Source organism: Ctenopharyngodon idella, chromosome 7, assembly GCF_019924925.1.
Source record: "Ctenopharyngodon idella isolate HZGC_01 chromosome 7, HZGC01, whole genome shotgun sequence".
In the NCBI taxonomy this organism is placed as follows: domain Eukaryota; kingdom Metazoa; phylum Chordata; class Actinopteri; order Cypriniformes; family Xenocyprididae; genus Ctenopharyngodon; species Ctenopharyngodon idella.
Window position 1 is genome coordinate 14,019,243 of NC_067226.1, and position 280,649 is coordinate 14,299,891.

The window sequence follows — 280,649 nt, forward strand, 5'->3', positions numbered from 1 at the left end:
CTACAGTCAAACCTGAACACAGAGAAAGACATTTTGTTACACATAACTTCGATATTCAACAAAATGTAACCAAAATGACCAGAAATGCTTTATCAGAGCTTGATCAACCTGATTATAACCTCTTATTTGAGTCTTCTGGCTGACTGGCTCAATTTCGCCATATTGTTACAGCCACAGCAGTTTATTTGTGTGTGTATAATAGTGTGTTGTGTGTGAGTGTGTGTGTGTGTTTGAGTGGGTGTCTGTTTTGTAATCTTGCTATTTTAGAGTGTCACCCCTTCATTGCGCCATTTTTTTTTTCTTTTTGCATCGTGGCTGATTTGTAGATTGTACACACAAATTACACACACATATTTTCCATTCATTTCCTATGGCAGTCATTTTTGACCACGAACAACAGAAGTGTGCCTATTTTTATGACCATTTAGCTTTTTCAAATCAAGTCCACTATTTTTTTTTTTTTTTTGGTCACATAGCGACTACAGCAAACGTTGTGAAAAGATGGAAGTAGATAAACACTAGAGATAAGAGTTGAGGCATCTGCTACTACTATTATATAGCATTTTTTTTTTTTTTTTTTAGAGATTGTTTAAAGGATTGTATACTGTTGAAAAAGGCTCAAATTTGTACAGCAGTGTAGGAGGGAGTCATACTTGGTGTCCATACAGTTTTAATCTTATCAAGTCCTAACATATAGTCTAAAAGCTTTGGGGAAGCTATAGTAGTTTGTGTGGATGTGAGGGTGTATGTGGAGGATAATGCACATCACCCTCATCCTCCCAATCAAACACCCCACACTCCTCTTATAATATAAGCTAACAAATGAATATAGTGTGAAACATACTGAGTGCTGCAGAAAGACAGAAACAAGATGCAGATGTGCAACCACAAGACTGGAGACAGTTGAAAATATGCACGTTTACCCATCTAAATGGGGAGGATGTTCCCAGAAAGAGGGTCTTATCAGATTTAGCAAAGAAAATCTTTACAAAATTTGTCCCCAAAGTATGGCCAAGAAAGAGAGAAATAAACACTCACACACAGTGTGGGCAGGAACATTTCCTAACAACTGAAACCTGCATGACGTGGTATTTTATGAAGGAAAGGGTGTTGCTGCTCACAAGAACTGATAAATGTAACATGAACTGATAAACTGATAAATGTAACATTGCACAACATGAACATATTTGTGCATTTGCACATAATATAGTGTACTTTGAGTAACTATTTCAAAATATTTAGAAACCATGATATTGCATCAGCTTGTGTTTTGCTAAGCTACAATATGATTCTCTTCACAGATACAAGCAAAGCTATCTCAACAGAACACAGTTTTGCCTGATGTAGTGTTTTCTCCACACAGCTTTTGCCTAAATAATGTCACAGAATGGTAACAGAGGAAGGTCTAAGCAGCATGCTTTGTTGTTCCAAGTGTACGTGCATTCACATGTATGCATTATTCACACATCACACGGCTCAGTTTAAAATGGTATTTTATGCCTACATTCATTATTTTGGTATGAACACTGTACATAATGTTTTGATGTAGGATATTCTGAAAATTGCTTTCTGAATACAGTGATGTTTTCTACTGTTCTGCACCAACATAATTGAATCTATTTATTCCAATAAACCATTATTGCCTTTACAATATTAAATAAAACAGACTCGCTGATTCTGGGAAATGAGAGGTGCATTAAAAGATATAAGACCAGGGAACGCTTAATGATCGCTCTTGAAGAAGTCGTCAACAATCCTAGATGACAGTATAATGGAATGCAATCCACATCAACAGCTAAGAAACTGGGGTTCACTGTCTGATTCCATCAGTCATGCACATCTGGGAAATAGAGGAGGGTAAACAATCCATGATGGAAAAGTTTGTCTGTCCAGCTCATGGATTTTTAAATATCATGAGTCTGTCTGTCAATTTTTGATTTCAAGTGCTCTTTGTAAGCCAAAATGTCCCCGTTCCATTTGGTGATGGTCTGCTTCTCACAAACCCAAATTTCCTGAGCCACCTAGAATGAGATAAAAAAAAAGTCATCCATCACAATCCAGATCACAGTCGAATGTAAAAAATGAATACTATTAATTAGATATACTAATAATGTGATCTGATCCATTTACTGGCTTTGTAGTATAAGACATACCTGCTGAATAAGTCTGAAGTCGTGGCTAACTAGCATCATTCCTCCCTCAAACTCACTGATGGCCTCAGCCAAAGCATCAATTGTCTCAATGTCCAAGTGATTAGTTGGCTCATCCAGAAACAGCATGTGGGGATTCTGCCATGCGAGCCAGGCGAAACACACCCGACACTTCTGGCCATCTGACAAGTTCCTGATGGGACTGACCTGTGTCGGAGGGATATGACAGATAAAACAAAAAAAAATAAGCACAGCGTTCAAAAGAATGTAGTACTTATGTTAACACCCCTGCACATTAAACACAACCACACACATACCTGCTGCTTCCCTGTCAGACCGTAACGTCCAATAATCTTCCTCATCTCCTCTTTCTCTTTGATTTCTGGGAAACACTTCATCATGTACTCCAGAGGAGACAGGTCAAGCTCTAGCTGCTCAGTCAGATGCTGCAGGACAAACACAATTCAAGAGCACTTACTGTACAAACATTTGCCAGTATTTAAAATGTATGCGCTTATGTCAAATTATGAAGAAATGCAAATATTTTGACTATATTTAGCTTTCAGAACTGTAACAAAGGAATTTATATCTGTCTATATATATACATAGATATCTAAGACATATTAATATTATGAAACTGGCAAGAACAACACAAGTAGTAAGTCAACTAATCATACTCAGTATTTCTATGAATACGGTACCTGGTGATACCTGCCAATCTTGACATGTGAATGCTTTCTTATCATTCCGTCTGTGGGGAGAAGCTGCGAGAGACAAAAACACAAGCCAGCTAATGACTTTAAAACTGATACACTTTTCAGAAGAAGACATTTAACTGTCAAATCAATCTGTTTTTCATAACTGACCTCTCCCATTAGTAGCTTGAGAAGTGTGGACTTCCCTGCCCCATTGGGACCCACAAGCGCAACTCGTGTGTCCAGGTCAATGCCAAACTCCAAGTTCTTATAAATAAAATGCTGTGAAAAAGTAAATAAAAATAAACAATTTCATAATACACTACCACTCAAAAGTTTGGGATCACTAAGATTTTTAATGTTTTTAAAAGAAGTTTCTTCTGCTCAACAAAGCTGCATTTAATTAATTAAAAATACAGTAATAACAGTAATATTGTGAAATATTATTACAATCAATTTTAAAAAACTGTTTTCTATTTGAATATATTTTACAAAGTAATTTATTCCTGTGATGCAAAGCTGAATTTTCAGCATTTGTCCAGTATTCATGTCACATGATCTTTCAGAAATAATTCTAATATGATTCTAAATTTGCTGCTCAAGAAACATTTAATGTGTGCAATTGCACAAAAAATTTGTGTACAATATTTTTTTTTTCTCAGGATTCTTTGATGAATAGAAAGTTCAAAAGAACAGTGTTTATTTGAAATATAATCTTTTGTAACATTATAAATGTCTTTACTGTCACTTTTGATCGATTGAATGCATCCTCGCTGAATAAAAGTATTAATTTCTTTAATTTCTTTAAAAAAAAAAAAATTCTTACTGACCCCAAACTTTTGAACGGTAGTGTATAATGTTACAAAAGCTTTGTATTTTAGATAAATGCTGTTCTTGCCATCAAGGAATCCTGAAAAAAAGTACACAAATGTTTTCAACATTGATAATAATAAGAAATGTTTCTTGAGCAGCATATCAGAATGATTTCTGAAGGATCATGTGACACTGAAGACTGGAGTAATGATGCTGAAAATTCAGCGCTGCCATCACAGGAATAAATTACTTTGTAAAATATATTCAAATAGAAAACAGTTATTTTAAATTGTAATAATATTTCACAATATTACTGTTTTTACTGTATTTTTAATTAAATAAATGCAGCCTTGGTGAGCAGACGAAACTTCTTTAAAAACATTAAATATCTTACCGATCCCAAACTTTTGAACGGTAGTGTATATATTTGCGTGTACCACTGTTTTTCAGTCTAAATGCTAATTTTTACCAAGAATAACTATAACAATAACTATTGTAGCGTCCACACCAATGCACAATAACATTCTGTTTATTATAAGTATGCTCTGCAGTTACGTCTTCTGCTGCTTAAATGCTTGAGCTCTTTAAAGTCGAGTGGATTCTGATTGGTAGTCAATGTTTTTATTGTTCATCAGCTGGAAAAAAACTCATCCTGAAAATGATTCCAATAATATTGTTCCTTTGTAGAGTTATCATTATGGCCGTGGTGTGTACTTCACTATTCTCATAGAATTAGAACGCTTATTGAAACTTAAGAACAACATAGAACTGCAGATGACAGCATACAATAGGTGTGCTAAACAAAAATGAATATCCCAAACAGACATTAAACTAGCAATGAGCTAGCAACAAGCCGTTGACTCACTGTGTCACTGGAGTATCTGAAGCTGACATTCTGCACCATGATGACAGGAGGCGGGATCTTCCCACAAGGTGGAAAATAAAACGACAAGGTCTGAAGGATAAAAGTGTGGTAAAAAAACTCTGATAAACACCTGACAATGATTTCATCTTTAAAAGAAAACTCAGTGCCATCTAGAGCCCAAGGCTTAAGCTGTTAATTGTCACCACAGCAAATGTCTGCCTAGTAAACTGTTTAATAAATTACAGAATCAAAAAAATAAATAAATAAAAAAAGTGTTTTTTTTTTTTTTTTTTTCTGTCTAAATGGTTCTCATTTTTCAGTTCTTTTGTCTTGGTCATTGCATTGGTCAACTGAACAAGTGAGCATTTCTAAACTGATGCTTTATGCCGATAACAGGTGTTGGGTAAGGGAAAATGACATGCAAGAATGCTACAGTGTCTGAGTGTTGATGTGTGCTTGTTTGTGTGACAAACCTTGTCGTTCACGACACGAGCGGTTAGGCCAGAGGCCACCATTTTCTGTAGTGTTTTTTCTTTGCTTTGAGCCTGACGGGCTAGCTTTGCAGAGCCGTGACCAAAACGGGCAATATAGTTCTACAGGAGATGAAAGGAGCAAGTTTCACATTATTTTTGCAATGGCACACCTCTGGTGAATATTTCTGTGGCAACAGTGCAATAAAAGAAAGATGAAAGTAGAGAAAGTGCAGTTCAAACAGAGCAATAACGTTGTGCCATTTCACCTTCATGTGAGCTATCTGGTCCTGCTCCCAGTTGTACCGCTTCATCTGGTTTTCCTCCAGTTCCTCCCTGGTCTTCACATACTGGTCATAGTTACCCTAAAAACAAACCTTTTTTTTTATACATACAGCACACACTTTACCGCTTTCATACTGTACATTTGCTACTGTCAATATATGAGGAGTGTGCCAGTAAACATGACTTGGGACCAGCAACAGTTCATAATTAGCAAGAGTAATAAAAGCATCAGATTTCAGGCCTTTTAAGGCTTTCAAGTACATAGCAATACAGATTTTTGGAGACAGCAAAACTTTTGCATCAAACCTCCTAAACATTGATGGGGCTTCATTTATGAGTCTCTCAGTTTACACTTAAAAATTAAAATTCTGTCATCGTTTTCATTAATGCCCTCATGTTGTTCCAAACCTGTATGAATTTCTTTCACCTGTGGAACATAAAAGAAAATATTTCCATTTCCATTGTGTTGACAAAAAACATTAAGACATTTCTCAAAATACTTTCTTTTATGTTCCATAGAAAAAAAGGAAAGTCATTCAGTTTAGAGCGAGGCTGAGTAAAAACAAAACACTGTGTTACAGCACTCACAGTGTAGTACTTGAGCTTCCTCTGGTGGAGATGAATGATGTTTGTGCACACACCATTGAGAAAGTCTTGAGAATGTGAAATGAGTACAAGGATTCGCTTAAAACTGAAAGAAAAAAAAAGCTGTTAGACATCATAAGAAAAACATTCTTTTTAAAAATATCTTGTTTTAAAAAACATCACCTTGTCAACTTAGGCTACAATTCCAAGGCATTTGTCTTGCATGAAACTTTTTGACATTTCATTTTTTTATTTTTAAGCAGTTTCTGTGCATGAAAATTACCATCACGTTTAATTATTGGCACACTAGAAAATCTAATGAACGGTGAAAACAGTGCTCACGACTTAAGTTCTTCTTCCAGCCACACACAGGCATCCAAATCCAGGTGGTTAGTAGGTTCATCTAACAACAGCATGAAGGGCTTTATGAACAGAGCTCTGAAAGAGGGAAATTAGACAAAGGGAGACTTAAGAATGTAGGACATGCACTGTTATTTGTGTATACATTAAATTGGTAAACTATAATTTGACCAGAGATGATTTTCATCCACTCATTAAGTGAAGATGACCGATCAGATCCATGAAATGAGCTTCATTTTAATGAAAATATAATACTTTGAATGAAATTAACTAGGAAAATGTTAATGTTTGAAGTTTTTACAAAATTAACAACAAACTGCATTCTGCAGAAAGACTGACGGACTGACGTTTAACAGAAGGATGAACAAAATCATATTCTTATCCATTTTTTAAAACATTTTCCAACACTACTTCTACAAGTATATACAGATAATTCCATTCTGACACTGAAAAAAAACATTTAAAGGCCATTTTCATACCTGGCAAGGGACACACGCATCCTCCAGCCTCCACTGAAATCTTTCAGTTTTTTTTTCTGCATAGAAGGGGTGAAACCCAGTCCAAAGAGGATTCGTGAGGCTCGAACTTCAGCTTTGTCTGCGTCCAACTCCTCCAAACGCTCATAGATCTCCATCAGCTTCTCACACTCAGCTGTAGGAAAGAGAAGAGCAGAGAAAATAAGCCATGGAATAATAATGTATATCATTGGTTATACATATACATATATATATATATTGTTTAACCAAAGATAAGAGTTGAATGGCCAGGTTTGTAACATATTACAAATAGCAAAAACCTGATGCATGTGGGTATATGATGCAACGTGGACAAATTAATGAAATATGTGTGTAACTCACAGTCCTCATGAGCCAATCGCTCAGCCTCCTTTTCTAGCTTTATTCTCTCTTCATCAACCTCCATAACACACTGCAGTGCTGTTTTCTCACTAGGGGCCATCTCACGTGTGAGGTGGTAGATGTCTATGTGTTCTGGGATGGGAACTTCTCGATGGCCAATAGCAGACAGGAGCATGGACTTGCCTACAAAGAGTGTTCAAGAACATTCCCATTCATAGATGTCCCTAACCTCTCATTGTATTTGCTTACGAGAATTTTTTGATTATTAATAGGTTATGGTAAATGTCATGGTAGCATGAGGCTTCCCCAGCTATGCTGCAAAATCATGCAAACTTTTACACACAGGTCTATGTACAAAGTAGGGATGCACCGATTATGAATTTTCATTGCCGATTCAGGTACCGGATACATATCTTTTTTCTCCATTTAAGCAAATTTATTTGTTGTTTATTTGCTCTATAAAAGGCCAAACTGGCCTTGAACAAAAAATATCTGTAGTCATTTGAAATTAGAAGAAAACACAAACAGATTTCAACAAAGATGCTACACACATGTAGCATGAGCAGTTGCTTTTGATTTAAATTAGATTGTATAATTTAAAGATTTAAAACAAAAACAGAACAGTCTGACTTCAGATTTGTGAAATGATGCTACATAAGGCAGCAGACAGACTGAATGAAAATGCAAATGCACTCTCTGACAGTAAGTGGTGCTTATGGAACAACAGCGGTTTCTTTGGGTATCAATATACACAAAGCTATACCCTTTATAGCTTTATACGCTTTAACCGATATATACACTTTATACGGAGGTAAGAGAAAAAGATAATGTCATCAAAACTTTTCTGAAGACAGTCAGTTCACTTGAGAGATACATTCATATAAACCACCATCTCTAATTTGACATTTATATTTTCTTCTACATTTTAAGCATCGTGAAGCATGAGCTTGCTGTGCCTGGTACAGTATTTGCTCTGCTGGAGCATCTGTGTTCTCTTCTTTGCATCCGTCTTCAGCGTGTCCTGTCTCTGGCCTGCATTAACATCCTGTTTACAGAGTTTGTAATATTTCCACATAAATTACATTCTGGGAAATTAATGCAATGCCGTTTGTGCGCAAGTCCAGAATAGAGATCGGCCAAACACTCAAAAAAAAAAAAAAAAGATTTATGGCCGATCGACCGGTGCATCTCTAATACAAAGCTTGAGAAGCAATGGAAGTATCAGCCCCAATGTCATTTAACTTTCATACCTGTGCCGTTGAGGCCAATGAGACCGTAGCGCCGGCCGGAGTTGAGCTCCAGGCTTGTATCGCTCAGTAACTCTTGGCCATGAAAGGTGAGTGACAGACTGCTGATGTGAACATCAGTGCTGTTGGGATGGGAGGCCAGGACGCCAGTCACTGCCCGTGCCTCCATCTTACGCATCTCAAACTCATCCAGCTCCTTAGCCAGAGCGGCGACATCTACGGACACAAGTGAAAGAGGAGAACAAAGCTTATAAAGCTTGTTTTAAAGAAAAAATTATTTGTCACGTAAAAAATAATTGACGACGAGTCATTGAATAACTGAAAAATAATGCACACCCGAGTTGGTAATGCGCATTATTTAGCACAGAGTCAATGTTCTTATACTACTGTTACCAAACCTCAAAACATGGTTTAGATGTTTTATTTCAACACATTTGTTACATTTTTGCCCTTAAAACTCTCTTGTGTATAGGACTAATTTCTTACACATCTCATCCCAAGCCTCCGTTGCTAATTAGAGAGAAAGAGATAAAGCGTGTGTGAACTACCTGAGTCTATGCGGCTCTCAACAGTGTTCTGTAGCAGCATCTCGACTAATAGCGAAGATGTAAGTTTAACTGCTTAAAAACAGCGACGTTACTCTCTTTGTACTGAGAAATGTCATGTAGTTTTTCAGTTGCATGTGAATTGATCAAAAAAGTCAATCACGGGGCAGCACTGACAACAACCTTCTGTGCGTGCGTATGTTTCTGGCTGTAGATAGCGGGAAAAAGAAAGCATGCTTTCTATAGATAATAAAAAGAAATTTAGAGGGAAAAACATGGAAATTGTTTGTCATTTTACCACATTGTTTTCCTGGTCAGCGTCTTTGTGGTTCATTTTCATATTGCTATATAGGTTGTAAGGACCTTTGAAATAAAGGAAAAAATTGGGCGAAGTGATCAGGAACTTTAATGCAGACGACAGACATTTATAGCTGTGCTTTTACTGGAAAATAACTGCACACATTAGAAGAGGTGTGTCCAATCCTGTTCCTGGAGAGCTACCTACCTTCAGAGTAGACTAGATCCAACCCTGATCCAACACACCTGTCTGTAATTATCAAGCACTCCTGAATATCTTAATTAGCTGGTTCAATTGTGTTTGATAAAGGCTGGAGCTGAACTTTGCAGGAAGGTATATCTCCAGGAACAGGATTGGGCACCCCGCCTTATAACGTTCATATACAGGTGCTGGTCATATAATTAGAATATCATCAAAAAGTTGATTTATTTCACTAATTCCATTCAAAAAGTGAAACTTGTATATTATATTCATTCATTACACACAGACTGATATATTTCAAATGTTTATTTCTTTTAATTTTGATGATTACAACTGACAACTAAGGAAAATCCCAAATTCAGTATCTCAGAAAATTAGAATATTGTGAAAAGGTTCGATATTGAAGACACCTGGTGCCACACTCTAATCAGCTAATTAACTCAAAACACCTGCAAAGGTCTTTAAATGGTCTCTCAGTCTAGTTCTGTAGGCTACACAATCATGGGGAAGACTGCTGACTTGACAGTTGTCCAAAAGACGACCATTGACACCTTGCACAAGGAGGGCAAGACACAAAAGGTCATTGCAAAAGAGGCTGGCTGTTCACAGAGCTCTGTGTCCAAGCACATTAATAGAGAGGCGAAGGGAAGGAAAAGATGTGGTAGAAAAAAGTGTACAAGCAATAGGGATAACCGCACCCTGGAGAGGATTGTGAAAAAAAAACCCATTCAAAAATGTGGGGGAGATTCACAAAGAGTGGACTGCAGCTGGAGTCAGTGCTTCAAGAACCACTACACACAGACGTATGCAAGACATGGGTTTCAGCTGTCGCATTCCTTGTGTCAAGCCACTCTTGAACAACAGACAGCGTCAGAAGCGTCTCGCCTGGGCTAAAGACAAAAAGGACTGGACTGCTGCTGAGTGGTTCCAAAGGAATTTTGCATTTCCTTTGGAAATCATGGTCCCAGAGTCTGGAGGAAGAGAGGAGAGGCACACAGTCCACGTTGCTTGAGGTCCAGTGTAAAGTTTCCACAGTCAGTGATGGTTTGGGGTGCCATGTCATCTGCTGGTGTTGGTCAACTGTGTTTTCTGAGGTCCAAGGTCAACGCAGCTGTATACCAGGAAGTTTTAGAGCACTTCATGCTTCCTGCTGCTGACCAACTTTATGGAGATGCAGATTTCATTTTTCAACAGGACTTGGCACCTGCACACAGTGCCAAAGCTACCAGTACCTGGTTTAAGGACCATGGTATCCCTGTTCTTAATTGGCCAGCAAACTCGCCTGACCTTAACCCCATAGAAAATCTATGGGGTATTGTGAAGAGGAAGATGCGATATGCCAGACCCAACAATGCAGAAGAGCTGAAGGCCACTATCACAGCAACCTGGGCTCTTATAACACCTGAGCAGTGCCACAGACTGATCGACTCCATGCCACGCCGCATTGCTGCAGTAATTCAGGCAAAAGGAGCCCCAACTAAATATTGAGTGCTGTACATGCTCATACGTTTCATGTTCATACTTTTCAGTTGGCCAAGATTTCTAAAAATCCTTTCTTTGTATTGGTCTTAAGTAATATTCTAATTTTCTGAGATACTGAATTTGGGATTTTCCTTAGTTGTCAGTTATAATCATCAAAATTAAAAGAAATAAACATTTGAAATATATCAGTCTGTGTGTAATGAATGAATATAATATACAAGTTTCACTTTTTAAATGGAATTAGTGAAATAAATCAACTTTTTGATGATATTCTAATTATATGACCAGCACCTGTATAAACGTTATTGCAGGCCTGGTTCAACGGTTCTGCTAAGCACCCTCAAACGCAAGCAAGAGCACCCTCAGTTGATACTGTAACGATATCATATTGGCAAAACAGATTTGGTAAACGCTCCAGTGCGTATTTGTGTTTGCGCTCTGGTGAATGTCAAATGTTTCTATTTACAACATGATTTTGCAGCGGTGAGCAATGTAGCCAATCACAGGCATGTTAGCTGATCTCTTGAACGCAATGGCCAATCAGGGGTGTTTAAGGTAGTTAGAATCCGCTCACCAGAAAAAGATGCCAGAGTTTTTGTTCAGGGCTGAGTTTGCACACTCACGAAGCCTCTCATTAACAAAGTGTAGACAAACATGATGTAAGACACAAATTGTGCAGTAGAGACACATATAACTGAGATGAGTTACAGCTTTTTAGTGATTACAAAAGATCACTAAAAAGCTATTATGGTGGAGCCGTTGCTTACACATTACATCTGCACTTTACTAGAACACCCTCACTAATTTCAGAAGCACCCTCAGTGATTTGATTCTGGAACCAGGCCTGCGTTATTGTACATAAATCATTCACAGCTGGTATTCAGTAAAATGTCAAGTAAATTATATGTTATATGTAAATGAGTCTGACTCTGTCAAGGGCCTTATATGAGTGTGAACTGTCAAAATGTTGGAAGTGCACCGGGTGGGTGAATAATCAGTTGTCTAAACGTCTCTTTCTCTCATTTAACTTTAGGCAGCATTTAATAAACACACCTCCATTTGCCTCCCCATTAGTTACTGCACCATTCACTTGGCTGTCCGGAAGCTCTCCTTCTCCGTTCACCTCATCATGCTTTTTCGCACGCTGTCGAGCTTTGGCAGCCTCCTTCTTCTTTGCAGCCTTCTTCTTAGCAAGATCTGAGGGCATGGCTGTGGAGTACAATAACCTCGAAGTTCAAAATCAAACATTATAATATTTTCATACTCACATGAACTCGTTTTTAAATTACCGTCCTACTACACAAAGATAAAAACTGATACAATAAGTTGACCTCACATGACTGGACATACTGTAAATCAATAGCAATTATCCTGATAAACAGTGGTTTGTGAATTTATATAAGGACATTCTTCATATAAAGCGGTTTATAAGGTTTTTCACTACTCTGTGCAATGCATTAACCAGACAAATACTGCTCATTTTAAAAACCCAGAACTTGGCTGCTGTTTTTGGGTTCATTTCAAACCCACATACAGTTTCCAATGGCTTAGGTAATCATTTTTAGTAAATGAACGTCTCGGCCAGTACTCCGAATGTTTTTTTAGAGGCTGATATGACCTTAAATTGTGGCAGTTTACGAAAATGAATCATGTACATGTGAGCGAGGCGAGTGTCACTGCAGCTTAACTTTACATGCCACACCGCTATTCAACCCAGACGGGCTAGGCTAACTATTTAAAAAACAAAAAAACAAAAAAACAACAGCCCTTTAAAACACGTAGCAATTTAAGCATTATACAATGACTTCAAGTAAACATCCTCGCAGTTTTAATAACCCAAATCAAAATCATATGAATTACAAAATCATATATAATACATATATATTATGACAAAACACCGGCATAGGGCCTTGTTAGCCAACTATAGCGCTTTAGTGAGGTCTCCATTTCAGAATTGTGGAGTTCACAATTTTATATAAAATAGATAAATGTACAGTCGTGTATGGCTTAATTTGTATCAAGGGTTATACTAGGCATCGGTGACATATTGAAATGACAGCAGGAGGCGTTCAGGGCCCGGCTTTCAGCTCAAACACAAACTGTACTCGCTGGATATTACCTCACTTACAGTATATTTATGTCTCATATACGTAATGCTAGTTTCAAGAAGATATTTGCAGGCTGAAACAGAGTAAAAAAATAAGGTGATTAATAGACATACCTTTCCGAGAGGAGCTAAGCGCGCAGGTCTCTGACACGCGCCCGGACAGGCACTGGCAGCCGCGGCTCGCGCACACTCAGCGCGCAGTGACCGTATTTGGTGAAGAGCAGATCACCGCCTGCTGGTGAGACGAGCCACGCTTCACCACTCTGAGGAATACATGCTGTAACTGCGTAATAAAAGCTTAAAGTCTCATGACCAGTGTTGGGCAAGTTACTCTAATAAAAAAGTAATTCATTGCTAGCTACTAATTACATCTTCAACTGTGTAGTTATATTACTGTACTAATTAATATCTCTAAAAAGTATTGGATTATTACTAATTACTTTCTAAATCCCATATCAACCAGTTGAACAATACAAGGATAAACACGAAACTGCACTTTTAATTCTTTCAAATAAACAATATACAATTGCATTAATTATTCTTGAACTGACCAAATTGTGCAGTAAGGTTACATTAAAAACATACATTTTAACATTAGACGTTAAATTTTAGTTTTATATAGAATTGTTCTATAGTCTATACAGTATTAGTGAAATTACATCAGAGGTTGTCCTAACTGTAGCCTACTTAAATTACAGACAAATTAAGAGTAATCCCTTACGTTTTCAAGGGAAAAGTAATTAAATTACAGTAATTAGATTACTTAGTAATTAATTACACCCAACAACTGGCACTGAATGGTATTGAAAACAAAAATCAAGAATTTTAGTCTTATTTCACCAAAATGCAATTTCACAGCAATCAGTAGGCCTACTCGTTGAAAATGTTTGTTAAAACTGAACAAAACACAGTACAAGTAAAACAAATAGTGATAAGAAGTTTCAGGTGAATGCAGGGATGTAGAAGAATTACAAAACATTTAAAGGGATAGCCGTTATTTATTCACTGGACCTAAAGCTGTATGCCTTTCTTACTTTTGTGGAACAAAAAATTAGATATAAGCCAGAATGACAATTCCCCTTGCATCTTTTTTTTCTCCATACAATCAAAATGAACAGTGACCAGACTGTCATTTAGCCTAAAAAGCATTGAGAAAAAGTCACAGATTTGTAAAGGGTGAGTAAATCGTGACCGAATCAAAACTAACTTTAAGTATCACTTTGGGGTATGTGTAGCTATTTTACTTAGGAGCTATAGAAACTGTTAAGTAGGCAAAAATAAGGCTTATTACTATTTTCAATTGCATTTACACATTCAAAGTAAAGATATTTTGCATTGAACATGACTTCAGTCAGTTCTCTTTCTTGCTGAACTAACAAGCCAAATTAGCCAATCAAACTGTTTTATTGTACTTCATCTTTCCCACATCAAAGTATTTGACCTAAAACAATTAGTTGTAATTAACTGTTGCTAACAGCAGATGTACTTGATTCAAATGTAAACAGGGTCAATGGCCAGTCTTTAAGCAATACTCAAATCTCAATCTCAAATACTCAAACTTTATCATTTCAAAAACTAAGAATTTCTATTCGTTACTTATAAATAGTTACAATTAAATGTGACATTTTTAAATAGACAATTGTTTAAATTGTACAGTTCTAACTAAAATCAAATTAGAGGACCAGCGGTAACTGTTGTGCAATTATGTTGTTATTATTATTATAATTAATTTTCCTTTTGTTACTCATCTCCCATCTCGTTGTAATCACGTATTTGACATTTGATGGCCTGAATCTCGAGCTTATCATTCATGCTTGACGTGTCTCCCTCGCCTCGACGGAATGAGCATGATGAGTGCAGGAGCGGGATAACGGCGGGCATTTGCTGTCAGTCTCTCTCAACAGAGCCGAATCTCTGCTGCAGGGCTCGTGCATACGTGGAACTCTTGTGCGCGTGCTGCTTGTTTCCCTGGGTCTGTTTTTAACGCATTGAGTCAATCTTCCTCTCGAGCACATCCGTAGTTAGGACTTGGTACGTGCCAGACAATGCTGGAGATATTTACAGCAAAGCCAATAAAGTCACTTCGCGATTGTTTTTGTATTTTTCAACGAACCCTCTCGGAAGAGACGCAGGAATTCATCCACAGTTGAGAGCAGTTTCGGCGGATTAGTGTGTTTTGGGGGAAATATCGCTGGTGGCTGCTAATGCTGCTCAGCTTCAGTGTGTAAGCAAAGCAGCTACGAAGCTACGCGAGGGAGCGGAGGACTTTTTATTGAATGTAATTTATCGTCGATTGTCGTTCGAACCGCTGATTCGCTCCAAAAAACAAAGCAAAACCAACCCACCCAAAAATGTACATGCTAATATCCTGAACTTTATAATATTTCAGTCCAGATTTAACTGTGCTTGGACGTTGCATGTTGGTTGCGACTGCAAATGGTGTCTGCTGGTTAGCGATCTAACCTTTTGTGCATCACCACTGGAGGTGATTTCTCATCTAATGATGTAAAAGTAATTCTCGGATAATGTATTCATACATGCAGCTTGCTCATATCGCTTGCAGGAGGATGTCCGGCTAGATCACAGTGGACTATTTTATATGGAGAGAATGGTAGTGCCTCGGTTTTGCATGTTTGGATGGTAAATCAGACTCGCATGTCCTGGTGTTAGTCATTTGACTGTCAAGCGGCAGGTCAGATTATTCTTCCTCCTGTTTGTTTGGCTTTACGCTGCGTGCCTTGACATCTTCATCGACCATTCATCTGATTGTGAAGACATCAACACTGACTTGACTAGTCATGCTATGATTATATAGTGCCAGGAATTCAAATACTTACCTTCACAGTATCACTGTCAAATGCCTCTACTGTAATTAAGACTTTGCTGTTACTTGAACTGCTCTCTAAGGAGACCTATCAAGACTTGACGCCCATTGACTGGCACGCAGAAGACTCTGTCTGCTCCACCATGCGTCTGTCTTCTTTCCTGGCTGTTTTTCGGCCTGCCCTGCCTCTCATTCTGGGCCTCTCTTTGGGCTGTAGTCTCAGTCTCCTGATGGTGTCCTGGACACAGGGGGAAACCGATGAGGCTTGTGGAGATGAACTGGGAAATGGGAGACTCATACACAGTGGTCATATCAGGGATCACCAGGATAGCCAAGATGGGAATGAGGACTTCCAACCTCGCATTGTGCCCTATCACAAGGACCCCAACAAACCACACAAGAAAGTTCTCAGGTGAGTCCTCAAATGTCAGTTCAGATTTTCTTTGTTTCTTATATTAGACTTTTAAATGACATTTAGCTCATGTTAGTATCAGTAGTCAGTGTAGAAATGTGTCTCAGGCGAGTATTTTTCACATCTCTGTGCTTCCCTCAAAGCTGAATTCTTCACCACTTTGTGAAGCAGCTGACAGAGAATCTCTTACTATTCCTCTCACAAAACACCCATGGCTGTATATACAGGACAGCCATGCCAATGCCCTTAGAAATAATCAAAATGTTGCAGGTTAAATGATGAACAGTTAAACTTTAAGTTGTTTGGAATTCAAAATCAGTCACTTATGTTCCACCCGGGACAGAAAAATGATAAGATAAAAGAATAACCTAAACCTTTTCAGAGACAAATGTTCTAAATGCACAAAGGAACATACATACATATATTATTATTATTATTATTATAATTATATAATAAGAAATGCTAATATGCCAAATCAGCATATTAGAATGATTTCTGAAGGATCGTGTCACAGTGAAGACTGAAAATTCAGTTTTGCCACCACAGTAATAAATTACATTTTAAAATATAGTAAAATAGAAACAGTTATTTTAAAAGGTAATAATATTTCACAATTTTTCATTTTAACTGTATTTTTGATCAAATAAAAGCAGTCTTGTTGAGCATAAGACACTTATATCAAAAACATAAAAAACCTTAATGACTTAAACTTTTGAACAGTAATGTATATTTACACTAAAATGAAACCGTTTATTTTTTGGTTGTTTGCCGCAGGACTCGCTACATCCACACAGAGCTGGGCATCCGAGAACGGCTCCTGGTGGGCATCCTGAGCTCACGCGCCACTCTGAACACGCTAGGGGTGGCAGTCAATAAAACGGTAGCTCACCGTTTTCACCGTACCTTCTTTTTCACTGGCTTACGGAGTACAAAGGCACCACACGGCATGACTGTTGTTGCTCATGGTGATGATCGACCCGTCTGGCTGATGTATGAAACTATACGGCACCTTCACCAACACCACGGCAATGAGTACGACTGGTTTTACCTTGCGCAAGATGATACATACACACAAGCTGAAAGGGTCATGGAGCTGGTTAATCATCTTAGTGCAGGACAGGATATGTACATGGGACGAGCAGAGGAGTTTATCGGGGGTGAAGAACGTGCACGATATTGCCATGGTGGATATGGGTATCTGTTGTCGCGCAGCCTTCTAGCCCGACTGCAGCCCCACCTGGACTCTTGTCGAAATGACATCCTCAGCGTCAGGCCAGATGAGTGGCTTGGTCGCTGCATCATCGATTACCTGGGTCTTAGCTGTGTGGAGAAGCATCAGGTGGGGAAGTGCTTTTTAAATCAATGTAAAGCTAAAATCACTTACTGTATAAATTGTGAATAAGTAACCGCAGTGTCATTTGCTCCTCCTGAAATTAAGCATCATGATCATAGTGAAAACAAACAAAGTAAATATTGTTTTGTGCTTGGTCATTTTCAATGGCTTGTTTACATCCATTAATCCAGACCAAAACAATGCACAGAGAGAGAATCTGTTTTACACCTGGATTATGATCAGTGCTGTTGTCATCTTTTTAAATGATATAGGAGATGACCTACCGTTACTTTGAGCTGCAGAAGAACGTGGACCCTGAGCGTGAGGACAGTGCACAGTTTAAAAATGCCTTCACTGTCCACCCCGTCTCTGAACCTGTCCTGATGTATCGCCTACACAAACGCTATAACCAGATTGAACTGGACTGGACCTATGCACAAATTCAGCAGTTACAGGTATGTTACTGTACCTCATCTTAGAAGATCATTTCTCTCAGTTTCTTAAAGCTGCTAACTTCAAGCCAGCTGGTTAGGTTCCCACTTATAACCTTAGACATGTCTGCACAATCGTGCAAAAACCTGATCCAGAATTAGCACCTTTAGTTTGAGAATCGTATTATGACCATGTCATGCATCTTGACTAAGCTGTGCCTCATTGAGACCAGCACAATTATGTATTTTAATATACGCATGCTGTATTTGGATGTGATATGTCTCTGTTAGCACCAAGATCAAGATTAAGTGCACACCTTTTTGAGCAAATGCACAATGCTAAGGTCAATTGTAAGTCATTTAATGTGTATATTACTCTGACTTTGCAAACATTTTAGATTTCAGACTAAAGCATTTACATGGCATTTTAAAAAGATAAATCACTATTTTAGTCCAAATTAAATTGCAGTGAATGTAAACTTTTAGATGCCTAGCTTGAATATACGCACAGACTTTCATGTCTGGACAAGTATGTTGCATAGGTAATAGGGCAAGGTGTTTGCAGCTGTCAGCCAGCCATCACACATCACATAACCGCAGGAAATGAACTTATCTCAGCTTTTTCCACTGCCTTTGTCTTTGAGTCAAGGATAAAACTTGCCTTTCTGCATGATAAATGAAGCGATTGATAGACATACTGTGCCTAAAGGAACAGGACGAAAAGAAGAAATTGTTTTCTCTTTATCAGTTTATTGCTGCTCCTTTCAATGACTTTTTCTGTTGTTTTGGCCACAGAACCAGATCAGTAACATAAGTGAGCTCACTCCAGAGGGCAAAGCCGGAGCCACGTGGCCCATCGGAATCAACCCACCCTTCCGACCCAAAACCCGCTTTGAGGTGATCAACTGGGAATACTTCACCGAAGAGCACATTTATTCATGTGCGGACAGCTCTCCGAAGTGTGAGCTTCGAGGTGCGGACCGAGCAGATGTCAGCTCAGTCCTGGAGACTGCAGTGGGCCGTCTGAACGAGCGCTATCAGCCCCAGTTACGCTTCCGTAAGCGGCGTCTGCTGAACGGGTACCGACGCTTCGATCCCACACGAGGCATGGAGTATGTGCTGGATTTGGCCCTGGAAGCTTTTACTCAGAAGGGCCACAGTCAGGTCATCGCCAAACGGGTGAGTCTGCTGAAGCCGCTTAGTGCTGTCGAGATCATCCCTATGCCATATGTAACAGAAGCGACACGGGTACAGGTGATCCTCCCTGTGACGGCACACGATCAAGACTTTGTGGGTAACTTCCTTGACATGTATGTCATGAATGCTCTGGATACCCATGACAATGCTCTGCTCACCTTCTTGTTTGTGTATGATCCCTTCGATGCCCAGCGAGTCAGCCAGACGGACGTCTTTGCCGGTGTCAAAGCCATGATTGGTGAGGTAGAGAAACGTTACGGTGATGTAAAGATTCCTTGGATTAGTGTAAAGACTGAAGTTCCTTCACAGGTCAAGCTGATGGACATCATCTCCAAGAAGCACCCAGTAGACACCCTGTTCTTCCTGGCCAGCGTATGGACCGAGGTCAACGCTGACTTCCTCAACCGCTGCCGTATGAACGCTATCAGCAATTGGCAGGTCTTCTTCCCAATCCACTTTCAAGAGTACAGTCCAGCTCTGGTCTACCGCGACCAACAACCTTCTGCCGCTTCATCCTTTGCGTCCGAGACGCTGCGTGATGGCCACTTTGACCGCCACATCTTTGAAGAAGCCTGCTTTTACAATGCAGATTACATGGCTGCCCGCACAAAGATGGCCGCTGACATCTTGGACAATGATGAATTGCTTGAGAGCATGGACGTCTACGAGATCTTTGTACGTTACTCTGGGTTGCACGTGTTTCGGGCTGTCGAGCCGGCACTAGTTCAGAAGTATGTGCACAGGGAATGTAACCCACGGTTCAGTGAGGACATCTATCACCGCTGTGTTCTCAGTAACCTCGAGGGGCTGGCCTCTCGATCACACCTAGCAATGGCTTTGTTTGAACAGGAGCAGGCTAACAGCACCTGAACTGACTACTACTGCAACATTAAGATGGCTTAAACTTCTTGATTCTCATTTAGGTGGCCTTTAATGACCTACTGATAGTGATTGAATGAATTTCACCCTGATGCTATGAACTTCTCTGAACAGATCATCCAGTGACTCAATTTAACTAAACACAGTGAAGTTGCCTTGTCAAAGGGATAGTTCACATAAAAAATGATAATTCTGTCATCATTTACTCACCCTCTCGTCGTTCTTTGGATCATAAAAAGAGATTTTGATATCCGTACAATGAATGTCAAAGGTGACCAATTCATCAAAATCTCTTCTTTTGTGTTCTGCAGAGAAAAGAGTGTAATTCAGGTTTGAACTAACTTTTAAGTTGAGCAAACAATGACAAAATTTCCATTTTCTGGGTGAACTATCCCTGTAAGGATCTACATATGGTGGAATTGACTTATAAAAGTGTGACTAATATAACCAGAGAACAATACTGATGAAGTCTTCATAACTCGCTTTAAATAAAACCTGAGGAATGGGTTTTACCTCGTTTACATTACTACCGATGACTGAATGCAGGAACCTGATGTTAGGAAGTGAAACACATAAGGAACTCATTCATCTTTTAATATATATGAACATGTCAGACGTCTGGTGGTTAGTAGAGGTTCTAGTCTCAGCTATAAAAGTAACTTGAGCCATCTTTCTTCCTTCGGATATATGATTGTATGACCTGTAAACAGAATGTGCTGAATATTTCAGGATTGAATAAACAAATTATCTGTGAAACATGATCATGAGTCATGACTTTTTGGTCCCAAATTCTTATCAATTTTACTGCTAGTCCACTGTATGAAAAATTTTCGGGTATAATATGTCACCGTTTACTTTATTTTGCTATCCTCACTTACATAAATGAACTATAGTGTCCTGCACCCACTAGTAAAAATATATCAAAAATTTTATCTAGTGTCTGAATAATTTTTGGTTTGACTGAATATATATATCACGTCATGTGACCATTAATTGACATCAGAGAACCGTGAACTTGATGTTATTATTATTTACTTATTTTTATTATTGACATAACTTAAAATCTACTTTAAGTAAATATATTAGGTCAAAGAGGTTAGGCTGACAAAAAAAAACTTTGCATGTAAATATATGTGAATTTGTATATTTTAATGTGTTTGAAAGACAAAAGCCTCCTAAAGACAGTAATACATGGCTAAATGACTCACTGAGTACAAATAATAATGTGTTCGTCAGGAGCTGTAAAGATACGCAATGTCGAGAAAACACTTGAATGGTTTCCGTAAATGCAGTGATCAAAGCTGTGTGGGTCTCAGTTTTCAGTGATGGGCACATGATTAGTGGCTGGTCTGTGCAATTCTACAAACCTGGAAGACCTTCTGAACGTAGGTTTTTTTTCTTTTTTTTTTTTTTAGAAAGGAAAATTTTAAAGATATAAAAAAAAGAAGTAGGGAGAATCAATGATGAAAAATGTAATGCCATTGTGACAATTATGAGTATTTTAAAATATAATTATACATATAATTAATTTTTTTAAATCTGATTATGTAATCCAGATTACATGTAAACTGTTACTAATAGTACTGCTTGAGAATAGGTTATTAGAGATTGTTGTACAAAGGGTGCCTATACTCTTGAAGGACAGACTGAAGGAAATGAACTTCAGTCCCCTCCTCTATGGCTTTTCAACTTGAGATGAAATTCAATACACACTGTATGTTTAGAGGGGCCAGAGAGAGATTTGTGTGAAATGGCACCTTTCATCTTCTTCCACAGGGAACATGGCTTAATACAGTACATTCTCCATCAGACTGTATGGAAGCCTTCTTTTTCCATGCTGCTATTTTCATGTATTTCAGCGAACAGAGGGGGGCCCTGTGGATTTTTACCAGGTCAAGAGTAGGTAGGTAGTGAAAGGTTCTTTCAAAGCAGAGGGTGTGGCCTGCTGCTGAATACAAACAGCAGTTTCCTCATTGGCATAATGACACATTTGTCCTTAAAGAGGAGTCAAGAAAATGAAAATACTGAATGACATTAAAAATCTCCACTGAATCTCCACTCTCACAAAGTAACGGATGTCAGAGATGAGTCTTTTATTCTCAAATATCACAATCTTATTATCGAATCATGTGTAATTTCATTTGATCCAGTGATTTTTTTATCCTTTGGATTTCACACACATAAATGCAGTTTCTCAACCTTTTTGATCCAAGGCCCCCCTTTGTCCAAGAAAATATTCAAAGACCCTCCTATCTAAGCTGATATTGACCAAAAATATGTCAGATTTGTCGTGCATCTGTATTTTTTATGCATCCTTATTGTCCCATCTATTTATTTTTTGCATTTTAATTATGTTAATTTAACAAATTTAAATAGCTGTAAGACTTATTGGGGCCCCCCTGCACTGTAAACCCTAATAAGTTGAGACTACTCAAATGATTTCAGGAAAGTGATTCCCTCAGTTCAATTGAGTAATGGGGAAGTTGACAACTCAATTTAATTGAGTTGACCTAATGTGGTCTTTTCATTGAATTAACTAAAATGTTTAAGTACAGATAACTTAAAAGGCAAATATGGAAGTTTGCTGAGGCTAGTGGGACCCAGCCCTTTGGTTGAGAACCACAACACTAATACACATCTTAAGAATAAACTCAACACACTTTCATTATGGTGTTCCATTCACAAACTTTGGCAAGCGCTTGTTTATTTACATCCTCATTATCTTACACAGGTACGTCTGTAGTTTTGATCTCACTCGCTGAACAGTGGAACAAGTTGAGAAAGCAAACATGTACAGACTGTGGAGAAAAAAAAACAAAAAAACAAAAACACACACACAAAGTGGGCCATTAAAACCTACTTGTTCAGATGTCTGCTGGCAGTACTTCTATGAACAAACCAGGGAGTAAGAAAGACACTATAAACAAACCTAGTTATGATAAAGATTTCAAAGCCCAGTGAAACTCTAGTAATGAATACTTAAATACATCATGTGTGGCATTTAATCAAAGCATACCAATCAGCGTTCATTTTTAGTACCCAAACTGTTTGGATATTTTCCCCTTACAGAAGCACTGGAGGGCAGCATGATGCATTTACTGCACCTCAAAAGACGCTAAAGCAGAAGAGATGGTAACATTGAACACTCGACCACACGATGGTCAGGTAAAGAAAGCACAGTTGGTGGCTTGAAGAGCAACAGAAGAGCTTACTTTACACATGAGAACAGAAAACTTTGTTCAGTTGCTAACACAGCACCACAGGCAGATGTTATATTCACTTACAACTGTTATACTTCAAGTTCATAATGTTCAAAATGGCTGACTATATACATGTAGTACCCAAAAGATTCGATGGGAGGTGCTGTTGTTTCCCAAAAGGCTCTGTAAAAATCATTGGTGTGCTTTTCTTATCCACATATTAAATTGCAAAGTCTTTTTAAAAGACAAAACAAAACGAAAGAAAATAATACATGACCTAAAATGGCCTCTGCTGTACATGTTAGGTTGGTACTGTATGTAGAGACTGTCATTACCCAGACAAAGAGGGTCACTAACTAAAGAAACTCAGTGCTCTTCTGATCAACTCCCAAGCAGTCAGAAGGTTTCTCATGTCCTTGTATGAAAGTATAAAAATGTGTCCATGCAACATGCATAGGTCTGAAAAATACTCTGAGTGACAACACACAGGTCACCAGCACTCCTCCCTCCTCACGAGAAGATGTGTGAGGATCACAGGCAAACCGCAAGAACACACAATAATTTACCTGGACAAGTCATCCTTCAGCTGACAGTAAAGCAGCAGCAGAGGGTTCATGATCAAAACCCAGAGCCAGTGAGAACTCAGGACTATACTGCAATGATGAAACCAGTCTATAATGCCAGATGGCAGCACAGTGTAACCACATTTCAACATTTATTCCCCTGGTTCATCCTTCATTTCGCTACTTTTTTTGTATAGGTGACATATAATTAACATGGAAAGCTTTTGGAGAGCTCAGTCATGATCCATGATTTAGTGCAAAGACTCTATGAGTCATAAAGCAGTTTTAAAAAGTGTTTTCACAGCTAAGGAGATGGGAAAAATGTGTATTTGTTAAAAACGTGTCCTTCATCTTTTAAAAAACTTAATCTAGTCAAAGTCTGTACACTGCCTTCTTAAAAGTAATTTAGACCTTTGGTAAAACATCAAGCATCACTAATAAAAAAAAAACAACAAATGCCCACAGGATGTGATTTAAACTGCACTATTGAAACAGATAAAAAATAAATCAGGATTCAAAAGAAATTCTCAAAAGAAGATGGTAATGTCGTGCACAGAAAAGGTTTTGGTGAAGCATAATAAAATCTGACTGTCTAATCCGGTTAAGTTTGACGTTACTGCTTCTGGTTTCAAACACTCCTTCAGATACTGAAACTAAACAACAAACGGTGCTAATATACGCTCATTGTATGCTGTAGTACTACAGAAAAATCATGATGCTAACCTATCTCCACACTGAAATCTCAGTTGGCCAGAGAGTAATTCATCTTTTCTGTATCATTAAAATACTGGTGTTTTGAACCCAGAAACTGTACACCGTAGCTTAACTTAAATGTGTGACATGAATAAATAGTGCTCAAAAATGGCTGAGTATTCACACTTGAAAAAACAAAACAAAACAGGATTTGACCCAGAAGCAGTATTCAATACGTCACAGCTTAACAAGCAGATTATATTTCTAAATAACTTTCGTCATTATGCTGGGATGACCTATTTTCTCCATATATGTGACAGTTTCTCAAAAATCGTGACCTATCAAATTCCTTCAAAGTGAACTAATGACTATGTCACTATGTCAGTACTGACCTACAAAGGCAAAACGCAGTAACTACACATAATTCAGAGAAAGTAGTGTGAAAACTGATACCAAATCAATCAAAAACTTTAAAGCCATCTTCTCATTCTCACTCAAGTGTGGGTTCAGTTACTGTGTTTTGCCTTTATAAGGCAGAATAGCTTTTAAATACTTGATTAAAACAACCTCATTCAATCTTTCAATGTTTATATACACTATTTACTTAAAAAGCGCAGCTAAATGTCATTAATGTGGCAGGGACAGACAGCAGAGTGTGACATACCCTGTAAGCCACCAGTTCAGTTTATACTGAATGATGCTTCTTTTAAAGCTGCCTGCCTCAAAGTACTTCATAAATACACTTCTGAATCAAAGTGTAAATAACGGAGATAATTATTGTGGCTCCACTGATTCCCAACACTGATAGACATACAAAATGATCTTTTTGATCAATACTCAAGAAAAAATTTGATACAACAAGTGGACTACGTTAGAGAAGTCATCAATACTTCACCCAAACCACACGTTTATCACATGGAAATTGTGTGTGAATACCAGAAATTGATGATTGAGAGGAAGGAAGGCTGAATCACAACAACTGAATCAATGTTGGATCCACAGTCTATGGGACTGAGCCAGCTCTGAAGTCATCAAGTTCAAAATGCTGGTGGATGTGAGTGGTATTAAAAACCAGAAATCCAAAGAGTGCATTGTGAGATGATTTCCTCCCGGAATGGAAGACACAGCACCGTGATTGGCTGAAATGCACATACTGTATAATGGAGCTGCAGTGGCTGTTGGAGTAACCGGGTGTGATTGGTCCAGTACAGTTGATTGTAGGTCACAGTTACAACAACGATGACTGGACACGCACACAAACCCTCATACACTGCAGACAATAATGCAGAGACCTCCACATGGAGGCAGTGTTGTCACAAACTAGCCGTGTTGTCTGAATGTGGTCGGTGTGGGTTCTAGGTGTTCCTCATGGCCAAGGCCTGCTCCAGCTCCTGCCTCCTCTGCTGAATCTTTGGAAGGGGAAAGACAAAGCCAGTCAGTTTTTGCAGGCAGTGCAGATAAACAATACAACCTCACAAAAGACACAGACATCCGACGCTTTACATCCTGTTTTATAGTAAACGAGTAGAAGGTTCACACTAGTAATCGTATCTTTTTACACCCTCACCTTGCAGTAGAAGTAACGGCTGACAGCCTCCTGAGACCAAGGCTGATGATAAAACTCAGCTCTCCTCTCTTCCTCTGGGTTCCCAACAACATCTGTCATCAGCTACAAGCAATCAAAAGGTGATAACATTAAGAAATGCAGGACAATGACAGGACAAACATGATGTAGGACATCGCTTACAGAGTACACTAAAAGTTTGGGGTCGGTGAGATTATTTAATCTTTTTGAAATAAGTCTCTTATGTTCTTTATCAAAAATACAGTTAAAACAGCAATATTGTGATATATTATTACAATTTTAAATACCCATTCTACTGTATGTCATTTAAATGTCATTTATTTCTGTGCTTGTATTTTCTATTACTCCAGTCTTCAGTCACATGATCCTTCAGAAATCATTCTAATATGCTGATTTGGTGCTCATAAAACATTTCTGACTATTATTATCAATGAAGAAAACAGTAATCAGTGCTGATTAATAGTTTTGTGAAAACCATGATACATTTTTTTTCAGGAATTCCAAAAAAAGTAAAAAAAAAAAATATATATATATATATATATAAAAAAATAATTATTTTGTAACAGTTTAAAAATCTTGAACTGTAGTGTATGAGAGCTGTTGAAGCTTTGGTTTTTACTAGTTGAAACCACTGACTATGAAGCAAATATCTTCTAGAAGCTTCTGTAAATCTGGCTCAAAGTGTGTAGTTTCTGTATCATTAACAGCAGCAAACAGAACTGCAAATTTAATTTTCAGAGAGTTTTACCAAACACTCCTACTGCCCCTTCTGACCTGTCCCAAACAGGTAGTCCCGCCCCAAACTCATGCCATTGGTTGAGCCAGAAGTTGACATATCAGACCACTCAAACAAACTGAGCAATGTTTTGAAACATTCAGAGTCACTGTGTTTACACTTTTTAGGACGTCAGCCTAGAAATGGCTTTCATACATCTGTCTCAGCACATTAAACTGAGATAAGAGAACATACTGTAAAACAGAGAACACACTTCATCTTCAAAAATATACATTATATAAATATCAAGAGTCGTGTGTAGAAGAAAGAAAGCTGGTGCAGACCTTCAGATCTCTGCTCTGGGATTTGAGCCAATCCTGAATGTAGCCTTTGGGATCTCTGGAGAAGCTGAGCATGAAATCTCTCTGAATCTTCAGCTGATTGATGGACTCAATAGTCTCATGGATCTGCAGATCATTTAGAACAAGACTGAAAAATCAAGGATTTATTCACAGACATGGCAGCACTGCAAAAGTGGTTAAATCCTGATTATCTTCCCGCTATCAGTTGAAATCAGAGACCGAATAATTCACAACAAAATGTCCAGTGGTTCAATCATCTGCTCCATTTTTGCACTAACCTTGCTGTCCAAAGAGGCGATCTCTTGCTGATTAGCTGTGGAGAGCAGGAAGCTGCTCATTTGTGCTTTAAGGGGATCTTCCACCTCTACATCAATGTCATAGCAGGCCGTCTTTTTCTGATCATTAGGGTCAACACTGTACAAAAATAACCTCAATGAGAATTCATGTTTTGTATTATTCATAAACTTAATAAGAGCAGATAGAAAAGACAAACAAGGCACAAAGACTAAACCAAAATACTTCTGTTTTGGATTCCATTTATATCTATTCATAGTTAATGGTGGGTAAGATTTTAATGTTTTTGAAAATCTCTTATGTGCACCAATGCTGCATTCATTATATATTATTAATATTTAAAAATAACTGATTTCTATTATAATATACTCTACCAGTCAAAAGTTTGGAAACATTACTATTTTTAATGTTTTTGAACGAAGTCTCTTATGCTCATTAAGGCTGCATTTATTTCATAATAAACACAGAAAAAACAATAATATAACAATTTAAATAATATTACAATTTAAAATTATGGTTTTCTATTTTAATATACTTTAAAATATAATTTATTTCTGTGATGCAAAGCTGAATTGTCAGCATCATTACTCCAGTCTTCAGTGTCACATGATCCTTCAGAAATCCTTATAATATGCTGATTTATTATCAATGTTGGAAACAGTTGTGCTGCTTAATATTATTTTATAACCTGTGATACTTTTTCAGGATTCTTTGATGAATAAAAAGTTAAAAAATATCAACATTTATTTAAAATAGACATTTTTTGTAACAATATACACTACCGTTCAAAAGTTTGGGGTCAGTAATTTTTTTTCTTTCTTTTTTTGAAAGAAATTAGTACTTTTATTCAGCACGGATGTGTTAAATTGATAAAAAATGATAGTAAAGATTTATATTGTTAGAAAAGATTTATATTTTGAATAAATGCTGTTCTTTTTAACCTTTTATTCATCAATGAATCCTGAAAAAAGTATCACAGGTTCCAAAAAAATATTAAGCAACACAACTGTTTTCAACATTGATAATAACTGAGTATCAAATCAGATTAGAATGATTGCTGAAGGATCATGTGACACTGAAGACTGGAGTAATGATGCTGAAAATTCAGCTTTGCATCACAGAAATAAATTATATTTTAAAGTATATTAAAATAGAAAAGCATAATTTTAAATTGTAATAATATTTCACAATATTATTGTTTTTTCTGTATTTATAAATGCAGCCTTAATGAGCATAAGAGACTTCGTTCAAAAACATTAAAAATAGTAATGTTTCCAAACTTTTGACTGGTAGTGTATTTTAAAATGTTATTTATTCCTTTGATGTCGAAGCTGTATTTTCAGCATATCTGCAATAAATATGACACATTCGTCCAGACAAGCAAGCAGATGAACAAAATCACATAAATAGGCAGCCAAACCTAATGATGTGGTTGATGACAATAGGGTCAGGAGGCAGTAGAAGGTTGGTGAGGCGCTGTGGAATTTCAGAGAACTTCAGGCGTGGACAGTCAAAGATCTGTGAGAGGAGATGAGGCCAGAGAACAAAGTTCTTGATTAAAATAATGTATACTGGCTTTACATAATAATTCTAATGTGTTTCTGTGAACTTTGAAAATATCAATTTAAATATTAAATACATTTTAAGGGTTTAAGAGAAGCTGATTCATTCAATAATTACAGATTGTGATAATGTTAATCAATGCTTCTAATCAAGCGTACCTGTTGGAAGTACTTGTCACAGTTGATGTACTCCTTGTCATGCGAGTCCTGCAGTTTGTTGGTTTTGACATACTGCCAGAGGGCCTGAATGATACTGGAGCGAGTCTGTGTGTGTATGCCGAGCAGACGAGCCAGACGTGGATCCAGCTTAAACTGAGGTGGCTGCATACAGGACACAAGAGTTTTGATGCATGCTTACATTTAATTAGCTTTTCATTCAATATATTATTCAGTTCAATTAACTTTTAAGTTGTAATTTAAAAACATAGGCCAAATAGAAGAATATTTATCTATTTTGGATAATTTATCTATTTTTTTCCCACAAATAAAGCATTAGAAAATTATTAATAAGTAGACCTGCTGCTCACAGAGTTCCTGTTCTTTTCTAATATACTCATATATGTGATATTCAACCTTCACTACTATCTTCACTATTTCATCAACTTATTTTTTCAATGAAACTTCCTGGTAATCTCAAAGCTTTGAGGTCTGAAAGAAAATTACAATCAAAAAGCGAATCACACAAGTCCATGGACAAATTGTTCTAAAATTTGACATGACAAATGATACAGTTTAATTTTGCAGTTATTGATCAACAGCTTCAGTTAATATACACACTGTAAAAAATGACTGTGATTTTAACGGTAAAAGACTGTAAAAATGCTACGGTGAAAAACAGTTAATTGGCTTACAGAAAGTTTCGGTACTATAGTGAATAACCGTAATAGATCTAACGGTACATTTAATGTAATTTTTCGGTAGAATATTGTTAAATTTACAGTTTTTGGAAGTGAAAAACAACAAGTCATTGTAAAATTTACAGTGAAAAACCGTAAATTGACATTCCCACAGTTCCCTGCGTGACACTTCACATTTGATGTATTTTCGCTGAAATAACTGTTTCTTCTTAGTTTTTTTTTTTTCTAATCAGTTATGTACATTAGGGTTTTATGTTACATCTAATGTTGTTAAATTAATGTTTATTGCATTTTTTTATTTCATGTGTGTTACCATGATGGTGTTTAGTGTTTGTGTGAATGATACTGTGTGCATTAACATTATTTCAGTTAATGAAATGCGTTTTTTTTACCGTAAATTTAACAGAGTTTTTGTGCAGTGTGTGAAAATAAACAGTTATGAACCGTAATTACTACAAAATAAACTTTTAAATTATACAGTTTTGAACTGTAAACTAAGTGCTGTCCCATAAAACCTAAAACGGTGCTACCGTATTTTTAAGTTAAAGTTCTGGCAACCACAGCTGCCGTTTTTTTTACAGTAAATTTTACGGGGTTTTTTTTTTTTTACAGCGCATGTTAACATTGCTGGATGCATTTTGTTGTCTTTACCTGGTAATCCAGCATTAACAGCAGGGTGCAGCGCACGTTAACATCTCCAGGCCTCTTCACCTGGAAACCGTCTGTCTCCTGAGTGGTTGGGGTACGATGCCACTGTGGAAAAAAAAAGAGAAATCAACATGCTTGCACAGAGTCACTAAGGAAAAGCAAAAACAAAGATTTACAGTAACTTTAAAGAAAAATAACTTGAATGACAATATCATCACACCACATGAACAAAGTGCTATATGGCATGTTATATATATAGTTTTATAGTAGTTTTAGCTCTTGGTTATAGGAATTGCCGAAATACTAATACATTTTCATTCAAGCAGGAAATCAAACACCAACCTCAACCAAATGGTTATCAGGGCCGTAAAGGTCTTTGTCAAGCTCAATCACCAGACTCTTGAAGAAAGAGGAGAACTTCCTCTTCATCTTGCCTGGCTGTGAATGAAAGCATGAATACTGTTTTCAGAGTGTGCCACTGAGCAAACTATCCAGTTTCAAGTATGAAGACATTGTTGGAAAACATGAACCTTACACCACATCATAAACTTTCCTGGTTGACGTTCCATGGAAGAGAACGGCCTGAATGTTCAAATGAAATGTGGTATACTGGTGGATGATTTGCTGTGCAGGACAACATTCCATTCAGCCCAGACACGGCTTGAGCCCTTCAAGCTATCATCAATAAGTACTAGTTTCAATTCTTTGTGCATGGAAAAGCATGCCTCAAGTGTATTAGCAAAACAGGTCTTGGTTAGAGACTGAATCAAGAGGCTGAATTTATGCTGTATTGCGTAAACCTTTAAGAATTTAGTCCTTATGCTTCAGTTCATCTTCAAAAATCTTACAGTATGCATAACTGTACATCAGATGTACTGATGGGCTGCAATCACATAAAACAAACTAGTACATTGGCAAGTATATCAGATCATAATCCAAACGATGCTTTCAACAAAGAAAACAACAACATTCTATATTATCATATAAACCTATGATTTCACTGATGACAGTATGTCTTCCTATATTCTTTATTCTGCTGTCTTTACATGGGTAAATGTTGGTATTGTTAAATAGATAATGAAGGTCATGAATGTCAAAGTATTTTTTCTACTTGCACAGGTAAGAAACATTTTGCATGTTCAGCCATGCTCCAGTGCTTTTGTGGCTGTAGATGAAGGGAACATGCTTGAGCAAAAGCAAATGTGCAGCGAGCCTCAGCTTCAGCTCGCTAGACTTCTGTTTAATCATTCTGAAGGAAATTACTAAGCAGACTTCAGGTCATTGTCAATGAAAACATAAAATATACCTATGCAATGCCGAATTACAGATAGCAGGCAAGTTACCTTAATCCACTTTTAAAGAGGGAAACAATTTCTTTTAACTTCTGGTTATTCTTTACTAATATATTCCAGTGGGTAGAGTTTGCTCCATATAAACAGCACTTCATGAATAGTTATGTCACGTAACCTTCCTGGTATCTCACAGATATGCGATGCAAAAGCAACAGGGTTTTATTTTTTAACTGATCATGACACTGTAGGCCTAAGTGTATTACAGGAATTATGCTTTTTAGGTTGAAATTTCTTTCTGACAATAAAAGTATTGCCACAAATGCTGTCGACAGAGCTTCAGATGAATATTCCTTTAAGATACGCATCATTGGATAAATGGGGGCAGGCATACAACTATCAAAAGAGCAGAGTAAAGAAAAACAGTTCAAGTCAATGGACCCACAGAACTTTCTGGCACGTATGTTTGGATGGAGACTAGGAAGTGATCTCACTGGTGAGCGAGGCACATGTCTGTGGTCAAGACTTGGAGCCTGGGATAGTAAATTTAACCTCACTAATTCAAAAGGCACATAGCTGCCATTCACAAGTCATGATGTCAGAGGCAAAAAGCACATCAAACACTGCAGACAGTTTATATGTGATATTTATCCCCAAACAAAGCAACAAAACAAAAGCAACAGCACCCCAGTGTTTTATATATTAAAGGATTTAAAATAGCTGTATTGTGCAATTATTGATTAAAGTGCAACTGACTCACATCATCCAGCAGTTTGCCCTCCACACGCAGCTCCCAGGATGCAATGCTGCCTTCGGAGTCTTCTGCATCAGGCTTGGCAGGGTTAAACGTGTTGGAGATGTAGAGACGCAGTTTTCGCTTTTGCTTCAAATAAGAAAAAATTATCTGAATATTTATCCTCATCCAATCTGCAGTTTGCTCACAAAAATACGGAGGCATTATGCTGAGAAAAATGCTTTTAAGCTGATAATGTGTAAAATATAAGAAGCTAGACACCAGCCTCATTTTAAGCTCATTTAAGTTGTTTTGTGTCTTATCCTGTTGATTTATGCAAGCAATATTTAAAATGGTTCAGTAAGAGACTGCAGGTGAAAATTCTTGTCCCAAGGCTCCTTCTGCCTAATGTGTTTTAAAAGCTCTGATATATAGGTTAACAAAAGTGCTAAGACATATATTTTTTTAATTGGTTGAAAAAAACAACAGATTTGTTCTGAAACATGAAATTAAAAAAGAATATATGGATCATGGGGATGAGAAATACCTTCATGGGTCTCTTAAGTGCCTCTTGGATGTCCACCCGTTTGCGCATTATGGTCTGGTCTAATTTGCGCTCGAATGCCAACAGATCCATATATGCCTGTGACTCCGGAACAAGCTCACGAATCTGAAAAAAGAATTCAATAAAACCTCATTTTGTAAATGGGTGCATTGAAGGAAATCCAAACAATCCTAGTTATTTTCCCCTCTTGTTCTGTGGACGATAGACTGAGTGTTTTGTCAATGACTAATGCGTCTGGCATCTCCACGGGAGCTCTATCTATCTATATTGCCTGATAACACACACACACATAGTGCTGCTTATCTTATCTAACACAACCAACTCATAGTGACACAGTGACTATAAAAATCATCCATAAACAATAACGTATAAACCCTATTTTAGAGATTAAATTATAAATAATAGATTTCAACCAATACCATCACCATGAACCCACAGCAGTAATGCTGTCAAATATTTTAGATTATTTATTATAGATTGTAATATTGTCTAGAATAGATATTATCTAAAGAAAATCTCAAATTATCTGGATATTCTCTGCAATATACAATAAATATTTTTTAAAAGGCCTGCTGTCAGTGTAGACTATATCTGTATTGTCTGGTTATTGACAATTACTGAATGCAAAAGCCCTCCAAAACATTTGTGTCCATCGTATCGCTTGCTTGGTAGAGGATTCCGCCCCTCTAAAGGGGCCGAGACAGAGAACAGACATGCACGCCCGTGCATCTTCATCCGTGCACATTTGCACACACAAAAAACCCAGTCAAACCAATGAAAGCAATGAAAAGGCTCAGATCTCTTACTCACCCTTTGTGGAAGGATCTTATCAGCCATCTTCCTCCTCTTGGCACTGCAGAAAGAGGGAGAAAGGGGAAATGGAGAGGAAAGGCAGAAAAAAAACCAAGATGTTACTATGGAGACTGACAGTGGAGCACCCGGGACATCTGCTAAAATTCTGGGGCTGGTCCAGGATGCGGGAAAACCGGTGTGGGAGTGTGTGTGTGTGCCTCGCCAGCCCAGATGGTGCTGGCAACCATTGGCACAGAGGACGTTACTAGAAACAAATAGAATCGTTACTGCTTAAACTTGCACAAGTTGAAGCTCGGATAGCATCAGAGGTCCACAGGACCAGCCCGTGTTGTGCAGACAGGTGTGTCAATATATGACTGTGTTGTATGCAAGTATACTTGTGCTCATATATGAATGCTCTCCTATTTATTTGAGCACAAAAAGTAACGTCGTTTTGGTGTTTTGTACACTCAAAAGCAGGATCCATACAGGTAACAATCACCAAAACAAAACCTATAAGTACAAACACTGTGAGATCAGGGAAAACGATCACCATGTACAATTTTTGTCATTCCACAATGAATCTCTGGGTAGAACTTGCTAGCTTATTAGAGTTTTTAGTAAAAGTAAAAAAAAAAAAAAAAAAAAATTATTAGCACACTTTTGTTTTTTTCACCAGCTCATTATATTTATCCCATTAACTAAAAAATGCACAACTCAGTCGGCCAGACTTATTAATACATATTTAGTTATTTGTGAAAACATTTAGAGATGACGCTTTACACTGAAGTGTAAAACAAGCTCTCACATACTACATCTGCCATCATGCCATGCAACAGGACATGCAAGCACATCCATGCCAAATTCAGCAAAGTATTTAATAACATTAAATCTTTAATATTTTTTGACTCAAATGTCAGGTTAGATCGAACAGACTGACATCAGCCGATCTGCAACTGAATCATCAAACATTGCTGTATGAAGGAATAATCTTTGACAATAACCATCAAACATCAAGCTTGTGGTAAATCAGAAGTGAGGGGGGAAATCCTTGTTAGGGAAATGTCTCTGGAGACAAGATGTGCCGGGGTAAAGGGGTCAAGGCTCGGGACAAGGGTGGGATCAAAACGTGTGAATCCATCATGCAGCAGAATAAACTCCTACTTTGATCCGAGTGTGGGATCTGATTGGGCCTCTCTCATGTCCATCTGCCTCCCTGGCATCTCATTTGGTCCAGGAAATCCCACAGGCTTCCTGATGGCATTCGAAGGGTCCTTCATTAGAGGGTACTGAGTGTGTTTGTGTGCAAGTCAAGAATTGCTGTATATGTTGTCGACACATTAAAAAAGCTGAATACACAAAACAGACATGGGAGTTGCAAAAATAAACAGCAGAACTAGAGGAAAAAGGATCTGATATGCCATGTGTGGTCATTACACACACACACACACACACACTATTGCATTGATTAGTCTGATGTGAGACAGGAGGGTTGTAGCAATACAAGATAATGTTACACTAATGTGTCAGACAAGGTCGACAGACAGAATGAGCAAGTATGTGAATCAATGGAGCTGAGTCAGAGAAGACACAACAGAAACAGAGGGAGAGAGAGAGAGAGAGAGAGAGAGAGAGAGAGAGAGAGAGAGAGAGAGAGAGAGAGAGAGAGAGAGAAATGACGAAACAAGTATTATATAAAATATTTCTCAGTGAGTGGCCCCTTTCTGTCACAACAGCACAGTCAGTGGTTGGCCAGCAGACTGAAGACTCCACAGATCAGATTAACTGCAACTAAACAACCGCCACTGCCCAAACTAAGACATGTCACAGAGATTTGTGATACAAGACCACAGAATGACCCCATTTAAAACACTTGGGAATTTTCAGAGATTTACAAGAAAGGACCATATTGGGCCATATTGGATCAATCTTCTGATACAAAAACAGCCAACAAATGGCAACCAAGAACAAAGAGTGCAAATGAAATCAGAAGAAATAAACATCCTAATAAGAAAGATGCAAAATGAGAGTGATGAGAATAACACAATGCCTTAATCAGTTTCCAGCAACAGGCAATTTATTTCTCCACAGTCGATGTGAAACTGCTCAGTGACATGATGCAATTAAAAACAAACAGAAGATTATGTCGATGTCTAATTTACAGCTACTCTACATGGAGAGAAAATTTGAAGCAATGAGATTTCACTGTGGGCGGAGCTACCCCGCACACCACCACTGAAATTCACTAGTTAAGTTAATTCCGATAATACCGTTTTTGGGTCGAGGCCTCTACTCCGTTTCAACTTAGAATACCATTTCAACAGCCGTTTGAGCACTGTTTATAGCACACATTTAAGTAAAGCTTTTAAAAACCTACGGTGTACACTACAGTTTCTGGGTTCACCGTGTCCTGGACGCCAATATTTGAACGATTCAGAAAAGATGAATCACTGTCTGGCCAACTGGGATTTTGGTGTCGAGATAAAGGTTAGGATCATTATTTTTCAGTAGTACTACAGCACAGCTTGAGTGTATATTAGCACTGTTTGTTGTTTGCTTTTGGGATCTGAAGAAGCGTTTGGGCCTGGGAACTGTGATGTGTGGTGTCTGACTTAACAACCAAATAGAAATCAAGTAAGAGACAACATGTCCTGTTGCTTGTTGTGGTCAGTTAGGACAAAAACTTTACATGAAAAAGAAGCTTTTTTTATCACTTTGCACCTGGTTAGGACATAGTGTAAAACTAGGGAAAAAAATCATGAAATCTACATCAATACAGTCATAATCACTTCCTTTTTAAGAGCTGTTTGCTATATATATATAAAAATGTAAATACTTTTGCTTCACACTAAGCTGCATGTACAGAGATCAAAACTCATGCCAGCCAGGATCAGGCCATTCTCTTGAAACATACAGAATTGAGTTCTTGTCAGAGGAAGAAACACATCTTCCCATCCAACCATCAATGCAACAGAGACAATCGACAAACTCAATCAAAACCAATTCAGCTCTGGCTGTATTGAACAGTGTGTCTGTACTATAGATTGTAGGAATACAGTGACAGTGTACTGGGGTTCATACAAGAGTGTTGTCTAGTATTGAAGACCTTCCAAACTCAAGGCACACTGACACACCTTTAATGTCTTTTTTCCATGCTAATCTTAACCCTAGGTTAAAGTGAATGTTTGCCAAAAATGAACAATCTGTCATTATTTACTCACCCTTATGTCCATTCAAACCTGCATGACTTTCTTCTATGAAGATATTCTGAAAAATGTCTTAGTGTTTGTTTGTTTTTTTGCCCATACAATGGAAGTCAATGGTCACCAAAATGTTTGGTTCCCAACATTCTTCAAAATGTTCTTTTATGCTCCACATAGGAAAGGAAGTCCTACAGGTTTGGAATGACATGAGGGTGAATTAATCAGGACAAACTATTTGGGTCAACTATCCCTTAAATTAGCCTTTCACATTTGTATTGTTAAAAAGGGGTGAGCACTGCTTTTTTAACGGGGATTACTGCTCCAAAATGGGGTTATTATTGCTTTTGCCAGGATAATCTAGAATGATGTTAACTCAGGATTAAAAATTAATGGGTTAATGATTTTATTCTCTTTCAATTCTTTATTCATATGATAGTGGAGGGAGAAAGGAACGGGAGGAGGTCGGACTCAAACCTGTCAGTTCTTATATGTAGTGAACGCATTGCTGCTTCAACAGGGGTTCACAATTTTAAAAGCCTACATAAGTCTACAACCTACATTATGTTCCTGTTATGATATCATCCTCTTATTTTTATGTGGGTTCCTGATCATTAGTATATGTCATATTATACTCACTTCCTGTTTCGATTCTGTACGGCCTGCTGCTGCTGCTGTGAAGGAGCGGGACGTTTACGACTGGCCTCCATGTTCTGATTGGTAAGTCCAGGCCGGACAGCGGTGTTCCCTCCATACGGTGGCCCTGGAGGCCCCATTGGGGCCCCCTGATGAGGCATTCGTGCTCCTGATGGCATGCCAGGCCGCTGAAAAAAGGTGACAACCAAAAGATGGACATAAGAAACTGAGGGTGAGAAAATGAACATGATTAACAGACTTTGAAACAAGAGTTTACAGATATAGTATAGAGTGAATCAGAATATTGATAATTTTAAAATAATTTACATGAAAATAATATGTGCACATGTTTTTATTTAAAGTTTAAAGTGAGGTGAAGATTTAAATATCTATCAATATAGGGTCTGTTCAGCGTAGTATAACTGACTAGTACATAAGCAGCTGTTGCCTGCTATAATAGCAGAAGCAACTGCACAGACAATTCATGCACAACCTACTCAACACTTGTGACACCAGAGACAACAGGTCACACGTACAAGAGCTCAGGATGGTGAACAAATGTCTCTGAAAGAGTAAACCCATAGTCTTGTCACACATAAATGTCTCCCCGAGAACAGATGGTGTGTGTTTCAACTTTTTCTAATACAAACTCATGATATTTTATCTTTTAAATGCAATTTCATTGCATTAGTTAAGTTATTACTCCAATTACATTAGAATGAGGCATGGTTTTAATTGTTGTAAAATAAAACAACTTAAAGTACTGTAATTGACATAACAGGAAATGAGAGCTCTAGATTAGTAGGATCACTATTAAATTGAGCAGGTCAATATAGACAGACTGTGGTGGCGTGCATGTATATACCACCACGGTCTGTCTGAATACTCCATTCATTGGCTGAAAGGTGTGCATTAAAACTGTTTAATGCACAGGTAGTTACAAGTAAGCTTAACTTTGATTAAAGCACACACATCACTCGCACACAGAGATTGGAAATCGCGCTGCACACAGACAGAAACATTCAGGAGTGTAGAATCTTCTTGTCAACGCTGCCCCGCCACTTTTAGTTGCCTCCACGTTGTGCATTATAATCGTTTAATGCACAGCTAGCCATGGATTATCCCTTACATATATATACATACATTATTGAAAGTGACAGACATGATGGGTGCGCAGGAATTGAGGGATGAATATAACTGATGGATGAAAGAGAAAGATCCCTATGATAATAGACATCTATACCCTACATCAAGAAGAACCAGCCAATTAGACAGACGTGGTAGTGATAGGTTAATGAAAGCAAGGCAGGATTTTCTTTACTAAGAAAAAAGACAACACAGGGTTAGGATCGTGGTGCTGGCAGTAAAATTGGACAGGCAATTTGAGAGCATGTCAAAGGTATGGCTTGGAGTGACAGAAAAAAGCACAAAATACATAGAGTGGTCAAAAGAACAGGCAAGAGAAACTTCAATCAGACAAAAATAGACAAAAGTGTACACTCTTTGTCGAAGTCATAATGAGGAAAATGAGTTCAATGAGAATAACTGAAGCCATATCAAACAAAGAGATGTTGAGGGAACAGATGAAAGAGAAGAAAAAGATGATATAATGACAAAACACTGAAACTCAGAAAGCAGGACAGAACTGCATTTCAGGGGAAAATCAAGTGTAAAAATGCACTGATGTATCACAAAGCATAATTTCAAAAGTTCAATATTCAATAGTTTTGTATTACACAATAATTTCTCATCCAAAACATAATTCTTCACCTATTTTCAGTTTCATCTACTTTTGCAAGAGATGTGTCAGAATAAATCCGAAAAAGCTTATGAACCATACCAAAATAACCCAACCAAATCAAATTCACTTTACACCAATGTTGTTATCACTTGCATTTATTATCAAAGGAGGTTTTAATCTTTTCATTTGACCGTGAGAAGCCTTTTCTTCAAATTCCGAGTCTCGAAAGTTGTGACTTATGTTACTACATAATTTAACAATTTCTTTAAAGAAAAATGGCAAACTAAACATTTTACCAATTGATGAGCATAATTTAAAAAAAAAAATTAATGAAAATCTCCAGTTCATTCTTATGGGATGTTCTATGGGAACTTCTGAGTTACTGTAGCAACAGTAACCGAGAAGGACAGAGCTTAGTGAAGGTTCATTACATCAGCATTATTGTATATGGCTGAAAAATCATTTCTTAGAACACATAATTCACTAACCACATCTGATTTATGAAGTGCTGCTCAACAGCATTAAACAGCATTCTATAAAGCCGCCAAAGTCAAAGAACCACTGGAGAAGATCTGAATCCATCAAGCACCATTCCTAATGGTGTGAATGAATCCTATGGCATAGTTATGTTAAACACTATTACTTTCTCACCATGTGGCTATGTTGTGAGAAACATCTTTGCACTTCAGTTAAACAGAAAGGGTTGGCATTGAACTGCTGCAGATGTGGAATGTGGAACAAATGTGTGAGAGTAACTAACTGCTGATTTTAGATGGTTTTGTGTTTAATTTACACAAAGGAAGTGACTGTGATGTACCTACTAATGATGTACCTCACATGGGCTTGAGCTCTGTTATGTCTGCAGGTCAGGAGACAGATGAAGTGAACTCTAGACTATTGTGAAATAAGAGCAGACTGTGCAGGGAGCATTGAGTTGCAAGGTAATGAAAGACAATGACTTACAATGAGATATTTAGCATTTGATAAGGCCACACGCTTGCAGGTGTAACATTTCTGTTATTCCCTGAATGCTGCAGCTAAACACTTTCTTTGTCTCTCTGTCTGATGTGTTGCCAGATGCTTTCAACTGTGTGTTTGCTGTTGAGCTGTCTTATGCTCACATGAACACAGGAAAAACTGACCAGCAGGAGAAATGATCATGCTTAATGGATAGAGAGGGATAAAAGAGCCTTTCATCAGATTCCTCTTGATATTAGAGTAACGAGTACACACATAAACAGAGTAAAAAAAAACCCTGAACATTTCAATAGTCCTGAAATGTACCACTTAAAATAGTTTAAACAATTACTGTCCTTTGCTGTCTCTCTCTTAGTCGCTGCTTTGTTCACAAACCTCTTTGAATATAAATTTGGATGCAGGTAGGAAGGAAAACATTTTATTTGGAATATTTTCCAGCAGTCACACCACATGGATTTGCACTTCAGAGAGACTGGCGGTGTTTGAGCTGTCAATCAGCTTTGACTGATGAGCACTTCTGCCCGATTCCTGCTGATAAACAACTTTTTGCACAAAAACATGCACGTCCCTCTGGAGTTTTCTTTGCTTGCTGTTAATATGATAACTGCGCAGTGCACAGACATCTGATCAGATAGATGTCCATAACTACATTACTTCACTCCTGTGCCTTCTACGAGTTACTGCAGATATTTATATTAGTTACATTTATATGTATCCAAAGTCAGTTTATAATAGGACTGAAAACCTTCAAGTAAACAACTCAGTCCGACTGAGCTCGATTTGAATTAAATTTTGATCTGACTGAAAGGGGTTGAAAAGGAAAATTTTAGCCATGTAAGCCCTTGAATGTTTGTTGATGTCTTACGAACTGGTCAGTGAAGGAGAGTGGTATTTTATAGTAATATATTTCTGAAATATAACATTTTTAAAACGTCATCAAGGCAAAATGGAAATTATGCTCACGATAGTTACATCTTTGCGGTGGCTTTCTCCATTTCTGAACGAGGCAACTGGGTACTGCGCATGCGCATGATTTTTTCTTTCTTTCAGAATACATGTAAACGAATATGTGAATCTGATTGCAAAGTTTAGGGTTTATATAAACATAACTTTCAGAATCTGAAATTGTATTGGATTCATACAGACTGATGATAATTAGTGCATGCAAACATATTGTCACGCAGTGTGGTTGCACAGAAGTGCACAACGCTAGAGAATCCAAAAATAAACAGTCTTTATTAAATCATAACAGAACACTCGGAGAAAACACGACACACAACTACGTTAAACTCAGACATTGATGAAACGGAACAAAGAACAGAATGAACTGAGGGCTTATATACAGACAGAGATCATTAACGCAAAAAGAAACACCTGCATAACTTAATCAATGACCACGGAGACAAACCAGCACAGGAAACACAAAACTGACTATACATGTTACATATAAATGAAAGATTCAATTTTTACATTTAGTTCTTCTGATAGTTTCAAAATCATTGCAATGTTTCACAATATGATTGTTCTTTGAAGCAACAAACAAAATGGGGTAAAAGTCATAGTGGTTTTTGTTTTGCTAAAACTTAACAGGTAAAAACACCATTCTCATCTCACTTACTACACCATGGTAGTAAGTTTTCTTTGTTTAAAGTGAACTGGAATGAAAGTTTCCGCTCCTAGAGTGAAATGACCTGTAGGTCATCTTTATTTATCCACACAGTTACACAGTAAGACTGAGTCTGTCATTAACCAAGACTGCACATTTTATTTTTTGTCTGAGAGAGAAAGAGTTAATAACAGATTACCAGTAATGTGTATTAGTGAAACACTGATACTGTGACACCTAATATAAACTCGACATTGAGCCAAAACTAAGCGTCTGGAAGAAATCAAAAAGAAAATAAGAACTGAGACAGAATATACATAAAACTAACAACAAGTCATCGCCCAAGCACATGCGATTTAACACAGAGAGACAAACATTTCAAATACACTGATTTAGAAAATTCAAACAAGAGACGGCAAAAGACACTGTACATAATCGGCCACGGATTTCCTTCCACACAAAATAAACTTTGTGAATTAATTTCACTCATACTAGAAGTTGTTCAAACTGTAACTTAACTGCAAACCTTGATGTGCACATACTGTTCCTTGCCTTGGGAACAAGGCTGAACCACCACATTCTTGAAGCTCAAGCTGTGGTCAAACAAACTGTCATGTAACAAAGAATATTCAGTATAACTTGCACATGACAGGCTTCAGACAGGAGTGCAGCACAGAAGCAGCAAGGTGAACAATAGCAAAGGTCAGGCTGAGGTAATCCAAATTACTCATGAGTCTAGAAAGAAACATAGGAGAAGCAGAGGAGAACAACACAGGCATAAGAGAGGACATAAAAGGAGAGGAAGCCAAAATAAGGAGCGGGAAACATTTGCCCAGGAACAATCAGTGCTTCGCCAAGGTTAATTAGTCTGCAGAGGCAACACCACCATTTTCTTCATTCATCATCCAAACTCGGCCTTATGTGTAAAAAGTTAAAGCAACTCTATGAAGAACTGAGGCAAGCAGCGAGCAAAAGGTTGTTTATGAAGCAAAGCAAGATTATTACTGCAAGTAACAAAAGTGTTCTCTTAGAAAATAAATTATAAAACATATCGCATGCCAGAATTAACTATTAAACCATAAAGAACTCAAGTCATCACATACACTACAGTTTAAAAGTTTTTGACAGAAGTCTCTTGCTCGCTAAAGGCTGGAATACACTACATCTGAACAGATTTTAAAACACTATTCATCATACATTTGCAGAGTTTGTAAATAGTTAAAAAGTGAAAACTGGGCATCATACAATAAATGACTGAGGATCACACACTACCAGACTTTCAAGTCGTTCCGAACACAACAAACTCACGCAGAAACATGTGCCTTGTTGCTAGGAGACAAGTGACAAATGAAAACAATATGTGTTCTAAAATCAGTTCAAAATATCAAACATGTGTGATGTCATCTGACTGGATAGAATCATAGTATTAAGCTAAAAAAAATCGGTGTCTGTGACCATCATATACTACGCAATTTTCTATGAAATCTGTCACCTCAAATCTGCCTCTGACTTTCGGCAGCTAGTGTCAACTTGTCCAATAAATCAGGACAAAAGTCGTGTGGTGTATTCCAGCCTTAAAACTGCATTTATTTGATCACAAATATAGTAAAACAGTAATAATGTGAATTATTGTTACCATTTAAATAAATACTTATTTGATATTTATTTATTTGGATATATTTTAAAACATACTTTATTCATGATGGTAAAGCTGAATTTTCAGCATCCTCCAGTCTTCAGTGTCACATGATCCTTCAGAAATCATTCTAATATGCTGATTTGCTGCTCAAGAAACATTTCTTACTATTGCCAATGTTGAAAACAGTTGTGCTGCTTAGAAATCGTGATCAATGTTTTTGATGAATAGAATTTTTTTTAAACAGCATTTATTTACAATAGATATATTTTGTAACATTATAAAATGTCTTTACTGTCATGTTTGATAAATTTAATGCATCCTTTCTGAATAACAGGATGTTTAAAATTTATTTATTAAAAAAACAAGAAAATCTTACTGAGTCTGAACCTTTGAACAGTAGTGTATATCTCACAGTAGTTGAATTGTCTAATTAATATAATAAAAAAAACCCTGAATAATCAAGTACAAGAAATGGTAAAAAAAAAAATTAAATCCTAGACACTAACCAATGAAGTATGTAATACTGTAAATGTAATAATAATTTCATAAATAATTGTTGTTGTTATTATTATTAATAGTAGTAAAAGAAGTATCATTAAGGTAGATCAAAAGCCAAAGTCGCTTTACAGAAACAGCAAAAAATTATAACCAGAACAAAAACACAGAGCACAAGAAGCATAATATGAATGCAGCTTTACGCATTACACTCGCTTTACTACAAACTGCTTTTCACTTCAGATTGATCTGCTCTGGCTAGACAAAGCCCTGCTAATCATAAATAAAAGATTACACCGCTACTGTATGTACACAAAGGTGCAGACAATAAGTGGCTCCTTATTGCCTCTTCTGCATCAAACCTTTAATAGTGTCACATGAGAAACATCAGTCCGTGTTGCAGTATTATTAGTAGTAATCTTTACTACTGCTTCAAATACATCCTTTAGCTCTAGTACTAGCTTGAATTTTTAATGAACAACATGACAACAGACACGCAAATCTACATAGGAGATGTAATCTGTGAAGCACTTGATGTGTTCTTGGAGTTGTAATAATAGTGTGTTAAGTCAGAGAGTGGCTTGTGTTTTGAATGAAAGCGCTCGTCACCTTAGGCATGCTGCCAAACGCATGCAGCCTCCAGTGACAAAGTGGCTATACCTTTGGCCTTTCTTTTGCATTTGCCGATCCTTCTCGCTTTTTTTTTTTTTTTAAACACTCACCTCCCTCGTTCGCCTCTCTTCCCCACCCCGTCTCCGCTTTAAAAAGAAGAGCGGCGCGGAGCCGGGATCCGGAGGACTGGAAATAACCTTCACATGGACACCGTTCAGCGCTATCACTCAAACGCATGGGCTGTGTCTGTAGCTGCGCTCACACACACATAAACACACATGTGCCGAGAGGGTACGTACCACTCCATGGACGAGGAACTCAAATAGTTTGCTCTTGGTGGCTTTGCGAGCTCCTCCAGCGGTCTCCTCCGAAGCCATTTCCCTCTGGTCTCCCTCCACTCTGGTTCTCCTTCTCTTTTGTCTTTCCCTCTCCCTCGCCTCTCTTCCTTTTCACCCTTCGCTCACCTCCTCAACCCCCCTCCGAGGCTCCCTGCTCCACTTCCCTTACTTTCTGCTCTCTCTCTCTCTCTGTGTCTCGGAGTGTGCTGCCCTGTCGAGCCTCTTGCTTTCTCTGTGTCTCTCACGCTTACGTTTGGTTGAGCTGCCTTTCAGGAGCCCAGCTGCTACAGAACGTGGGGGGTTGAGAGTTGGGGGTCTTTCAGGGGGGTTCCTGCTGGCCCACCATGACCGTCCCTCCCTCCCCCTTTTACAAACACGCTGACTGAAAAGCACACACGCTCACAGGCTGCTGCAGCTGTTGCATTCCATTGGTAGATAAGGGAATGCTCACTGACTGGTCGCTCACAGCCCTGCTGCGGTGTAGTTAGTCTCGCCGCTAACCAAACCCCTCCTCCCCTGCCTTCACGACTGCTCTCGCTCGCTCTCCTGTCCTTTGCTGCAGTCAAACCCAGCAAGGCTTGGAATACACTGCTCATTCTCAAAAAAAATGGAGGGAGGATCCTTAAAGCAGCAGCAGTGAGGAAAAGCTGCCCGTTTTTAGACTGAAGTGGAAATAAAACTGGCTCAGACAGCATTGAAGACTGATTTTTTTTAACCTTGATAATGGTCCGTCTCAACTAAATATGAATACTTGCAATGATTACCCAATCTCCCATTTTTGTGAGAGACATGTCAGTCAGATGGATTTTGTTATATTGATGGATTACACTGTGGGTTTCGAAGCCATTCCTCACCATCAATGATGAACAGTTAAAAAATAAAAAATAAGGTAACATTTTAGATTAGGTTCATTTACTATTCATTAGTTGTTTATTAGCATACATATTACTAGCATATTGGCTGTACATTAGTACTTCTAAAGCACATATTAATGCCTTATTCTGCATGACCATATTCTAGATCCCTTAACCCATCCCTACCCCACACCTAAACATAATCACTATAACTGTCTTACTATCAATAAGCAGTAATTAGGAATTTACTAAGGGGGAAACTCCTAGTTAATAGAGAATTTGTGTACCCTAATCTAAAGTATGACCTAAAATACACACACACACAGATCGATCTATCTATCGATCTATCTATAGTTTCTTTGTTTGTTTGTTTGAGTGTACTGGAAGCTTCATGAAGACAAATTCCTTGTGTGTGTAATAAATCTGATTAGATTTAATTGTTTTATCATTCTTTTTATTTTTCCCCTTATTTGATGAATCAGTTCCTCAAATGTATCTGTACCTGATTTTCCCCATAATTTCAAATCTGAGCTGGCTGCTGTAAATATTTGTTTAGGATGCCTGAATTAAAATAAATCCCTACCATTCAGCTATTCTTTTTTAAATGTCTTAGCTATCTTAAATAATGACTAGGCCTATATGCACAGAGCAAAGAAGAGCTAATGAAATTGAACCAGCTACTCTGTCACTGTGTGAGTAGACTAGCATGTGAATGATCAAGCCAGCTATAACAAATATTAACCATATTTTCCCTGTTTCAATGTTTCTAGGAAATGTTCAAAGCTGGGAAGTAAAGTAACTGTTTCTAGTAGGTATATTTTGCCACTATTTGGTCATTGGGAAGTAATTACATTTACTTTTAGTTATTATTTAGCACTTCTAACAAGCCTATGTTTCACTAGAAATTATTAAAATGTCTCAGCCAAAACATCAAACACTGATCGACATAACATAACAGATTTTTGACACCTTCCTTGAAAAATGTCAGGTTTTCTCTATGTATTTTTACAACAGTAAATAATGGTCTGTAATCATATTTAGGATTGAGGATAATAATTTAAACACTGAAAAAAACATATTTATTGAGCACTAATATAAACATTGGTTGCTGCGTGATTCATCAATATTTTTTAAACTAAATGATAAATAAATCTTTGCTGAAATTAATGGCACAGTTCCCTGAAAACAGTTTTGAGGGAGAGGCTTAACTGCCACAACACTTCCTCCCAGCCACTAGTCATCTCCCATCCTCCTTTATTTCCACCTCATTGTGCAGTAAGTGCTAAATAACAGCTAAAAACCTTCACACCTGAAGCCTTTTAGGCTTTAGGAACATATGTCAAGACATGAATGCAGGTGATGGGAGGGAAGAGGTAAAAAAGAAAAAAGGGCTTGGTGACAGCCTGAGAAAGAAAATTTATATTGAAGGCAAAGCAAGTTATTAATTTTGATGAAATATTACAAGACAAACTTTTCTGAATAACACTCACAAATGAATCATGCACAACAAAACATTTATGAAAAAAAGTATAAAGGGTCAGTTTCATGTTGACTCGAAGTGTAAAACTGTTCAATACTGCATTAAGAACTAATGCATTAAGCAACACTATCTCACAACCAATTCATACGTATTTTACGAGGTGGCTAAAGTTTAGACAAATCGTATGAATTCGTACGAGTGAGGTCGTACGAATTCATACGATTTGTCTAAACCCCAGTGATGGGTAGGTTTAGGGGTGGGGTTATTCGTACAAATTCAGACGAATTTGGCACCTCGTATAATAAGTACGATTTAGCAAAAAACGTATGAATTTGTACGAATTAGCCACCTTGTAAAATACGTATGAATTACCGTGAGATCGGGTTGCATTAAGAATGAGCTTGGGTTTTCAGATGGATAGACAAAAATGGGGTTTCTCTGATATTTTTGTTTCTTAACACTGAAATTCAATTGTTAACATTGTTTTTACATTTGAAAACAACACTAAAAATAAAAAAAGTTGAAATATGTTGTTTACATAAGCATTCAGTGTGGCAGAAGCTTTAGGTTTACACAGATGAAGAAGAATTGCCCTAACAAGGACATAACTGACAAACTTCTGGCCTCAAACTGTGAATCACCAAAATTACTACCACATTGTCTGGCTGAAAACTCTAAAGTTAAGAGCTATGATTCCGAAGGAGAGCTGTGAATATGAAGATTAAATAACTGAAATGCCTAAATTAGGAAAAATATCCAAGTGTTTGGATACAAGTCATTGTTTGTTGAATAATCAGAAAGTGTCTAAAAAGGTCATTCCTCAAAACTCTGCATTAACAAGAGGGAAGATTGTGACCGATGCCATAGAGAAGCTGAGAACCTGCACCAGTCAAACATATCAAGAGTTCTGCATAACATGAGCCTTTATGGGAGAGTGGCACAAAGGAAACAATTACTCAAAATGAAAGCATGTCAGAACTCTAGAGAGTCTGCCAAAAATCATAATAATGACCAAGTGTGGTGTGGGAAGTGATTTTGTGGTCAGATGAGAGAAGAAGTGATATGCTGACTAATTCTGACTTTAAATAAATAAATAAATAAATAAATACTTTTAGTCTTGAGAAAAAGTTTGAGAGAAAAAAAAACAGGCTTCTTTTGCTGTGACATTGTGACCCCTTGTGATCACTTTTGATCAACCCATTTCAGGAAGCAGTTCTACAAAAGCATCTCATCAGAGAGCTGAAAAGATGTGTAGGTCTCAGTACCCCTTCGAGCCTCCCCAAGTCTCCCTTTACCCATTGCAGCTCTGCCAACTGCTCAGGTCCCATTGACTGGGAGGTAAAGGGGGGTGGGGGACTCATGTGGGGTAAGGGGAGGAATTGTGTGTGTGTCTGTTGTTGGGGACTGTTGAACAGTTTGACCTCAAGCTGCAGTTTTAGGTTTCTCCTGCAGAGGTCTGTATATGACTCCCAATGAAACTATTGACTCTAATCAATGTGCCACAGCACTGAGGCATTATGGGTGTGTTCACACTTGTATGCAAGGTAAGCAATCGCACCAGAGTTCATTTTAATCAAATCAAACCTGCCAAGTGTGAACCCTTATTGTCAAGAACTGGCTGTAAACAATGCGTTTGGGTATGGCAGTTTGAGATACCGAGAGTTAGACAGCAATTAATTTGAAAAACACATTTTTTATGTACACATTAGATGACAGCAAAGGTAAACGCAAATGTAAAAAGAGGGGGAATGAGCATGAGCAATCGAACATCCAAGACTGAATAATACTGGAAATTATACTTAATACTGGATTAGAGTGCATGTAATAACAGCCAAGCTCAGTTATTTGCAACATTTTCTGCAATATACTAGGAAGTTATTGAGTTTAAACACCTGGCAAATATAATATTTAAATCACAGAAGGATTACAAAACACAAGTAAATCTGAAACAACAAAACTAGAGATTTGCTACAAAGACATTGTTAATTTCAGAAAACCTTCACACCCGTCAGAATCTTTAAAAACAACGTGATACAGATTTTTGGTCAAACCGCCCATCACTCTGTCTACTGAATTCTCTTCATAATTATTCTAAAATGTTATATAAAATGTAATCTTATTTTCTTAATGTCAGATACATTTCAATTGCTTTTTTTAACTGGACCTTTATTATGGCTTATTTTACTGTCAGGGAATATATAATATATAACATTGTAAGGACTAATACAAATTTTAAAAAAATGTAAGAAAATGTAATCAAATCAGTTCATAAAGATAACAATTTACTTTAAAAGTTTATTTTAATTATTTAATTATTAATAATTTTTATTATAAGAAGTACGTTTTTACTGTGCAATTTCTGTAATCATTTCAAGGTAGACTTTTATTTTGCCGGGTTGTAATGAAGACCTTTAAGTTTGTGCTTGTTTTAATAAACAGTATTATTATTATCACTAATAACTGATGTACACTCTACTGTACAACAGTTTGACGGGTTGTCGTGAAGAACTTTGACTTTCTGTGTGTATATGATACGACAAATGTCGATAGTTTTATCCAATTAAACAGTGAAATGTTAATGAAGTGACGCTTAGAGCAGATTTACAGATGAAGATCATGTGTCCATATATAGGGAAAAAGCAGACGCTGAAATCATGGCAAGAGTCACGTTTGCTTCAGTACGTGTAGTAGTAGACGAAACTGCGGCGCTCATTCACACAGACATGGCAGAACATACAGACTTAAGATTTCAAAAGCAGTCTTTTTGAGCTTTAATATTCACAGACATTAGTCCGTATCAATACCTGATTCATTGTACAGCCCTACTTTTGATTTATTTATCCAAAAATTGCCAAATGATGTTCCGCTGTATACAGTAAGGTACATTTGTGACTGGATTCTGTGATTCCATCCGTGTTTTCTGCATCATGGAAATCATATTTCTCTACATGCTCTACATGGCATTTGCAGTATTAAAGAGAGTTAGTTTTGTGAGTTATTTATTGTTGTGTTATAAAGTTATTACCATTAGTGTAAGAAGGATATGCAGTTAATTGAGGTCTGCTCTCAATCCACTCTACATAGCGCTCTTCATGGCTATTGAATAGATACAGCAGCTGTTTCAGCAATGAGCTGGTATGGCGGTATTTGAAATATACATATCGGTCGCAAAATTGAAACCGGATGAACCGGTTTACTGCCCAGCACTGAGTAGACAGTTATGTTTTTGCAGCTTGTCAGCAACAGAAGAGGACAGCACAAAGGTATCAGCCAATGGATGTTTATTAACAGGCAATTGGGGAGACAAGACAAAGCACACAGGTAAGTCACTGAAGTTGAGCATCAATAACCACTTAATAATAATAAAGTCTCTTTCTCTTGCAGGAGCTGGCTGGATCCGACGAGATGAAGAAGCAGACTGGAGATGACTAACTGAAGACAGGCAGATGACAGGTAAGTAGCACAGGTAGAAGTCGGGCAGGTTATTGCCCCGTAGTGGATAACGAGACCAGACAACATGAAGCGGCAGAGTGAAGGTATTTATAGGCAATCCTGATGAGTGTTGCAGGTATAACCGGTTAGATACTCAGGAGACTGGGAATGAGTGGGTAGAGTTGAGAGGTCTGGTGCTGAGGGTGTAACTGAATCCATGACAGTAGCCCCCCTCTCCGGCTCCAGATGACTGCGGTGTGCGACGATGGGGATGCCCTCTCCCTCTTGGAGCGGGACGATCCAGGTGGCTGGTGTGTAAATCCGCTAATAGTGATGGGTTCTGGATGTCATCATGAGCAACCCACGATCTTTCCTCTGGGCCATAACCCTCCTACTCGACATAGTATTTGAGACGGCCACCCCTTTGTCAAAAGTCCAAGATGGTATTGACCTTGTAGATGAGCCCTTCCTCGGACTCCACTGGAGGAGGAGGTGGTACGTCAGCAGCACTAGACCCTGAGGAAGAGGAAACCAGAGAGTCAGTATAAGGCTTAAGCAGAGAGACATGAAATGTCGATGAGATGCGGTAATGGGATGGTAAGTTTAACCAGTAAGTAACATCGTTGATCTGCCTCTAGATGGTAAATGGACCTATATATAACGGGGACTCAGCTTGCGACAGGGCAGTCAAAGGCGGATGTCCCTTGTTGAGAGCCAGACCTTCTGTCCTGGAGTGTAAATGGGTGTCACACTTCTGGCATCGGCCTGGCTCTTTTGCCACCATACTGCCCTCTGCAGATGGACATGAGCTGAGTCCCATTCCCTCTCACTCTCCTGGAATCAATGATTCACAGCTGGAAAGTCTGAAGTCTCACCTGACCAGGGAAACAGGGGCGCTGGTTACAGAGTATGCATTGAAACAGAGTTAACCCAGAGGTGGACTGACAGAGGGAGTTGAGCATACTCGGCCCAAGGAAAGTAGCGGCTCCAGCTGTGCTGGTGGCTGTGACAGTATGACCTCAGGCACCTCCTAATCTCTTGGATGTTATGCTCAATTTGGTCACTGGTCTGTTGATGATAGCCAGAGGAGAGACTGACTGTGACTCCTAGTAACCGGAAGAATGTTTTCCACACTCTGGAAATAAAGTGGGGACCGCGATCGGAAACAATATCCTCCGGTAACCTGTAATGACTAAACACATGCTGAAATAACATTTCTGCAGTCTCCATGGCAGAGGCCAAGCCCTTGAGGGGGATTAATTTACACGCTTTGGAAAAGCGGTCAACAGCTACAAGAACACAGCTGTGCGATTCAGAGGGAGGTAGATCAGAGCTTTGGAAAAGTGGTCAACAGCTACTAGAACACAGCTGTGCAATACAGAAGGAGGTAGATCAGAGATTAAATCGATTCCGATGTGAGACAAAAGCTGGCGAGGAATGGGTAATAGGACAAATTTACCCTCAGGTAAATGGCACTGGAAATTGTACAAACTGAGCATCCTCTGATGTATTGAGCAACATCCTGGGTCATACTGGGCCACCAGAAGTGGTTGGTGATGAGCAAGAGGGTCTGCTGGCTGCCTGGGTGTCCAGATCCCAGAGATGTATGAACTGAGTCCATGAGGGAAAGGCGTAACGTCGTTGGAACATAAATCCGTCAATTTATAAATTAGCCTCTGCAATTTGGTTCTCTAGCAAACACATTGATGGGACTAGCGATGATGGCTGGAGGGAGAATCCGTTAGGGAGATGCTGTACTGGTCTCTGGTGAGTATAGATGTGACAATGCATCAGCTTTCTGGTTCTTATGGCCGGGTCTTTAGGTAACAGTAAAGTTGAATCGAGTGAAGAAGAGTGCCCAGCGCACTTGTCTAGGACTGAACCTCTTAGCCTCGTGAAGATTCCAGATTCCTTTGATTGGTGATGACCTTGAATGGATGCTTAGCTCCCTCCAGCCAATGCCTCTACTCCTCCAGGTAAAGTTTGATAGCCAGTAGCTCATGATTGCCAATGTTATAGTTACGCTCCGCTGGGGACAGTTTCTTTGAATAGAAGGCACATGGATGGAGAATGGGAGATTTCTCCTGCCGCTGAGCGAGTACCGCTCCTACCCCTGTGGTGGAGGCATCAACTTCCACGACAAAAGATCTGGATTGGGATATGCTAGAGTAGGAGCAGTGCAAAAGGCCTCCTTCAGTTGTAAAGGTTGGAAAGCATTAATGGCAGCTGGTTCCCAGGACAGAGACTTGGGCCGGTTTCTGAGCATGGAGGTTAGTGGAGAACTGATCTTGCTGAAGTTAGCGAAACCCAGGAAGCGTTGAAGTTCTTTAACGGAGGATGGTTGAGGCCAGTTCTGGTTCAGTCCATCTGGATGCAGTGCTCGCTGATGACATAGCCCAGGAAGTGAGTGGTGTCTCGATGGAATTCGCATTTCTCTAATTTTAAGTACAGATGGTTCAGCCGGAGCTTCTGTAGGACCTGCGTAACATGGTGGTGATGTTTGCCAAGGTTCCAGGAGTATATCAGAATGTCATCAATGTACACAATGATGAAGCGAAGGAGGAACTCCCGTAACACCTCATTCATGAATCCTTGGAATACGGAGGGTGAGTTGGCCAGACTATACGGCATAACCTGATATTCATAGTGGCCCGATGATGTAACAAAGGTGGTCTTCCATTCATCACCCTCACATATCCAAATGAGGTTGTAGGCAGGTCCAGCCTGATAAAGAAGCTGCTCCAGGGCTGCAGGAACCAGAGGAAGGGGATAGCAGTACTTAATGGTTTGTGAATTGAGAGTATGATAGTTGATGCAGGGCCGCAAGCCTCCGTCCTTTTTTGCACCATGAATGAGATATTTTCCCAGTGTAGGCAAACAATGTGGAGCGTCACAGTGGGGGTGCAGTGTGTAATTACTCCATGGCCTAGCGGCCTTTCCAGAATGGAGTGGATACTCAGGACCTGCGAGCAGGGTTTCTTCCTAATGTGGAGCTTGCAGGGGAGTTCCCAGGAGATGAAGTTGCCTGTGGATCCTGAGTCGACGAGGGCCTGAGCTGAAACAGAGTGATGAGGAGTGATCACTGTAAAAGCATTCGCGTCAGATTTGGTACTCACCACTGAGTGTGGTGGTCACACTGGGCATTCAGGTAGAAGACCACAATACAAGCTGACGCTTCGCATGTGACAGGTGAAAAGAGTCAGTATGCAATGAGTCAGTAGGTGCTGGAAGGGCGACTGGTAAGGAGATGGGCGAAGGATGCAGCGAAGGTGACTCGAGCTGACAGGCAGTGAGGCGCTGAGAGATCTGATGGCACATTGGATGAAGTTTTCTAAATCAATGAAGTCATCATAGATTGCCATCTGCTGTCAAAGCGATGGATTAAGGCCCTGATGAAAAGTGGTGATCAGTGCTGTCTCATTCCAACTGCTTACCGCTGCCAGGGTCCGAAACTGAAGAGCATATTCGGTCACTGCTGAGTGTCCTTGGCACAGGTTATAGAGTTAATTGTGTACAGACAGCAAATTGGCAGTTTGGTCGAATACCTCTTTAAAATGTGCTGTAAAGTCGGTCATTTTAGCTCGGCCTGATTGAAAGAGTTGTGGATGCATTTCAAAGAACAACAAACACTGCAATAGGAATCCGCTACATTCCTCCGCCTCACCTGAGTAGGTCTCTGGTTGGGCCATGGGACTTGCAAAGGCAGTAGCCGAACTAGTGGTGAGTGGTGGCTGAAGAGACTGTCGGAGCACTTGAACCAGCTCAGCAAATGGATTGGCTGTTAGATTGCGAGCCCCGTTGGGATCCATGCTCCTTATGCGGTCTGGTCTTCTGTCAGCAACAGAAGAGGAGAACACAAAAGTAATAGCCAATAGATGTTTATTCACAGGCAATTGGGGAGACCAGACGAAGCACACAGGTAGGTCACTGAAGTTGATTATTAAACCACTTAGCTTAAATAATAAAAAAGTCTTTTTCTCTTGCAGGAGCTGGCTGGATCCGACAAGACAGACTAGAGATGAGCGTCTGGTTTTTGACAGATGAAAGGTAAGTAGCACAAGTAGAAGTCTTTTTCTCTTGCAGGAGCTGGCTGGATCCGACAAGACAGACTAGAGATGAGCGTCTGGTTTTTGACAGATGAAAGGTAAGTAGCACAAGTAGAAGTCGGATAAGTTATTGCACTGTAGTGGATAACGAGACCAGACAATGTGAAGTCGCAGAGTGAGGGCTTATATGGGCGATCCTGATGAGTGTTTCAGGTGTAACCTAAGCCCTGAAAAGTGAAGCCAAAGCGACTTGATCACCCCCAGGTGGTTGGTCCCAGTATAGGCCATAAACCCCGCCCTCTCCATGTAATGTAATGGGATGTGAGACAAACTAAACAATTAAATTACAATTCAATTAATTTTTTTTCCAAAAATGGTTTCTGTCATTTTATGTAGTTTTTAATCAAGCTGATGTAAGTTCAAGTGTTTGTTTTTTGAAAATAAATTTTAGTTAGTTATTTGATGCTATAAAAACGGGGGTGTGTAGTCATGATTGACAGCTGTGATTGACAGCTTCTCTGAGTGAAGTAGTCACTGAGGCACCAACAGACTTTTTTGGGGGATTTTCAGGAGGAGATCGGAGCTTTAACTTTAACTTCTACTTTTTCATAACTGTTTATTTCACACCGATATAATGAGTTGTTTTGCAGTAAACTGTACTAAACTATTCTGGGGGAGTGTGGGCGAGGCCTTGATAGCGTGCTTACTCCACTGCATGCTCACTATTGCGCAGAATCGGAATCCGAGCTCACTACTGCGCAGACTCAGGTCCCAAATCAGCACAAGATGTCAACACCATATTGGGACATTAGCGGCTTCACTTTTCTACAATGGAAGAAAAGTGTGGTCATCCATATTTATTATAGTCTATGGTGTAACCAGTTAATACTCAGGAGATTGGGAATGAGTGGGTGGAGTTCAAAGATCTGGTGCTGAGGCTGTAACTGAATCCGTGATACAACCATCAAACTTCTGGCCAATAATACTGCTTCAATTTATTGTCACTTACTTTCTGATATACACTAACCTCTTTTTTTAAATAAGTTAATACTTTTATTCTGCTAGGATGCATTAAATTGATACTTAATAGAAAAACATTATGTGAACCCAAAATCTATATTTAGTTGAACTTGCAGCAGATTTCTAGTTTCCAGCATGCTTTGTATCTGACTATTTAAAGAAAATAAATGTTGAAATTAAATGTTATTTTGTGTGTTTTTTGCACAAAATTAATAAAGGGAGAGATGTGTTAATGTTTAATGTTCTGTTATGTTGGGACTTGTAGGGGTTTCTGCTATACTGCAGTTTTGCTACCATTGTGGTGAAGAGTTTGTGGTTAGGCTGAGGATGAGCTGCTACACTTTATGGCTATGTTCACACCATCAGTTACTGGAAATGACAACCGCATTTACATACAGGTGTGTGTCTCAAAATTATCCGTTCAAACAGCAACTTACAGTAGCGTCTCGAATACTGTCTGTATGAACGTGCAATGGGAGTCAAGCTTGCATTCTCTTATCAGAAATCATAGTGACAGTGACCAAAGTGATATCAAAGATGGCAACGTCCATAAAACTAAAAAGTCTTATCACTTTTGACACAAGAATCCAATCGAGCTGCAAATTCATCCAACAAATCTTCATTAACCAACAGAAGCTTTTATATCTGGGTGGAGAGTGGAGCATTTAAGTTGCACGTAGAACACAAAACTGATTAGAGTAGCTCCGGTGGAGAACAGTGACTGGATCTAAAACCTTCAGATGACACACAGCTCATATCTTCGTCACTGTAAGTTACCAAAAAGACAAATAACTTTGACAACTGTCCGCTGGATTGCACTGAGGAGCACAACGTATCACAAATCCACCTATAGATAATAAAATTAGTGGAGAACCGCCAACGTATCAGTAACATCTCATAACATTATTTATGCCATTGTAACTGCATTTATGCCACCTCTGAGCAGGATTAAACAGTGTATAACACAGTAAATACATTTAGATGCAGCTTGCCCTACTGCAGTGCAAAGATGGCTTTTCAATTGAATTTTTGATTTAGTTTCATTTATAAAGGGGACATATTATCCAAAATTCACTTTTATAAGTTGTTTGAACACAGATGTGTGTCCACAGTGTGTGTAAACAACCAGCCTATAATGGTAAAAATCCACCCACTCACTTTTTTATAATCCCCTGAAAGGGGACCTATTATGCAAAATTCACTTTTGCATGGTGTTTGCACATAAATGTGTGTTGGCAGTGTGTGTACACAACCACCCTATAATGATAAAAATCCAACCACTCCCTTTTTTTTTAATCCCCATAAATCATAAGCAGTGTCTCAGAACAAGCCGTTTCCAGATCCCTGGCAGTGTGACATCACAAAAGCCACAGGCCCTGCCCACGAATGTTGACAGACACTGCCGTTTTAACTCAGAACCACCCTGAGCGAGTTCACAGCAAGTACAGTCCGCCATTGCTGCACTGACGAGAATGTCTCCCAAGCGTTTTAGGTGTTCTGTAGCTGGATGGATTAATCCACATAGCTCTCTCCATTTACTCCCGAAATCTGAGCCGCTGAAGACGAGGTGGATTCATTTTGTTTTCCAAGAAAATGCTCCCTTAACTCTACCGAAATTCGTTTATGTCTGCGTGAATCATTTCACACCGGACTGCTTTGTGAACGAATGTCAATACAAAGGGACAATACAAAACAGAGGTTGTGCTAAAAATGTGTTACTCAAGGATAGATAAGTACTGTTCGTGACCCAGCTTACAGTCTCCAGAGTGATACTGGATACGGCAGTAATGAAGGTGAGAGCACTTTATTACAATTCATCGGAGTTGATTTACAGATATAAAGTTTACCAGTTTATTAAGCACCACCCAAAAAGGCATAAGGTCTTTATATATTTGTTTACTGTTAGTTGTAACGAGTGTTTCTGTGTAATTCGCTATGTATGTTGATGACAATGCAAGGGAGAGAGAGAGAGTTTATGGATAATATTTTAATGCACACTTGCACTGTGTTTTATTAAGCTCTTACAGTGATTCTCTAGAGTGAAAACGCATGCTTCATCTTTTGTGTGAAGTACAGTAAACATCATAAAACTCATCTGTAAAGTTTTGGACATCATTCGGACGGTACAACAGGCTTGTACTAATATGTTGGATAAAAACAAGAAGACAATTTAAGTTAAAACTGTAATGGACTGTATGCACGGAGCGTTTTTTAAAACTTCCACATTAATATAAGCCAGCTCGAAAACTTCCGGTGAGATGTCATTTGCTGGTGTGTTGAGCATCAGTAGTGTAATACTTAGTTTATAATCAGAATATAGTCACTTAAATAGTCAGGCATAGCATAAATAGTCAGGCATAGTCAGGCATTTAGTTATTCAAACTTAAAATGGCATAAAAAAATAAATAAATAAAGACATAACTCATTGTTCCTCCTCGGCTAAATTCAATTCGACTATCAGTTTTCACACTTTTATGTGAAAAAAAGCTTCAAAAATTAAATATTTATTGTGCACTTTAGTTAGATTAATTGAATAAAATGTGTGTTTTTTCAAGTGTGCTGAAATCATTGATCTTCCGCTGCACTGACTGACAGCTGCTGTGATTACAAATTGAAAGAGCGGTGCTCGCTTTCTGTGTCATTCATTCACAAGAAAAGTTATTGTTTTTCTTAAGATCTTTTGAGTATTTCATACTTCACATTGACAAAATGTATTTTTAATAGTTATTTTATAATGTTTAATATTTAGTCAAAAACAAAGTGAAAAACGATTAGAGTAAATGGCTGATATGCGCAAATAAATGCTACTTTGCTGCCATCTGCTGGTTAAAGTGGTAATTATTGTCTTTTTTATTTTTAAATAAGTGTTTTCTATCAAATGTTGAATTTCCTACATTTTGAAACATTCGGTTTTACAATGGGGACAATCTCAGAAGGATGAACAAATAATGTTTGTGGTCATCACATTAAAAATAACATTTGAAATGCTGGGGGAAAAAATGCGTGCGTGTCTAATTACAGACACGGCGTTTTTAAACGGTCCCAATAGCTTTGTCTTTATTGCAATCAATAAAACTGGTTTATTGGCTAATTAGATAAAAGTGATAACTGCATTAAAATATGAATACAACATTAAAAAGTCAAACATTGATGGTTTTGTGTTGATGTATATCGACTACAGAATGAACAGCTAACAGTTCACCGGAAATGCCCGAGCTGGCTTAATGACAACCAGGAAGTAACCGTGCATATAGCCTATTGAACTAAACTATACCTGTTCTATCTCCATGCAGCATACATTCACAGTTTCTGACATTATTGTGCGTCCTGACTGGATCCTGTCACTGGAGGATTAGCTCTTAAAGCTCAGCCCTCTTAGGCCGAATACAGCAGCTCATTTGCATTTAAAGGGCCCACACTGAAACGGCGTGTTTTTGGTCAACCACAAAAAGTGGCAATTTTAACATGCTATAAAAAACTATCTGTTGGGTATTTTGAGCTAAAACTTCACATACACACTCTGGGGACATCAGAGACTTATTTTACATCTTGTAAAATGGGTCATAATAGGTCCCCTTTAAATCAAAGTCTTTCCAAAGTGAAAAAGTGACGTGACGTGTAGCCAAGTATGGTGTCCCATACTCAGAATTTGTGCTCTGCATTTCACCCATCTAAGTGCACAAACACTCAGCAGTGAGTATTGAACACACACAGCGTGAACACACACCCGGAGCAGTGGGTAGCCGTTTTTGCTGCGCTCCGGTTAGCACTTAGGGGTTTGGTGCCTCAGTTGGAAGAGAGCACCATTCATTCACTCCCCCCACCTACATTTCCTGCCATTACTGAGACTCGAACCTGCGACCTTTAGGAACATAAGAGTCTCCATAGACTCCTGGCATCTGAGCCACTGAGGACACTGCTGGATTTGCACAAAAGATTAACATGACGGTACATGCCAGTTGATGAGTTGAATCAACTTAATTTCACAACAACTACATAAATTTATCCACTTTCAGAAATGTCCAGTTGCATTCTAAAAGTTGTAACTTCTTGCATCTCCAGCAGTGTCAAGACTCTGGTTTGAACATGTAAGGCTGAACAATGCTACTGACAATTTCTGATATTTTGGCTGCGCGAGATTCTCCAACGCAACGTCATTGCCATAGAAACCAAAGCAGATATTCCAGAAAACGAAAGAGCGGCATGGACACACAAATCGGATCTAAACAGTTGGGATACATAATGTGTATATGACACAAGCTTCTAATAAGAATTTATTTTTTGACATGCGCACACTGCAAAAACATAGAGTTTCTGCTGTTTGCACATACTATTCTCCTACATTGCTTCTTTTCCTTCTTTTAAAGAGCAGACGTACTATTTACAGTATCTACTTCAGGTCCTGATTAGGAGACGGTGAGCACATGAACCGTTGTGCCGCTGCTTATATTTATCAATCAGTAAAAACACGCCCAAAATAAAGTGTCTGTGGATGAGAGTATGAAGTGAGGACTGATGGGACGTATTTCTGCTCCACTTCACAGTGGTAGGAGAAATTTAGAATCACACTACAGTCATTTATGACATTTTACATAACAACAACTGCAGCTTATTCTTTCATTACACCATTTCTACGTCATTGCACATGCGCAATCCTTGCAAGTTTCAGTTTTAAATCCAATAAAGTGTTTACATTTCCTCTCAATCAGATTAGAAAAGGAATAAACCACCCCTTCGATTCTGATGGAAATTTAATTCTGATCAAGCTCAGTCAGATTGATTAAGGTGTTTACATGAAGGCTTTTCAGTCAGAGTGAGCCGTCAATCCAATTACTAATCGATAATTTGGTTGCATGTAAATGTAGCCACTGAAGACTTGAGTAATGCTGCTGAAAAATTCAGCTTTGCCATCACAGTAAATTTTTTTTAAAAAATATATTAAAATGAAAAACTGTTATATTAAATTGTAATATTTCACAAAATTACTATTTTAATGTATTTTTTTAATCAAATAAAGGCAGCCTAGGTGAGCATAAGAGACTTTTCTCAACAAAAAAAATCTTACCGACTTCAAACTTTTGAACGGTGGTGTATAACATTGTAGAATATGTTAAATGTTGTATATGCTATGTACTGCACACTACTGAAAATACAGCCCTTATGTAGCCCCGCCACTTTTCAGCACTGCACTCGTAGTGTTCTGTCTTCCGTTTCCACAGCATGAGGGTAAGATAAGATCTTACAGATTTATGAATGAACCACTCGTTTTAAAATCTTCCCTGTCTACTGACATTTGTTATGATATCCGCTCCAAACATATGCTCTTGATAACTTTTGTTAACTCTACAATAAGTAAATCCACTTCACCAACTAATTATTCTTCGACAGCAATGCCATAGAAGCATACAGAGCTACCACAAAAATAGAAGTTCAGTTTCTATTATTTCCCTCTATAGGGGCTTTCGCACTGGAGGAACCTTTTCATAGTTCCTAGAACTATTGGCTGAAGTACCCGGATTTTGCAGTGTTCGCACCACAGGAACTAGGAACGATTTTAGTTCTAGGAACGCCTTTTGGGGGAACTAAATTAGCTCCTACTTCAGAGTAGGGTCTAAACCAGCACTATAGGAACTATCAGTGGCGTAAGTGTGCGTTGATTGGTCAAACGCATGTCAAACACCGGCACCCGGCATTTTTAAAAAGCTGTGTAAACATATTTACTTCACGAACATGGAAAACAACGAAAACGGCATTTACCTGTTGTCTGCAGGGTTGTGTTCTTTTCTCCGCCTCGATGATATGTAATACTGAAAGTTGTCATAGGAGATAGCCCCACTTTTTGCAGTCAGCGTAAATTATGAGTTTACATTCCATCACCGTTATCATGAAAACAAACACAGCGACGATCATGGCATCCTCCATCCACTGTTTTTTAGCGTTTGTAAATGCCGCGTTGTCGGCTGCTCCAGAGTTTCTATTCCCAGTGTGAATGCAACCAGGAACACGGCCCGGGGGAGAAATTAGTTCTCTGGGAACTATCCTAGTGGATAACCTATAACTATCCTATAACTAAGTTCCTAGAACTATTCAGTGCGAAAGCCCCTTATCACATATCTGTTCCTCTCATCAACCCATATACATAAACAAATACTTCTGTCTCTTTAACCTACATACTTCATTCTCATTCTGTGTATGTGGACAGAGATGGACAGAATGAGGCCAGAGACAGTGAGGGTCTAATCGAGCTGGTATAAGGAATGCCTTTCAAATCTATGTATTACAGCACAAAAGTAAACATTCATGTCTTTTCATTGTATAACAGACACACAGAACATCCGAAAAGCAACCAATCAGCTTTAAAGGCATCAGCTCCATGTGTCAAAAGTGCCAATTCAATATGGATTTACAATAACAAGCCATTCAGCTAACCTACACTCTCTCTCTCTTCCCCTTGCTTACTGGGGTGGGGGGTGGGGGGAAGCACTAAATGGGATATTGAGCCTTTCCCCTGTAAAAATTGGGTCAGCTCTCTGTAAGCCAGACAGTCTGTCTCAGAGACGCCCAAAAAGCACCATAGTCGGGCAGAACGGCACACTGCACTACATACACACACTGTGAGCCAACTATCAGGCCGCCCTGCCTCACAATTGTGCCCCTTTTGAGTCCAGGACTTTAAAGAGATGTGTGGAAAACACTGCGGCATGTCCCAAGGCCCACCGCACAGCAGCCGCAGACTTAAACTTAGGGAAATCACCTGTAATTATACATACTGTAAGACCAGAACACTGCCATGGTTGTAAAGCATCAGGATCACTATAATCAGGGTATCACTAATCAATACAGGGGTGGTCTGAACTGAATGCCCTTTATACAGGACAGTGATACAACTATTCAGTCGAACAGCGATTTAACATTGTAACATTCCAACTAAACTAAACTAAAAATTAATAGTAAATAAAATAAAAAAAAAATAATAAAAAATAGTAACATCCACAATAAAAAAGCAGAAATGGTTCAATGGTAACAAAGCTAGCTTTGTTAAGAAAGCATCCTAAAAATGAAATTTCAGTTTTGTCTACAACAACAACAACAACAACAACAACAAAAAAACCTCAATGGCTTTAAAACTTATTTCATTTGGAAAAGATGCATGCTAACCAAGAAGCATGTAATTTGCAATTAAGTTAAACATTTATATTTAATACAGTTAGCTAAGTACTGCTGAATGTACTGACAAGCATTTATCATAAACCAAAATATACTTTAATGTCATTTATATTAAAACTTGTAGGTATTGAAATATATTTGTAATTAATTACACATTTGTATTGAAGTTGCAACTCTAAATTTCGTGAATATTATATTATCTGCAAGCTTTTTTATTTTTTTATTTTACAAATATACTTTTAAGATATGAAGTACAAAGTGCCCCTATTATGCTATTTTTAAAGGTTCCTAATTTTGTTCTGGAGGTCTCCTACAATAGGTTTACATGCATCTGAGGTCCAAAAACACTTTAATTTTCTCATAAAATACACTAAAGCTTTTGTATACAAACAGCGTTTGAGGGCGGGTCAAAATAGACACTGTTCATAGGCAGAAAATGAAGACCATAGGCTGGTATTATGCAAATTTGTTACAAACCTACGTACGTTTGTGCAGGAAGTAAGACTGTAATACTGACGACTTGTTTTAGGCAGTTCAGAATCGGTTCTTTCTTTTACTAGACAATAACTACATTTGTTGTGCATTTTGATCTTTGAAACTTTGGTTACACTTTATTGACAGTACAGTACTTGACAGTACGTGTACTTACAGTGTACTTACCCAAGAAAGTTCTGGTAATATAAGGTAACATGGGTTAAGGTTAGGCTTAGGGGTATGTTCAGGGTTAGTATCTAGTTATAACCCAGTTATTGTAATTGCTATCAAGTGCTACCAAAACTTTGCAGCACTATTACATTCACAAACAGCTATATTACACACTACATAAAAAAAGTACAATAAGGGCACTTTAATACAATGAAGCATGCTTCTTTTTCAAAAGGGAGGAGGTATAATCATGAAATGAATTCTAGGTTTGTCAACTGACTACAAATGTGTGAATTGCTGACCAAAGCAGTGCAAGATCATATCCTGAAATGTCCAAACTATAGAATCCAAGCTGTCCACAGAGAATCCAAGCTGGCAGGTTGTGGCACAGAGCAATAAAAACATCTTAACACTGTTAAATCATGTTCATTCAAAGGGTCATGAACAACATAGTGCATTCTACTGAGCTACAGAATAGAATTTGTTTTATAAATATCAAAATAAATATATATCAATTATTTGTGAAAAGCTAACTTTGCAAACTGATTACTTTGCTTTTAGTTGCATTCAGTTTAGTTGCATTTCTTGCATAAGCAAATCAAACCCCCTCCTAAGAGCTCGCAGGAAGTTTCTGCAAAGCTGATTTTACCTCAATGCCGCCAAAGCATTCCAGTCCAGCCAAATAAGGAAATCCTTAATTGTCCATATCTGTCTGCAAGGAACCTTGGACATAAGAGTGACCTAGTATTTTGGGGGGACGGAAAACACATTTTCTGCTGATTGAATAAAAAAAAATACAAGGCAACTATACAAAACCTCAAAAGAAAAAAAAATAATAATAACAGTGACCCCAAGTACACTTAGACACACAACTGCAAAATATCAAGCCAAGTGGCATCAGCAGGCAAATAAGTTGAAGCTTCTTGGAGAACCAAGCTATTTTGAATTTTTTTTACTTTTAAATAACTGATCCCACGGTAAAATAATAATAATAATAATGATATACAAAATAATACATAATAAAACACGAATGTTTATTATAACAATCATTTCACAATTGAAAACAAACTTACTTTCATTAAAAATTTCATATTTGACATTCAAATATGTTTTGGGTCCACTGTGTGTGTCAAATGAATTAAAAATTCAAATAAATGAACTCACTTGGATTAAGTAAAAAATACATATTTAAATAGAAATGCAAATACCGCAGGTGTCTAATAAATGAGAAGACGTATTGTTGGGCTGAACAAAGGGCAGCATGACATGAGGCGTTTCTAGAGTCCAGCCATCCTATCTTTCTAATTCTTTACATTTAGACCAGCAGAAAGGCAGCAAAGGAGAAGAAAAGAAAAAGAATGAAAGAAAGAGAGTATTTAATAATCACCCCTTCATCTCTCTCCCTGCTCTCTCACTTGTGAAAGAGCCGATTCTCCCCAAAGCTCTTGAGGTGTGACAGCTAGAAAAAGTGGGTCCTTGAATACTAATGGGATTTCTCTCACTCTTAGAAGATTGCTGGGCACTGAAGCGAACTTCTGTGATCCATTCTAAGTGTTGCTGGCCCCGCTGGAATTGTTTCCTGAGAGAATACAAGGCTTCGAGCTCAAAGACACACCTGCGGCTTGGTACTTTAGACCACAACCTGGTACAAAAATGTCCTCATTTGAAACAACTGACTTAATACTTTGCAGCTAATCTGGCCACACGGTGTACAATCCTCAAAGGTTAAAACATTTAACAGATATCTAAAAGTTTCCGTTGAGATCACAGCAGATAGTAAGAAAACTTCTCATTATGTATCAAATAATTTTACAACACTGTACATCAACAAAAGCAATTAATTGTAAATATAAAAAAAAAAATTATTTAACACAACTATACCACAAATTACTGTAATTAACTTACATTTTAGTCTGTTTCTCGCACAAAGCTATTACATGGCTTTTGAAAACAAGTTATTTGGACTATTCCTCCTGGTTCACTCCTGAGTCCTGATCATTCATTTTTGTCCTCTATAAAGAACAATCTGTGTTTTTAGAGATACAAGATGTTTAGGCTTTGACCATGACAACTTTTCTTTTTATAAATGCCTGAAATAACAGTTCCAAACGTTTAAGAAACCGTATATATTCTATTTTATAATTATCAATTGTATTGTTTATTTTAAATCATTTTCATGGGATGCTTTTCACAGAAGAGTGTTATTTTCTTTTACAAGAAAGGCATTGATTTCTTACATGGCCTCTGTAGACGACATCAGGACTTACACATGTTTTTAACTGTTGAGGGTACACTAGAGGGGCCGGTTGCACCAGCTGTGCGTAAGTTACAACTTAGCCTAGTCTTGATGTAAATGGACACTAATTAAGTAATTAAACTTAGCTGAAGCGTAACTACATACGTTTCCGATCAGGAGTAACAGTTGGAATAAAATAACGGACTGACTGAACTGCATCAATAAGCTCCTGTTTTACCTGACAGACTACAATTTTTTAGACATGTATGATAATACTGACATTTACACTTCCTTACATTTTAAGAGAGAGAACATTATGTGAATAGATTACTATTTTGTTAGGGGCTCATCATCAACATGAACCCGTCCTAAACAACACGCCGCTGTGTACATCGCTCCGTGTGCATGTCAAATAAATAAATGTAATTTCATGGTTTTTTTTGTTTGTATCAGTATTTATTTATTAATACACATTCATTTCAAATACAGTTTCTGAATGTTAATTATGCTACATGTAAAAAATACCTATTATGATCACGGTTAAGTAGTATTATATTTAATTTATTTTTACCGTTTGTTATGCACGGCAAAAGTTAGAATGAAGCATAAACTGAAATTCACAACACAACTTCCGCTCACGTGTTTGAAGGCTGCTATTGGAATATTGAGGCTAATCGTCATATTATGTTCGTTACAAACTAGCTAGTAGATTCTGGTGTGAACTTTAAATTCCAATTTAAGTAAGAAATTACGAATGGCTGGTGCAACCCTACACCCTGGTGAGTACGGTTAAAAAAAATTCCCAGAAAAAATGAGATGTTCCTATCAAATGAGTTATTCCTATCTTTGACAAGCTATTATTTGACCAGCCATTATTAGTTTTGTGTATCACAAATTGCCCCTTTTAATTTCTTTTAAAATAAATTAATACTTCAGTAAGGATGCATTAAATTGATCAAAAGTGAAACATTTATAATGTTACAAACAAATTCTATGGTAAACAAATGATGATCTTCTATTCATCAAAGAATCCTAAAAAAATATCATGATTTCCACAAAAATATTAAGCAGAACAACAGTTTTCAACATTGATAATAAAAATAAAAGTTTCTTGAGCAGCAAATCAGCATATTAGAATGATTTCTGAAGAATCATACTAAGAGTGATACTCAAGACTGAAGACTAACGGTTGCTGAAAAATAAACTGCCATTACAGGAATAAATTACATTTTAAAAAATATTCAAACATTTGATTGTAATAATATTTTACATTACTATTTTACTGTATTTTTGATCAAACAAATGCAGCCTTGGTGAGCAAAAGAGATTTCCATTTCAAAAATGGTAAAAAAAATAAATAAATAAAGCTACAACATAGGGGTGCATCAATTATGACAAAATGTTATTTTTGGTTGATCTGTCCCTTAGATTGAACTCTAGAAGTCAGAATATGAAATACAAAAAAAACAGCAAAGTTGCAAAAAATTGAAGGAGGCCATGGAAATCTAATGTCTTCCTAAAGTCTAAATGGCATCAAAGCACACAAGTAGAGGATCAAATACAGTGACCACAGACCACAGCCACTCAAACTCACATTTAACATGAAATACTACACACAGGCACACAAGACAATTAACATAAAAGGCGCAGCGCCAGCTCTCATACAAATCAGCACGGACAGCAGAGTCAGACTGGTCAACGTGAGTGGCCCTGCATGTTCAGGCAGTGGCAGTGTACGTTCCAGCAGTGCATCCGAGCAGAAGCGATGCAGCAGTTACAGAGAATTCCAGCTTCTTTCATCTCACCAGAGATAAAAAGCTTGTGTATAGCACAACTACTGAATACTCTTCATTCATTATTCTGGTGATTCACTCAGCACGCACCTGAGACTGATATAGGAGTGGTGACAAATTTGGGAGGGAACGGCAACTAAGATCACAAATGCTTTGTCACAATATTATTTTGAAGAAGGCAATAGAACATGCTACAGGAAAACAGACGTTTTTTAAGTCCGTGCCATATTATAATATGTTACCTCCAGCTCTTTCTTGGTGTAAGTGAACAGACACTCATATAAGAAACCGCTAAATTATGATGGAGCATTATAATATTAGTCCTGCTGGGGAAGAGGAAAGCAGCACATCTTAATAACTAGGTTACCAAAGACTGGAAAGCAGAATGCATTCAATGTAATCGCACTGTAATGTAATGTAACGTAACTGCACCAGGTGAAAATACAAAATTTAGAATTCAGAGACTATAAATCTGTGTAGGAGCATTAGATAATATCATATACGTATAACAATGTACTATACAGTGTTGTAACCAGCACTCAAAGACTTTTTTCACCAAATATTTTTTAGTGATTTCTAGAAAAAGATTTCAGAGAATGCATTCACAAAGAACTATTTATATTATTAGAAAATGTTGTTATATACAATAAAGATATTTCCATGCCTTCCAAATCTATGCCTTTTCCAGGCCTGAAAATCACAGTTTTAAAGACCCTGACATTTCAAGGTTTCCATCACTGCAGGAACCTTTACAGAGAAAACGACTGGAGCTTAAAAAAAAAACACAAAAACTAACTTGGTGAAGAAAAAAATAATCGCAAAGCTGCTTCAGTTATATTTCTAAGATAAATCCACCTACATATACGTACCTATGATAAATCACATTCCAATACTTAAAGACAAACTGACTTCACATTGACTATATGAGTGAATCTTGAGGAAAGGTATCTTTATGTTGCTAGTAACACTTTCAATTACCTCTCACTTTCAAGTGAGAGGTAATTAGGCTCTTTACAGAGTACTGGGGGCATCTGATGTCTCATAACATCCCCACTACAGCCTTACGTGCTGCTTTAAACCTCTCACTCCAGAGAGTCAGCATTAAGATCGCTCCATCCGAACTGAAGACCAGTGATGGAGAAGACAGGATTAACACGTGCACCAGTGTGCGCGCTCGCGCGCATTCAGGACCAGTTCGTGTGTACTGTCTGGCTTCATATAGTCTCTATCTGCTTTTTACATTGCCAAATAAACTAGATCCAGTCGGAAAACTCCCATGCGCACTAATCTGTCTGCCTGTGATGAGATGGGCGGATTATACACCATCAGGACGGCAAAAGACCGCAGACACTAAACACTGTTGTTTAATAAGTGCTCAATAGAGCAGATGACATTCTTATGATGTCCTAAAAATGTCCTACCTTCCTCTCCATGGCAGATGGTTACTGTGGCCGGTTGGTCGCTAAAGGGCAGCGGACGACAGATGAAGAAGCGGATGAGGAGCGATGGAGATGAAGTTCTTTATAGCTTAAATCAGAAGCACACACTCCCTGTTGCTCGGTGCTGGAGTGACTGGACAGTCAGTGTGGAGAGAGAGGCAGCGGAGTGAGGAGGGGACGCAGCCAGAGACGGTGAGCGCTGAGGCGCAGGCGCGTCCTGTCCACCGCTGCTTCGAATAAAACTCGAGGATTTAGAGGGAGCGTCATCAAATTGCACGCCTCTCCCTGCGCGCCGTTACAGTCAGTCAGTCTAACGGGCTGCTGGAATACAGTCGGAACTTTGTCGAACAGGCCTAATATATTAAGCAACATGCGTATGAAAAGTCCGCCAAATCTCTGCATAAGAAGATGAAAGTGAAGAGAAGATGGCAGTAATGATTAAACAAGTTTACAAAGACTACTTGTCACATACAAGTGGTCTCCCCCCTTACAATAACCGGCGTCTATAAACGCGTGACGCCGACAAGAACTCTTAAAAGGGGTTAATGTGTGTAATTATTATTAATATAAGATTATAAGTGATATTTAAACTCAGAAATGTGAATTCTGATATTTACTCACCCTCATGGTGTTCTGAAGCTATAGGACTTTCTTCTATGGAACATAACAGATGTTTTTGTCCATACAAATTAATCAGTGGCGACCAAAACGGTTTAGTTACCGGCTTAGTTCAAATATTCTTCTTTTGTGTTCCACAGAAGAAAACAGTTCATACAGTTTTTAAACGATTTCTAAAGATTCTATTTGGTACTTTCCTCTTTTTTTTCTGTCCAATCAGGCATCTTGCAGTACAAGGGTCCAGCAGAAGAGGCCCTTCATTTTGTTCCACCAAACATTCACTGAAGAATGAGAGACCAACATTCCAGCACCTTATACTTTCAATATCATCCTCAGGAGAAACTGTCCATAAACCTTAAAATGTATCTTGATATAAATGGATGTTGACACCAGGGTCACTAAATTATGATGGAACATCACAATATAATTCCTGTTGGGATGAGAAAGCAGATAATCCTGAAGCCTGGAAAGCAGAATATGCATGGACACACAGGTTTGAGCCATGCTGTAGAGCACAATTTCACACTTAAATTACATGAACTACAGAAATTTGTGCTTTCAGAAGTATTTATTGATTTATAGATGCAGTTATTTTCACCTTCTTCAACAAGGTAGGGGGGAAATGAGATTCAGCAATCTTCCTGACACTTATGTCCATCTTCACTCCATTACAGGGTTTCAAACAGGTAAGGTGGAAAAAAGGTGAGAACATTGCACGGGGCGGGGTCATGCTGCGCACGGAATTGTTTTTTTTTAAAGTTATTTGCTTTACATGCTCATTTGTAGTTACTTTAAGGGATTTTTTTCATTTATTTTTTATTACCCTATATGTCCAAAACTGTAATTTTTCACGAAAAAATTAACACATTGTTGCAACATTTTACCAAAATCAACATTTGGTTAAAATCTCATGTTATAAAAGATGAAGTGCTATACAGGATACTTAAGATAATATTGGCTGATTGGATGGCAATACTGTTTGCCACATCTCAGACCTCAAGTACATAAAATATTACCCATTATAGACATGGGTAATATTTTATATTATTGCACACATTTGCTTTGCTGTCAAAGCAAATGTGTGCAATAACCCAAACTCTACTGCCAATGCTTTAGTGCACAGTTACTACTAATGTTGAGACAAGAAAATAAAAGTTAGTAAATTTGTTCATTTTAAAAACAGGATATGATCCCAATTTTTATGTTTGGAGCATGGATCCTTTTGAAAACAGTCCTGTACAGTTTGTACATTTGGCAAGCAATAGAACCTTCAAAGTGTAATGAATCAAACTGCAAGGCTGCTTTCAAGAATGCAACACAAGTACATAAAATATTACCCATTATAGACATGGTTTTTAAAGTAAAGAGTAAAGGAAACACTGTACAGTACTTATTGAAACAACCAATTCTTTATTTACCCTTATAAGTTCACAAGTACCCTTGTAAGTATCCCCCTCCCCCCATAAAAACACTTTCTCATTGGATGCAGATCCCGTAGGTGACCTATTTTGATCTCAAAAAGGTGAGTTCTCACTGAAAGGTGAGGAGTTTGCATCTATGCCATTAACATTCACTCTGAGTTACTCCTGACACTTAGTTGTCTATCATCACAAGTCATTGTCAAGTTCACTGATTATTAAATCTAGTCTCAAAATACAGTGTTGGGGAAAGTTACTTTTAAAAGTAACGCATTACAATATTGCGTTACTGCCCAAAAAAGTAACATTTTATGGAAATTAATCCGTTGTTACCTTTGCGTTACTTTTTCTCATCTGGGCTAGGCTTGCTTGTTTGTTTTATAATAACAAATGGCAAATGTAAAGTCCCTTTCACACCAAAAGTCAAAGGAATAAGTCTCAGACTGAAGGAAATGCAAATTCACGTCTGTACAGTACAGGGCGAGCTCAAACAAACATTACAGCTGTGCTGACTAGGGATGGGCGATACAACTTATTTTGTTTTAAATACGATACCGATACCTTCAAGGCCAATATCGCTGATATCGATACGATACCACTAATATGAACTTATAGATTTTAACATTTATTCAACTATTGAATTACTAAGAGTAAAATGGGTTATGATACACATTTATTGTGAAATAACTAATAATAATAATATTATATTTTTCTGTCTTCTGTTAAGCATTGTTCTGGGCTGCGTTTCCCAAAAGCATCAATGGTTTCTTACGATACTAAACGCAGCCCTGTTTGAATGTAGTGTCGGCAGTGAGCGAACACTCTCTGTGATTGATTGGTTCTGACTTGCAGCATTTGCGTGTTCAGATGAGCAGGAAAACACTTCTACTATAAATTATTCGCTAACATAGGTTATTTGTACAATTCAATGTATATTGTATGCATTACATTTTTTGTTAAATAAACAAAATAACTGGTTAAAAAAAAAAAAAAAAAAACATACCTTAGTATCGATATTTTAATTTGAGTATCGATACTTTCAATACTCAACGTCAGTATCGATACTTCATATCGATCTGCCCATCCCTAGTGCTGACATTCTGGATTGTAGAATAGGACGCAGAAGAAAGTTAAAGGGTTAGTTCACCCAAAAATGAAAATAATGTAAGAAAGGTACTCAAATGTAATCCAGAAAGGTACTCAAAAAACATATTTAAAACAGTTCATGTGGGTTCAGTGGTTCAATCTTAATATTATAAAGCGAAGAGAAAACTGTTTGTGCGCCAAAAACAAAAACAAAATAATGACTTTTCAACGGTATCTAGTGATGGTGCTTCGAATCTTTTGTTTCGAATCAGTGATTCAGAGCGCCAGAGTCACGCGATTTCAGCAGTTTGGCATTTTGACACGCGATCCGAATCACTGATTCGAAACAAAAGATTCGAAGCAGTGTTTTGAAATCTTTTGTGTTTTTTTGCCGCAGTTTTCTCGTCGCTTTATATTAAGATTGGCCCACTAAACTCACATGAACTGTTTTAGATATGTTTTTTGAGTACCTTTCTGGATCTTGAGAAGTTCAATGGCATTGTTGGCTATGGAGGCCTCACTGAGCCATCGGATTTGATCAAAAATAACTTAATTTGTGTTCCGAAGATGAACGAAGGCGTTACGGGTGTAGAACGACATGAGGATAAGTGATGATAAATTACATTATTTTCATTTTTGGGTGAGCTAACCCTTTAAAAACTCTTTAAAAAAAAAAAGACACAAATGTGATATTTATCTAAAGTAATTTTTACTTAGTAGTATGGTTGAACTGGATCATCAAATGTTAGCAGCAAAGACACTGGCTAATAAAGTGAGAAGTATTTTTGTATTTAACATTTAATTGCAGTTTGCGTGATGTTCTGAATTTGCATTTCACTGTTTTTATTCATTTTGAGAAATACTTAATCTGTTTTTGTAGAAGTGAGATGAGTAAATGCATGTTCACATTTAGTCTAGAACTACAATAACCATCATGTTTACACAGCGCACACAACACCTCCATTTACTCCCGATTTCTCTCAGCATAGGGACAGGTAACTTGCGTTACTTATTTGAAAAAGTAACCAAGACATTAAGTTGTAAATAAACAAGTAATGCGTTACTTACTAGCGCTGCGTCCGAAATCGAATACTTCCCTACTATATATAGCATAAAAAAAAACAGTAGTATGTCCGAATTCATAGTGGCCTGTCCAAAAACCAACACTTGCGGTCTTGGCAACTAGAGAGCGCGTGCACGCAACTGGAAGTGCGCAAGACCGTCCCAGGACTTAAAAACGGCAAAGCTCTCTCTGTGCCCTTAATGCACACTAAACTAACACTATCTTGAATACTGCTTCGGAGCGGTATTCGAGGGTAAGCGTATCCCATCGTGCATCATGTTCGGGAACTCTCATGTCCCGAAATAGCAAAATATCGAGGAAACGTTCCACTGTAAGTTTAATTAATTAGATAAAACATATAATTTGTTAGTAAAACAAAGTTTTGAACACTTTATTGGTGCAAAGATGAGTATGTGTATTTTGTACATCATTTGCAACGGCTTTTTATCACTTGATTAGAAGCACCACAATTACTAAATTATCATCTGTTAAAGGGACTACTGAACACACATTTAGAAGTTTATTTTAAACTTTATTTTTAAAGTATTGAAGCTCTGTAAACACTTTTTACACTTAGCATTTTTTTAAGACTATAAGTGTGTCCCATTGGGTAATCAAAAGTTCTACACACACTTGCAGTCTTCACACCCGCTTGAACACTTGGGCCAAATACAGGAAAAACCTTGTAAGTAGACAAGTGGTCAAGTGCTAAGACCGCAAGTGTGGTATTTGGACAGGCCCATAGTAATCGAAAAACAGTAGGCAAAAAGTCCCCGGATGACCTACTACTTCTGGCGAGATTCTGAAGTGCACATCCGATGGACACTTTACTATCCCATGAGACCACGGGAGATGACTTATGAATGGAGGTGAAGCGACACAACTAACGCTGGTAGGTCACGTGATAACGACAACATGGAGGATGTAGTACTTCCAGATTACATTCATACTACACACATTCATACTATATAGAACACTTTTTAAACGGTCACAAAGTTCAAATTAAAATGTAATACATAGGCATTACATGAATTCAGACGCACCATAGTTACTTGGGTTGCACTTTATTTTACAGTACATGCACTTTCAATGTACTTACAGTGTACTTACTCACGAAAGTACTGAGTAAAGTAAGGTAACTACATGTTTGGTTTAGGGGTAGGTACAGGGTTAGTACCTAGTTTTTACCCAGTTAATGTCATTACTACAATAAGTGCATAGTATGTACATGCAAAACAGGAGTGTAAAAATAAAGTGCTACCATTACTTGTAATGCGTTACCCCAACACTGCAAATACATCCAGTATTTCAATGTGTTTTTAACTTAGGATGTGCACAGAAACCACATTAATTTTAACTCATAGATGTTTGCTTTTTGGTAAACCTAACAAACATGCCCACAAATCACAGCTCTAGATTCTCACTTTCTTTGTGTTCAGAAATCTGACGCTATAGTGAAAAGAAGTCTATGGACTTTGGACAGTTTTATTTTGTGATTATTATTACAATGACTATTCAAAATTTCATATCAATCCTGCACATCAAAATAATCAATTGTGGGCTCCTCTTTAGATGGTTTCATCCAAGCGTTACTATTTTCAGCCCTGAAACAAATGTGAATAAATAACTTTATTAGTTATGATACACTTTACACTCAACAAAATATTACATTAATCCACAATATGAATGGGGGGGGGGGGGGGGGGGGGGGGGGGGACCTCTGTTCAGGCCATACCAATAAGTAGGCTATTATTTACTATGAATGACAAGACTGTTGATTTACCAGAGGACTTTAGACAGTCCACATCATAACAGTATCAGAAGCTCATATGAATAATCATACTGATAATTTATGATAGGGACTTATAGAGTAATCATATACACTACAGTTAAAATGTTTGGGGCGAGTAAGATTTAATGCTTTTATTCAACAAGGACGCATTACATGCATCATTAAAGACATTTATAATATTACAAACAATTTCTATTTCAAATAAATTCTGTTGTTTTGAACTTTCTATTCATCATAGAGTCTGAAAAAAAAAAAAAAAAAATCATTTCCACAAAAATATTAGGAAGCACAACTGTTTTCAACATTGATAATAATCAGAAATGTTTCTTCAGCGCCAAATCATCATATTAGAATGATTTCTGAAGGATCATGTGACACTGAGGGCTAGAGTAACGATGCTGAAAATTCCATCACAGGAATAAATTACATTTTAAAATATATTCAAATAGAAAACTCTTATTTTAAATTGTAATATTTCACAATATTACTATTTGTATTGTATTTTTGATCAAATAAATGCAGCCTTGGTAAACATAAGAGACCTCTTTCAAAAAAAAATAAAAATCTTACAAACGCTAAACTTTTGAACAGTCGTGTAGTGGTGAGATGTGTGCAAACATACTTGCTGTTGTGTTGTTTGATGTGGGCAATGGGAGGAGGGGCTCTGGTAACAGTTTCCCTATCAATCAAAGCAGCCAGACTAGTGTTGGGACATGCTGCTTTCCCTCTGAAAACACAACATATAAAACAATCATGTTCAAAAGTACCCAATGCTACCAACAGGGAATATGCTTAACTGGGAGACATCCTTTAAGTTTACTTGTGTTTGCTTTTATGCTTACCAAAAGAATAGTTTTCAATATAACAGTTAAAAGCCTAATCTAAAATTTTATAGTTTCTGCTGACCTGATGGCAGTGACCACTACATTGCGCTTAGGTTCGCTATCATAGCTGACACTTTCCACACCATATGCCTCAGCTAGCTCATGGATAATTCTCCGGTGTTCACGCTTCATAGGTGGGAAACAGTGACTCCTTTTAGATTGTTTACCCTGTGGAAAAACACAATTACAGAGCTCTAAAAATTATGCGTTTGGATAGTTGATTTTAAAGAACTATTTATGAAGTGATTATTAGTCTAAATCTTACCTTATTAGCCAGTTCAACTAAATTTTTTATCTCTTCCTCAATTTCACTGACGAACTTGAAATCTTTCCTGTATTAAAAAAAATAAATAAGTGTGAGTGTTCAGGCCTTCACTTAGCTCTGTGGTAGACTAAACATTTAACATTTGTGTGTACATTCTGCAGTTTTTCTTTAAACTGTCAAAGCAAATGTGTGCAATAACCCAAACTCTACTGCCAATGCTTTAGTGCACAGTTACTACTAATGTTGAGACAAGAAAATAAAAGTTAGTAAATTTGTTCATTTTAAAAACAGGATATGATCCCAATTTTTATGTTTGGAGCATGGATCCTTTTGAAAACAGTCCTGTACAGTTTGTACATTTGGCAAGCAATAGAACCTTCAAAGTGTAATGAATCAAACTGCAAGGCTGCTTTCAAGAATGCAACAGAAGTATTTCAGTAAAATGGTTGGTGCCTTTATCGTAATGTCTCATACTGCCATGCCATATATTTGTGTGCTGTTGGTGCATTCTTGCACTATTTTAGAATTTGAACTACCTTGCATCCTCTTTGAGAGAGTCAGTAAATTTGGAAGACAGTGACTTGTTGAAGGGATCCACAGACTGATCAATCTGCAGGGCCTCAGCCAGCCGTCTAGAGGCAAAACAGAAAACATCAAAACCAGCGCAGCCACATAGACACATCTAGTAATATATACAGGCACAGATTGAGGGATGTGTAAATAAAGATGACAAAATCACCTGTTCCTCTCCAGTGTAGCACACTCTTGATCACACTCCAATCTGAATAAGAGAACGTCAAAATAAAAAGGTTACTCCACAACTGAATCGTATTACTAACAACACATCTTCCAACTTCTGAGGTAAAAGTTACCGTAAGACAGATTTTCTTTATTTATTTTAAACAATGTATTACAATGAAGTTTCTTATGAAATTAACAGCCACTGGAAATGTATTTAAATAACCAAAATCATTTTTACTTGTATTTTGTGTCTGGTGAATGTTAAGTTCCCTGCTCTCTTTTAAACTTGTCAGAAGAAGCAAAGATCACTTATGTTGTCATTTACATAAGGTAAACAGTGACCCACAGACTACTCTTCTGGACGACTGATAAAAACAAGCAGTTGTGCAAGCTTTAGTATACCTAGCCTTTTTCTGCTCCTTCTTTGTGAGCTGTCCAATGTCAACAGACTCTCCCAGCTGCATATCTGACAGCTTACTGGCCACGGAAATAGCTGCATATCTGCAGAATATAGAGATGAAAATTGACCTCTGATCAACAAGAATGTCTGACACTGTTAGCTGCAGTCTTATTTGCAAATGTGTATCATTCATTTTATATGTATCAACTTGCTGTGACTGTACAACCATCAGTGTTTAGCGGGGGAAAAAAAGAATAAGATAGAAAAGAAACTGCTGTTGATTCAGCCAAATTATCAACATAAAGCTTAACAACTATACTAAATTACACTGAATGTCTATGAATGCTTTGATAGCATGCTGAGTTTTAACCTTTGGTAGGAACTGGCTGCATCAGCACAAGGGACAGTCTCTTTCTTGCGGCCACAGTCACACTGCAGTGCCACCTAGAGATTGAAAATGGGAAATACGTATGAGTATAACGCAAGACTCACCATTTTGATTCTTTTTTGGTAAATAATGTGTACAGAAAATTAAAGTGTTTACAAAAATAAAATATATAGCCGAAGAGCAATTCTTGTGCCAAGAGAATCTGCTCTTTTGATCTGTTTTCTACACTTGAAAACAACAAATCATCTGAAGATTAATTGTGACAAGCTATAACAAACAGCTATAATACATGTATGTGAAAACCATAATTTACTTCTTCAACCCAATACTTTGCATAACCTATAAAGTTTGTCTGTGAGCACATGCCAGACCATAAGCACCCTGCAGCTGAGGAATTAAAGGAATCAGATCAGGCTACAGCTGAGGAAACAAACGGCCGCTTTGAGCAATAACTGCATGTCCCATCAATAATCTACTGAGTAGATTTAGGAAGAGAGAAAGGCTGTACCTTGGCAGTGCAGATATTGGGTGGACAGGGGATTCCCGGATGGCAGGGAGCAGCACAGGGGTGCCCACAGCCAGGTTTAGGATGAGTGCATGGCTGCTTACACTCTCCCTCTGCCTGGCATTCCCCGCGGTGGCATATCCTCTTACACCGATGAGAATCGCAGGGTAAGAGCTTATCACATACTAAACCACACGAGATGTCCTGCAGGTGGCATGGGAGATTACTCCTTTGCTAGGGAGAAATGTGAAGATTCCTTGAAAAAAATAGGATTTGATGGGATATTCATTGCATTTAAAACTACTCACTTTTTACATGCTATGCTTAAAAATGTAATAAAAAAAAATATGAAGACTGGCTTGTTTTAAAAATGTCTTTTTACCTCATGATTACCCATGCACCACTTCTTAGTGAGGTAGGTACAGGGAGGACATCTTTCCTCACTATGGCATGAATGGAACACTATGGGAAAATCATATAAACAAAACCATCAGCTGCACAACCTTTACAATTCATATTACTTTTCAACAGTTTGGGGTCAGTGAGATTTTTTTAAAAAGAAAATAATATTTTCATTAAGCAAGCATTAAGTTGACAAAAGTGAAAGTAAAGACTTTAACACGGTTACAAAAGACTTCTATTTAAAAAAAAAAAAAAAAATGCTGTTCTTTCAAACGTTCTATTCATCAATGAATCCTGACAAAATATATCAGTTTCCGCAAACTATTAAGCAGCACAACTGTTTTCAACATTGATAATAAGAATAAATGGTAACACTTTACAATAAGGTTCATTAGTTAAGCATTAGTTAATGTATAAACTAACATGAACTAACCATGAGCAATACATTTGTTATTGTATTTACTAATCTTTGTTAACATTAGCTAATGAAAATACAGTTGTTCATTGTTTGTTCATTTTAGTTCACAGGGCATTAACTAATGTTAACAAGATTTTAATAATGTATTAGTAAATGTTGAAATTAACATTAACAAAGATTAATAAATGCTGTAGAAGTGCAGTTCATTATTAGTTCATGTTAACTAATTAAGTTAACTAATGTTAACTAATGAACCTTATTGTAAAGTGTTACCGAATAAATGTTTCTTGAGCAGAAAATCATAATATTAGAATGATTTCTGAAGGATCATGTGACACTGAAGACTGGAGGAAAGGGCATAAGAGACCTCTTACAAAAACATAAAAAAAATAAATAAATAAATAAATAAAAAAACTGACTGACCACAAACTTTTGAACAGTAGTGTATCTGAATTGTATCTGAACTGAAAAATGTCAAGGGTAGGAACATACAAACTGACAACTTTCATAATCAACCATATATGTGTGTATAAATTAGGGGTGTAACGGTACATGTATTCATTCCGAACCCGATGAATACAATCAGTCACAGGCGATTCACACTCCAATCCAGAAGGGGCACACGCGGTAATGCAACACTTTTTGCTACCAATAAAAAGCGCAGAAGAAGAGACGATGATTGATATGTTCACATGTAATCTCGCAAGCAGTGTTTCAACTGCGGAAAGATATCAATAAAACAGCTTGAGAATATCTCATGTAGTATTACATTTACCTCAGACATTTCGTTTTTGTTCATTAGAAAAAAATAACTGTAGAGGAGAATTTCTTATATACACTATATTAGCCTATTCATTATATTTACTTAACTTGTTAGTAATGTCTTGATGATTTAATATATGTTTAAATAAATTTGTAATGAAAACAAGTTATGATAGCCACTTTGCAAATGATCATATTTCAAAAATGAATTGGAGTAGAAAGTTAACTTTATAATTAGATATAGAAGTTAATGCAAGTTTGCAAAACCTGCCTTGTGCAATTTGCATGTTTTCTTTTTTTGTTGTTTTTTATTTGAGTGTTGATTATTATATTTAAAAATAAATAACAACTGAATTTAATAATTTGGGCTCTGTTGTTAATTGTAACATTTAATATTATACTAATGTGTAAGAAAGGCTCCCAATATAGTTTACAGCATTAGCTAAGAGATTTTTTTTTTTTTTATCCTTAAAGGATAGGTTGACTTTCAAATGAAAATTACCCCAAGCTTTACTCACCCTCAAAACATCCTAGGTGTATATGACTTTCTTCTTTCTGATGAACACAATCGGAGAAATATTAATAAATATCCTGATGCATCTGAGCTTTATAATGGTAGTGAGTGAGACCGATGAGCTGAAGAAAGTGCTTTCATCTACATCCATCCATCATAAACGTACTCCACACGGCTCCGGAGGGTTAATAAAGGCCTTCTGAAGTGAAGCGATGTGTTTGTGTAAAAAAAAAAAAAAAAAAAAAAAAAAAATCCATATTTAACAAGTTATGAAGTAAAATATCTAGCTTCCGCCAGACCGCCTTCCGTATTCAAGTTACGGAAAAATCGGAACTGGCGTTGCGCCAGTTAAGCTTTTTCCGTAACCTCAATAGGGAAACGTAATGCAAGCGGTTTGAACTGCGAGAATTTTACACTTTCTTCGTAAGTTGAATACGGAAGGCGGTCTGGCGGAAGCTAGATATTTTACCTCATAACTTGTCAAATATGGATTTTTTTTTTACACAAACGCATCGCTTCGCTTCGGAAGGCCTTTATTAACCCCCCAGAGCCGTGTGGAGTACACGTTTATGATAGATGGAGTGGATGGATGCAGTTTCTTCAGCTCATAGTCGTTGATCCCGCTCACTGCCATTATAAAGCTTGGATGCATACTGAACCGTCATGTTTGTGTACTGTTACACCCGTAGTATAAATCTATCTATCTTCACATATATCTGTTACTGAGAATATCTGTGATTGTCTGATCAGACAGGAGTACCTGGGTGATCACAATCATGACTCCGGGTACACAAGTTTTTACATTCAGGAGGTCTGGTTCCACAAGGGATGGGCGGGAAGAGCACAGTCTCCCCACAGTAGCATGCCAACTCGTCAAAACCTTAGAGAAAACACACACAATGCTGATATGAAGAAAAGGGATGGACATACATAAAGATGTTCTTGAAGGCCAGGCTCTTTAGAGAAAGATTCAATACATGAGCATCACCCTGGTGCTAAAGCTTACTGGTTTGCCAACAAGGCTGGCAGTTGCCACGGTGACAAAGGTCCTGACATCGGTGTAGACCGCAATTAAGCTTGTAGCCACAAATCATTGAGCACTTATGCTCCATATCCTGATAAAGAGATAGAATGTTTACTTACAACACCCTTGGGATTATTGCACCCTGATAAAACTTTCATGAAAATATAAAAGACTTACCACACAACACAACTCTCCACACTTGTGCCTGCCGCAAGAGCGCTTCTTGATGCAGCGTTTCTCACAGGTAAACACCATGTCCTCTGTAGAGGACAGCACATTAGAGGGTTAGTTCACCCAAAAATGAAAATTCTGTCATTAATTACTCACCCTCATATCGTTCCACACCTGTAAGAAAATCCGAGAGACTGACGTAGAACACGGAAGCACTGCACTGTCTATACAACGTAAACAGCGTAGGAGACTGCCAGGGAAGAGACGAAATTGTTGAATAAAGTCGTTATTTTTGTTTTGTTTTTGTGCAAAAAAAGTATTCTCATCGCTTCATAAAATTAAGGTTAAACCACTGTAGTCACGTCGACTATTTTTAACGATGTCTTTACTACCTTTCTGGGCCTTGAAATTTGTTATGACATTGCTATGTATTGGGAGGTCAGAAACCTCTCGGATTTTATTAAAAATATCTTGTGTTCCGAAGATGAACGAAGGTCTTACAGGTTTGGAGACATGAGGGTGAGTAATAAATGACAGAAATTTCATTTTTGGGTGAACTAACCCTTTAACATTACAATTGCTACTCTGGAATACTATATATAACGTGTTACAAAGTGTTAGTTACATAAATAACCACCCTGTTGTCCCACAATCACCCACACCTTACCTTCAGTCTGAATCACTGCACAAGGAACTTCCTATAAAGACAGAACAGAGTATGAATTGCATTTGCAGTTTTCAGAACTTCTTTGACTTTTGTGCAGCTGTACAATAGCCGTCCAACCTTGCTATTACTGCCACATCTGCATTTAATAGAGGATGTCAAAGAGCATGGCCCACAGCTGTCCTCATGGCAGAGCTTTTCACACAAGTGGATAGAATCTACAGATCAAGAAATAAGAAAAAAAAAAAGAAATAAGAATTTTGAACAGTTTTGTGTTGAAAATGTTACACTTTATGCTTATGTAAGACAATGAAAATGTCAAGTATTTACTCCCAACTCTAGTCACACTCTTTCATTGAGTTTGAAATAATCAAAAATGTAATTATTTAATATTCTGCCAATATATTGTAACAAGATGACAATAAAATGTAGACTGTTAACTTATAACTAAGTCATAAACTATTTAAATGTGTGTATGACTCAAGAATACTCTGCTAGCTGTTTCCAAACAGGTTTCTCAAAACCTTTTCTTTCCTATAGTGACGTATATCTGAGTGAAACAGCTTCTGGAATGAGGAAAAAAAAAAAATGTAGGGCAGAACTTGATTTTGTCAATTGGAATTGATTTGATCATTATCATTTGCTAATTGCTTCGATCTCATGTGAGTGACAGGTTGCTGGAGGGGAGGAATTATTGGTGCACATCATCAGAGATGAGATGTCATTGTGAGGGGTAGAGGAAGTTCATGTTTTTGATGAAATATTAAGAGGGTACATTAATTTAAAAAAAATAATGACATGCATAGATCATTTATAATAAACATTTCAATATTCCATACAAAATAGAATCTGTCAATTTTGATTTCATGGTGACTTTAACAGAGATCAGAAAAATCATTTTTGTTTTCTATTTATGTACAAAAAAAAAAAAAAAGGCCCATACCAGCATCTCCACATGGCAGTGGCTTGTTGCAGGTCTTGCCACAGGAGGGGATGGGGTCAGTACAAGTCTTTCTCTCCGGGTAGCCGAGCTCTAGAAGCTTAGAGAGTGGAGTCTGTCCACATGAACAACTGCGTACCAGCTTGGGGCTGAGTGCACATGGCTGGCACTGCCCAGGATGGCATGGCTGCTGACAGCGATGAGACTGGCAGTCTAGCATCCTAGAGCAACAGATTGAGAGATGAGAGCTCACAAACATTTACTGAAAATGCATGCAAAATTAATGAATACAAATGTCTTTAGAAAATAACCAAAAGTAAAAGGTCAAACAGGCCAAAAATAATTAATGAACACATTATTAAAAAAGACTACACAAGATACACAAGGTAAGTTTGATATCAAGGCTCCGCATACAGCAAAATGATTAATTTCATACATTGACAAGTGAGGAGATTTTACGTTAGTACATACTTTCCACAAGGCTTGCAACAGGAGAAATATCCTGATCCATCAAAATTCTCACGATCAGTTCCACATGCCACCTCCCTGAACACCACACCACAAAAGCAGGCTGAAAGAGTACAAAGACATTGCTGGAGAATTACAATGTATAAAATTAGATGACTGAATAGACTCTGAAACCAATGAAATTTCACATAGACTACTGTACTTACCTTGCTGGACACGAAATTGGCAGGGTTGGCATGGCCCTGAGTGGCACACCTGGGCACAGGAGTGCTGTGAGCAGTTCAGAAGAGCCCCACAGACGTCTTCACAAAGCAAAGGTCCTGCCTGACTGCAACGTACCTGTTTACTGCACAGACAAGAAAACGCTGTTGTTTTGCCTGCATATATTCGGGTAAATTATTGCAACCATAGTTAATTAGAAATAGTTAATAGTACCTCATTCTCCCACAAATGCAGGATTTGGTGATAAAAGCCGGGCATTGTGGGCAGGGCCCAGGATGGCACAAGCTACAAAGCACAAGAGAAAGCCTTAGCACGCAAGAAAGACCAATGTCATTACACTTATATAAATATAGACAAAATTAAGGATGTGCAAACAATTTAAAAAGAAAGTGAATTACCTCAATGACTAGTTGAGTAGTCGCTCTTAAAGGATTTGTTCATTTCAGAATTAAAATTTCCTGATAATTTACTCACCCCCATGTCATCCAAGATGTTTATGTCTTTCTTTCTTCAGTTGAAAAGAAATTAAGGTAAAATATTCCAGGATTTTTCTCCATATAGAGGACTTTTACAGCTACCAATAGTTTGAAGGTCAAAACTGCAGTTTCAATGCAGCTTCAAAGGGCTCTACACGATCACAGCCGAGGAATAAGGGTCTTATCTAGAGAAACAATCAGTCATTTCTTTATTAAAAAAAAAAAAAAAAAACCCAGTGCAAGCATTTGTGGTTAAAAAGTATATAAATGTTTTTTTTTTTTTTTTTTTTTTTTAGACAATGACCGATCGTTTTGCTAGATAAGACCCTTATTCCTTGTCTGGGATCATGTAGAGCCCCTTTGAAGCTGCATTGAAACTGCAATTTGGACCTTCAACCCGTTGGTAGCTGTTGAAGTCCACTATATGGAGAAAAATCCTAGAATGTTTTCCTCAAAAACCGACTGAAGAAAGAAAGACATAAGCATTTTGGATGACATGGGGGTGAGTAAATTATCAGGACATTTTAATTCTGAAGTGGACTAATCCTTTAAGAAAGCAATGTATAATTAAGCTGGTTTCACTGTTTATTGTTAATAGTGCAATTAATAAATTACCGCTAACACAGAAGTCACTTTCAAACTAAGCAGTTTTCTATTGGTCAACACAGCACATTTGTGTGACCAACTTGAATGCAAGCAAAATCTGTGTGGGGAACTTTTTCACCCTCACACAAAACTCCTGAGAACATGATGGATTCCTATTGAAATTAGCCAATTATCAACAGAAAATGTGACTGCATATTTAGGGGGTGTTTACATGACAATTTTTTTTTACATTCAAAAACAACCCACTAGTCTATTTATCAGATTTACATGGTTTTGTGCGGCTGGGCTCTTACATGTTACAGGGGTGATTGCATTCCGCTCCACTCCTCTTTTTTCCGCACATATCTCCACAGCTATGAGGGATCTCAGTGCGCTGAAACTCAGGATTGGTAACCTTCCCTGTCCATTTAAATGAAATTCTCATGTTACAAATTTCGAAAGATTCATACAAAACATCATGTGGAGTGCAGAACACAGAATAATCTTACCACAGAAGCAGGTATATGCATTCGGGGCTTTCAGTGCCACATGCTGGCATGCAGGACAACGCCAGCCTTCAGTGCCATCTGTAAATATTGAACCATTTCAATTTAAAAATTTCAATTTTCAGGTCACTTGGTGAACATATTTGTAATAACTCCAGGCAGCTATTTCGGGCATGCAGGACCAACTCCTATCTACTATAATTGGGGAAATACTGAAATCTCAAAAATTTCTCACCAAAAATCACATATTTCAAATAAACAAAATTTGACATAATCTGTTTCATAAATGTTGGCTTCTTACACTCAAATAGCCTTAAGCATATTTCAGGTTGGTCCTGCCAATGCACATACGCAGTCCTAAGCGGGACTCTTCTAATGGCAGCTATACAGAGGTGAGAGTCGATTAACGTACCATCAGCTTGAGATGCAGGAGATCGAGCCCATTTCTTAATACAGTTAAGGTGGAATACGTGGAAACAGCTCTGACAACTCCAAACTGGAGCCATGACCCGAATAACTTCACAACAGACCATACACTCATACTTTTCCTCCGTCAGCTGCTCAATTAGACAACCTATATAAATATACACACAAACAATGTTGAAAATGATGTTAAAAAGCTTGTCATTAAAAGAGACACAGAAATACTGTCAGACTCAGAAATTTGTCCATTATTAAAGGGGTAATTCACAGTTGTCAAGATGGGCTTTAAATAAAGCAATTTTTAAATCAGTGACTAGAGAAAACAGAAAAATAGGGCTGCTGCATTCCCTTTTGCCATAAAGGTAGGAAAACTTCAATACCCATAATGCACTGGGCACTGCCCCTTTGTCCATCTGACTGTCAAAATGCAGAAATACAATCTTTAGTTTTACCAAAAGCCCGGGGGCGCTGTCAAAAGTCCACCATATGATGCAAAATGACATGTTTTGTGTCAAATAAGTGGGTAGATCTGACAACAGGTAACATGGATGAGGAGTACACATTGTTCATTTATATAATACTGACTATGCAACAATACAAAGCTGGTTAAAAATCAGCAAACTTGTCCTTTAATTATTATTTATTTATGAACAGGGAGCACTGTAACTGTAGGTTCTAGAGAAGTGACAATCATTTGTAAAGAAGGTGCCAAACAAAACAAGCACTTGTATATGTGTGAACGTCTTGACCTAAAGCACATCACCTGTCTGTGTTTCTTTGCTTTTGGGAGGCTCCATGCGCTTCACCGGTCCTGTTCTTCGCTCAGGACCTCCACCTCTCCTCGGTCCTGGATTCTGCAGTAGTGGCTGTTTCCCTCTCGCACCTTCTCTGTTCCTGTTTGTCTCCTCATGTCTTCCACCGTCATCTTCTGCACCTCTCTTCTCCTCCCCTCTGATCTGAGCAGGTTCTCTTTCTCTCCAGTTACCCTCAATCCCGTGGTTGAGGGTCGGTCCTTTCCTCCGGGAACTGGGCTGCATGCGGCGGTCTCCACCTCTCCATCCCTTATGGTTCCTCTGCCCAGGCTCTGGATGTTCATAAACTGCTGCAGGCTTTGCTTCTCCTCCAGCAGCCTGATTTTCCTGGTTCTCCTCCCTATCCCTGGGCTGAAGCTCCTTTATTGATCTCTCAGCTCTCACTTTGTTGGGATTCTTCCGTCGGCTGTCTCGATAAGACTTAGTAACGTCTGCTTCCACGGTTGTTTTTTCCTTCTTCTCCTCCTCATCTGTCGATCTGTTAGAAGTGGGTGTGTTGGGATGCTTAGGACCACCAGCTCCACGGCCCCATCCTGAGCAGTCACTATCACTTCCAGGTTTTGTCCATCTTTCACTCTGGAGGTGACGATCATTATTGCGCCTACCATCTACTCGTCCTCCTCTTTGTCTTCCTCCTCTGCCTCTACCTCTTAGGCCTCCTCTGGTGGCAAAATCAGGAGGGGGTAATATATTGTTGGCAGGGTTTTCGAACTCATTTTGACTGTGATCAGTCTCGCTGAACTGCCTAAAGTGATGATGAGGCCTAACATGATGAGCCCTCCAGTCCTGACTGTGGTCCAGCTGCCTGGAACTTCCCCTAGAGTGAGGCTGCTTGGATTTAGCTTGCGGTACAAACTCAGCAGACTCTGGATTCAACTTGGATGCGTCTAAACGTGAAGACAAACGGTTAACAGGTTCATTTTTTTTACCCTTTGACTTTATTACTATAGCATTATCTATATAGCCATGACTGAATGCTATGTACACTACTGACACAGCTTTTTTGCAACAAGCTGTAACGTCACATGGCAAAGAAGCCTATCACCTGATTTTCTCTCTATTGTCAGAAGGTCTGTCGAGTATCGACCAGATGGAAATAAGATTCATAAATTTACTGACACTCTTACGTGCTTTTAACTTGTTAACCAACTTCCTTTCACTTCGACCTTATGGACGTGACGTGACAATGACTGGTAAAATATTATTCTCTAAACTGTGAAATAAATCACGTAAAGATGTTACAAAACGTCTCTTTATTTTATTTTATTTTATTTTCTCAAATACTGAGAAATTGCTGATATAAAAGGCTGAATTCACAGTCACATTTGTCAATACACACACACACTTCACTACAGCTAGCCGTTATGAGGCGAGTAGCCATAACCGCTTACCTGTAACGGAGGCTTCAGCCATTCAGCCAGAACTCAAGACAGATTAGGCGAGATTTCCTCAGAACTGCTGAGTATATGATAATTACACTGAGAAGCCGATATAAAGAATAACTGTTTATGAACTACACTCACTGGCTGAGTTGGTGCTAGTTGTGCTGACACTGCTCGTCCAATCAGAGGTCGCTGACAGAGAGACACGTGACTGCAGCGTCACAGCTATGACTCGCGAAATATTTTACGAGATGTCAAATTTATTTTATTTTATACAACTTATGCTTTTCACTAATAGTTACATGTACTGTTACATTACAAAAAAAAAAACATGAGTCATTTTCAGAAAAATGTTAATCAGTATTAAGTATTTCTTTCATTATTTTCCTGCATATAAAGAAAATAATAGTATCGGAGATCACATGACAAGCAGCATTTTACTCGCTATTAAACCCACTTGTTATTGGACTCTTTCGGAATATAGTAATCACTGCTAATTGTGAATTGAGCATTTCTACAATGGCATTGGTAACTGAAACCTTTACTTTATCAAATAAACTATACATAGGATCCTAAGGAGGCCCTAAAGGGACATGATGAAGAATAGGATGGGAGAACGCAATTTGACTTATATATTGTGTGTGCAGTTGCATGCTATTATTTGGTCATATTTACTTTGATGTAACTATTATAAATATGCATAAATATAGCCATATAATAGCCTTTAAAACAGAATCAGAAATGGAGTAATTCATTTTGATGACCAGGTGCATGAGACAAAGTTGTCAGTTTAAACAACTTTATTATTTAATCAAATTTTATTATGTAATCAAATTGACAGTAGTAACACAAGAGTACACAGATTACAGCATTGTGTATTTCACTGTCTCCCAATGTGTGGCACAACATGATGATTATGATTATCAAAAATGCAGGTCGCTAATATGTTTGTTTCCCAGATTTCTGATAGCAGACATCACTGCTGAAAAGAAAATTGATCTCATTCAACAAACATATTGTTTGAGATTATTTCACAAAATAAGCATCCACTTCAGACCTCACATTAGTGTGCACTCATATACATTCAGATAGATTCAATGTCACACACACACATACATACACATTCAGGTTACATTTGCTGAAAATAATCAGGTCTTCCAGTGAAGAAAGTTGATAAAAATAGAATTTAGACCTTGATTTTTGGTGAGCCACCCTGTTATGAGGATAAAAAAAAAAAGAGAGACAAATACATCTCCCTTGCATGCATGCATTAAACGCCTAACAGAAATTGAAAAAAAGAAATTAAACTTTCAGGAACTGCCCCAATGCATAGGTTTGCTGAAATAATCAAACAGAAGACAAAAATATCTACTACTGTCCATCTCAACCAGTTGTACAGTATTAAAGAAATGTTTTCCAATTGTTTTCTTTCTATATATTCTGTTTGTGTGTAATGACATGTCTTTGGTCACAATACTCAAAATGTCTTTAGGAGACATTTTTAAAGGAGAAGGTAATATAATGTGCCGTACTTAATTCAGTTTTATAAAGATAAATATTGTAAACCTTCAAAAGCAAAATCCTTATTATTATTTAGAACATACTGAATATTCGTCATATAAGGTTGTGATTTGCTGTGTTACTCTTTCAGTAGAGTAATAAACCACATTATTTAAGTCAAAATGAATTCATTATTGCAGTTCTCAAACCCACTGCGTCTAATCTTTGTTGCTGAGATGACCTTGACATCAGTAGGAAAGCTCTATATCAAATATTATACAATAACTCAATGTCTGTCCAGCTAAGGACTGACAGCTGTCAGTAGATACCTCTTGTCTTGTCTTTCAATTGGAAATCAGTCCAAATCCTTGATTTCAACTATGATGTATGTAAAGAATCATTATGTACCGCAATATTACGACAAAAACAGCAAAAAAAAAAAAAAATCAAAACAAAGACGCACACACACGTAATCTCACAAGCGCCTGTCTTGTAAATATGCATTAGTGACATAAGTTGAGGAAAAATTATACTAGAAAAAAAGCAATATATGTGCGTTAAATGGATATGTGCAAAAAATGTCCTAAATGGTTGGAATATGGATGAAAAATGTTACTCAATACTGTTGACACATTTGTTCACAGAACATTTTCCAATTGTATCCAAACAAGAAGAGGCACAGTATCTATAACTAAAGTCATCCAACATACTCCAAAACATCAGTTCAAATCAAAGGGATGAAAGCATAAGCGAATATGACAAAAAAAAAAAAAAAAATGGAAAACAAACATAAAAACCCTACAAAACCCATTTGAAGATATATAAAGGTCTATATAATGAATGTGCAGTTTAGAAACTGTCATGGCAAGAAAAATCTCTCTGAGAGGCACATCAAATCAGAGAATTAAATGTAACTGCCTTCAGTTCAATGTCGATTTTGAGGGTCAAAGGTCAAAGCCTTAGCCAGTACAATCAAGGTTTCCAGAGCCGCTCCTTACATTGTGTCAGGAACCGATCAGAAGCTGCTGAATATTTCCACTGAATGTAGATTGTTTCATTTTGAGAGTTAAAAGCTGGATCCGAGCATCTGTTTTGTGGATGCCTCTTCCAATCAAACACCACACCCTCACTGTTTTCAGTTTCATCAGTGTTCACGGTGGTTGGTGGAACTTTATGATTTGAGATGTGTGGATTTGTAGCTAGACATCAAGAAAGTTGCTGGGCTGTGTGTGACTTCAGAAGTCAAAGGTCAAATCTCAGCACTGCTCTGATTCAATAAAGCCTTCTTTTTCTTGACCCATAGGCTCTACCTCTGCGTACGCTGGATGACCAGAACCTCGACGAAATTTCATTGCAGGCCATCTGCTGGGACGTCTCTGTAATTGTATTAATTTGATATTGATAAAAGATTTTTTTTTTTAAATGTGCACTCCACATCAAAGTCAATACATACATATTCTACTAGATGGTTCTACATGTAATAACATTTACATACATTTTTCAAGCCAACAAAAATTCCTGACTTTACAGTTTGCCGATCTCTGCATTCCTTTTTTTTTGCTTTTAATAAGTAATAGCTCACACAAAATGACAATTTTATCATCATTTGCTCACCCTCATGTCATTCCAGACCTTTCCAGACTTTCTTGTCTTTGTAGAGCAAACAATTAATTTGAACTACAATGAATGAGGACTGAAGCTTTCAAGGATGCAAAAGCACCATAAAACTGTTCTTCCTTGCTGGTCACCAGCATAAGCTATGTTTTGCCTGCTGAGACGAGCATGGAATCCTGGTTGTTGGTTTGCTGGTCACCAGTATGGGAAGCAGAAGTGCTGTTGGACCAACATTCCGGTCTGAAAATTTAGCCCTGACCATATCCCTACCCCTAAACCTATCCATACCCATAAGTTATCCCTAAAATGATATGTGAACAACATTGACGTAGGGCCACCTAACCCTGGATTTGAGCCTAAACTTGACATAAACTGGAAACTTGTCCTTCAAATCTGAATGGTTAATTGGAATGTTGCTCCAGGATCAACAAAGATGTTCATCCAGGAACATGTTGCACTTGGAGAAATCATGTTCTGTCACCAGATAGACCGGCACTATACCAGTTCTAACCAGCATAAACCAGCCTGGACCAACATGCTTGTTTATGCTGGATTTTTCAGCAGGGTTCTCAGTGAACAAGTTGATTCGATTCACAGAAATACTGCGAAATGAATCACAGAATTATTTGTTCATGAATCCAACTTGACTTCTTTTATGGTGTCTTTGAAACTTTTTTTAGAGCTTGAAAGCTTCGGTACCCATTCATTGTAAGTGCATGGAAAAATAAGACCAGCACACTTCACAAATTTACCTTTTGTGTTCCACGGAAGAAAGGAAGTTAGCCAGTTTTAAATTTCTTTATTAGGTGAACTATTTATTTAACTAAAACCTTCACACTCTCACCTCAATGAAGAAGAGTCCTGCAGCAGAACTCGGGTGGTGGTAGATGTAAACGGTCACCAGGACAATGGCCACCATGATGAGCAGAAGCAGGAGCATCCCAAGAATCAGCCCCATGTGCAGGGGGTGAGTGCTGTTCTCTGCTGTGCTTTTCGCTGCAGCAGCTGAAACACACATTATACCGTATTTAAACTTCTTAACACCGATGCATTTCACTTCACTCATACTGTCAGAACGACTCAGTCTGTGTTTGTACACACATAACTGCACTGCTTGTAATATTCTCAGTGAGAATGAATCAAGAAACCAGTAGAAGGTTGAATCTTGTAGTCCTTCTTTTGAACAGAAGAGAGCACTGTCTCCACAACTAATTTATGCTGTTTGCGTCTTTGGGTTTCTGTGGCTTCTGTATCTGTCCAAGAGACAGATAAAAAGATTAATGATGGAAGAGCGTCAAAGTCGTAAATCTTAATTTCTATTACGGACATTTCCAACTGGCCCCAGTGAGAAAGATTTACTATGGTCTGCAGTTCTTGTGTTTTTGCACTAAGCCAGGCCCCTATAAAAACCTGCTGAGCAGACTCTGTGGCAGCTTTGAGACTACCAAATGAGTAGTAAACCTTATTCTTTTTCTTACGGTGTCGATTATAAATGTAAAGATGTCAGTTGAATCTGCTTTATTTAAATGTGAATCATAAAAACTGTATGTTTCTCACTAAAAATGCACTACCATTATGTAGTGAAATCTAAATTAACTGCTTTCATTCAAGACTGAAATATTCAATATAAGTAAGCAGTTTTTTTGTCCATTTCAGAACCTAATGACTTTTTATTTTATGGACAAAAAACCAGGCATTTTCCCAAATTTCTTCTATTGTGTTCCAACGCCTTTATCTTTCATTTTATATATCTGTGGCTCCATGATCCGTGAAAACATCGCTGCACATACTGTATCTTGACAGAGTGTCATTGCTCTTCTTTTCTGTCAGTAACTTTATGCTACATTGATATATTTCATTTAAATTGTGCACTGTATTGTTATATCCTTACAGTACCCAGGTGTTACTTACTGAACAATTATGCATTTTATATGTAATGCTATGACTTGTGTAATTTTTTGGCTCTGTATCTGTTATGTCAATATGTGAACTAATTTCCTAAGGTCCAGAAATATCTGATAAATGAGCGACTGTACAAGTAAAACTCCATTTTGTCTATCAAAAAAAGCCAAATACGAAGTGAATTATACGGTTCTTTAAGCCAAAAGGCGCCAAAATGATTGACTGACAGTACAGGGAAGAACTAATAATGAGGCAGGGTTTCGGTTGTTATTCATTACAGCCAAAAGTGCCCATGCCCACTTAAGCATAGGAAGTAATTTATTTTCAATAAGAGGGGAGACTGAAGCTTAGCAGCCAAAGACAGCCTGGCTTGATGATTGTCATACTGAAACAAGATACAGAAAACTGTGACCAGGCAGTGTGCCGTCACACTTGTGGGTCCCTCAAATGTTTCGTCACCCATCAGTCATCACTCTTTATCTGATGCCTTCAAATACAATTTTAGACTTCAGTGGATCTGAATCATATTGAGACATTTTCCTTTAGCGCCGGCAGTGCTAATGGAGACATTTTGTTTAAATCAGTTATAAAATCAAGCCTTGGCTTAGTTTAATTGGCACAGACCTCAAGCTCCAAATCTCCGCCTATGAAAATATTCCAGATTCACCTTCATTTCAGGGTAAAGAGATGGTAAGATTAGCACCGCTCCAGTCACAAAATGACACAATTTTAAGAGGTCTCACACTCAAGTTGTTCCAAACCTGTATACATTTCTTTGTTCTTCTGAACACAAAGGAAGATATTTTGTTGTGGGGCACCATTGACTTTCATAGTATTTTTGTTGTTGTTGTTGTATTAGTATTAGTATTTTCTTCCATACTATGGGAGTCACTAGTACCCCACAACTGTCACAACAATTCTTCACAATATCTTCTTCTTTTTGTGTTCAGCACAACAAAGAAATTTATACAGGTTTGGTGACTTGTAACAGTTGTTATGCAAATGCTTTATTAATAAACTAAAAAGTTTATTTAGTTTATTTAACATGATATTATCCAAATCTGTGCTAGCTGCATCAAACTGTATTGTATATTTTTTATTTATTTAAGCTGGCTTGAAAAAGCTAACTTACTGATCTACTATATAAACTTATTATTCTGCTTCTTCTTCTGAGCCAAATTTTAGACTGCATCTCCTTCTAGAGCTTTAAAGCTACAACCACCAAACTCGGCTCAGACCTTTAGACTGTTCTGACTTTGTGTGAAAAGTCATCTGTTAAAGTCAAAAATGTTTTTATGGTGTGTTTGTGTGTCAAGAGGGTAGAACTAGGGGGCTCTTTTGTTTGGCTGTGATCATCTTCATAAATTGTTATATTATTTTACTTTTAATAAGTTTGATTTTATTTTACTTTTAATCTATTGCTAATGCACATATATATTTTTTTAAATTTAAATCAGGAATCACAACATTCATATCATTCTATATTAGGTAAGATAGTGCTTTCTTCTGGCTACATGTTTTCATTGGCAGAATGTGCTGTTTTCTGCTTTACTGATGAACTGTTCAAGCCCTGACTGCCGTTTCCGACTGGTAAAGAAATATTGAGCTTGCTCTAAATTAAAAACACATGACCTGGATCATGCTAACAGAATTCTTGGAATACATGGGGAGAGACGAAAAGGAGTAAGGGAGAGAGGGAGAGAGAGAGAGAGAGAGAGAGAGAGAGCGAGAGAGAAGAGAGAGAGAGAGAGAGAGAGAGAGAGAGAGAGAGAGAGAGAGAGAGAGAGAGAGAGAGAGAGAGAGAGAGAGCATACATATTATATATACATATATATACACACAAAAAATGTCCCCACTTGGACAAGGATTTTGGATATTGCCATCTTTGTGGGGACATTTTGTTCACATAACATAGGGTATAACTGAACCACACACACACACACACTGAGTAAGACCTTATTTGGGCATGAGCAGGAGAAATGGATGTTATTTATCAGAAAAGTGAGATCAGAGTGATGCAGCGTGTTGCTGTATAGTTCACAGACGCACTTTGAAACCACATACACTGCAGCAACGATAAGATCTTACCTCCATTGTCTTTGAGATGTAGCGCAATCTTGGTGTCATCTATAAAAATAGATGAGAAAACAGACAGAAGGAGGGAGAGAAAAAATAGAAAAATAAAGCTTATTTCACATCTAGACAGTTTCTCTCAATTGTAACAACATATACCCTAAAAACAAACTCATATCTCATAAACAACTGTAAATGGGTCGCACATGTGTGAGGATCACTTCAAAGAGACTGGAGAATATATTTGTGATTGGAGAGCAAGTTACGGATTTGTGATAAATTTTTAATGAGCAATCCACTCCAAGATTCTTGAATATGCTTTCTGGTGATCTGAAAAGATTCTGTCTGAGACCGACAGTTCAACATCTGCTGAAGGCAATTCTGATGAGAACTGAAACCGAAATGAATTAAGTAGCACATGCTATAGTAGCTGCTGTAGTATATGCTGTAGCCAGTGGCGTTATAGCAAGATATCAAGCTTCTCATTTACATCATATTACATCAAAACTTTTCATTCACATACATGGATCACCTGATTAACTGCAATACTTTACACATGGATCAGGGTCAGATGGAGAGAAGAAAGTTAATTCTAGATTACTGTAAAAGACAAATTCATTCAGAAAAAAATGTCATCTAAAATGTGATTCATGCTGTTAACATCTAAATTAATAGATATGACTTGGGTCAAAAATATTATTTAACACAACTGAATTAACTTTACATTAAGTTAAGTAACGCCAACAAAACTAATGTTCCTTAAAGGGATGGTTAACCCCAAAAATGAAAATTTTGTCATTATTTACTCACCCTCTTGTTGTTCCAAACCTGTATGACTTACTTTCACAAAAGATGATAGTATGTTTTTTTTTTTTTTTTTTTTGTATTTTTTTGTCCATACAATGGAAGTCAGTAACCAAAATGGATTGGTTACCAACATTCTTCAAAATAACTTATTTTGTGTTCAAATATTTTGACATGAGGGTGAGAAATAATGACAGAATTTTTATTTTTGGGTGCACTGTCCCTCTAAGGTAACCACTTTTTATAGTGTACAGCAGAGTCACAGTTTTATAGTAAATGTAGTTTAGATACAGCATGAATTTCTTGATTATTCGATATGGATCTCTCAGCTTTTTAATTTTGTTGTCTTAATGACGTAAGCTGGCAGTTAATGAAAAAGAAAAGAAGAAAAGAGTGTGTAAACAAGAGGTTTATGCCTTTTCAATGATCTCATAATTCACTGTCTTATTGAGCGTTCTGAGAAACAGTTAATGATGAACAGATTGTTTCATGTACTGTACTTAATCACTTTAAGTGGACTCCTGGCAACCCTGGGACTAATGTAATCTTTGTACCCAGATCTTTCCCTGCCTGTAAAAACAAAGAATGGTAATGCCACTGACTTGTGCGAAGAGAGCAAGTATTCATAACTAGCCAGCCTTTCATTTCAAGACATGACAGAAACAAATACAAACATCAAATACCAACATCATCTTTTATATACAGCTTCCTATATAGCTCCACCCACAGTGAAATCTCACTCGCCCAAAGTCCCACTCCTCATAAATGTGCATTAAACTTCAAATATGTTCTCATTGGCAGTGACTTTGTGGCGTCACACAGTATTTGTGCTTTCAGTACAACCACAGAAAATACTTGTCCCTGGACATATTTGGTTAAGTGTTACATTGACAGCTGAACTGCTCAATACCCAAGTAATAGTTAGAAGAAAAAAATCACTTCTTCATGTTGACATGTGAACTAGACAAACAAGTCGGAAGATGATAAAATTTAATTTCTTGTGCTGAAGTTTGGGTAGAGCTATTGCTCCTCTACATTTTAAATATTTACAGTGTAAGTGTATTCATAATTCAGAGATTGATAGTTTGTGCCTATCATAAAGAAAAACACAACAAAGCACACAGCATGAGGTCAAGGTTATATAAGTGGTTAGTTAAGTGGTATATGGATGAGGTTGTATTTTCGCAAACCCCTTCAGCTATATCCCGAATGTTCTTCAACACGGAACATTTCTTCTCCAGGAATTGATTTTCCCCAGACTCATAAAGCACAAATAAGCCTTTCTTTTTCCGTGTCTATTGATTTATGTAGAATCCATTGGTGCCCTCTTAACATTATCCTCCTGCATTCTTACCATGAGCAGTCACTTGTAACTAATGGTTTAGATCATTGACCCGTTGGTTTCCTGTTGTCAGAGGATTGTAACATCAGTTTCATGATCCATATTTCAATCTAAGTGCTATGTGCGTTGGTTTAGGTATGACAGTACCTTCTGTTGGTATGCTGGTGGGCATGTGCGTTGGGGCTTGAGCAGAGTGACACTCAGTGGTCCCTCTGTTCCTTGTGGTCATCTTATCAGCTGACGCAGTGGTCGGTAGATTGAGATTGGTAGTGTTGATGATGTCACAGGTGTTATCCTTTGTCTGCGAATGAAAGACAGGTGAAATGATCAAGCTGACAAATCTAAAGTACGGTTTAGTTAGCAATATTTTATTATTTAAAAATTAGGGCTATAAATTTAACATGTTAATTTAGTGCAATTAATTATAAAAAATAAACAGTTACACTTTATTTCGATGCTCCACTTTAGAAATTCTACTAACAATAAATAACTTTGCAACTACATCTCAACTAACTCAACTTCAGCTACTTCTCAGAGTATTAGTAGACTGTTAGATTAGGGTTAGGTTTAGTAGGGTTTGGGTTAGTAGAATAAGTTGACATGTAGCCGGTGTTCAGACCTAGAACCTGGAAGTGCTGAATGTAAACAACGTACCAGAATGACAGAACAGAAGATATTGTTGAATAAAGTCATTATTTTTGTTTTGTTTTTGCTCACAAAAGGTATTTTCGTCGCTTCACAAAATTCAGGTTGAACCAGTGCAGTCACGTCGACTACTTTAACGATGTCTTTAGTACCTTTCTGGGCCTTGAAAGTGGCTGTTGAATTGCTGTCTATTGAGTAATCAGACAACTCTTGGATTTCATCAAAAATATCTTAATTTGTGTTCCGAAGATGAACGAAGGTGAGGAACGACATGAGGGTGAGTAATTAATGACAGAATTTTAATTTTTGGGTGAACTAACCCTTTAAGCAGACAGTCTACTAATACTCTAGTCTAATGAGTTAGTTGGCATGTAGTTGCAAAGTTATAGTTAGTAGAATGTCTAAAGTGGACTATTGAAATAAAGTGTTTCCAAATAAATGCACACAATCCATGCCCTTTTACCCAAATTCCATAATAAAGGCAACAACAGCAAAAGATGCCAGTCTGTACAAACCAATAAAACTAAATAAATAAACAAATAAATAAATTAAATGTTTACAGCTCAAAAAAACTAAAACACATTTTTATACATATTACTAATTATTTGTGGGCTTCACTGTTAAACAGTATTTTAGAAATGCAGAAGGAGAAAGAGAAAAAAAAAAAAGAGAGAGAGCATGGGGTATTTTTTTCTCTCTGGAAATGGCAGACGAGTTCATCCATCATGTAGGCACAGAGATTTAGGATAGAAAACAACACACTTCCACATACACACCTCATCTGGGCAACTGCTATCCACCCAGTCCTGCCTATGGCGATCAAAGCCGCTGGAACACCTGTCATAAAAAATTATAATAGGTCATTAGTATTTTAAAGATGGCCAATAAACATGCAAACATGATCTCCATGATCTCTTTTATAGATCCCACCGGTGGCCAATGCAGGGAAATCTTATTTTTAACTCTTCTAAGAAACACTGTGAAGTTCTACAAAAAGTGTGAGTTCCACAAAAAATACTTCTTCAAAACAACACAAGGGTGAGTAAATCATAATAATGAATTTTCATTTACGAGTCCTCTGTGAAACTTCCATTAAAAACACTCTGTTCACTGTGGCTCAGAATAGGAAATTCAAAACGGTGAAATATACCGAGGACTGTCTAAAGCAGTATATCACTGATAGATGCTGGCTTATAGAGTCAGGATTAGGCAGTACAGCTAGTATTTCTTTTCCTCCTCCCCTGCCTTCATTTTTTCTTAAACACAGAATGGTGCACAATGGGCCTTGGCTGCTCGACATTCCTGATGTCTGCCGAGATACAGTCACCCTTACTCCATTTCCTTCAGCAATTCCCTATTCTCCATTCATCTTTTTGTGAAATATTATCTCTTTTCAGTTCAGTACCATTCACCATATACACATTCATATCAGCTCTCTCAGTTTCTTGCTGAGGTATTGGGCTCAGAAAACACACATTTGCTTCCCAGTCACTTCACAGGTGGTAAAACAACCAGTTAATTTTATGTGCGCATGTTTGTATAATATTTTAATTTGGCTTGTCACTGTAAACAAAAATCAAAGAATCCTTTTTTTTTTGATGATTTTATCAAAAAAATGATATAAAATGATAGTTAATGATAGTTAATGATATAAAATGATAGTTGATATAAATGCACAAAACAATTAAATAAACATGATAGAAATACTTTAATCTATCTAATAAAGTAATATAAACTGACAGTCATTGGAAACTGAGTCTTAGAACAGCATCTTTTACTCAACTCTTGAAATGGTGTGAGTGAGAGTCAGCAAACATAAAGCACTGCTTTAATCACATGACTTGCTCTTTGAAAAGAAGCACCTTGACCAATGGTGGCAGGGGGCACTATAGTGTGTGTCTAACTGAAAGCTTTGGATTAGAGATTTCATGACCCACGAACAGGAAGCAGAGCTCTGCTAAAAGCTGCTACTGACTGGAACACAAACACACACACACACACGCACACACACACACACACACACACACACACACACACACACACACACACACACACACACAGAGTGTTTTTGTGAATTGTGGGGACATTCCATAGGCGTAATGGTTTTTATACTGTACAAACCGTATTTTCTATCGCCCTACACTACCCCTAAACCTACCCATCACAGAAAACTGCACATTTTTACTTTCTTAAAAAAACTAATTCTGTAGGATTTATAAAACCTGTTGAAAAATGGGGACATGGGGTAATGCCCTCATAAGTCACCCTCTCCTTGTAATACCTGTCATACCCATCTCATTATACAAATTTGTGTCCTGATGTCACAAACACACACACACACACACACACACACACACACACACACACACACACACACACACACACAAGCCTCTATGTGCGAAAGATGTGGCACTGAATACAACCGCTGGCCTTATGAGGTCTATCATATAATATGATATCAGTTATCATATTGATAATATTTTAATGTATTAGTATATTGTATATCGATATTGGATATCTAAATTTATATGCACATTTCTCCATTTCCCTAATGATTAATTAGGGAATTTTTAAAAAATACTATCAATATTAATTTTCATACTGTCCCTTTTAATGTTGTGATGCTTAAATTCATTTGTAGTATTTGTAGTAATTATCAGTTTATCAGGCCAGATTTATATCAGTGCATGCATTCCTAGGGAGAAAGTAACATGACAAGTGCATGACAATACAAAGCTTTAGAATTGACCAAAGTACAAAATGTACAAACTAGATTTCAAATGACTTAATTTAGTAAACAAATTTGTGTAATTTACTTTTATAGCTTTGCCATGGCGATTATGTCTGCTTTCCTTTTCTCTCCCAAGCAGTTTCTCTCCTGAGCCCCAATGAATCATACAAGGAAAACAAATTAAAGTGAAACATATCTGTCTGGATTTGAGGTTGCTCATGGCAGCGGCCACATCCTTCGTCAGCACTTCTCCAACCTTTCATAATTTCATTTACATGTTAATGGCTGTAAATGCAGTCAGCTCAAATTTATTCTGATCCAGTAATAATCTGACCTTGAGGGTGAAAGTATGCTTTTCCAAGTGTGCAAATCTAGATTTTTGATGCACATAATCGTTACTAATACACTCAACTGTTAAAAGTAATTTCATTACTTCGGAGTAATGAAATATTAAAGATATTATGTGAAACACCCTGCTACAGTATGACACTATTCTGTTCTGTTACAGCTTGTTTTGTCTGTGTGTGTGTGTGTGTGTGTGTGTGTGTTAGTCAACTGCATCAGACTTCATCTGCTCTCTCCAAAAACAAGGGGTAAATTGTTGATAAATTGCATTGGGAGGATCAGACTGTCAGTTATAAGCTTAAATCAACTGAGTTACCTGCATTTACTGTATCATTAGCCTGCTCTCTCTCTCTCTCTCTCTCTCTCTCTCTCACACACACACACACACACACACACACAGACACACACACACAGTCTTTATCAAGCCCCCCCCAAAAAACTGACTTTAATTACAGCAGCAATTTCTAACTCTACATTGTTTCCATAACCTTCAGCCAAACAAAAATGGTTATGCATATTAATGAAGTCTGAATTTAACTCCCTTGTCTATCAGCAGAAGATTCAAGACTCTAATTGTATTAAGTGTTACTTAATTATACAATCCAGCTGGTTTAGAAGCAGGTTTCCTAAAGTGGATGGAAAAAACAATCCCCCACTGACATTGAAAGATGTGCTTGTGCTTTCCATCATTATGTTACGTATGTAATGATTCATAGAATAACAAATAGCACTAGAAATGCTACAGCTCAAAAAATGTGTACAGCACATATGCACTTGATAGAGGGAAAAAAGTTAAACTCCTCTAAAACATGCGAATTGGCCTTTTTCTCTCTCTGCCAGTCAAAGACCAAATCTCACAATAAACGCCAACTGGGATATTATATCCCTGAATCCCTCAGAGTATGTGTATGCATGTGTGTGGGTGTGTATGTAAGTGCTTGAGAATAAGAACGAGGGATTGAAAGAGTAGACAGATGGATGGATTGCCAGGAAAATAAAGTAGAAGGAGGTCGGGTGTCTCGGTCGCGTCTGTTCTTTGGTATGTGATCTACAGAGAAAAGCTGTCTGGGTTTGGGAGGTGAGAGCCCGGGCATGAATCAGCAGGAATGTGACTTTATTTTCCATCTTTCTCACTTTAAGGGAAAAAAGTCTTGGTATGAAATATTCTCTGCCACATTGGAAGCAATATTACTTAAAAAAATGCAATGCAAGATGCCAGAGAGATTTCATTAATGGTTTACACATGATGTTTACAATTCGTTTCAATTTTTTAGGCCATTTTTATATACAAAGGCAATCTTGTAACATCATGACTGCTGAATTAGAAGTGGTGAATTATCTCCACACATCTTGTGAATGTCTGTGTTGTAAGTGCTTCTGTTTCAGCAACTGCTGACAGAACTTGTAAAATGTAAATTACTCCCCTTGTTCATTGCACCACCTCAAGGCAAGCGGTCTGAGAACCGCGTCTTTAATTCCAGTAAAATGAAATTGGAATAATGGAAAGAGAGACTGATGAAGAGCGGTTTGTTTTCTCACCTATTGAGCCGGTGACACCAGCTGCAGTTGAAGTTAATCTGTGAAGCTATGCAAGAAGTGCAGCTTGTGAACTGAAGACATGCTGTGAAAGAAAAAAAAGAGATATAGAAAATGCATCAGCACAGAATCAATCAAGAATAGAGCAAAAGGCTAATCGAACAAAGAACTGGATTTTCAAATGATTTGTGAGAAATGTTGAGTACATCAGTCTAATATAAAATAAATATTGTAGATAAGAGGTACAACAGTATAAGCCTCTATTAGCTATAAGGTAATACATATTTATGTTTTTATGGTAGTTATCAAGACTATATATGTGTATATATAGCCTGAGTGTGTGTGTGCGTGAGCGTGTGTGTGTATTCAGTGGCTTACTGGGTAGCGGCAACATTTCTACAGCTGTGCTGTTGGTAATTTTGGTCTTTAACAGCTCCACTCTGTGATACTCATAGATAGTCTTTCTCCGCACATCTAGAGCCACACAAATACACATTACAATTAGCATGTGAATCATTTGAATTGTTGAAACTACTGTAGCTCAAGTATACAGAGAGAGAAAGAGAGCAATGGTGTTTTTCTTTTCCACATTTAAAGTACTTTCATCCACCTGATTATTATTGTAAAAGTGGGCATGGCCATTTTTAATGGAAAGGTGTCAGCCGCTTCCAGTTATTATAGTTTACAAAAACAGTCCGTTATGCTGCTTGATGTTTACAACATAGGGATGTTTCCTCCAAGGAGGCAAGGGAGGCAGTGCCTTGCCAAAAAAGTGGATGAGAAAATCATCCAAAGTACAAAAATCTTACTAAAGATCTTACATCTTATCGCAAATCTTACTAAAAAGTGTATAAATCACTTCTTTTTCTAAAGTGACACTGTCCAACAGTGTCAGCAGCGGTTAGAGTTACAAGGAGAGCAAGAGTCTCTCTTGCCTCCCCTAAACCAATTGAGTTTTAACAGACCCCCTAATGCATGCCGTCGGTTTGGTGGGTGAAATTAAGAAAGAATGGGGAAAAGTTACATGAGAAGAGGCAATGCATCCATTGCATTATGATTGGTTATTGCGCTGTTCACACAATAATCCCGCCTCTGATTTTTTGCGCACGTTCTATATCAGAAAATTGGTCTGAATTAATAAACAATGATGTTAATGGGAAGACTACTTAAAAAGTAAACAACTCACTTAGACATCACCACTTTTATGTCATGTCCAAATCAAACTCGAAATGCCTTGAAAACATGATCTGTGAGTTTTTTTTAGTGTGCAATCAGCTTGATGAAAATAGCCTAGATACATCCCGTGTCTATGACTGTTGTGACACCTGCAGTGTTTACCGAGCTTTGATGACAGAAGATCTGAAAATAAGTTGACTATTAAAAAGAACAGATGAGAATTAGTTTACAAATAAAATTAACACAAAATTTGTTACTGCATTCTTATGGTTATTATTTTGGAATACATGTAAAGATGTTTAAAAACACAAGATTTATACTTAATAAAAAGAACATAATTACACTTTTAAAAAGACAAAATAGAATTGTATTGGCTGTTGGTTTTATGATAGTGTAAGTAATGTTTATTTAAGCTAGAAAATTTGTCAACATTAAGTGTAACTAGACCATGAATTTACACGTGCAGCCAAGATGTCAGAAAAATCTTACAAGAATGGCTGAGATTTATTTGGAGTTAATCAGAGTCACTTCAGGTGAAGACAGGTGTGTACTATTTCACATGAACTTGATGATTAGTTAATTCAGAACACAGCTACACACAGTATCCAATTATTAAAAGAGTGTGCGCATTTATGCAATTAAGTTATTTTAAGTTTCTATTTTTTCTCTTAAATGTGTCCCTTTGGTTTTTAGTGCCATTGTATAGAGTGTAATTTTGACATTAAAGATGCAAAATGCATTTCTGTCAAAATTGTAAAAGAACTAGTACAAATTTTTTGTGGTCAGTAGAGATCGGCATCAAGTCTGAAACTGACAAAACTCACATTTGAGTGGACAACTGCATGAGGCAGCAGAGTGCACTAAATGCATGTAATGGTATCAAATGCTCTTTGCTTGGGATGTTTGATTTGCTGTAGTGAAATAGTTTGTGAATACAGTATATCTAAAAAAATTTTTCAAGTAGTTTCAAAAAAGAGCTGTGTGTTTTCTAATTAAGTCATTAACTAATTAAGTCATTTGAAAAGATTCCTGTCTTTGGCAACTCTAACATTTATTACACTTATTTTTCAAAAAAGAATGAAAAATGTGATGAGTGTACTGGTTATACATACATTTAGTACTCATAGTCCATAATGGCATGACTTTTCATAAGTTAAATGCATTGGCTGATAAACCTACACTAGTTTGATGTGTTTCATCTGAAGATATTTCAGTATATAATAGTCTTTGAGTTAAAGTTACACCACCCATCATCGACACACGCTGGATCAAATGTATGTACGTGCTTGTATGGATATATTGTAACTGCACATTCAGTAAAACATCATCTACGTGACTGGTAGCTGAATTACCTAAAAGCAGTGAAATGGAAAATTGAATTAGAATGAAGAGAGGCTAGGTACTATAGCAAGTCTGTATGTGTATGTGTGTATAGGTTTGATTATACTGAAAATCTCCTGCAAATTTAGTGAAACATAAAAAAAAAAAAACTTTTTAGTGGTCCTTGCTATTTGAAAGACTCATAAATCATGCAAATCATGTTTTGTTTTAACTTTACTGGTATCTACAGGTTTGTTTAAGAGTTTGGGTCACCTCTGTATAAAAACACTGTCCTCTCTAATAGAATGAAACCAAAATGTGTGTTTGTAGGTGTGTATATGGCTTTTCATGCGTCAGCCTCTGGCTGAATGTGTATGGTAAGGTAAAATCTGTCTGACAACATGAATGTGTGTCTGTCTGCAGCTGAGGAAGTAACTGTCTGACCTTGCTGAAACCTACATCGTTGGTGTATTAGCACATAAAAGAGTGGCTAAACTTTAAGACAGGAAATTGTAGCTTGTTCAGTGAAGGCTGTTTTTCTCTTCCTGTGGGTAATTACATTTCTTGCCCATGTGGTGTCACAAAACTCCTTGCATGCTGATATTGCCTGGAGATATGCATGCGTGTGTATGCATCTTAAACAGTGTGACCTGATGAGTCTCCAGACACTAATTAGTGAAAGATAGGCAAGACCAACGCAGGCTATTACCACTCTCAATCACTTCATCTCATTCTAGACTCTCTCCTTCCCCTCAGAGCTGACTCTCTTTCGCTCATATTGTAACAGACAGACAGAATGATGCAAATCCTGCCCTTTCTCAGCAGACAGTCACAAACAAACACACATACGCTTGGGAAGAATAAGCTGTCGTGGAAAATCATGAGCTTCCATTCATGATGTCCTGACAGCAAACACCTCCTCTCCTCCTGTTCTCTCCCACACTCACTCACTGCCCAACTCCAGACATATTTATCTGCTAAATTTGTCTCTCCAGCGCAGTCGGGTTTGGTCCTGCTGGGCTCACTGTTAGTACAACATCAAAGACTTTTCCTGCTTGGCACACCAGACAACCAAAAGACAGCTTGAGAAGGGAGGAGATTGGAGCTTTGAGATCATCCCAGAAGTAAATGACTGTCAGAACAAACATACTACCAGTTTTCTGATGGGCTGAATAGCACCTGTCATACAGAATGCAGATGGTTTACTGGTGTTATGATGAATGCATTACGTTCACTCACTAGGGATCTGCTGAATCTTATGGACCACCACAAAGGCATCAGACAGCCCAACCTTCACTGGATGATTGACAGAGCTGATCTTTGCTATCTGTATTGGGACCTGAAATAAAAGCAAATATTATTTATCTCATCAATCATCGACATGAAGAGGCGAATTTTGACAGCTATATGGCCCTATTTTAACGATCTAAGCGCATGGTCTAAAGCGCACGGCGCAAGTGCACTTAGGCCATGTCCGAATCCACTTTTGCTAATTTAAGGACGGGAAAAATGGTCGGCGCGCCCGGCACATGGTCTAAAAGGGTTGTCCCTATTCTCTTAATGAGTAATGGGTGTGTTTTGGGCGTAACGTGCAATAAACCAATCAGAGTCTCATCTCCCATTCCCTTTAAAAGCCAGTTGCGCTTGCGCCATGGCGGATTCACTATTTACATGGCGGAATTTGCAAACGGAAAAACTAAATGCTTCTCTAGCGAGAAAATGGATCTGCTTGTGTGCGAGGTTAAAGCCATCAGACCATCTACGGGAAAAACCAGATTCCACCAAAGCATTTTTATCTTTATACACACAATAATAATCTTTTACATTGTAATCCTTTTATTTTTAATATTTGGCATGTTTGTGTGCTGCTGCGCATCCCTGTGTGTGTAATAAGCAGAATGTATGCGCGTTGCGCACCCACCTATAGGTGCATATTAGTAACGCGCCCTTTAAATAACAAAAAAATAAAAAATACTGCGCCATTGACCAACTGAAACCTGGTCTAAAGTTAATGGCGCAGTCTATTTCAGGTGCCTCAAAATAGTAACGCGCCAACAATGTGCCTGAACACACCTCGTTTTCAGATCAGCACGCCCATGGGCACACAAATGGGTGCAAATGCATTTGCTATTTAAAGAACGTGGTGCAGGATGTAAAAATTATAACTGCATCGGGCTGAAACTAGCAAAAAGCTAGTTTTGGCCTGGCGCCGCAATGCGTCGGGTGTATGATAGGGCCCATAAAGAAAAAACGAAAGAAGATACGGAGTGAGTAGAGCAGGCATGGAGAGAGGGAGAGGCCTAATTCAGTTATGAGGTTTGGGGGCTGAATGAGCTTTGCAATAATCAAATAAATCTCAACAGCATTTCCAAGAATGCATTTCCTCTTCTGACTAGATGCTTACAATATTTCTTTATATATTTCTGTCAGCAAAGTTATACAAACATATTTTAATCTTTATTCATAAAATGATTGTACATCAAATTAATATTATATTATACATGAAATTATAAATATACATGTATATAATATAAATATTATTTACTAAATGACTAAAGGTGATTCATGCATTTCAATTATGTCATATTTGACTGCAAATGATCTGTACTAAAACTGATTGAAAAAAGTCTTGACCGTATTGGTTACATTACACTTTGACATTACATGGTACTGTTTGTAAGTGGCAAATTGAAAAGTGACACAATCACACAAACTCTGATAAAACAGGAAGTAATCACAGAAGAGCCAAGTCACACAGTGAGAGGAACAAATAGAAAACAGGATGAAAGGCATGGAGGAAGAAATGAAAAATATATATCAGACCTCTTTGTAAGCAAAGACAATTCGTCCATCGCTGTGTAATGTGGCCTGGAAGGTGAAACTTCCTTGATTATAAGAATCCTGGAGATGGACGTGATCCCACTGGACAACCAAAGCAGTTCCTATAAAACACACACATACACATTCAACTAATATTTAATAGCATATTTAATATTAATATTCTATACTTATAATAAAGGTTTAGTTTCTGTGCTTGTAGGGCTCTGTAAACCATCTTGAAAGGATAGCATGATCTTTATTTGATTTATGGAAAGTCAAAGTCCAATGTTTTTGATAGGTGTCTGTATTTAAAGATTGGTAGGTCTGACAGATTTATATTGGATATTTCTGTACCATTATAAATTTCCACTATATATTTCTGTCTCTCAGTTTCTCTCTCTCTCTCTCTCTCTCTCTCTCTCTCTCTCTCTCTCTCTCTCTCTCTCACTCTCTCTCTCTCTCTCACTCTCTCTCTCACACACACACACACACAGTCCAGTGCCTCTGTCTCTTACCATTGTCAAAATAGATGACAGTTGAGTTTCTGGAGAGGCTGGGGTCAAAGTTTGCCATAAGTGGAGCGATATATTGTGTGGCTGTCAACATTCGGTGAACCACATCTCCTGTGTAGATGAACCCTAAAAACACACACACGCACAAACAAACAATCCAAACCATTACAATTCATATCCATGCATTAACAAAACCATTTAAAATGTGATCTTCAAAATGAAAATAAGATAAAGGCACTCAATTTGTTATGAATAAAAATTTTTTGGCACCAATGTATGAACATGTGTGTCTCTTTCCTCCTCTAAATCTCTGTGCTCTCCTCCTTTCTCATCTATCCATCCTGGCAAACATCCCTGGCCTGTCTCCAAAGTGATTAATACTCTAATTAGCCATATAAATGCCTCCTTCCATCCCACTCACAAACAGAGAGGACCTTTAAAACACACATACATAATCTAAAATGTGTCTTCAGCATTTGTCTGCTTAAATCAATGCAAATCTTTCCACAGGAATTCAGCCAACCTGGACTATGCTGACCACCTCCACTTTCTGTAAACAAAGAGCATTCATTAAACTCGGAGCAAAACTCATTAAATTCAGGGTTCACTATTATTTGCAACACAAAACAGCAATGTGCACACTTAATAAATATAATAATAAGTATTTAATAACTTTATAAACTACTGAAACTTCACTATTATGACAACAGTTTGCCATTGCCAAAACACTACAAAGTACCATGGTAACTGTCATCTGATTCCATGACTGTCACAGTACTTTTTTCTAAAGGATGTTTTAAAACAAATATAAGAATAATCACTTGAGTTTATTGTTTCATTACTGCCTCAATGACAACTAAACAATCATTAGAGTACAAAAACATATGTATTAATATAAGTATAAACAGCAAAAGCAAATACTGGCAGATACTATTTGCACTTCAGTGTATTGTATTACACTATAAAACAGTATGCAATAAAAACATCATTTTCAGCTGGTATGAGATGGGAGGAAATAGGGAGAAGAATGTGACTGGAAAAAGGTGTATTTGAACAGGTTGGTTGCGTCAAAAGCTAAATTCACTGTCCTTGCTCTCCGCACCACTGTCCCAGTTACCAAAGGAGTTTCTTTTGTAATTGTGTCTGGCTCAACCAGACAACAGTGGGTGAAGGAGTTAGTGCCAAAAAGATGGGCCATTTGCATAGCTATTTAAATAGACAATCAGATTTTAATAATTTAGCAAACATTTCCCAGTGCTGTTTATTATATATTATTTAGGGAGGAAAAGTACCTCTGACACAGTGCATGATTTTTCGCTACTGAGAACATGGCTTCACTGGGAAATGTAGATCACTTGTGTTTCACCGTTTATAACCACAGAGTGATGACTGATGTAATTATAGAGAGAAATTATATGGTGGTTTTCTCTCTCTATCTTTCCTTCACTCTCACCGCTTCATCTTAGACTAATTCCAGCAGCCAGTGAGTCACATGAACCACGATCATAATAAAAAATCCCCACACATGCCCTCATATCTATAGCATGCACAGTCAGCCGTTATTAAGAAGAACCTCTCACAGCTGATAAACACAGCCTGATCCTCTACAACACTGTGACTCACAGTCAAGCTCTTTTGCCTACAAGCAAGAACCAATCAATTATATATTCCTCTGTAAGCTCATATAAATCATATGTTCTGCTTCAGCCATATAATACTCATATCGCATGGAGACAGGCAGACGCTCTCTTATGACCTAACTGAAAATCATTGGTTGTGCTTCACACATCATGTAGAAGAGGACAGTTCACTTACCGCCAGTTGCAACAGTGATCTCTCGCAACAAATGTCCATAAAATGGAAAATCAAAGGAGAGATTGACCCGCTGAGAATAAAAATAAGACAAAATTTAGCTTGCAATTAGAAAAATATCTAAACAATAAGCAGAATCAATATAAAATGACTACAGAAGGCTGTGATTATAATAAAACATACAGCAAGTGTACATCCAGATGGACTCCGCAGACTCATTCTGTGGTCGGCTAAAGCAAACATAACTCCGCTAATAAATTTGAGTTCTGTCCTAAATCTATGGTGTGCTTGTCTGCTGTGGTTTCTTTTGTTTGGAAAGTGTCAATGTGAGGATATCGCAGTCTGTTCCAGTAATGGGATGGCGACACACCAAAACCTGATCCCATTTCAGAGAAATGTGGCATTTGAGGATCAACACTTAGTCTATTTCTTTCATAATCCACGCAAGCAAACAAACTCATCCAAAACCAACAGAAACAGGTTTATGTTCACTATACAAACTGTTTGTACCACTATACAAACTGTTGTTCTAGTAAGGAACATGTACTGTAGGATAAACGGCTGATGGAAAACAGTTACTGCCGAACTTGAAGGTTGGTCAATGGAACTACAATGGAAATGTTGGCATTTCATGTCAGTTGCATTTCAAAAGAAATGTCCTGCTTTCTATGTGAGTGTGAATGAATGAATAAATGAATGAATGAATGTATGTTGTCTTACCGCTGCTTGTCTGTGTGTATTAGACAGGATGCCGTGAATCTTCACCTTTTCTTTGTCCATCTGATCGATATTTACCCATAACTCTTTGCTCATAGGGTCACTGGGGCCATACGTTTTTGAGGTGTAGTAGTTATGATCTGTGTCTTCCTACAAGGAAATATCAGACAGCCAGTCAGGAAAAAGAACACAATACTTACTGAGAAGAAAATGGAACAGCATGATGGTGTGCAACGAAAGACATTTTCACTTTTCAGTGAACTATCCCTTTAATAAACTATGAATAAACGCCTCAACACAATCCATATTTGTTTATGGCAGGCTTTTTACAATCAGGGGCCATGAACCCATTCTGATTATTACATCACAAACAAATACCTTTCAGGTCAAAACCAAACAAACACTCTCCCGAAAGAAAATATGAGCACACGGAGGCATGTTTACAATAGACTGAGCCAATCTCTTTGTTTGTATGTATTTTCAATGCTGACCACATATTTAGGAGGGACACCGAGAGGTTTAATGAACTTGGCATTGATCAGCCGTGACTGTAGAGGTGTTCCAGCCTCTGCCTGGATAATATGACATCAAAACAGCAAAAGTTCTTTTAGCCCAGTTTTCCCTCTCCGTTCACCACAACAGAGCTGGGTGATAGAAAGACTCAAGAAAGAGGAAGACGAGTGATTGAGACACAGGGCTTATAAGTGTGGATGTATGTGCATCTGTGCGCAAATGTACACATACCTGTGATCAATTGTACCTGGTATATCAATATACAAGCAAAAAAGTGACACTCCAAAAACTTTGACATTTTAAATAAATGAACAGGTCTGCAGGTTACATCTGCCAAGCAAATGGATGGAAAATCTGAGTGCCAGCAGAAACAACCCTTCACTGCTGATTGGTAACAGCATAACACTTTGGACTGGGATAGAAGAAAACGATCAAATCACGAAAAGAAAATCAACTCATGGAAATTGTATCTCTCAATTTACTGACCATTACAAGTCATTTTCTACAAGGACCGTCTTCAGTGATCCAATTATTATAAACTTGTGGGGTTTAAAAACAAACCAAAATTAATATTTTGTCTACCAATTACCATAATGCGTGACAAAAAACCCTTGATCACATGACCAAGGTCATGGGTGTGACATGATCGTTCATGACAGCACTGTGGATGACTCGAGTTTGAGTCCCAACCCGCAGTCCCGCTCCCCTCTCTACTCTCCTATGATAATAAAGGCAAAAAGGCTAAAAAAAAAAGATTTTATATTGTGAGGACACATGTACTTTGTGAGTACAAGACATGATGTTTGACAAACTACCAATCAAAAAGAAGAAGACCCACTGGACATGACCCAATATCCCCTGAGACTGTTAATGAAATCGCCCCGGTTTGATCTATTGTTGTTTACTGAGCAAGTCAAGGTTGTCTGTAAAGCCCTAGGAAGAAAACCCTTGATCATAGATGTTTGCACCCTGGCACTGAGAAATTCAGCATGGAACTATATGAATAATACAATCCTCAGAAAGAAAGAAATATGTGAGTTAAGAAGAGGTGAATATAAGATATGTAATCTTTGACAGTTTAATCTCGTACAGTGCAAAACAAGCAAAGTGACACAGACATAAGCTAAAACTAAAAGCCTAAACTAAAGTCTTAGGCCGTGCCACAAAAAAGCATTAGAAATCCAGGCCTTTGAAACACACAAAATAAGAAAATGACAGAAGCACTTTGTTGTATGTGAAATAAATGATGCACCTGGTGTATGTGTGTATGAATGTTTATACAGGAATGCGTTTGTATACAAGAGCTGGTAGGAGTTCAAACACTAAAATTCCCTCACACAGACCTTGTAAAACAACTTCAAAGGAAACAGCCAGTGGACATAAAAAATTAGCAACTACATACTGTATACACTCGCAGTGCTTTGAAGAACTCATCATGTGGGAAACTGATTCAATACTAAAAAACATAAATCGTCTTGTGATGTTTTTCATATGGATATAATGAACACATTGATCAGTGTACAACTGCTCTCTGTCTCTTTGTGCACATTAGATTTCTATTATCCCAGCCACTAAGACCAACTCAGACCAGCAAGAATTTCTATGCTGGTTAGTGCAGGTCGATCTTGTGGACCAGCATGGTGTGCAGTAGCCATGCTGTACACATTCAAAACTTGGGTCGACTTTCTGATAAAGCTGGATGACATGAAATCTTGCTGTCAAAGTCCTGTCATCATTTACCCACCCTCATGTCGTTCCAAACCTATATGACTTTCTTTCTTCTGTGGAACATAAAGGAAAAAAATATTATGAAATATGTTGGTAGCCATTTTGGATAACATTGACTTGCATTGTTAAAAAAAAAAAAAAAAAAAACCCAACTAATATTTCAAAATGTCTTTTATGTTCCACAGCAAAAAGTCATACAGTTTTGGAACGACATGAGGGTGAGTAAATGATGACAGAAACCAGCACACCAGCATCTAATTCTAAAACATAACGATTGCTGGTGGTCTTTTGAGCAGGGAGGGCACACAGAAATGTGTTTAAACGAAAAAGAAATACAATTAAACCAAATCTCAATGAACCAAGAACACTGTCGTAAGAGGAAGTCAAACCCCAGAGTTGAATGACTGACAGCCCGTAACTCTGTGTAGGCAGCTTGACAGCCTTTCTATCTGTTTTTATGGTCTCCCATGCTCATCCTGCTGAACTTCAATTGCTGGTCTAAAACATGGATGGTGAAGGTGCTTGACCAAAGTAAGCCTTGCTGTGTAAGATATCCTGGTCTTTTCAGTGGGATGAACCTGACGCAAAATTGCTCACTTTTTTTTTCCAATTCCCTCTCACAGCAAATAAACTACACCTTTTTTCAATCTATTGAGTTCTCCATCAGAGTGTGTGTGTGTGCATATGAAAGAGAGAGAACACTAAAGAAAGTGCAAAACAAGTTAAAATGTTCATAATAATTCATTACCTGAAGTTACTGCTTGACAAGCTGACCCAAAACCCAAATGCCCGTCAGACTTGGGTATAGCAGATAGTGGTACCAAAGTGGTAGTTGCATAGCTTAAAAATGTCTTCATTTGTGTTCCAACTTTTAAGGCGACTGTTGTTATACAATGTGTCACCTCATTATTTTAATGGCGACACGTCAAGCTTGTCAAGTGACACAATGTTGCCACAATAGCGCATTATGACTGATGTATCAGTTTTATATATTTTTTTCTTTTTATTGAAAATATTCACAAACTTGCTAACTATATCATGAAATATCTGATATTCTGATTCCCAAATACGTAAGTATTTGTAAGTAAACGTATTTTGTTGTTTGAACACCTTTATAATGGTTATAATGGTCATGTTAGTCGATCAGCACTGCCATGTTAGTTTGCACTTCAATGCTGAGAATGTTTGCTGTCGGAATTACAACACGTACATTAATCCACTTCTCCTGAAAGACATAAAAGTAATTGGCTGGTAAACTGGTAGAAGAATAGACTATACTTTATAGTTACCTACACAATGTGTATCTGATGTGAAAGAAACACATTGTCAAATTTTGGTTGAAAGGATTATTATTGCTGCTTCCATCAACATCAGTGTGTATTTTAAAATACAATTTTTTTTTTCTAGTAGTGTATTTGAATGTCTGAAACCTAAATTAAACTATATGTGTTTGAAAACACTGAACAGTTGTGATATCTGACAAGCACTGAGCATGTATATCTTAGTCTGTTGAGGGAAAATTCATATTATGTTATAGTTTAACGGTTACCATTATTTGAGAGCTGTTGTCTGCGTCGTCATCAGCTAGGATTCCAGGCGAATCCTGAGACTCGAGCTTCAAGCTGTCTTGACTGGCTTTGTTATTTTCCAATGGAGGCGGCTCCAGGAGAAGCCAACGTCTCCTCCTCAGCAGCTCCACTGTGACAACATCGTCCTGTGACCATCCCTGAAGAACTGAATAAGCTGCTCCTGGAACAACACAAAACAACAATCAACAGTATAAACATGAGCACATAGCTTCATTTAGGGAAAAAAAGATGTATTCCCTCTTCAAAGCTTATTATTACTAAAGGTTTACAAAGGTCATGAGAATGTTGCTCAATTGCTCAATCACATTAAATCCAATCCAGACAAACTTCATTTGTCTCACTACTGGCTCTCACGATTGAAACATCACCCATAAACATTTATGCATTTTTTATATGGTTTATACAGACACACAAAGCATCACTTTTTCTTTATTCTCCCTCTCTCACTGCCATGAGAACGGCTCCATTTTGCATCAGATGAACCTGTTATCTGTAGTCGTAATAAAGCAGACGGTCCAGTGTACTCTTGACACTTGGTTTATTGTTAAACTGAGGGATGGTGTTACAATGTTACACCAAATGGCTTCTGTGAGAGTCAAAGTTGAAAGGTGAAGAAACGGTTTTAACTGGGAGCCAACTGGTCTTTATATCACTCTTTATGTGCCTAATCTCTATCTTTTATTCACCCACAACCACATACATAGAGCCAAATTCTTGTGCAAATCAAGACTCATGTGATCAGAGTTTAATTAAACCTCCTATTTACTTTGCTCTCAAGTCCTCTCACTGGAAATAAAGATGTGAGAAATGATGGGCGTATGTAGACTGGAACTGAGAATGACTGAAAAGCCAAAATGGGAATCACTGAAAACACTTCATAATGTGATTAAGCAGACTAAACAAAAAGAATGGGAAAAAGAAGAAACAAAAAGGAGAGACCAATGAATCACACTGGAATGTCGGTTAGTGTCCTGCGAACACCAGGCCAATCTAAACTAAAAGTTCAATGCGGTTGTCTGTTCAAGTTTAGTCAAAATCGTTGTATTTTTAATAGCTGAATTCGAGAGATGAGAGCAGGAGAATAAGTTTAGGCCTCACCAGCTTGTATTGATTTCATTACATTGCATACAGAGATGGCTAATCTTTGTTTAATGCTTAAGAGATAATTAACGCTTAAAAACACAAGAAACTTTCTGGAGAATATGCATGCACAGACTTGTGTGCACTGCAGCAGTAAGGGATGACAAAAAACAAAAACTAGCCAGAATGATTCTAAATTCTCTGTCTACTAATCATTATAGCTGGCAGGGTTTGTCCTTTATATAAACACTTTTGCATGCAGCAGCTCCTCTTGTCTGAACCAGATCTCACAATCTTCCTCATTTACTTCCTTTGTGCTCTTGTTCCAGAGACACAAAATTTAATTAGTTCTTTATCTTACAAGATACACATTTAAGGTAATAAAATATTTAACTTTGAGACAAAGATTGAAGCAGTTGTACTAAAACTAATTTGACAATGCAAATACGCTACTCTGTTGAAAACAGTTGTGCTGCTTAATATTTTTGAAGAAACAAATATACATGATCCTCTGATGGGCAGAAAGTTCAAAAGAGCAGCATTTATTTGAAATAGAAATCTTTGTAACATTATAAAAGTCTTCACTGTCAATTCTGATCAGTTTAAAGGATTAGTTCAATTCAGAATTAAAATTTCCTAAAAATTTACTCACCCCCATGCCATCCAAGATTCTTATGTCTTTCTTTCTTCAGTTTTATAGAAATTAAGGTTTTTGAGGAAAACATTCCAGAATTTCTTCATATAGTGGACTTCAACAGCTACCAACGGGTTGAAGGTCCAAAAAGCACTCTACACGATCCCAGCCGAGGAATAAGTGTTATCTTATCTAGCAAAACGATCTGTCGTTTTCTAAAAAAAATAAAATGTATATACTTTTTAACCACAAATGCTCGTCTTGCACTAGCGTCCACGACTTCACGCATTACGTAATGACGTCGGAAAGGTCACGTGTGATGTAGGCAGAAGAAAGACATGAACATCTTGGATGACATGAGGGTGAGTAAATTATCAGGAAATTTTAATTCTGAAGTGAACTAATCCTTTACTGCATCTTTGCGAAACAAAAATATTAATTTCTGTCAAAAAAAACCAAACAAACAACAACAACAAAAAACCAATCTTGACCCTAAATGTTTGAACGGTAGTGTACTGTATGTGCCTAATAAATGTTAGGCTCAATGGTGAGATAGTACCTAAAGGGGTTTTCATTATTTTTAGACATTGTCCCTAGCATATTCAATTGAGGTCACAACAGCATAATTTTCATAAAGATCCATCTCATATTGCATATTTCAGTGTTTTCTTTCTCCTTTATCATCAGGGTTTGTCTCATACTGTACCACTGTTCCTGTGCACCACATACATTACAAAGATTGTCTGAGATTACTACACTGGCACATATGACAAACTAGGACTGTTGTGTTCCTGCTTTTAAAAACTTTAATGCAGATATCTTCTGTAAGAGGAAGCATTCTCAGTCAGATTTACAGATTTTCATAGTCTAGTTCACAATTTGTGTAGTGCCAAACACAATATTCAAGAATGCAATACTCCTCTATTGGGATCTTATTTAAAATTCAAAAAACCTTTCTGAACACCATATCCTATTTCCAGTATCTCAATCTTCTTTTCCTGCAGTGCAGATGTGTTGCTCCGATAATTCCAGCACACATCTTATCATTCTTGTGAGCGTCTCTGTACTGCCAAACAACCCAAGTGAGAATGAAAGGGGGAAAACTGCACAACTTGCAGAACACAGTTTTGTTTCCATGTCATCATGGTCTGTACTGTTCCTCCTCTAAACCCTCGATGTGAGAAAAGATTCTCAGAGCCAAGTCCTTCTGTAAAGCCCATTATACATAACAGGTCAATGAGGATTTAGAGAGGCGGCTGTCACTGACTTTTATTGTCGCTGAGTGGAAATCAGTGTCTGCTCGTGACACGCTTTGAAAAGCCACCGCAGCAGGGACAGGATCTCTTTCTCTCTTGCTTGTGCTTTCTTTTTGCTGTGAGACTAAATCCAGTCCCACATTTCCCTCTCTTTCTCTCGTTCTTCATCTTCTGAGTGGAAAGTAAGCATTTCTTTTCAGCTCTTAAGATGTCCATGAATGAATAAATGAATATCAAACTATACAGATGCTGCTACAAAAACTTTTGACTACAATAAAAAAAAAAAAATAATAATAATAATAATAGGATAACACTATGAAATTAATTAAAAAAAAAACACTTGGAAACAATTATATGTATATTAAAATTAAATGTTAATAACCATAAGCAAAGTATTCATATTCTAATGGGAGGAGAGAAAGATGAACTGGTGTGTGTTTTATCCATTTGAAGCAAGAATGTGTGTCTTTGTGTGTAAAAGACAGAGAGGAAAGAGAGAAAAAGGGGGAGAGAAACCCACTAATGTGAATTTCCCTCCAGTCATGTCTAAAATGATCAAAATGACTGATATATTACTCTTAATTAATCTGAGGAGGACTGTCAGAAGGAGAGAGAACAAAAGGAAAAAGGCAAGAAAACAAAAGTTAATAGACCACATGCATTTATCTTGAGTCACTGCTCTGGAACAAAGGAAAACAATAGAGCAAAAAAAACGTAGCACAGGGTACAAATGTATTAAAGAAAGAGGTTTGGGGTTATGGGGTTCAAAACCACTTTAAAGTTCAAAACCATTACAGAACACTTCAACATACAGTGCAGACAATTAGCTACCAGCAACAGAAGTTTAGAGGAGATTGATTGATTGGCTCACTCTCTCCCCAGCCAATATATGAAGCAGACATATTAGAGTGTGTAATTACAGAGGAGGTAAAGCATGCTGGAACAGGTCATCTGAACTCAGGATACACACAAACACGTCTATATATGAGAGAGACGAACAAGTGTTCATTGCCTAATCAACTGACCATACACCCTCCATCTTTATCAAACCTGAGCCCAATGACAGTAACAATGACAATGACAGTAAAGACATTTAATGTTACAAAAAAAAAAAATTATATTTCAAATAAATGCTGCCTTTTGAACTTTCTATTCATCAAAGACACTTGATTGATGATATAATTAATGTTTCTTGAGTAGCAAATCAGCATATTAGAAGGATTTCTGACTGGAGTAATGGCTGATGAAAATTCAGCTTTGCCAGTTGAGGAATAAATTACATTTTAAAATATATATATATATATATATATATATATATATAGAGAGAGAGAGAGAGAGAGAGAGAGAGAGAGATCTCGACTGATATTAGTTTTACTGCACAGAGGAACACTTAAAGACCTGATGAAACATAAGCAGAATTCAATTCTGTTTAAATGATTGGTATAACCATTCTTAAATACATTGTCACATTCAATTCAACGCATTTACATAAGAACATTTTTACATATTTGTTTTCAAATAGGAATGTATTTGTTCTGCTTGTGTTTCACTGAAGTGTGTGCTTTTAGATCGAGGCCAAGGACCAGTCTGAAGATAAATGAAGAATATTCAACCATCAATACCACCAAGACTAAATTTGGTTCAAGTATTTTAAGACCTTGGGGAAATGGGACATCCTCCTACAAGTATTAATGTGTATTAAAGGTGAAGAGAATCACAGCATGGCTATTATGGTTTCAGTAAACATCTACTTATAGTGGCAGAAAAACATACACACCTGTCTCAAAGAGTTAATCAAAAAGACTGTGTGTGACACACACACACAAATGGACATTGAATACATAACAGGAGAAATTAATTAAGTGAAAAAATATATTTTCTACATTGAATGAGTATGTAATTGAGTGATGTGTTTGTAGTTGAGTGCAAGACCAGAATGACTTTGTAATCATTTCTAGTGTGTGTCTATGGCAGTTTGCGCACATTATATGGTCTGTGGCTGAAAGTAATGACAGAATACAGACGGCTGGCTTTGCCCAAGGGTGATATAAGGTTTCGTTTACTAACCATTCACACAGAGAGGTATACTTAAACCAGCTAAACGCTGGCTTCCAAACCAATGCTCAAACCACACTCACAGCTTCAGACCGTCACTCCGAGTACAATGGTATGATGGACGGAATGAAGAACACTCCTTTAAACAGCAGACACACCGGGACATTTGACTGCACATCACATTCTTGACATTACTGATACTGCTATTGGTCTTCGAGACATAAAAGAAACCTTTAAATAAACGAGATATTGAACTGTTTATACTGTCATACAATAAATAAAATAGCCTGCACAGCGACCTGAAATAAAAATGAACACCAAAAAACTGCCTACCTTACACAACATTGAAGGTGGACTTGCGCTCAGTAGTAGAGCGATCGAATTCTTACTACGCACACTGCAACGGTCACATGACGTCACACTCTGCCAGAGAAACAAGCGTGCCGCCATCTTTATAATATCAGAGATTGTGTACAGTACCTCAGGAATGACGTGTTTTTGTAGACCAACCTGGAAGTTAGCGGCGCACGGGTTCCCTCGATCGAAAGCCTATGTATTTTTCCCATAGACTTTTGGAAAAAAAAATCGCAAAAAATAAGCTCTGTGTTTAACAACGGGTTATGACACTTACACGTTTTGTCTATCAAGATAATTTTTACAAGTTAACACAACATTTATACATTTTGAAGCCTAAATAAAGTCATCAGATATAAAGAGCTAACAGTAGGCTATAAACGGACTACAGCACACCATGGTCACTGATCAACGTCACCACCACCAAGCTTCCTCAAACTTTATTTAAAAACATACTCGCTGATTATGATCTGTGCTGTGTATGAATACTTACCCACTTTTTCATGAGAAATGCTGTCCAAATGTCCTGTTTGTCATGATGACGTCTAAAGTCCCCGCCAAAGGAAGTAGTCCCTTTTAGCAATTTGTTAGCAACCGCCATTTTTAAGACACAATAAAGGGTGTTTTATGTCATAGATCAAAACTTGAAAATATTTAGAGGCTTTGTTAACCACAGACCTTATTTCAGGCAATTTAGCAAAAACCCATTCAAAAAACCCATTGACTTTAGGGTGATGGAACCTTAAGTCCTAAAATGCTAACTCGCTTCCGGGTTTTGCCTATAAAAACATGTCATCCCTGAGGTACTCTAGTATTATAGGGAGATGAGAGGGTCTGTATCTCTTACCATTGGAGAAAGCGTAACGGCTAACTTAATCACGTGCGGCACCTCTCAGCCTATCGTGTAATGGCAGTGACGTCAGTGCCCGCTGTTCAAACCTCCTTCCCTGCGTATCGCCAGAGCGTTTGCATTTGCCGTTATGCTTTTTTGGCTAAAGGTTGCAAGCTTGCCTTCCAGTGGCTTTGATAATATTGTCTTTGAACTTCTGTTTTTGCGGTAGCTCTGTACATTTCTATGGTATCGCTGTCAAGGAATAATAAGCTGGTGAAGTGGATGAGTTAAAGGTGCTCTATGTAAGTTTTTGACTGTACTAAAGCATAAAAATACCATAATATGTTTGCAGATATTTATTAAACATGCTGAGTTCGCATACTCGTTTCTCTGAAAACCATTGCTTCAGCCAGTTATTTTACTTTGAAATTTGCGTTCCTTGTCAGAATTTCTGTTTTTGTTTCGGTCTGTGCAAGACTGCACGTTGCCAATTTACCCAATAGCATTTCGCCACCCCGGGTTGCCAGTTGGTGGAAAACACATGCAGCGAATTGCAGCCATGGAAGCCAGCGAACAAACTGGGTCAGAGATCGCAGATTCTACCCGACCTAAAAAGCCTCAGCATCCATCTAAAAATCTCTATGAACGTCACCATATTAAAACGCGCTATCAACTCATCATAAATCAATAAATCAACTAATTATCTTACAGTGTGTAAGTCTCCTCGCCTTCCAATGTCAATTGAGCTCGCTCCTGTTGCGTGTCTTCAAACTGGCAACCCGCGTGAGCGTCGAGTCTGAGGAGGAGGGGGCGGGGCAAACAATAGTTTGAATTTGGACTGCAGTACCCATTTCAATCACGAGCTGTCATTCTTACATAAAGCACCTTTAATGAAAGTTACCGTGAGCATTGTAATGTTTAAAGCAGATGTCTTAACAAATGTCATTAGACCGGGAAGATTTTAAAATAAGCAGTTCATTCAGAAATACATAAGATCGCTGTGGAAATATTAGGCTTGTTCGAGATGCATCGGCGCCGCGTGGACCGATCGGCATATGACAACAAAAAGTACCGCGAATACGCATGTGACTCCTTATGCTTTTGAATTGCTCTCGCGGCACTTTGATGTCACACGCCGATCGGTCTGCACAGCGCTGATGCATCTCTAACAAGCCTACAAACTGGAAGACAAAAGACAACGAGCGCAGCGCTGAAAAGGGACGAGGCTACATACGGTCTAATAACTCTTTTTTAATAGCCTATTTTAAATGTTTATTACAAATAAATTACTAAATGCTAAAAATGAATAAATGTAAAATAACGCAAATTTGCGTTGCATTTACAACCCTGCAGCGCTCCCAACACCCCTGCTCACCAGTGCCATTTTCTTGCATTGCTCACTCACACCAGTGAGTGTATGTTTTTTAAAACCTTTCATTTCCATTGATCTACTGCACATCCTGCTAATTTAATGTACTAATGAATGGAAAGTGACATTAAGATCTAAACACATAAATTCTGTGTATGTGCAGGAGGATGAATGTTTTAGCACACACATATACACAACAGACTAATTCATTGTTTATTCAGACACTGGAGAATAAACAAAAAGAATCAAATGTCAAATACATATTGTCAGAGAAGAACAGTCAGTGTGCCATTGAAGTTCATCATCATACACTTTATGATGAAGTTGCTCTTTAGGCCACTGGTTAATTAATTTGCCACAAGCATTTAATTTGCAGGGACAAGCACTTGGATATTTAAAAATGTCAAAGATATGACCTCAGTTCTGAGCCAACACACTGTGTATATCAGTGAAGTCATTTCTGTAATCCCCTCTTCACATAAAAGCTTCAACTGACAGGCAAATTCAATTAACTAAATGAGTACAGGCGTGTTTATCTCACACACTGCTCGGCTGCACCCATACCCAAAACGAAATGTAATGTAATGTGACGTAATATAGGGTTGCCAACTTTTGATTATAACTTTCAGTTCAACAATTCATTTTTAATTTCATCTTAATACTGTAAATTAGTTGTTAGCTGGCTTGGCATGGAACAGATGAGGACGATGGTGTAGAGAACCCAAGCCAAGTGCAGTTTTACTCAGTGGTAATAACACAAAAACATGAAACATAAACTATAAACTTGGTCCAAGATGTAAAACAAAACATGAACAATAAACATTGCTTGAAACACTGACCTGGCACATGGAACAGCGTATACTTCAACACACAACCCACAAGCATTGTAAACATGAGGGCATCAATACAAGCCAAAGGGTAATAACATCCCGGCCTTAAGGCCCATTCACACCAAGGACGATAACTATAACGATAAAGTTCTAAAAATCATTTTAAATATAAAAGAATAGCAGAGTCCACACCACAAATTTAATAATAACAGCACAGAGACCATTTTTTTTCCAGCTGATGAAAAATAAAAATACTGACAGCCAATCTGAATGCTTTAAAGAGCTCGAGCATTTAAAGCGGCAGACGACAAAACTGCAGTGTGTGCTTAGAATAAACAGAACAATACCATGCTTTGGGACACTAATAGTTATCTTTGTAGTTATCGTTCTTGGTATGAATGGGCCTAATTAGCGTCTACAAAGCTTACATGTTTACCTGTTGTAACTTATCCATGTTGTGTGCATGAAATACACACTTACACCGTCAAAACGCGCCATCGGAGAAGCGCTAATTAAATAATTAAATTAATTAAAGAATTTTTTGTTTCAGATTTTGGCCCTCCAAAACCATTTCGGCTGAAACTGAAAATTAATTTGGTGCATCACTAGAAAATTACCCAAATAGCCTACTTAAGCTTAATGTTGTACTAGATGCACTTTCCCCCCCTTTATTTCCTTTTTTTCCAGATAGCACGTGTCAAGACTCAGGTTTAATCTGTCCGTTTTCTCCGGCGCTACTCTTTGTTATTGTTTTCCTTCTGCACACGGCAATCGCTCTCAGCTGATCCAGCCGCTCACGCTATCTTGCAGCTGTTTATTTTCTCTCTCATTTCTCTGATTTAATCTCCTGTTTTCTTTCTTTCCTTGTCACTGTGTTTTGTTTCCCGTACGCTTTACACGCACATTTCGCTGTTCAGTTAACCAGTTTATCGGTCTTGTCGTTTGGTGTTTCCAAAATGTCATCTGCCTAGTTGTTCCTTTGGATTCTCGGACTCCCTGAACCCCTTGATCAGAGAACTGCCCATCCCAGTCTCGACTTTAAGCTTCGATAGTACTTCCGGAATTCCCCCTGCTTCAGTTGCTGGCCTGGACTGATTTTTGTGGTTTCCTTCACCCAAAAATGTAATTAATTACTCACCCTCATGTCGTTGTAGACCTGTAAGACCCTCGTTCATCTTCAGAACACAAATTAAGATATTTTTGATGAAATCCGATGGCAAGGCCTCTATTGAGAGCAAAGCCATTCAAACTCGTAAGGTCCATAAAGGTACTAAAAACATATTTGAAACAGTTCATGTGAGTTCACTGGTTCTATCTTAATATTATAAAGGGACAAGAATACTTTTTGTGCGCCAAAAAAACAAAATAAAGACTTTTCAACAATATCTATGTGGGCCGATTTCAAAACACTGCTTCAGAGCTTTACGAATTGAATCAGTGAATCAGAGCGCCAAAGTCACGTGATTTCAGCAGTTTAGCCGTTTGATAGGAGATCTGAATCACTAATTTGAAACAAAAGATTCATAAAGCTCAGAAGCTTCATGAAGCAGCATTTTGAAATCAGCCCATATAGATATTGTTGAAAAGTCGTTATTTATTTATTTATTTATTTTTTAAAAACTATTTTAAAAATATTTTTACATTTATTTATATAAATTTAAAAAACACCTTAACCCCCCCCCCCCAAATGTAGAGTAAAAACATTAATAAAGTGAGTGATATTACATTTGTTCATGATATTACAAAATCACACTTTATTTTCTGATCATGAATGTTCATTCAAAATGAAGAGTGCATAATGGTTTAATAAATAAATAATGTAAAAATGGTTTGATTTGCAACTCACTCACTGGAGCCCTGGAAATGATTATGTAGCCTACTGTACTAAGCAGCTCTGTTTGTGGAGATCTGTAAGATTTATACCAGGGACTTGAGGTCCTTGAGCTATAAAGCACTTGCAACATTAATCAAAGATACACCTACAGAACATTTCAATTATGAACTATGTTTGGGTAAATTATTCCTTTAAAGTCACATCCTCTGATTGTTCATAGTAAAGGTTATTTGTGGTAAACACATGAACAGCTTGAGAGTTCATTACTGCATGGACTGCTGTGCTGCTATAGCTTTCTAAACTCAGAGCCCAGTGTGCCCACCTACGCTTTCCTGCTCTAATATCTACCTCATTACAATGGGCTTCACAGAGGGAATGAATGTTCCTACATTTTTAAAAAGGTACTTCAACAGTCCTTTGGATGACAAATGTTTCTAAGTAGAGCCATTAACATTCAAAGGACCCCCTGTGCGCTAAAAGGGCTCTTTGCAGCTCCACACGGTTCTTGGCATATCAACTCATTGTACCTCTTTAGTTTCTTAAGGATCTTAGGTACATCAAGATCCTCTGATCAAATATGACAAAGTACAGGATGTGGAGCTGTTATATTTTGGGTTACTATTTTGACTTTTCTTTTCGCCAGTTGCGTTTAAGTTTAGTCATGTGACACATAACATTGGTAAAACTAAATTATTGAAACATTATTTAAGGAAAATATATTGTCTAATGTATCACATTAAAATGGTGCATGAAAACATCTGTTCATTCTTGTATTCATACTTGTAAGATTTGCACATAAAATACATTATCTCAAACAACTATGATTACAATATAAACCTGAATGTAAAAACCCTTTGTCTGTCATGTTGTGGTTCTAGCTTTTTATTTCAGCCCTTTGTAAGGTGCTGTTTTAACCCTGTTCCTCTGGGTTAGAATACATTTTATATCTTTCTTTGAGAGCAGAAAGCCATAATGTTTTCTTTAAAAGTTTAACCTTTAGAAGATCTAGGAATTATCTGCACTATCATCCCACAGACAAGCTACAATAACACATTGTATTGCTGGAACAATCCAACTCTACCTCTCTTGACTGTAAGAAATCTCATTCAGTGATTACATTTAATTTGTTATTAGGCAGAAGTTGAATCATAACTGCTGTACTGCATAGAAATGTCTGTTATTGCACTAGTGCCATTTTGGGGAAAAACAATGCTCTTAAATATGTTATGATTTAATTGATTTTACAGACAAAAAGTTAAAGACTGTTAAAATATAACTGTTCTGTTATCTGTGTTATTGTACTCAAAAAAGCAATAGTAAGTGCAGGTTATATAAAAATCCTTTTAAGGAATACACAAGAACAGACGAGAGTGTGGTCATTTCCTGTTTTTCTCAAGCACAAGAGTTAAACCCAACAGACATTTCTACTCTCTCTTACACACAAACACACTCACACACACACACACACACACACGCACACACACACACGCACACACACACACACACACGCACACACACACACACACACTTGTTAGGGCTGTGAAAGGAAGATGGCTGGGCTGGGATGAAAGAACCTCACCCTACATGTCTCATTCATCTCCCTTAGGGCACTGTAACCAGGTCAAATTGTCTGATTTGTTTATTTATGTTTATGTTATGAATGAGTAAATAATGTTAATGGTAGCGAGTAAATGGTTGTGGATAAAAAGACAAGTTAAAGAAAGTTTCCAACTTTTTTTCCCAAGTAAATAACCGAGCACACTCACATTCCAAAATGTTAGACTAATGCATTCATGACATTTTCCAAGAAATCACATGTTCAGATTTAATAAAAAACATAATAATAAATGGAAGAATGCAAGAACTGATCTGTTTCTAAAAAACAGCAACCTTGACTACATCTACTTGAAAGCTGTCGGCCTGTCAACATTATCCAACATTTCCTCTTCTCTCGTGGCTACAAAGAAAGCAGCAAAATGACTATTTCTATTTTATTTAAACAGCACTACACCTATTCATTCTAGTGATTTATTATACAGTTTGACAGATAAAATGATAAGTCACAACAAGTAGTTAACATTAAGTTAACTAGCATTAACATTAAGTTAATTAGTTAACCATTACACCTGGTGTGTAGAGTATGTTTACTATATATATTAGGTGAATTATAGTTGTTTTAAAAGATTCAACATCAACTTTGCCATTTATTTGAAATGATCTCTGAAACTATGTCTGCATTATATAGTAAAATCAGATTTATAAAAATCAATACATAAAAGGTTGAAAAGTAATTTGCTCACCCTAATCTGAGCAGAGTGGCAAAATTGTTGTTTTATAACATTAAAATATTTTAATGTTATAAATTCTTATATTACAACATTATAAAACACTGAACATTCAAACCCATTAGAGACAATAAATGCCATTCACCCTCTAGTAATATCACACATTTAATAATAATAAGAAAATAAACTTTTGAAGTTTTGAAGAAATAAGAAGCCTGCCGGAGCCATAGCCTTGTATGTAGCACTCCAACATATAAAGCAACAGTATTTTGGACGGCCTATTACCCCTGTTCCTACTTCTACTGTCCTATCATAATAAAGGCATGAATACCAAAAAAAAAAAAAAACCATCTGAAATGTCTTCAAATCCAATTTTGTACAATAAAACAATGGAGTGAGGAAAGACTGTCACTTACTAGATATGCAACAAAGCAAAATCACACATATTGTTTATATATTTATATATGTTTTTTTAGTACTGTACCTCAGATGAAGCACATCTGATTTGCAAGACTCTCACCTCAGCTAGCTAACTTCTTCTCATCTAACTTCTGCTCAAAGCACTTCAAAGTGGATTTTCTATGTCTTGGTTGCCATGCTCATTTCCTCTGAGAAACCGATAGACCTCACAACACATGGCCCAGATTTGCACTCACACAGCCTGGTCCCATTAAAGCATGTTTCCACATCTCAGTTTATGGCGTGTGTGACACAACTTGAGAGCCTTTTAGTGCTTCTTTAAAGATTTAAAACTCCTTCAGGGTAATGTCAGTGTTAATTATAATGAAAATGTAAAAGTCACACCAACATCAATCATCTTAATTGTTAAAAACAAAACCTTCACTGAATTAAATGAGTCCATCCGAGTGGTTACTGAATCACCAACTGATTCACTTACTAAATAAGTCTACTTGAAATTAATAACTGTTTTGTGCACCCAAGTTTTGTGAGACCATTACTGACTAGTTGTTTATATGACAACATGTAGTTAAGGATGCACACTTGATGTTTTTATATCAAATTACACTTTAATTTGAATTAAAACAACATTAAAATAAACTATGAATTCAAATATTTAAATGTTTCCAAAATTGTCTTGTTTTTTAATATATAATGTATCAATCGTGGGGTGTTTAAACAGTTTGTACTGATGCAAAAACAGTATTCTCTAGGAAACACTGACTCAAATGCACACCAAAAATGTGTTTTTGGCTTGGCACCCTTGACATCTGCAGTTAAACACATTAATAAGCAACGCCCTCTTCACCAGCTGCTGTTGAACACAGACAGAGACCAACCCTCATATATCACTAAAAGCTCCCCAACCTCTTGTGACTGAACACATCTGGACACCAACACACATCATAATGCTTAAATAAAACATTTTGGCCTGGTTAGCAAGTCTTGTAAGTTCGACCATTTTTTGCTCTTGTTGTGAGCTGCTGTATCGGTCTGATTTCGCCTCTTTTCTTTTTGAGCTTTGTGTTTATTTTACTTCTGGGGATACAGCTAAATGTTTTCATGAAGTACATTTATCAAGGGTTACCACAGGACTTTCCACTGAATACATCAAATGTGTACTTGACCAGTGTTTTTCAGGCCAATATGAAATACAATCTGACAGTTTTACCCAACAGTGACTTATTTCAGCTCCAGCTATAGGCTATTTATGAGTGTGAATGTGTGAAAGAGTGATGTTGGCTCTCTGTAACACACTAAAAACAATCCACATGACATCAGGAGCACTTATGTGCTAAAGATCGATGGATCTTCGGAGACCGGCGAGTTAACACCATCACCACAGGAAATAATCAATGTACCTCAAACACAAAGCACCTGAAAAAATTTCTGCACCAAAGAAAGAACAAACAAAAAACACAATATAAATATAAACTCAGGAATCTGACAATTCGTTCACTCATATGCACACACAGATGTTTGGGTAGCAGTTCAGATGTCTAAAGACACTTGGTGTGCATAGTGATTTTTAAAAAAAAAGTCCAACCCAAGGTTTGGAACGACATGAGGGTGAGTAAAAGATGACAGAATTTTCATTTTTGGGTGAACTATCCCTTTAAATAGTATGCATAACACACACAAGAGAAGATCCCACAGCTATAGCTACAGCCATATAACCAAGCATCCAGGTTATGTAACATTTCACAAGCCTTCAATCTTGGCAGCATGGATTTTCTACCGTAGTTGGTTGGCATCACACTGACATGAACCCTGACCTCTCTGCCAAGGACAGAGAGCGTACTATGCATAATGTATTCCTAATTAACATGTCAGACTTAATTTCTTTCTGCTTAAAAAGTGTCAGCCAGGGCACAGTGCAAAAAAAAAAAACAAGTTCATTACACTCAATTAGGTTTTACTGATTAAATTATCCTGGAAACATAAACCCTCAACACTCCACAACATGCACAACTATTAGCCTGTAACTACTGCATTTAAAGGCTGCATACGTCATCAAGGGTGTCTTATTTAAGAAAAATAACCATAATAAAATTGACTATTATTCCTCATGAGGTGTAAAACACTTTAATTTCTTTCTTACTTTGCAATCTAACGGTTACTTTTCTTAAATGAGACCGCCACGATGACGTATGCAACCTTCAAACGCGACCTCCGGAGGATGCAGCCTCTGAAATGAGATGCAGCTATAGACTTTTAAAGGATTCTTTGTTTAAGGACTACAACAAGCTTCTTCCCAGGTTGGTGACATCACTAACCCTAGAATTTACATAAACCCTGCCCCCGAGAACATGCAACAAAGTGGGTGAGGCCATGTTACTGCTTTACAGTATGTTACACAAATGCAATAGCACGATGTCATAAAAGCAATATGACAAAATGACAAGTTATAGCTGTAATTAAACTAAACTATACCTGTTCTATCTTCATGCAGCATATGGCTCTGTAAGCATCTTACAACAGAATATGCTAATCAATGACTTTAAGATAGTTAACTCCACACCAGCTACATAAATTCATTAACTAACCGTTCAGAAATGTCCTGTTGCATTCTACATGTTGTCACTTCTTCTTGAGTCTCTCCATCATTGTCCGACTCCGTTTTGAACATACAGTAAAAGGCTGAACAGTTTCTGACATTTTCAGTGAGTCTGCCTGAGGTAATGTTAATCTGAGCTGCTAAGTGCTAAACAAGAGCTAATGAAACTCCGCCCTCTTCTTGAGAGCAGTAGCTCATTTGCATTTAAAGGGACACACACAAAAATGAAGCGTTTTTGCTCACCCTCAAAAAGTGACAAATTTAACATGCTATAAAAATGATCTGTGGGGTATTTTGAGCTAAAACTTCACATACACACTCTGGGGACGTGAGAGACTTGTAAAAATGGCACTATATGACCCCTTTAAAAAAAATCTTCATCATGAGTTAACTTGATATCTTACAAATGGTTTTATTGATAATAGAGGGTTTATCACTGTAGATTCACACATTTAGAAATGTAGAAATACTCTTAAAAAGACATCAGATATGACTGATGCTGCTGACTACCTTGGGAAAAGCATGATGGGGAAACAATATCCTTGAGGCTGTTCTCAGATCAAGCATTCATGCACTCGCCCACAAACCTAGAGACAGCACAGCTGGAACTCTCTTTTATCTCCACCCCCATTTCTGTGTACAACAAGACATTCAGTAACAAGCAATAACTATCAGTATGTAGATGGGCAGTTTGCATTAGTGCTCTGACTGCCTCAGATCGCAATTACTGTTATGACACAAAACTATATTAATTCCTAATAACATGCAAATGGGGCTGCAGAACAAATGTCAGTAAATCTGCATAATTGTGCAAATTCATTTGTTTGTAAATAAAACATGCATTTACATTTACATTCATCCATTTGGCAGCTGCTTAAGTAACACTAGACATTTATGCATGTGCTGTGAAACCCCATGACCCTGGCATTGCACCAGCATGCCCTTCAGTTTGAGCTACAAGGATGTACATAAAAAATATGAAGCTATTGAAATCAGTGATTTTTGTCCTGGATGTGGGGAGCACTGAGCAAATTAACTGCCAATATGGTAGATGTGTTCTCATGTTAAAAAACATACAACAAACTAATAAATAATTCACTATAGGGATCAAAACAAGCATATGTTTCAATTAAATTGCTGCTTTTATAAAGTAGTTTAAATCTAACGAATAGAGTGTGTAAAACACTATAGTTCTAATGTATGGGACATCTGATTATAAAATACAGCATACTACAAAACCTACTAATTCCTTATTACTTAATTACAAAAACATTAACACATTGGTGTTTTACAGTGGATGAGGCTCAGGGGAGCTTCTCTTAGAAAAACATACAAGCAGTGTAATGTGTTTATGCTTCAGAGTTCTGCAGATTTTTGTCCGTTTCTGCTGAAGTGAATTTCCTCATCCAACAAACATACACTCACCACTCATACATACACTCCCTAAAACACACACACACGGTTCTAGTTGCAGAAACACAAAGCTTTATTGTTCAAGTCTGAGTTAGTCAGAAACCACACAGTCCTGTTAAGGCTTGCATGCAGCTGAAAACACCATCATGAACATGAGTCGGGTGTTTATGCGCTACTGAGTGACTGAACATAATATTTTGAAAAATTCTTTAAACATTTCAGGGACAAATAAACAGAAGGCAGAAAGATTTGAAAATGTGGACTTCATTGTTAATGCAAAAAATACAAAAGATTTTGAGAAAAAAAAGATTAAAATAACCATTAAGGGTTAGCTCACCCAAAAATGAAAATTCTGTCATCATTTACTCACCCTCATGTTGTTCCAAACCTGTAAGACTTTCGTTCATCTTCAGAACACAAATGAAGATCTTTTTAATAAAAACAGAGATTTCTGTCCCTCCATTGACAGCTATGCAACTACCACTTTGACGCTTCAAAAAGTTCATAAAGAGATCGTAAAACTAAACCATATGAATCAAGCGGTTTAGTCCAAATTTTTTGAAGAGACATGATCTTTTATTTACATATAAACATTCATCAATGCTCACATCAGTTATAGTAAACAGAAGCTCAATCATGCTTGCTTGATGTGCGAGAACCAATGAGGTTCATTCTTGTGTGTTACACAGCACATTTGAACTTCTGCAAGAACCAATAAGGTTTGTTCTCGCACGTCAAGCAGGTACTGTTGAGCTTCTGTTTATGTTCGCTGATCAATGTTTATATGTGAATAAAAAATTCAGTCTGTTCATCATATAAAGCGACCGTGTCTTTTCAGAATATTTGAACTAAATTTGAACTTTTACTATCTTTTTATGAACTTTTCGAAGCGACAAAGTGTCAGTTGCGTAGCAGTCTATGGAGGGACAGAAATCTCTCAGATTTCATTAAAAATATCTTAATTTATGTTCCGAATATGAACAAAAGTTTTATGGGTTTGGAACGACATGAGGGTGAGTAAACAATGACAGAATTTTTATTTTTAGGGGAATGAACCGGTAACACTTTACAATAAGGTTCATTAGTTAAACATTAGTTAATGTATTAACTAACATGAACTAACTATGAGCAATACATTTGTTACTGTATTTACTAATCTTCGTTAACGTTAGTTAATGAAAATACAGTTGTTCATTGTTCATGTTAGTTCACAGTGCATTAACTAGTGTTAACAAGATTTTAATAATGTATTAGTAAATGTAACATTAATAAAGATTAATAAATGCTGTATAAGTGCAGTTCATTATTAGTTCATGTTAACTAATGTAGTAAACTAATGAACCTTATTGTAAAGTGTTACCAATGAACCTTTAAGGTGATTCTGCCCTACTAGCATTAATTGAAAAATGCAAAAACAACTACAGTTTTTCAAAAAGGTTTTGCACACATTACTAGGCCAAACAGTCTCACACCATTGGACAATTCAGTGATGCTGTGTTGGACTGGTGGGGTGGGAATGCTGAAACAAACAGGGCAATGTTTTGAAAATGCCATGGGATATTTGGTGTTAGCTATTTATGATGAAATATTAGCAACGAGACATTCATGTCTGGTACAAGGGTGTGGTGTTTTGTTTATACTTGTTAAAGTGCTGCTTTTAAAAACCACAGTCTCTCTGGAACATAATGTGTTTGAGAATTTAGAGCTGGAGGGAGAAAATTATTGATTTATAAAGATATATTTTTATACATGTTACTATGTGTGTACCCATTTTTACAACCAAATATGGTTGTCACTACTCTACTGAGTGCTTAAATGAGATGTAGTGTTGGAAATTTTGATACCCTCTTTCTTCACATTATCTACTTTAAGATTAACTTTGGCCATCTCTGTTATATCTTCAGTATTATACCTGGTAAGAATTATTCCAAAATATATTCCATCATTCTAGATCAGAGCTTTTGAAACTTTTTTTTTTAATGTCAAGTACCCCCAAATATGCTGAAAACAGTTTGTGTAGAAACTGTGAAACAGCATTTATCTGAAACCATGTAAAAGTCTTTACTGTTTCTTGATCATTTTAATATTTTTTACACAATTTTTCTCTGAACTCCTCCTGATCGCTTTAGAAAGCCTCTAGAAAAAGCAGGATTCTCTTGTCGTTGAACAAAAAAGAAAAATATACCGATTAAACAGAAATTGAGGGCAGATGTCCATAAGAAATGAAAGATCTTTCATTAGAAATGACTCAAGTGACTACTAAAAAGAGATTTAGCATTGCATGATAAATGTGAGCAGCTAAACTAGACATACAAGCAAAAACAACATCCTGTCAAAAGAAAAAGAAATAGAGAAAGAAAAAGGTAGTCCTCATGAGAAAAAGCAATGTGCTGGTTAATTGTCCTTTGCTGAACACTCAAGTGCTTGTGAGTTTGCTTGAGTGAACTGAAACTTTCATTCCCCTTGAGCCAACCTCTGCTAACCCCCCACAGTGACACTCCACACACACACACGCACACACACACACACACACACACACACACACACACACACACACACACACACACACGCATGCACACATCCTCAGGGACACGTTTACAACTTCTTGCTATTCCAATCTCTCTGCCTCATCACCCATTCCATCTCATTCACACTAGAGGCTCTGTTCTAAAGTCACTAGATGCTCTGCATTCACTACTTACATTTGGGTCAGTGCACATGAACAGGTGCAAGAAATCTTTTTAGGTGTCCGGAGAGCAGATTATAGCAGCTAACCAGTCTCTGTTTTTTTTCAAGAAGGAAAAAAAAAGCATCTGGTCTACACTTTTAACATGTAAATGCACAACTGAGGTTAATAGCACACATAATCTGCTGTTAGCCAGCCATGTTTGCGAATAGTGCATTGAATATGTTTGTGAAAGAATAACAAACACTTCAGAGCGGTGTAATTAACTTTTGTTGAAAGGTAATTAGTTAAGCTATGAAGAAAAGGACCTCATACCGAGTACCATTATTGCAACCCTGGAGAGAAAGACTGAAATGGCAGAGAAAGATTGAAAGAGAACCAGGGAGGAATTGAAAACAAAAGCACCGCTGGAGGCCTGAAAAGCATTCTGAACAAGTGAATCACACAAGACCCTTAGAGAACAATAGACAACTACTGGAAACCTCTGTGACTTTCACCAAGAAACTCTCTCTTTCTCCTCCCCTCTCTCTTTCACAGCTGTATTCAGTGAGGTCATGCGGTGCACTTTTAAATGGGATTTAGTCTGGTTAAGGTTGAGGTGTACTTTTACCTTCCACTTCTTTTGTAGCAAATGTAACTGAACAACTTCATACCACTTTGAGAGTGATTGTTTAATAGTGTAATATTAGTTTTTGTTAATGGACGCATGGTGGTGCGCCTGGGAACAACGGTCAGGCGCTGCAAGCATACCTACCCAGAAGGACCCCCTCTATCCTTTTCTTCATAGCTCTTTTCACCCTTTCTTAGGAACTCATTCAAGGATGGATAAAGCCTGACTCAAGCTATCCATTCACTTATGCACCATGCTGAAAGAAGGGAAGGAAAATTGCAGAGCCTAGTATTCAAACCAACTCATTCATCCAAATGACTATCTTGCTCAACATGTATTCATTTTTTTCTGTTTTCTCTCACTAATTTTACATTCTCATATATATATTCTCATATAATATATAAATATATATATATATATATATATATATATATATATATATATATATTCTCATATATAATATATTAATTTTTTTTTTTTTTTTTTTTTACATTATCTGACTATTTAGTGCTGCTTTCATTCTTTTTGGACTCTCTTTTTTTGCTTCTCTCCCACTCTCCTCCAGGAAGCTTCCTTCAAAAGGCCTTCTCCCCCTACAGCAGTCACTTCTGAGAGACATGAAGGTCAATGGAAGTTCCACTGGCTGCCTCTGCAGGGCTCAATTTTTGTGTGTGTATGAGTTTTTGTGTGTGGGAGGCTGCTTCTTTTGGCATTATGATGGATGATGAACTTAGAACCAGGCTGTGTATTAGAAACAGGCTGTGCATCAGTGCTATGGTCAGTTAACTCGATGCCTACTTGATGCCACAAGGCCTAATTCTGTCTAAATAGTGTGTGTGTGTGTGTGTGTGTGTGTGTGTGTGTGAGAGAGAGAGAGGTTTCATATCCAACTTAGACAAGTTAAAGAGAATGAGAAATGAAAAATACCCAATGAGCTCACGCTGTCTTCCATTGTCTCACTGGCTCATACACGCACATATCGGTCACACCCATAGGCTCCGTTCAAACAGGCTCAGGTTTGTGAGAATGAAGCTGCAGACAGTCTTGTTGGGTGAAAGATTTACAGAAAAGGAGAGAGGGATGGAAAATATGCAGGAAGGATGTCCAATTCTAATGACGTCCAGATGGAGCAACCACAACTATCTGTTACTAAAGGACAACTCTAAAAATAAACACTTTGCATTTTATAAATTCTCAATATACAAATTTAAAGTACAAATTCTAACTTTATTCTTCAAGGGTGGCAGGAATAAAATAATAACAGGACCTTTCTAGGAAAATGTTTAATGACCAAAATGTCCAGTAAATAACCCAGTCCAGACTCACTGGACACCAAAACAAGATCTGCCATATTCTTTAATGCTTAACTTGCGAGAAATTAAGAGAGTCATACATGCTGACAAGTCAACTTTCCATTGAGAAGTGGGCAGAAAAAAAGATCAGAAACCTGCAACAATCACTAACTGTGATTCTCCCATGTGGTTTGTGATCACATGTAATACAACTCTTTAAAAAAACGGTCATCGCTAATTAAATTATTCAAGTTTGTGGGTGAACATGAATATCATATGGTACCTGTAACGTATCTGTACATTTCAGTGTGCATGTATTCATTATAGAATCTAAACTGAATGTTTTGAATAGCATTTACTGTAATCACTAGTTTATGTATAAAAGGTTGAAAAATGGGAGATTCCACCTTGTGAGCTCTCACTTCACTCCACCAAATTTAGCAACAAACTATTCATTTTGTTGTATTGGTAGCTTGAGAAACACACCCAGGTCTTCACTCCTATTAATAAAGTCTTTTCTGACACAGCACTGCAGATGGCCAGCGCACTCTATAAATAATGCTTTATCTGGGCCACGAGCCGAGAGACAGCCACTTTGTGTGTACAAGAGATGCACATCACTAAAACTCGACCACAAGAAGAGATGAAGCTACCTGCCTGTGAAGGTACAAGTAAGAGAAAAACCATTACAGGGTACAAGCAGACACAATCTAGAGATGCTCAATACGATGGGTCTGAGCTGCCAAGATGTAGCTTTATATTGCTGCCAAGGTATAATGGATTGATAATCCAGGGCCAAAGACATCGCCAAAGCTCTGGGGTGGTCTATGGCCCAGAGGCAGCTCTGGATTCAATGTATTGATAAGATATTATAACTCTATATCACTCCCTAAGAGACTTCAAAGTGAAATGCGCCGTGCCAAGGGCTGAAAACAAGGAGAATTTGACCTTTGCAAATCTCCAGTAATGCATTGCAATTCAAGAAGCTAACAAATTTCCTTCAAGAAACAGACACTCAGACTTCAGACTTTAACTTTACATGGAGGGAAAAAAAACATTATGGTAAAAAGTATAACCCTTAAGAAGAAATTGAGGGCAGAAAGAGAGAGAAATGGAGAGGAGCCAAAGGGAGGGGGTTACAAAGACAGACTGAATACAAACCTAAACCCAACCCATTGGATGAACTACTTAAGACTTGTGGGGGCCCTGCTTTCTCACCATCTCTCCTTTTCTCAGAGAGTCCCTCTGTGCAGTTTCAGAGCTGTTTCTCCTGAACCATCTAAAGCAGATGGGTGACATGCTACTTTTAATAAAGAATAACTATAATTCATAAACTATGCTTGTTAAGTAAAGGACTTTCTTTACTTTTTGCCAAGAGAGCCAGAAACAATCCATTGACCCCTTAAAACAACTGTATCTGAAGCGAAGAAATGTTCTGGTGGAAGGAATGGTGTTCAATTTATCTATAAAACAAAGTCATTGTGAGGGTTGACTGTTTTTATCAACCAACTTGAACTCGGCTGTGTGTTTTGGCATTCAGAAGTGTCTGAACACGTTTACCATTCACTCAGCCTCAGGATCTGTATCTCTATGGGGCAGGAAAGTAATGGTAATCACAAGCTACACAAGGCTGATTCACATATAAGATTATGTAATGTTGTACTACCCTTGGCCTATTTGTTGTTTTTCTCTATCATAAGAAATGAGAGATCCACTATTATACAAAACACACACACACACACACACACACACACACACACACACACACACACACAAGGTACACATGTGAGAGACATTAGGCTGTAATGTTTTTATTTTTTTCTTTTCGGTCCAAAACTCACATGTAGTTCCCATCCTGCCAAGGCCTGTAAAGTAGGCTACAAACTAGGTCACAGAGTTCTGTTTCTGTTTCAGAATTTTGAATACTTTATCAAAAACAAGAACATTAAACCACTTCTCTAATGGGGTAACACCATTTACTCAGCAGTTAGTTTGACTGGCCAAGCAGAGTGCTGATATGTACATCATAAGGCCTTCTAGTGCACTTGAAAATCCCCTACTTGAGCATTCACTGTTTTGACATATCATGCATTCAAGAATATTTATTTTTATATCACAAATAAAGTGATTTATATCAATTTAATTTATATCACTTATTTAAGTGTAGTATTTAACAAAAGCATTTATTTTGCATAAAGCAGTCCATGCAAGGCGAGTGATCAAAGTAGGTGAAATAGAAAGTGCGACCGTCTCCCCTACTGTGACGTGTATCCGGGTGAAATGGATTCTCAAACAAGAAAAAATGTAGGGCGGGACTGGATTGTTGGATTCTTGACGATTGCTGCGATCATGTGTAAATGACAGATTTTTGGAGGTGAGGGATTACTGTTCCCCCCTCCCACCGGCGCACACTTCATCAGAGATGTCGCAAGGGAGAGGGGAAGTTAATGTTTTTGTTTAAAACATTACAAGGGCACATTTGTTTTTAAGTTGTGCACAAATAAATCATTTATAATAAACACTGCAATATCCCATACAAATAAGAATTGCCAATTTTGATTTCGTGGCGACTTTAACATTGTCTAAAAGTTAATTTGTACAAAGCACCTTGATATTACAGAAATGGAGCACTGAAATAACTTTGCAAAATTATTAATTACTATTCACAACATTTTTTTTTTTTTTTTTCAAGGTTCTGGCGCCTGCATTATTTCTGCTTGGAGCAGGGTTTCTCTTTCCGGAAATGAAAAACCTGGAGTGGAGCCGGAGCGGAGTAATAACAATGCTTTGAGAGCTAAGAGGAATTTGATGCAGCTCCACTAATACTCGCTGGCACGCCAAATGTTTTGGCTTCGTTTGGAACAAATATCATTCGCATAGAGAACAATATACGAACTGTAAAGTAAATTTACCCGACATTAGGCTACTTATAGAACTTTTGCATAAAAGCGACATCAAACCAGCTTATTTTGCTGTTGTGCTGAAAATCGTGCTTATATTCAGAACAGCAGCTCTCTTACCCGTTCGATATTGGTTAGATAAGTGGTTAGATGGTTGACTATAATCTCGAGAATACGTATCTACAAGACACAGAGACAAAGGCAGGACACAATGAGCTCAAGTCGGATAGGTCGGAACATGGAAACACCTTGGAATTTATGACTTGAGGAAGAGTAAATTACTGCAATCTACTTTCCTCTTAAATGTGTACAAGAATAATAGTCTCAGTACAGACTGTTGAACCTCCTGCGTCTCATGTTAAATAACCTTGCGCAGTGTGAAACGACACAGTAGAAGGCAATTAGAAACCCTATAGCTGCGATGAACAGGTTATATGCTTTAGGACAAAGTCAACGAAAACAATCCCGCTCCATATAACAGAAGCTGAAGGAGCTGAAGATTTTCCCACTCATATTCTTTCTGCAAGAAGCGAACAGATTTATATACCGCCTGCAAACAGCTGCTGATAAACATCGCCTCTGGCATACAAACAGCACATCACAACAGCACAGCAAAACACGCTCAAGCGCATATGAGCTTATTCATTGTACTGAATCGCGATTATTATTATTATTATTATTTTTGGAAAAAAAAAAAAAATAGCCTAGGCTACAGCACGCGCCTAATATGAAGAAAAACCCAAAAGTTCCACTGAGTGATGAAGGAAAGAATATGCACAGCTCATTATACGCTTTCAGATGAGATGCACAAGTATCATCAACTTTTGATGAAAATGCATTCTGTATTCTCACAATGCCATCGTTTAAAAGTCCTATATAACAATGATATAGCCTACATAATAAAAATAGACAGGCAACTGATCGCTTCAGGTCATGGCGTGAATACCTGATATAAGCCTACATTATCCCTATCGCCAAAACAAACTCCTGTCATCAATACAGATTATACTCGAGTCCACGAGCACTCACCTTCCGCCGTTAATTCTCCTCGGGTGATCTGGAAAACACTTCCCAAAGTGTGTAAAACTAGAACAATTCCCACATACACATCGAGCGTGCTTGAACCCATCATATCAGATATCCACTGAGGCAGATGTCCTCAGTTTCTTTTGCTTGGCCGTCGCCAAAGAAAATGTAAAATAAAGACAAACCGCGTCTGGTCAGTCGCTGAGCATTCCGCGCATGTGTCGCGCCCGCTGCTGAAGCTACTGCCTCACCGCTCCTGAGATGCGAGGGCACGCGCTCCCGATAACGCGTTTCCTTGAGACTCCAGACCAAAACAAATCCTAGCAGAGTTCAAGATAGTCTAGAAAAAAGACCAGTCTAGCTCGTCTCTTATCACTGCATTCACCACGAAACCAGGAGGTGTAGATGGCGTCACACATGTACCACCAATAGTGTCCTGACTCTGACTTGCTTGGGGGCGATGGATTTGGAATTAGACGGTTCATTCTTAAGACATGAGACAAAACATGCCACACAAATTTATCTGCCATTATTTATTTATTTATATAGCAACAGTTCCACTTTAAAATTAACCAGAGATGATCACTAGAATATTTTAACACAAATACAAAACAACTAAATTTTTGTCTCATCAGACCACAGAACAAAGAAGCCTTTTGGTGATTGATTTTGTGGTCTGACGAGACAAAAATTGAGTTGTTTGGACATAGGGATGTGGCTTTTGTTTGGAGAAAAAAGGAACCATTCAACACCAAGAACACCATCCCCACGGTCGAGCATGGTGGTGGGAACATAATGCTTTGGAGGAGTTTTTCAGCCAATGGGCCAGGCAACCTTGTAAATGTAAATGGCATCATGAAAAAATAAGATTACAGTAAGATTCTGGAGCAAAACATCAGACAGTCTGCAGAAAAACTTGGGGCCTGGGGATGCAGTGGACATTCGAACAAGACCACGATCCAAAACACACAACAAAAGTGGTCAAGGAATGGTTGGCAGAGAACAATATCAACTTTTTGAAGTGGCCAAGCCAGAGTCCTGAATCCAATTGAGAATCTGTGGAGAGAACTAAAGACAAAGTGATGGCAAGGAAGCATTCCAACCTCAAGGACCTGGAGATCTATGCAAAAGAGGAGTGGTTCAAAATCCCAGTGGAAATGTACAAAAAACTTGTCACTAATTATAAAATCCGTTTGACAGCTGTGAAGAAAAATAAAGGCCTTGCCATTGATTACTGAGAAAGGGTATGAATAATTGCGGACATGTAAAAAAAAAAGAAAAATATCTCTAACACAATGTCTTACTTTCTTTTGTCACATTTTTGTGTCATTTCCAGCCAGAAGATGCCTATTTGTCGAATAAAAATTCACCATAACTAAAAATTTGGCCTGGGAATGAATAATTTTGGGCTTAACTATAAAGTATAAAATAAAATAGAAATGTATATTAAATTAAATATAAACATTATAATATGCTGACAAAAAGTTAATTTAAAAAAATGTTTCACAGGTGTGTCCCTATTTTTTGTCAACATCGTTAGACATGATTAGTTTTAAAATTCACATAATAATCAAACCAGAACAAAATGAATGTACAAAAAAAAAAAAAAAACCAGAACAAAATGAATGTGATTTTTTGTTTTCATTTTATTTGTTGTTTTTTCTATAAATAATTGAGATGTGAACAGTTTGAAAAGAGAAACCCCAGATAATTAATATAATATATAAATTAATACATATTAATGTATAAAAATTAAGATATAAAAACAATACTTACAAAAATGTATAAAATAAAATATCAGTTTCATAGTCTCTTTGACCCATGTGTCAAGAACTAGTGATTTAGCCTATTACTAACTTATGCATATTCTATGCATGAGAATTATGGATCAGAATTGTTTGTGTTTAATTGCTCTCCTGATTGTCCTTGATGTACAGTAAATTTGGTAAAGATTGTCTGTGTTGTCTCCTCCTGAGAGCCCAGAGGCAAGACAGGCAATGAAGGGGGTGAACAGGGGGATCATTAATGTTTGGGAATGGCACTGGCAGGCTTTTCCACACTGTCTGCCAAGCAGAGTCCCTCTAGAGGACTGAGAGGCAGTGAGCTGTGGTTGAGCGCTAACCACCTCCCTCTGCTCCTTCAGATCAGGACAAGCAGCCTAGCAAAAACATTTAAGGATGAAGCATGGTAAAGCCGCCACATTAGCATTCCAATTTAAACACCCTTACAGTGTCGCATCAAGAGCCAAAACACGTAGAGACTGCTGACTGAAAACCTTGGTCTCGGAACTAAGGACCTTGATTTATTGTGCACGTGTTTATGACAGTATTTCTTTGATAGAGGTTTGCAAAGTAATGTATTTAACTAATCAAGTTCCTAAGATGTTCCCTATAATCCTCTTTAAAGTCCACTGTAAACTAAGTATGTGCAAGTGTAAAAGTCTAAGTGTTCATACATTGTGTATTAAAAAGAACAATGTAGGAAGCCACTGCATATGTTAATAAGAATTGTTTGTGTGAAAATGAAAACAGATGACATCAAAAGAAAGTGAGAGAAACAACAGATTGTAAACAGTATATAATAATTCTGTGCTTCTGTAGATAAAATACATAAATAATATTTATCAATTATGTTCTTAGTTTGAGTTGTCTGAAATAAAAATTTTGTCAAGGATATAATCATTGTGTTTGAATATTATATGAATACATTATGTAAAAAATTATTGAGTCAATCCAAAATAATGCAAATAAGCAGCTTTAAATTTACAAGCATTCCCTGCTGAAATGCTTCCCATTTGCCCTCTTCCCAGCATGCACTTAGACATGAATCAGTAATATAGTAGCATTGTTTGACCGTTTCCACATACATTTCTGAAAATAAGATGAACTACATAACACTGAACAATTTAAAACTTCGTAAACAAAAATGAATTCCCACAAACTCAATTATTTTGTTTAATTTAATTTGATTTGATTTTGATTGATATTTAGCTGGTGGACGAAGTACACAAATCAAGTACTTGTGTAAGTACAGACACCCTAAAATATTACTCCAATAAAAGTATTAAGTACTCAATTTAACTTGAGTAAAAGTACAAGTACTTGAATTTTAAGTAATGAATGTTAATGTACTAGACACACAGATAGAGCTTAAATAGGTTACAGCTTAGTCTGACATCATTATAATCAGGGCTTGACATGAACTTTTTTGCTCACCAGCCACTGTGGCTAGTTGTTTTCCAAAGTTAGCCACTCAGCATTTTCACTGGCCACAATTTTGCTGTTGGGAAATTACATTTTATATGATTAAAGTTGACTTTGGCATGCTTAAATTACTAGATTTTTGAGTCATTTTACTTGATTTAGAAGATTTAAAACCCTTTCAAAATTTTAAATGCAGATTGACCACCCAAATCAAGACTACATTGTATATCAGCTGGTATGTACAGGTGGGCAAGGGGTGGGCAATATGAGCATAGACTAATATGAGAAATTTTATAAGTTATTTTTGTTAGGCTATATAAAAGAACAAAGAAGCAAATTAGCAAATTACAAAAACAATAGTAAATTTAAAAATTTTTTAATTTTTAGTTTTTCTTTTTTCAGATACAGTAGGTTTATTTAACATGTATACAGGTGCTGGTCATATAATTAGAATATCATCAAAAAGTTGATTTATTTCACTAATTCCATTCAAAAAGTGAAACTTGTATATTATATTCATTCATTACACACAGACTGATACATTTCAAATGTTTATTTCTTTTAATTTTGATGATTATAACTGACAACTAAGGAAAATCCCAAATTCAGTATCTCAGAAAATTAGAATATTACTTAAGACCAATACAAAGAAAGGATTTTTAGAAATCTTGGCCAACTGAAAAGTATGAACATGAAACGTATGAGCATGTACAGCACTCAATATTTAGTTGGGGCTCCTTTTGCCTGAACTACTGCAGCAATACGGCGTGGCATGGAGTCGATCAGTCTGATAGGTTGCTCTGATAGTGGCCTTCAGCTCTTCTGCATTGTTGGGTCTGGCATATCGCATCTTCCTCTTCACAATACCCCATAGATTTTCTATGGGGTTAAGGTCAGGCGAGTTTGCTGGCCAATTAAGAACAGGGATACCATGGTCCTTAAACCAGGTACTGGTAGCTTTGGCACTGTGTGCAGGTGCCAAGTCCTGTTGGAAAATGAAATCTGCATCTCCATAAAGTTGGTCAGCAGCAGGAAGCATGAAGTGCTCTAAAACTTCCTGGTATACAGCTGCATTGACCTTGGACCTCAGAAAACACAGTGGACCAACACCAGCAGATGACATGGCACCCCAAACTATCACTGACTGTGGAAACTTTACACTGGACCTCAAGCAATGTGGATTGTGTGCCTCTCCTTTCTTCCTCCAGACTCTGGGACCCTGATTTCCAAAGGAAATGCAAAATTTACTTTCATCAGAGAACATAACTTTGGACCACTCAGCAGCAGTCCAGTCCAGTCCTTTTTGTCTTTAGCCCAGGCGAGACGTTTCTGACGCTGTCTGTTGTTCAAGAGTGGCTTGACACAAGGAATGCGACAGCTGAAACCCATGTCTTGCATACGTCTGTGCGTAGTGGTTCTTGAAGCACTGACTCCAGCTGCAGTCCACTCTTTGTGAATCTCCCCCACATTTTTGAATGGGTTTTGTTTCACAATCCTCTCCAGGGTGCGGTTATCCCTATTGCTTGTACACTTTTTTCTACCACATCTTTTCCTTCCCTTCGCCTCTCTATTAATGTGCTTGGACACAGAGCCACAGAGCCACAGAGCCAGCCTCTTTTGCAATGACCTTTTGTGTCTTGCCCTCCTTGTGCAAGGTGTCAATGGTCGTCTTTTGGACAACTGTCAAGTCAGCAGTCTTCCCCATGATTGTGTAGCCTACAGAACTAGACTGAGAGACCATTTAAAGGCCTTTGCAGGTGTTTTGAGTTAATTAGCTGATTAGAGTGTGACACCAGGTGTCTTCAATATTGAACCTTTTCACAATATTCTAATTTTCTGAGATATTGAATTTGGGATTTTCCTTAATTGTCAGTTATAATCATCAAAATTAAAAGAAATAAACATTTGAAATCTATCAGTCTGTGTGTAATGAATGAATATAATATACAAGTTTCACTTTTTGAATGGAATTAGTGAAATCAAACTTCTAAATCAACTTTTTGATGATATTCTAATTATATGACCAGCACCTGTACATTTATTTAACATCCTTTGTTGTTTGATTAATATTAATGACAGACAGGTATTTAATTGGGCTGCTGAACGCATGGACGTAATATACTGACTAATATATCCAGTTTTTACCCACCTGTTTACATCCACTTAAGCCATAACCGACTGTATTCACGCGAGATACTCCACACGATAGACATTTTTACATCTGTGTGTGCGTGTATTTTACTATTCAGGCACAAGGAGATCTGATCGCGCGAGAGATCAGAGAGAGAGAGAGAGAGAGAGAGAGAGAGAGAGAGAGAGAGAGAGAGAGAGAGAGAGAGAGAGAGAGAGAGAGCGCTTCTGTTGTGTGTCATTCAGCGTGATTCCGCCTATCCCGCCTTCACTAACAGCAAGTTAATTGATAAAGAATTGTAATTGAATTGTAATTTTGTGATACGACGATCTTGGACGATCATTTGGCTGTAAGCTGATATTAAATTCAACCCTGCCAAAGTGGCTAGTGGGAGTGGCTGTCTTACCCGCCACAGCTGAAATCTACCCGCATTTGGCGGGTGTTAATGTCAAGCCCTGATTATAATAATAAAAATAATAATTTGTTACATTTATATAGCACTTTTCTCTGCACTTTCTCTGCACAGTTCAAGCGCAATAAGACGCGAAGGAGAACTTGATACTCATGCGCTGTTTGACAAGCTTTTAGTGTGCATGCGCTTTGGGTGTTTGCGCTTAGAAAAGTGCATGACAGAACAGTGTGCGAATAAAGTGTTTTACTGGCAAGGATTTAAAACGCATGCAAATAATAAACTTTAATGATTGTGAAGAACTGCAATGTCGTGCGCATAACCACTGCCTTGCTAAAGATGTGATGTGAATATTTGTCGCATTGTACGGTATGTTGGAACACAGGCGCCACACGACACTACAATCTCTCTTCAAAAGCAGATCATAGACATTTTAATCATTCGCAATCTAAAATCGTGATAATGCACACCCTTAAACGGCTCTGTTGTTTACAGCAGATTCAGTTCACAAACAACTCACAGTCGTGACCTGAATATAAATCTCATTTACAATCCTAAAATTTGGCATTGGTAACTTACTTTTCACAGCATCAGTCGCGCAAACACTCCGAGGATCTCCCGTTCTTCTTGACTCATTTTGAGTCAGACTTGTGAATTCAGCGAATTGTTAACTCAATATCTGACAGACAAGAATGGATAATTTGAATCAGTGAGTTGTTGACTCGAGAGGCCAGTTGTTCAAAATGTTTAATCTGGATCAGATCTTGATTTGGAAATCCCATGTTTTGCTATCCAGGATCAAGTAGCCTAATCCAGCTTACTTTTGTGCCATTTTTTCAAAGCAAAATTGTACTGGATCACCCGGATCCAGATACACACTTTTTTTCATATAGAGTACCTCAGGGATGACGTGTTTTTGTTGGCAAAACCCGGAAGCGAGTTAGTATTTTAGGACTTCTGGTTCCATCGCCCCGAAGTCTATGGGTTTTTTGAATGGGTTTTTGCTAAATCGCCTGAAATAAGGTCTGTGGTTAACAAAGCCTCTAAATATTTTCACGTTTTGATCTATGACATTTTGATCTAAAACACACCAGTTATAACCCACTTGTGATTTTTTTAAACCTTTATTGTGTCTTAAAAATGGCGGTTGCTAACAATTTGCTAAAAGGAACTACTTCCTTTGCCGGGGACTTTAGACGTCATCATGACAAACAGGACATTTGGACAGCATTTCTCATGAAAAAGTGGATAAGTATTCATACACAGCGCAGATCATAATCAGCGAGCATGTTTTTAAATAAAGTTGTTTTTTAAATAAAGTTTGAGGAAGATTGGTGGTGGTGACGTTAATCAGCGACCATGGTGTGCTGTAGTCCGTTTATAACCTACTGTTAGCTTTATATATTTGACGACTTTATTTAGGCTTCAAAATGTATAAATCTTGTGTTAACTTGTAAAGATTATCTTGATGGACAAAACGTGTAAGTGTCATAACCCTTTGTTAAACACAGAGCTTATTTTTTGCGATTTTCCAAAAGTCTATGGGAAAAATGCATTGGCTTTCGATCGAGGGAACCTGTGCGCCGCTAACTTCCGGGTTGGCCTACTAAAACACGTCATGCCTGAGGTACTCTATTACCAAATCTTGATTACTAGCTCTACGGAGACCCTAATGGGACATGGTGATAGCAAAAATGAGACTTTTGCGTTCACTCAGAAAAATTTTAGTTAGCGTTCACCCTCAAAACTTTGCGTTCGCTCACAAAGAACTTTTGACTGGTTCATCACCTATGATTGTGCCAATATAATTTACAACCAGTGATAAAAAAACACTTCAAATAAAATATATTTTTGTTTGATATTTACTGTTTGTGGATTATTTTATGACACCAAAATCTTTTTTTTTTTTACTTTACTGTAGGCTTCCGAAAGGCTTAATATGTCCTCTTCTAATTCATTACTTTAACATTTAAGCTAAACAAGAGTAAAATAAAAGAAAAATGTGTGTATATTAAATTATACAAAATTGTTGTTGTTTTTTACCGTTTTTTTTTTTTTTTTTTTTTTTTTTTTTTACATTTTTGTTCCTGAAATCCACCCTTCTGCTAGGATCAGTACAATCCTGCTTTTTTGGCTCAAAGGTATCCCAATCTTACTAAAAAGTTTTGAACAACAAACTGATGAATTGATCCAGATCAATACCAAGATTGGTGATCTAATCTTATTTCAAAATCCTTTCTTTTTTAACAACCCATTTTCAAGATTTGATCCAATCCGATAGCCGAAATCCGATCAGATTACTTTTGAACAACTGGCCCAGGAACAGATGCAATCGGATGGGTCCAATCGGCGAAGTAATCGCTGGGTGCTTCTCATTTCCGCATCCTCGTTTCCTTTCCTTGCGTCTTAGCTCCAACCCATTAGGATGAGATGGAAGGATACACCTGTGTATCTTCACTCATGATTCCTCAGGAAAATTTCTCTAGCTTTTTATCCTCATGGTGCAATTAGAGAACATAGACTGTAAAAAAAGATGGACAATGCACCTTCACTATCTTCCATTGTAGTAAGTGAAGCCGCCAGTGTGCCAATATGGCACTGACATCTTGAGTTTCGAGTCTGCGCATAGTGAACTTGGAGCCCGACTGATGATGATGGTTTCTTGAAATGTAGTGGAGTAAAAAGTACAATGTTATGCTTTGGAATGTAGAGAGGTAAATGTAAAATCTTTCCCATAGGCGGAGTTTCACATTTGCGCTTGGGTTGGGGGGACCTACTGGCCATTGACGGGCCACGAGACGGGGTGGGGGCAAAACGTTTCTTAAAAAGCTGAGTTGCTTGCATCCCTGGATATTACCTACTGTTGGTTGTTCAGCATTCCTCTCGTAAAACAGTTAAATATTATTGTTTAACTGCTATTTTCTACGCACTCTTTCAGAGGTAAAACTAAAGCGCTGCGCTGGAATTCATACTCGTCTTCTGTAAACAGTAAGACCCGCCTTCTTTGATTTGATTGGCCATTTCACTCATTTTGACATTGACAAGCGCTGTTAGACTGTTGAGACAGAGCAACCTAAAAATGACCCATCTGACCTAGGTAGGTATCAGTCTCTCCTCTCATCCTTTTCTGATAATGTTCATGCCGCTAAATCTTCATATTTCCACAACAAGATCAATAGCGCTTCAAACACATGCACACTTTTCAAAGCATTCAACTCTCTCTTCTGTCCCCCTCCACCACCACCACCCACAACCTCACTAACTGCTGATGATTTTGCTAATTTCTTCACTGACAAAACAACAACCATCAGCAGCCAGTTCTCAGCTCCACACACAGGACCTCGGACCATCCACAGCCACAAATCTTCTCTCTTCCTTCTCTCCCCTCACTGAGGCAGACGTATCCAAACTTCTCCTCTCCAGCCATCCTACCACCTGCCCTCTAGATCCCATCCCCTCACACATTCTGCAAGCCATCTCTCCTATACTTTTACCAGCACTCACACACATTATTAACACATCTCTCCACACTGGCATTTTCCCTACCACATTCAAGCAGGCTCGGGTAACCCTACTGCTGAAAAAAAACACATTAAACACACCACTTGTAGACAGTTACAGACCTGTCTCTCTCCTACCATTAATAGAAAAAACACTTGAACGGGTTGTGTTCAACCAGGTATCATCTTTCCTCTCTCAAAATAACCAGCTCCACTTCACTGGTTTGAATCCTATCTCACAGGTAGGTCTTTCAGAGTTGCCTGGAGAGAGGAGGTATCCAAAGCTCATCAACTGATCACAGGGGTTCCTCAGGTTTCAGTTCTTGGACCCCTCCTCTTCTCCATATACACTACATCACTGGGTCTCATCATACAGGCACATGATTTCTCCTACCATTGCTATGCTGATGACATGCAGCTTTTCCTTTCATTTCATCCAGATGATTCCACAGTAGCTGCACGAATCTTAAACTGTCTGGCAGACATCTCGGCATGGATGAAGGGACATCACCTGCAGCTCAACCTGGCAAAGACAGAGCTTCTTGTCTTCCCTGCCAATCTGACTCTACAGCACGATTTCACCATCCAGCGAGGTACATCGTCGATTACCCCATCAAGGTCAGCCAGAAATCTCGGAGTAATCTTTGATGACCAACTGAACTTTAAAGAACACATTGCAAAGACAGCTCAGTCATGCAGATTTGCACTACACAACATCAGGAAAATCAGGCCTTTTCTAACACAACACGCAACACAACTTCTCATCCAGGCTCTGGTCATTTCTAGGCTTGATTACTGCAATGCTCTTCTGGCTGGACTGCCATCAAGCGCCATCAAGCCTCTACAAACGATTCAGAATGCTGCAGCACGTCTTGTCTTTAACGAGCCCAAAAGAGCCCACGTTCAAGGCATTGATGCTTGCTTACAGATCTACCACAGGCTCAGCACCCTCCTACTTCCACTCACTCTTACGAGTCTACATCCCTACCAGAAGCCTGTGATCACTAAATGAGTGAAGGCTCGTGGTACCATCACAGAGAGGCACAAAATCGCTCTCCAGAACATTTTCGTTCACTGTTTCTTGCTGGTGGAATGATCTCCCCGTCTCAATCCGGAAAGCAGAACCCCTGGCAATATTCAAAAGACAGCTTAAAAACTCATCTCTTTCGAGAGCACTTAATCTCATCTTAAAAAAAAAAAAATGCTTTCTCTTCCTTTAATCCCTCCCTATTCTATCTTATGCTACTGTAAGCAAGGTCTGAAACTTGTACTGTGAGCACTTCTTTTGTCTATTTACCTCTTCACAATGACTCGCTTATTGTATTCCTCACTTGTAAGTCGCTTTGGATAAAAGCGTCTGCTAAATGAATAAATGTAAAAACTTGCCATCCACATAACAAACAGAGCTGCGCGTAATGGAGTGCAGCAGAGCAACATCATATCAAATACTGAGGGACAGTTTGGCCATTTCTAATTTTTGTGAAGACTTGTCCCATTAAATGTCTATGGTGGCTGTATATCTAACATACACTCTACATTTCATATAGTTATATGTATCATCAATTCTACATTTAAAATTTATAATGAACGACTGGTATACAAAGAGTCAAAAACACATCTTAGGCCTACCAAATGCAGATGAAGCCGCCTCCTTTCCGAGTTGCGTATATCGATAGTGGAAGCGTCAGAGTTAGAGCCTCCATTAGTTGTGGGATTATTTAAAAATAATAATAATAATAAAAAACTATGAATAAATAACCATTTAGTTTATTTAGCCGACCTGCTATTTAGCATAAGCTCAAACTATAGCGGGGACAGAATGAGAATAGTCCTCTTGCGTACAGCGATATGATTCGCGAGTTGGGAGAGAATGGGCTTCTTGTTTTTTTGTTTTTTTTTTAGTATAGTATTTAAAAATTATTTATCCCTAATTTACTCATTCTACTCAATAAAATGATAGGATAAGACAAACAAAATGAGAAAATGTGAATTATATAATTTATTTTTTATTCATAGCTCCCACAAAATCATAAATGGCTCTGATCTGGGTTCTCATTCAATTTCTGAATAAGAAAAAAGCAAAGACTCTGAAACACTTAAAGAGATGGAGAGATAAAGAAAGACATTAATATGAAAATGCTGATTTGATGAATGGACTATGCTGGCTGCATATTTTTATTCCACTGAGATTCAGATGAACTGACTGCGCATTTAAGCACAATAATGAAACGCCTCTGTGCAAATGTGAGCGTGTGTCTATGCTTGATGAATATTATACTGTCTCTTTCTATTAGTATTTACACCTCAGCAATACTGGCAAAACGTTTTCACTGTCTTCAAGGAAAGCTCATTTCCTGCCTCACACACTGTTAATAGAAATCCCAGCTGTCTAAATACATTGCAGGAGAAGGAAGTTCCAGTTAGGAAAACAAAATATCAACATGAACGATAAAAAAAAAAAAAAAAAAAAAAAAAAAAAGCAAGAATACAAGGATACAAGAAGTTGTTTTATTTGCAGTAACCAAATTGGTGGCAGAAAGCAGTGGAAGCTAAAACAGGTGCTGATGTCAACATTGTCCTATATGTTGAATAACACAAGTCCAATGGTATATATTTTCAGTATCATAATTATACTCTTTTAGACATTTTCTAAAGTGTAAGTTCCAATCAGATAATGAAAACTACAAAGTTTTGTAGATTGTAAAGTGTGATTGACTGTGCCTATATTAGCTGATGCTAAAAATTGATAATTTGTAAATTCAGATTGTGTATTTCAATGTGATACTGCTGTGGCATCTCCAGAGAAAACACAATGTGTTGAGCCTATTGATGCTCATGTAATGTGCAGCACATATCAGAAATCCCCGGTGTGTTTTTAATGGATACGTAATTCTAAAGCATCTTTGACCAGTGTCTCATTGAGTGCAACAGTCTGAGCAATGACTCGTTTCCTAAATAATTCATCTATATGCATACATTCTTTTTCAAATCATCATGTTTCATTTCATGCTTTGTATTTGCTATGATAAATCAAAGCATTTGTTTTGACTTCTGGTAAAAAATAATCAGAAATAAAAGGACAAAGATTGCAGGATTAAAAAACTCACAATCTGACAGTTTATAATACTGAAACATTCCATAAATCAATCGAGTTCATCAGTGTACATTTTCAGCTTTTGTTACAGTGTTCTGGTACCCAGGGAATTTTCATTTCCACTTAAACACTGCAACAGCACATTATTTCACTTGTCTTTGTTCGTGTTTTGGTATCATTATAGTTTTCAATTTTATTATCTGCCAAAATGTGGTCTGCCTGAATCCAAAAAGGAGATCAAGTGGTGATTGAACACATATTTGAAGTAATGAAAATACAATATTCTCAAAACCACAGAGATCTGGAAGGAGAGCAGGCTATGAAAGCAAAACAATCTCTGAAATGGCACCCTGAGTCCATATTAGATTTGATAAACCTTCCCGGATTAATGATATATTGTGGTCATCTTAAATATTTAATTTTAATAAAGTTATGATTTTCTCAACTTGAACATGTTAAAAAAACAACAAAAAAAAACATCAATTGCCTTCCAAATCACAGAAATCAATTTTTTTTTTTTTTTTTTTTTTTTTACATAAACATAAACATTTGCCTTCGCCAGGGTTATTTATCTGATATTAATTGAGCTGTTGAACCTACATAGGCATCTATCAGCAAATGTTAAAGCAGGCACTGATATAAAGTGTTGGCTCTTGTAAAATGAGAGAGACTTCACAACATATGGAATGAGTTATGTCACAGATTCTTATAAGAAACTTTCTTTTTATGACTGATGTAGTCTATGCTTCATTCTGTTTAACTGAAACTTGTTTACGGTCACACTTTTTCCTCCCATGAGTTTGTGTAAAAAAAAACAACAACAACCTAAACCCTAAACAAGTACAGCCATGTTGTCGGGGAGGCTCAAATGAAGTGGAAATCTATAGGGACGTGACGGCCAGTGTTTGCGTGTCTATGTTTTCCTCAAGCTTCAGAACTGTTTGGGCATTTGTAGAGTGGGTTGGAGAAAGAGAGTTTGCTTTCCTTTGAGCTGGAGACCTGAATAACACACACAAGCAAAGACAGGCCAAGATGTACAAATGAAAAGCACTGATTATAATTACAGTCCATTTACACAGAGCAATTCTGGAATAGAATTGCATCCCATCATTATGATGAGACATTATGATGTACATTTTTCCCGCATGATTTGTAAGATGCCTTCTTTTCTTTTATACCTTTTTTTTATTTATTACTTAAGCAGAAGATTAAAGTATTACTTAGGTCCTCCGATCCCAAGCCTCGGTCATATCACGGCAAATCAAAACTAGAACTGCAGCCAGTAAAATTAAGTGCAGAGCCATAAAACAGTCCACAGACTGCACTGTACATCATCGGTATGTCTTTTAAAATTTAAATTGTTTTTGGGGTGAAACTGAATGGTCAGTCACCATGTTAATCATGACAACCGGAGTTTCATACCTTTGGATCATCTTTCCATGGGTAAACGCTAATGTTTAGTTGAGGATGTACAGGCCACCTGGGTCTAACATCAAGGGAGGGCAGCTGAAACAAGAATTACCATGTTAACTTGTCAGAAAATGTCAGCTATAGGAAAAACAATAATAGTTTAATTAGTATATAGCGTCTTTCCACACAGTAATTTCACAAATTACAAGCCAAGTAAATTCGAATTACATTAGTGTAATAAGTGACTAGAATGACAAATACAAACAATTATGAAAATCAGTAATTGTTTTCAAAACACTAGGGCTCCTATTGGATTACATTTCTGAAGTAGGTCATTGACATAACTGAGCAAAATGTGGAGAAATCTCAGTTAGCCATTAAAAATACAGTATGCCAGGCTTCACTGAAAACTACCCCTCACTGCACAGGAGAGTGAAAATTACTGCATGCCGCATGCAAAATACAGCGAGTTTAGCACTGAGTGTTAAATGCACACATGCTCACACCAACACAAACACACAAATTTAGGCTTGCGGGTCAATATTTCCTATCAGCAGTGTGACAGAACTCTCTCTCACACCTGCAGAGTGGTTCAAATTACTGAATAACACTGTTCACTCCAAAGTGGAAAACAGGCTGTAAGTGGAAAAAAAAGAAAATGGAGTGGGAGGGAAAAGAGAGAGTCTAGAGAATATGAAGAGATAAGTGCAACATATAAAGCATGGCAGGGAAAATGAAGATCTCTATTAATAAACAAACACAAGTGCATAATATAAGCTGTCAGAGAAATCAAATCATTTTATCATAACATTTATATATTGAGGTATATGACTGACCTTGTTCGGCAAGTCAAAGTTTGAGCTATCCAACTCTTCATTAGCAATAAGATCAGAGTTTCTGTTCAGTCAAGAAAAAAAGCAGTCAACACCAACACATTTATACAGACACTTTCTGATTATGTAAAGTTCATCTGAATGTGATGGACTTACTTTTGTGAATGTCTCTTTTGAAATAACCAGAACAAAATGACTCCAGATGCAATGACCACCAGGATCACCGCTACACTTAATCCAACACTAACGGCTGCATAGTTCAAAATTACACATATTATTGTATATTTTGTATATATAATATATTGTTGCATATTCAAATAACTGCATACTCACCTATCCAATTACCTAGTTTACTATTCGGTATCACAGGTGTTGTGGGAGTAAATGTTTTTTGTTGGCAACGATTCCCAGTCCACTGTGATGGACAACTAGAGAAAGAAAGAAAATCCTCATTATTGCACAAACACGCACACACAGACTTTGAATGGCAGAGATAATTCAAAAGGGAATGCTGGCTCCTCAACTTTCCAAAAGAGAAATAAATAAATAATTGCATGAAAATTAGCTTGGAGACAGCCACGTGAGCTTAATATCAGCAACAGCCTTCCCTTGGCTCCTGTAATGAGAAAAAGACACACATTCTTCTCTTTGTCCCTTCCTTTCTTTTACTTTCTCTGTGTTTTCCTTTTCTTGCCTGTGGGGAAGATCTTTTCACATAAAGAATGTCCTTAAGCTATTCTGAAATCAACCTCACGCACACAGATACACTAGTGTCTGCGAACAAGTGACTTAAGTAATTCTCGTCATTTATTAGCAATGACGTACACCATTTCAAAGAGAAAGACAAGGAGAAAGAAAACATTTAAGGCTTAGGGGGGTTGATTCAAACAGTGAAAGATTGTGTTTCTTGGCACAAGTAGGACAGTAATTACAGAAAGCATGCTTTGGCAGTCCACTTAAAAGTACATGTTTAAACTGAGGGCCAGGGTGCTGATACTCTTTGTATAACTCGCTCACATTTCAATGTGATATTCGGCTGGCACTGTAGAATAGCATGAATAATTCAATGCAAAGATCTCCAACAGGGTCTTGTCATCTACCTGACCATGACCGACAGGCGAAGGAGGATATTTTTGAAGGAGGTAAAACTGAAAGGTCTTTTTAAACCATTATCACAAAGACTTTAAGCAAACACTTTCTGTAAACCAAAAAAAAAATCATAATATATTTGGCCTATATAACAAACCTACCAAGTTTCATGAATTTGTATTGCCAGCTATAACACATTTCAATATGATGTTAATAGGCATGAGTACAAAAGAAATGAATACTAAAAAACAATGTACAATGTACTTACTGTGTTATATTGCAAAACACGTTAGCTGCTATTGAGGTGAGATGCATGTAAGGGTTTGGTGGTATGGTTGGGTTTAAGGGTGGGTTAAGGTGTAAGGGAGGGATCAACAATGTAATTAAATTAATTACAGCTGTAATTACATCCAGGTATTTTTTAAATAGAAGTATGATGTAAAAACATGCATGAACACTACAAGTGAATTGTATAAAATGATTCATTTAAATGTTAGTACAGTAGTTAAAGACATTTAATATAAAGTGGAACTGAACACTCAATTCCTTTTGAAAAATTCAGTATTTGATAAATAATCTTTTGGGATCCACTTCTGTTGCATATATTTATTGATGTGTTTGTACTATTGTGCTTGAGGAACTCACATGCACACTGGTCCATGCTCCTTTACTGCACATCTCCCTCCATTGAGACAGTACCCAAAGGGACACTCTGAAGAATAAAACACATCCACATATAATAATGACTAATGATAAAACAGCAGTAATCATACTGAACGATCAAATTCTATAAGGACCTCATTTCACACTATTAATTAATGCAGGTCTAGTGGTGATTGCATTGTGGTTAAAGTTATGGGCTGGCAGCTTAAGGGTACAGGTTCAAAACAGGTAGGGGCAACCCTTAACAAGAGAGTTACAGAGAGTTTCTATTAATGATGTGTCCTTGACCGAGGCACTTCACCCTCACGGTGCTCCTGGGCATCAGCTCCTTTAATCAGATGATTGCAGGAATAGTCCTCTGAAGAAAGTGCCCACTTAATGAGAAGTAATATATTATGTAACTCCTAAAAAGTCACTTTAATTTGATGGGCTTTATGTTGTTCATAAATTAAACTATAAATTCCATTTAGGGAATTAAGTCAGAGAAGCAACTACTGATATTTTTCTTTCCATCTTCTCACAATGATTTGCAACTCCAAATCACAATCATTTTTCCACCCAGATCAGTATGAAAACACTAATATAATGAAATCCCAGAAAAATACTTCCTAAAAAACAAAATCATTCAAAAAGTTTGGGGTCAATAAAATTTTTGATTTGAAAGAAATATAGTAATATATTGTAATACATATTTTGAGCAAAACATTGATAATAATAACAAATGTTTCTTGAGCAGCAAATCATCAAATCAGAATGATTTCTGAAGGATCATGTGACATTGAGACTGGAGTAATGATACTGAAAATTCAGCTTTGCATCACAGGAATAAATGACATTTTAAAATATATTAAACTAGAAAACAGATATTTTTAATTGTAATAATATTTCACAATATTACTGTTTTTACTTAAGTGTTTATCTCAAACTATTGAACGGTAGTGTACACTTGCCTCCACTGGTTGGTTGTTAATAACCCTCTTATTAACAATTTCACTTGCAAGTCAAACTGGCAGTTGTTAAGAAAGCAATCAACTTTTATAAGAAAAGGAGGTACAAGTTTAAAGGTGTCATATCATGAGATATTAAACTTGTCCTTGATCCTTTAAGATAAAATTTCGACAACTGTACAAATTTCCATTTGTATGGAACAGATCACCAGAAAAACTAGTGATGACTTGAAAAGCCTTAAAGTATAGCAGCAAAACTGATTTTGAGTGCAAAAAATGAATATAATAAGAAACATTAACTAACTTTTTTTTAATATATGGATATGTTAAGTGAGATGAATGAATGTGTTTGTGTTACCATAGCAGCTGGACTCATCAGAGTTAAAAGGATGGCAGTCAACAATATTGTCGCATCGACTCTGATACGCTACGCACTCTGCTGTCGCCTCACACACTAGTTCTCCTTCATCACATATCTTAACAGCTACAGAGACACAGAGAGAGAATTTCATCTTTTTGTATTACAGCTACAATGTAGTTTTTAAGCAGATTTGGGCTTGGGTCTTACGGCATCCATATTCATCTTCTCCATTTGGGCAATCTTCAACAGTATCGCAGTGCAGTAGTGCTGGAATACAGCGGTCCATGCAGCGGTATTCTCCCGTCTCACATCCTGTTTCAGGAGGCGTAGTGCCAGGAACCACGCTCGCACACATCTCCTCATCCGAGCGGTCAAGACAGTCCACTTCACCATCACAGTGCCAACTCAGTGGTATACACTCGAACAGATACAAACACTGGAAGTGCTCCATGTGGCATGTTCGTGGGATAGGGGTCACTGGACCTGAACATGCACAGAAACAAAATGGTAAACCCAGTTTTCAATTTGGGAAGAGCTGAGAATCAAAAGCAAAGAGCAGCTCTGTACCTCCAACAAGACATTGCCTAGTGAAAGAGACGTCATCCACAGCAATGTCCGTCCACTGGTCTGCTCCCACTTCTGCCTGAATACTCACTCTGAAGGGTGATGCATTTGATAAGATCACATTAGCATACTGCCAGCTGTCTCCATAGTCTCCACAGGTTGCCCACATTAGCAAGGGTGTTCCACTGTGGCCCACAGTATACACCTGCAATATAGTACCCAGAATTCATAACACAGTCTTCAAAGGTGCTTTAAAGCTCAGTGTTTTCAATATAAAATAAAAGCAGTAGAAGGAAATTCATTGAACTCCTGCACTCCTTCCACATCTTTGAAAGTGAAATACTGCATTATAATGCAAAAGAAAGAGGTGAATATAAACAACCATTACTAGCCTATTCTTATTCAGCAAGGACACATTAAATTCTTTTTTTTTTCTTTTTTTCTTTCTTTCCATCAGTCAAAGAATCCCGAAAAAAGAATAAAAAATAAATCATGGTTTCCACAAAAATATTAAGCAGCATGGTTGTTTTCTGATTTCTGATGGATCATGTTACACTAAAAATTCAGCTTTGCCATCACAGGAATAAATTTCATTTTAAAATATATTCAAATATAAAACAATCATTTTAAATTGAAATAACATTTCACAATTTTACAGTTTTTGCTGTATTTTGAGCAAATAAATGCAGCCTTGGTTAGCATGAGAGACTTCTTTCAAAAATTTCTTTGGTTCAAGTACATTACTCTCTCACCTTCAGCGTACCCATGTGATGAGAGCCGTACATGTGGAACCAAAAGCGCAGATGACATATTCCGACACTGGCAGGAAACTCCAGCCGGGTTATTAAACTGGCAATGTCTCCTTCTCTCTGGGCACTGGAGTTCACAAACAGGTACCCCCCTCCTCCATCTGAAAGAGTAAACCAATGTCGTCTTCACAGCAGTAAATATTTACTTTATTAAGGATGTCTGCTAAAATAGCTTTATTATGAAAATGAATAGGAGCAAAACACAGAGGAACACGTTTTTACACAAATGTTACATAAATGAATTTATAATTCAAATGTTCTATATTTTAACAATTACCCTGTGCTATTTAACATATGTGAAACTCTTTTTTGGTAAGTTATTTTTAGAAAATTGGATGTTTGAGACACATTTGTGTGCCTTTTACCTGAAAGTCTTTGAGTTGCTCAGGCTGTTAGATGACATTTAAGCTTGTTGTCACATACAAACAGGATGACATTCCTTTGATTATAGACACTATTACAATTTTAAATACAGAATTCTCATCACTGAGTCTCACATAATGATTAGCACTGCACATTAAAGTCGCAATGAAACTCAAGTAGTGAAAGATGATTTCTTCCTATTGTAACGTACATCTAAGTGTAACAGATTTTTGTAGGGTCAGGACTTACAGTATCTCACAGAAGTGAGTACACCCCTCACATTTTTGTAAATATTTTATTATATCTTTTCATGTGACAACACTGAATAAATTACACTTTGCTACAATGTAAAGTAGTGAGTGCACAGCTTGTATAACAGTGTAAATTTGCTGTCCCCTCAAAATAACTTAACACACAGCCATTAATGTCTAAACCGCTGCTCACAAAAGTAAGTACTTGGGCCCAATTAGCCATTTTCTCTTCCCGGTGTCATGTGACTTGTTAGTGTCACAAGGTCTCAGGTGTAAATGGGGAGCAGGTGTGTTAAATTTGGTGTTATTGCTCTCACTCTCTCATACTGGTCAATGGAAGTTCAACATGGCACCTCATGGCAAAGAACTCTCTGAGGATCTGAAAAAAAGAATTGTTTCTCTACATAAAGATGGCGTAGGCTATAAGAAGATTGCCAAGACCCTGAAACTGAGCTGCAGCACGGTGGCCAAGACCATACAGCGGTTTAACAGAACAGGTTCCACTCAGAACAGGCCTCGCCATGGTCGACCGAAGAAGTTGGATTACCGGAAGGACATGGATTACTGGAACCATGTCCTGTGGTCTGATGAGACCAAAATAAACTTATTTGGTTCAGATGGTGTCAAGCGTGTGTGGCGGCAAGCAGGTGAGGAGTACAAAGACAAGTGTGTCTTGCCTACAGTCAAGCATGGTGGTGGGAGTGTCATGGTCTGGGGCTGCATGAGTGCTGCCGGCACTGGGGAGCTACAGTTCACTGAGGGAACCATGAAAGCCACATGTACTGTGACATACTGAAGCAGAGCATGATCCCTTCCCTTTGGAGACTGGGCCGCAGGGCAGTATTCCAACATGATAATGACCCCAAACACACCTCCAAAAAGCTGAGAGTAAAGCTCCAGACCTAAACCCTATTGAGCATCTGTGGGCCATCCTCAAAGGAAGGTGGAGGAGCGCAAGGTCTCTAACATCCACCAGCTCCGTGATGTCGTCATGGAGGAGTGGAAGAGGACTCCAGTGGCAACCTGTGAAGCTCTGATGAACTCCATGCCCAAAAGGGTTAAGGCAGTGCTGGAAAATAATGGTGGCCACACAAAATATTGACACTTTCGGCCCAATTTGGACATTTTCACTTAGGGGTGTACTCACTTTTGTGGCCAGCGGTTTAGACATTAATGGCTGTGTGTTGAGTTATTTTGAGGGGACAGCAAATTTACACTGTTATACAAGCTGTGCACTCACTACTTTACATTGTAGCAAAGTGTCATTTCTTCAGTGTTGTCATATGAAAAGATATAATAAAATATTTACATAAATGTGAGGGGTGTACTCACTTCTGTGAGATACTATAGTCCTATCTATTGGTTGTTGATTGAATTTTGAAAGGAAAGGCAGATCTGGATGTGAGCTTGCAGTCCATTGTAAGAAAGGGCCAGGTTAAGCAGATTAATTGATAGTAGTCCAGCATACATCACCAGAAAGAAGTCTATCGTTTTACCAGAAGATCAAGTCCTGGGATAGATTAAAAATGATAGACTTTAATACTTTTACACCACTACACCTCTACAAATATTAGAAACAATTTCTTATCTTGTCAAAATGGAGATTATATTATTATAGTATTATGACAACAGTAACAGCAAACATTAGATTCCACTGCATGACTCCACATTTTACTCAGAGACACACTCTGTACAGCAATTTCCTTGACTCTTTGTCTGACATGAAAAGTCAATAGTAGGTTCAGTAAATCGCTCACCTTTTAGAGGGCAGACTCGTTTTCATAATTAAAATAATGTACACTTAACACTTTCACTGAGAGACACTGATCTTTCAGCAGAAAGGGCATGAGTATATGAGTGGCAGAAATCCAGAACTTAATTACACTCACTGATGAAGTAGCTGGAAAATGGCTTTGGGTGATGAATAATTCTGAGCTCCAACCCTTTGGTTTTTAAATCATGCAACGATTCATTAGATGATTCAGACGGCTGGACTCAATTTTGTTTCATGGGGCAAGTCTAGGTTTGTTTGTCGTTGTTGTTTTACCAAAAATTGCTATTTTGTCCAGATATTTACATAAAGTACAAGGATTTGGCTTTTAATAGTCATATTTGTATTACCTAGCTGATTTAAGAGCATTGTAAAGTTTAGGTTTTACTAACTGGGGCTGTGGTCAGCTGATGGTCCCGTCCCATTAAGCATTCTGCCATAGCCTATATCCCAGTCAAAGTCATCGCGAGGATCCTGAGACAGCTGACAGGTCTCCTGCCAATGGCCACCAGGCATATCAAAATTACAAGCTCCTGGAATAATCACTAACAGACCAATTGAAGCAAATGAAGTGTTGAGATGTTAGCTCCATAAAAGAGACAATGTTATTAAATAGTCAAGAATTTTAAGGTTACTGCAGATGTACTTACTGCAGTCTAGCTCATCAGACTCATCCAAACAGTCAGCTTGACCATCACACTCCAAATGATACACAATACAGTCTCCATTATTACACACAAAATCTGTGATAGCAGGGCATGACCCAGGAAGCACAGCTCCTGAAACACAAGGAAACTATTTCAGTCTCACTGATCCAAAACAGTACGATTAAAAAAGAAAAAAAGGTAATCTAATAACAAAAATGAAATACGACATCTAACAATTAAAAATGTGAAATCCAAATGATGCTCAAGTATGACCGTATTAAACAAGCTCAAAATAGCAATAAAACATCCATCCAGAGCTTTTTAGCAAGAATATCTTCAAATTCTTTAAACATAAAATGACAGCAATGTAAGATTATTCAGGCTAAAATATGTCCTGTTTATTTCTCATAAACTTTTAGGTATAATGCCATGGGGTGAAAAGGCATCTAGGAATAGAAATTCCTTCCAAAGCACATATTCTCACAAAGAAATTGCTTGTTCAAAATTTATTTCATTGCTCTGATCCTCTTCATGCTTTGATAGAGCTAATTTATTTACACTGTTATAGATTTTGCTTATTATATTACAGATAGCTGTGAGTAAATATAATTCAGTTGAATTGCTGTACTTTTAAAAAAAAAAAAAAAGTGGAATTTAGTGAATGCCCAGAAGAGCCACAAATGCAAAAGGGTCATGTTCCTTCATAAAACAGCAAAACTCGTGTTTACACATAAGTAGATGCTAAAGCCATGAATGGTCATTTCTAATAAAAACCATTGTATTTTTTAAAAAACAATTAATTATGCTTAGGTCCACTGACATTCAACTAAATGCAGAAAGTAGCCTGCACACATATTGGGTTAGATATCTCTGCTTTACACACTTTCTCACTAAAAGATCCACAAGCTCAAGTGTAATTACTGTGATTAATAAGTGTCAGTATGCAAATGAAATCTGACATTTTACACGTCAAGCCTGAAAACCAAAAGAGCAACGTATTCTGACTTTTTCATGTTGTTCCCAGATGGCTTGTCAGAATTAGCAAATCAATTCTAATCCAATTAATGGTGGTGCTGCTTTCCATCAGGCAGTGCTGAGGACAACCCTTAGAGCCCTGTTCTGGTCAAGCTTATGCATGAACGTTAAGCAAAAGTGACTCATGGGAAATAAATGTGAAGATGAGAACTGGAGGCATTGTTGCTTCCCCTGAGCATCACTGCTCAAACCAGTCAAACTCACTTGCAGCTTTCACTTGTTTGCTATGAGCCTGTCCATAGAACATGTCCGCAAGCTTACGTACATCTGCATTCACGCTTACATCGGCTCAGCTAGTCAGATATCAAATTTCAGCTTGTTCAAAGCTATATTCACAATTTGTATTTTTTTCAAATTGGACAATAAAATGAATTGTCTTGCATGAAAAAAAAAAAAAAAACTTACGTGGTGCACAGTCAATGAACTCCAGGTCATCCAGAGCCGCTCCACCACTCACATCTTGTGTTCGAACCACTTCAAATATGAGAATAAAGTTCCTCAGGTTCCTCAGAGACACTTCCGCTCTTCTCCATTCCCTGTGCATCTGCCGCTGTGTCCACACCGCCCTCAGCTCATTTTCTGTCTGTCCATCGCATATGCGGAAAAAGCAAAATACTTACATTTGCTAATTCAATTCCATATACTGTAAAAATCTTACTAAATTTGTTCAAATCAAACAACCTTTCATATTACAAAAATAGTAAAAAGCAATAAAAAAAAATTTTAAAAAAATGATACACTATACAGAAGTTTGAGCTACAAACAAGTTGAGACGTTACCATGAAACCAAAATTGACAATACTTGACAATACAGTGTTTATTAAAGATTTATCCATGCACATCATTATTTTTTTTAAATTCATGATCCCTCTTAGTTTTTAAACAAAACCTTTATTCTCACATGGAGGAGCTTCTTATAGCAACTGTTATCTATTGCACATAATCACGATGCCATACAAATTCAAATTCACGCAATGTTCACAACCCCTTGAGGTATGTTTCATAGCATAAACTTGAAGTGCTAAATGGTTTATGTCAGCTAAGAATCACACATAACACAGCACTGAAAATTCATGCAAGAACATGTTTCAGCAATTTGACAACTTGCTGTCTTAAGTTTCAGCTTATGTCAGTAGAGTTACTATATAAAGACCTCCACGCATTCCCTGATTTAAGTGATATATTCCAGTTGCACTGTATGTTTGCTTCACCTGGTAAGATCTAGTCAAGTACCTTAATAAAGAGACGGATGATTCCTGTGGCTTTCTCAGAAATATAGTACCAGAAGGCAAGTTTACATGTGGCACTAGACTCCTTCCACACAGAACTGCTCATGTGAGCTTTATCACCTTTCAATCCCAACGGAGTGGCTGCCAGATATACAAAGTGGCCTGTGAGGAGAGAGAGACCGACATTAATAATGTTGTGTTGCTCTAGTACCTACAGTATGTGAAAGCTTTCATATCATAAACAAAAGGCCTTCATCCAGCATTAGTGTCAAGATTTAATGGCACAAACTTCACACACTTTTGCAACTTTTGGTAGGTCAACTTCAAAACTCACTGTAACTATCAAACTTAAGAGACTGAACTCTGCATGCTCAGACTCCTGAAATATAGTGCAAACTCCACCTCTTCCACCGATTAGAAAAACTGAACAAGGGGTTGTGGGCATTATCATCCTAAAAAGCATGCATGCATGAGCATTTCAAATACTCACTGGAAATAGTACACTATAATATTTTTAATGTAACCTATATAATTTTAGATGCACTAAACCTAATCTGGCGTAAATCCAAATGAAATTCTAGGAATTCTGAAAATGGATGAACAGATGAACTCAAACATGGATGAAGCGAAACTGTGATTGTGTATGAAAAAACAATATGGTTATATAATAATGTTTTTTCCAGCTTACTATAGCTTTCATGAGATCATGGGACTTATAGTTCTGTTGATGCTAGAAAACCTTGCTTATGAAAGGACATAGAAGGAATGGCAAGCTCATAACTACTTGAATAATAACAATATTTTGCTGAGATGAAGTGAGGCAGGGCACCAAATCAATAAAGAAGGCTATACTAAAGAGACAGGGTTCTGAAATCTTAAAACCATGTCTTACAAGAGAAATTAGAAAATAAATTTTCATTCCACCAGACTGGGTGTATCATTATTAAAAGAAAAGTTCCAAATGCAAGTTTGAGAGGATCCGAATCATTTGGTCCTAACACAAGCTGTCTCAGTGACAATTCTTCCAGAATCCCTCTACCTTCCTATCACTTTCTTTGTCTATTCTTCCTCATTTTATCCAATAACCTACCGTTATCGGGGGGCCAAATTCGTTTACCATTATTCATTAAGACTGTACGAGCAGTGCAAGTGAACTCATGCATCAAACGAACAAAAACAAATTATCTGGCTAAATGACTGGCAGTTAGTTCAAGTATCACCCCATCTCTGCAACCTAACCTTTACAAAGTACTGATGTCTCACAGGGAGCTTACAACAGATAAGTAGATGCAAATAAATACATCTTAACCCTCAACCGGTGTCTCAATGCTACATCAATTACCAGAAAAATGCTGAAAAAATGCAAACTTTCCCAGAGAAATACATTTCTGTTTCTCTTCTTTATTTCAATCATCTAAACAGCAGGTGCAGGATGTGCTGCAATTAGCATTTTGAATGCTCTGTGATTTATGAAGACAGAGTTTTAAAATATCAAAATAGTGTAATTACATAAGCTCGAAAAAATGTTTGCTTTCTATCTGCTTTCATTTTAATGAATGGGAGGATTAGCTGTAGACACAATATTTACAGTATGTTTCTAATGGGTGTGAAGGTCTTAGGGTGGCAGTTTGGTTAGGCCTCTATGTGTGATCCATGCATTTTGGTTGTACATATGCAGTGGTATACAGTAAAGTCTTACCACTTTCATTCTTAAGTGTATTATCATGAGGAGGTCTGATCATATGAACGGAGCCGACTCCAAGGGCCCAACTAAAGGTGTCTGCCAGGCTGTCTTTCCAACCACAGCGCCCATGTTCAAATGAGCAGGATGTCCCACAATCCAATTCATCAGTTCCATCTCCACAGTCATCTGTAAAGTCACATTTCTGCTCTCGCTTGTAGCAATTACCATTTTCACACTGTAGAGAACGTGGTGGACAGGATCCTGTGGACACACACACACACACACACACACACACACACACACACACACACACACAACACTCTAATGTATTTTATTCTGCTCATCACAATATTAAGTTTCCAGTACTGAATGTTTCTCTTACAATATATCATTCAAAAGTTTAGAGTCAGATTTTTTATGTTTTTGAAAGAAGTTTCTTCTGCTCACCAAGGCTGTATTTATTTGATCAAAAATACAGTAAAAACTTTAATATTGTGAAATATTAGAATTTAAAATAACTATTTTCTATTTCAATATATTGTAAAATGTCAAAAAATATATTATTGTATTATAGTACTTAACTCAACGATTATAAATATTAAGTATTATAAAATCTATGAACTCTACTCAATTCCGTTCCTTGGGAACCCACTGCTGTACACATTTTGTATGTCTTCCTTATCTGACAGATTCAGTTCATTTTATGGAGCTTTTTCATAAAGAGCCAATGATCTGAATCAGGTGTGTCAAATAACAAAATGTGCAGAGCAGAGGGTCCCCAGGACCAGAGTTGAGAACCACTTGTTTAGAGGAAGAAATATATACTTCAGTTTCTCTAAACAGCTTTTTTTTCTGGCCTTATTGTCCTGAACATGGTATTGAAAAACAAATATACTGAAAAATAAAAACAATAAAAAGGATGTTCATTGTCAATAGTCTAGCTCATAGATTGATTATACATTTGTGGAGCATTGTTACACAGTTAGCTTTACCATGATAGCACTGCATGTATATATGGCATCATTAGTACAAGTCTACCTGGGAGTAACCGGGGAGTTGTGTCTGGCTTAAATCTGCTGCTAAGAATACAGCCTGATGAGAAGATGATGTCATCCAGGCAGATGTGAACTCGAGTATTGAGGCCCACCTTGCCTTCAAGCATAATGCGGAAGCTTTCAGAAGATGAGAGAGGCACTTCCTGTCTGTTCCAGTAGTTGCCTTGATTACCAGTGAGGCTGAGTAAGAGTGAGCGGCTGGAGTTTGTAAGCATGTACACGTTCAGAGTGCCAATGCCGTCACCAGACATGTGGACGTAAAAGATCATCTTGGAAAGCAGACGAGAAAGAAAGAATTGTTACGTCAGCTAAAATATCACAAGCAAATATGCCACAGTAATCACAGTGGAGCAATCGTATTGACCAACAATACGATTGCAAGTGGAATATATTTTATACAACATTCGACAAAGTAGTAGTTAATACTAACTTACATTTTAGATCACGGATGCAAACTCAATTCCTGGAGGGCCACAGCCCTGCAGAGTTAACTTCAACCCTAATTAAATGCATGCGATCCATCTAATCAAGTCCTTCAGGCTTATTTGGAAACTACAGGTATGTGTGTTGAAGCAGGGTTGGAACTAAACTCTGCAGGGCTGTGTTATCCTCCAATATTCCCAATTACTTTGTCTCAGGCCACATCCACAAGAAGCCAGAGCTTTCACTATCTGATCTTTTTTCTCTCTCCTCATTCTAAAAAAAATTCTGTAAACACAGTGTTGTCTCAAGAAATATCTGCGTACACACGAAACAACTGAAACCAACTCGAAACGATGGAGTATACTTGCCAGACCAGTATAACACTGTAATTCGGCCACAGCGATACACTAAAAACAGAGAAGAGGACTTAGAGCATGCGAGTCGAGGGGTGGAGACGTGGGGTGATGACATCATAGCTTCATAAAATATACGAATTGACTGTGCACACGAAAACGCAAGGGTGTGGTTTTCAGATTTATCCACTCTGGGACCCGGTTTTAAAAAATTAGCAGTTTCAGGCTCCCAAAACGCCAGATCGCAGATATGATAAAATTTTTTTACATATACAGCTAAACGCATCTCCATGTGGATGGGCTCTCAGTCAACATTAAAGGCTCCAAGCAACACACAGTAGTGGAGTTTCGTTCCTGAATGAATCAGTGTTTTGAACGAATCAGTTGAGTGAATGATTCAATGACTCATTCAAAAAACAAAAATTGTGTTTCCGTAGAAACAGTTTCAGTCATTTGGATAATTTGTCATAATGTAATACTATGTTCCAATCCAAAAACATATTCAGCCTATTTCCATATGAATTCCAGACTCAATCAATGGGTGTACCAATCATATACTAAACAAGCAAACCTGCTAAGATAGTCTGGCACTGTGGTCTCTCTCTGGCAGAAAGCCTTGAAAGGTTTCTCATTTATTGATAGATTTTGCTTGTTATGATGACTGATATTCTTCTTCTGTTTCTGTATGTATGTGTAAATAGCTCCTGTCAGTGTCTGGTTGACTGGTGAACTAGTGGAAGAGTCTGACCTTTCAAGATCAGACATTTGATTGTGTCATGCATCCACTCACATGCACGTACACGCACACATTTGCTACTTTCCCAAAGCATATAACACAAAATCTAAACAACAACAAAAATTGTCATTTAATCTAATTGTCATTTACAATGTCTAAAAACATCTAACCAAGGCTGACAAGTACACACAGAAACTCCTCCTCTTCAGCTGCTTCTTGTGATTGATTGATGGAAGCTGAATGGGAGGACAATGGGAAAATGAGCCTCTGTGGTCTAATTACCTCACACACACATACACACCTCTAAAAAGAATGAACACAGTCTGTCAAGTTAGAGGAGATCCAAGAACATGATTGTCTTCACACATAAACCGATGTGAGCTTTGAAAGAAGCTCCTCTTTCTCACAGACACTGTGTGTGTGTGTGTTTGACAGGATGATGGAGTGCTGCCGGCTGGCTCAGTGACAGGGTTATGTGTTTCATTGTAACAGAGACAAATCCTGACATTCACTTCCTCCCATTATATTCCAATCTATGGATCCAACATTGCAGGGGAATTAAACATTCTCAAAATTAAGGAATTAATTAAGGTGCAAAGAGTACCTAAAAACCATACTTGAGTAAAGTTACAGATATCTTACAGTGTAAATGACTCCATTACAAGTTCACCAAATCCAATACAACTTGAGTAAAAGTCTTAGGCCTGGTTTCACAGACGAGGCTTAGATTAAGCCAAGATTAGACCCTTAGTTCAATTAAGACATTTAAGTAGGGATGGTACCACGATGCGTCGTTCACTTGCAGAACGCAAGCTTCTGGAGGGCGCATAAGTCTGAACTAGCGAGTTTAGGTGCTTTGGTGCAGAGCCAGTGGTTGTCTTGTAGGCAAACATCAGTGCCTTGAATTTGATGCGAGCGGCTATCGGCAGCCAGTGCAAACTGATGAAGAGAGGTGTGATGTGCGTTCTCTTCGGCTCATTGAAGACCACTCTTGTCGCAGCATTCTGGATCAGTTGACGAGGCTTGATAGTACATGCTGGAAGGCCCGCTAAGAAAGCATTACAATAGTCCAGTCAGGAGACTGGACTATTGTACAAGAGCTTGGACTAGGAGTTGTGTGGCCTGCTCTGACAGGAAGGGTCTAATCTTCCTCATGTTGTATAAAGCAAATCTGTAGGACTGGGCCGTTGTAGTAATATGGTCTGTGAAGCTTAACTGATCATCAATCACAACTCCAAGGTTCCTGGCTGTCCTAGAAGGAGTTATGGTTGATGAACCTAGCTGTTTAGAGAAGTTATGATGAAGTGCTGGGTTGGACCACAAACAGTTCTGTCTTCGCAAGGTTGAGTTGAAGGTGATGGTCCTTCAAACAGCCAAAGATGCTCTAGTCCTCAACACCCAAGAGATTTGTGAGGAGAGCAATGACGTTTAGTTTTATTTTGATTTTAGAAAATAAACATCTCAAAAGTGCAATAAATCAAGGTCGACAAAAACAGCCTCTAAACGTCTACAAACACTCAAGTGACAGTTAATCTCAAATGCTCAAAAAGGGAATAATCAATATCCTTCCAAAAGGTCTCAATAAAACAGATAAAATAATGTTAAGTACAATTAAATAGTCAAAGTCTACTTGCACTGGATGTGCTGGTTTTGGCCTCATCACCGGCTGCAGTCATGTCCTCATTTCATATATGAAAAACCTGCGACTCAGCAACTACCAGCTAATACACTCACATTCGTGTGAAGTAGCCTTTGTAAAGGCAAAACACACAAGATATAGTACTTTCAATGCCCTGTAGATGGCGATATCACTTCTTTTGTAGCATAAATAAACTGCTGCAGAAATAGTTAGGTGCCATGCAAAATGTAGAGTGGTTGCATCTCATCACAAATGTATTGGAGTAGAGAATACATATACTTATTCAAAAAATTAAGTAGATAGTAAAAGTTGCTAATATCTTTGATACTCAGTAAAACTATAAAGTAGCTTAAAAAGATACTTAATTCCCAGTCTTGTAAAGTATGTGAGTAAATGTAATTAGTTACTGTACTTAAATATCATCATTGTGCAAATGATCTAATTGAAAATATCAATATATCAAACCTTCTTTAATATATCACACCTATTATTCAAAGAATTTCCTCTGAATTGTCCAGGGCTGTGAAGCCACCTTGCTGCTGTTCTCAGTTGTGTTTGTAGTAGGAAGGCATAAAAAGACTGTAGAAGTAAAGCTTTTTGGTAGATGATCAGCAAATATATTTTGAGAGGTTTCATGAGGCGCTCCCTGATTTATGAAGTTGATGGCAGGGAAGTTACAGAAATTGTGATGGATCCTTCTACCTTTAATTGTGTGTATACCGGTTTTGAAGGAGCAATATTACAGAACATTAAAAGAAAAAAGCAGGGGAAAAAAAAAAAAGAGTTCTAGAGAACCCATATGTAAACACAAGATCAAATTTACCTTTGTTTTTTTAGATAAAAGAGTTAATTGTGCCATAAAAACAAAATGACAACTTCACTCTAACAAAATAATCTATACCAATTTCAATACATTACTTTTCGGTAACACTTTATTTTAGGGTCTTTTAACTAGTTGCTTATTAGCATGCATATTACTAGAATATTGTATATTTCTTAGTACTTATAAAGCACATATTAATGCCTTATTGTGCATGACCTTATTCTACATTCTTAATCCTACCCAATACCTAAACTTAACAACTACCTTACTAACTATTAATAACCAGTAAATTAGGAGTTTATTGAGGGAAAAGTTGTAGTTAATAGATTATATGTGTTCCCTATACTAAAGTGTTACCTACTTTTCTTTCTAAGCCATTTATTGGGATGGAACGCAGTCAGATAAGTTTGTTTAAATAACACATTTCCAAAAACATTTTTGAAAATGGGAAACTAGCAACTGTTAACTTCTGCAAATGGTTTTCAGAAGTCTATGTCAACATCTTCCCCACACATCTCAGAGATGCTGATCTTATGCAAGAATATCAGTTTTCCATGAAAAAAAGGAAGCAGGAACATATAAAAGAGACAAGAAAAACCAGAAGGCATCTAACCACCGGTCACAAGGGGAAGTCTATGGAAGTGTCACAACTATCACTCACGTATACTGCTTTTTTGCTTTGCTGATTGTTTCCATTGCAATTGTTCTTAATGTAATGCAAGTACAAACTGATCTTGGACTACATTGAATTAATCACATAAAAACACCAGTGAGCACTCACTTTGCATTCTTTGCTGCGGTGATGGAAAAGAGGTCCAAGGATTTGGGCAGTATGTCCAGTTGACTGTGGGAAGGATCCTTCTAGATATAAGTAGTGGCCTGATGGGTTACGGAGGGTGTGATCAGTGGGTGGTCCAGTCCCATGAGTGTGCATATTTCCTGGTTTTATCAACCAATCAAAGTCATCATCTTGGCTCTGTCTCCATAAGCAAAGGTCAAATTCAAAATTGCAGCGACCACTGAATCCCTCTGGAAAAGAAAATATTAATACTGTTATTAATACTGGATTGTGAAAATGAAAATTGTCATCATTCACTCACCCTCATGTCATTCCAAACCCGTAGGACTGACCTTCTTCTGCAGGACACAAAAGAAAATATTTTGAAGAATGTTGGTGTCCAAACAACAACAGTCCTTTATATGGACCAAAAAACAAACAAACAAAAAAAAAAACACCAAGATATTTAAAAAAAAAAAAAATAAAAAAATCTTTCTTTTGTGCTCCATACTATAGAACAAAGAAAGCCATACAGGTCTGGAAAGACATGAAGGTAAGTAAATTATGACAATATTTTAATTTTTGGGTAATCCATCCCTTTAAAACAAACATGATTGCACAAGCAAAACACATTTAATACAGTATGTGTGTCAGAAGTAAAGTTATTCCATACACAAAATCTGTGACTGACAACTGAGATACAGTTGAAAAAAAAAAAAACATCTGGGAAAAGGTGACAGAAAAGAGGATGATAGATTTGTTTCTCACTGCATATGTAATGATTCTCATCTGAGCCATCTCCACAGTGATCAATAAAGTCACACAAGTTGTCCTTAGAGATACAGTGACTGTTGGCACAGATGAACTCGTTGTTATGACAAGAAAGATTAGACGTTATTGGAGGGGCACAGTCCACAAATGCCACGTCATCAACAACAACATCCCCCATGTAGCTGATGCCCCGCTTGGCACGAAGAACCACCTATTGATTTTAAAAAAACAAAATACACATGTTGTTAAACTGCAGTAAACTATTGTACTTCATATGCTCCACAATACTTTCATATGGCTGCATAGTCAAATGCACAAAGCACAAATTCATATTTACTCTATGAGATAAGTCAGGTAAACAGACTGATGTAAAAGCTGTAATACTGTATACATCACTCAGAATCAACTGACTGTCTTAAATGAAAAGCAACAAGAAAAACTGTCAATATGGTGTATACTGTACATATATATAAGGAGTTGAACTGGAAGTGCTCGAGAGCTGCTGCATAAGTTAAAGGGCACTAAGGCCCCTGATAGTACACAGCAAAAGGGCACTTAGCACTAACGAGTGAGGGTATCATGGAGTATCTAGCACAATGGAGAACTATATTTGTAAGAGTGTTTATATATAAGCAGTGTTGATAAATATTAATGATGCAAAGGCCAGATGGAGAAAAGGTCATGATATTTCTGGTCAAAGCATCAACAGTTCAAACATCAGCCTGACACTTAACATTTTGCTGTACATTTCAGGAATACTGAACACACACAGTTCTACAATCACCTTTATAAAAAAGTAAATATTTTCATGAATCTTTTTTTAACAGATCATATAAAATTTGTTTACATGGTTGACATACGGTTCAAAAGTTTGAGGTCGGTAAGATTTGTAAAAATATTTTTGAAAGAAGCCTCTTTTGCTCACCAAGAGTGCATTTATTTGATCAAACAGTAATATTGTGAAATAGTATTACAAATTAAAATAACTATTTTAATACATTTTAAAATGTAATTTATTCCTGTGATGGGAAAGCAGAATTTTCAGCATCATTACTCCAGTCTTCAGTGTCACATGATCCTTCAGAAATCATTCTAATATAATGATTTGGTGCTCAAGAAACATTTATTATATCATCAACCAGGATTCTTTGACAAAAACAGCAATTTATTTGAAATATAATTCTTTTATTTGTCTTTACTGTCACCTTTGATCAGTTTAATGCATCTATGCTGAATCAATTGTTCAGTGCTGTGTTTATTGAGTAAAAGAATTCAGTTCTTAATAATTAGAGAACAGACGAGAAAAAATACAGTAAATTAAAAGACTTATTTTTGACAAATTCAAAGCATTTATTCCAATCATTCATTCATTCATTCATTCATTCCAGAAACACTGACCTGGATGTTATGACGGATTCCTATGAAGACCTCACCCCGCCTCCAGCTGCTGCCTTGGTTACCATTTTGGGACCAAACTTCATGTGTGACAGTACCTGATTTGATGAAGACCTGCACATAAAAGTTTGAGATTTTGACAAGCTGCAAATTGTTCTCTGGAAAAAACTTCATAACAAACATTTTATACAAAATGAAGCATGAAATTTATTGTCACATTAATAATATGTTTTGATGTTTTCAAGGCTTGGGTTACCAAGACAGCAAATGAATAACAATTATATTCATAATTTCTAGATAATTGTACCTGCAGAGTTCCAACAGTGAAGCCACTCATGTGATACCAGAACACCAGAGTGCACTGGGGTCCTGTTATTTTGATGGGAGCAGTCAAGAGATCAGTGGTGTGACCATATCCTCCATTGGAGCTGTCCGCAAATATATACCAACCCTGTGAAGAACCACTGCAAACAGTACATGTGTACAGATGAGTAAACACAAAGCATTAAAACACACCGACATACATGCAAACCTGACCATGCATTTATAAATGAAAGCGCAAACACATTCCAGCAAATGATGGTGCTCTTTCTTTGCTCACAGTGTGTGGTCGTTAGCGGGTCTGTGGTTCTGTTCTCCGTGGTGAATACTCTCCCCTTGTCCTGTCTGCCAGCGAAAGGCATGTGGAGGAACAGGAGTGGCTGGATCACTTAAATACCATCCACAAAGCATGTCACCTTCAAAATCACAATACTGCTTTACTGAGAACAGAGAGCAGTAATATCAGAAGGATGAATGGACAGAGTTTGGGGTCAGTCAAGTTTTTAATGTTTTTAAAACATTAGGTTCACCAAGGCTGCATTTGATCCAACACTTTATTTTGATGGTCACTTTTGAACACTTCTGACTATAAGAAACTTATTAGTAGACTGTAGTAGAATGTTAGGTTAGGGTTAGGTGTTCTGTTCAGGTTAGTAGAAAAAGTCGACATGATGTAGTTGCAAGTTACTTATAGTTAGTAGATTGTCTGTTGGGGAGCATCAAAATACAGATATTACGCAGACAGTCTACTAATTCTCTAATGACTGCTAATTGACATGTAGTTGCAAAGTTAGAGTTAGTAGAGTGTCTAAAGAGGACCATCAAAATAAAGTGTTACCGAAAGTTAAAAAAAAAAACAGCATTTATTTTAAATTTTATGTAACAAAGTAAAACTCTGTAATGTCAGTTTTGATCATTTTTGCATCCTTGCTGGATAAATATGTTAATTTCTTTCAGAACCCAAAGGCCCAAAACTTTTGAACTGACAGACAGACAGACAGACAGACAGATAGATAGATAGATAGATAGATGCCTACCACAGTGCTCTTCATCAGAGCTATCGGAGCAGTCGGGTGTGAAATCGCACACTTGACTGAGGCTCACACACTCTCTTGTAGTTGAGCACACAAACTGGTCAGGGGGGCAGCTGTGAGTGGCTGGTGCTGACACGGTGAACAGCGGGGCAGAGGTGCTGGGCTCTTTTGAGGGCAGTTCACCTATACAAGGATAAACACACATAATTACAAACACAGTATTTTACCTTAAAATCATGAAATGTGCAACCATAGATCCATGATAACACTATCCAGTCATTGTTATTCCACCTTCATATGGCTGACAGCCAAGGAAAGACAGATCATCTATGGCAATATCTCCTGTGAAGTCATCACCAACAGTCCCCTCCACTAAAATCTGTAGCAGCAAGAATGAAGACAGAAGAGGCCATCTTTAGTTTGCAGCTTGCACATTGTTTTGATGGCAAAAAAAAAAAGAAAGGAAAAAAAAAAAAAAAAAGTAGACAACTGTAGAAATATCAAGAAAATGATTTTGTTATGCCTTGTCTTATTAGTTTGTTATGCTTTGTCTTATCACGTAGTAGACCTTTGAAATTGTTATTATGTGCCACAGGATGACTTTCCTTTGCCAAGTTAAAGAAATTAAGATCAAGCTGATCAGTAAAAATTAAGAACAGCTGCATAATATAATTTTATATTTAACATTTATAATAGGTGCATCATAATTAACATTTACACGAGCATGTGCGGTTCTTCCGGATAATCAATAATGATTCGATTTGATATTGCGTTGATATTATTTTTTGAATAAATTACATTTTACACACAATATTGCCATTTATTTTGTCTATTCTTGCTCCGCCAGCGAAAATGTCTCCAAACAAAGCCACAACAAATTCAGCCGTAGCGCGTCTACGATCAACATAGGCTATGTTCACACTTGGCGTCTTTTTTTTTTGAAGTTGTCAGCGTCTGTTTTACATTATAATCAGTAATCGTGTTTTGAAAAAAGTCCTGAGCGCTTTTTTAAACGCCACTCAACCGCCGACATCTTTTTCTGCAGCTCAGAACGTCTTTTCAAGCTAAAAAAAATGCAACTTTTCTGAAAAAAATAGAAGGAAAAAAAAAACGTTTGAGCAAATGGATTTGTTTGAGCAAATGGAAACACACAAAAAAATATATATTTAATGTATTCTCTCATTTTAATTTTACCCCATGTTTTACCCAACTATGATGACTTCCGCTTCTGAGAAACCCGGAAATGTGAAAAGGGTCTATAACCAATGACAAGCGAGTAGCGAGATCTGACGTTTCCATAACAACAAGGAGAAAATGGAGAGGGTGCAGGAATCCAATCATTGGTTGTTCAGGTAAGTGTATCATCTACTACTTGTCGTTAACAAAACTATCACCTGCTCAGCAACAGTTATCAATACCGTAACCAGCTGATTAGGCGACGCTTGCCGTTATAGCTAGCTGTTGTTACAGCAACAAAAGACGCCCTCGGCTGCTATTTGGAACCAAAAGCTTTTTTTTACACTAAAAAAAGCGCCCTTGTCAACTTTTTCTTGTCAAAAAAGACGCCAAGTGTGAACACACCCTAACGTTTTTTTCCCTGAATGAATCAGTACGTTTGAACGAATCGGTAGAGTGAATGAATCAAATGACTCCCTCATAAAGACTCAATTGCCGCCACCTACTGGCATACTGATGTAACCTGCAGAAAGACGCTACCCACCACTAATGCGCAGACTGGTACGGACGACATGGCGATAAAAATATGAGATGGGAAGGAAAATTATATTTCAATACATTGCGTTCTCTCGCAAAAAGTATTAGATTCCCTCGAGAATTTTTAATATTGTTAATATTACACATCCGCAGGAATAGAGTGCGTTTAAAGCTGGAGCAGCCAGTCAATCAAAGGATTCAGAACACAAGGACACCATTACCCCCATATGACCCATCCTCTTCAGTACCTGTAATTCTGATCAATGGCTCACCTGAAAGTGGTGGGCGCTGTTGATCGGCAGTATCTCCCTGTGCCAGAAGTTGCCTTGGTCGCCATAGCGAACCCACAACAAGTTTCCTCGCCCACTGTTACGTGTGCGCATATACACAGCCAATCGGAACACATTCTGCCCAAACATGTGATAGTGGAATCTGAAAATGCACAGTTCTTCGGGTGCAGGACTTCGGCGAGGAGTTGGAAGAAAAGGCCGACTAATAAGAACGGCGGTGTCTTTGAACTTCTGTGGGTGTGAAGATTCGATATAGAGGAAGTGGCCATCTGCATTGGCATGTGTGTGGTCCTTCCAGGGGCCTGTGTTGAAAGTGGGAGTGGGTCCTTGGATACGGGTCCAATCAAACATATCCACCTCATGTTCCTGAGTCCAGCTACACAGGCTTTCCTCAAAGTCACACATTAGCTCTGGGGCTGATAGGAGAAGAAAAGATCATTGTAAACCGAATGAACAAAAAGAGCTAACGTCAAACAATAAACTGCTTTGATGACCATTTAAAGCTCCACTAATACTGACAGCAGTTTTCCTCGTCTGTTCCATCTCCACAGTCATCGATCAGGTCACAGATCAGAGAATAGTTCACACATGCTTTGCTCCGGTGGCAGTGAAAGTGATACGGAGTAGGGCACATCTCCACAGCCTCGGGCAATGAGCAGTTATGGAACATAATATCATCTAGGGCAGAGACTCCCTCATACACGGCCAGGCTCAGCTTTGCAACTGAGATGTAGAAAGGCCTGGTCTGCCTGCCAATCTGGACAGTTACCGGGTGCCACTGGTTACCTTGGTTGTAAAGTGTTTGCCAAAGTAAAGTGATGCTGTCTAAGCCATCTATCTGCAGATGCATTTCAGCAGCACCAACAGAATGGCCAGAATTATAGTGCCTGTACGCAAAACAATCAACATTACTATTAAAGTTTGAACACTTAATGTAAAAAAAAAAAAAAAAATACTGTAAAGCAGTGAAGAATATTTTGATTCGTTTTTTTCAAATATTAACATACATTTTTAAATTATAATATTATTTTGATTAATTTTTAATTCATATATTTCACCAAGCTTAGAAAGAGGTAAGATCGAAACCTTCAGTTACTTAGCAAATTCTTCATCCCTTACCAGAAGGTCATGACACAATCTGAACTTGCTTGCTGGAAAGTAGGACTGCGCAGCAAAGCCTGCTGGGAAAACCTGCTGCTCTTCTTGAAAATAAACATGAAGTGGCCTTGAAGGGAGAGAAAAAAAGACTCAAATGCAAACTTGTAATATTATATTATACTTTATGTTGCTCATAAATTATTAGTAGATTGTGACATTTAAAAAAAATCATTCATTTGAATTCAGTTATTTTGAATGTTTTTTGCTGCGTACAATAAATATTAACAGACAATGGAAATGGAATTTGCGATCATTAATTTGAACATCACCCTGAGGCAGACCACATTTATGTACAGGAGCACAGTTTAAAAAGCAGCACTATTTTACCTTTTGCTAAACATTACAACTGAAATGAACTAGTCTAATTCACACACAGTGTGTATACGCCCAGATGATTTGTAGACAAACATTATCAGTAAAATGGGATGTTCAGTGCTATTGCAAACAAAGTAAAGGTTCTTCATGGAGAAACTGAAATGTTAAGAAATGTACACATAAAATCAGTGGATTCAGTTTATAGGTCAGATCTACAATTTAGCATCTTTTGCGACTGTGAGACAAAGGCAATTTCATGTGTATTTATGTGAGTGCTTTCACCTGCACTTGTATTAGTCGAGTGGTCTCGGGGTGGTGTTTGGTCTAGATACTCTGTGGAGACTCCATCAGCTGAGCCTCTTACCCATTCAAATCCATCACCCTGGATGAGCTCATACCAGCCACAAGAGTCAGACTCGAAATCACACTGTGCCGCTGAAAGTCAAATAAACATTATGAAGGAATAATGAAATAATAATGGAAAGGATAAAACCACCCTTTCAAAGCAGTGTGGATTTTTTAACAAATGCCTATGTAGAAACTTTGTCAATTGCTTATTGTAAATAATGTGAAAACAAAGCATAATGTAATAACTGTACATAATGTAATAAGTATTGCATTATTTACGTAATAAAATGTTCATAATGAAATAATTTTCTCAAAATGTAATGAGAACAGTTTTTACATTATGAGAAATGTATTACATTATAAGCTCACAAAAAACATTGTCATTTTGTCATTAATGTAATAGCTCTTTTAAACATAAAAAATTGGTATAACCTTACAGTGCATTTTAAAATTTAAATCCAGTCTTAAACTACCTATTTATGTAATTATTATTGTTAAGGCCAAGCAGCAAAGGTGCGAAGGCAGCTATTGTATCTATTAGTTTTCTTCTTCTTCTTTTTCTTTCTCTGCTCGAGTCTATAGCAGCCAATATAACCGTATGGTAAAACGTTGTGAAATTTGGCACACAGATAGAGAACATATTAACCACAGCAAACTTGGATTCTCTAACTCAATAGTGCCACCAACTGTCCAAATTTACACTAATGTTTACGCTAATAACTTTTGAACTGTAAAGGCTAGAAACAAAATTTGACTATTCGCCATTTTGAATTTTCTGAAAAAACCTAATTTTTCAGACTCCACCTACAACAAACTGAACCACAACATCTTCAGACCATGCAGACAAACATTATGGAATTCAGGATGATTAGTTGAACCGCTCTCAAAATCTGTGCGAACGAATTTGACAAAGAGCACACCAAAATGAACGTGAGGCTATATTTTCAGACCAAACTTGGTATCATCACAAACATGACTTGAGAGTACATGCACAATTTCAGCACAGCGCCACCTACTGAACATGGCTATTTTTGCTTATAACTTCTGAACAGTTTGACCAAAAATTTGGGAGATTGGTCTCTTTAAATTTGGTACAGCATACTGAGTCAGACGATATCCAATATTTCCATGTTTGGGCATCTGTCATTTTGAATTTTGGCATAATATGCTATACTTTACGAATGCATAAGCATATCATTACGAAACTCGGTATATGTCTTCGGAACAATGTCTTGTAGTTATTAAAAAAAATTCTCGACACCAAAACTTATTTTTACTATTATTATTACTACTAATACTATTTTTATTATTATTATTGATGTTGTTATTTTATTATTATTATTGTACATTATTTCTATACATAAGCCAAATCATCAGTATAACAGCCAATGAAGAACAGAATAGAATAGTGTTCTATTTTCACATAATGCTGTTTAAAGAGTTGACACAGTATGATACAATTTTTTTTTTACATAAAACTGTTATCAATTGCATTTTGTGCTCAAATTTAGTATACTGAAAGATAATTATTATATTGTAAACATTTCACTTATACATTGTGCTGGTATTACCTTATGAACAGTGATGACATTATAAGTTGCTATAGTGTTTTCATAATGTAATATAATAACCTATTACATTATGTAAAAAAAATCATTATTACATTGAAAAATCGTTATTACATTATGAGCCCAAGATTTTATTAAAATTTGAGAAAATTATTATGAACATTTTATTACATTAATAATGAAATCCTTATTACATTATGTGCAGTTATTACATTATGAGTTGCTGCAAGAGGTTTGATATCAAATTAGATGTTTCTTAAATAGTGACATGGCTCATATTCCAGTGGAATCAAGTCAGCTTCAAGCTGTTTTGATCTTCGAGTCTATATACTTACAACAGTTGGCCTCGTCCTCTCCATTGGGGCAGTCTAAATAAAAGTCACACACTTTCCCCCCATCCACACAGATATTTGCCCCACAGTGAAAGTGAGCTGAAAGAGGTGCCTTGATGTCAGTCTCTGTAGAAAACAATAAAGCCAACATATTTTATATATTATAAGTCTCTCATGGAGTGGAGAGCTTCTGAGAGCTTCATCCTGCATTATCACCTTTGTTAACCATGTCATGTGATGTAGATCTGAACATGGCCACATTATTATGATTAATTGGACTGTCCAAGGTACTGCTGAAATAATTCACAATAATGTGTTACCGTAACACCCACGCACCCACACACATATTTACAACCAAACATATTAACCTCCCTTTGGGACACTTGTTAATAGAAAATATACAGTCAACCTTGTTCGGTTCTGTGCAGGTCTATATTTATGTTGGAAAATAAAACATGTTAATGTTTTCTCGTAAAAAGTTAAGCATTTTTTAATGATAAATGTATAAAATATAGTTAATCAGAGATTAAATCTCTAAATGTAGAACTATAAAATCTTTAGAAGATAAAAAAAAAAAAACATTCCAGGATTTTATTATGGCACTTGCATATACTCTAAATGTAACTGATGTCTCTTGGTCCTTCTATCTTGGGCTGAACTGTAAATTAGAAAGTTGCTGAGGTTCCCTTCTGCCTATCACTATTGTCCCCCTCCAGCAAAGGGCTGTAAATGTATTAGACCTTATTTACAGCTTTATATTCCTGCATCTCTTGAGCCCTCTGCACCTCACACCCTTCAGAAACCACATAAAAGTGAGCAGAGCCATCACATAACTTCTTTGTGCCTTTACAAACAGCAACATCATGACTCAAAAATGGACATCTGAAGGAGGAGCAATCATAGATACTGGATAACTTACTGAATAAAGAAGATAAGATTTTAAAAAGAAAAAGTTCACCCAAAAATAATCATTCTGTCATCATTTACTAACCCTAATGTCCTATCAATCCAGAACAGAAAAGATTATTTTTTTTTACCTTACAATGAAAGTAAATTTCATTGACTTTCACCGTATAGACAAAAGCAGTTGAAACATTCTTCAAAATATCTTATTTTATGTTGCACTGAAGAAGAAAACTCATACAGATTTGTAACGACATTAGTATTAGTTAATTATTCCAGAATTTTAGTTGAACAATCCTGTTAAACTTCAGAAGTGAAGTTGCTTTTTGGATTTAGACAGCCTAACTGGATTTGCAACTGGATTTGACTAATGAAAAGATATATTAGTGTTCACCCACCTACGGCTGCCACACATTCTCTGCTGAAGGACAGATCATCAATCGCAACAACTTCATATGGGTCACTGCTGTTGAAAATCAATCCTCTAATCACAACCTGTAGATTCACAGCAGTTATGTTTTACTGATTCAACTATACACCATACATACTTCTGTAACACTTTATTTGTGTCCTTGTTACATGTTACTATATTAATTACTATAAATTGTGCAAAATTACGTGCAACTAACCCTGAACCACACCCTAATCTTAAGCTTAGTAAGTACATGTAGTTAATTAATAACACTCAATACTTAAATGTATAATTACACTGTAACACGGACACCTTAAAATAAAGTGTAACCACTACTTCTTTTTGTTCATGAGTTCAAACCCATTCCCCCAAACACACATAACCCCTCATTCAGTACATCAACACCAACCTTAAACTCCTCTCTGCTGTTTAACACCACCACTGTTCGCATCCAGGGAAGAGTGTGTGGATAAGGATTGGAAGTGGACTGAAACCAAACCTCCTCCAGCTCTCCTGAAGATTTGAATTGGATCAGAACCTGCAAAGCCCCTGTCAGCACCCCAATATGATGATAGAAAGTTAGCTGTTCAAAGGAAAAGACAACAAAGGGACACAAAATGTAAATTCCCCAAAAGAATGTTATGTGAACAAAGGATTCAAGCGGTGCATTGCTTGCTTCATTACACATGTTGAGCTTTAAAGCATAAACATTAAAGATATTCAGCGGTTGGCCAAATGAGACAAAATTAAAGCTGAAAGCATTTCATACTCAAAGCCATCTTCCTGCCAAGTTCAATGTCGTCTTATTTTTATTTAAGCAGAGAAGCGCTCAAAGTGAATTACTCCATATCCAATAGCAGTGGATCTAACCATAGATCACAATGAGTTCATGCACTACCCACTGTGTCACGGCTCTGACAGCCTATGCATAACTCTCTGCTGTCAATAAGAGTGTGTAGCCGTGGCAGTGGATAAGTGCTCCAAACACTTAATCGGGTGCTTGAGCAAAGTATTTAACAAGATGCTGCTTGTGGCGGGCAGGACGAGGCCGAGAGCCATGGGAAAGAGTCTCACAGAAGGAGATCTGGATAAATAAAAGGAGGAGTGATGACAGTGCAAGACGAGAGAGGACCAGGCATGGGCTTTACATTATGTTTTGTTTATGTGTGTGCGGCAGTGTCCATGAGGGGCCGCCGCTTTACTTCCGTTTTGTATTTATTTGAATTAGTAGGCCTACAACAAAAAATGGATTTTATTTATTACATAATTTCATAAAATTCTTTTTTAAATATTAAAGCCATAGATGAGAATCTTTCTCTGGCCAGTGTTACACTTACTTATACTGACACCTACCGGTGAGCATGCAGCATCATGCAAAATTAAAGGTTTACAGTAACGGATGCGACTGGTAATGTGTAGTGACCCATGAAAGATTTATTTTGTGTCTTTCCTAGAATGGGCAGTTTGTGACTTTGCGTGATAAACAACATACAATAGCACTGGAATTTCAAAACATTCAGTGGCACATTGAGTCACATGCCACTCAAATACTGATGTGCCACATACTGACAATATGCGTTTAATTGACATTTTAAAATATCTGTGAATTGGGCTATTTATTTAGGATTTTGTGTCAGAATTAGGTCACTATAGCTGCTCAGCTCACGTGTAGGTCACTACTGGAGGAGTCACAAGACCCACAACATACGGTGACATGTTTCACGAGGCAGTGTCAGTGTTCCACGATAATGTCACTGGCACATGAAGACCGAAAGTGCCACTAAGCAACATGTGCTATTGGCTTCTGTGCGTCAGATGCCATGTCACTTAATGTTAAAACTGCTACTGTATTTTCAATAGTGGAGCAAAAACAGACAAAGTAACTGACAACATTTCTTGATATTGAACAGTTGTATAAAAGCAATATCACACAATAAGTTAGCATTTTGATATATAGCTTGCTCAAAGCAGATGGTAGTTTAGCAAATAAGCTACTATTTTTTTATATGGCATCAGGATTTATGAATTCATTTAAAAACAGAGAATGAAATACAACATGTTAAAGATGTTTAGTTAGAAACAGTGATAATGTTTTTCTGTACCCAGCATGTCTGTGAAGGCTGGAAAAGAGGACTGTATATTTCAGCAGTGACTCCTTCTCCATTTTCAGATTGTATATAGAGGCAATGATCTGACAAAAAAGAATAAACAGTGTCCTGAGAAGTCAGAAAATACAGTATATAAATTTGAAATAGAATACAAATCTATTTTTCTTTTGAAATGGAACAGTTTTTTGAACCTTTAGACAAAATATAAAAGACAATCTAAAAAAAAGGTTTGCATATGTGTTTGTATTATATATAGATTTTGTATCACATGAAGTTCACACTCGAGGAGGAAAAACTTCATTCTAAGGCCCAAACTGAGAAAAATATGCAATTTGGAGCAGATTTTATTTATATATCAAAAATATTAAATTGTGATAGTTTGTAATGTAAAACAATTATATTTTCACAACAGTGTAAAAGACTACTTACATAAAATGCATATAAATATAATTTGTTACTATATCTCCCAATAAAAAATCTTAGTAATATAACATTTAAATGCTTTGTTTTATGATCAAAAACATATAATGCAATACAATGATGACTGAGAGATGTACATATAAATATTCTTTAAAAGACTCTTGTATCATACTTGATAAATACATTTTTCTAATAAAAAATGATATCATACTTTCAGTAACACTTTACAATAAGGTTCATTAGTTAACTACATTAGTTAACATGAACTAATAATGAACTGCACTTCTACAGCATTTATTAATCTTTGTTAATGTTAATTTTAACATTTACTAATACATTATTAAAATCTTGTTAACATTAATTAATGCACTGTGAACTAACATGAACAAACAATGAACAGCTGTATTTTCATTAACTAATGTTAATGAAGATTAGTAAATACAGTAACAAATATATTGCTCATGGTTAGTTCATGTTAGTTAATACATTAACTAATGTTTAACTAATGAACCTTATTATAAAGTGTTACCATACTTTCTAAAAAAGAATGCAGTAAATTGTGTGAAACAGGATTTTGAGCAAAGTTTTGATCATGTCGATAATTTAGAAGCCTTAGAAATTCATGTATCAAATATGATACAGTAGGCTTTTAAGTATTATCCATACAGATATAAGATTAACTGTTTTACTTACCAGTAACATTTTCTCTATGGTCTGCCTCAGTACTGGGCCGACTCAAGCCTGAGCCTCTCATCCAAACATGATGTTGAAAACCACAGAAACCTTCCTGAAAGTCACATCTCACAAACTGGGAACCTACAATAGAGGAAACTCACAGCTATATCAGGCCATTACAGTAGTAAATCAAACACTGGTGTCTTCTCATCATTTAAAATCTGTAACATTATGTTTTGTTTATGTGTGACACCACTGAAAACATGGAATCCATCACAACACATTTAATAGGTGCTTGACTGAAAATATGTTATCGTACAATAGAGGAGATTAGATATACTATAAGGAAATATAATATATAATAGGTATACAGAATAAATGTTCTGTTGGACATCAAAAATAATTTATAAAGATGATGAAAATGCTAATGGATAATCTTTTCTTATCATCATTAAAAGGATGAATGTGCAAAACAAAAGCAATAGGGGTCCACCCTAATACATCAACCTCAATTCCGTAATGTTCTGCCTTGTAAAAGTCCCAGAGAGATTTAATCAATATTATAAAAGCACTGTTGTATCTCATCAGTAGACCTTCCAGTGTGCCACTTTATGAGTGTGCCATAAATCTCACTATTTACACATGAGGCCTTTAGGAGCATTTAAAACCATATTGTCAACAGAGAGGGAAAAGAAAGGGCCATTGCTGTCAAAGAGTTGCCTGCGTAAGCACAGAAAACATACACAAGTAGCAGAGCCGAAAAACTAGCTGAAGAGTGGAAATGAAAAAATATGAAGTGTTTAAGAATAATACATACAGTTAGTCTCATCACTTCCATCTTCACAGTTTTCTCTGAAATCACATACATGCTCCTCAGATACACAGCCTCCTTTCGCGCAAGAAAACTGCTCAGGCAGACATAGAGTGGATGATACACTCGCCAAGACACAGAGCAGAAATGAGGCCTGTACGCACACCCTCATTGAGCTCTCTGATAGACAGTTCACTAGCTCATTCAGCTCTATATGTAAGCAAAAACACAGGCAGATACTCACACCTCAGTTTAAAAAAAAAAAAATCCTTAAAATCCAGAGAGAGACAGCGTATAACCTCAACAGTCACGTCTCACAGAAGAACCATCTGCTCACACCAGCCCTAGCTCAAATGACTTTATGACTGTTACACAATAGGCCTGCTTTCTTTCATTATGTATCAGTGTGTGTGCAAAGTGTGCGTCAAACTTCTTGTAATTGGCTAGAGATAAAGTGACAATAAACTGTAATCTATTATTTTAAGACACAATCTTCTGTGCAATAAGAACACAAGTTACAAGCTTAAGTTAAACAAACACATTTTGGTTAAGAAATATAAAGCAATTTAAACAAGACTTAATAAGAATTGTCGTTACTTAAATTTTCCTTAATTTTCAGCTCGAAGAAACAGGACTGAATGAGCAAGAAGGTGGCAAAGTAATCAGTCATGTATTAGTTCCACCCTCTGTCCTGCACTGGCTTTACAAATGTTCATTCAGCCATAATTTTGTTTTTCATGAATCAGTGACTAAAATTCAAAATCATCCACAAGGTGTGCTACAAGACAAGCTCTGTTGGAAATAATAATATCCGAATAACCTTCAAGCACAAATGAGCACAGCGATATGAATGAGGAATAAATACTTAGGGATTTAAAACGGCAGCAAAGTCTGTATTGCTTGTAATTTTTAGATATATATATATATATATATATATATAAAAAGTTTTTTTTATTTTCTTTTATATTCACAACTCTTCAAGGCAAATCCAAGATCTCTGTAAAGTCATGATCTTTGAAATTTAGCGGCTCAAATATAAAGACATCTTTTATTCTCAGCTGTCTAACCCTGATTTATTCATTAGGGTTTATAGTAGTACACATATGATATATGTCTTATGTAATGGTGAATAGAATGATATTCAGGGATTAATGATATCTCATTCTCACTTACAGCAGCACTCTCTGCCGTTAGAGGTCGGTAAGATGTTTTTATGTTTTTTGAAGTCTTTTATGTTCACCAAGGCTGCATTTATTTGTTTAAAAATACAGTAAAACAGTAACACTGTAAAATAATAGTAGAATTTAAAATAACTGTTTTCTATCTTCACATATTTAAAAATTTAATTTATTCCTGTGATGGCAAAGATTCATTTTCAGCATCATTACTCCAGTCTTCAGTGTCACATGATCCTTCAGAAATAATTCTAATATGCTGATTTGCTGCTTAAAAAAAAAAAAAAAAAAAAAACACTTATTGTTGAAAACAGTTGTGCTGCATAACATTCTTATGTAAACCATGACACATTTGTTTCTTGATGAATAGAAAGTAAAAAACATTATTTAAGTGAAATAAAAATCTTTTGTAATATTGTAAATATCTTAATTGTCGCTTTCTAAACAATTCACTGCATCATTGCTGAATAGAAGTATTAATTTCTGTCAAAAAATCTCACTGACCCAAATCTTTTGAATGGTAGTGTGTTTGTAGCAAGTAAATTTACCTGCATGAATTCTGTATTACATTTGACAAAAGCTTGGTTCATCACATTTAGGATTTTTTTTTTCTTTTTCTTTCTTTCTTTCTTTCTTTCTTTCTTTCTTTCTTTCTTTCTTTTTAAATCAGCTCCACATCATTACTGATGCACGTAACATCTCTCTACATTGTACACATTACCTATCTGGAATGGGCTATTAAGCAGGTCAAATAGAAGGTGAAAATACTAATAATCCTCCAGTGAGTGATAAGATCCAGAGACTGTGGGTAGTGATAATGGTGTCTTAAGACACACAAATCCTTAATAGTCCAATTGAACTACATGTCTTGTGTCTCCGGGGATGTCACTTTATGTCTTTGTGATTAGTTGGGCTTATTGATTGTCAGTGCCGGGAGATTTAAGTGGCTCTGTTCTCACATAATAGACCCTAATTATTATGTCAGTCCCAAAGACAGACAACACAACAGAGCACAGACAGTGAATTAAGCTCATCGATATGTCTTTAAATAAACTTTCAGGCATTTCAATACAATATCATACAACCTGATTTGTTGGGATGCTTTTTATATTTGAATAAAATGAAAACTAAAAGACTTTCAAATCATATAGGTTTCCAACTGCTGAAGAGTTCGTGTTCGTCTTTGACGTATTTTTCTCTATAGATGAAAGATCTGTACTGCAGGCAGGCCAAGTCAGGACCCGGACTCTTCTACGACGAAGCCATGCTGTTGTAATAACTGTAGTATGTGGTTTTGTATTGTCCGGCTGAAATACAGAAGGCCTTCCGTAAAATAGACATCATCTGGAGGGGAGCATATGTTGCTCTTAAACCTTTATATACCTTTCAGCATTCATTGTGCCTTCCAAAACATACAAGCTGACAATACCCACAGGACACGACGGCGCTGTTCACATATGGCTTCCTTTTTGCATGATTGAGCTTTAGTTGGCATCTGCAGATGGCACGGCGGATTGTGTTTACCGACAGTGGTTTCTGGAAGTATTTCTGGGCCCATTTAGTAATGGTCATTGACACAATCATGCACAATCATGAATGATGCAGTGTCGTCTGAGGGCCCGAAGACCACAGGTGTCCAATAAAGGTCTTCGGCCTTGTCCCTTACACACAGAGATTTCTCCAGTTTCTCTGAATCTTTTGATGATGTTATGCACTGTAGATGATGAGATTTCCAAAGCCTTTGCAATTTGACGTTGAGGAACATTGTTTTTAAAGTATTCTGCAATCTTTTTACACACTCTTTCGCAGCTCTGCTGATCTTTACTTCTGAGAGACTCTGCCTCTCTAAGACATCCCTTTTATAGCTAATTATGTTACAGACCTGATATCAATTAATTTAATTAGTTGCTAGATGTTCTCCCAGCTGAATCTTTTCAAAATTTCTTGAAATTAGCTCATTTAGTGGATAAAAGTGTAAAATTTCTCTGTTTAAAAATTTGTTATGTTATCTACGTTCTATTGTGAATAAAATATTGGCTCATGTGATTTGAAAGTCTTTTTGTTTTCATTTTATTCACATTTAAAAAATGTCCCAACATTTCTGGAATTCGGGTTGTATATCAGTATGGATATCATATATGGATATCATATCTGTAACATCAGGTGGTTCAGAAACAACAGAGAGCAGAATCCAAATGCAGTTAGATAACATTTATTAACAAAACATAAAAGTAAATCCAAGATTAAGGCAAAAACAGAAAATCCAGAAACCAAGAAAAACAGGGTAAATCCAGACAAAGGCAAGGTAAGCAAAACTGAACTGAACAATACGCAAATGATACAACCATAAAGGACAACAGCAGGGGCCCATACTTTGATGGTAGTTGACTTAGGGTGGTAGTAAACTCAGGGTTACAGGATTAGTTTCAAGTTGACAAAACCAAACCAATCCAATCAGGCTTTATTGGAACCATGATGCTGATCATTTCCAGTGTTGGGAGTAACGCGTTACAAAAGTAATGCATTACAGTAACTTTTTGCTGTAACGCAGTAGTGTAAGGCATTACTAATCAATTTTCAGTAATATTTTACTCGGTACATGTTCAGTAACGCTTGCGTTACAACACACTTTTAGCCCAAAATTTAATTGTTCAAAACAAACAAACAAACAAACAAACAAACAAACAAAAACAGCAAGACCGTGAGACATTAAAGGATTAGTCCACTTTCTAATAAAAATGTCCTGATAATTTACTCACCCCCATGTCATCCAAGATGTCAATGTCCTTCTTTCTTCAGTCGAAAAGAAATTAAGGTTTTTGATGAAAACATTCTAGGATTATTCTCCTTATAGTGGATTTCAATTGGCCCTAAACGGTTAAAGGTCAAAATTACAGTTTCAGTGCAGCTTCAAAGGGCTTTACACGATCCCAGACGAGGAATAAGGGTCTTATCTAACGTAATGATCGGTCATTTTCTTTAAAAAATGAAAATGTATATGCTTTATAGACACAAATGATCGCATCACAAGTGCTTCCACCAGACCGAGATTCAGTATTCTTCAAAAAGCTTACGCGCATGTCCTACACCTTCCCTATTAAACTTTTGGAAAAAACAGAACTGGCGCCGCGTTCGTTCCGTAAGTTGAATAGGGAAGGTGTAGGACATTCAGCGTAAGCTATTTGAAGAATACGACCGATCGTTTTGCTAGATCAGGGGTTCCCAACTACATTCCTGGAGGCCCCCCAACACTGCATATTTTCCATGTCTCCTTAATCAAACACACCTGATTCAGATCATCAGCTCATTAGTAGAGCTCCAAAACCTGAAATGGGTGTGTCAGACAAAGGAGAAATACAAACTATGCAGTGTTGGTGGGGCCTCCAGGACTGTGGTTGGGAACCACTGCTCTAGATAAAGCCACTTGAAGCTGCACTGAAACTGTAATTTTGACCTTCAACCATTTGGGGCCAATTGAAGTCCACTATAAGGACATAGACATCTTGAATGACATGGGGGTGAGTAAATTATCAGGAAATTTTTATTAGAAAGTGGTCTTTAACGAATGAAAAATGCCGCAAGTAACTTCTATTACCTGTTCGTGGTCAGTCAATAGCCGCGTGTGGTGTTTAAGTTTGTGAATAAAGACTAAATCACAGCTTCTGATATATTTGTTTAGCTATTTATTTCATTCATCTCCCTCTTGCTGGTGTAACTTTGTATTGTGTGACGTAGTCCAGTGAAGGCGTGTTTAGGGCGGGTTTTACAGGAGTGCCGCGAGGCTACTGGCCCGACAGTGGAAAAGCGCCATAATTTCGGCCTCTGTGCTCGCGCTGGCCAGTGGAAAAGCGGCTGATGGGTGAAGATGGCAGAAGAAGACTGTACATTAGCGAGATGGACGTATGCGCAATACTTTGAGTTTGTCAGATAATCTTTATACCTCTACCATACTTTTAACAGACTTGGATAGTTTGTGATTCTGTCTGTCATCCTTTCTTGCATTGTCTTGAGCCTTCACTTTACCAATTATAAGCTATATTGTTAGTAGCCTGGATAGCCCACAGTCATTATGCTACATCATATCGCCCTCTACTGGATGTAAAATGCTCTGCAGTACATTTTGTCATTTTAGAATGTTAAGTTGTACTTCTGTAGTTATTTTAGTGAAAGTAACTCAAAAGTAATACAGGAGTAATGTAACGAATTACAATTCTGAGACAGTAATATTGTAAGGTAAGAAATTACTTTTAAATAACAGTAACAAGTAATCTATAATGTATTACAGTTTGGAAGTAACTTGCACAACACTGATCATTTCCTGAGTTTACGAGTTTAGGTGTGACATCAGTAGCGAACAGCCAATCACATGCTGTAGAACAGTAAAACTGCGATTCACTTCTCGCGAAGGAAGCAGCGCGATTCACTTCTCTCTTCCGCAGAATATTACGAGATTGAAAAATATTAAGAATTTAAATAAACACAGAAAAAAAGAAAAGAGCCGTCTATGAAAGGACAACTAAAGGAAAAAAAATTCTTGCTATATCAGTGCAAGTAAAGGTTGTGAAGTTAGTTTATATAGTTGACAGAGGTATAGAGATAACTGAACATTTAAGCCCACATGTAGTCATTTTTAGCTTAATCTATTGATTCTAAAGCTTATTTTTTATTACCGTTATAGATTTATATGAGTTTATATTAACTAAGTGCTCAATAATAATTGATAAACTAAAATTGTACATTTAATGGATTAAGGGTATAATAATTACATAAATAATAACTAAATCTTACAAAATTATTATTAATAATAAGCACTGTTAAAAGCCAGACAATATTGTCTGAAATTCTGTGCAATGTAGACCTAGTGACCTTTAATTTGGAGCAGAAACTGGGGGAGTGACTTTATTGCTTTAGATATGTATCACTTTTCTCACAGCTGGTCCAAATTCTGTTTGAAATCTCTTACATACCTACCCCAGAGCAGGTTAGCCATAGACCACAAGTTACTATGGCAATGAACACTACCAAAAGGCAAACCACTTTCATGGTGCCGGAAACCCAGGGTTGGCGCAAACTAAACTGAAACATACCTGGCTATCCACCTAAACTGACTTCATGGTATAGGCCCCAGACAAGGAACATGAGAAACACTGGGGTATTTATACACAAGATAACAAGGGGCTAACAAGGACCAGGTGTTTGTCATTTGTAGCCATAGTAAAAAAATGAGGGTAGCTACGGAGACAAACAAGGGTAACTATGGGAACTAACAAGGCAGGCAAGACAACAAGAGAAACTGAACACAGGAACAATAGGAACTTTAGTTGCGTCCCAATTGACGCACTATACACTATACACTTATACCCTATGTACTTATGCACTATGTACTCATCCGTGTAGTGCGTGAATTGTATAAGGTTATTTTGTCATTTAACAATGGAGTCTGATACCCCCTCCCCCTCTGTTTATTAATTAAAGCTGCGACAGTTGAGTGCATGAAGTGTCCAACATTCCACACTTTGTTTTTTCCGTTAATGTAGTGCATCATCCGGGTATTTAAAGTGTACTTTTTCTTTTTAGAATTTTCAGTGTGAACACACTACTTGCACTATTTATACTTAAAAACGTCATGGAATAGTGCATAAGTATGCAAATTGGGACGCACCAATAGAAAATACTTCAAAATAAGAGTCCAACACAAGACAGAGGAACACAGGGTAGGATCATAACAATATCAGTAAAAATGATGTCTGTGCCACATCATTCTACATTTTGTTTATCATCCTTATTTAAATAAATAAATAAATAAATAAAGAGATTATTTTCAGATGGGTTCCTCATATATTTGCCGAATTTACAGTTGGGTGAACAAATAGTTAGTCCCGCGATGCTATACATCAGAGAGACGTAATATTTATAGTGTTAGGAGAAATCCTGTGAATGGCTGACCTATAAGAATGGTTTGGAGAAATTATTAACTGAACTGAAAAACTGAAAAAGATTACAAACCACCATTAATGTGATAGTTCACTCAAAAATATAATTAAGTTCTGTAACCACTTCCTCACCCTCTCGTTGTTTCCAAACCTGTATGGCTTTCTTTCTTCTGTGGAACATAAAAAGATATTTTGAGAAATGTTTTTTGTCCATACAACAGAAGCCTGTGATCACCAAATCCGTTATGAAACAGTTTTTTATCTTCTTTTGTGTTTGATTAGATTTATTCACTTATTCATAAAATAATATTAAATATAACCCATTAATGCTGACTATAACTAATGACTGTGCAAAGTCCTCTCTTTTGTACACTGATTTTGTAGCTCTGACTTCAAATTTTCCTTAAAGATGTTGTGTTCATCTCAGACTCACAAAAGCTGTTGTTGACTCCTGAGAGCTTCATTCTCTTTTTGAATGGAATGCCATTTTGTGGCCTGTATGTTACCTGTCAGAGCTGTACTATTAGCCTGTAATGGCTGCTCCTTAGGTCATTCACCCATTTCATCCTTCTCCCTCCCTACCAGCCCACAGCCTTCTGCAACACAGACCACCTCCAACCCTGACAAGTCCTTAGCTCTGCATTCCTGCTTTCTACAAAACAATATTTGTCACACTATTTATTTCAGGCACTCTCAGAGCTGCTTCTTTGTTTTTTTTTTCTGGTGGTTGTGTAATCTCAATATTTGTCTTTTGCTGGCAGGTCTGTCCAGTTATTTTGGAGTAATTGTTAAGACTATAACTATTTGTTCTCTGCTCAGTGTTCAAAATGAATTGTCTCAAGTTTTTAATTTAGGTCTTCCAGGGCTGTTCGAGCCAGTGCTGCAGATTAGGACTTTTAAAGGCCCACTGAAGTGCCTTGGAACGTGGAGCATTATTCAATGTGTTGACGTAAATTCAACTGAAACAGGAAAACAGGGCGGGACATATCGAACAGCTCCTCCCCTTTTTTAAAATAGCCAATAGAGTTTCATTTATATCACAGCTTGGCCAGAGCTGTTGAGCTTGATAAAACCTCAGTTTCCTTCTAATCTCTAACCGTTTCTCCTCCTCCTGCCATGAAAATCCGTGATCCATTTTAGTGGAAGTGAGAGACTATAAGTTTTGAATGCTTATATCTGCTAATAGCGAATTTTGTCATTGTTTTGGAACACACCAGCTTATTCAATTAAGGCTAACATATTCATACTAAGTTGTCAGTCCTGTATTTGAGTCCTTAATATGGTTACGTTCACACACAATATGGGAAAAGACCAATTTACAGCCAAAACTGGCAATTTACTAAGGAAATATATGTTTCAAAGCTTTTTAACGGTTATCGCGGTTGAGCCAAAAACCTAGGACTAGTTCGCGAAAGTAGGTTTTTGAAATAATCTCCAATGTTTATTGAACGATTCGATTGACAGCGGTGGTCCTAGAGGCAAAGTTGCTCAGAATGAGGAGTTCTACCATGTGGCATAGACGTGGGCGTCTGCGAAAAATCGTGTGATATCCAATACTTTATGCATGTGACAAACCAGAAGGTGCCCCCGGTGGCCAGTTTCTTTTGAATTTCTCACAGGCCTCTAGGGCCGTGAGTCAAACAGGCCCAGTGAGTTTTGTTCCAATTGGCCTCTGTTAACCTTTTCTGACAGCCACTTAAGCCTCGTTCAGACTGTCAGTCCAAATCCGATTATTTGTGTATCTGATTGGAATCTGATCTAAAAATTTTAATGTCCACACTGTGTATTGCAAGTGTTCAGATCCGATTTGTGTGTCCATGGCGCTTTTTTCCGGAATATCTGCATTGATTTCTATGGCAATGACATTGCGTTCGTAGGTATACGCCAAAAACAACAACAACCACAACATGGAGGGGTTTGCAATACAGAATTTGTCTTATTTACATCATGACAATGTGTAGCCGCCAGCTCTGGACTACTGCGTTATGATGAGGCAACGGCAGAAACATAGGAGGCAGGTATGAGCGGCTTTATTCCATGCTGTCCTTTTCCCCGGTCTTAAAATATGTCTCAGTTATAGCCTATTGCTAATTTCTGCTCTTCTGGTACTTTGCAACAATACAGCATTGTTTCTGCAACAACTTTCAGCATGTTTCCTATAACAACGTCTGACGTTTACGTTTTACGTTGCGTGAGAAAGTCACATAAACCACGTGAAATCTGATCAGAGCAGTCAGACTGAAACGGATTTCCAGAAATGCGATTTGAATAGGATTCCAAACCACATATGAATGTAGCTCGAAATGGATTTGTAAAAATCGCATTTCATGTGGTTTTTGGCCATTCAGACTTGCTAAATCTGATCAGATTTCAATTGGATATGCAGTCGGATTTGGACTGACAGCCTGAACGAGGCTTTAAAATTCATTGGCTGACGGTGGCCATGTTTTTAAAATACGTGAATGTCCTTGTAGACAATCACGACACCTTGTACAAAGACACCGCATGCCAGTTTTCAAGTCAATCGAACTGACTGTTGTGTAGCTATAGACCTTATGCGCAGTGTTGCCAACTGCTTTCAATTGAAAGTAGCTAAAACTTTGAAAGTAGCTAAAACTGGTAGCTAAATATCACTAGATTACATCATAATGGCAAATTCATTGATCTACATAAAAATGAATATAGATCAGTGGGCGAAATAAGAATCTAGATAAGGTTTATCCAAGAAGTTGAAAAAAGTCTCAAAATGGGCGGGCAAGTCACTAAATCTAGTAACAACATCGCTAAATTAGCAACACGCTTATGCGCCAGAGAAACGTGCATGCAGCCATCTTTAAAATTTTGTCTTTGAACTTCCGTTTTTGCGGTAGCCCTGTATATTTCTATGGCATCGCTATCATAGAATAATTAGCTGGTGAAGTGGATTTACTTATTGTAGAGTTAACAAAAGTTATCATGAGCATTGAAATGTTTAAAGCAGATGTCTTAACAAATGTTAGTAGACCGGGAAGATTTCAAAACGAACAATTCATTCATAAATACGTGAGATTGCTGTGGAAATACAAACCGGAAGTCAAAAGACAACGAGCGCAGCACTGAAAAGGGGCGGGGCTACATAAGGTCTAGCATTTTCGTGTTTTTTTTTTTTTCCATTTTATAGCATCACCAAGTGGCCAGTTGCTGCATCCTTAATTATCTCATTCCGTTCAAGAGGCATAGCCGTTTTAGTAAAGTTGCCACGCCCACTTCAACCATATTGGCGTCCTGTCGCAGAATTGAAATTTCACGGTCAAGTAGGTTTTTCAAAAAATTCCAAAATACTCAGAAAATTTTCTAGGGTGATGATCAAATCCGATATAATATAACTTGAGTCTGCGACAAACAGTTAAGGAGTTATGAACCATTACGTACTTTTGACTGCTGTAGCACCACCATCAGGCCGATTGGGGCGCGCCTTGGGGACGTTGTTGACGGGGTGGGTACTACCATCCCTCAAAGTTTCATGTCTATACGACTTACGGTTTGGTCTGCCTGATCGCTTGAACCTTTAAATATACACTTATTTAAAATGCATTTCTAGAGATTATTACTTGTACAATAGTATACAAAATCATATTTAACAAATTTATAAATTATGGTTCCTTTTGAGAAAATGTATTAAATTACATTAAAATAAATTAGATTAAATTAGAAATACAGTTATAAATTATTTAATTAAAGGCAAATAAGAAAAATTAATTAAATTCATGGTAAAAAGAAATGAGGCTTGTCTACTGTCATGTACATAGGAATTGAAAATGTATTAATGTGGTACATTGGGAAAGATAAACAAAGATAAGTTTTCCTCCTACAAACTCTTACACAAAAAGTTCCATTAATCAACACAAATTGATTTCATTTAACATTTAATTTAATTTAACAATTCATTTAAGAATTACAGGAGGTACACTCCAAGAAAAGATCGTAAAAATAGGACCCAATGTACTGTGTTAATATGAAGGAATTTTCCGTGTTTCACAGGTGTTTTTCTCGTTTTGAGTAACGCATTGCATTGTGTTGCGTTTTAGAGTTAAAGGAGCTAATGTTACCAGTACTATTGTCATTTTTTCATATATACCAGTTACCAGTACTATTGTCATTTTATATATATATATATAGTTCTGTCATGACAACTCTCAGAGTGTTTGGCAAGGTAATGGGTATGACAATGTTGATATGTTTGGTCTTGGCAGAATAGATCTGCTACGCTGCTGCTGTTTTTATTGCTTCTGCTGCTGTTGATTTTTGCTGCTGCAGAGCAAGTACGGGACTTGCTACTGCCAATATGTACACGACACGCTACTGTGAGCAATGCTGCTGCTGTACAATAAGCGTACATGAATTACCCGTAGCAGATCTATACAGGTGGAGCTGGGGAAGGTGGGTTTCTGAAAGCGCGCTGCACTGCTAAGGCAAATGCTACCCAAGTATTTGAAGGTTGAGCAGCAAGCTCATTGGCTACTAATACAGCAGGAACCAATCAGCTGTGCCCTATAGAAAACGATGTGATTACGAGCAGGTTGAATTAAAGGACCTGTTAGCTTGCGCCATTTAGAGTTTCATGACAGAACTTTTGAAAACTAGTATTAATGTTTTCCAATTAGAGTAACATTTCCTATGAAAATATCTACATGCAGCTCATTTTCATTACTTGCAAACAAAACCTGGACAGATTTCAAAAAGGCTTTGAATAAAACCACTTTTTATTCCCTCTGTCAGCACAGTTGACCCTTATACTCACAGAGATGTGCATCACTGTGTACAAGTCATCTAAATATAACTGTGCTTTGATCAAATTATCCAGGTTCTTTGTTGCAATGAGAGGTAGAAATTATATGCCTCTCAATAAACCATAACTTTAATTATTTTGAAGCAACCAAAATGTTTTGTAAATGAGCATGAATTTCATTTCTTTAAATTAAGTATCACACTTGAACACTAATCAGTTACAAGACGATAATGACAAATATTTAATCTGAGCAACCTTATATTACTGACAGAGATGGAAGAGTTGCATTGTGTTTAAATATGAGAATAGGGATACAAAAAGCAAGACACACAGTAAGAGAAACAGACTGACAGAATAGATATCATTACAGTATTAAAATAAAATTATTCCGAATATTTATGCCAAATAGTGATACACCATGCAATCAACTTGCTGATGTCTGTATGGGTGATAATGATTGCTTGATTGCTTCCTCCCTTTGATCATCTCTGTTTTTTTAGACTAGACTTGTCCTGAGCATTTATCACCTTTTCTCCCCTAGACAAGTTTAAACAAGATGTTTAATCTTTAAAAAGGATGCACACTTTAAAAAGGATGAATTGCCTATATATTTAATGTATGTTTTATGTAATGGCTGTATGTGTTTGCACAGCAGGGTCCATGCATGGTACATGTATGACATACAATAAGAAAATAAATCTATTAGATTCATAAAAAATAAAAGACATACAATAAGAAAATAAATCTCTCATCATGTGTTTTCATATTTTCATCTAAGTGATGTTGAAGTCTGTTAGTTTTTGGAAAATCATTTAGAAAAAATGCAAAAAAGAGACACCAGATATAGAACATAAATAGCAGGTTTGAAATAAAACTGACGTTTGGTGAAAGAATTGGTTGTCTCGTTAAAAACCACCTCATTTACATGAATTCAAGGTTGGATATAATGAAAAGCTCATCTGATTTCAATTGTCTGCTCAATATTTGGATGAACTCTACACAAATTCTCAAAATGATTAGTAATGTTTGAGACAGTTAAGAAGTACGTAGCATAATTGGGTTTAACAATATACCTTTTTCTACAAATTGTCCACAAAATGCAAGTGCTCAATTTGGACTATGCAGAAATGTTCTTGTGTACAAGCCTGGAATTAAGCCTGGAATAACCTTCACAGCATTAGTAAAAAAAAAAAAAAAAAAAAATCCTTGTGGGTATTTCAAAGTGTATGTGCGCTGGAGTGGGTGCTTTTAAGGATGGCCAGCATACACTATGTAGTGATTCTCACAGATTCCTGTAATCAGAATAGACAAATAGACAGCAGACATACAGACAGCAGACATTATTGGACCCAGAGTTAAATTAGTGATATGGAAACATGCACAGTGGTATTGGCTCTAATTACTTTAGCCAGAATTACATTTTCTCCAGGAAATTAAAACGAGCCTTGGACTATCTTATAACAATGACCTGAAAGAGATTCATTAATGTTATTGATGTCACCAAAACTATGCAAATGAAGACATGAAATGGACCTAAAGTCACAGAAATGTATTGACAGATATCAGGGTTTATTTATCCAACAACTTTATGCAGCACTGCCTTTACACCTCTACAGGTTCATCTAGGTACTTTGGGACAAAATACTTCCATCCTATTAACAGAGGAAATAAAATGATACACCCGGCACTAGACCTTGTGTCCTTATTGGCATACATCAATTCACCTACCTAGGGATCAAATGAAAGGGGGCACTTTATATTTGATCCAGTCGTTTCATCTTCAGATTCCCCTGTCCTTCACCTCCATTCTTTTATGTGTCTGACTCTCCTTCTCTTTCTTGGCAGAAATATTCTGTTTAATACAAAACTGCACCTAGGCCACAGAATAGACTGCAGTGGGTTACCATGGATACACATCATTATGACCCACTACTGATGATGACAGAAGACCCAGTGCCTCCCAAGTGATTTCTCAACTTCAGCAAACAGGTGTAGAGGATCTTCCCTCACAAAAGGAGTGTCGTAAGTGTAAACTGGACCTCTAGGGACCTAGTTATTAACAACAACAATATTAATAAGACATTAGATATGTACATTTTTTGTATGTAAATGTGAGTGGTGCTAGCCATGGCAACACTCCATGCTAGGCAGTTGTTAGGGTGTTATGAGTGATAAGGGTGTTACTATCACTCTAAACAAAAATGGTGCTAAATAGCACTAAAAGTGGTTCATTGGCTTGTAATCATAGGGGAACCACTTTAAGTGCTAGCACCTAAGTTTCTATACAGCACCTTTGTCAATTGGTGCTATGTAGAACCATAAGAGTCTCATGTGGGTGTATAGGGAGGGCCTTGAGGGCAAAAAGGTTGAGAACCACGTTATCTTCAGGAAATACACTGTATTTTAATGTAATTTTTAATCCTTTCACCGACTACTCTGTAAAAAAAACAAAAAAAAAACAAAAAACAAACATAAAAACTGCCAGCGAAATGCATGGCAGTACGCGGAGCCAAGCATTTACCATTAATGAAAATAACGATTAATGATTGTTAAAAAAGAAACGGTCAATGACTGGCAGAAGGGTCTGCCAAACTGTAAAAGTAAGGTAAAATATCCTAACTTTTAAAAAATGTATAACAAAAACAGTTACTTTACAGATATTAACCAGGATTATTATTGTGAAACATTCTCTGTAAAATGTAAATCTCTTGCAGTTAACAGTTAGATAGGAACAGTGCACATACATGAGCTGATATAACCATCACTGCATCAGCAGCTACACAGTTACTGTCTTTAAATAAACAACATGCAGCATAACAGTGTTTCTGGGCTCATCATTGACTGAAGCACAGGCTCTACTTTTCAGTACAGTGGTAACCTCACAAAACCCAGACAACAGAAACATTAAACACTAAGGCCTGGTTTCACAGAGAGGACTTAGCCTAAGCCAGGATTAGGTCTTAGTTAAATTAGCATATTTAAACAGGTTTTATAAAAATGCCTTAGAATAAAACATTACTGGTGTGCATCTTGAGACAAAACAATGGCACTGACATATTTTAAGATATTAGAAGTTATTATAGAAGTTATTTTTAGTTAAGACAGCTCAAACATGCATTTTTGTCTGGGACTAGCTTAAGCCTTGTCTGTGAAACCAGGGGAATGAGAATTAACAGAGCTTTAGATGTTGATGTTTTATTAAATTTAAATTTTGTTATAAATTTTGAAGTCACCATTACAGAGGTATGTGTTTGCTTTATGGGCTCTTGACCCTTGACTTTTTAGTGTCATTGTTTTTTTGTTTTTTTTTTCTGGCTGTTGTAACTATGTGTTTCCAAAGCACATTTGTTATAGCAAATATATTGCAGGAAAAGATCTGATCAGATTGCTTATTGACAATGATGTATTAATCATCCAGAGTCTACTCTCTGAATAACAAAAACTAACGTTCTGGGAATCTTACATATCAATGGACAAATTTAAACATATTTAATCTGACATATCAAATTTGTTGTGCTCAAATCATTTTTATTAATCAAACAACAGATAAAAACAAGATATGGTTTTTATAAAAATTATTGACGTACAGCGGGGTAATGATATTGGAGTAAAGAGGATAGGGGAACGTTATAGTAACTTTATATGAACGTTAGAGTAACGTTATACAAAAAACTAGCATTCTGGGAATGTTAGAATAACATTCTGGCAACATTATAATAAGGTTATGAGAACGTTAGAAAAACGTTCAGAGGTTAGGGGAACGTTATAGTAACGTTATATGAACGTTGAAATAACGTTATACAAACCAAAAACTAACATTTAGGGAATGTTAGATTAACGTTAGAATAATGTTAGAGTAACATTCTGGGAACATTATAATAACATTAGAATAACGTTAGAATAACGTTCTGGTAACGTTATAATAATGTTATGAGAATGTTAGATTAACGTTAAAATAACATTATACTAACAAAAAACCTAACATTCAGGGGACGTTAGATTAACATTAGAATAACATTCTGAGAACGTTATAATAACGTTATGGGAACGTTAGATTAACGCTAGAGTAATGTTCTGGGAACGTTAGATTAACATTAGATTGATTAATTAAACAATAGATAAAAACTAGATTTTTATAATACTGATAAGCGGCATAGAAAATTTTCATGCCGGACATTTTCCATGCCGCTTATACTGGGTCGCGGGTGTGCTGAATGATTACTGATGTACAGCAGGGTAATGATATTAGAGTAAAGAGGTTAGGGGAACGCTATAGCAATGTTATATGAACATTGAAATAATGTTATACAAACAAAAAACTAATGTTCTATTTCCGTTAAGAAAACTTTCCTGGCTAACCAAACACAAACCTTAACAAAATAACCTTCTGGGAACCAAAAACTACTGTTCTGGAAACGTTATAATAACGCTATGAGAACGTTAGATTAACGTTAGAGTAACATTAGAATAACGTTATGAGAATGTTATATTAATGTTAGAATAACGTTACACAAACCAAAAACTAAAGTTATTATAACATTAGATTAACATTCTGGGAACGTTATAATAACGTTAATAATGTTATGAGAATAACGTTATACAAACCAAAAACTAACGTTCAGGGAACGTTAGATTAACGTTAGAATAACATTAGAATAACATTCTGGGAATAATGTTATGAGAACTTTAGCTTAAGAATAACGTTCTGGGAACGTTAGATTAACATTAGAATAACGTTCTGGGAACGTTATAATAATGTTATGAGAATGTTAGATTAACGTTAAAATAACATTATACAAACCAAAAACTAACGTTCTGGGAACGTTAGAATAACGTTATACAAAACAAAACCTAACATTCTGGGACCGTTAGATTAAGGTTAGAATAACGTTCTGGGAACGTTAAAAACTTTCCTGGCTTATCAAAAACAAACCATAAAAAATAACGTTCTGGGAACCAAAAACTAATGTTCTGGGAAAGTTCTGGGAATCTTACATATTAATGGACAAATTTAAATTTATTTAATCTGACATCAAAGTTGTCATGCTCAGATCATTTTTATTAATTAAACAATAGATAAAAACAAGAGATGGTTTTTATAATACTGATAAGCGGCATGGAAAATGGATCTGTATGTCCATACAGATCCATTTTCCATGCCGCTAATACTGGGTTGCGGGTGTGCTGGATGATTACTGACGTACAGCAGGGTAATGATATTAGAGTAAAAAGGTTAGGGGAACGTTATAATAACGTTATATGAACGTTGAAATAACGTTATACAAACAAAAAACTAATGTTATGGAAACGTTATAATAATGTTATGAGAACGTTAGAATAACACCTAGAGTTATTCTAACATTCTCAGAACATTAGTTTTTGTTTCCCATAATGTTATTTTTATGGTTTGTTTTTGGTTAGCCAGAAAAATTTTCTTAACGGAAAGAGAACGTTGGTTTTTGGTTTGTATAACGTTATTTTAACGTTACTGTAATGTCTAGTTTTCGTTTTGTTCATGTTGTTGTTTTCATGTTCATGGTTTCATGTCTTTTATTTTGTAGTTTTATTCTTGTTGCTTGTTTGTGTCATGCTTCCCTTGCTCCTCATGTTTTCCCTTAGTCTATGTGTCATGTTCTGATTGGTTGTTTATGGTCATGTGGTTTTCAGTTCTGTTCTGTCATTGGTTCCGTTGTTTCTCGTGTCACTTGTTCATTGGTTGTCTTAGCCATGTGTTCACTTAGTTCTTGTATTTAAAGCCATTGTCTTCCCTATGTTACTTTGTCGTATATTGTTAATGTAACCCTGCTGTCGGTGAGTCTTATTGTCAAGTCAAGTCAAGTCTGTTCATGTTCAAGTCAAGAATAATGTTATACAAACCAAAAACTAATGTTCTGGGAATGTTAGATTAACGTTAGAATAATGTTCTGGGAACGTTAAAAAAATTTCCTGGCTAACCAAAAACAAACCATAAAATATAGCTGCAAGCAGCAATGATGGGCCCAAGCCCGGTGGCAACGCCACCCCGGTGGCTTCAGGGCAACTGTGCATTGCGGGCAATAGGCATTTAAAACGGTTAAGCATAAAAGGACTATTACACAGTCCACGAGATCATATAAATTTAGATGAATTTCATGTCATAGAATGTCATAGGTCAATTTCAAATGAGTGCAGAATATCATCCTAATCTGCCATATCTGTGTTTTTCTCAGACATCCTCTATAAAAAATTCCAGAGCAAATTACATACTGTTATTTGTGCAAACTCAACAGTACCCTGAGAAATGTAATCCAGTCTTAATGCGAATGTCTGTGATTGCTGATGTTGTATCACACACTTCTCTTCATGTGTTTTTTGATCTCCATGAGCTATCATTTGTGCATCAATCTTATGCACCAAAAGCATGCTTTCATTTAATTCCAATATGTGTGTTGTGGTATACAATGAAAAAATAAAATTATAAAATGAATAAATAGAGTCAAATCACGGAACCTGCAAAGAAGATTTTAATATCAGTCTCAGGTAATAGTAAGGTACATTTCTAGATTTTTCTGCTCACTTATGCAAGTTTATTTTAAACAGACACTTTTATAAAATCATGTGAAATTTACTTAAATAGGGGTTTATAATAAATTTGAATTATGTCAATAAATAATCAATTTAAAGACATATGAGTCGTACATGATGCTCCCAAACACAGTACATGACCTTCTGTAATGCTCATGTCTAGAAAACACAGCTGGAAAGAAAAGAAAGAAAAAAAAAACTCAAACTCTTGAGGTCAAACTTTAAGTTTCTTTTTCCATTCCACTTTACATTTATGACATAACCTTTAATATGGCTGGTGCAAGGTTAAAGAGAAAAACAGAAGCTTGTTTCCATACCAGTAATTCTGTGACTGTGACATTTTAAGGTGTGCAGGTTTCCTAATCACCCAGTCTCCTGTGAACAAAGCATTATTATGACAAATAGATTTCCACTGGATCCTAATACAATGTAAGTCATTACATCAGTTGGCTAAGTGTGCATTATCTTCACAGTCTAGATCTGTAATGATTATCCATACTCTGATGACAGCCATGCACCTTATATTGGAGTATTACTGTTAATACTTGATAAATCATTACACAGAGACTTGCTAAATTGATTAATAACATTCAACTGCAGGTAAAGCATTTTGCCAGAGTGCAAGCATGAAATACAAAGTACGCAAGGCCAATTAAGCACAAAATGGAAGACAAAAAAAACAACAAAAAAAAACAATTAAATTTCACCTGTGGTTTTTGTATGATTAATTACAATACTGTCTGATTGTGCACAAGATTTGTATTCTCTGAAACCACTTACAAGTTGCATATGAACATATAGCCTATAAACATGCTTTAGACGTACAGAGGAAAAACAACTGAAAAAGATCATTTGGACTAAAATAAAAATACTGCTTAAATAGATCAAATAAAAAAAAATCTACAAGAAGAAAACTTGCACTATATAAATGGTATTGGACGATTACAGTCAACCAGATCTCAACATGCACATTACAAGCAAATTTTACGTTTCAAAATGACCTGTTATGAACTTATACTTGTTCTGAATGCGGTTTGTGGGAACCCTGCACTTGTGCTGCTCTGACACAGGACAATGCCTCACCCTAGTGGATAAAATGTGTAATTGCAATTTATTTTTGTAATTTCAGCAAAAGCTATGCATTTAAGAATGTTGACAAGGCGTTGTATCTGACACAGCCATAAATACAATTACTGAAATTGAAGTTCTGAAAAATTACCAATAGTTTTCAACTAGCCCCCTTTTAGGTACTCATAGATGACGGATCTGCTCAACCCCTCATTTTATAAAAGACGAAGTACTACGCACAATCTATTTAAAGGGTTAGTTCACACCAAAATGAAAATTCTGTCATTAATTACTCACCCTCATGTCGTTCCACACCCATAAGACTTTCGTTCATCTTCAGAACACAAATGAAGCTCTTTTTGATGACAGAATGTTGTCAGATTTCCTTCCATTGACTGCCTTTGTAACTAACACTTTGACACTTCAAAAACGATTTATGGAATAAATGGTGGAAATGATTTATGGAAAAACGGAAATATGACAAAATATGGAATTACGAGGTTTCTGTCCGATATTTTCAATTTTGTTATTTTAGATAGTAATTGTCCTACAGTGTTTCACCATTATAGTGAAATAATAGTAATAATCTAAAATATATATATTATTTCTCCTCTGTAATTGGAGAAATACATCTGCCACACATGATATGATGATCTGAGGCAGACCGCTCCTGTTTGCCAGATCTGAGCCACAAGCAGGCCATAACAATGCCACATGTCAGCCAAGAGCAAAGAAATAAACCAGAACTGAACCTTATCTGAGCCACAAAATCTTTATATGTTATTTATAGAATCATCTTAGCATTAACAAGCCAGTTAACAAGCAGAATCACTGAAGGAAAGAAGAGAACAGAAAAAAGAGACAAACAGAAACACAAGAGCTACAACTGACTTCAGCCACAGCTTTATGTGAAATCAACTGAAGATAAAAGAAGACATTAAATCTCCCCATATCTCAGCAGAGGAGGATTAAACAACTCCACAAACAGCATTACAGCTTCACATATTACTAACCAGGGGTGCGTTTCCCGAAAGCATCATTAGTCAACTATGGTTGTAAGTCCCATTGAACTCTATTGGTAACAACAGAACTTATGACCATATTTCACTTTGGGAAATGCATCCCAGACTGATTTTATTTCTGTCATTCATCTACAGAAGTTCTTATTGAGAATTAACAGAAGTTTAACGCTCATGTTTGTTTCATTTGAAGTCACCATAATGGTGACTGGTGTTTCCATTAGTTGGGCTCTTAACTCTTATAATATGTTTGTCTTCTCTGGCTGCTGTGACAGTAGCAAAAAAAGCTGAAATGAGATCAGATGATGATTTTTAGCTGTTGATGGTTTATAATCATTGTGAAATAGCCTGAATCACTGGTGTCATTTGAATGTTATTATTGTGTTATACCATTAATAAACTTTAATGACAAACCCTGTTTTACTGTAGCATGAGAACACACAATAGTGCAGAAATCAGTTAAATGATTGAAAAGAAAAAAAAAATTATAAAAAAATTTGAGCAAAAAACAGTAAACTACAATGACAAACACAGATATGAGCAATCAGTGTATGAATCTCAACAATGGTGACAACAAAATATTCAGACAATCAGATCAACTCTGAACATCACAAAAAGCTACTAAAAGACAGAACAAAAACCACAGCAAAAAATAAAAGCTTACAGTTGGAGTTAAAGAAAATAATAGGACAATTCAGCTACATAATTTATTCATACTGTGATGCATGCTGGGAGTTTTGTACTATTGTTCCCAGCATTGTGGCATGACACTTTTGATTGTCACCATTGTTGAGATTCATGTGCCGATTCTTGATGTCTTTGTGTGTCATCTTAGAATTTTTTTTTTTTTAAATAATATTCTGATCGGTTTTGTTCCATTATAAAATTTCATTGACTGTCAGTTTCGCTTCTTTATAAGATTTTAATGACGCGAGATTTCAGTGATGGTCAGTTTTGTTCGGTTAAGAGAATTCAATGATGGTTGGTTATATTCCTTTGCGAGATCTCAATGACAGTCGGTTTTGTTCCTTTATAAGATTTTAATGACGGTTGGTTTTGTTCCATTATGACTTTTCAATGATGGTCAGTTTTGGTTCGTTACAAGATTTTAATGACGGTTGGTTTTCAGTGTTTTTTTTAGTGGTTTTATTTGGTTACAAGATTTCAATGACAGTTCATTTTTTTGCTGTTATGAGATTTCAATGATGATCAGGTTTGCTCCATTATGAAATTGCAATGACAGTCGGTTTTGTTCTATTACGAGATCTCAAGTATGGTTATTTTTTTCCGTTACAAAATTTCAAAGACAGCCAGTTTTGCTTCGCTACGAGAGTTCAGTGATGATTGGTGTTATTTCTTTACGAGATGTCAATAACGGTAGGTTTTGTTCCTTTGTTCCTTTACAAGATTTCGAAGACTGTTGTTTTTTTGTTTTTTGTTTTTTTACGAGAAAGACAATGATGGTTGATTTTGGCTCTTTTCTAGATCTCAATGACAATCAGTTTTATTCCTTCACAAGATCTCAGTGGTTGACGGTTTTGTTCCATTCTAAGATTTCAATGACAGTCTGTTTTGTTCCATTAGGACATTTCAATGATGGTCGGTTTTGTTTTGTTACAAGATTTTAATGATGGTTGGTTTTTAGTGTCAGTTTTATTTGTTTACAAGATTTCAATGACAGTTCTTTTTTTTCATTATGAGATTTCAATTACGGTCGGTTTCGTTTCGTTATGAGATTTCAAAGATGGTCGGTTTTGTTTCTTTGCGAGATCTCAATGATGGTCAGTTTTATTCCGTTATGAAATTTCATTGACAGTCAAGTTTGAAACGATTCAAACTGTTGGTTTTGCTTTGTGATGAGATCTCAATGACGGTTGGTTTTGTTTCTTTGTTATTTTACGAGATTTTAATGATGGTCAGTTTTGTTTCGTTACAAGATTTCATTGATGGTCGGTTTTGTTCCTTTAGGAGATCTCAGTAGAAGTCAGTTTAGTTCCTTTACAAGATCTCAATGATGGTCTGTTTTTTTTTTTTTTTTTTTTTGGTTATGAGATTTAAAGGACGGTTGGTTTTGTTTCTTTGTTTTTTTATGAGATTTCGAAGACAGTCGGTTTTGTTCCATTAAGATATCTCAATGATGGTCAGTTTTATTCCGTTATGAGATTTTATTGACAGTCGAGTTTGAAGCGATTCAAACTGTTGGTTTTGTTTTGTTGATTGCAGAAACGACTTCACAAGGAGATGCGCTTGAGATGCGCCTCGCCTGAAATGTAGGTGAGAATAGGTGGCTGCAGTGAAGGGAGGAATGAAAAAAGTGCAGGCAAGACAGACAGTTCCCTCTTCTTGTAGTGAATCAGACACCTACGAGATAAAAGGCGGATATCGCGGGATTCACACTCATGCGCTGTGTTGCTGATAAACAGAATTTAAGTTCTGTTGCTTTTATATAAAAATAAATGCAATAAACAAGACACCCAAAGTATTTATTTATTTACATACGAAAAACGTGTTTATCAATCATTTTTACTTTAATTACAGATTTTTTTTTTTATATATTTTAGAAATATGACAACAATCACATAACCCATAGAGAGATCACACTGTCAGAGAGTTTAGGAATATTCACACATAATTTATACACATAAAAACATGATATCAGAGTTATAAAATCAAACATGTTAAAAGAGAACAATACATCACAGTTGTTAAAACCAAGAAGCATTAAGCTGTGTCATCAGCAAGACGTTTCCCATCGTGCTTTTTGATCAGAGCAGTGGAGAGCAACTGCGCCTGACTGCAGAATCCGATGCGGCCGCCTCGCTGTCGAGAGATTTTTTTGACACACGTCGGCATGAGACAAGAGCAAGGCAGGTCTACACTCGGACACATTTCTAACCGGCATGCATCTCGCAGGTCTGGCTGCAGACTATCGGCGAGTGGAGCTCCACTCTCGAACAGGAAATACGTCACCTCCACTTGTGTTTTACTAACTACACCTACCCCAACCCTAAACCTACCCTTACAATAATGCAGCCATAGCTGTAGCTAGCTCCGCTAATGGAGGTGATGTATTTCTGCCCTTGAGTGGAGCTCCACTCGCCCCTCAGGCTGCAGCCAGCCCCAATTGGAGAATTTGCTCATCTCAAATGAGCTTATTGTGAGAACAGATCTCACGGAGACTCGTGAGATCAAACGTGACTTGAGAAGAAAAACAAATGGAGGACAATCGACGTTGTCAGCTGGCTCTCCTGGAGCGCGTTCTGTTTTACAGTGAAAAACAAAGTAGAAAAAAGATTATGAGTTATCTTCTTTCTCAATACTACATTTTCATGGCATGTTTGTTGTCAACTAATTTTCAGGGTAAGTTGCTAAAGGCGGGTAGATTTGTTGCTAAAAGTTACTAAATGACGTTGTGATGTCATTGCATGATGACGTCATCACGTAACCATGATGCAAAACTGCGTTATTGCGTAGAATGCGCATTAAAAAAAAAATGATTTGAAATATGTTCATTTAGATTTGTTCATAAAAAAATTACATAAACATATATTTTATTTGTAAAAGTAATATAAACAACATCTTTATGATCAGATATTTTTATTCTTAAATTCAACATTGAATTATTGAAGTAACACATTTCTGAACAATTACATTTTATGTATATTCTTATTAACTAGTAAAACTACACATTTTCAACAGTTATGGTTTTAAGCAGTGTATTGGTAGTTAGTGTGCTACACTCTAAGAAAGTCTGTAAAAATAGGGCACTATGTATTGTGTTAATATAAAGGAATTATCCGTATTGATTTTTCACAGGTGTTTTACCTGTGTTTTAAATTACGCATTGCATTTTGTGTTTTAGGGTTACAAAGGGCTACAACTTAACAGATAATGTCCTGGCAGGACAGTGTACAGTGTACCTAACTGAACAACAATTATAGATACAAGCTAATAACATTCTGTATTATAAATGAACAAGTGTGCTGCTAGGCATCTTTCTTCAGCTCTCTCTCCAGGCTGATGTGCTGCTTGGCTGGCTAGCTGTTCAGTGGTTTCCTCTTTTTGTGTAATTTAGATGAAAATATGTGCCTTTTTTATTGTTTGAGTCACTTTTCAAAAGTTGCTAAAAGTTGCCCAATAAATATTAAAAATAGCTAAATATGTTGCTAGGTGCAAAAAAAAAAAAAAAAAAAAAAATTGCTAGGGTAGTCTGAAAAGTTGCTAAATCTAGCAACAAAATTGCTAACTCAGCTAACAAGGACCGTTCCCATAACTTTCACTAACGTTATGTAAAAGTTATGTAAATGTTAGAAAAAAACGTTCCTGAAATAATGTTTTTGGAACAGTCTTACAATGTTTTCATAGTTAAAATACATTCTCGTAACGTTGAGAGGAAACATTCTTAGAGCAACATTGTTGGAATGTTCTTATGATGTTATTTTTACTTGACTTATGTTCACATAACAACGTTCTTGTAAAGTCTTTATGATGCTATTTTTACTTGACTGATGTTCTCATAATGTTGAGTGAAACATTCTTATAACAACATTCTTGGAACATCTTTATGATGCTATTTTTACTTGACTGATGTTCTTAGGATAACATTCTCAGAACACCCTTTTAATGTTATTATTATTTGCTGAATGTTTTCATAATGTTATAATAATACGTTCTGAGTACAACGTTCATGAAACGTCCTTACGATGTAATTTGTACTTAATGAATGTTCTTGTAATGAAGAGAGAACACATTGTGAGAACAACATTCATGGAACAACCTTACAATGATATTTTTACTTGAACATTAACATTGAGAGAAAACATTCTTAGAACAACATTCTCTGAACATCTTTATGATGTTATTAATATGTGCTAAATGTATTTTGGAATGGTTTAATTGGAAATTCATCCAACATTTTTTAAATTGTTACTTGTTTGATCATTAAAGAGAACTGAAGAGAACATGAAGTCACAAGACACATGCATAAGAAACAAACAATGAATGCAAGTTGTATATAAAATATACAGGCAAGCAGAAATAATACACTGACTTCATCTAAAAATATATTTTTTACAATGTTTTGCTAACATTCCCTTTAAGTTATGAAAACATTATTCCTGAAACATTTTTAAACATTCAAAATATCCTGTTTTTTTTTTTTTTTAAATGTTTTAAGAATGTTTTGTCCTGACATTTACATAACTTTTAAAGAATGTTATTGAAAGTTATGGGAATGTTCCTTGTTAGCTGGGACTGAACCTAATTACACTAATCAATCAGGACTTTGAAACTCATTTGATTCTCAACTAAATTCTCTCATTGTCTTTCTATTACTCACAACTCTGTGCATGCACTCCATTCCATACCATTTTTAAACCAAACATCCAGCGTCTGCAGACAACTGTTACACTCTAAGGTCTCTCTTCAGCCTGAAGCATCACTGTACAATGACAATGTTTGAAACTCCATATGAAACACTTCATATACGCAGAACACAATTTTGTTGTGTTTTCTTTTTCTATTGTGTTGTTTTCCACATGTCTTGTTAGATTTTACTTCTGTGCTGTCTAGTTTGAGTTTGTGTTCTTTTCCCCCTTGTTTAACTTGGTTTAGTTGTGTTTTTGGTTCAGAAAATGTAAGCTTTGCTCTTTATGATTCCATGTTTTGGACTGTGTACTTCCCAGAGACTCTAACACAGTTTAGTGTACTACTACAGTAAAATGTGAATCTTAAAGTAAAGTTATATCTGTTATTTTTGTTTTCAAATATTTAATGCACTTGCTTAATACTCCAGAAAAATGGAAACACTCTGGAAACGTGTCTTAACACAGTTTTTGGTACTTAAGAATTCTGTTACTTTGAAATCCATACATGTGGCTGTAAGAAATTAATTGCTTACATTTATTCTATTTTTATCACTTGAATTCATATAAAAATAAATATAAACAGGGCAGCACAGTGGCTCAGTCGGTTCGAGTCCCGGCTAAGCCAGGAGTTAGTAGGTTCTCAGTGTGTCAGTGTGGGTTTCCTCCAGGTACTCCAGTTTCCAGTAAATTAGCAATACTCAAGTGTCTGTGTGTGAGCATCTGGCAGGTGGCGCTTGCTCACTCTCATTGGCTATCGCAGGTATCCAGTAGCCCCTCACTGCAGAACACTCGAGATCCAGGGGGCGGAGTCGGTTAGGTTAAGGTATATGTAAAGTGGGAGGAGTTGGACCTAGAACCAGGGGGTGGAGATGGGTAGGTTTAGAGCCAGGGGGCGGAGACGGGTAGGTTTAGGGATATGTAAAGTGGGAGGAGTTGGATCCAACCCCACCCCCTGGATCTTGTGTTCTGCAGTGAGGACCATCTCCGGGCATCACGCATCACGTCAGGGGCAGCCCGACCTTATGCGCCAGAGAAACGTGCATGCAGCCATCTTTAGAATTTTGTCTTTGAACTTCCGTTTTTGCATTTTTGTATATTTCTATGTTATCGCTGTCAAAGAATAATTAGCTGGTGAAGTGGATTTACATATTGTAGAGTTAATGAAAGTTATCGTAAGCAATGTAATGTTTAAAGCATTTTAAAATGATTTTAAAATAAACAGTTCATTCATAAATACGTAAGATTGTGCAAAACCGGACAAAACGGAAGTCAAAAGACAATGCGCGCAGTGCTGAAAAGGGGCGGGGCTAGGCTTGTTTGAGATGTATCAGCGCTGTGCAGACCGATTGGTGTATGACATCAAAGTAGCCTACCGGATAAGGTCCAGTTCTGGTTTATTTCTTTGCTCTTGGCTGATATGTGGCATTGCTATGACCTGCTTGTGGCTCAGATCTAGCAAACAGGAGCGGTCCCCCCAAGTGCCATCATTCCACGCCACATGTGGCCCAGATCATCATACCATGCATGGCAGATGTGGGCCGGTGTTGTGCTGAATTTCGACCCCCTGCCAGATTACTACCCCCCTAGTTGAAGTCGCTACCTGATTGCCTAATCCTAACTGCACCCCTAATCCTAACCCCTTCCCCTACACCTACTCCTAAACCTACCAATACTAGGGGGGTAATAATCTGGCAGGGGGTCAGAATTCGGCACAACACCGGATCTGAGCCGGCACAAAGTTGCTATCAAAGGGAAAAGAACACAAAATATTTTTTAATCTAGAAAAACGTAATTATAAAGTATCATCTATACGTAAACTCATGATTAATAATAAAGTATGTGAAAACAATAAGGATAAAGATATATTGCTGAATATATCACTCAGTTAAAATCTTTACACTTCAGACCCTTATGACATAGAAACAGATTTATTTCTGAGTAGAATTTTTGATACAACAAAGAAAATAGATGAAGAATTTAAATTATTTTGTGACAAAGATATTAAATTGGAAAAGGTTCATAACTGTATTATGGGATTAAAAGACAAGTCTCCAGGGAACCATAGGCTTATTAGTGAATTCTATAATCTGTTCATTGTTCAGTTATCTCCTTTTTTAGTAGCCATGTTCAAAGAATCCATAGCATACAGGGAATTACCTGCAACTCTTAAACAGGGTCTAATAAGCCTAATAAGGATAAATTTTATATTGACAATGAAGACCAAAGAAGATTTGCAAGAAGATTAAAGAAAGGTCTGGAAGAAATTATCGAAGAAGAACAATCAGGGTTGACTGAGAGACATATCAGTAATAATACTAGGTTAATTGTAGATATTATTGATTAGAAATGTTACATACCAAATTATTCATTTTATTTATAGACTTTTATAGAGCCTTTGATACTGTGAGTCTTGAGTTTATGTGTAGATATGAAGATTTTGGTTTTGAAGAATACTTCCAAAAAGCTATTAAAACTATTTACAATGGATGCAATAGTTCAGTCTAATTAACAAGAGGTACAACTAGTAGATTTGAGATTAATCGAGGTGTACAGCAGGGTTATGTCCATTCTTGTTTTTATTATTTACTCAAATTATGGCCCTACACATAAAAAAGCAGAATCTGAAGTTATTAGTGTATTAGGAAGAATGTTTAAAGTGTGCCAACTGGTGGACGATACTACTATTTTTTTTTTTTTTTTTTTTTAAACGACTTTGAAACAATAAAGGCGGTTAACTGCATTAAAGAATTTTCTTCAGCATCAGGTCTAAAAATGAATATTAATAAATCTGTGCTGTTTCCACTTAAAACATCTGATTGAACAGAATTAAATGGTATTCACATTAAGCATACAGTTTCATATTTAGAAGTAATCATAGATAAAGATGAGAATGAATGCAGTTTGCTTAACTTCAGACCTATAATTAACAAAATTAATTAAAAGGAGATTTAATATGGCTTCAAAGACATTTATCCCTGAATGGAAGAGTCTTACTGTCTAAAGCAGAAGGGAAATTAAGATCTGTTTATGTGCCTTTAGCCTTAGATATGCCATCTAGTGTATACAAGGAATTACTGTAGACAAAATGTTATTTAATTTTTTATGGAGAAAAACACAACATCATTTGAGAAAGGACATTTTATGTAAACAAAAGAATAAAGCTGGGTTATCTGTGCTTATTTTGAAACACTGAATAATACATTTAAGGTTAATTGCTTAATTAAATTCATGAAAGAAAAGGACAGCATGTGGTACACATTTCCAAAGTATGTGTTTGATATGTTGGCTGGCATAGATCTTTTGTTGAGACGTGATTATAAAATTGATAAACTACCTGTGAAATTAGCTAAACAAACAAACAAGCTTTATTAGCTTGGATGCTGGTGTTTAAGCACAATTTCTCCCTAAATAAATATATTATTTGGAATAATAGAAATATTCAATATAAAAATAGATCTCTCTTCTATAAAAATTGGTATGAAAATAATATTGTGTTAGTTTTAAATTGTGACAACTTTTAAATTCAAATGGTAATTTGTTAACTTATAGTGAATTCTTAGATACATTTGGCTTTCCAGTTACACCAAACGATGCTGTTGCTTTTGAAGCCATACCTCAGCAAGTTATACATTTTGTAAGAGCTTGTGGAAGTCATATTTCTGAGACAATATGTGACCCTGGAACACAAAATCAGTCATAAGTCGACACGGGTATATTTGTAGCAATAGCCAACAATACATTGTATGGGTCAAAATTATTATTTCATGCCAAAAATCATTAGGTTATTAAGTAAAGATCATGTTCCATGAAGATATTTTGTATTTTGCACCCTCAGATTCAAGATTTTCAAATAGTTGTATCTCGGCCAAATATTGTCCTATCCTAACAAACCATACATCAATGGAAAGCTTATTTATTCATATTGACCCTTATGACTGGTTTTGTGGTCCAGGGTCACATATATGTTAAAGATAGCATGTTTATAGGAGATACTGATATCCTTAAACACAATTGTGCTAATAAACATATTAGAAATTTTATAACAGGTGAAACGGCTACTCATAAAAGTTCATTGTGTAACAATGTATTTAGAAATATAAACTGGACTAAAGCTTGGAATATTTGTGAAAAATATTGTTTAAATAATAAAAGTAAAAGAGGTTACATTCAAAGTTTTGACATGGTATATATCCAGCTAAAGGTGTGTTAGAGATTTCATTTGGATATTAATTATTCCTGTGATTTTTTTTTTCCTCAACAGAAAAATAATCTACTGTCCATCTTTTTTGTAATTGTGTATATACTAAGGTGGATATGGAAGATTTTATCAGAAGGTTATAATAATTTTGATATATGTATATATTACTCCAATGAAAATAATAATCCTTTTATTTTTTTAGTACAACTTTTTATTATTTTGGGGAAGTTCCACATACAGTATAAGAAGAAATGGTCCAAGCCAAATTTCATCCATTTTCTCCAGGAGACCAGGGACTACAGCACTTGTTTTGAGAATATTGTCAACAAAAAAAAAAAAAAAAAAAAAAGACTAAAAGTAGTATTTTTCATGGCTACTTTTTTGATCAATGTATTAATTATGTTTTGTACAAAAAAAGAAGAGAAAAAGAAAAAACAAAGAAACGTGCTGATGATAAAGTCTGCGAGAGTAGTCTGCACGGATGTATGGAAATACATATGCTGACAGGCAGGACATCGTATTGTTGCTCTCAGAATGAGGGCAATGATTGGATGAACATTTTCACTATACATATAAAATTAAATACATTTAGACCACTTAACTTAGTGATCAGGATGTGAAGAGACTTTCAACCAGCATAACAAAAAATGTTTTTGAATCAAATCATCTACCCTGCCTTTAACATGGCTCACAACCTGAGCAACTTCAAAGAAATAGACATAGTTAAAATTCAGTTTATTATAGGGAAAGGTCATGTTCTTCAGTGTGCAGATAACAACATTTGAGTATTTAAAATGAGGGTGTCTGGCTCTTATTTTTTCAGTAAAGGTGCTGCAGCAAAGAGTCAGATGGGATGGAGACAGTCACAGACACATGTTCAACTCAAGTCTGAAAATATTTCACACATCATCTGTCTTACAATTATCATCATCTGGCAAACTGTTCTCAGCATGGCTAATTCCCCATCCATATGATCTATAAAAAAAATCAAAAAAATAACAGGCTAGTTTTATGTTTTAGGTCGCGAATATGAGCCCATTCGCGATCTCAAACATATTCTCAAAACTATATATATAATTTTCAACATCTTCAAAATCAATATTTAGATCGCTAACAGCTTCACCAGATCCATCCAGTGACAGTCATATTTGAGTTCATTGTGAAGTGTCATGGCTGAAGAGCGGCTCGTACGGTGAAGTCGTGACCCGCATAAGGCTGTAAGTCGCTATTATTTGTCATATAATTATGACGTTTAGTAGGTTAAAGATGTTTGACAGTAAATTCAATAATCTAGAGATGCAAATGTTGATAAAAACAAAACGTAAAGTGCAAAGTGTGAGCATTAGGTAGCGCCATATGCTAGCGTTTTTTTGTTATGATTATTAGGCTAATTTGGATTTTGTGATTACAAGCCATTACCTAAAACTAAGAATATAATTACCAAATGGACATGACAATGTAACGTTTAATGCTTAATGTGTTGATTTAATGTTTCTTTTGAATGCTTTTAGGCAGTAAATACTGCTCTGTTAGCTATGCACTTTGAATATGTAATTTGAATACAATTTTAATTGCTGTATTTTCTATGTCTGTTTACAGTTTTACAATGTTAAAGTTAAACGAGAAAAGATTCATGAAAGCTACTGGAAGATTAAAAGCCATGAACCAACATCTCGCCTGTTCACTGTCTGTCTAGCTGGATAGAGAAGTTACACGTCTAGTGAGGACAGAACACCTTTCCTGTTCTTGTCATTATTATCATTATCTTAATCACAGTAATAGTAGTTGTGGTAGTAGGCCTATATTCTTTGCAAAGTAACCAAATAAGGCTATACATTGACTAAATTGGCAAGCAAAGTTTCTCAATGCAAAAAGTTTTTCTTAAAGTAATTAAATTGATTTAAACAATGTATTGATTTTAACTGAATGCAGAAAAAATTGTCCGAATGTCTCACTTTTTCTTGATCTGTCTTTTTAAAATAAAATAAAAAAATTAAAAAATGAGAAGCTGTTGATATTTGAAATCACCAAAACAAACACACTTACCCAAAAGGATCACGCCCCTCTCTTGATAACTCTGCTCTCAAATTAATGAACACACTATGCAGCACTGGAACTCCCCCCTCTCCATCACGAGTGTATACGCCCCTTACTGTTGATTGGATACAAGTGCTGAAAAAATGAGTTAGCTGTTGGTAGCACATTCTCATTGGAGTATATTGCTGGTTAGGTTTGAAACCCACCACAGGGTGTCCGGTAAGAGACTAGGGCAAAGATGGTTGAAATATGAGTAACCCGTTTATTTGTCACCACAACAACTCAGTTATTAGTAAAGAGTTGAAGAGTTGTCTTAGTTGGGTGTATTCAGTATGTGTGTGGTTTTTCTATAAAACAGAAAATACAGAGTAAAAATAAATATACATGGTATTAACATTAACAATGTTCTAAACAGAAATACACAATGTATATTTAGTAAAATACAGTATTAAAAGGAGTAATAATTGTAAGAAAACAAATTAGGTAGGTCATACACGTTAAGTTAAACAATAAAACAGCTTAATTTGTTCTATATAGCGGTGCTTGGTCTGGAAATGTTCTGCGCGCATGCGCATTAAGTTGTTTACAACTTAGGATCGCTCGAAATCGAGCATTTAGCCAAGTAAACTGCACCGAAATACAAACGAAATATACAAACACAACATCAGTATAAGCAAGTATAAATAAAGGTAACATATATACAGCGTAACATCATGCTAAAGACACAATAATCTCTTATCATTAGCCATAATAAGTGACGCACTTTATAACAGCAAATAGAATAGCATAACACACAAGCAACCCTGCAAAGATCACATATAATACACTTACTCTGAATAGACGCACAACACCCGAACAAGAAATAAAACTACAGGTGCTGGTCATATAATTAGAATATCATAAAAAAGTTCATTTTTTTTATTGTAAATTATTTTAAAAAATGAAACTTTCATATATTCTAGATTCCCTACATGTAAAGTAAAACATTTCAAAAGGTTTTTTTAAAAAATTTGTTGATTAGAGCGTACAGCTAATGAAAGTCCAAAATCCAGTATCTCAAAATATTAGAATATTTACATTTGAGTTTCATTAAATGACCATCCCTACAGTATAAATTCCGGTTATCTTTTGTTCTTTGAAACCACACTAATGGGGAAGACTGCTGACTTGGCAATGGTCCAGGAGACAATCATTGACACCCTCCACAAAGAGAGTAAGTCACAGAAGGTCATTACTGAATGGGGTGGCTGTTTACAGAGTGATGTATCAAAGCATATTAAATGCAAAGTTGACTGGAAGGAAGAAATTGGGTAGGCAAAGGTGCACAAGCAACAGGGATGACCGCAAGCTTGACAATACTGTCAAGTAAAGCCGATTCAAACACTTGGGAGAGCTTCGCAATGAGTAGAATGAAGCCGGAGTCAGCGCATCAAGAGTCACCACACTCAGACATCTTCAGGAAAAGGACTACCAAGCCACTTCTGAACCAGAGACAACGTCAGAAGCATCTTACCTGGGCTAAGGAGAAAAAGAACTGGACAGTGAACAGTGGTCGAAAGTCCTCTTTTCAGATAAAAGTAAATTTTGCATTTCATGTTGAAATCATGGTCCCAGAGTCTGAAGGAAGACTGGAGAGGCACAGAATCCAAGCTGCTTGAAGTCTAGTGTGAAGTTTCTGAAGTCAATAATGATTTGGGGGGCCGTGACGTCTGCTGGTGTTGGTCCATTGTGTTTTATCAAGTGCAAAGTCAATGCAGCCATCTTCCAGGAGATTTTGGAGCACTTTATGCTTCCATCTGCTGACAAGCTTTATGGAGATGCTGATTTCCTTTTCCAGCAGGACTTTAGCACCTGCCCACAGTGCAAAAACCACTTCCAAGTGGTTTGCTGACCATGATATTACTGTGCTTTATTGGCCAGCCAATATGCCTGACCTGAATCTATGGGATATTTTCAAGAGAAAGATGAGAAACAGTCAATCCAACAATATACAGATGATCTGAAGGCTCAATAGTGCCTCAGCAGTGCCACAGGCTGATCACTTCCATGCCACACTTCACTGATGCAGTAATTTGTGCTAGGAGCAAGTCATTTGCTGTAATATGTCCTGCCGATCAAGTATTGAGTGCACAAAAGAACATACTTTAAAATACTTGAACTTTTCTGTTTTGCAAATCCATTTTTTGATTGATCTTAGGAAATATTCTAATATTTTGAAATACTGGATTTTGGACTTTCATGAGCTATACGCTCTAATCATCAAAATTAAAAAAAAAAACTTTTGAAATGTTTTACTTTACATGTAGGGAATCTAGAATATATGAAAGTTTCATTTTTAAAAATAATTTATAATAAAAAAAATGAACTTTTTGATGATATTCTAATTATATGACCAGCACCTGTATATCCACCTGTTTCCGCGGGGCGGTACTGTAAAAAAAAAAAAAGAACGTGGGTACAACTTCTGGTGAGGCGGCGGAAGTAGCATACCAAGGGTATTTTGTGTGCTAATTAGCAAAGTGTGCTAAGTGTTTTTTGGATCATTGTTTACTTTGTAAAGTTGCAAACCTTAATGAGAGATGTCGTTATGGCACTCAGGGACAACATTTCAGTTTAGTACATTTATTAGTTAATAATATCACAATACAATAAACTGTTTTTGTGCCCTTAATTGTCCTTTACTTTACTGACCTTCCACAAAAGTGCTGCTGCATGACTACAAGAGCATCCTGGCCCTGCAACACATGAACAACCCGCTGTCTGTTCTTCACTGATGCTAGCACCAAAGCCTTATGACGTGATGTTTTACTTCTACTGATGTCGCGCGTGCCAAAGCCAGTCGCGTTTCCACTGTCATATATGCGATGCTAAAGGCTATTTATGTTAACCATTGCGATAATAAATACACACGTTTATGAAAAATACCAGATACTGCTTGAGGAACGTAGACAATTCTTATATGATTATAATCGTGTATTTATTTGTTTTCATGTTTTATCTGTCTCTTCCCTGTGCCTTTGTTGATACCGGATGCATACGCATATCTTTCACAGATTCACACACTCCGGTTAACTCGTATAACTCATAACTCCTGTTTTCCTCTCATGAGCTCCCTCTGTTGCTCTGGCTGAAAGGATCAGGATAGATAGTCAGGAGAGATCGCTCAAACGTCCTCGGATTGCAATCATCACATAATTTAGAGGAAAATTAATAGAAATGCTCAGAAAAGTGATGTAAAAATAGGCTATGTTATCAATATATTTCTAAATGTGTAAGCCTTTGGACTTAAAAACCGTAATGGAGTTGTTTTGTGCATTCTTGTAATCGTAAATGAATGGAAGCAGGTGCAACTGAATAGGTATGTGTTTTCTTTTTTTGTCAATATAAATATCAGTTAGATTAGCATGATTGATGTGCACTCCTGACATAAATTAATAAATTACTGTTACTGTAACATTTTTTTTATTGCAAAACATTGTTCAAATATTGATGCTGGAATCTTAAATCTTTAAGTAAAAGCCAAACGTTCGCAAGTTTGGATCGCTAAATCTTGAATGACTGTCACGTCCAGCTTGTTTACTTTGAACCGGAAGACGCTCCTACTTTTGACGCAAGGCCTCATGGGGCGTAGGAAACTTGTGGATAAGATTTTTTTTTTTTTTTTTTTTTTTTTTTTTTTCCAAAATTATTTATTGTACAAATTTCACATATATTCAACAGATATAAATGTTTCACAGATAATGCTCTGAAGAGTTTCATATCATCATGAATCAATAACACTTTTACCTTAGTTATTATATATTGCGAACAGTAACATTCATATCAAAAATATTTAAAAAAAATATTTCCAGAAATTAGAGGAAAAAAAGAAAGGAAAAAAAAAAAAAAAAAAGGGTATACATGTATATTTAAATTAAAGAAGAGGAATTTAAGTCTTTGTAAATGTTTATAGTTCTGATTGCTTTGCGGTTTGACAGTCCTTGTAATGTTTCAAAATAAATCTTCATGTCAGCCTTGAAATGGGTGATATTAGGTATCCTTTCAGACCATTTACATTTGTGTATATGAAATTTACCAAGTAATATTATAAGATTTAACATAAACACATGACTCTTATCTATACCTTTTTTGTCATAATAAAAAATAACATCTCTTTTCTCTATATTAATTTGGATTCCACTTAACATATTAAATAAATATTCCACATCAATCCAAAAGAATTTAACATACATACAATCAAAAAAAAGATGTAAAATAGTTTCAGTATCCATTTTACAGAATACACAAGATTCAGAAAGATCATTTTTATATCTTTTTAGGAAATGGTTTGTTGGATAAATTTTATGTATTATTTTAAAGTATATTTCATTAACTTTATTATTGATACAGTATTTGTTGTTATAAGTCCAAATCAATCTCCAATTAATATTCTCAAAATGGTCATTCCAAAAGAATTTATGTCGAAATGTTGTAGGACAATGAATCAAACGTCTGAAAAATGTATTATTACATTTACTGTCATTAATATCAACACCGTTCAACAAGACCTCTTTTTTAAACGTTGATTGCTTGTGAGATTCACTGATGCCTTGCAGAAGTCTCAAAAAACCTGTTGGTATTGCATCAAATACGATGCTGTATTCTCGTGGAGATATTGGAATACAGAATGTCTGTAAAAATTCAGAATATGTAAATAAGTACCCCTTGTCATTTATCAATTGTGAGACCATTAAGATACCATTTTTAAACCAATTGTTATAGAAGATTGATTTATTCTTATATTTAATGATTTTATTATTCCAAATTAACTGTTTGTGGGGGGAAAAATTATGTTTGTATATAAGAAGCCAACACAAAAGAGCCTGTCTATGAAAATTGGATAACTGAATAGGGAGTTTGTTAACTTCAAAGTCGCATTTTAGGAGAAAATCTATACCACCAACTTTTTCAAAAATGAGGTTTGTAATTATATACCATAACTTATCTTTATGCTTAATATAATGTTTAATCCAGTTCAACTTGAAAGTTGTATTAGAAGTAGCAAAATCAAGGACGTTCAATCCTCCTTGATCATAAGAATTACATAAAATATTTTTATTTAAATAGTGAGGCTTGTTTTTCCATATGAAATTGAATAAGGTTGAATCAATTTTTTTTTGAAAAGATTTTGGTACATCTAATACTTTGGCAGGATAGACTAAGCGAGATAGCCCCTCAGATTTGGACAAAAGAACCCTACCTTTGAGTGACAAATCCCTCATGAGCCATATATCAAATTTCTTTTTAATTTTCAACATAAGGGGTTGAAAATTGGATTGCACTCTTTCTGACTGATTTTTACAAATATTGATACCAAGATAAGTTACCTCCTCCCTAACTGGAATACCTTCAAATTCGGTTAAAGGAATACTATTGTCTTTAAGTGGAAAAAGAGTACATTTTTTAACATTTAAAGATAAACCTGAAGCTTCAGAAAATATATTGAGACACTCTATAACTTTTTTAACCTGTGATATATCTTTCAAAAAAATTGCTGTATCATCAGCAAGCTGACAACTTTTAATTTCTTTTTCCCTAATTTTGATGCCTTGAAAAGAGTTATGATGTAAATGTAATGCCATTATTTGCATGACCAAGAGAAATAGAAAAGGGGCTGCCGGATCTCCCTGTTTTATGCCCCGGGAAATGCTAAATCTACGAGTAGTTCCCCAAGGAAGTTTAATTGAACTATTACAGTCACTATATAAAGTTTGTATCGCCCTTTTAAAGTATTGACCAAAACCAAAAACATCCAATAAATCAAATAAAAAATCGTGTTTCACAGTATCAAAGGCTTTATATATATCTATAAATAGAATGTAACTGTTATCTATTATGTAATCCTTATAATCTATTAAATCTAAGATTAACCGAATATTATTACTAATATGTCGTCCTTGCATAAAGCCGGACTGACTATCATCTATAATTGTATCTAAACACAACTTTATTCTTTGTGCAAAAATATGAGCAATCAATTTAGCGTCATTATTAATTAAGGTTATAGGCCTCCAATTGTCAAGAAGCAAACAATCCTTATTGGGTTTAGGTAACAATGTAATTAAACCTTGACACATAGTTGGGGGAAGCCTACAAGATTCTATAGCCTCCTTAAAAACCAATAATAAGAATTCAGAAATATAATCTTGAAATACCTTATAAAATTCACCTGTAAGGCCATCATTCCCTGGGGATTTATTATCTTTTAACTTACTGATGTTCTTTTTTAGTTCGTCAATGGATATATCTTGATCACAAAAGTCCTTCTGAGTTTCATCAATACCTTGAGCCACATTTTTTATATAAGAGAGGAAGTATGAGCTCTGATTACTGTTGTGTTCAGAGTATAGTTTCTTATAAAATTCTTCCACAAAATTAGAAATTTGTGGGGGGTCTTCAGAGAGTTGTTCATTAATTTTAAGTTTATATATACTATTAACACTAACATTTCTTTTTTCTAAATTATGAAAATATTTCGTATTCCTTTCACCATATTCTATCCATTTCCGTCTAGAACGAATAAAAGCACCCCGTGCTAAATTTTGATAGATATTGTCCAATTCAGATTGTAATTCAAATAAAATACTGATATCGGCTGGAGATTGCTCATTCTTTTCATAAATAGAAATTATTTTCTTCAGTATTCTATCTTGTCTCTGTCTTTTTTCCTTAGATAATTCTTTTCCCCTTTTGATTGCCATATTACGTATCTGAAATTTGGTATATTCCCAATGTTTGCCATATATTTCTTCTTTTTTTGCTTTTATTAAATTTTCATTTATAATTTTTTTGGCTTTTTCTTTGAAGATTTTATCACTCAAAAGTGTATTATTTAATTTCCAATAATTTGGTTTATATTTTATTGATTGATTCCTTATACATAATACTAAAGTAACCAAATTATGATCAGAAAATATTGAGGGTTCTATTTTGGCTTCTTCCACACTGTCTAGTAACTCATTTGAAATAAGCCAAAAGTCAATCCTGGATCTCTTAGATAAATCTTTGTTATTCCAAGTAAACTGGATTTGATCTGGATTTTTTAGTCTCCAAACATCACAACAGTTTAAATGCAGACAGAGATTATTAAATTCTCCGTAAGTGCCTCTTAAGGATCTTTGAGGTTGACAGTCTTTGGTGGGGTCACTTATGCAGTTCCAGTCACCCCCCAAAATTAATTTCGCATTAATGAAGGAATTCGATAAAGCATTTATCTGTTCTTCAAATTCAGCAAAAAGAAGTGTGTTTTTATGACTATTGTTATGACCATATATATTACCCAAAATGAAAATATCCTCCATAAATTCAGTAACTAAGATAATCCATCTTCCTGAATCATGAACTACATTTTTAAGGATTTTTCCCTGAAAGGATCCCTTTAATATGGCAACGCCAGCTGATTTACTGTTTCCATAAGCCATCCAGATATTATCTCCCCACTGATTTTTCCAGAAATTAAAATCTGAAGGTAAAGCGTGTGTTTCTTGTAGGAAATAAAAATCTGCCTTGAAAGTTTTACAAAATAAAAATACAGCTTTCCTCTTAATCTGATCTCGTATACCCCTCACATTGAGTGAATAAAGTGACAAAGACAAGTTGAAAAGTAGAACAAAAGTTGACTCAGAAGAAAGGAAAAAAACCCCCCTGAGTTTTAGGTGTATTAAGGAAACAAAATGATTTTCTACACCTTTTAAATACTAATTTGAACAAGCAAACAAGAGTTTATAATTCTCTGATCTTTGAACTTTCAAACATGATGTTTAACAGCACATCACTAGATGTAATTTAGAATACAACTAGATTTCTCAAAGAAAACAGTTTCCTTTAACATCAAGTCTGATCCATCATTACATTCTAATTTCTTTACCCTCAATGATGGCTTTGGCTCCGACGAAGAAGGCTTTTTTCCCTTGCTTTCGTGCCTCTTCAATCTGTGGCCACAGTTTAGTGCGTGTCTCTTTGTCCTTTGTAGTCAAGTCTTCGCCGAACTTTAACTTGTTTGTTTTGAGGAATTCCGAATTTTTTGCACATTTCCATACCTTTTCTTTGGTGGATCTGGATGTAAATCGTGTTATCACCGGCCGAATTTTACCATCCTCTCTCCGTCCGATCCTATGGCTTACATCAATTTGGCAACGAAGATTCTCTTCGGGGTCTTGAATGACTGCCTTGCAGATGTCAATCACACGCTGTTTAACGTCTTCTCCTTCCTGCTCTGTTAGGCCATACAGCCTCAGGTTCCATCTTCTGTGATAACGTTCCATCTCATTCAATCTGTCTTCCAGGCCTGTTATTTTCTTCTGATGATCATCACTTGCCTTCTTAACCGTTGTTATTTCTGTTTTCATGTCTTGCAGTTCGTTGAAAAGAAACTCCGATGATTCCTTTAAAGCTTCGATGCTGTCTGCATTTTTCTTTATAAGACCTGCAAGACTGTCTGCATTTTCTTTTATTTTTTCAGCCACAAGCCTCACGATGTTATCTTGCAACTCGGACAGTGTAGGTTCAGCTTTCCCTTTCTTTGCGGCCGGAGTGCATGGAGCTGAATCAGGGAGAGGGACAACTCCTCCGTCGGAAGTGTAAGAATGTATATCAGCTGCTTTAACAACTTCCATTACATCCTCAGTCAAATCTTTGTTTTCTCTGGTGAATGAAAGAGTCTTGTTTATCTTTTTACCTTGGTCTCTTGGTCTTTTCTCGGTCATCTTTGATTTTTTTTTTTTTTCCCCTCAATGTGCTAATTAGTCTGTTTAACTCAAACACACTTCGAAAATATGTCCAAAATCGTCCTTGTACCAAGACAACAACGTAAACATATAATTCCAGTTGTTTGCACTGATCGAATTTAACTTTTAAGGTGAGAAAATCATTAATTGCTCTTTAGCTTTGAATATCGCCAACTGTTCCGGCCGCCATCTTGTTGGCCTCCCAACTTGTGGATAAGATATGCAATGGAAAAGTTAAGCATCTGCGTCAGCGCTCCGACGGACTCGCTTTCAACTTTGCACTAAGCGCTATGGGCGGGATGATCGCCTGCACGTCGATCCGTGAGCGCTGATTGGCTGCTGTTCTGGATGCTGCGTGCCAATCAATCTCGGCAAAACAGAGGGATTTAAATCAGAAGGCATATTATTCTTATGAATATAATTTTAACAAGTGCGATGCACTTTCAACAGCTTTTCTCAGAAATCGCCTACTGCACCTGTAAATATAGGCTTGGTCTAGATCTTAAGTGAGGTAAGCTATATCATAAATATTAACATACTTTGCTGCAGTTTTTTTTGAGAAAAACTATGAGTTAGAAAAATGTTTTCCTGTTTATACTACCGGTTTATGAGTTTGAATTAAATAAATATGCTAACGGCCGCACCCCTGCTGCGATACCGCACTTGCACCCATTGTCTTCCTAGCAGGAGGAGCAGGCATATTAATTTATCAGCTTAGTTTATGAAATTAGTAAAAATGTTTGTATGCTTGAGGACACTTAAGTTAACACACTCAGAAATGCTTTTGAATTAGAAACCTATGAACTGACAGTCCTCGATTAAATTCGAGTGCACGATTTAAAAAAAAAAAAAATCCTTGATTACAATTTCCCCGTGTCAATTAACCGGCAAAATACCGGAAGTGACACATTCCATGGATGAGAATCCATGAACCGCATTATTAGACCGTTTTCTAAGGCTGCACGCTACATTAAAACCATTTAAAACTCATAATATACCAAAGTGCTATTGTGAATTCACAATGGCTGTGATTAAATTAAACAAACTCTGGGTTTAATATGCGCTCTAATTATTTACATGCCTGTAGGTTACGTACATCTCAGAGTGGCTCTGTTCACAGTAAATTCTGCTCCACACAAACTCAGTCTTTATAGTATTGGGTTTATTTGGGTTTCCGATAATGTGCATTTGGTAACGCATATAAAGTCTGATGCGCTTTGTGTTTCATATAGCCTTTCATGTTGCTTTGTTATCATTTACATGTGTGGAGCCCATCTCAAAGTCCATCTCTGCATATGCTGGGAGTTTTGGTTGCTTAACGTTCATCTGGGAAAGCAATTTGCGCCATTTCATCAAATAAGGTAAATCATTTATAAATTCAGAAAATAAATAAATAAATAATCTAACTGCATAAGTGCACTCTTTTATAATTGTGTATGTGGCTGTGTTCAGAATGAACAAATCCTCAAGCTCATGTGAAATAGTATAAACCTATCTTCACCTGAAGTGACTCTGATTAACTTCAAATAAATCTCAGCTGTTCACAAAAGATTTTTCTGACATTTTCTTGGTTGCATGCTATTACAAGAGCCATGGGCCACAAAAGCTTATGAAACATCAACAAGATCTCATCGTTGAAAGGTATTGCTCAGGTGAGGGTTATAAAAAACTTTCAAGGAATTAGGAACACAGTAAAGACAGTCATCAACAAGTTTAGAAAGAATGGCACAACAGTGACATTACAAAGAACAGGGCATTCATACAAAATTGATGAGAAGACAAAGAGAAAACGGGTCAGGGAAGCTGTCAAGAGGCCTAAAAGAGCTGCAGCTCTTTCTGGCAAGTACTGTTTGCTCCCTACAAACTGACAATCTCCCTATTCTCCATCTCTGGGCTATGGGGTAGGGTGGCAAGATGCAAGGTTTTTCTGACTAAACAAACAAACAAAAACATCCAAGCCTGGCTAAACTCTACAAAAAAGTATATCCAGGGTCCCAAAACCATGTGGGAAAATGTGTTATGGTCTTATCAGACCAAAATTGAACTTTTTGGCCAAAATTGTAAAAGGTATGTTATAACAACACAGCAAATCAGCAAAAGAACACCATACGGTGAAGCATGGTGTTGGCAGCATCATGCTTTGGGGCTGCTTTTCTTCAGCGGCTTCTGCATCTTTAGTGAAGCTGGAGGGAATCACAAATAGCTCCAAGTACCAGTCAGTTTTGGCACAGAACCTTCTGGTGTCTGCTAGAAATCTGAAAATGAAGAGAACAACATGACAATGACTAAAAAACACATCTAAATCAACAAAAGAATGGCTTCTGTAAAGAAAGATTAATGTTTTGGAATGGCTCAGCCAAAGCCCAAACCTGAATCCTACAAATCTGTTAGGTAACCCAAAGAGGGCCGAAATAGGAGATGCACTCGCAATTGTAAATTTTACATTAAAAGCACAAAAGTTCTGATGATTTAACTACGAAGCGCAGCATCTTGTTCCTGCTTTATCAGGGAACAGGGTTACAGTCAAGTAACCCGAGACATTCCCTTTCAAAAGCTACACTCAATTCTGCACCTTGCGCAATGGGAACGAGAATACCCGCGCCGCCGCACTGTGGGTGTCTGGACCCATCACGGTTGTGTAGTGTGTGTGCTCACAAGCATGGAAAAGGTCTCAGACATGAGCTTGTGATGTTGACTCAAGGACGTGAGAGCCCGGAGTAACATGAACATCCAAACTATAAAATCTTACACAATGAATGTGTGCAGAGAGGACCAGCCTGCCGCATCACATACTTGCTGCAAGGGGCCACCCCTTGCCAAAGCTTGGGAGGAAGCAACCCCCCTGGTGGAATGAGCCCTAATTCCTAGAGGCGAAGCCTGACCGCGTGGCTCATAGGCTAGAGAAATGGCACCCCTCATCCAATTTGACCTCCATAGCAGATGAAGAGTTGCTCTGACTTAAGCCAATGGCAAGTGCGGTGGATGTAAGCCTGAAGAGCACGGACTGGACCGGTCTGTGAAGTCTCTCCTGATCTGGTGTTGTGAACGGCGGAGGGCAGAAGGCTTCAGGAGTGACCGGATGTACGGTCAAGAAAGGAACCTGAGGCAGGTAGTCAGGATGAGGATGCAAGATCGCTTTCACCATTCCTGGGGCAAAGTCTAAGCAGGATGGCGAGATGGACAGAGCCTGCAAATCCTCAATTCTTTTCAAAGAAGTGATAGTCATAAGAAAAAACATTTTCAGAGTTAGAAGCTTGTCAGAAGCTGACTCGAGTGGCTCAAATGGGTCTCAACCAGACCCTCAAGGACTATAGCTAAGTCTCATGAAGGGATCTTGGTTCTAACAGGAGGCCTTAGCTGCCTGGCCCCACGAATGAAGTGGGCGAGCAGAGGATGCTTCCCCAGTGGCACCCCGTCAATCAAGGCGTGGCAAGCCGATAAAGCAACCACATAAACCCTGAGATTGGCGGGGCATGTGCCTGCTGATTCTACTCCCCCATCAATATCCTCTGTCTGGACAGTAGAACTGCTCCCACATTGAGATATCTGGGGATATAATTCGCCCTGAGGGACAGGAACTTGTCCTGAACCCAAAGCAGAATGTGCTGCACTTGCCTGTTCAGATGGTGCAAATGCAGACCACCCATGTGATTTGTATTAGAGGCTACCGCAATGATGTCCACCCGCACTAGGACATGGTAACCCATTAACTGGTGGAGGAAGTACTTCAGGGCCAGAAATACAGCCATCAATTTTAGGCAATTGATGTGCCAATCGAGATGGTGACCTCACCATATCCCTTGGGCACCTAAGACCGCTCCCCAGCCCATACGGGAAGCATCTATTGTTAGCATCTTGCAACGTCAACACAACTAGAGTGGGACCCAATGTGAGGAACTGGCGTCTGAGCTACATAGAAAGGGAACCTTTGTCCAGAAAAGATTCTCTTGTGACAGCAGATACACCTGCTCCGGTTTCACGGTAGTGGGGACCATTCCGTTGAAATGAGGAAGGCAGTGTACTCCTTTTTCTACTGTCTTTAGAACCCAAGGAAAGATACCCGGCAGTAGCTTCCATGCTGCCAAGGTCTCTTTAAAGGGGTACCACTTTTAGTACTTCCTATTGGGGGGATGTTGAATGTTCAACTTTCCTGGATGATAACAGGAAGCGACAGAACATCCAACATTTCGCTGCGGCCCCCCGAATCACCAGAGGTGGCAGGGATGTTACAGTGGTTTTGTGAGGATGCTGAGACACAGCTGTTTGATGTATTTTTACGTGCCCCATCGCAAGGGGGACACCCCCACAGACCTGGGGGCAAAGCCATCAGGACTTCTTCTTCTTAGAGATGATAGTCCTGATGTCAGGTCTTTCTGAGACTGCTGAGAGTGACGCGCCGGTCCCCAGTCATTAAGAGGGGGAGCGTGACTCATCACATACTTGCTTTTGAGCCTTTCAGATCAGTCTGGTTTGCCTGTCACTGACTGAAACGCCTTCCCCACCAGCGTGTCCTGCACGGCTTGGTGGGGAGCGCTGACTTTTTAAGTGAGGATGGGCTTCCAATAAAGAGATAGCCAGCGAGTGTCTTTTCATGCTGTGAAAATTCACATTCCATTCCAACAGAAAACACGAGATTCAGTGTGCTCTGCCCGAGTTAGGCAAAAGGACATCGCGATCTGGAGAGAGAGCAAGCGATAGGGATGGACCCGTCTCTCACTCCTCGGCCAGATCGTGCGAGCCCCACTACTCGCATTGTGGGTGCTACCCCTTCAAATTAAGCAAAGCGAACTCAAGGCAGTTTAACTGAACGTTTCACAACGCTCGCACTCACCGTGCTCAAACACAAGGGCAGCATGCTCTTCCCCCAAACACACAAGCAAAACTGGTGTGTGTCATATTCAGGCATAGGCCGTGAACACGGATACACACACCTCTTAACTTCTGCCAAGCTTGTCACACACAATGTGCATTCCAATGACGTCACCATCTGAGGCTGTCAAGTTCGATGTCAGTTTCACTGACGTGTTATACACAGTATTCACAGCTGGTCATACAAAAAAGTATTCCCATAGCGCAAAGTGCAGCATTGAGTGTAGCTTTCGAAAGGGAACAAAAACTTTTACCAGTTCTTCAACATGTGACTAAGGACATACCATTCCAAGGTGTGTTGGCCCAGATACCAGACAGTCATTATGTGTACTGTCATGTGTTATATGTTTTCTTTTAATTGGAGATGAAATTTCTGTGCCATAAAAAATGTATGATTCCTCCTGGAAGCTTGTTTTAAGTATTTGTACAAAACCCAATGACTAAATCCCATGACTTTCCTCCAGATTGCTTTGTACCAAAATTGTGTCTAATGGTGTGATGCCTTGTCTAAACAATGAGGTAGCAACAAGATATTTTGTCTTACCTAAAACAGTTGGGTTAAAAATGACCCAACAGATAACACAGATAACAGATAATACATTTCAATATGCCACAAAGTACCAAACATATTAGAAACACGTTATATAATGCAACACTTGGCTAAGTGCTAATGTATGCGATTAACGCCACAAAACAGGAAGTTGTTGTAACTCAGGCATACAATGTCCGATCTGCTCCAAACTTCACATGTTTGATAATAGTCCTGACCTGAAGACATCTACATGGCAATATTCAATTACGGTCAAAGCGCCACCTGTTGGCAGAAGGAAGTGTGGCACTTTTAAATGACTTTGTCATAATTCTCCTGTATTTACTCACTTTCATGCATGTCACCCACTGTTCACAAGGCCATCGGGTGGCGGTGAGCCCGGGTGCGAGGGCCCTTTCATCGCTGCTTGCAGCTTTAATTATTATTATTATTATTATTATAATTAACACATCTAAAGACATATCTATATTCCTTGGTGTTTGGATGAACTGTATTTTGTGTACTTTAATGTGTACTTTGTTTTGGTTATTTGTTTCTTTTGGCTATGTGTTTTTTAACTTTAGTTAATGCACTGACAAACATTGAACTGCTGTATTTTTATTAACTAATGTTAACAAAGATTATCAAATACAGTAACAACTAGATGAGTAAAGTTCGTAGACAAACTTTAAGTTGGCTTGAAAAAGCCTAGCCAGAAAGTCTGGAGTAGTTTTAAAAGCTTGAAGTTTGAAGGTTTTCAGTTTGAAATAGTTTAGGTTTTAGTTTAGTAGTTTAAAAGCTAGATAGTGTGTGTGTGTGTGTGTGTGTGTGTGAATGAGTGAGTGTGAGTGTGTGAGTATGTGAATGTGAGTGAGTGAGTATGTGAGTGAGTGTGAGTATGTGAGTGTGTGTAGTTAGATAGTTAGTAAGTTAGATATAGTTAGTTAGATAGTAAGTTAGTTACATAGTAAGTTAGATAGATAGTTAGTTAGATAGTTAGATAGTCAGTTAGATAGATAGTTAGTTAGTTTATGAGTTTGAATGAGTTTAAATGGCTTATAAATAGTACATTGAATGGCAGCTTCATTGAGTCTAATGGGCTTCAGTTTGTTTAGATTTGAATTTGTAACAGTTGGAGGTTGATGGAATGTTCAGATTTTCAATGTAAGTCTATGGGAGTTTTTCCGAGTTTTGATCAGCATTTTTAGGAAAACTGTAAGTCGGATCAGTTTGAAAAGATATAGCAACCCGAGTCAGAATAGTCTGAAGGTCTGAGCCGAGTTTGGTGGCTGTATCTTTAAAGCTCTAGGAGGAGATACTGTTCAAATTTTTGGTCAGAAGAATAATAATAAGTTTATATAGCAGATCAGTAAGTTGGCTTTGTCAAGCCAGCTTAAATATATTGCTCATGGTTAGTTCACGTTAGTACATTAACTAGTGTTAACAAATTAACCTTATTGTAAATTGTTACCATTATTATTATTATTATTGCTGCTAAATAAATAATAATGTACAGCAAGTATATTGAAAATGCTTTATTTCCATTACATTTAAAGTTGTAAACACTTCTATTAATTTAAGTTTTTGGTTGCAATTGTGTTATTAATTATTTCCTTAGGTTACGTGCAATTATGTTTCAATTTACAAGAATCACGAACAAACAAACAAACAAACAAACAAAAAAAGCTGGTGCAGACAATTTAGGACTTTCTTTAGGCCATTATGCAAAAGGCTGATGTAGGCAGATGTAAGTTTTATTGAAAAGGAGGAGGTTTTCTTGATAAGAGGTACAAAGAGCTTCAGAGTGAGGATCAACATAAGGGTGGTGTAGGGATTCAAACACAAAAGAGATGCTATAGGTTATTTTGTGAAACTGTCAACACAGGAATCTCCGAAGGGATACCTTTAGTTGGTGAACATCATTTATATGTAAAACTATATATATGATTATATATAAATGATTTTATTTACAAGTGTTGTGCTTGTGTTTTTTTCCCCCAATTTAAATCATTGAATCTATTTCTAAATATTGCTTTATCTAAGTAGTCTATTTAGATCAATCAATATTCAGAAACAGGTGCAGTTATTTTTCTAAATTTTATTTATTCTCTTGATTGAAATAAAAGAATGCTTGGTAAATTTATTTTTAATATGAGGCATAATCATTGCCTACAATTGCCACTGCAGCTAATTTTTTCATGTGCAGAACAAAGTGAATCAAACAGTTTAATCAACACCCCAACAACAACCTCCCCCTCACCCCAGGAACCCAGCCCCCCAAAAAACTGTACATGCCCCCTCACTTTGTGAGCTCTGGCGCCAACCCTACTGTACTTTAATCTGAAGCAGAAAATATGGGTTAAAAAAGCGTGTTTTCACAACGATGCCATTAAACATTAAAGAACCATTTTCAACTATAAAGAACCTTTTAGGCAATGTAAAGTCTCCATGGATGTTAAAGGTTTGTCATGGAACCATAAATGCCAATAAAGAACCTTTTTTAAGAGTGTAGTTTCTCTTACTATTATTTATTACTGAAGGTAAATTAGTCAAATACAGAGCTTTGACTTTGAAGTTTAAGTAATAGTTTAATTTGGATCTGAGAAATATGGAAATATTATTTCAAAGTTCTACTTTGGGTGGAGGCACGATGATCAACAGTGTTTTCAGTGTTTTCTAGAAAACATGTTTTGTCTAGCAACAAATAGTTTCATTTTCTATTTGTTAGAAAAAAGAAAAGTAATTTAATCATTCAATCATAAACAAGACTGCCTAAACTGGTTCAGTTAAGATCACACGCCCTCATATCCCGCATCCTTACTATAAAAGATGCAATTCCAATGATTTTTACCCCGCAAACCAGACAGTCATGGAGTCGAGAGCCTTCTGTCTGCTGTTACTCTGCTGTTGCATCAATATCTGCAACCTTTATCCACTCATTCATCCTAGTAATGGGCTCAATGCATGCCTGAAAAACCCATCTTCAATAGCGCTGGAGGTTCTACCAGGTGGAGGCTGGGATAACCTGCGCAACATAGACATGGGACGGGTGATGAATTTGAGCTATTCCCAGTGTCAGACCACAGAAGATGGTGTCTATATCATTCCAGATGAAGTCTTTGTCATTCCACAAAAAGTGAGCGGAGTGGAAACAAACTCTGAGATTATCATGTCATGGATGGACCAGACAAGCTCCACTTCAAGCTCCATAAATGCAGATGCTTCCTTTCTTGTGGTGCTCAATGGAAAATTCTCTAAAGAAAGCCAACGTATTAAAACTCACCAAGTGAAAGAGAGTGCTGTAACAGCACGAGTTCAAGTAAGTCACAACAACAGTTTAACAAAGTTAACAAAAAAGCAGAAAATAATTTTATATAGCTTCAATTACAGAAACTCATTACTAAAAATGTGGACTTTTTTAGATAATATAATATATAATAATATTTAATATGACCTATTTTTTAATTTTTTTCACTTATTGTTATGACTGTGCATTAGGCTTGCTACGGTAGTCGGTGTTACCGGTGTTCAGTCGCAACACCGGTTTCATCACTTGCCCACCGCGGCACCAAGGTTAATTTTTTTTTCCACGCGTTAAAAATATTTGCATTTAATGCAATTAACGTAGTATCCGTTTTCTGCGTTATATGATCAAGCTCTTATTCATGCTAATGCTTTTAAACCATTCAAGCGCGACAAGGCAAAAGAGAACAGGCTGTCTGTGAATGTTCTGCCTATGTGACACGCACACACACACATCGCGCGCGCGCACCAGTATCGAGTTCTCTTCTGCCCTTAACGAAGCATAACACACACAAATTATGCCAAAATGTCCGTTTTGTCGAGTGTTTTTCAGTAAGAGTAACCCACCATTCAAGCAATTGCCGTTAATTTGAAAGTGAAAGTCGGCCTTTCCGTTACAAAACATCGAAAGCTCAGCCGAACAGCTGATCATAGCTGTACAAGGCGAGTTTTTATTTTTCATGTCAAAAACATTCCTCGTCGCGAAGAGCGCAGTTCATGGTTGCATAGCAATGACAGACGCCACGGGAGCTCAAGCGCTTTGGAAACAAGGAGAAAGCGACGTGGCCGCGCTTTCCACGCGTTTTTAGACGTGATATGTGAACGGCCCCATAAGCTGTTTAAAAAAAAAAAAAAAAAAAAGAGAGGTAGAGGCCTATGTCGATTAACCGGTGGGAAAATGTTCACCGTCACATCCCTACTGTGCATAAAATATAGATTCAGAAAACCTAAACAATTTTCATTTTTCATTGTGATTGGTAATTTAATGTTAGTATTTATACATTTTTTTTAAAGGGGTCAACTGCGTTGGTTTATTGTTTTATAATGTTTCCTGGGGTGCACTTAATAATGTTAGTATGCTTTTTACATCCAAAATTGTCATAATTCATGAATAAAAGGCATTTTTCCTACCCTGATTTTAGCCTCTAAATTGAACGCTCCGTTTTAAGGGGCGTGTCTGCTGTGAGACTTCAGTGTAAACGCCCACTGCTGTGATTGGCTAGCATCTTTGCATATCTAAATATCCAAATATTACTCTCTCTTTTAGCGCGTTTTTACTATTACAGCTCTAAGGTTAACTAATCGTGAAAAGTGTTGCATTATATTTAGATCGTGGCATGAAAGGTTGCAGAGATGAACATTGTAGCCGATCACAGACAATGTTGAGCGCATGAAAGCAGTGATCTCGTCATTGCAACTCAATTTCTGTACACTAACAAATGCTTTCATCTTCACTAACAGTGCAAACGCGATGTAACTAAAAGATTCGTTGAATAAAACGGGAGTTTTGCGCGTCAGTCACTGATAAACACGCTGTTTGATTGACAGCTTCAGCACGCGCTGCTCCAACGATTACAAAGGGGGCTTTCTTTGAGCTTTCTTTATATAATTTGATCACCGTTAAATAACAGATTATTTTCATCCTACTAAGAGAAACAACGCAAGTTGACGTTTAGTCACTGGTTTGATTTACTGACACACAGACAAAAACATCTGACTGTACATGAATCATTAATATCAGATCAGGCATTAGAATTAACACAGTTACTTACATGTTGTTGCGTTACTGTCAAGTCCAGGCACTGCACAATATTTTGTAATTCTCAACGACATGTTTATTGCTTGGTAGCTTAGTACCACATATGTTACTTATGCGCGATTCGGTGGGCGGGGCTATACAGGCAGGGATGAAGTAGGCGTTGATCTTATTCTGCAGAGGAGGTGCTTGCTGCCCTTTGACGTCATAGATCCCCACTTTGTAAATCCTGTCGTTTTCTGGGTCTGGTGTCAATTAAAGCTTTTATTGGACTAACAAGGAAGTTTTCAGCTCTAAAACTTACAGGATATTCTTATAGTATGATGACCTCTTATATGTCAAAAGCTCAAGGAAAATTTGATTTCTCATGTCATGACCCCTTTAATGCCATGAAATGTATTTGATTTGTAAAGGTGTATATGTTTGAAGGGTTTTGAAATAAACTGTCTTTTGTTTGTTTGTTTTTTTCAGGTCCGTAACCATCTGTACACAGTAAAGGCATATCCCAACTTCCCTCTGGACTCCCGCTTTGCTCAACAGGCAGAGGAAATCACAGACGCTATTAAGAACAATCAAACACGTCTAGCAACATATCTGTCAGAGAAACTCATACTTGATTATGGTACTCATGTCATCACAAGTGTTGATGCTGGTGCTACTTTGGTGCAAGAGGAATATCTAAAAACATCTTATATCCAGAGGAATCTGTTAGAATTGTCTTCTATTTCTGCTTCAGCAGGCGGTTCCTTCTTTGAAAAAGTTAAATTTGATATTGGTGCCAGTACATCCCAGGGAACCTCTAAAACCAGTGGTTATCAGGGTAACATCACATATTCTTTCATCCAGAGCCATGGTGGAGCTTTATTCTACCCAGGCATCACTCTGCAGAAGTGGCAAGAGAGTACGCTCAATAATCTGGTGGCTATTGACCGCTCTGGCCTGCCGCTGCACTATTTTCTTAATCCATCCACACTCCCAGACCTCCCAGCACCAACAGTAAATGAATTAGCATTGTTAGTTTCTCAGGCTGCAGAGAAATACTATAAAGTAAATACCATTCCAGGGTGTATAAATCCAGATTCCAAAAACTTCAACTTCCAGGCAAATGTAGATGATGCTTCCTGTGAAGGACCAGTCACCAATCTTAGCTTTGGTGGCATTTACCAACGATGCACTCCATTGACATCAGATGGAAATACCATCTGTGATGAGACAGCACAAAAAAACCCAGCCACTGGTGATTATTCTTGCCCTGTGCAGTACAACACCACCCTGTTACGCTCTGAGACAGTAGAAAAAGGTTATACTCGTAATGAGTGCCAAAAGTCCTGTAAATCATGTGGTTTCTTATGGTTGTCTACTTGTTGTGACCAAACATGTAATGATGTTTATTATGTCCGTCGTGCAAAAGTGGACACCTACTGGTGTCCCACAACTCAGAAAACACCTCTGAACTCTGGATACCTCTTTGGAGGTCTATATGGATCATCTTTGCAAAACCCATTTACCAAATCTTACAGCTGTCCTTCAAATTTCTTTGTCCAAAAATTTTTGTCTAGTGGCATGACAGTTTGTCTGAGCAATGACTATGCGACAGCAACAAAATACTCTGTGCCTTTTGGTGGCTTCTTCAGCTGCCAGTCTGGCAATCCTTTTGCAATGGGTCAATCTCGCTGCCCACCTCAGTTCAGCCAAAATCTTGCTGCCATCAGTGATGGCTGTCAGATTTTATACTGTGTCCAGTCCGGTGTGTTCAGTGGTGGTCAGATAAAACCTGTCCGCCTCCCACCATTCACAAGCCCACCACTTGTTGGCATGACTGCGACAAACTCTGTAGCTATAATGACAGAAGGTAATCTTTCCTGGGTGAGAGTTGGACAAACAAAGACTTGGCAACTGGCAAATCCTGTCGAAATAAATCAAATGTTTGCGACATCTGGAGGAGAAAAGGAGGGTGTAACCTGTGGTCTGATAGCTTTGATTGCTCTTGTGGTGTCAGGAACTCTTTATTAAAACAAAGAGGTGATCTTACTTCGAGATTTCATTAATTACATTACATATAATTGATTTCTTTAGCATACGCTTTTATTCAAAGCTACTTACGAATGAGGAAATTGTGTACTGTAACAGTAATCACATTGATTGGCATGTGGTGATGGGTATGAGGAATGTGCAGCTTTTTCCCCCTTCTCATTATTATCATTATCCTAAGCAATACAGATTTATATTTCATGAATGAAAAACACAAATCAATAAATATATTACCTGTGACCTCCTGCTTGAACTGTTTTTTTATTTTATTATTTTTCACTTTCAACACATTTATTTTTGCATAATGTAAAAAAAAAAAAGAAGAAGAAAGAAATAGCAATAGAAAAGGAGTGTGGCTCATCTTGTTCTTTTAAACAAACTGACATAACATGCTCCCACAGAATGTGCACAAAAGTTTTATGTAACTTAATCAAGAGCATACATACAGGTGCTGGTCATATAATTAGAATATCATCAAAAAGTTGATTTATTTCACTAATTCCATTCAAAAAGTGAAACTTGTATATTATATTCATTCATTACACACAGACTGATATATTTCAAATGTTTATTTCTTTTAATTTTGATGATTATAACTGACAACTAAGGAAAATCCCAAATTCAGTATCTCAGAAAATTAGAATATTACTTAAGACCAATACAAAGAAAGGATTTTTAGAAATCTTGGCCAACTGAAAAGTATGAATATGAAAAGTATGAGCATGTACAGCACTCAATACTTAGTTGGGGCTCCTTTTGCCTGAATTACTTCAGCAATGCGGCGTGGCATGGGGTCGATCAGTCTGTGGCACTGCTCAGGTGTTATAAGAGCCCAGGTTGCTCTGATAGTGGCCTTTAGCTCTTCTGCACTGTTGGGTCTGGCATATCGCATCTTCCTCTTCACAATACCCCATAGATTTTCTATGGGGTTAAGGTCAGGCGAGTTTGCTGGCCAATTAAGAACAGGGATACCATGGTCCTTAAACCAGGTACTGGTAGCTTTGGCACTGTGTGCAGGTGCAAGTCCTGTTGGAAAATGAAATCTGCATCTCCATAAAGTTGGTCAGCAGCAGGAAGCATGAAGTGCTCTAAAACTTCCTGGTATATGGCTGCGTTGACCTTGGACCTCAGAAAACACAGTGGACTAACACCAGCAGATGACATGGCACCCCAAACCATCACTGACTGTGGAAACTTTACAACGTGGATTGTGTGCCTCTCCTCTCTTCCTCCAGACTCTGGGACTCTGATTTCCAAAGGAAATGCAAAATTTACTTTCATCAGAGAACATAACTTTGGACCACTCAGCAGCAGTCCAGTCCTTTTTGTCTTTAGCCCAAGCGAGACGCTTCTGATGCTGTCTGTTGTTCAAGAGTGGCTTGACACAAGGAATGCGATAGCTGAAACCCATGTCTTGCATACGTCTGTGTGTAGTGGTTCTTGAAGCACTGACTCCAGCTGCAGTCCACTCTTTGTGAATCTCCCCCACGTTTTTTAATGGGTTTTGTTTCACAATCCTCTCCAGGGTGCGGTTATCCCTATTGCTTGTACACTTTTTTCTACCACATCTTTTCCTTCCCTTCGCCTCTCTATTAATGTGCTTGGACACAGAGCTCTGTGAACAGCCAGCCTCTTTTGCAATGACCTTTTGTGTCTTGTCCTCCTTGTGCAAGGTGTCAATGGTCGTCTTTTGGACAACTGTCAAGTCAGCAGTCTTCCCCATGATTGTGTAACCTACAGAACTAGACTGAGAGACCATTTAAAGGCCTTTGCAGGTGTTTTGAGTTAATTAGCTGATTAGAGTGTGGCACCAGGTGTCTTCAATATTGAACCTTTTCACAATATTCTAATTTTCTGAGATACTGAATTTGGGATTTTCCTTAGTTGTCAGTTATAATCATCAAAATGAAAAGAAATAAACATTTGAAATATATCAGTCTGTGTGTAATGAATGAATATAATATACAAGTTTCACTTTTTGAATGGAATTAGTGAAATAAATCAACTTTTTGATGATATTCTAATTATATGACCAGCACCTGTACACACACACACACACAATCACACATATGGGTAAATGGAGAGTGAAATTTAATGAATGAAACTGAAACAGAAACAGGGGAATGAAGCTATGGAAACGCATCAGTTAAACACCTGAACAGAACCATCAGCACCATCCTTTATAACAAGGAGTTATACAATACTAAACCTCTAAACCTCTGTTTATTTAGGTAAATGTACAATATGCAATGCCTTAGCCGTTGAACGAGCGTTCGCCTCCTTAGTTTTTCCTGTATCGTCTAATGTTAGTTAATTATTGTTTCCCCTGCATCTTGGTTTATTGTTAGATTTTCATTTTTGTTTTGTTGATTAATACATTTAAAATGGATGTTAATAGATCTGCCTCTCTGGAAACACCTGCCTTGCCCTGCTGTAACAAATATAAATTAGCGTAAGTATAGATCTTATGTGAGCTCTGTGGTTTTTGGTGGCAAAAATTAACATACTGTGTTTATCACAGTGTAAGACTTGATTTTCCTGCTAAGACAAAAACTGAGATCAAGCACCCTGCAATAAAGCAATAAAGCTTATCTGGAGAGAAGATCTCAAAGAAATAGCATAGGACAACGCCTTGCCCTCACACATCTACAGGAGGCAATGGCCCTCCCCCCAAAACACACACACCCTCCTTCCTTTCCCCCTGACTCAAGTCACTGAAAGTTCTCCAAGAAGTATAATGTATCTGGTGTATCTATTGTTTATTCCTTTCATGTTTGGTATCATTTTAAATGTCTCAGTGCGATTGGTAAAATGGTCTCAATTTCACAGCAGTCACTGGTATTATGACGAAGATTAAAAACTAAGGAGAATTCTGTCCTCCTTTTGGGTGGTGTCACTTGTGAAAACCCACTCCTCTCCCCCCAAAACAGGTGTTGGTGTAATAAAAATTTACAATCCTTTTGTTCTGGTCTTGGTATATAAGGTAAAGTGCAAAGCAGTCAGGGGGGATTTTCTGTAGCCAGAAGCCCCCACACAGTGGTGGACAAGTGTCTTCAAACACTAATCCACCACTGTGTGCATGTGCATTTCAGTTGATGTTATGCATTTATTATTTCTGAATTGGCTTCTAATTGTCCAACTATGAAATTGACATGATACATTTTTACTTGACAAATAAAATGTTATATTTGATTTACTCTGGATTCTTCTGAAATCATTATGACCAGTAGATTATGGAGTCCGTCATTTCCGTAAATCTGCGTCAGGACAGGCCAAGCCAGAGAGCCCCATGAAAGGAGCATATTGGCACATCATGGGACTTTTTGAGTTTGTCTGTTATTGAATTAGCAAGTTGCAGTATCGTGACTAAGAAAACTGTATTTTTGTATGAACAAGCATGTGGCGGTTCGACTCAAATGCATTAGTTAACTCTGCATCCTCTGACTAGATCATAAACTGGCGAATTTATGTCCGTGAGAACGCAGTCGGCCGATGTGAATTTCTCTAAGCGATGATGAGACCGTAATGAACGAATAATTGAAATTATGAGATACCCAGAATAATCAAAAATCAAAATTAATACATAACAAATGATTAATTTCCAATTGGGAACAAAACCTAAGAGTAATAATCATTTAAAATTGGAGTCAGATTAAACGAGTGAAATTAAGTGAACTTCACAGATGCGCTGAAAAGGCATACACGCGTTAACCTTCGCCCAGGCCGTCGGATTCCGTTTTTGGGCCGATGCGGGGTTCCTTACAACAGTAGCCTATTATCTTCTATGATTTTCAACACACATAACTCTGTTAAAATCAAAGAAAATTTAGTTTAGGGTTTCATGACGCTTTAAGATTTTGAATGGACCACTTGCACAACTACCTTGTTCTACTTATTACTCAGGCATTTCTAGAAACAGTGTTCAGTGCACCTACAGACAGTTAAAGTCCATGTAGAGCAATATTTAAATATGTGTTCTGAGTTTGTCACACCACAGAAAAATGTGTTATTAACCACCCAGCCAAATTTGAATGATTAAAATCCACCAAGTAAATAAAATAAGTTACCAAAATCTTGAAAAAATAAGCAGTATTCTCTGCTCTCAAATGCTGGTGGCGTGTCTGCTCTGAGTGCTGAAACCATGCCCACTGACGGGAAACACACAAAGCAACACTCATTGGTGGGCACGTACTACCGATGATGGCACCAGATGAAGGCCGGGATGGGAGATAGTTGGTCCAGCACCATCACCAGTAACAGCGGATTATCAGTAAATCCCAGTTGTCTCCGATGAAAGTTTGTAAAAAAATGTTCACTGCAGAGGCGGGTGTTGGTCTTCAGCTCTCCATCAGCTCTCTTCTTGATATCATCGTTTTTAGGAAATTTAAATGAGACCGAGCTGTTTTATAAATTATATGAAGAAATAGTCGAATCACAGCAATCCTATTGGCCGGCGACAGGCTATCATGTAATACTAGCGCGACCAGAAAGTATATAAGGGACGCCTAGAGAACATGTCATCCACTTTTCGTCTGAAAGGACTGTATAGCAGGCAGTCCAGAGGCATGGCAATGAGACGCAGTGTCTCGTTCCCTGTTCTCAGGGAACCAGGGTTACAGTCGTAACCTGAGACGTTCCCTTTCGAAAGGGAAGTCGCACTGTGTCCTGAGACACATTTGTGGAATGAAATACCCACGCCGCCATGCTGACAGGAGTGCATGCCAAGAAATGGCTAAGGAAGTTTCAAAAGGATACCAAAAACCACACAACCCTTTCTGGTCACACACTAGGCTGTCAGTGACTCCCTACGGCCACTGCCCAAGCTCATGTTCAGTGTGTGCAATCCCCTTCATACATCGTCTAACATTCAACATGAAACTTTTATTTTTAACTTTTAATACGGAGCTACAGCAGTTCTCTCTAGCTCTACTGCAGATCGTTCGAACTCAGTTGGCTATAGCGCCACCAGCGCAGCCAATAGGAAGCGCGAGCACATTACAGCAGGATTTATTTAAAGAACCCTTGAACTATGACATTTATCCCATTACATATGAATTATGTATAATTCATATAATAGTATATTCATATAACTATTATATTACTTTACAATTAATTACAGCAAATTAAGCTTATGTGTATTCATTTGAGCTCTTTGTGAATCTAATATAAATTATTATATTATAAATTATTAGGCATAGGCCTATTTCTTTGATTCACATGCATTGATATAGTCAGATATTTTCTTTCAGCTGTCTTCTCAAACTTTCACTGCAGCAGTGTTCATTCCTGCCTTGTAAATGCATTTAATTTCATGATATTTTTCATAATAATCTCTCTGAATCTTCAGAAGAGAAGTGAATTACGCGGCTCTCTTGCGAGAAGTGAATCAAATCTGTATGTTTCGTGTGATTGGCTGTTTGCCGCACATGTCACACTTTCAGGTGCATGCGCTTCAGAGTTAATTGCAAACTCTGGATTAAACCTGAGTTGACAGAGAAAGTTTATACCGAGTGTTGTGCAACATCTGATCCTGATCAGATCAGATGTTGCATCCGGTGAATCCGGCTTCATGGTACAGGCCCCAGGACTCCTTCTTTCTGTTTACAGACGAGATGTATTGACGCAAAGACAAACGTCAGCAAACTCGTATTTCCCCTGAAATCCTACTAGTACCAGTCAGATTATAAAACATTATTTCAAGCTTACCGTTGTGAATCGAGCTAAGGTAAGGAGATAGTTTTGAACACTGATTGGTTATGTACTTGCTTAATAATTGATTTTGGATAATTTTTAACCAAAAAAAGTTACGGACAGCAGCTTTTAATTATTTTAAGACTTATTAGTTGTTGACACTGAATTGGAGAACAAATAGTTATTTCTTTTTAAAGAGTATCAATACATCAACACACAGTAAAGTGATGTATAGGACAATTATAGTGAACATTGCCAATAAAAGAACTGCAAAGCTGAAGTCACAAATCAACATTTTAAATGTTTTATAATAGAAACTAGCAGGTAAGTAAATGGGAAATCCAGCAGCTTTGAAGCTTCTGGGGACTACATTAAAAATAAATATACAACATAAGACATAACAGCTGTTGGCAGAATCAGTTTCTTTTACAGTTGAAGGCATTTTCTGTCATCAACTATGAAGCAAATTTTGATAGAGATAGATTCAATCAAAACTGAAGCATGGACAGTTTCCAAATGGATACACAAGACTAATCCAAGGAGGCTTTTTTTTCTGAAAACAACCTGAAAATACAAATGGCTTTATAAAACTCTTCATTAAATAATAATTTTATATATACACTGTTTCAAATTATTATTATTATTATTATTATTATTAAAGTGACATATCAGTAGAATTTCAGTACAATAAACATTCAGATTTTAGTTTTTCTGAGAAAGTGTTTGTTTGTTTATTTATCCATGTCTTTTTAGATAACTTGTATCAATCTCAGACAAAATAGTTTGTCAGGTCTACTTAGGTAAATGGAAACTCTACTTAGAGGTTGTTCCACATTATTAAGCAAGTCACAGTTCTCATGCAATATGGGGAGGAAGAAAGATCTTTCTGAAGATGAAAAGCATGAAATGGTGCAATGTTGTGCAAAAGGCACGAAAACAACTAATATTGTGTGAAAACTGAATGCAGATTATTGTGACTATCATAAGATTTGTGAGTGATTTAGAGCACAGCAGAACTCGGTCAGATAAAGGCTTATTAAGGAAAGTTTCTGTCAAACAAGTTTATTGTATTAAAAGGGCAGCTGTAAAAAAGCCAGTGTTGAGCAGCAAACAGGTATTTGAAGCTGCTGGTGTCTCTGGAGTCTTGAGAACCTCTCCATGCAGGCTGGCAGTTGTGTGTAAAATTGCATTTTAGCCACCACTAACCAATTGTTTACAGTGGGTGTAGAAATACATTTTCAAACAGTTTTATTGCCGTGGTGTTTTTTTGCAGCATGGGATAGTGCATAGTGCATTGTATTTCAGAAGGCACTATCCTTTTTATATCAAAGCTGAAAATGGCCAGTTATAAACTCCATATATCTTGCAGAAGTCATTTTGACACCCTCAGAGACCCTAAAGAGACCTTCCATCTCACTTCCCAATATTCCAGCCCAAATCATCACCCGCCAGCTCCCTGCTGACATCACAATCTTGTTGGAACGTGGTGGCCATTCACCAACCATCCAGAAATCCATCCATTTAGACCATCTATTGTAGTACGGCATTCGTCAGTGAATAAAACTATTTAAAAATGAGTCTTCATGTATTTCTACACCCACTGTAAATGTTTCTGTTTGTGAGGTTTGGTTAGTGGTGGCTGAAATGCATCTTTACGCACAACTCCCAGTCTGCATGGAGAGGTTCTCAAGACTCCAAAGACACCAGCAGCTTCAAATACCTGTTTGTTGCTCAACACTGGCTTTTTTATAGCTGCCCTTTTAATACAATTAATTTTTTTGACAGGAACTTTCATTAATAAGCCTTTATCTGACTGAGTTCTTGTTCAAAGTCTTAAACCACTATAAATCAAGCCAAGGTAGGCAGCTTTTGTAATCAATTAAATTTCTTTTAATTGGTTACTTTTTTTTTACAATAAACAAAAATGTGAAGGCAAATAAAACTTCATCATTAAGGTATAAAATACAGTAATCACTCTTTTGAGTCAAAGGTGTAGTCGGCTCTGGGCTTCCTATCTTCAGCTTGGGGTTTCTTGTCCTCAGCTCTGGGCTTCCAGGCGTCGGGGGTACTGACGTATCAGTATCCCAAGAGGCAATCAACTCATCAGTCTTTTATACTCGTATTGTTTATCACAGACGTTAGGTTATCTTCTTGATTGACGTATTTTGTAACTTTCCCAAAGTTTCCAGATCCTTCTCAAGGCCTTGCAGGTGCAAGCTGTCTGGCTTTTGTGTCCTTGAACTCCAGTAAACTCAGCCAAGATGGCTGATGTCCTTATAAGGTTCTAGGAGTAGTTCTCTGTGTCCTTGAGTACACACATATAGAACCGCACACACTTCTGTGTGCTGGCAGTCCAGTTCTGCTCCTCCCTCTCATGGACAGGCGCACACACACACACACACACACACACACACCAATAATGCAACACGAACACAATTCAGATTTCAAAATAAAAGCTTTTATTATAAAACTATAAGAATTAGGAAAGTTGCTACAGATTTCACCTGCTCATTTAGAAATGGCACATTTGAGAACCAAATGTTTTGACCATGAACTTTAGCAATGAAATATAATATTACACTCCTCAGAATGGGAATGATGGGTTGCTGCAAATGTTTCAGAGTAAGCCACATTTCCACTTTTAAAAAGCTTTGTCCAAAGACTTCCATTCAACATGGTATAATACAACAAACTCATATCAGGTTTGTAATGATGCATATTAACACACACTGATACACATACACCTTTAGATTGTGAAAAGAAAAGATTTACATATATCTGAATCCTTTTATGCTAATAGTCACAACCGTCAAACGTATTTCTTCTTCCATGTGAAGACTCCAGGTGAAATTTTACTATTGTGGTATGAAAGTTAAACAGCACATCCACAACAGTCAGATAATGACCTCAAAGAGCCACCACATAAAAGTCCTGCGAAACAGAGACACACAGATCCATGGGATTGATTTGCCTAGATCAGCAGCCAATAATAATTATGCAAAAAAATTTCATTGCTGGTAGGGAAATGTCAGTGAGAGCACCAATTTGTAGTCACTGCATCAAAGTCTTGCAAGAGTTTCCCTTAATCAGACAAAGAGGATGGAAAAATGTGAAAACAGAACAGTTTCAGCTTGAACCAAAAAGCATACTGGCAAAATCAACATGCAAAAAATAAGCACTAGTGCTCATGCGCACACGTACCATACAACCTGAAAATAGCGAAGATGACCCCCTGACCCCCCCCCAAAAATAAAATAAAATAAAATAATAAAATGTCTGGAGCTGAACAAATCTGAATAAAACAGCAATCACTTACATAGCAACAGACACAAATATTATAGCTAGTTGACCTATGAAGATCATCTGCAGTTAAATAATATTTGCACCAACGGGATGAAAAAAGAAATTAAAACAAACCATAATAAAATTTTTTTTTATACTTTTAAACATTATGTCCTTATGAAAACTGAATGACCTTTATGCTATAACCACACTCGAGCAAGGAGTATGGTTACTTAAACACACACAAAGACAAAAACATGTTAGTTCACCTGCAGTGATGTTGGTTGGACATTCTCACATTCAAAGCACACACACACACACACCTGTAACAAGCAATTTAAAACACCAAATATGCATGAAAAACAAGCCACTCCACCTTTCTTACAGCGGTGATCATACCTGGCGACCTTTAAATTGCATCTCTTTTCAAGTCTGTAATGGCCACGTTTGAAATAGTAACAGCACCCTCTACTGTAACTAATGATTGAGGTAATGTGTACTAAGTGATATGATATGCTCAGGTGCTTTCATGATATGTAGTGGTGATGTTGGGTACCAATGTCACTTTAAACATTTGATACCCAAAAAGTTTACACAAAAACATACAGTTGACCAATGACGACAATTGACCCAAAGATTCCCCATCTGAAAAGTAACATTTTGACCATTCAAATCATTTCATCCCAGCAGATTTAAAGAAAAACATAAATGATTAGCTTAATGAACCTATCCAAAGAACTTCTTCCCTACTGCCAGTGTGCTAAAAACATCCAAAGTCCCTCTTCACAAACACATACCAGCACTATAGTGCCTCTATTTAAGTTGAAATACTTCAGACTTTGAACATCATCTGATATACACCCAGTAAAAAAACTCCAGTCTCTCCTGATACATTATTGATGGACAAGTCTGTCAAACCAGATTCACGTAACAGTTAAATCCCAGCTGAGGTAGGTGTCCAGAGAGTTCAGCTGCAATGTGTCAATTCTGATGAAGAGATTTAAAATAAAATATAAGCAGCCAATAGGATGAGTCTGCGATGCCACCGAAGGAGGTGGGAATCACTGTCAATAAGTCCAACATGGAGAATCAGAGGCTATCTGAGCCCAGCTCTTGAGGTCATCCACTCTAAACCCTGACACAGCCTGAAAAACACACACACACACACACACACACACACACACACACACACACACACACACACACACACACACACACACAGAGTATTCAATAGGGATGCACTAGTAAAATTCTGTCTAAATTATAATAAACTGATCGTTTTCATATTATGACCAATATAAAAATTCTACACTATTGCCTATAAAATAAAAAATAAAAAAAAAGCACTTAACAGCAAAATTAATAGTTAAATTTTAAAGTGAACATGCGTCACAGAATTATAATGTAGTGTATGAAAAATTAATATTAATTTTTTGATTTGCTACAGATTACATTTAACAGTGTTGTTAAATTATGTTTAAAAAGATTAACGTTAAGTGAGCATTAGATGATGGCAAAGCCAATCTAAATGTCAAAATACAGAAAAAGAGAATTAACAATGAAATATTGACCAATTTTGACTGATACTGCACATTTAAAAATATGCGTAATATTAGTCAAACTATAATACAGATACATCTGGAGAGAGATGATATTTCTGGAGAGAAATTTATGCCATGATTAATTTAATCTACCAGCAAAAGTATCTGGCAAAGAAAGGGATACAAAGCGTTAATAAGCACAAACCCCACCCTGCAGCTGATTCTAAAGATTTCATTGGTCATGTTAAACTCAGAAATGCAATATAATATATATAACTATGTTTTCAGTGGTGTATAAAGACCTTACATGATGAACTGTTATGTTTGTATTACCGAAAGAGCCATTTCTATCTCATACACCACGGGTCCCCCCTCCATGTCAAGTCGTCATTTTGTGCCGGCATGTTTCTACAGCAGCCCTAAATGGACAAACTGCTCTACAGAGCGCGTTTAGTCACTATGCTGTTGTTCTTCTAAATCGTTCATGTTTTTAGAGGCAGCTTGCATCGTCACTAAAATAAATACACGCAAAAATTGTAGTAGTACTTAGTCGTCTGGTTTATTAAAAGCAGAGACCGTTCTTTGTTAGAAGTAAGAAAAAACCTCATTGCTTCACTGGCTATTGTACTCTCTGCCGTCTCAGACGATGACATCTTTGTCTTGTGTGACTGTCGGCCAGACGGCCACCGTAGCTTCTCCGAAAAGGAGGGGTGTAGTTTGTAGTGGTGCAGTTTGCAACCTCACCGCTAGATGGTGCTAAAATTTACACACTGCACCTTTAACATTGCGTTGGTAGCATATCCAGTAGACAGCATTACTGTTTGTCGTGATCAGATTCATCCATGATTTTTATGAAGTCTGTACTGAATCCATGAAGTCTGTGTGATTGAGTTGACCAATGAAATCAGCTGTGAGGTAGGGTTTGGAAAAAAATTAATTTATTAGGCTACTGATATTATCTCCTGTAAGTGTGCACCCTTGTTGACTTTTATTTTATTGTCTGTACTGCAGGTCTTACCCTTCTCCAGTTAGCGCACAGCAGGACTGGATGTGCCAGGGATGATCCTTGATGGAGCTGAGGGTCAGGTATTTGGAAATCTCTGCTGCAGACATACAGCCCTTCATGTCTTGCTTATTAGCAAAGATCAACACCGCAGCTTTGCGCAGATCCTGGGAGAATGAAGAGAAAAAACAACTGAAAAAGAGACAACATTTTGCGAGAACGGGGGGGTTTGGAGCTTTATTATACTTCAGAGTTGTATGTGTGTGGTGTCAATGTTAAAGCATTACCTCGTGTGCTAGCATTCTGTACAGCTCTTCTTTAGAAATGGCTAGTCTCTCTCTGTCAGTACTGTCCACTACCAGTATGATGAACTAACAGAGAAAACACACACACACAAAGCATTATCATCAGATGTCAGGCAGCAAACTATTGCACTTGCATTCAGAGGTGGTTTCTAAGTTTAGCAAGGCCACAGAGTTGTTTGTTGCTCAGAGTCCTTGGCAGAAATCGTGTAACTATTGTCTGTAAGAGCAAGTGCTCCTGAATAAAGCTTGACAGCAGGGCCCCACCACAAATCTCAAACACACACTTTCTGAATGAAAGGCAGGGGTCTCGCTATTCAAACCTCTTTGTGTAACCCTGAACTTTGAACTCTGAGTCAGACACCAGCTGCTAAGGTCTGGCGGAATTACCGCTGTGCACAACTGTCGTCCAAACTATCGTTCACAGCAGACTGGACACACAGCTGTTCATCTCACCATACTATCTTTAAAGATGCTATTGGTTCGTGCATGTGTTGTTAGTTACTGGTACAAAAAAAAACCTATTTAAAGATATGTCTGTATGAGCACATTCTAGCAAAAGTCAGTTTTTGATATTGAAAACAAAAGTGGAAACACTTTACCAAAAGGTTCTATATTAAGACTGCATTAAGACTGCATTAAATAACTGGACAATACTTGTAATGCATTCATTAATCATGTATTGTTACATATACCAATACATACATTTACCTATACCTTTCTGACATTTCAGGTTGTAGAAAATGACAAAAGCTAATGTATTATGAACAAACATGAATTAAAGGATTAGTTCACTTCAGAATTAAAATTTCCTGATAATTTACTCACCCCCATGTCATCCAAGATGTTTATGTCTTTCTTTCTTCAGTCGAAAAGAAATTATGGTTGAGGAAAACATTCCAGGATTTTTCTCCATATAGTGGACTTCAACAGCTACCAACGGGTTGAAGGTCCAAATTGCAGTTTAAATGCAGCTTCAAAGGGCTCTACACGATCCCAGCCGAGGAATAAGGGTCTTATCTAGTGAAACAATCTGTCATTTTCTAACAAAATTAAAAATTATATACTTTTTAAATCACAAATGCTCATGTTGCACTAGCTCTGCGATACGCCACGCATTACGTAATCATATTGGAAAGGTCAGGAAGGCGGAAGTACCGAGCAAGTGTTTACAAAGCGAACGTGCAAAGACTAAGTCAAATGGCCTTTACAAAAAAAAAAAAAAAAGAAGGTAAAACAACAATGTCGGACGATTTCAAATTTGGAGGAGATTATGAGATGGAGTTTTTCGCCAGACCGCAGTACTTCCCCCGGAATGTTTTCCTCAAAAACCATAATTTCTTTTCGAATGAAGAAAGAAAGACATAAACATCTTGGATGACAAGGGGGTGAGTAAATTATCAGGAAATTTTAATTCTGAAGTGAATGAATCCTTTAAAGTATATTTATAAATTAACATTAACCTAGAGTAATAAAAATGTAAAATTATTCATTGTTAGTTCCTAATTAAAATATTTCAGAAGACTTTTCCAATAGACTAAGTTTGCCCACTAAAATAGGGAGTTGTTGAAGATGTGGTGAAGCACATACTCTCTTACAGTTCAAGGTTTGTGGTCAGTAACGTTTTAAGAAATGAATAATTTATTCTTCAAGAATGCATCAAGTTCTAAAGTCAGTACAGTAAATACATTTATAATGTTGCAAAAGACTTCTATTTCAAGTGTATTCAAATAATCCTGAAAAAAAAAAAAAAAAAAAAATGCATCACTGTTTCCACAAAAATATTCAGCAGACCAACTGTTTTCAACACTGATAATAATAAGAAATGTTTCCTGTGCAGCAAATCAGCATATTAGAATGATTTCTGAAGGATCATATGACACTGAAGACTGAAGAAATGATGCTGACAATTCAGCTTTGCCATCACAGGAATAAATTACATTTTAAAATATATCCAAATAGAAAACGGTTCATTTAAATTGATAAATTGTCACTATTGTTTTTACAGTTCAAATAAATGCATCCTTGAGTATAAGAGACTTCTTTAAGAAGAGATGCGGATTCAAATTATGCGTCATGTTCCAAAGCCATTACATCTTTCTCTGCCAATGATTTCCTGTCTACTCCATGAGGTCTCCCTGAATACAAAAACAGGCCTAAAACAAGACTCAGGAAATTAATCCTCGGTCTGTTTATCATAGACAGTGACCCACACATTTGTTTTTTCTTTTCCAACTGGTGAAGTCACATTTACAATTTCTGTGAACAACAGCACCAATCACAAACAGTCTGTAAAATCACTCACAGAACCTTTATACGCTTCAATTTCATCCGTCAAACATTAAAAAAAAAAAAAATAATTACGTAACCCACTCTTGTGTGAAGTTTTCAATTCTGTTAATACAATCATCCCTTATCAAACGGGATCAGCCTCCAGCAATGTAGTGTATAAGTGCATTACCTCAGTGTTGGAGTAGTATGTGTTCCAAGAGGCACGGAGACTCTCCTGACCACCGATATCCCACATCAGGAAGTGGGTTTTCTTCACCACTATTTCTTCCACATTGCTGCCAATCGTAGGAGACGTGTGCACCACCTCATTCATTAAACTGCACGACAAAACAGGTTCAGATAAAACAAACTACAGAACTGCAGTCTATACTTCACATTACTTGCCACACTGAAACCTCCTTTACCTATCTGTCCTTACAGTATCTCAATCTGTTGTTTTACTGTATACTGCACATTGTATGATGAATAAATTGTAATGTTTGTTGTGTATTGTATGTCCATTTACACACATTGTCTTATGACCTAAAAACCTGTAACAATTTCAGCTGGCCCAGGCATGTGGCAATAAAGATTCTATTCTATTATTCTATGAATTAGACTCTCTACTAATATAAATAAAGATTAATAAAAATTCTAATCAAGTAAATAAAATATCTATTACTCACAATTGATAAAGTATAGTGGTCTTTCCAGCATTGTCCAGCCCCACAATTATCACCTTGTGTTCTGCATAACAGAGAAGAAATATATATATTATGGATTAAAAGAATGGTCAGATTAATATTACAAGAACTTAAACTTCAAATGAAACAAATTAATCTCAATAAATAAGGATAGGAAAATATGTGAATGCCATAAAACGTAAAAATAAATAAATAAACTGGGGGTTTATTCATTGCATTAACTGCTCTTTCCTTCAGAGCTACTTTGTTTCCGTTCTCAGTTCTAGTAACTCCCAAATAATTGGTCTAGCAATTCCATACAAACACACAGCTCAGCCACACGGGAAGCACACTTGCGTAACAGAGGAAGACGTGATTAGATAAACCAGTGATCCGTACTTTATCAGTTCAATGTGAGGAAATTCTGACAGCCTGTGTGTGTGCATCTGAGAGAGAGGGAGAGAGAGAGAGGAGGAGAGGGGTCACATTTTGATATTTTTCACCTTTAAACTCTGATGTGAACTACAGGAAGCAGGACTGGATAACTCATGATATCTCTGGCAGCTCCACAAAGACACAGACTATTTCATGCCTATTACTTCCTCCAGAAGGACCGACCCCTATTTTACTTCTGTATGCTTCCAGCAAAAATGTCACAGGACAAACTGAAGCCATAAAGAGACAGTTTCTCAAGACTTTAACACCACCCACAGCTTTTGGTAGAACTTTTCATAAACAAGGAAAAATTTAGCCTGGCTCTAGTGCTACTCCTCAACACTTTATCCAAAGGACAAAACCTATGAACATTAAAGTGAGCAGTTAATGATTTACAGGACCAATATCAGTATTATTTAATAAGTGCTTTAATTAGACTAATAAATATTTATACTTAATTGCAGGAAGTCATTTTTGTGAACGACTGCAGGAATGTTTGTGTATTACAGAGCAATGCTCAGTGTAATGAAGTGACTGGTCCTCTTCAGGACAGTAATCCAGGGAATTAGGAAAGAGAATGAGATTACAAATCCAACAGGCAGAATTCCTTCTATGTCTAGAGAAGCAGGCCAAAGAGCTATCCTACTTTCTCCTGGGACCTCCTCTTGGACCTAGAGCAAGTCTCAGCATTTAGCCCACAGGACTGGCTAGTTCATTTGTAAAGAACGTATCTAACACACACAAGAAATCATATTTTAACAACAATTAACAAATTGATTGAAATTCATCAGAAATGATTGAAAGTGCACACAATATCAACAACGTCCATTCCAGTGTTAAAGGAACATCTGTCCAACATTACAGCAATCTGGATCTGGTTAGGAATGTTTGTTATGGGACAAAACTGTTTAAAAAAAAAAAAAAAAAAAAATTAGCCAGGAAATACCATTCGGTTGTTTGCTCACTTAGTCAATGCTCAACTTTGTGAAAAATATGTATTCAAGGTAAAATACAGTTAGAAGTGTAACTTTGAGACACAATGTACTACACAAGTTAAAATCTCTGCAGCTTTCATGCACATGTCCTTCACTGTGTGTCCTGAAGGCTGGAACACTCTGGGCTGAACTGACCGCTGAAACAGGCAAACAATGTAAGAGGAAAACCGTTTCCTCACACTGCTTTTGTTTGCTAGGTGCTCGTGGCATCTGTTTCTCAACACAAAAGCATTTTCAATTCAGATCAGTTCCTTTTATTGTCCTTGCACAAGTTGGAGCTGATGTCTGAACCCTTTGTCCTCTGGACCTACATCATGGGAGACACATCAGTCACAGCAGCAGTGAAGACATACAAACATATGTCAGAGGTAAAAAAAAAATATATATATAAATAATAAAAAAAAAAAAACTGCCTGTAAACCATATAAGAAAAGATCAAATCTGAAATATCTAACACACCCAAAAAAAAAAAAAAAATTAAAGCTAAGAGCTGGAGAATAACTGAGCTTCATCTCATGATAGTTGTAGGCAGCAAAATCCACTATGACAAAACCATTGTTTTTATTTTTCATTTTTCATGCACTGGTCAATTGAGATTTTGGGCTAACATGTCTTCTTTCAGACTACTAGTGGAAAGAAAACATACAAAATACACATTTTTAGCAGTATCGATGTGTGCATGTAGATTTTATTTTTTTCCCTCATGCACTGCAATAAATCTCCACTTCAGTAACTTTTTGGTACTTTTTCTAAATTTTTAATGGAGTGATATATAAATATCCAAAATCCTACCTGTAAAAACCTTTAACTCCATGTAAACACAATGAAACAAAAATGTTGAATCTGGCTTTATCCAATGTTCAGATTTCTGTTCTGGAATTGTATGCAAATTTGTGTATGTTTAATTAGATAAAACATTACTTGCATATTTATATATTTCAGAAAATGTAAGCCAAACAATTGCTTTAATGTACTGTGATTAACCAACAGGGATAATTTGATATATTATTATTATTATTATTTTTAATTTATTCACCTGTGGTGTCTTGCCTTATGGTATTCAGTACCATGGTATTTATCAAAGCACCTGATAACATCACTGTACCACGCTACAACAGTACCTTTTGATTTAAAAAGAAATGGGTAGGGTTTGAGCTAGACATTATCCCTTAAGCTTGTATTTTACGTATGTTACTACCTACAATCTTCAGAAAGCACGTTATCGCTTCAACAAGTGGACAATACCCAGTTTCGGTGCACATCATTTAGGATATATTTAAAACTGACCCATCTGTTACCTTCACCACAAACATCTAGATCATCTGTGTTTGAGCTACCGGGAGAAGGTAACGGACCAGCTAACCGACAAACAAACCGCTACAATTACAAGGTGAAAAGACGATCTGGTCTGTTTAAAATATAAGCACAAGTAACGTAAACGTGTCAGTGAGAGACTATGGTTTTGATAGGTTAACATTAGCACAACGCAGCGGATTTAAACGAGCTCACTAGCATTAACATTAGCTTAGTTCCGCTGGATATCAGCCCGAGGCGGACAACAATCAAAAACACTCGCTACAAACCTGTCAGAACACAATCTCTTACCTTGATTACAAAAGAAACTCCATAGTTTGGCGAAAATAAGACCCATTTCTCCTGGTGGGTGAGAGAGCTTGTCTAGCGAGTGGGAGTTTAGCGAGAGGCCTACAGCAGCTGTCCGTGAAGCCGTTATTTCTTTATAAACCCGCTCGCCCCATGCGGATACGATAACTCAGCACATGCCTCCGTGTGAGTATGTCCACGGTGTGTTCACAAAGGTGAGCAGCTCCCGAGCGCTTCTTTTGTGTGGTCAGATCAAGTGTGCGACAGATGCGAGCGCGGCGGACACATCGCTGTCCAAACACAAGCCCCTTCACTTCCCAGATCGCTCTGACTTCATCCACATTTTCCTCATGGACAAAAACGCACATCAGCTAGCTCCCTTTGTCTGTCTACACACGTGTAAGTGCACGGGAAGAACTCAAGGGAGTAAAACTTGAGGCACAGAGTTCACAGCAGCGCGTGTCCGTTCGTGTGCTGCTGGATAAATAACAAGCACTCACTCTTTCTTGTGTTGAACACACACACAAAACACACACAACACACCATCCCCCATCAGTGTTAGGTTACACATCCAAGTGTCACATCCATACAATGTGTTTTATATTTAATTAAAATTAAGGGGGGGAAATCACTGTGGAACTTTGAATCTGAATAGTACTAGAACACGGTTAATATATATATATTATTTTCTTTTTAAATTGACATGGACATATCCCAAGCAGCTAGATGGGCAGGCGGGAACATGAGAGGTGAGTAGGTAAACAGACAGATAGATTCTTTTACTCACTTGAATCAAAACTAGGGTATAACCAAAAACTTCTGCACTGATTTTGACCACTGAGAAGGAACTGGTTACTCAGATATGTCTTTTTTTTCTGTGTAGCCTGAAAGTTCCTTCCTTCGTGCAGCAGAGTTGTTTGCACAATAGAGTGTGAAATCTCTGAGAAAAACTGAAATGGAACCTTTATGCATGTATTTTGTCTGCTAAGAATCTAATAAGAAACTAGATAAGAAATGACATAATCAAAACATCTAAAGATTTTGCATATTACTGAATTTGCATATTACTGTTTCAGATTACCAACTGGTATGCCATAATATGTCCAAACACTTAACACTTCTTTATCATTCATCAGAAATCTGATAGGTGTCACACTTCAAAGAATATTCCAGGTTACATACAACTTAAGTTAAAATCAGAACTATCAGAACTTTAATGCTCAGCATTTATGACATGCTGTTGATAACCACACATAAAATAATAAGTGTGTATAGGCCAGGGGTGGCTAACCCTGGTCCTGGAGAGACACATTCCTGCAGAGTTCAGCTCCAACCCTAATCAAACACACCTGAACAAGATAATCAAGGGCTGCGTCCGAAAACCTAGGGAGCTGACTTGCTGCCTTATCAAGCCATGACTTGTAAGGCAGCGTTTGTGCATGAAGGCACCTCATGAAACGGATTTCGGACAGACTTCTAAGGCAGCATAAGAGTTTAATTATCTACAGAAATATAGTGTGAACTTTGGTGAGAACTTAAATATTTAATTACTACAGTAGTAATTTCTCGCTAGAAATGACATCAAAAGTGGAAAATGTTGGTCAAAAATGTACATTTACACAAACTGGCCAGCAAACGCAACTTTCGGACGCCATCTTTATTTTTCTAGCTCAACTGTCACAGAATGGAAAGCACAGGATTGTGGGATATCAAAGGCAGCTAAGGATACATCTATGCTCTCTTCAAAAATCGATCAGATGAAGGTATCTCAGGAAACAGGAAGTGAAGCTAACACTGAATTCGGACGTGCCTTGATGCCTTCCTACCTTGAAATGTGTCCTCCGAAGGCAGCATTTTCCAGTTTTTGGACGCAGCCAAGGTTTGAAAGGTTGCTAGAAAGCTATAGGCAGGTGAGTTTTATCAGGGTTGGAGCTAGGTAAACTCTGCAATGGGTAAAGGTGTTTACAATATTCCACTAAGATGTGAAGTGTAAGTGACGTGAAGGCGAAGTAACCCATACTCAGAATTTGTCCTCTGCGTTTAACCCATCCAAGTTATAGCAGTGAGTAGTGAACACACACCTAGAGTAACTCCACCAACATTTAGGCATCTTGCTACCAGACTCATCTTCCAAGCATTGATAGTCCCACTGGGGGGTATATCTATGTTTGTGTTAAAGCCGTGGTCATGAAGTAATTACTTATTCAAAGTAAGTACCTATTCAACCTGTGGGTGAAGTTTGCTTCATGTGAAGTCTGATGTAAACACTAGCATACTGCCATACTAGTTGCAAACTAACTATCTCATCACAAACTTCATTTCCCATAACCCATTGCCCAGACTCATTATGTGTGATTAGATTCAGCTGCGTCTTATTATCCTTGTAAACCCTGCCTATATAAGCCCTGTGTTTTCTGTAATTCTTGGCAAAGTCTTGTATGTTGTTACACTGTATTTCTGAGTGTTATCCTGGTTTTCTGTTTTTTGGATTACCTTTTTGCCTGTGTTTTCTGCCCTGTTGCTCATGTGTATTGTTTGCCTGTGTGTTTGACCTTTTGCTTGATATTTGGATTACGATTCTGGATTGTCCCAATAAAGCTACATCTCGGAGCAGTTTGTAAGTATCCAATGTAGCGTCCGGACCAATCAGACACACAAATTATTAATTATATTTAATGAACAATCCAGCAAACCCACTCTCCCAACAAACTATGTGTTAGAATTTTTTGTGTTAGGCTATCCCCGAAACTGTGACTAACAGGCAGGAGAAGATTCCTTTACGATCTAAAAGAATGCAGAGCTTTGCTCTAAACTCACTTTGAATCAGGCCATAGGAAAAACACAAAGCCTGTAAACCAGACTGTTCTGCATTAATTTATAGAAGAACTGTTCTGTTCAAGGACAGGGTATCTATTATTACTGTTTTGTACATTGTCTTATATTGTTTTTTGTTTGTTGCATGCCTTATGATAGAATTATTAAATCATGTACCCTTTCCTACTCAGTTGTATAATCACTTGAGACATGTACAATCATTTATCCCATCTCCTATGTGACCATACACTCTTTTATAGTGCTTTTGCCTATGTATCAATCCTGGAATGAACGTGTTGTTATAACTCGATTAATCAAGATCGCTTGTATACCATTCTTGGTATCTACGAATTTGCATTTTGAAGACCTGCATGATCGTGTATATTATATGTACCTATGCAACATATTAGTATTACAAGAATCTTTAATAGTTTCTGCATCAACATCCAATCCATTTACAATGCAATGCATTGCACCCAATGCAAATGATCACGCTTGAGACAAAGAATCGTAAACTTTCCCTCCGAAAGCTTAAGTTACCATTGGCTCACTGATCTGTGGAGGTGGGACCTCCACACAGTTAAAGGGCAACTTCACAGTGACCTTCATCTCTCTTCTTTTCCTTCATCTCCTGGTTGGGGTGGCAGGCCTCAATCACTGCCAGCTATATTTAAACAGAGTCAGACTAACATCGACTAAGTTCATCATAATTTCTTCATTCAATGCAGAAGAAATCTATAGCAACTTCAGTCCATTGAATGGAACCATCAAGGCCTTATTCAGAAACTTCACAAGAATGCTTCAACTGCAAAGGCATTGCAAGTATCGTATATTTATCTAAACAGAGGCTTAGACCCCTTCTTTCATATGGTTAAATGACTCTTTTCCAAAGCTTCATTTCCTGTTTTTGTTTCCGATTCACTTTTCCACTTCCCATGTGCGTGCTTTGTGTGTACTGTATGTGTTTATTTATATTAGTTATGTGTTCATGATTTAGTTAATAAAACTGTGTACAATTCATATGAGTTCCCTGGTTCTAATTATGCCTGCAGATTAATGTCACTTAAACGATTCCTGATCTTGCTACGTGCTCTAAGCGCTGTACATGTTTTCTGTGACCACAAAAAATATAATTTCTGAGAATTGATAGACTATCAATACTGAGTGCTCACTGGACGAACTGATTAATTGATTGTACTGTTAATTCAGCTACATCAAGGTAATCCGATAAACTGATCAAAATATTTATAATTAATTATAACAAGTTATGATTAATTATTAATATTTCCCCTTTGAGCTTGCCAAACCAGAATGTTCTTATGCAGAAAATTGACTTTGAACATCTGTATTCTTGACAATAGAATAGAAAACATCAGTTTAGCAAACCAGACTTAATGGTACAAATGAATAATGATAACCTGAAACCTTTTTTTTTTTTTGGCATAATTTAAGATTTTTTTTTTTTTTAAGAATTAAGAATAATTTAAGAATTTAAAAGGAAATTCATTTAATCTATGACAAAGGCAAACTTTCTTTCCACTCAACTCTTTACTGTTCATTCCACTCACTGACATTTAGCCAGTAGCCAGGGTCACATGCAATCTTGGAGATAAGTGAACCTGGATTTTTATATATATATATAAAATAAATAATTGTCATGGCAAGGAAAAGGACAGATGTACTGTATCGTTTTGTCACATTCTTGAAGAATGCAGACAAATATCACACTTAATGTGAGAACACAGTGGTGAAATATATAAAATCCATAACACATCTTTATTTGTCCATGGGAAATACAATTATTATTTTGCTAAATAGAAAAATATTCCACATGACTTTCACTAAATAGACATGGAACAAAGCTTGGGATTTATAAAGAGTTATTTTTCTGTTTGATTTTTTTTCTATTATGTATTTATTTTAAAACAGCAACCTTTTTAATGCTGAGACAAACTGTAGCAGAAATGTAAAAGAGATACTTAGTGATCAATATTTTTCTATATTAGTCCATACAGTAAATCATTGAGAAAAATATTTCAAATTAATTTAGATTGTCAGTCAGCTGCTTCTTAGATTAAAATATGAAGTTCCAGCCTTCTATTGCACTGGGAAGGCTTTTATAAAGGTCAAAGCAACTGCTGGCTTCTAAGCGTATATTTTCAGGTAATTTCCAGGGCTCCGTGAGCTGCAGGAATACAGGATAGTGTCAGCAGGCTGCTCTGACAATGATGAATCCACATTTATCCACAACTGCTAAGTTGCATACTGGCAAGGCTTTGCAAGAAAATCAAAGCATAATACCCCTCATCCTCTCCTTTGGTCATTTTGACCAGAAATTCATTAAAAAAAAATATGAGTAATAAGATATAAATAAGATCTTAGGACTTTTATCACACTTGAACTTGGAATACACAAAAAAAGAAGACTGGATTTGAGGAGTTAATGTGGTTATAATAAAAAAAAATTAACAAATCCTTCCCTCGTGGGCCAATCTGACCTCCATAGGAATGAATGGGAAACAGGGGGAATGGGGATTTTTTTTTTTTTTTTTTTTTTACTTGTCAAAAAAAAAAAAAAAAAAACTGGCACAATCCAGAACAAACACACACAAATGAAGGCATGAGACACACACATGTACACTCACACACGTATGCACACACACCTAGGAATTCCCATTAAAATGAATGGGGGGTCATATCACAGGTGCTTTTTTTCTTCTTCTTTTTTTAAAAATAAAAATAAATCGTACTGTATCGTTTTGTCACATTCTTGAAGAATGCAGACAAATATCACACTTAATGTGAGAACACAGTGGTGAAATATATAAAATCCATAACACATCTTTATTTGTCCATGGGCACAATTATTATTTTGCTAAATAGAAAAATATTCCAGTCACAGTGCAGACAGCATACAAATATGAAGTGGTTCGATTTGAACACATTTACAATGCAAAACAACTTTGAAAAAATGTTTATAACAAAATGATAATGATTATAATGTCTAAATATATACCTGAATGCATAATGAAGAAAAAATATTATAAAATTATTATAAAAAATATTTTTTAATTTAGAATTTAGAGGTTTAACTGCATTAAAAAAAAAAATAGAAAAAAATATTATAAAAATTAATTGATATAAGCTTTCTGGACAAAAAAATTAATAAATATAATTTTAGGTTCCTGGTCATTCTGACCTGCGAAGGAAGGATTTGTTGCTGGTACGAGGGGGATACTCATATTCCTGTTTAACAGTGTTGACATCTTGCTGTGTTTTTCCAAAATTCACTCCAAATCAAAATATGCTTATTTTTTTATGCTTATTATTAATATCCTGGACATGATTAATAATCTTCATTCTCCCTTTGTACAGTATTTATTTATGTATGTCGGCAGAATATTGTTGAACACAAAAATGTATTGTGTACATACAAACTCCTGCTTATTTTATTTTATTTTATTTTATTTTATTTTATTTTATTTTATTTTATTTTATTTTGCAATGCTGGTTTGATTTTGATGTTACTTCGCTGTCAGACGCTAGGTGGCGCAGGACCTTTTCAGATGAACAAGCTCGTGCTCTGTGTAGACTAGAGCTGTGTGTACACTAAAAAAAAAAAAAAGCAGTAAGCACAATAAAGAATAATAGGCCTACTATAATCTTTATAATGATGGCATAATTGTAGCATTTATCATTATTTTCACTTGACTTTATGGTGGTTTTGAAAGCAACATACAATGTATTAATTTAAACACAATCAAGCTCCTTACTTTAGACAGTTTGAACTTTGGACTTTCACCAATACCTTTCATAATTCAAGTATTTTTACAAACCATTATCGTATAAACTCTTTGTCTAGTCTCTCTATGAAGCCACGAGATGGCAGTGATTATAAAGACATGAAAGAGTGAAAAAACAAATTTAAGGGATAGTTCATCCAAAAATGAAAATTCTGTCTTCATTTACTCACCCTCGTTCCAAATATTGTATGACACTGTATGAAACCTGAGAGCCTTTTGTCCCTCCATTGAAAGTCTAGGTAACTAAAACTTGAAAATTCAAAAGAGATTACAAAGTTGCAAAACGAATCCATATGAATCAAGCTTTTCAATCCAAGTCCAAGTATACGAACCTCATTGGTTCTCGCGCATGCATCACGCACGCACATATGAGCTTCCATGTGTACCAAATGTGATGTGCCCTATGTATGTGTCGTTTATTGTTTAGATGTAAACAAATGCCTAAATTAAATCTGCTCATCATATAAAGTGATCATATATTCATATCGCTTCACAAGACTTAAAATGCTTGATTCATATGGATTCATTTTACGATGTCATTTTTCGATGAGAGACAGAAACCTCTCAAATTTGATTAAAAATATCTTAATTTGTTTCTCAATGATTCATCAAAGTCTAGTGGGTTTGGAATGAATTTGTGAGCTTCCCAGACTGAGATAAGGAAAGGAAAGGAAAATAAATAAATAAATAAATAAATAAGGGGGAAAGGACAGCACCCTGCAGAGGCAGAGATTGAACACCTTAGCTCTATCTGACACCAGTCATGATCATCATCACTGCTTAAAAGCAAAGTCCCTTTCAAGGAAAGTCTGTTCACCCGGCGGCTATATTTGCAATGCCTCTGGGCAGCTATTTAGAGCATCCAAGACCAAGTCCTATCTATTTGAATGGGGGAATCCTGAAATCTCAAAAACTGCTTGGCGAACTCCCAATTAAATTACACATTTCAAATCAGCAACAAAATCTGACATGAACCGTCCCATAAATGTTGTTTCTTATGCTAAAATAGCATTTTAAAAAGCTTATTTTTCAGGCTAGATGAGCCAATGTGCATGTGCAGTCTTAAGTGTGAGTCTCAGGTTTCTAAGGGGACCGGAGCCTCTAACAGCAGCTACAGTGACGCAATGACTTTATCAATCAGCATATCGGCTCTTTTACTTAGAAGGCGGGACGTATTCCGCCATATTGCGCATTGCAGTTTCTCCCATTCATAACTAATAGGAGTGAACCGTCTTTCTATATCTATAGTCTTTGTTAAAAGTCACCACAAGTGACTGTAATTTGATGCTTGATAGTCAAGGGATAAGGTGTATTTTTTCTGCACCCATTAAGAAAATGGTGCACAAACTTACATAATAACTAACCTTTTCTCTCTCGCCAACTGTAGCCTATTATATGGCACACTTAGATTAGAGACCATAAAGGTGCTGACTCTTAACAAAGCATAAGAGCAGAGTAGATGCTTTCTCCTTTGAAAAGCCAGTCAGAATGATTTTAAAAGCACTGACTGTAAAATGAGCACGAACATCAGAGTAAGTGGGGATGAAATTTTGAAAGAGATTCAGTAATTCTTTGCATTAGGATGTCCACCCATGCTAACTAGACTATATACACATTACATGCTAATATATTTCTCTACAATATTAAAAAAATAAAATAATTATGTGTAATTATATGCAACTACTCAAAATAAATACATATTAAGTAGCGTTGGGAAAGCTACTTTGAAACTGTAGTTTGGCTAGCTAAAATATGTATTTTAAACAGTGTAGGGCAAGCTACTTGGAAAATGTAGAGAGCTAAGCTAGCAGTTACTCTACATTAAATGAAGCTTCACTACACTGAAGCTACCCCCCTTGGGAAATGTAGCAAGCTAAGCTACAGCTTACAGCAGTTATGACACCAATAGTTTATATATAGTGAAAATTCACAACCCTCTATTCCAGGGGTTCCCCCAACACTGCACATTTTGCATGTCTCCTTTGTCTGACACACCCATTTCAGGTCTTGGAGTCTCGACTAATGAGCTGATGATCTGAATCAGGTGTGTTTGATTAAGGAAACATGGAAAATATGCAGAGTTGGGGAGGCTCCAGGAATGTGTTTGGGAACCCCTGCTCTATTCCAATTTCGATACCACAGCTAAAACTAATTAATATAATTTTAATAGCCTACATTTTTAAAGACAAGTAAACAGTCAACTGTCACAAATAAACGCAATGCTACAAAGATAAAAATTAAGTGAACAGTGCTTTTTATGCAGGTCTAACAGTAGTCTTCAGGTACAGCAATTTAATAAAGTAAGCTAATCAAATAAATAACACTGCATAGTCTTCATATCCTTTTTAAAGTTCAAGAGCAGTTAGTTTTTTTTTCCCCCCCATTGTTGTTTGGTTAACATTAAAAATGCAGACAGCACAGCAGCAGTATTATTAGGATGCTGTCACTTTAAGACCAAATGCACGCACGGATCATGCATTTTCTTTCTCATTTTTTGACATGATTTTTTTGTGAATTTGTCGGTTCAAACACAGCTAGGAAGGCATGAAAGAGAGTTCAGCTTAGTATTTGGTTTGGATGTTTCAGATGTTGAACTTCCCACATAGCATGTGAGTAACGAATTCTCTTTTGCGTGTTCTAGCCGTAGACTGTAAAAAAATATGGACGTAGTGTCCGTGACGTCACCCGTAGATTTCTGAAGAGCATTTTTGAAGCGAAAATAAGGCTGCTGCCATCTTAGCCGCACGTCACCGCACGTCACTCCCGGATAACTGAAAATGGGCAAAGAGGCGGGACGTGGTTGGAACTGAGGTGCCTGGTTACTGACACCACGCCCACCTAGCTCTACGTGATCATGTTAGCAGGAGGAGCTATCTATCTGTTATAACCTTTCTAGTTATTTCGGATCAAACCAGGCAGACACCAGATTGAACTTGCCAACCGTCTTTACTTTTTTTCTTACGTGATGACGTTGATGACGTCACATCAATACACAACATCCCCCCTCTACTTGAATATGAACTTACCCCACTAAAGTTCTCATTCACATTTTACTTAACTTAAACTTAAGACAGTTCAGAACACTCACAACACATGAAACATACTCTGCTTTTTTTTTTCAGCTCTTTTACAACTTGATAGAACATCAGCACTTTCACTTTCAAAACAGGTGCACTAAACCATAACATAACTCTTCTTTTTTTTTCTTTTTAAACTAATACTTTTGAATTTCAGTAGTTACTCAATAACATAGTCTCTAAACCTTTCAGGCAATTTGATTTGTCTCTGAGGCCTGCACAGTTTAGGAATCTGTTCCTCTCTCTGAATTGTTTCACGGTTCATTTTGCATTCATCTGCGATTCCCTTTTGCTTCTTATCACAACTTGGCTCTCGAGCACATTTCATTTCTCCATTCACTGTTGGTGTTTCCACAGAATGAAACTTCTTGACAAATGTCATGTTCCGTGCATACTTTGCTCCAGTGGGTGACTGAACGACAACACTGTTACCTTCTCTGTGTATGACCTTGTGAGGTGTGCTGTGAAATGTTGTTGTGAACTTTATGTCTGATGTCTTAGTGCCTCGTCTGTTGTCTGTGTGTATCTTGGCTTTTCCTTTATGCTCTGCATCCTTGTCTCGAGCTTCAAGATCACTGCGTGGTGTTGTAATGTCTGGTAACTTAGAACAGATAGAACTTCCAACCATGTAGCGTCTGGATAGATCCGGCGGGGTCAATCAACTTTAGAATCTTCAGAATGCTTTTAGCCTCCTGAACTGTGCATGTAAATCACGAATCGGCTCCGGCAAGTCCGGGACCAATTGCCCCATTGGCACCTTTGTTACCCCAGTAAAGAAAAACAGAACATATTCTCACCAGCTCCCGAGACTTCAAAGAGTCACCCTGGTGGGACTAAAGGACATATGGTCACAGACACTGGCCACAACCCCAATACACACACACATACAGACACTCACAAACACGCATGGAGATTGTGAATGTACATTTATCCTCCAAATATGACTGTGCCAATATGTACCCGTCGCTGTATTTAAAGGTGCATGTATTTATCCCTAGTATATAAACTTAGCTATGACTGTAGTTGTATTAGTTTTCTTCTAAACGATAAAACTCAAGTATAAACTGTATCTCACCTTTTATGTCTTTGCCATCTGACAAGTTTGGTCTCATTGTAAAGCTTTCGTTATGCTCTAATTGAAAATGTATGTCACACGACTGTAAAATGCATTCTTCTATTTTTAATGGTACTTTGAAGAAAATGTACTCAGATCGGACACTTCATAAACCATGCAAATTAGGTCATAAATGGAGACAAAGAAAGAGTTTGCCCGCCAAAATCGCACCCTCATCATTGGCTGATGTATCCCAGGAGGCGTTCTGGCCTGTTGTCCTTAAAACACAATGACACGCATCTCTCATTGTCTCTCAATTGTCTCTCGCCATTTCACACACGTCTCTCCCGGACGTCTCGGCGACCGCGCTTCCATCACGCGCCCCCTCTCTTCGGGACGACCATCTTTTGGCAACAAGTTTCTTTGTCAAACCCTCTTCATCCGTCGCCCTAAGTCTTCACTCTTCATCGCCTAGGAGACGGATTCTTTTTCTTTCTTTTCCGGTTATCTTACTCTTAAGTTAAACCCTTGTTTGAAAATCCCGCCGAAGAACACCTTCTCGGAAAAGGACCAATCGCTTCAGCCGCACGCACCGAAACTCCTGCAGAAACACGAAACGATCACAGCACCTGAACCTATGCAAGTATAGAACCATTCTTTTTAAAGCGTTTTAAGCTCGATGTGTAAGCTGAGTTTCCTTGCTGGCTCTCAAAGGTTTTAACTGTTAGTAAGTTGCCATTCCTTTGATCACCTCTGTTTTCTTGACTTTACTTTCGTTTTCTATATATGTGTATTGTTTGTGTATGTCTAGTAGTATAGTCTCTGTATCCGTAGTTTCATATATTAAATACATTATATTCATGCTCGATTGTTTTTTTGCTCATGCAACAAACCCAGGTCACTTTAACGTTTCGATCCAGTATCCTTGCTTTACGCATTGATGCTAGAATAGGAAGTTTTTCTCGTGGCCAGAGAAAAACCTTCCTTTTATAATCGGCTATGAAGAGCTAACGGTTTGCTGGACAAACTAGTTTCTCTAAATTATTATCAAGTCAGAACTAATCATATATGTAATTGATTATAATTCGTTGTAATTAATTCACAATATATGTATAATTCCCTCTCGGGTCGGTATATGTATTATAATTAATCATAAAGCTTTATGATTTATTATATTCATATATTTCACCCATAAATTAATTAAATACCTGTACAGATTCGCTACACCATAAACGTAAGGGTGTAATCGTTCACATGCCCACACTAAAGCAAGTGCTTCTCGCTCTGTTTGTGAATACCTTTGTTCACACTCTGTCAAGCTCCTGCTCACATAACAGACAGGAACTGTTCCTCCTCGTTGGCCCTGCACTAGTACTGCTCCAACTCCTTTGGTCCAGCATCGGCAATGACTTTTGTTGGTGCGTCCTTGTCAAAATAAGCCAGTGTTGTGGCCTCAGCCAACTTATCTTTGAGAATTTTGAAAGCTTCCTTTTTGTTCAGTTCCGAAATGAAATTTGGTATCTTTTTTTTTTTTTAGTCTGCTCAGAGGTTCTGAGATACTTGCAAACTGAGGTATGAAACGGCTACTATAGCCGGCTAAACCGAGAAAACTTCTCACCTCTGAAGCGTTTTCAGGCTCTCTTGCCTCCACAACTGCTCTCACCCTCTCTGCCGTTGGGCCTATGCCTTTCTCTGACAACAGCATGCCCATAAACACCAATTTGTCCATGTTAAACTGGCACTTCTCTACATTCAGAGTCAAGCCGCAGCTTTCCAGTCTCTTTAGTACTGCATGCATTCTTTTCTCATGAGTCTCTTTGTCAGATGCATGGATGATGTCATCTGACATGTTCTCTACTCCTTCGATGCCAGCTAGAACAGTGGCTATTTCATGCTGGTACTGCTCACTCGCTGACGAAACTCCAAACACCAGTCTTTTGAACCTACAGATGCCATTATGAACAGCAAAAGTTGTGATGACTCTTGATTCTGGGTTCAATTTCAGCTTATGATACCCGCATTTCAGGTCTAGTTTGCTGAAAACAACTGATCCATTCATTCCTTGCAACAGTTCATCCACCGTGGGAATCGGAAACCTCCCACGACTGATTGCAGTGTTTGCTTGTCTCATATCTAAACACATCCTTATTTCCCCGTTTGCTTTGGGCACAATGACAACTGGATTTACCCAAGGGGTTGCTCCATTGACTTTCTCAATAATGTCCATGTGGAGCAGCTCATTTATTTTTTTCTCAACAGCCTCTCTTAGATTGAACAGAACGCGTCTAAGGGGCTGTGCAACTGGAGTCACTGTGCTGTCTATGTGCAGGCTAATTTGTTTTGTGTTTAGTTTGCCTACTCCACAGAACAATTTGGGGTTTTGCTGTCGTATCATAGACATCACATCACTCACCGCTGCGACATTAGCTCCAATCCTCAGCACTCCTAATTTAACTGCTGTATCTTTTCCGAGCAGTGACTCCCCTCTCCCGCAAATAACTGTAAACTCAGCTTTTGTGGTGTGCTTTCCAATTCCGACCTCACACCAGAAAATTCTTTTCACTGGCAGGGGTTCACTTGATGAGTATGCATACAGTTTTTTGTCTGATTTAGCAGAACTGCACTTGATCTTTTTTCCTTTCAGCATTTCCCACGTTCCTTCATCTACTATGTTGCTTGTTGCTCCTGAGTCAACTAACATGGGTAGTCTGACACCTCCGACTGAGAATATTAGTTTGTCCATGTTGCTCTGTTCTCTTACAACAAATGCAAACTCTTGATTTTTCTCATCTGATTCAACTCTTTTTACTGTCTGTTTTGAGCTTTCCTTTGTTTTACACATTTTTGCAAAATGATCTCTTCCATTGCACTTTCTGCATGATATTCAGCGTGCGGGACATTAATCTTTTGCAAGATGACCTGTCTGTCCGCATCTGTAGCAGGTTTTGTTTGAATCTGTATTTCCTTTACTATATTGCATTCGTTTTTTCTGATCTCTTGCTACTTTTCTGGACACCGTCTCTTTCACTTCAGTCTCTGGAGAAATGTGTATGAAGGTAAAATGATGCCATAAAGAATTGCATGCGCAAAGTAATATTTGTGGAAGTGTACACAAGATTGTAAGCGTAAATTAAATTTGCATGCGCAAGAGCAGATTTGTAAAGGTGTAAATCGCATTTCAAGCGTAAGAAAAAATTATTTGCAGCATTTTACTGTTATTCGTAAGTGCAATTCATGAATTGTGAAACTGCAGCTTTATGCTAAAGCAAAATAAATATGATCTGTATTCTTCTGACTTCCATTTTTCCACGCTTACACTTTTGGCACTTTTTTTCGCCAAAATTCGGCCAAAAGCATTGCAAGCCTGTGAACAGTGATTTGCAAGCGAAAACAACAGATTAAAGAACTGCAAAACGGATCTGTATGTGTAAAAAACAAACTGTTGCAAATGTCTAAATGACTTGTTGTGTATGTACGGCAAAAAGGTCCCGAAATAACCTGATTTGTACAGTTCCGTCTTTCTTTTAGCTGCGCTTACAGTTTTGGCACGATTCTCTCACTCACTGAGTTTTGCAAGCGTAGGAGGAGGGCGGGTCCTTCTTCTTGTAGCCAATCAAATCAGCTTCTCGCGATTTACTCTATTCTGATTGGTTCAATAAACACGCCAGATGTTCTCACTGCCGGAATGGTACTTTTAACACACAAATCGGCTACATTAATATAATAATAAAAATAATTAAAACATGATCCTTTATAAACTGTGTACCATTAGGCTGACTCCCATGTGTTCATACTGAATTTTGAGCTGGTGTTAATGTTATTGGATTGGTTTGGCATTACATTGAAATTTCACAGACACAGACGCACATCTGTCTCGAGTCTCGATCATTAACGATTATTTTATAATTGTATAAAATAATCCCGAAAAAAGCACAAACACGGCAGAGATACCAAGTTCAACGGCTGGAATTAGCTGAGGTGACGGCTCACAGACAGCAGCGCAATTCACCTGTCACTCAAGTGACCATGCCCTTAATTATGCAGAACTTTAAGGCTTAATATAATTTAAACGGATGAGTTATAAAAACATTCACCCCCCTCAGAGTTGTCATGAAGGGCAAAATTAGCAGTATAGACCAAAACCACAATTTGTACCAAGCTGTAAACATGGTTTTTTTTCTGCTGTAAAGTTGGCCATTTTAACATGGGGGTCAATGAGAGTCTGCTCTCTTTTGGAGCCTGTCCCTAGTGGCCAGTCGATGAATTGCAGTTTAAGTCACTTCTGTATTGGCTTCAAGAGAAACTGGGGGAGGTTGCCGCTTGGTTCTAGCGCTTGAATATTTACAGTTAAGGCTTAAACTTTCGGGATGATGCAGAACTGACCCGTCAGCATACAGAGCGTTGGTTTCATATACTCGCCAACACCGCATTTGGCGCTTGGCGAGTGTTAATTTAGGCCCTGCTTGGGCACATTTGTAGGACAAACTGTAAATCAACTCAGCTCAAACCCAATCGCCTTAAAACATGAAGAAGAAGAAGTCACCGTCATACGGATTGGAAGTACTTCTGTCAGCTACACAGGTCCGTGTATGGCGCTGGCGTCACTTACTGATCCAGGATCAGTGATCTTTAGCAGTTGCGGCCACTAGCGCACTATTTGATCAACTAAAGAGCTTAACAACTGAAAAGCTATTTGATTCAGAAAACAGTGACGCTACCACCATGCTATTGAGAAAAGTAGTTAGTAACGCCACTACTTATAGCGACGCTGCCCAACACTGATTTTAAATGTATTTATTTTGGTAAGTTGCTTATAATTACACTTATAAAATGGTTAGTTCCTGTCCTTGATTCTGATTGGTCAATAGCTGTGTTTTACTCACGATCAAACCAGAGATTGCATTATTATAGGGAGATGAGAGGGTCTGTATCTCTTACCATTGGAGAAAGCTTAACGGCTAACTTAATCACGTGCGGCACCTCTCAGCCTATCGTGTAATGGCCTCTGGTATCCTTCCCTGCATACCGCCCGTCTATGATACCACCACAGCCGGAGTGTTAGCATTAGCCGTTATGCTTTTTTGGCTAAAGGTTGCAGGCTTGCCTTCCAGTGGCTTTGATAAAACACGTATATGACCGCTTCACCCAATGGTTCTGTGTATAACACAACACCCTTAGCAACCACTCTTAGCAACGTAAACTGTTTGTTCTCAATTTATATTGTTCATTGAAGCTTACTGTATTATGTAGAAGAGTATTCTGAGAAAGAGATCGAGTGAGCGAGTTTATTACCTGCATTCAGATTTAGCATTTTCCTTCAGGTCAGTCCTATGTTCATAATAAAAAATCTGTTTAAATGTCCGATGTATTATCTTGTCCTTTTAACAGTTAAGGGGTTTTCCCGTGACTGACAGCGCTAGTCAAAGTATTTGTCAGCGTCTTGTTCCGTGTTCACAACAATTCAGTCTTTTCAATGTAAAATTCGCTACTGACTGACACAGTCTTTGCCGCCAATTTATTTAATTATTTAAAGCCAACTTCTGTTGCTGTTCATGGGCAAGGACTATTTTTTCCGGCAGAAGGAAGGCTTTAGCGTTTAGTTGCATTGATACATATTTTTGGCTTTAATATTTGTATTGTGTGGTAACCATTTTATAAAAGCAATAAGGTACTCAAGGCTAGTGCTGTATTGTGAATAAGTCACGGCTGAAGGGGTTGAAGGGCTAACAACACCCTTCAGCCGTGACTTAAGGCTGATTTATACTTCTGCGTAGGCTATGCGTCTGTTTTCATTTATACTTCTGCGTCGTTGTCCGCATGCAGACCACTAGTAGGCAGTGTCTGCGGTCATGTTGAGTATCAAGGCAAAAGCCGAAGAAGAAGCAGCTTGTCATGTATGTTGTCAGAGAAGCGGCAAATAGGAAACGACTTTTGTTGCAGCAGACTGCATGTGTCCCCTGAAACAGAGCATTTTTTCATTCCTATGGAAGTTGTAAACGCTCGCTCTTCTCCAATTGCTCCACGCCAGTTTTTAACCTGAGGGAGGTGTTCTAGCAGACCAATCACAGCGCTTGCGGTCCGCGTAGAATTGACGCGTTCTTACATTTTTGAAGAGGTGCACGTCAGGCTACGTCATAGGCCGTAACTAAGGTCGTACACTCGACGCAGAAGTATAAATCAGCCTTTATTCACGATACAGCATAGCCTCGAGTACTTTATTGCTTAAATAATTATTGCTGTTGATATTTTAATGTCCAGAATGAAACGTGCTGTGAAGTAGATCATTACTGGTAGGGCCTACTGCTACTTCACTTAAGGTTAGACTTGACTAAAAATGCACTTCTAGCTGAATTACAGTCACCTATAAAACAATTGTAGTGTAGCTATATTCATTCATTACTGCCCTGCACAGATATCAGGTATGCTGCAGTATTAGTCAGTAGTATCTGTGCAGTTTCTCATGTAGGAAACTTTTTCCTCGTCGAAGCAGAGACCAGGAGACGTTGGGATATCTTTCAAGCAGAAGTTACTCTTTATTGAGAAATGCGCTGTGCGTCGCTGTAGTCATCCAAGTCCAACTAAGGCAGTGTACTTGGTAGTTCTTATACATTCAAGGGGGAGGGATACATAGAGTAGAGGTGGAGACAATCTAAACAAAGCATGCAAATGCAGTGCAGGAATCAGCCCGTTCCCTACATTTCCCAGCCATGATCTAATCAGCATAACGGTGTCATTCAAATGCATAGGTGCTAATCCACTCAGTCTGACAGTATCGCCCATACCTTTACATTATCATAGAGACAAAGGCACCGCTGTATTTTGAGCTTGTCCTGCCAAATGGTCAGGAAGTGCATGAAGACAAAAGGTTAATGTTACAGACACCTGGGCTGCCTGCCTTGATCTCCTTAAATTGTCATTATCTTTACCTCAAAATGTCAGGATGTAGGATCAGCAGATCTTAAACAGATTCTTAAATTTGTAATCCTACACTCACTAATATAAAATGTGACCTAACATTCTTGAAAAATGTGACTTTTGTACAAAATGTAATTTTGGGTCAGAATGGCTTTATGGCTACAAGTGACTGTAGATTAATGTAGATTGTCTAGAGAGTTTTTTTTTCTGAGACTCAACATCCATTATTCAGTAATGGTTGACTCAAGAGTCACTTGTCTTGTCCTCTAATTAGGCCACAAAGGCACCCGCTGCATGTCCTTCAGGATCATTCAAAGCATTTGAAGGGCACTGGAACACAAGCACATATGCTTTCATGTTGAACTTATACCTATTCATAAGCACACAACAGCAAAACTGCTATAGATTGGCTATAGATGTAAACTTCAATCAAGCCTTTAATGGTCAAATGAGGGTAAAGCATGCACAAAGAGAATTAAACATAACGGAGAGCAAAACTTCTTAAAGGGTTAGTTCACCCAAAAATGAAAATGCTGTCATTAATTACTCACCCTCATGTCGTTCCACACCGGTAAGACCTTTGTTCATCTTCAGAACACACATAGTTGACATGACTGCAGTGGTTAAATCTTTATGTTATTAAATGACAAGAATACTTTTTGTGCGCAAAAACAAAAATAACGACTTTATTCAACAATATTCAATCAACGCTTCCAGGTTCTATGAAGAATGTGTCAGGATTTTCGAACATTCGATTAGATGATTTCATTATAGAATATTGAATAGGTTGTGCGATTATTGTCTTAAAAAAAATTCTTCCATGTTTTCGGTGCTGATGCGGTGGTGACACCTTCATGTAACCAGAGGGTGGCACGCACTGCCAATAATGCACCTAAAAGCTGTCAATCAACTCTCAGACAACAGAAGGACACGTTGTCTCACACGCACACTGTAGACTTGCGTGGCACATAACAGAGATGTTAAAATTAAAGTTCACATAAGTGTCATCATTCAGGCTGTTCACAATATGTTATAACGCGTTTAGGCAGCCTAAATCATTATGGCTTGAGGTAGGCTTGCTGCTCAGCCGCAACACCGGTATCATCACTTGCCCACTGCGGCACCGCCCCCCCACCGTCGTTTTGATTTTTTTATATTAATAAAAATCATTTAGATCAGCAGCAGGAGTCAGATTTCGCCTCACTCTTGACTGACAAGACAACGGCAGAAGATTTGGCTTCAAGCCGAAATGTAAAAGCGCCCATTTAAGTGAGTTTGTCATTGTACTGTTTTGTTGTTGTTTTTTTCCATTAATAATAATAATGAACCCACCATTCAAGCAGTCGCTCCTCCCAAATTGGTGCTCATTTGAAAGTGAAAGTAAAATTCGCACAGCTGTACGAGCATTCCTATGGAAGCTGAACTTCTATAGGAATTAATTGAAAACGTTCGCTCTGCTCCGCACTGTTATGACCATGCGCATTTTACTTTCACCTTCAAATTAGTGCCAATTCGGGATCGCCCCCCGCCCCCTGTCATTTGGTTATGTTTATTATATTAATATGTTTCAGCATGTTACAATCATTATATGGCTTGAGTTAAGATAGCCTATTCCATAATGAATTAAACAGTTTGTGCAGGGCACTGGAACACAAGCACATATGCTTTCATGTTGAACTTATACCTATTCATAAGCACACAACAGCAAAACTGCTATAGTTTGGCTATATAGATCATCTATATAGATGATCTATATAGCCAACATTTTGAGGAACATTTTTTATAAGGTATGATATTCCTCAAACGTTCTTCCAACTTAATTTTGATTGAAAATTCTAATTCTAGGAACATTGATTTGTAACATTCCAAGAATATAAAAATAACCAGTTTCCTTAATGTTAATAGAATGTTATTTAAAGGTTAGTATGATGTTCCTGAAACATTCTGTCAAACATTCAAACTCCTGCTGTGAACAAGCACTGAAAGAAAGAGAAATAAGGACACAAACTACAACTTTCTTCAGCCACAGAAATCAACTGAAGATAAAATTCATTAAATCTCTCAAGATCTGATTAAACAACTACACAAACAGCATTACCAGCTTCACTTATTACTAACCAGACTGACTTTATTTCTGTCACACATCTACACGAGTTCTTATTGAGAATTAACAGAGGTTTAGATGTTGATGTCTTATTGAAAATGTTTCATTTGTGGTCACCATCATGGAGATCAGCGTTTGCTTTAGTTGGGCTCTTGACCCTTGACTTATGTTGAGTTGCTTTTTCAGCAATTGCAGGTGTTTTCAGATAACATTTCTGCATTGGTAAAGCAGCACAACATGTCTGTTCTAATAAACAAATAACTGCATTAAAGTGGTTTACACATTTGTGTCTTCCAACATGCATTGTGGCATGAATAAATTATGCAGCTGATTTATCTTTTTGATTGTCACTGTGCTGATGTCTTAGGGATCATTTACGCAGAATGCATCTTTGCGTATAAAAAAACACAAGATGCAGCACTCAGGAATGTTTTTTAAAAGAGCGCAGTGCAGAACGCAAGGGTTTTAAGACGCACTTTTGAGACGTGATGTAATAACGAAAATAATTACTATTTTTGACATGGAAGAAAGAAAATAATCTCACTGGTCATGGCATCCTCCGCCATGTTGCCGTCAAATAAAACAGCTGCCATGCCAACTTGCTACTGTAAACAGAAGCTCGCAACGCTTGCCCCGCTTCCGAGTTCTTCTGATTGGTCCACTGTTTTGGAACTGACATCGATGAGCGGTGCTGCTTGTAAAAGTTGAAATTCTTTTAACTTGACACGGCTCCTTAAAAACGCGGCACTCATGTGCGAAGCGTTACAAAAGACAAGAGACGTAATGGTCATACACGTCCATCTAGCGCGTTTACATAGAAAAAACAATGGAAAAGTAGCGCATTGGAATAGAAAAACGTGTATGTGAATGGCCCCTTAGTGTGTCATTTTTAACTTTTAAATAGATTTGGACAATCATACATGCCTCAGCTGGTCTTAATCAAGCAGCGCTGCCAGAGAGAGAGAGAGAGAGAGAGAGCAAAAGAGAAGACCGTGCACAACACACAACAATACATCACAGTAAATGTATACACACAAACTACTACTACTATTAATAATAATAATAACATCCAAGACATAACACATTTTAATTAATTAAAAGTAGCAAAACTACAGAAAAAATAATTATTTAAACCACTTTAATGCAGCCATTTGTCTGTTAAAACAGACATGTAGAGCTGCTTTACCAATGCAGAAATGTTTTCTGAAAACACCTGCAATTGCTGAGATAGAAGCAACTCAACAAAAGTCAAAGGTAAAGAGCCCAACTAAAGTAAACGCTGATCTCCATGGTGGTGACCTCAAACTAACCATTTCAATAAGACATCAACATCTAAACCTCTGTTAATTCTCAATAAGAACTTGTGTAGATGTCTGACAGAAATAAAGTCAGTCTGGTTAGTAATAAGTGAAGCTGGTAATGCTGTTTGTGTAGTTGTTTAATCAGATCTTGAGAGATTTAATGTATTTTATCTTCAGTTGATTTCGTCTAAGGCTGTGGCTGAAGAAAGCTGTAGTTTGTGTCCTTATTTCTCTTTCTTTCTGTGCTTGCTCACAGCACGTATTTAAATGTTTGACAGAATGTTTCAGGAACATCATACTAACCTTTAAATAACATTCTATTAACATTAAAGAAACTGGTTATTTTTATGTTCTTGGAATGTTACAAATCAACGTTGTTAGGATGATGAATTTTCAATCAAAATTAAGTTGAAAGAATGTTTGAGCAACATCATACCTTATAAAAAACGTTCCTCTAACACCAAGAAAACTGGACATTTTTTACATTCCCAGAACCAACACTGAATATTTGGAGAACATTCTTATAACAAAATTCTGTTAGCTGGGGAACCACTGCAGTCACGTCAACTTTTTTAACAAATTAGCCACTTTTCCACCATCAAGCCGAACGGTTCTTAGAATGGTAAGGAACGGTTCCAGTTGTGTTTCCACTGGAGCCTGGTACGGCATGGCACGATTACAAACCATTCTTGGCCGAAGTTCTCACCGTGCTGATAGAATGAGTGTAGTGACATCGGCACACAGGATTGGTCACTTGTCTATTGCCTGGCAACCAGTTTCTCTGTAGCTGGCTAAGCGCTCTATTTGAGTGACGTAAACACAAATTAATAATAAAATTAAAAGAAATATCTGATCATCCTCCATAACGCAGTCGTCATTTACATCTCAGATCATCAGTAAACCGTTGCGTTACCAAGGCAAAGACTGATGCTTTTGTACTACATTCCAAAGAGCGGTTGTTATCAGCCCCACAGTGGAAAATGAAACCATAACCATACCAGCTGATCCAGATCGGCACGGAATGGAATGGTTATGCAATGAGAACCATTCAGCCCAGTGGTGGAAAAGCAACAAATGTCTTTGGTACTTTTCTAGACCTTGAAAGCAGTGGTTAAAATGTTGTCTATTGAGTCAGAGAGCTCTCAGATTTCATCAAAAGTATTTTAATTTGTGTTCCAAAAATGAACGAAGGTCTTACGGCTGTGGAACGACATGAGGGTGAGTAATTAATGACAGAATGTTCATTTTTGGGTGAACTAACCCTTTAAGAGTTAGACAAAGAACCGGCTGCAAGAGAATAAAGTGAAGTATGAAGTAGCATGAGAGTAGAGAACCTAGAAATGACTAACATTCAATAGGTTCAGCCCGAGCCCTGTTGTAATTCACCACCCCATTTCTCTACAACCACTCACCACCCCTGCAGGTGCAATTACCCTACACCTCCATCTCCCCAGAAGCATGGTTGCCTATAGCTACAGCCCCTAAAAGCAAATCAGTCCTTCAGCCCACATAGCTGCTAATCTCCAACGCCTCCCCCATAAGCACCAGCAGCGCTGACATCTCCCAAGGCAGATTGAACATAACGACCTCAAGTTGCTGAATAATGTTGTTATCTACAGGTTACAAAAAATTGAGGGAGAATGCAGAGGACTTTGAGAAATAATGGAAAGTGAATCACCTACAAATCAACA

General features: G+C 37.2%; 8 protein-coding genes across 16 annotated transcripts; 2 read left to right on the forward strand and 6 right to left on the reverse strand.

Annotated features, from left to right (window-relative positions):
- Positions 1-1,476: 1,476 nt before the first annotated feature.
- Positions 1,477-13,238, reverse strand: abcf2b (ATP-binding cassette, sub-family F (GCN20), member 2b). The gene is made up of 15 exons (XM_051899258.1): positions 13,075-13,238; positions 11,907-12,062; positions 8,331-8,543; positions 7,081-7,263; positions 6,703-6,874; positions 6,206-6,301; positions 5,867-5,969; positions 5,263-5,358; positions 4,997-5,116; positions 4,524-4,613; positions 3,017-3,127; positions 2,852-2,914; positions 2,468-2,596; positions 2,154-2,357; positions 1,477-2,021 (listed from the first exon to the last, which is right to left on the reverse strand). Exons 2-15 carry the CDS (start codon positions 12,058-12,060, stop codon positions 1,905-1,907), a joined length of 1,851 nt encoding a protein of 616 aa, XP_051755218.1. The 5' UTR covers positions 12,061-12,062; positions 13,075-13,238; the 3' UTR covers positions 1,477-1,904.
- A 400-nt stretch (positions 13,239-13,638) lies between these two features.
- Positions 13,639-20,797, forward strand: chpf2 (chondroitin polymerizing factor 2). Its single transcript, XM_051899257.1, has 4 exons — positions 13,639-16,196; positions 16,971-17,535; positions 17,802-17,984; positions 18,756-20,797. The coding sequence occupies exons 1-4, from the start codon at positions 15,928-15,930 to the stop codon at positions 20,025-20,027; spliced, it is 2,289 nt and encodes a 762-aa protein (XP_051755217.1). The 5' UTR covers positions 13,639-15,927; the 3' UTR covers positions 20,028-20,797.
- Positions 20,798-22,696: 1,899 nt separating this feature from the next.
- smarcd3b (SWI/SNF related, matrix associated, actin dependent regulator of chromatin, subfamily d, member 3b) lies at positions 22,697-69,477 on the reverse strand. Of its 3 annotated transcripts, none has more exons than XM_051899265.1 (14): positions 69,234-69,477; positions 37,734-37,918; positions 35,059-35,148; positions 33,913-33,955; positions 33,085-33,207; positions 32,565-32,687; positions 30,858-30,953; positions 30,519-30,620; positions 29,170-29,331; positions 28,869-28,966; positions 27,433-27,568; positions 27,137-27,259; positions 26,060-26,161; positions 22,697-25,901 (listed from the first exon to the last, which is right to left on the reverse strand). In XM_051899265.1, exons 1-14 carry the CDS (start codon positions 69,243-69,245, stop codon positions 25,848-25,850), a joined length of 1,449 nt encoding a protein of 482 aa, XP_051755225.1. In that variant the 5' UTR covers positions 69,246-69,477; the 3' UTR covers positions 22,697-25,847. The 3 variants fall into 3 exon arrangements, with proteins under 3 accessions (XP_051755225.1, XP_051755224.1, XP_051755226.1); XM_051899264.1 differs by lacking the exon at positions 69,234-69,477 and adding an exon at positions 45,101-45,930; XM_051899266.1 differs by lacking the exons at positions 35,059-35,148; positions 69,234-69,477 and adding an exon at positions 45,101-45,918.
- Positions 69,478-74,907: 5,430 nt separating this feature from the next.
- Positions 74,908-88,387, reverse strand: nfx1 (nuclear transcription factor, X-box binding 1). 2 transcript variants are annotated; one of them, XM_051899251.1, is made up of 24 exons: positions 88,190-88,387; positions 86,750-87,685; positions 85,976-86,137; positions 85,567-85,644; positions 85,372-85,477; positions 84,210-84,281; positions 83,981-84,120; positions 83,778-83,877; positions 83,310-83,527; positions 82,487-82,584; positions 82,370-82,400; positions 81,709-81,791; positions 81,514-81,622; positions 81,268-81,387; positions 78,794-78,873; positions 78,415-78,645; positions 77,889-77,962; positions 77,521-77,619; positions 77,117-77,158; positions 76,914-77,009; positions 76,378-76,444; positions 76,135-76,280; positions 75,851-75,955; positions 74,908-75,040 (listed from the first exon to the last, which is right to left on the reverse strand). In XM_051899251.1, the coding sequence occupies exons 1-24, from the start codon at positions 88,209-88,211 to the stop codon at positions 74,965-74,967; spliced, it is 3,291 nt and encodes a 1,096-aa protein (XP_051755211.1). In that variant the 5' UTR covers positions 88,212-88,387; the 3' UTR covers positions 74,908-74,964. The 2 variants fall into 2 exon arrangements, with proteins under 2 accessions (XP_051755211.1, XP_051755212.1); XM_051899252.1 differs by lacking the exon at positions 74,908-75,040 and adding an exon at positions 75,332-75,469.
- A 575-nt stretch (positions 88,388-88,962) lies between these two features.
- plxdc2b (plexin domain containing 2b) lies at positions 88,963-140,752 on the reverse strand. Of its 2 annotated transcripts, none has more exons than XM_051900931.1 (14): positions 140,335-140,752; positions 114,820-115,019; positions 111,033-111,179; positions 110,316-110,385; positions 108,504-108,626; positions 107,992-108,110; positions 106,408-106,507; positions 103,051-103,146; positions 102,676-102,757; positions 98,837-98,897; positions 97,563-97,716; positions 95,285-95,323; positions 92,139-92,299; positions 88,963-91,056 (listed from the first exon to the last, which is right to left on the reverse strand). In XM_051900931.1, exons 1-14 carry the CDS (start codon positions 140,435-140,437, stop codon positions 90,937-90,939), a joined length of 1,575 nt encoding a protein of 524 aa, XP_051756891.1. In that variant the 5' UTR covers positions 140,438-140,752; the 3' UTR covers positions 88,963-90,936. The 2 variants fall into 2 exon arrangements, with proteins under 2 accessions (XP_051756891.1, XP_051756892.1); XM_051900932.1 differs by lacking the exon at positions 140,335-140,752 and adding an exon at positions 130,394-130,411.
- A 12,633-nt stretch (positions 140,753-153,385) lies between these two features.
- On the reverse strand, positions 153,386-187,100 carry malrd1 (MAM and LDL receptor class A domain containing 1). The gene is made up of 33 exons (XM_051901396.1): positions 186,712-187,100; positions 185,913-186,035; positions 184,794-184,882; positions 183,101-183,274; positions 182,678-182,774; positions 181,380-181,502; positions 179,411-179,563; positions 178,775-178,880; positions 178,175-178,542; positions 177,638-178,071; positions 175,944-176,031; positions 175,656-175,835; positions 174,899-175,058; positions 174,605-174,761; positions 174,301-174,411; positions 172,900-173,113; positions 172,135-172,382; positions 167,363-167,648; positions 166,340-166,585; positions 164,645-164,802; positions 163,817-163,994; positions 162,380-162,508; positions 162,122-162,274; positions 159,288-159,445; positions 158,539-158,740; positions 158,179-158,454; positions 157,969-158,094; positions 156,646-156,712; positions 155,245-155,339; positions 155,068-155,161; positions 154,915-154,975; positions 154,091-154,174; positions 153,386-153,667 (listed from the first exon to the last, which is right to left on the reverse strand). The coding sequence occupies exons 1-33, from the start codon at positions 186,875-186,877 to the stop codon at positions 153,593-153,595; spliced, it is 5,379 nt and encodes a 1,792-aa protein (XP_051757356.1). The 5' UTR covers positions 186,878-187,100; the 3' UTR covers positions 153,386-153,592.
- A 48,765-nt stretch (positions 187,101-235,865) lies between these two features.
- On the forward strand, positions 235,866-240,327 carry LOC127515883 (macrophage-expressed gene 1 protein-like). The gene is made up of 2 exons (XM_051900027.1): positions 235,866-236,315; positions 238,527-240,327. Exons 1-2 carry the CDS (start codon positions 235,866-235,868, stop codon positions 240,066-240,068), a joined length of 1,992 nt encoding a protein of 663 aa, XP_051755987.1. The 3' UTR covers positions 240,069-240,327.
- Positions 240,328-248,213: 7,886 nt separating this feature from the next.
- Positions 248,214-260,192, reverse strand: arl8 (ADP-ribosylation factor-like 8). 5 transcript variants are annotated; one of them, XM_051900208.1, is made up of 6 exons: positions 260,109-260,192; positions 254,863-254,923; positions 254,367-254,514; positions 251,891-251,974; positions 251,619-251,770; positions 248,214-250,204 (listed from the first exon to the last, which is right to left on the reverse strand). In XM_051900208.1, the coding sequence occupies exons 3-6, from the start codon at positions 254,508-254,510 to the stop codon at positions 250,156-250,158; spliced, it is 429 nt and encodes a 142-aa protein (XP_051756168.1). In that variant the 5' UTR covers positions 254,511-254,514; positions 254,863-254,923; positions 260,109-260,192; the 3' UTR covers positions 248,214-250,155. The 5 variants fall into 5 exon arrangements, with proteins under 5 accessions (XP_051756168.1, XP_051756166.1, XP_051756167.1 ...); XM_051900206.1 differs by lacking the exon at positions 260,109-260,192 and adding an exon at positions 259,973-260,094; XM_051900207.1 differs by lacking the exon at positions 260,109-260,192 and adding an exon at positions 259,718-259,760.
- Positions 260,193-280,649: the final 20,457 nt, after the last annotated feature.

Bases quoted from the DNA above. Each gene is read 5' to 3' on its own strand.
- abcf2b (XM_051899258.1), bottom strand. From the start codon at position 12,060: ATGCCCTCAGATCTTGCTAAGAAGAAGGCTGCAAAGAAGAAGGAGGCT. The intron at 5,359-5,866 runs GTGAGTGCTGTA...GTTTGTTTTTAG, and splicing joins GGAAGCTCAAGTACTACACT to GGTAACTATGACCAGTATGT. The intron at 2,022-2,153 runs GTATGTCTTATA...ATCTCATTCTAG, and splicing joins ACTTCAGACTTATTCAGCAG to GTGGCTCAGGAAATTTGGGT.
- chpf2 (XM_051899257.1), top strand. From the start codon at position 15,928: ATGCGTCTGTCTTCTTTCCTGGCTGTTTTTCGGCCTGCCCTGCCTCTC. The intron at 17,536-17,801 runs GTGGGGAAGTGC...TAAATGATATAG, and splicing joins GCTGTGTGGAGAAGCATCAG to GAGATGACCTACCGTTACTT. The intron at 17,985-18,755 runs GTATGTTACTGT...TTTTGGCCACAG, and splicing joins CACAAATTCAGCAGTTACAG to AACCAGATCAGTAACATAAG.
- smarcd3b (XM_051899264.1), bottom strand. From the start codon at position 45,178: ATGGCTTCGGAGGAGACCGCTGGAGGAGCTCGCAAAGCCACCAAGAGC. The intron at 30,621-30,857 runs GTTGGTGTTTGA...TTTTTTCCACAG, and splicing joins CTGATAACCATTTGGTTGAG to TGGCATCGTACCCCAACCAC. The intron at 27,260-27,432 runs GTTAGTGCAAAA...AATGATCTGCAG, and splicing joins TCGCCTCTTTGGACAGCAAG to ATCCATGAGACTATTGAGTC.
- nfx1 (XM_051899251.1), bottom strand. From the start codon at position 88,211: ATGGCTGAAGCCTCCGTTACAG. The intron at 77,010-77,116 runs GTGATTTTGTCA...TTTTGCCTCTAG, and splicing joins GCTACACTGGAGAGGAACAG to ACGGCTGGCTGAGGCCCTGC. The intron at 76,281-76,377 runs GTAAGATTTAGA...GTTTTTCCACAG, and splicing joins TAGTTGAACTGGCTAATAAG to GGTAAACAATCTAAAAGGAG.
- plxdc2b (XM_051900931.1), bottom strand. From the start codon at position 140,437: ATGATGGGTTCAAGCACGCTCGATGTGTATGTGGGAATTGTTCTAGTT. The intron at 115,020-140,334 runs GTGAGTGCTCGT...GTGTTGTTCCAG, and splicing joins AGGAGAATTAACGGCGGAAG to GAGCAGCTTATTCAGTTCTT. The intron at 111,180-114,819 runs GTAACCGTTAAA...ATTTCCTTGTAG, and splicing joins ACAACAGCTCTCAAATAATG to GAAGACACAGATCATAACTA.
- malrd1 (XM_051901396.1), bottom strand. From the start codon at position 186,877: ATGAGGGTGTGCGTACAGGCCTCATTTCTGCTCTGTGTCTTGGCGAGT. The intron at 178,881-179,410 runs GTGAAAGCACTC...TCTCCCTTCAAG, and splicing joins CTCGACTAATACAAGTGCAG to GCCACTTCATGTTTATTTTC. The intron at 178,543-178,774 runs GTAAGGGATGAA...TTTTGCGTACAG, and splicing joins GATTGTGTCATGACCTTCTG to GCACTATAATTCTGGCCATT.
- LOC127515883 (XM_051900027.1), top strand. From the start codon at position 235,866: ATGGAGTCGAGAGCCTTCTGTCTGCTGTTACTCTGCTGTTGCATCAAT. The intron at 236,316-238,526 runs GTAAGTCACAAC...TGTTTTTTTCAG, and splicing joins CTGTAACAGCACGAGTTCAA to GTCCGTAACCATCTGTACAC.
- arl8 (XM_051900206.1), bottom strand. From the start codon at position 260,018: ATGAGTCTGGTAGCAAGATGCCTAAATGTTGGTGGAGTTACTCTAG. The intron at 254,515-254,862 runs GTGAGTAATAGA...TTTGTCGTGCAG, and splicing joins ACCACTATACTTTATCAATT to TTTAATGAATGAGGTGGTGC. The intron at 251,771-251,890 runs GTAATGCTTTAA...TCATTCTCCCAG, and splicing joins ACAGAATGCTAGCACACGAG to GATCTGCGCAAAGCTGCGGT.